Source organism: Dunckerocampus dactyliophorus, chromosome 7 (genome assembly GCF_027744805.1).
Source record: "Dunckerocampus dactyliophorus isolate RoL2022-P2 chromosome 7, RoL_Ddac_1.1, whole genome shotgun sequence".
NCBI classification, from domain to species: Eukaryota; Metazoa; Chordata; class Actinopteri; order Syngnathiformes; family Syngnathidae; genus Dunckerocampus; species Dunckerocampus dactyliophorus.
In genome coordinates, this window is record NC_072825.1 from 11088264 (window position 1) to 11332056 (window position 243793).

The window sequence follows — 243793 nt, forward strand, 5'->3', positions numbered from 1 at the left end:
CCAGTTGCAAAAGTATTAGATTCTAGATGGTGGCTTACAATGCTGCCAATTCCAGATGTGCATGTTTTTAAGACAGCCGAAACAAGGTTGCATCATAGGATATGGTTTTCCAGGCCCAGATGTGCTGCTACCAGTCTCCCAGAGGTGATTCATCAATGTTAATGTTCAACAGGTGGATACTGCCTCCTTCCATAGGTTACCTTCCTCTTTACCAGCCCCTCAATTATATGGCACAGTGGCATAGTGGTTAGCACATATGCCTCATAGACTTTTGCCACATCCCCAAAACATGTATGTTAGACTAATTGGAGACTATAGCTGTGAATGTAACGTCCTGTCTTGGCCATCCTGTTTTTTTTTTTGAAAGCAATGAAAATGTCCTGAATGTTCATGGTTTTTCATTGGGCCATTAAATCGAACGGCATTTGGGCATTCTGCTGCAGGTGACGTAATCCCTGAGAGGCTGCCGTGTGTTTGAATTAGTGTTGCCAAAAAGCCAAAGAAAAAGCAATACATATGCACGGAGTTGATTGACGGCATTTGAAGTCTCACAAAACTGGGGACGTCATGCACAACGACGGTTCAAATTCCCAAGTTCATGTGACTTTAGAGGGCACATTTTTCTTCGTGGCCCACCATCTGTTTTTAACTAACCCGCATCAAAGTCTAAAAATATAACTGACTATGGCCCGCACATAATATGTAATTAACTGTTTTGTACTTCTTAGTTTAAACACTAGGTGAAGCTACTGAAAACGATCACAGAATAAAAATGGTTCAGGTTAACCATAAATACCTGAACCTAAGAGACGCAAGTTTGCAAGCAAGAGGTATGCGTGGATAAGCTTCCTTCAGGATGAATCAGTGTACAACATTACTCCCCTTCCACGGGGCGATGGATCAAGCTGGGAGAAGGTATTTCTAGTCCAGATGCAGGCTGGTAGGTACCGTGATATTGTTAGCCTGATTAGAGGGGCTTGGCTTGGAGCTAATTAGCCGAGCTAACGCTTTGCAACATAGGCTATGTTCACACTGCAGGTCAAGTCCAATTTTTAAATTCAAATGTGACCTGTATCTTTTTTTTCATGTGAGTGTGAACAGTGCAATTCCATCTTTTTCAATTGCGACCAATGCCTCGTTCGTATGTCTGAACGGTTAGGTCGCATATATCTGACCTGTACGTGATTTAAAGGCGCGTTTTGACGAGGCTTGGAAAAGGTACTCACAGGTGTAGGCAAGCACTCCTGGCTCCGACATCCACCCACACCATCCTCGGAAGAGACGTCGCAGCAAGTTCCCCACAAACTGCCATCGCCCAAATTACTGCCCTCTTCCTTCTTAATCTCTCTCGCAAAATAATTTGGTTCATTCAATGTTGAGTCCGGTTGCACAAAATCCTTGAAATTGCCACAAACACGCCAAGGAGAGCACAAATCTGTTAACGAATAATTACACAAAGATTTGGCTCTAATACTGTACATTTTGTTTAACCTTTTTACAAAATATAAAAAAAATATAGACAAATATCAAAGTGCCCCCGTATCCTTTAACTTTTCAGTATGGAGCCCTCAGTATGCTGTGGAAAAAGTTTGGACACCCCTGATCTTAAGGCTAAGGCAGTGTTCTTGTGGTTTCAACACTCAATGGCTGCTTAATGTGCCTTCTTCCAGGCTCATAAGCTGCAACAGAGCTTTTGAGGACTCCTTTGTGGTCGACTTTCCTCCCGCTCCTGATATGGTCAGCTTATCTACACCCGACATGGTGACATGAGTAATGAACTCAGTGGACTTAATTCATCACAGTAAATAGTTTCACGTATAATACAAGACCATAGGATCTTTCCGGTCTAGGGGAGTATAGTAACTTTGAAGGGCTATGGCCTCTTCATTTCAGCGGGGCATGTTTGACTTTTTTGTTTCTGCTTTTTAAAAGATGAGTTAATAGATTATTTCTGTTTTTGATGTCAAAAGAAAATGGCATATGTCCTCATTCCCTCTACAATATTCCAAGAGAGCCACAGTACATCTTTACGGCTCTTGTGTCATTTCAGCTCTTTATGATTATGTTTCTTATTCCGCTTTGTGGTATTTCACCAGAAATTCACTTTACTTCAATGTGTCATATAAGTGTATCCGTATGCATAAAAGCAATGAAAGAGAGTGTTTTATGTGCACTCCCCAAGCTGAAACAGCTGGGTGGCTGCTGAAGTTGTGTTGACCTCTAGCCCTTTAGGTCTTACTGCAGTGCTGTGGTGTAAGTCAACCAAAGCATTTCCAGCCCAGCTGCAAAGACTGGGATCTGGATATTTCGATATTGTGGAGAGAGTCAAGAGACTCCTCAGCCTCTGAGGACCCTTTTGTAGAATATGCATTCTTGTGCTGAGTGGCCTTTAAAAACATTCACCAGAACTGCACTTTTGCCCCTCAGAAAAACTTGCTTTATGTTTATATACACATTGTTGCATGCAAGCGGAACACTGGAATAAAGTTACAGCATTTATGTTTCTGTACTCGTTTTGCTGATGAGACCTCTGTTGCCTCATTCTGCTAGTTTCAGTGTACTTGTATGGCTCCTGGCTTGGACTTTTATTAGCTGTTCCAGAGCCTCAAAGTACTTGGCCCAACCTGGTTCTCCCCAGCTTTTTCTCACTAATGAAGTGCACATTCTGCTGTTGAGAGCTTGGCAGAGCTTGGTTCCTTGGTCATCCCTTAATGGGAATATCCCCCTTTTCCATGCTTCTTTGCCTGCCTCACTCGTTGCCGCTGCCACACTGGTGTGACCCGTTTCCTGAAATGTCAGTTATTAGCTGAAGGACATTTGATTCATAAATCTTCACACACTGGTTTGCCACTGTTGGACTGGTCGGCTGGGCAACTGGCTGAGTTGTTAAAGGGTTGACTTATTACATGACTGGGTGTCCGTTTAGAGGTTGTGACCTCACTGAGGTTAAGGTGTTGACAAGGAAGGAAAACATGTACTTTGTGTGGTCAACACTGTATGTCTGCTCGGAACAAGGAAACATTTATCATCACTTCTGGTCCATGCAGACATGAGCTACATGCTTCACAAAGCCGGAGAAATCCACCATTCATTTTCCAAACTTGATGGATGGAATTATGTCACACATGAGTACTTGCTGACATAAATATTAATCATTTACAATATTAGTTTAAGTATATAAACCGATATGTGACAGTATCTGTTTCTGGAGCAAGATCTCTTACTTGAGTCTTTAATGAGAGATGTACAAATGTGAGGATGAGACAGCCTTCATCCTCAAATCAACCTTGAGGACCCTGTGCTATCTGCATTTATGAGGAAAATCCACAGGGAGATGGAAGCTGGGAATATACTGTGTGACAAGGAAGGTCGTGCGAAACTGGCTAAATCTGGTCCGGCTGGCCATTTGACGGTGAGTTGGAGTCCTCTGGGCCTTAGACTATTGAAAAGTCAACATAGTAAAATAAGGTCTCCTTTGGGGATTGTGACAAATGATCATTTTTTTGTCATTAGTTGTTTTGCTATGACTGGATTACCCTTTCAGATGTAAAACAAAGGCAGGATAAGTTGGTGGCCTTATTTTTACATCTAAAGAACGGAGTCTTGAATGCCCAATGTGAGCCTTAATTATGCCAAATTTGAGAACATTTTTGATTGATGCTATCCTGAGAACAGAAGAACGTAGGCTTGTGGTACGGGCAGTTGCTGAGAACAATTTACTTTTTCCACATGGGTGCATCTTTTCTCCTCTTGTCTATTTCCTCTGGGGGGAGTCAAAGAGGATACTTCAGCTCCCTGTGGACACCAGTAGCCAACTGTTTGCAGCTGAAGAATAGCCTTAAGGCGGGGGGTATCCATGTATTATAGCCTAACAAGCTCAGTGGAGAAGGAAGAAGTTAACAACATATGGTGCAATATATGATTCACAGATACACATTTGAAAACGTACATGCACAGCAGTCATGATACAAACTGCACACTGCAAAACGTCTCCACATGTTGATGTTACCTAGACCATGACATTGTTTTATCTGCATGCTGTGGCTGAGAAAGCCAATTGACAAAATACCCTTGAGGAATTACATACTGTAATTATTTATTGGGTAATATGATTCAGAAACAAAAAAAAGTCAGTTGAAATGAAAGAACCAAATAGTTCCAAACTGACTGCGTCTGCTGCTGCTGTTGCTGGCTGGGTGGTCCAGGGTCTACAGAGCAGTACCCCATTACTCACCTGGCCACATCCTTTAACATTCTGGACCCTTATCAATTAAAAAAAAACTTCCCAAAAGCTCCATAAAAAATGTGACCTACTAGGACCTGAATTGGCTGAGAGTTTGCTGGACCAACCCGGTGGGAGCAAGGTGAGGCTACTGGGATGTTGTTAGGCTTGGAATGTACATACTTCAATAAACCATGCAACCCTCAGCCTTAACACATGTATCGCAGAAATATTTAGAAAAGAAAAAGAAAAAAAAACTATGAAATCTGTTTTTCATGTCAGCAAGTGGTCACCATGCATTTCATTGCCAAGACAGTGAAGGAATGAAAGAAAGAATGAGGAATGGTGTGTAATGGGGATGTGTCATGTCTCCGTGAACTTAAAAAAAAAAAGAAAGCTAATATTTTAGGCCTTTTCATCACATTTTATTGCAGTCCATGCCCTTCATGTCAATTGTTTTTGTTATATGTTTCTATTTGTATTTGTAAATCAGATGGAAAAACTGTTAGAGTATATTCAGCTTATTGATTCCTGGTACAGGCAGTTCTTGAGTTACGGCGTTCCGTGTTACGCCGTTTTGTGTTTACAAAGGTGCTGCCATAAATTAATTAAAAACTTAAGTTTGGTCTGTAAACCCTTGACTTGTTTGAGAACTAGTTACAGCACGCGGAACAAATGAATGTGAGCTGCACGCTGCAAGGATGCAGTGCATGCCTCATTCGCAATGACACGAAGTGGATAACTTTTCTTATTAAATCATTCTTTGCTCCTCATTATGTCTCGCAAGCGTAAAGCAGGCTCTTCTGGTGGAAATGCACCAAGGAAAAGAAAAGCCATCACCATGGAAGTGAAAACGAACATCATAAAAAGCTCTTGAGAGTGGAGAAACACACACACCAATATTGGCCGCACTTTTGGTTTTAACTGTGTGACTGTCGCACTATTATACAACTATTAAGGATAAAGATTGTATCCTTGAGCATGTAAAAAGATCTGCTCCTATGAAAACGACAGTAAAACTAAACGCAACTAAGCGCAAAGGTCTTATTATTGGCTGGAAAACCAGAATCAATATCCCAGTGAAGGCTAAGAGATAGTTGTATTTATTCTCAATGCCTCTTCTACTTCCTCCTTGATATAAGCCACAGGGATAAAAGTATGGAGTTGTTCTCTCTTTTTTAGTAGTGTTTTATTTAATTCTTCATTTAGTTCATTTTAGGGGTAAGAGCCGACTAACATCAAAACTCAACTTACACCACGGTTAATTCCTTGCAGCCCGAGGACTACTTGTATTGATCCTGACCAATAGAAAATAAACCGGCACATTTAGTCACAAATATATTTAGTGAGATGATTTGCTTGAAGAGAATGATATGTGAGTGATGGATAGTTTACCTTACCAATGTCTAATTGTTTGTTTTGTGTTTTTTGTTGTTTTTTGTGAATTTGTGTTTGTTTTTATATATTAAGGTCCATTTTGTGTTGAGCTGTTTACAAAAAACCCCAGAAAGTTTAATAAACAAAAATGTGCATGGAACAACAGTATTATCCAGTGTCATGTTGCTAGGTGTATTCTTTCTATCTGCGATTATTTGCGATTAATTATGAGTTAACTACAGACAAAGTGTGATTAATTGCGATTAAATATTTTAATTAATTGACAGCCCTAATTATATTATATTATATTATGTTTACACCTGTCAAAAATAGCGTGTTAACGGCGGTAACTAATTTATTTACTTAATTACGTAAATTGTTTAGCAGTGCAATTCCAACACCATATACAGTACGTATCTCCAACTCACAAACACGTCTCCAGTCCGCTGGTCTTCGGAACAATACTTCCTCATTGTTACTGGACGACCATGAGGTGTATTCACAGACATTCCGAACATGACCATAACGTCTTTACCATGCGTGTATGTGTGGTCTAAATAAACAGAAAGACAGAGAAAAACAGTAAGTGGATATTCTGACGTAACTCTTACTGCGGAAGTACAATTTTCTGCATTTAAGTATGCTCAGAAATCCCAGAAAATACAGCTACACACTCAAAACGTGAATTTAACGTAAATTACATGGTGTCTTTGAACACAACCATTCATTGCTCTTAAGAACACGGTTAAAGTGTGATTTAAATGTTCTGCTCCTATTAAAGAGACTAGAGTTAGGCAAATACATGTTGTGTGGTATTCTGTAGCTTGAGTTAAATTTTCAGGTCATTTGGAGCTGTTAATACATTCAAATATATAACATCCTGTCTTGTTATTTATCTTTCGGCTCATAAAATACACTAAAAATGGGCATATTTCACACTTAGTTGCAAATGGTGATTAACCATGATTCATTAATTTGAAAACTGATTAACTTTATTAACATTTGTAGTCATTTGACAGCCCTAATAATGTAATATATTACATTATATTATATATTAGTTGAGGAAAAGGACAAACTACTGGTACTTAAGATGTATGATAAAAATTCTTTATTGCAATCAGAGTATTCCACATACTTTCCTGTCTAATCTAAATCATGTGCTGTGCAACTTGACTTTCAATAAAACGTTCAGCAGATGGTCACAAAGGATATGACTTATTATTTTTATGTGCTTCATTATCCTCAAAGAATGCAACAATTAAAATGAGCAATCACAGCCCAATATTTGAACCTGCATAGGAAAAACTGCCTCACAAAGATGCAAAGAAAGTTTAAAGTGATAAAAACAAACGACAGTGATGGTGTGCCCTCTTCATGTGGTTTCGGCAGTTGTATTGAGGTTTACACTGGTCAAGAACTCACTGAAAAACTCCCAGCATGAGCATTTTTATTAGAACACCCAAAGTAAACAGTTCCAGTGAGTGTTTTTGATCAATGCAATTTGCTACAATGCTCCTTTCCAAGTTACATCTTGTGTTCAAGATGTTGTAAGTTAATTTGCCAGATCAACAGAAAAAAATAGAGAAATCTAATGAAAACCACTACCCTGGCATTCACACTGCATACCAGTGGTTGTCTAAAGAATGGGAGCCCTTTAATGTGGTGATTGCACGGCTTCGGATTGAAAGCTAGTTTCCGTAAAAGAACATACCCTTCCGTTATCTTGTCTGTTCTCCGTTTGCTATCATTTGTTAGTGAAATTCAGTTTTTACAAAGTACAAATGTGTCACTTCGGGGTGAACTCTTCCCCAACTGGCTTTTTTCATCACATTAGAGCTAATGTTGTGGCTGCAGCTGGCATCATTGTGTGGTCATCATTGCATCAGTGCGGCTGAAGTACAAGACATAAATGTCCATGAATAGCGGGAGGGGAACTGTGAGATTCTGGGCAAAAGTAAGAAGTCTTGGGTAAATCAAAGACCATATGGCACCTGAGGGAGGTGTTCTCATAACCATAGGATTCATTTATGGCTATCCACAGCTGGTTTGGAGCTGGATTTGTGGTGATCACGACAATGACCTTTGTGTTCTCCCTCACACATTTACGACTGAGGCAACTGTTTCCTTCCTACGATAAAGCTTGTGACCACGTTTGGGGGGATTAGGCGGGGAAGGAGGTGCCGTATAGTACAATGTCATGTTGCTCCATTCAAATACATGCTTCTCAGATTCGTACTGCACCCATGCTTTGCTCAGTCACTTGGCTGGCCAAGGTGGCTCTTAACACAACACTTTGCCAAGTGTGAGTTCACAAGGGCAACACTGACGTACTTCGGTCAGGTGGCTGGGAAGGGCAGCTCGTCTGGTGCTGCTAATACTTCAATCTTTTCAATGATGACATACTCCTGCCATGAGAAATACCTCATATATTTTTGGTTAGCAGTTGGAAAACATCTGGATGACATTTTTCTAACATGGTACCTCCTATTACTGATTTGTTGGATGGAAAATGATCTCGGTCCCAAATTTGAGAAGTCTCCATGTTTGTTATTATTTAATGTAGTTACTACCTGGTGGAGGGTACTTTTTAAGTCATTGTGATTTGCATTTACACATCCGTGAGGTCTCTGCAACATTTATGAAGCAAACCATATTTGGTTACATAGTGCAGTTTTTTTTACACCGTAGGTAAGCGTACATGCCAAGAAAACTACAGCACTATTTGTCACTCATGTGCTTTTGAAACAGCTACGTCCTAGTTGCATAGTAGAGGAAGACTTAGAAAGTGAGTTTGAAAAAGAGACGGCGTGAGAATTACACGTTATTTTACCACTGTCACAAATTTACAGCGTAGCAATCGGAGCTGTGGGCGGGTCTGTGCCCGTTGAGATGTGTGGGTTATTTGCATATTTTTGAGACATTGATTTCAACATTTAACATTTATATTTATTTATATTTGTCATACAGTCCAGGGTGTCCTCTGCCTCTCACCTGTAGACAGCTGGGATAGGCTCCAGCATACCTGCGACGCTCGTGAGGACAAGCGGGACAGAAAATGGATGGATGGATTTATATTTATATTTCATTCATTCATTTTCTCTGCCGCTTGTCCTCACTAAGGTCACACAGGTATGCTGGAGCCTATCCCAGCTGACTAGGTGAGAGGCGTGGTACACCCTGGACTGGTCACCAGCCAATTTGGATTTATAATAATTGTTATTATTATTATTAATCGCAAAATCGAATCACAAATCTACGCAAATCGATGCCAGCGTGTTTGATCACTCTTTTACCAAACCTATCATTGTTCAACTATTCTTGCATCTTTGTTTACACGCTTTGCCTGTTTGTCACCGGCTGTACTTTACATTGGCGGCAGCTAGCGAGCTAGAGTTATCTGTCTAGCTTCTGGTCTTCCAGCTCCAAATGTGACTTTTTACCACAGTGACATTTTGTTTTTAAAACAAACAAGCAATGCGGTTAGTTCGGAGCTCGTTTTTGTCCCACGGGGAAGCCCCAAGTGGATATTACATTCATGGGGTATGCGCTAACTTTTTCTATGTGTCACTGAACAACTTTACTATCTTGTTGTCATTATCGTAATTATGTCTTGTCCTCAAAACACTATTTGTGTGTGTCCAGCCTTATGATAGTGATGCTATCACATGGGTCTCTTATCTCGCCAGCTAATTTTGAGTAGCTCACCAAAGGGTCAAAGAATATTTGCTTCAATGCTTAGTAGTTTTTTTAAAATTGTAACTGTTGAATTCAGACTTTATGCCTTTATATGACAAATGAGCACAAAATAGCGTAAAGACGGTGGCCGCACTGTTGGAGTGGAGATCTGCTTGGTAAATAAAGTAGTGTACAATTTCAATGTTGCCAGTCATACAGTAAATAAAACACAAATAGTTGACTGTGTAATAGTGATGAAAGATGGAGACACTGAATGTATTCTGTTTTAAGTTGAGCAGGACAGATTTCTATTTAAGAAAGATATTTATTTGTAATATTTTATTTTGTTAATTTTGTTATCTTGAGCTAAAAGAATAACAATTAAACAGTTTATTTCCCATGTATTGGTAATACTCCAAAACATGCATCAAATTAAATTCAGGTTTGTGTCAAATAGTACAAAAATTCACCCAATTTCACCCAAATAAAGGCAAAAAAAAGACAAATGTTTATTTTTTAACAATGACCTATTTGGGGCCCAGGGGCCCTTGGAATTGTCTAACAGCACCCCTGACCAATAGCACTCATCATAAATAAATTGAAAAATGTACAGTTAACCCATGTGATCGGTACCGGTATCAGCCAATCTCAGTCATGCATGATCACTGTCGGAATCAGCAGCATAAAACCCCGATTAGAGCATCCTTAATTATTTTACATTTAGATTTACTATGTAGAGTCACCATTTAATTTCTACCTAAAATGCGAAGAAAACAAGTTAAATGCGAGAAAAGTGAGATAAATGTTGAAAAAACATTAGCTTAAAAAAAATTAATTTTTACTTTTTACTTTTTACTTTTTATTTGACACCCCAAACCACCACACAATCAAACTGATAACAATTTATCAATGACATCCATGGCAAAGTGCCACAAGTTAGGCCCTGGCCACACAAATACTGTACTGATGTTTTAAAACGCTAATTTTGCTATGCCTTTTGGCCTCTCGTCCGCATGCAAATGTAGGTTTTTTCTCTTTAAAAACGGAGCTTTCTGAAATCTTCAGCCAGAGTGTAGATTTTCAAAAACTTTTTGGTTTTGGTTTGTGTCTTAAGAAATGTGAACATTCATGTTGTCTCCTGGGCTCCATGTAAGTGAGCGCTGATTTTAAAAATAATGTACATGTCATTGTACATCTAATATGCCATTACAGTATATTAATAAACAGAAGTGTAAAAATGCACAACCAAGTCAGCAGTGGTTGCTTTTTTAGGCTTGTGATTGGCCAAAATGCACATGAGAGCCGGTGAATATGTTTTTATGAGGATTAAAGGATTAAAAACTCCACTCATGTGGATGGAGATTTTTTTCAACACCGTAGACAGGGAAATTTGCATTTTTCAAAATATGTGGACATAGCCACACAAGTGTGTCTTTAGATGCTTGGCTCCACTGCCGGACACAGCAGAGAAAGGACAGGGAGGTGTGGCAGTCACAGTCAGACAGAAAGAGCCATGAATGTTTTACATTTTTATTTTACGTGGTTAGCATGCCAGATCATAACAACTGCCCCTCACTTTTTAAAACAGTTTCCATATTTACAACACAAAGAAAAGCAGAAGGCTGGGATGGCTTATTTTGGCTTATACCACCTTTCATTATCGAAAATACACAAAGTCCAAATAAATACATGTCATTCATTAATGCGATGACTCCTGTGTGATACGGAAAGTAAATGAGAAATTATTCTTATTATGATTTGAGGCTTTACACAGGAGACAAACACATTTAACAGTCAGCAAGGCTAGGTTTTACACATTGAAGGCCCCCAGGCCGAGCCATTCTATTCTACTGTACTGTATAGAGTGGGAACTTGTTTTGAACCTAAACACAGTGACCTGTGAAGAACCGAAAGTGCTGTATAACTTTCAATGTCTGTTTCAGACCAAGTTTGATGGTGGCCATCATGCTTGCAAGCAAATCATCATGACACCAAAATAACATGATGTCACTTTGAGGTACTGTGATGGATCTGCTAAATGTCCAGTCTGAGCTGGGCAAAACATTGTATGGTTATATTTTCTTTACCTTGAATCATGATTAACACACGTACATGACAGGCTCACACTAGTACATGTTACATTTCATCATATTCAACACTGTGCTGGAATCAAGACGGACAGAGAAAGTAAGCTTCCTTATTCTCTTGTAGTTTGCGGTTTGGAGTTATTGTTATTTCAGAGGACTGCATGTGAATATTGGGCATATCGATTGCGTTTTGCTACAGGCAGTCTTGGCAAGGCCACAAAACCCTTTTTCTGCATGCCGCCAGTAGGCCCTTTTCTGCAACAATTTCAGTCAAGTATTACATGACTTTGCTCTTTCAAGGCTTCAGAGGGGAGGAAATAGCAGATTGAATGTAAACAAGATTAGCTTCCCGTGTTGCACAGACAGCTGCTGCTTGAATGCGGGACCATAAATCTGCTGGCCAAGCCGTGCAACATAGAGATGTTCTGGAAAGGTGGAAAGGAAGATGTTGCTATCACTTCTTGGCAGGCAGGCTGCACTCCTTTTGATGAAATATGAATGATGAGTTCAGTACAGTATATTCATTTTAATAGAAATAAGGCTTTCTTACACCAAACTTCAGGATTGGTGGAACATTACAAGGATTCTGGAGGATTTGGCAGGCTTTATTACAAGCAAATAGTGTGCATGTCTTGCATCACCTTTGCATGCTGTAGCTCATTCGTCCTTCTTTCCTAGTTTACTGACACAGGCCTTGGTTTTTCCTGCTACCTCAGCTATCAAGGCCTAAAAATAGCACATTTGTGGCTCCTTCAGAATATTTTCCAACTGCCAAAATACACAGGCTCTGCTTTCTTAACCTTGTGCAGTGATCTGTGTATTTGTAGTGGAAATGCTGTGAAAAAGGAAGCTGTGGTGCTCAACAAGGCTGCCTTAACATGTAATAATGACACTGTGTGCTTGTGTTTTTGTAGCTGTGAAACCACAGTAGAGAAAAAGAGAGCCATAACTCCTTCAATGTAACTACGTGTCATAATTCACATCACAGAGATCAGGATTGCTGCTGGAATTGCATCCCTTCATTGATGTAGCTAGCCTTCGCACTTCATAGTCTTTGCATACACTGTAGTTTGCGGAATCTTCTGGTTTCACTCTGTGAAAAATGTATAAATAATGTTGCATGTTTTCTGAAATTTTATTTCAGACATGTCATGCCAATTTTGCTGACATTTGTGCAGAGCCGTCCTTAGCCACTGTACCTCTCTCCATCGGCGATTTACAGACGCCTGCAAAACAAATTCAATGGCATTGTATCTCCCGTTGTCTTTAATTTGTCATCCAGTTTACATGGTTAATAAACCACAAATAAATACAAAAACATCTGAAATATAACATAAATACCTTGACCACAAAATATACCACAAAATAAATCCTGTAAATAAGGGAATAAATAAATAAATAAATTCTAAATACAACGATCAACATCAAACAATTTCAATAACCACATAGTTTGCACACATTAACTCATATATAACTATAACTAGAACTATATGTAAGCTACATTTACACAATGCAGTAACTACATACAAAAACTAAATAAAATAACTAACAAAAGCTACTTAAAATACTTAAACACAACTGTATGCAAAATTATGTACAAAAATGATGATTTATTTGCTATCATTTGTAATAATAATAATAATAATAATAATAATAATAATAATAATAATAATAATAATAATAATAATAATATTAATTGGCCATTTTACATTTCAATCAATGTGATCTTTTTCTATTTTTGCCCTTAGCATCTGCCTATATTGCTTAATAGGCCGGCCAGATCTGCTTTACGCAATGTATTTACAGCATACAGTGGAACCTGTAGGGCTGAAAACAGAATGTGTTACAGTACGCTGGCCTACCTGGTTTTGGATTTTAACTGTTTCCATTGGAAATAACAGAAATAAGAATCATCTGTTACAGGGTCAAACAATGGCAAAAAGAGGTTAACCACTGTTCATAATACAATGTAAAAACAACTAAATTCTTTCACTTTTATGACAAGTGATGTGTGGTGGTGAAGCTAGAGTTTTTCTACTTTTTGAGACTGCTGTGGTCTTAAATGCCCGATTTTCCCAAAAGTTGGAAGTGGCAGTGTTATTTATTTTTTTTATGTACATTGTCAACAAGCAATTGCATGTAAAATCACCATGGCAAATACAGTCTTTCTTAGCTACATCACAGTTTTAACATCGCTCCCTTCCAAAAATTAACTGATTCATGAATTATCACTGTTTTGTAGTTGACTATGGCCTATTGTTGGCAAAAAAATATTGAAAGTTTAGTCATATGTAGTATTCTACTCACTAGTAATGTTACATTGATGAGGCATTCCTTCACATTAGAGTACCTTAGCTTGCAGCCATGCATCCTTGCAATCCGATATGACACAGTAAAAAAAGTTCTCTCATTCTGTGTGGAAGTGGTATGTTTTTGGCTTTTTACTTTGACCTTCTTCCCCAGTTTCAAACTCATTCTTAAGTTTAGAATAATCAAAAATCGGAGGCTAACTAGTTAGCTCGGTAGATTACTGTTGTTAAAGGGGGTCACATCTCTTCTGTCACTTCAGAGATTCCGTAGCCTGCACATAAGCAGTGCGCAATGTGGTGTAAACAAAGCTAGCAGTATTGTCGGACTGTTTGGCTATGTATGGCAGAGTCATGTTAGATTCATGTATATCAATAAAGTGACAAACGTCATAGTGAGGATGGATGATAGGCTGATGTTGAACTTTTTTAATGCCATGCGGTAGACCCACATTATGTTCAAGATACTACAAGGAACTTTCCTAATGCTAAAGGCGAGCTATTATGTCCTATCACTGCTTATCATGTCTACTATACCAGGTAATACAAGTATAAAGGTGACAACAGGGCTCTAATAATGTTGAAAAACATTTTTAGAAGGTCATACACAGATTTTCTACTCTAACTATGAAAATATTCCATTTATTAATATTGAATCCTACTTCACCTATCGTGGTCGGGACTGGAACCAATTAACCCCGATAAACAAGGGATGACTGTACTAGTGATATGTTATCTACCTGTACTGTTGACTTAATATTTGATTTGATGAGCTTAGTTTGTTTTTCAACTGACCAGTTTCATGTCTGTGTCTTGTCCCATGTTCGACTATTAGTCTGACCTGGTGTTGCTAGCCCTGCCATTTTTGTGTCGAACTAATCATGTCCTTTGTCCGTATTTGTGCCTGTTATTGGTGATGAGATGAGTTCCGACGCCATTCAGACAGTTACTTTTTTTGGTCTCAATGATATCATTCTGGGAACCAGTGTCACTCGGTTGTTGCTCAACCGAGTGTTCTTCTTTTCCTTTTAATTATTTTTATATAAGAATGTAATTATTTCCTCTTTGTTGTCTGATCTAGTTTATTGCGCAGAAATAAACACATCCATCTCAATTTAACTGGAACTGTCAATTCAGAAATGTTTTATTGTTAGCATTGAGTGCAAAGCAGCAATTTCAAAGCTCCTAGTGTGACACAAGACTCTTGATTGAATTCTTGGGACATATTTGATTAGTTGGCGGTAGCTCAGTATGGACTTTTCTTTTGGACCGGCGCTTAGAGCAAGGTTGGCGCAAGGTTAACTTCAAGACCAATTAAGGACAAACTTGTGGTAATTAGGATTGGCTGCTGGACAGATTTTATCATTCACTTTGGTGACACTTCCAAATAATAGATTTTCAGCAGTGCCCCCTTCCTCCACCCATTCCAGTTCCATTCTGTCATTCCCAGGCTCGGGATGTGAGTGTCCCATTGGGAATTGAAGTAGCACTTTGGGTCAGCTACTTCAAACCCTGTGTTTAAAGTGTTTCATTGCAAGACAAATTAGGATAACATTGCTGCAAATGTTGAACTTGGTATTTCTAAACAAGGTTTCAGTTAACTTGTAATAAGGCCAGGCGGTCATTTGTTACCAGCAGGCGGGAATATGAAGCATGCCTAAAGTTGATGGTTAGCTTTTCTTAAGTTTGATTAACCTCACTTCATGTATGCAACAGCACTAGCCATTGAGTAAATGCCATATGTTTGTATGACAAAATAAAAGATTTGGGTGCTAAAAACAAGTAAGTTGTTCCTCCCATAAATGTGTTCGTTGACAAAATGTTTGTGTATTTTAATAAACTATTTATAATATTGCCTGTATACTACAGAATGCGATACAACCAGAGAAATTTCACCTAATTGAGCACGGCAGAACCGCACTTTTGTATTTTGTCTGTTTTTGATATTTTTCTCAAGTCAGTTTGTCGCTCAGAATCTGTCATTGATTTCATAAGAAAAGCCTCTTTAAAACACATGGTTGGCTCTCACTTACTCCATGAGGAAGTTTATTATTTGGTATTGTATTGTGTACTGGCTCTTAGATGTTGGTGCCAGTAGCTCTAATCCAGCAGGTCTGAAATCAGAGTTTTCAGTTTGGTGCAGGAACTGGACTGAGCCACCTGATGAGACCCAGAGTGCAGTTCTGGCAGAGGATGGATCTTTTTTTTTTGCTGCTATGTCCTCATACCTCATGCATTGGGTCATTTAGCGACACACGACACCAGAGACTTAGGTTGGATTATTTTTATTTCAAAAGGCACTGCTGGAGCACATAATGTATATGTGGGGTTCTTATGGGACAGGAAGGAACCAGGATGACAGGGTGATTGGATAGACCCTGTAGATTAAACTCATGTTTCTACATTACCAGAATGACGGGCCATTTATAACGGCACTGTTTTTCAACTAACTATGGAAATAGCTTTGTAGTTTTTGCTAGTGATGAGCAATAACAGATGTTTTTGATTCAATATGATACCACTTTTTGTCATTTTTATTAATACAATAAATATCGTCATTTTTATCCCAATAAAACACATGACAAATACTGGCCACTTAACAACTTTAAAGTGTGATTTTCCTAACATATTAGTCATAACAAATGACGATACTATTTTTACACAGTATAAAGGGACAAAGATGTCCTCTTTAAAAATCACAATAATGTTTTTTATATCTTTTGATCAAATTTAGTCCTGATCATAAAGGTTAAATCACATATCTGGTATTTATTATCAAAACTGAATTAAATTATTTATGTATAAAAAATGTAGGTTGCACAGTGTAAGAGTAACGTTTGAGTTATGATGGAGTGTTAGAGCTTTAGTCTGTCTCCTTGTCTCCTTTGTCTCCGGTGTAAAATTGACTCCCCCTTCTGGATTCATCTTCTTTTCTTGTGAATTTAATGTTCCAAAAAAAAAAAGCTCACTCTGATGATAGTTGATAAATACCGGTAAATTCAACTTAAATCCATTTTTTTCCTCTTCACGACGCATTTGTTGACTGATGCAACTTATACGCGGAGCAACTCAGTCCGGAAAATACGGTAGTTTCTCTGAAAACACGTTAACAAGTGTTGCTGTGCTAGTCGACTCTAACATGGAGTCACCGCTCTTCTGGTCAGTGGTCACGTGACGTGAATAGATCAGTTCAGTGTAACGCTACCGGCGGGTGCTGCAGCACAAAAGCCTGCATGTAAGTTACGCTGAAAGATGTGGAAGTGACACATGCACTTTTTTCACTGATTAATTGGTATCAACACTGTGAGTATCGATTCCACAGAATCGATACGCCCATCACTCGTTTTCGCTGGTCGTTTATATGACAGTGGAGTTTTGGAGGGAAGGCACATGAATGGCAACAAACACTTGATAAGTGTACATTTAGACTTCCCTCATTCAAATCCTCAACTCAAATATACGAAGAATAGATCATTAAAAAATTGGTCTCCCCATTTCTTCTCTAAATTCATAGTCCTCCTCAACTTCCTCCCTAAGCCCTCTTTTCCCCTAATTTCAAATGGCCATGAATCCAAAGAATTTCTCCCTGCAAGTGTTTAACACACTGCTCTTTGAAGCGCGATCCAAGTGACTGCAATGTCTGTACTTTGTTATTCAAAATGCTAGCTGTATTAAATCACACAGTCCGTTATGCTCCACATTCTCCAAATCTTAATTTCTGAAGGAGGAAGTCATGTTTTGCACTTCTGAGGCTGTCTAGGGATATTGATTCTGGCTTTTAATGCACATCTAATAGGTCTGAGGCACAGTAATATTGTGTTAATGCTGTAATATATGCACATTTATGTTGTTCTTGGAGACGTTTCCCTCTGAGACAGGAGCTTACTAAAAAGAGAGCGGGCTGCCTTTTTGTCATGTCCAATAACTGGTGACTCACTTTCTCTCCTTTGTGTCATTGAAGCCAAAGCACACATTGCCAAGTGGGAGATGCTGGAAAAAGAGAAGACGGCGCACAATATTTGTTGCAAGATTGTCTTGATTGAAATTATAGTGTCAGAGGGACATTAAAGTTCTGAAGTCTAGTTTTATTTTAGTGGTTTTATGTTTTAAACCTAAGATTTACATCCAAAACTCAAAGGAAAACTAGTGTTTTTAAGGGGAATCGTGACGGACCCTGCAGGATCATGTCTTTGACTGGAAACGCACTCGTACATCACTTTAACAGCACAATTAACTCGAGCCATTGAAAGTGCACTGGCTTGTGTTTGCTTTTCATTCCCAAACATTTGCAATTGATTTTTTTTTTTTTTTTACAAACAGCCTTATAAAAGATGGAAGAAGTACAGAGGCGCTGCAGTAAAGCAGGCAGGGGAAACACACCTCTCTTTTATAGCCGTGGAATAAACAGTAGTTTATGTTTGAGTCATGTTACATAAGCAGGCACGGCCTTTTCAATAAAAGTTTGAGACAGATGCTCTTAAGAAAAATTCTTTTCATCATTTGCCTAACTCTTAACATTACTCCCAGGATTAAGCCCCAATCAGTACGGACATTTCCCTCTCCTCTTACTGTATGTTTTATTCACCATCAAATAAAATGTGGTGTACAGGATTAGTTCACTACTGCTTACCAAATGTGTTCACATTTATCATAAATCTTTTTACTGATGGTTGAAGCTGTTTTTCTATACCGAGATTACACTCCCTTCGCATTTACTTCATTATGTAGCGAAAAAAGGAGTGTGTTGAGATATTCATGTCAACTTTAAAAAGAGGTGGCGTCCAACTGTCAGTGGTCTGAGAAAGATGAGCTCCTCTTATCAGCTCCCTCGGTGCACAGCCTTCACCTCTGCCTTATACAGACTGATATCTGCCTTTGCCTTTTGTCAAATAGCTACCCTAATTTTATGGCTTTACAGCACTTTGTGCGCGTCTCTTCACCTGTGATAGCGTTCAAAGGTGCATCCACCTAAAGATAACAGTTTACAGTAGTTAATTGGTGATTAAACGAGAAGATGTCCTTGTAAAATGTCGCTACCTGTGTTGTGGGGTTTTTAAAGAGTGTTTTTTTTAGGATGTGGAAAAAATTTCATTGCCTTTTAAAATGAATGTTTGTTTTAAGTGAGTTCATTGGCTTGTTTTGCAATGATAGAAGAACTTGTAAAATGATATGATGTAGCGCACCTCTTCCAAGTGTCGAGTTATGAGAACAGAGTCGAATATTCTCGAGAAAAAAACGAGCGCTACAGAGGTGCCTCAGGCCAAAAGGGGGCCCCTGAGGGCTGACCAACTTTGAATCACGACAGAGCAGTGATAATGTGGAGAGTTTGCAATCCGTCCCCCTCGGATTGTTTCAGCCTTAAATGGCTGAATTCCACAAAATTGCTGTGGAAGTTAAAAAACAAAGTATGTTCTTCCTCCCATTAATGTGTGGGTGGACAAAATGTTTGTGTATGAAGAATTACACAAGCAAGAAGGGAAAAAAGGAGAATCAGCAATTCATTTAAAAGTACAGCTACTCAAACAGGCTGTTCATCAGGTGATCAACAGTTTAAAAAGTTAAAATCTACTAAAATGGATGGATGGAAACAATGCAGGTACATTTTTAAATGTTTTAGAACTTTGCATGCATGATCTACAGGTAAGCATGAGGCTTTCAACTGTTGAACTTCCATCCATCCATTTTTTATGCCGCTTATCCTCATTAGGGTCGCGGGTGTGTGCTGGAGCCTATCCCAGCTGACTTCGGGCAAGAAGCGGGGTACACCCTGGACTGGTCGCCAGCCAACCGCAGAGCACATATAGAAAAACAACCATTTACACTCACATTCATACCTATGGACAATTTAGAGTCGCCAATTAGCCTAACATTTTTTGGAATGTGGGAGGAAACCGGAGTACCTGGAGAAAACCCACACACGCACGGGGAGAACATGCACTGCTGAACTTTTTTCCACAAATTGAAACAAAAATTAAAAATGATAAAAGTTAAAATAGGGCCGCACGGTGGTCTAGTGGTTAGCACGTTGGCCAATACAGGAACAGCCTGGAGATCGGGAAGACCTGGGTTCGATTCTCCCCTGGGCATTTCTGTGTGGAGTTTGCACGTTCTCCCCGTGTGCGCGTGGGTTTTCTCCGGGCACTCCGGCTTCCTCCCACATTCCAAAAACATGCATGTTAGGTTAATTGGCGACTCTAAAAATTGCCCATAGGTATGAATGTGAGTGTGAATGGTTGTTTGTCTATATGTGCCCTGTGATTGGCTGGCGACCAGTCCAGGGTGTACCCCGCCTGTCGCCCGAAGTCAGCTGGGATAGGCTCCAGCATGCCCCCGCGACCCTAATGAGGATGAAGCGGTATAGAAAATGGATGGATGGATGGAAAAGTTAAAATAATGATGCAATTGTAGCTGCTACTGCTCATCATTTAAGTTGATGTGAATAGTTATCAGTGGCAGGCAGTGCATTTGGGCCTTCAGTGGCATAGAAAATGGAAGGATGGATAACATGGCACACTTCCTGTCGTTCACTTATGCACACGCCTACCTGCGTGGCCACGTCACTAAATTGAGGTGTGTTATGAAATGGAGTCACAGTACCATTATTAATGAAGCAAGACACTCACTTAACCCTTTCTCTTCCAACACAATTGTCACTGATCTGTCTGACTTTCATTTCTGCTACTAATGTGGAGCATTAATGACTAACTTCCACCAGGGATCGCAGTGGCTTGTACAGCTGGTGCTCAGCCAAATGTAACAAGTGTAAATAGAACCGCTCGATGATTAAGGTTGCAGACAAATCCCAACATCTATGTGTTTTGATCTGACCAATCTTAAGTAAGTTTGATCAAATGTAGAATTACTACAACTTCTGCTTGTACATTAAAACGGCGCAAGTGTTCTCCTCTGATGGAAAAAACAGCCAGATGTCACTTGCTGATGCTGGGAACACCAAGGTAGGTTGAATTGCAATGTTTATAGCTTGTGTAATGCACTTGATGTGTGATTCCAATCATGCCTCGTGCACTGCCACTTCCATATTACCGTATTATCATTCATAGTAGCGATGCCATAGTTCAGAGTCTGATAGACACGATCGCGTGACACATGTCATGAGATCTTGTGACACGAGTTCTCATGTCACTCCTGGAAATAAGTCATAGTCTTGAATTTTTCTGGTGTTCTTGAAGGATTGATTCTTTTTTGTCCTAAAATTACAATTTATTGTTGTAACTTTCAACTATTTGCTAAGATGTTGGTAGTAATGTCTTTTTTGTTTGTTTAGTGCCCCTTATGTGTTTTTTAATGAAAAAATGTTTTTCTCTTGTTTCAAGGCCTTTCCTTTACTGTCTTCTTACATGCCAATCAAGTGGTACACCAGGAACTGGTCAGCTATTGACAGATTTGCAGTCACCCTCGCATGAGTCAGCGCTCTAAAGCCATGTAATTACATTTTAAGCAGCATTTGCTGGTTGAAATACCGCCAGTAATTAGTTTTGTTTCTTCACCCTTCATACGATCTTCTCCTTTTTCATGATGTTTGGCCCGCAAGCTGGAAAGGGGGGAAAAGACAAGCGAGTCGGTAATATGGAATGAATTAATAAAATCTGACGTCGTTGGATGTAAGAATAGAATAGCACTCAGCCACTCCCCCCCCCAACGCTCTCATCCACCCACACGAACACATTAACACAGACCACCTGAAATGTGTTTTGGGGGTTGTTTCCTTTGATTAGGAATGTTATGGGAGTGCTGCACAAATAGAAACGCAGTCCAGACTGTTTTATAGTGTTTATTTGTGGTACCACCTGTGTTTCCAACCAGAAGAATGAGCTTGTGATAGTGATGAGTAACAGAGTAAAAAGGAAGTGGAGTTTGGAAGTTGAAGAGCCTGTTAAGTGCATTTGAAAGCGTTCCTGCTTGTAAGATTGTAGTCTATTAATTTATGGGAAATGGCCAAGCCACATTTCTTTGTTTTTTAAGTCTTTTAGAACCTCTGACCCTTCTCCTCATCCTTTTTTCTCCCCTCCTCTCTCGTCCACCCATCTCTGTCAAATATTTATAGCTGATGGGAGATAAGATTATTTCAGCCTCGGACCTCTCTGTGCCAGCTGCTGCAGACCTTTGCTCACAATAAAGAGTTAAAATGTGTTCCAGGCAGGCAGAAGATTGTTTTATTTGAAGCTCATCCTATAGGCCTTGTTTGATAGGAGGGCAGGAGCAGATCGACACCCATTATGTTCTGAGTTCGCATCAACACCTATGTTATCTTGTTCATAGTGCAAGCTTTTCACTTCTGACAAGATTTTCTGTGTTTTATTAAGGCATCTCTCTTCTCTTCTAAAGATTAGGTTAGACACTTGTGTGATGAGTGTGTACAGTATCAACATATAAACCTTCCATGGTGTGTGAGAAGGACACGCTTCATTCTTGGCATGACTGTAAACATTACTAAATGGGAAATCTATTTTTTTCTGATTCATAAAAGACACATGTTAGTGTCTCCATACACAATCAGAGACACGAACACATTACAACCTGTCAAAGTTGGATCAAGACTGGCCTCCGTGCCAGTGGAAAATTGTGTTTAATAATAATAAAAAAAAGAGCACCATCTGGGCTTTTCAAATTGTTGCAGTGTGTGAAGATTTGTCCCAAATTATTTATTCACTAACCTCAAGCAACCCTTGAGTTTTTGCGCCTACACGAACGAACACTTTTGCACAGTTTGCATGTGATGCATTGCCCCACGTTGCAATAGTAAAATTTCATCAAGGTCTCTTTCGGCAGGGAACAAATACAATAAAAGTTCAAAATAATGCGTATAACGCACAGTCAGCGCAGTAGTTTCTAATCATATCTTCAAGTTTTATCACACATCTTTGGCTGTCCTCAGCCAGGGTTCATCCGGATATATAACTGCATGTACAGAAGCAATAATTAGGCAACTGTGAAAGCAGTTTTTAAGGATATACCATATGCATGTAATGAAAGGGGACATGCATCATTAAAACACTTTTTGCAGTTTCAAGGCTATTTCAGGGATAGAAGTACTAATGTGTTATCAAGGTCAGGTCTGACTTTAGAGGGGAAACAACAGCAGTAGTGCCACCTAATGGCAAACCAGCCCCAAAACAAACAGCATCAAATAATGACTCTTATCAGGGCTACTGTCTATTGATTTCTTAAAGCGACTTTGAACCTTCACACCAATCAGATGATTCAGAACTCTTACACTTGCAGTATATCCAAAATAAAGGATCTCATCTAAGTTTATAGTTTTCATACTTTGCTACAATAACAACAACATTTTAACCAGTATTGTGTTCAGTGCTATTTATAGGACTATTACAGTATCTATCATTACTGATAAGATGCACTGTGCATAGCCCTTTATTTGTACCATAGTCTAACTTAATTTGAAAAAAAAAAATACAACACATGCTACACAATAAAAGAGTAGATTTTTCCAAGGCAATCAACAAAGGTATTCATACCTATGAAAATATCCAAATGAAATACAATTACAGTATATTATTCTGCAATATCATGTCATGCGGTATAATAGTGAAACTGATTACTTACAGCATAAAAAACATTTCACTGATTATACTGATACTTTATTGATTCTTTGACATGACTTTGCTACAGCAGCCACATTTACATCGCCTCCTGTGTACATTATGTATAGCAATATTGTGCAATCAAAGCACAATTGTAAATATAAATGTGCAATTGTTAAAGAGATACAGTACACCATTTTTAGGTATAGCTTTATATAAAACACATGCTCACTAGAGTATTTACTGTAAGTTTCATATGTACTATACTTTATAGTTTATAATTAAATATGTATGTATAATCTGTAATAATATCATACTGTATATATATATATATATATATTCATAGTATGATACATAGCGATATATAGAGTTTATAGTTTATAATAATATTTATAGTACTTTTTATACTTTTACAACACAGACAACACATGTAACCTTGCACACATGCATACACAGTGATGTATGGTATTTGAATGTTGTCATGTTGACAGTTTTATTGCCATCTCACTGCATCTTAGTGTATGCTATTATATTTTTTTATTTTAGTATTGGATTTCATTGTATGTTATTATTATGTATGTTGATTTTCAGCTCCGACTCACTGTGCTTATTTAATTACTTTCTTTGCAGACTTGTGCAATTGTGCTTTTGTACCACTTCTGTTGTTAGAATATTTAATTTGTAATTTGTAATACTACTACATTGATATGTTTTAGAATAACGATTTATTCTAATAATTTTCTTATTAACCAACATTTATATTTTCGGTAATTCTAGCACTGGTTAAATAAAATAGAATTATAGTTCTATCATAATATTTTCCAATGAGAACTTACACAAAATACCTGAATATAAAACACACACTACTCGCAGTAGACAATTGGCTGAAAACCAAAGTAATGTAAATGGTAAGTCCTGTTAGAAAGCCCCTCATTTGTATGCTTTTATGTTGTAACGGACAAACAGCCCTAATGTCTGTCTGGAGCCACTCATTTTCCGGCCTAGTCTGCCGTCTGTTCTGTTGACTCTCCTTCTCCCATAATTCTCCCCTCTCACCAGACATGTGCTTGTGTTGTGTGTGTACATCTGCTTGTCTACATGTGCATATGCAAGTTTGTGAATATATATATATATATATATATATATATATATACAGTATATGTGTTTGTGTGTATATGTGTGTGTGAGAGCCGAAAACGCCATTAGATTGGATAGTAAGCTTACTTGCATATGGCATGATGGCTGCCATTACGACCTTTCAAACAGCACCGTTTGGGAGCATAAAAATGAGCTGATTGCCAGCATTGCAGGGCAGCAGTTCCTCACTGCTAGCAGATGCCTGTGATAAGATAATGATAAGACGATGTGTTGACTGTGGGATCTCATAGGGCCAGCAAGTACAGTCCTATGCTGATGACAGAGCAGCTAATAGGTCCATTACAGCAAGCAAAGTGCTGGCAAGCAAAGTGACAGTGTGTGTTAAGAATATAAAGTGCACTTAACTACTCAGGGATGTTGATGGAACTATATAGTATTGATCCTGATATGATAAGGATGGGTTGTTGTGTCAATAAACAGCCCCGTCCTTATCCTTTGCTTGTCACCGTTAAATATTGTCAGTGACTGCTGAGCTATTTTCTCCCTGGAACATACAATGCAACATACATATGTGGTGATATGAGAAGACGCGTGCACTGCCTGTTGGACCGATTCTTATTGGTTGATAGCGCTAGGTGGCGTCCTATAAGAGTGCCTGCTGCTTTGTCTTTTGGCCTTTGACCTCTCGCTGGGTGCCCTTCGGCGTTCACTTCCGCGTCCGCTTCGTGCCTCTCGGCAGCACAGACAGCTGCTGCGCAAACGGGGTTAATGCCGCTCGCGGACCCATGCCGCATGCAACTGAACTTAAGGTAGGATTCCCCCTGGTTACGGTGTAGCGTATAGCTTAGTTTAGCTTATAGCCTCTATGCTATGTTTGTAGGCTCCCGTGTCTGCGCCTCTCGCCTCTCAATGAGCGACAAGCTTGATGTCTGGTGGTAAGTGTGTCCGTCTTCCTGGTGCATGAGCTGTCCTATTCCAATGTGATTTATTCCTCCTTTTTCTCTGTTTTTGGTAGACGCTGCCGTCTTGCCCGTGTGCAAAGTTTCGAGCTGACATATATTGCATGTTTGTTGTGCCGGTTCTGCATGTCCGCCGGTCCCATCTGCTTGCTGTAAATGCCACTTTTCTACCGCAGCTACGGCACGCTTGGTAGATGCGAGCGACCCTCCAGTGTCGACAACTAGCTGGGGGCTACGTTTGGGGCTTTCTGCGGGAGCTACCCCACTCCCCTCTACGGAACGCTTTTCCCCTCACCAAACCACGAACTGTGCCGCTCGCGTTGACTTGAGTGAAGTCAGAACTGACTGAACTGTTGCTCTACGTTGCATCAAAATGTTTATGTTGTAAAAATTGTGTTTTATTTCCCAGGAGCTGCGGGTCAAATGGTGGTGGTGGTGGTGGTCGTTCGGTGGTGGTAACTTTGTTTGTATATATTTGCAAAGCACTTTCAGTTGATTTTGGTTTTGTAGTGGGTTTTGTTGTGTTTTGTTGCTTTATTTAGGTTGCCCCATTTTAGTTCGCTCCATCCGTCCAGCCTAACTCCAGCTCCCTGGCTCTTTGAGGGTGAGTGTATGTGGGTGTGTGCGTGTGAGTTTATTGGCGCCAAATGTTTTAGAAGACAAGAGCCACTATTTTAATCAAGTTGAAATAAACGTCTGTTTTAAGGATTTATAATAAGCATAATAAATATTGTAAATGGAGCCAGTGTCTCTGTCGCCTCATTCAAGGTAAGCTTACCTGGGTGCCTTAGCTTCATTATTCCCTCACCCTCCCCGCCACATTTGGCGCTGTCGGCAGGATTACTATTTGGAGGCAGAGACCTGTTCCATTTACTGTTAGGCATTTTAAAGTTGAATTTGATTTGTCACTGTGTTGCGAATTCATTGAGACAGTCCTATTTAAACTGAGTTTTTGTTCACTTGTAAGGGCAAGACGGCAGTTGTTCACCGCTGAGTAGTTTTTTTTAACGTGTTCTTGTAGCCATGGAGGAAGAGCTGCAGGAATTGAGGAATCAAGTTGCTCAGCTAATGGCAGACAACCAGAGGTTGCGCACAGAGTGCGCACCTGTTACATCTGACTCAGGTTCCGGAACCTCATCGGTTCCTGTGCCCCCCACTGCCCCTGTGACTGACAGGTTAGTGTTCATCCCCAGGGATCGCAAATGTCCGATGTTCCGGGGGCGTACAGGGATTGGTGTAGGGGAATGGGTTGAAGAGGCGCAGGCCTGTATGAGGGCCCGACATTTGGTACCAGCAGACCAGGCATTTTTTCTGTTGGACCACTTGGAGGGGGAGGCGAGAGAAGAAATCAAATTCCGCTCCAGCGCAGAGCGCGGGGACCCTACCAAAATTATTGCGATACTCCAAGAATTGTACGGGTGCACAGAGTCTTATGTTGCGCTACAGGAGGCCTTTTTCTCCAGAAAACAGCAAGAGGAGGAGACTCTTCAGGAGTTCTCCCTCGCCTTGCTGGGTTTGATGGAGAAGGTTAAATTGCAGGCTCCTGGGGACATACCGAATGCTAATGTTTTATTACGTGACCAATTTATTGAACATGTGCGCGATGGCGCGTTGCGTCGCGATCTAAAACAGTATGTGCGCCGGAATGTGAGGGCAACCTTGCTTGAGGTCAGGGGAGAGGCAATTCGGTGGGAGCTTGAGGGACTGCCAGCTAGGATGCGGGGCAGGAGCAACTCGGTGCCTTCAGCATTAGGATTGCAATACGCTATGCGGAGTGGTTCTCGGACGGAGACCGGGCTTACTCGGACTGAGGTAAGTGAAATGAAGGAGCTTTTAAGGAAACAACAGGAACAACTTGATTTATTGACTCGGAGTATTTCTCTTCTTCAAGCAGGCCCGCAACGCAGCAATCCTCCGCGTCGTGGCCCAGTTACATGCTTTCGTTGCCAACAAACGGGCCATATCGCCAGAGACTGTGATGGCATTCGTGTCCCTCAGCCTCCGCGTTCCCCAACTCCAGCACAGGCGCGCTACCCCCCACCGTCGGAAAACTAGTGCCCACCGCACTTCAGAGCCAAAGTTCGGGTGGGGCAACAGTCGGCTCAACCAGTGTTTGTAAGGAGATTGCGGAAGTTCCAGAGTTGATCGCCTCGTGTCCTCACATTGATGTTTGTATGGCCGGTGTTACCGTGCCCTGTCTAGTGGACACAGGTTCAATGGTGACTACGATCACAGAGACTTTTTTCCGTGAGCAGTTTGAGCCATGGGGGGAAGAGCGCTTAAAAGCTTGTCATTGGCTTCAGCTCAGAGCAGCCAATGGCCTCTCTATCCCCTACATTGGTTATTTAGAAGTAACAGTTGAGCTCTGTAGTAAAGTCATGCAACATTGTGGGGTCTTGGTGGTGAAGGACCCACCGGTAAGAAACTTATCCTCCCAGGTTTCTGGGGTCCTCGGGATGAATGTGATTCGCAGATGTTATCAGGAACTGTTCGGGCAGTATGGGGAAGCGTTGTTTGATAGTGCTTCTATTGCAGCATCCCCCACTCCATTGTTCGATGCCTTCCAACAATGTCAGGCTGCGGAATTACAGTCCCTTCTAAAGCAACCGGGTAGGGCCAGGGTTCAAGGGAAGAGGGCAGTTCGCGTACCTGGTGGTGCGATGGTAATTGTTCCGGCCACCTGCTCTTCGCAGTTTTCGGGGACTACGGTTCTCTTTGAACCGATGGAGCGTGGTTTGCCAGCAGGCTTGCTGGCTTCAACTGCCTTGGTCCAAGCGGTTCAGGGTACTGCCTATGTTCCCATCGTTAATGTCGGTGACAGTGATGTGCTCTTGTATCCTCGTGCACTGGTCGGGACTTTGGATAACGTTAATGTAGTGAGCCTCCCACCCGGAGTGATTGAAGTGCCCTCCATAACTGCGCGTATCTCCTCTCAAAGTGCTTCCTACCCAGCGGCAGGCCAGTTTGCAGACGTTGACCTATCTCTCCTCTCTGTTGAGGAACAGAAGGAGGTGCGGTCATTATTGAGCAAGTATGCCCCTGTTTTCGCTGCACATGACCAGGACCTGGGCTGCACCAGCCTGATTGCTCACGACATCCCCTTGCTGGATGAGGCCCCAGTCCGTCAGCGATACCGTCGTATCCCCCCATCAGAGTACGAGTTGGTCAAAGAGCATATTAATCAGCTCTTGAAAGCACAGGTGATCAGAGAGAGCTCCAGCCCATACGCGTCACCGATTGTTCTGGTCCGCAAAAAGGATGGCAGTATTCGCCTGTGTGTTGACTATCGTCAACTTAACATCAAGACCCGGAAGGATGCCTTTCCACTCCCACGCATAGAAGAGTCGCTTGATGCTATGACGGGGGCACGCTGGTTCTCCACTATGGACTTGGCTAGCGGGTACAACCAAGTCCCCGTTGCAGAGGGCGACCGGCACAAGACGGCGTTCTGTACGCCTTTTGGCCTGTTTGAGTGGAATCGCATGCCTTTCGGGCTCTGCAATGCTCCCAGCACATTCCAAAGACTGATGCAGCGGATCTTTGGCGACCAGCAACACCAGTCTCTCCTTCTCTACCTGGACGATATTGTTGTTTTCTCGTCCACGGTGAGGCAGCATCTGGACAGGCTGGACGTGGTGCTAGGGAGGTTGCAGAGCGAGGGGCTTAAGGCAAAGCTGAGTAAATGCCGTTTTTTTCAGCGAGAGGTTCACTACCTGGGCCACGTGATTTCTGATCGGGGAGTGGCCACGGACCCTGACAAGATTGAGGTAGTAGCTAATTGGCCGGTTCCATCCACGGCTACAGAGTTGCGTTCCTTCTTGGGGTTCGCGAGCTACTATCGACGTTTTGTCGAGGGTTTTGCAAAGTTAGCCGCTCCTTTACACCGCAGAGTAGCTGAGTTGACAGGGAAACGGACAAAGAGGGACGCCCAAGGCCATGCCGGCCCTTGGTCGGAAGAATGCCAGCAGAGCTTTGAGGCCCTCAAGGCCCGACTCACGTCTGCCCCAGTATTGGCTTACGCTGACTTTTCCCTCCCCTTTATACTGGAAGTTGATGCCAGCCATGCAGGCTTGGGAGCAGTTCTCTCCCAGGAACAGGGAGGGAAAGTCCGTCCAGTTGCGTTTGCCAGTAGAGGCCTCCGACCCACAGAGCGGAACATGTCCAATTACAGCTCCATGAAATTGGAGCTGTTGGCCCTTAAGTGGGCAATGACAGAAAAGTTTCGCGAGTATTTACTAGGGCAGAAGTGTGTGGTGTACACTGATAACAACCCCTTGAGCCACCTCTCCTCAGCCAAATTGGGAGCCATTGAGCAACGCTGGGCTGCCCAGCTGGCCTCATTCGATTTTGAGTTGAAGTACCGCTCTGGGAGGTGTAACAAAAACGCAGATGCGTTGTCTCGTCGGCCAGGGCTATCTCCATCAGAGGTAGCAGCGGTGGCTTTGGGCACTTCTGTGCCCCAGTCACTACAGGAAAGGTTGCAGGGTTTACAGGCGCGGGCAGTGCAGTCGGTGGTGACCGTTTTTCCTTCGCTTGGTTCTGCTGATCTCCATGATCTGCAACAAGCTGATCCGGTTCTAGGCGAGGTCTTATCCTTCTGGCGGCAAAACCGACAGCCCACTCGTGCGGAGCGCAGTACTTTCTCTCCTCCAGCCCTGCTTCTGTTGGGTCAGTGGAACCGGTTGGTTGAGTTAGATGGTCTTGTGTACCGGCAGGTGTTTCGGCCAGATGGTGGCGCAGCAGTCTACCAGCTTCTTCTACCCAGGGCACTCGTTAAACCGGCCCTCCAACAGGTCCATGATGAGCATGGCCACCAAGGGGTGGAGCGGACCTTGTCCTTGCTACGCGACCGTTGTTATTGGCCGGGCATGTCTCAGGAGGTCACTCAGTGGTGCCAGGCATGTGAGCGGTGTCAGTTTGCTAAAGACAATAACCCCGTCTCACATGCTTTTATGGGCCATCTGATGGCCTCAAAACCTAATGATATCGTAGCCATTGATTTTACTTTGCTTGAACCGACGTCCGCCGGCCTGGAGAATGTCCTCGTTATGACCGACGTCTTCAGTAAATACACACTTGCGGTTCCCACTCGCGATCAGCGTGCCTCGACCGTGGCACAGGTCCTGGTTACGGAGTGGTTTGCCCGGCTTGGTGTTCCGGCCCGCATCCATTCCGACCAGGGTCGGAATTTCGAAAGCTCGTTGATCGAGCAGTTATTAGGGTTTTATGGCATCAGAAAGTCACGGACCACACCGTACCACCCAGCGGGTAATGGTCAGTGTGAGCGATTTAATCGGACGCTGCACAATCTCTTGCGCTCCCTGCCCACCTTTCGTAAAAGAGATTGGAGTGTTTGTTTGCCTCAGGTTCTTTTTGCTTACAACACCACCCCGCACCCGTCGACAGGAGAGTCACCATTTTTTCTCATGTTTGGGCAGGAACCGCGCCTGCCCATTGATTTCTTGCTAGGTCAAGTCCAGGACCCCGTGGGGGGAAGTGTACACGAGTGGGTGCAAGAGCATCAGGCCCGTCTGCGTGTGGCCTTCGACAGTGCACGTGAGAGGTTGCGACTTGCTGCTGCCCGTCGGAAGGCCAATTACGATCAGCACGTTAGGGAAGCTCCCCTAAAGGCAGGTCAGCTCGTATTACTGCGTAATTGTGGCACTAAGGGTCGTCACAAGATTCAAGATCTGTGGTGTCCAACCGCCCATGTGGTCGTGCGGGCTCCAGGTGACGGTGGAGCGGTGTACACTATAGCCCCGGTTAGTGAACAGACTAAGGTTAAGAAAGTGCACCGTTCCTTGTTGAAGGCCTTGGTCTCCAGTGAAGCACCAGGTCCGTCCGATCCTGTGGTTCCCCCTTTGGCTCCCCCGGAGGAGGTGCCTCCAGAAGAGGAGTGCTTTGATGCTGACTTGTTTCTGAGACAGCCAGCTTGTCCATCGGCAGGCAGGCCCCCTTCAGCCTTGCCGGAGTCCTTTTCTCCGCCGCCTCCGGTGCTGAGGGTTAATGCGCTGCCAGCGGTTCCTCCTGCTTTATCTGTTGGTAGACCGGTTGCTTTACCAGCTACGGCCTCTTGCCTTGAGCCCGGGTCTTTGCGTCGGACTGCTAGGGCTACGGCCGGCCTACACAGCAATCCGCATAATCTTCCCCAACCTGTAAACCGTTAGTTAAAGGACACTAGAGCGAACGTGTGGTTGAGTGCCTGGGACAAGGTGCGAGGCATCTTAGGTAATCGGCGGGCCGCCGACGCAGACCGGGGGGGTAGATGTGGTGATATGAGAAGACGCGTGCACTGCCTGTTGGACCGATTCTTATTGGTTGATAGCGCTAGGTGGCGTCCTATAAGAGTGCCTGCTGCTTTGTCTTTTGGCCTTTGACCTCTCGCTGGGTGCCCTTCGGCGTTCACTTCCGCGTCCGCTTCGTGCCTCTCGGCAGCACAGACAGCTGCTGCGCAAACGGGGTTAATGCCGCTCGCGGACCCATGCCGCATGCAACTGAACTTAAGGTAGGATTCCCCCTGGTTACGGTGTAGCGTATAGCTTAGTTTAGCTTATAGCCTCTATGCTATGTTTGTAGGCTCCCGTGTCTGCGCCTCTCGCCTCTCAATGAGCGACAAGCTTGATGTCTGGTGGTAAGTGTGTCCGTCTTCCTGGTGCATGAGCTGTCCTATTCCAATGTGATTTATTCCTCCTTTTTCTCTGTTTTTGGTAGACGCTGCCGTCTTGCCCGTGTGCAAAGTTTCGAGCTGACATATATTGCATGTTTGTTGTGCCGGTTCTGCATGTCCGCCGGTCCCATCTGCTTGCTGTAAATGCCACTTTTCTACCGCAGCTACGGCACGCTTGGTAGATGCGAGCGACCCTCCAGTGTCGACAACTAGCTGGGGGCTACGTTTGGGGCTTTCTGCGGGAGCTACCCCACTCCCCTCTACGGAACGCTTTTCCCCTCACCAAACCACGAACTGTGCCGCTCGCGTTGACTTGAGTGAAGTCAGAACTGACTGAACTGTTGCTCTACGTTGCATCAAAATGTTTATGTTGTAAAAATTGTGTTTTATTTCCCAGGAGCTGCGGGTCAAATGGTGGTGGTGGTGGTGGTCGTTCGGTGGTGGTAACTTTGTTTGTATATATTTGCAAAGCACTTTCAGTTGATTTTGGTTTTGTAGTGGGTTTTGTTGTGTTTTGTTGCTTTATTTAGGTTGCCCCATTTTAGTTCGCTCCATCCGTCCAGCCTAACTCCAGCTCCCTGGCTCTTTGAGGGTGAGTGTATGTGGGTGTGTGCGTGTGAGTTTATTGGCGCCAAATGTTTTAGAAGACAAGAGCCACTATTTTAATCAAGTTGAAATAAACGTCTGTTTTAAGGATTTATAATAAGCATAATAAATATTGTAAATGGAGCCAGTGTCTCTGTCGCCTCATTCAAGGTAAGCTTACCTGGGTGCCTTAGCTTCATTATTCCCTCACCCTCCCCGCCACACATAGTATATGCTAAAATAAATCTTCTCAAATTAATGATGTATCACCATACTTAGTTCACATTTTTCACAGTGCTCCCCTTCGTCAAATGTGCTTGACCTTCTCTCATCTCTGCTGTTGCCATCACTGATACTCATTTGATTGCCCAGTACAAAGGTTTATTATCCCCTAGAGGCTCTGGACAGCGACCTAAAGAAGGCATTACTTGGATTACTTTTAATGTTCTGATAACTGGCCATAAGCGGTGGCTTGGGGCTCAAAGGGTATTCATGGCAGAACTTGAAACATCAGTGCTTTTGAAATCATCTTTATGTTGCTGTGTTCTTATAGTCATCTTGGTGTTACAGCTATAAGCTATAAGCATCTTAATCTCTGATATGGTAATAAATGATGAAAGATGGCTGTGCTTTGAGTTTAGGATGTGAGTACAGAGGTACCTCGATTTTCATTATTCATTCGTTCCAAAATTGCAGACGAAAACTGAAATGTGCAGAGAGCGAAGCATTTTTTCCCATAAGAAATTATGTAAATCCAATGAATCCGTTCCAGACACCAACAAATATATACAAAATATAAATTTTATAGAGATCAATGTTAGTTCCACATTCAGAAATTACATATAAATGACAAATGAAATGGATAAATGAACATTTAACATCACTTTACCTTTATTGAAGACGCTTGTTGGTGAATCTTTGTGATCTTTGAATGTGTGTCATGGGTATTTTCCTAACCTACGCAAAGCTAAAACTAAACTCTGAACCCCTACGTCACTTCCTGTCCTCCACATGTCTTGAAATTTAAAGCAACACACACAAGCACGAGTCTTACTTTTGTCTTAAATGACTTATTTTCTCCGATTATGTCTACTATATTGGGTAATAAAAGTGTAACAATGACTATAGGGGAGCTATCTCATGTCTAGAGGGCTCTAATAATGTTAAAAATCATATTTAGCAGGTAGTAAACAGGTTTTCTGTGCTCTGGCTATGAAAGAATCCTACTTTGCGGAAATCCACTGCCATGATTTATACCAGTGATTCCCAGCCAAGCCGTGGCATATTAGAGCACATCAAGTGTGCCGCAGGAAATGATCCAAATTCACTTAACCGGACTGAAAATTATTTATTGAGTACAACATTTTTCGTTGATGAACATCTTTGTTCATCAACGTATAGTGATTGGCAGAACAATGAAATACTCTTCAACCAGATAGCATTACCATTTCAACAAAACAATAAGTCACGGCACGCTTGGCGGTGTGGTAGATTTTTCTAATGTAAAATATGTGCCTTGGCCCAGTTAAGTTTGGGAAACACTGGTTTGTACAGTTAACCATGGTCGCACTGTGGGAGAGCCACTGGGGAAATAACCCTTAAAATGTAACAAGCGAGTAACAGTGACAATTTATTTTGGGTACAAAAATGCCTGGTTTGTGTTATGGAATCATTTGTTTGTTGTTAGGTTTGCGGTTCGATTTCAACGTACTCAACATCAGGTGAAATGCATGTTCATAAAGACAAAATGATGGTTTCACATAAGGAAACAGAACACCACGTCTATTCCCCATGACAAAGGTTACTTGTTTTATTCATTCATTTAAATGATCTTACTAGTACTCCAACTCATATATGTCTCTTGGACATATACACTGTTATTATGAGAAAAATTAAGCCAAATTATTAATATTATAATTCGGCATGGACGGGCATGACAACGTCTGCTAAATTTCATGACAGTCCATCTATCAATTGACTTCTCCAACATCCAAAAGTGAATCAATTAATATGTGTAAAACATTGACATACTGATTCTATTACAACTACATCTAGAGCCACACAGGAAAAAACATTAACTTCATTCATTCATTCATTAACATGCAGAGAAAAAAAATCTTTGTTGCTTGCAAATTTGTTTCCTGTTTTTGTACATCATTTCTGCTTGCACATAGTTTCTTTCAGCTAGCATTTCTGAGTAAAATGTCAGTACTGTACAGGAGATAGTTGACCTTTATTTGAAACTTGGACTTTGCTACAAAGACGGTGCAGCTTTGCATGCAAGCCGTCACTGTTATATTATGTCTGAACATCATCTGAAGCGAAATGCGAACATTTGTGGACTGTGGACAGACGAAGAGGAATATACTGGCTTGGATCAAGTCATCACTTTCATTATTGAACAATCATAAAATGCTTTGAGAAAGGATTGAGAAAGGAACAAGACACTAGAGGCGTTGAGTTCAGTGGTAGAAGATGTCTCCTCCACAGAAACAAATTTGAAAAAGGGTCTAATTACTGTACTTATAGTGGGGGAAATATTTATCTGATCCCCTTGATGATTGTGTAAGTTTACCCCCTTGGTTACTACCATTTGTTGGCAGCTCTGAGGTCAGATATTTCTTATAGTGGGTCACCAAGGTTGCACCATCCTGAAGTTTGGAGCTTGGCAAAATTTCAGCTCCCTCCATAGATTTTCAATGGGATTAACATCCAGAGACTGGCTAAGCCACTCTATGATCTTAATGTTTTTTCTTGAGCCACTCCTCTGTTATCTTATATGTTCTGCTTCATTGTCATGCTGGAGGACTCATCCATGACCCACCTTGAGTGTTCTTCACACCAATATTAGCCGATATTATCGGACATCTCTAGTATAAGTTGTCATGTTTCCAGCATTTGAAGAATCCAACTCGCCCTGACAGTTGCTCAAATCACAATCCCATTGTACTCAATAAAATCTTCTAGTAATAATAATAAAAGTTATTTTTAACTGGATGAGGTATGGACCTGGCTCAGCTTGGCTAACAACTTCAGTTGCTGATTTGTCGCAGAGCCAGTTCACCGTGAGCTTTTACTGAGGCTCTGTTTGTGTTCTGGAAAGACATCATCTATAATGAGAACTGATTAGTTAACTTGTGTAGATGTCTCATGCTATTTTAGTCCCCTCCGCTCAGCCATCCATCAAGGCCTCACCCACCCTCCCACACGGGTGGCATTCTTCAGAGGTGTCTGAGCCGCTGTAAGACGTTGCTACTCAGCTAAAGGAAGGCATGAAGTTCAAGTTCCTTCACATGCAACAAGAAAGGAATTTGATGTCCTAATTAGAAATTTCCTTTAGTAGATTTCCACTGTCAATTTCCAGACACACATCAGGAATGACTGTTTTAGGTAAGGTTAATTTGCCTCCCCTTCCTGTATTCTGATTTTCTTCACACCCCCTCTCCATTTAACATTGCACAGATGTGAAGAGGCGGAGTCAGTGCTTGACAGTCAGTATGGGGCTTAGCCCTTCTACATCCACCTACACCAAGTGGACCTCACCCTCAGCCTGTTTTTCTTTCCACTGGGGAGGTGAATAAATGTTAGAAGGTCAGAGAGGAGGGTCTGCTTTTTAGCCCAGGAGTCTGGCTCTGTGATGTCAGCCTATGTTTATTTGTCATACCGTCCTACCCTGCAGAATAAAACATTTTCGCATCAGAGTGGTAAAACATATTTCCTCGCTCCAAAAGGCATGTGTTTTAAAAACAAGTCAAGCTGAGAAAAGGGTCATGTGCAGGGCCTGGGTGTGAACACACAATCTTTCAACGCAGTGCACATATGCTCCTCCAATATATGCCTTTTTATGTGAAAAATGTTGGCTATAAACCAGGACAGCTACTGTAATATACTTTTTTCTTTTCCAGTGACACGTTTCTTTTGATTCATTATCAAATTGCACAACAGAAATCAACATCTGCAATAAGAGTGACTGTTGTAATGATTAGATTACATTCATCTCCAAAACCCTCCAAGTCTCTCTTCAATTGCCATTGTTCACTCGCGATGAAGGAAGCGAACAAGCTACAGTAAATGCATAGAAACACAATCCAGGTTTAAACCTTAAATATGCCTCACATTCTTATTAAACACATTTTAAAGTATAAAATGTATCGGTACTCACCATTAATTAATGTATATAATAGGGCTTTCAAAAATAAGGCATTGACGATAACCAATTTATTTCATTAATTCAGTAAAGTTTTTTAGTGTAATTAACGCATGCGTACCACAGCAAGCACCCTTCTCTATTAAGACGGTAGATGGATCCGTCGTCATAAACACAGTTGAGCACATAGCACAGTGAAGCACAGTGGAGCGTCCCCACACAGTCACACAGTCTCACGCTCTTGAACACATCACACCTAAACACATCAACAGCAGTACGATTCCAACACCATATACCGTATGTATCTCCAACTCACACACGTCTCTAGTCCAGTGATCCTGGGAACAACACTTCCTCATTCACATTACAAGATGCATTCAATGACGCTCCGAACATCACAAAAACGGCTTTATAATGCGTGTTTGTGTGTGTAAATAAACAGGAAGATAAAGAAAAACAATATGAAGTGGACATTCTTATCACTCACTTAACTCTTAATGCGGATGTACAATTTGCTACATTTAAGTATGCTGGAAAATACACTGAAAACAAGAAAATCTTGAACAAAACCCCTCATTGCTCATAATAACACGGTTGAAAGCGTGATTCAAATATTCTGCTACTATTAAAGAGACCCGTGTAATAGATTTTTAGACTTGTGTGATATCTTTTAGGTTGATTGACATATTCAGCTCATTTGAAACTGTTAATATATACCAACGATAATACATAATACATAATTCTGTCCTGCCATTTATCTTTCTGTTAATTAAATACAGTAAAAATGGGCATATTTCAGACCTAGTTGCTAATGGTGATTAATCATGATTAATTAATTGAAAAACTGTGATTAATCTAACATTTTTAAATAATTTTACAACCCTAGAACACGTAGGGCGTTGTCATCTTGCATTGAAGTCACGCTGTACGTTTTATCATGGATGATCATGTATTTATAAATCATTATAGATTTAGGATGAATTAAGTGTGTTATCTGCAGAAAAAAAGCCTATTTATGAATCTAAAAAAATTTATTTTTTGCAAATAACTAATAGATTTTTTTTTTTAACCAAAAATCTGAGAATTTGCTGGGTTGCGCATGCTGAATCACAAATGTGTTCTAAAAATTAGTCTTGGGCTAGAATTTTGTTGACATTTCTTGTTTGTTCCTGCTCAAAATGTTCATTAACATGCACTGTCCTGTCCAAATAAAAGACAATGAAATCAGAATAAACTTCGTTCAAAACCTTTACAACAACAACCCTGTACAACAAGACCTTTAGTATTGTTGTACAGTACTTTTTCTTGTCTGTTGAATGGAGAAAATGTCTCTACCCATATGTGTGTACTTGTTTTGGATTTGTTCTTTCCTGCTGTTTTTGTACATTGTGTTGTTTGTACAAAGAATAAACTGCGTTTTAGCAGATGGACAGAGGCGCATGTCGGCCATGACATCCTCCAGAGAACATTTAAGGAAGCTAAAGATAAAGCCTAAGACGTGATGCTCTCATAGTGATGTCCTTTGTGGGAGGAAATTTAATGAAAGTGTCTACATTGGTAGCAGATGGAGCAGTTTCCTGAACCTCAGCCATGGTGGAAATATTAGACTGCACAGCATACACGCACACACACACACAGTAAAACATGTACCCAATAGCCCTTTATTTTGTCACTGTTTTCAGCCCCATTTCGATCTGTCATTTTCTCGCATGACCCTCCCACGTATTTATTTATTTTTTTTACAGACTCCTTTTTCGACAGACTCCCACAAACCCTCTGAGAATTCTTTAAGCGCTGGAGCTTCATGACAAACATGACACATTTGGTGACTTCTTGAAGAAAGGTTACGGTGAAGTTTCATTAAGGGTTTTTGCACGTTGAGGTGTATGTGTCATGTGATGGCGTGCATGAACAGATGAGCGTAAGTGAGAGTTGCAATTTGTCTTGTGCGTGCATGCAAGTATGTGAGTGGGGGTTGAGTGTGTGTGGGTGGTTCCACTGAGGGTTGAGTGGTTGAGTCAGATGACAGTAATAAATGCTCTCACTTTAGGGCCTGTTGAATGCATCATTAATCACATTTATTGATAATCTGTTGTCTTAAATACCTCAGAGTCAGTGTTGTTACTCTGCCAGAATTTACAAAACCCCGACTAGCAGATAGGTGGAGACACATTGTCAAGGTTTGGTGCTTTAGTCAAATTGAGATATCAATGTTTTATGTCTAAATTAATCTGGAGTGGAGCATCGGCACACAGTATTACACATTTGACCTTGAGCTGAAGTGATGTTCAGCAGCTCACGTCATCAGAATCATCCACCCCAACCCCCTCACCCATCACATCACACCCATCCTACAGCAGCTCCAGTGGCTCCCCATCACCTACCGCATTCATTACAAATTGTTTTTACTAACTTACAAGGTCATCCACAACCTTGCCCCCCTTAGCTCTTTGACCTCCTCCAGATTGCCACACCAGCCCGCATTCTCAGATCCTCCTCTTCATTCGGTTCACTGTCCCTTCCGTACGCCTCATCACCAGAGCAGTCAGCCGCTTTGCTCCCCAACTCTGTAATTAACTGCTACACTGATTCTCTCTCATTGTTCAAATCCAAACTCAGACTCTGTTGATATCAGCATACTCCTTTTGATCATTTGTACTGTTTGTCATGTATGATGTGTTTATTTTGTTGTATTATATTTTCTTTCATAGTAAATAAATACATTTTGTCATGAAAAGCACAAGCTTGAACCACAGTGTCTGATATCACTATCCTAATTGTATTAGTTGATAAGGCATTATCACTATCAGACGTTATCATTATTCAATTAAGGCATTGTATCATATTGTTGTATCAAATGTTGTATCAGTTGTTCCTCACCACATTGTGGTTACATTTTTGATTGCCTTCTTTAAAAAATGTATGATTAAATCATGCTGTTTTGTGGTTGAATATGGCCTATTAGTAAAAAAGCAGCTTGTTTAAGCAAATTTTACGTATTTTTTTGCGTAAATTAAGCATTTTCAAGTATATAAATGGCTAAATTAACTAAAATGCAAAAACAAGGCATTAAGAAGACACATTCAAATTGTGAATGTAGTATTCTGCACTGGCCACTAGGTGTCAGCAATGTTACTTTAATGTTCAGTGAGACAAGCGCCAGACTTGATCGCCGGAACAACAGGCTTTTATTGCAGGTGTGAATGATCAGGCACAGGCACAATAGACATCATAATAATAACACAGCCTACTGTTGTGGCCGTAAAGCTCAACGATGAACCCCCGACGTCACTTCCTGTCCTCCACACATCTGGTTCACATTTATTGTGAATCACACAAGCACAAGTTTTATTTACTTAAATGGCTTATTTTCTCTAATTATAGCTACTACAGTAGGTAATATGAGGGTAGAGGTGAATATAGGGGTGTTATTTTTATGTTCCGAGGGCTCTAATAAAATAAAAACAGCATTTAGAATGTTGTAAACAGATTTTCTATGGTCTAACTACAAAAATATTCCATTTATAAAGAAGCAGTCCGAAATTCACTTATCACGGTCGGGTCTGGAACCAATTAACAGCAATAAACAAGGGATTACTGTATTCTTGTTTATTACCTAAAAAGCAAAAATGTCATTTTGTATGTTTAGCACAGATCAAGATAATTGATGTAAATTAGTCATTCGATATCACGTCATTTTGGGTAGTTGAGTAGTTTGTTGATAACTTTGGGTTTAGATTTATGTAAAGAGCACTCCACAGAATACTGTATTTGGTAGGATGTCCCACAAATGCTAATATCATTTATGAAAATAGAGGATGCTAGTGTTGATATTCATTTCCCATCATTTCTTTCATTGTGACCGCCATGACTCTCTCAACAGGGGTGAGTAAGGGACACTCTGTTATCCTTTAGTTTTAGATTATTAGTTAATGGTAAAAAGACCAACATCCCATTTAAGGGAACATGAGAAATGTTGCACTTTGAAAACAACCGCCTCTATCAGTGCTGTAAACATGCCAGGTAGAACAGGCTTATTGTTGTGATATATAGAGCATACAAGAGACATTTCTTATCACATTTCTGGGTTGGGCCTCAATGTTATTGACTGGTACTTTGAGGCATTTGACCTTCAGCCATCAGCACTTCTCTTCCTCTCCTTATCTGTCGTTCTCACTCCTGCTCCCCATTCGTCTTCACTCCCCTCACTCCATCCTTCCCTACAACACATTGCTTTCCTTTCACCACCACCCCCCTCTCTCATTCCTTCCACTTCTTTACTGTTGGACATGTGTAAGTCTTTTAAAGACCTCTCAGGGGCTCATAAATTTAGTGATGAGAAATTGTGCGAGAGACAAACAGATAGAGATGAACTGATGATATTGCAGTCAGTCTATCAAACACTGTGTGAATTGTAGTGCTGGCAAACATTTCCAAATGGCAATATAAGTTACAGCCTTTTGTCATTGGCAAACATAGAGTTCATCGTAAGCGTTAAAGTGTGTTCTGTCTGCTTTACTGCATTTAGGCAAAGAGCCTCTAAATAGATTATTAATAGTATTATTACTGTAAGTACATATATTTTTATGATTAAATATTTTATATTTATTAATATTTATTTAATAGTATTATTTAAGGGAATGTAATACTATTATTTAAATAGAATTAACTATTTGTAAATTATTAATAACAGCAATTTAATACTTTCAACATTTACAGTAGTGTTTGCTCACTACTGTATGTGCGTGTGTGCGTGCGTGTGCGTGTGTGTACATATATATGTATATATGTATACATATATATACATATATACATATGTGTATATATATATATATATATATATATATATATATATATGTGTGTGTGTGTATGTATATATATACATATATATATATATATATATATATATATATATATATATATATATATATATATATATATATATATGTACACACATATATATATAATTATTCTATATCATACTGCAGCCTTGGTTTGTGCAGCCCGGGGGCCATTTGCATTTGGTTAATTTTTTGTTGACCCGTGGCACACTATAGAAATAAAATTAAACAAAAAAAACCCCCGGCAAAAATGGGAAAAAGAGCAAAAAGGCACAATCTAAAGCGAAAAGGCTCAAATGTTGACACTAATAACTGAAAAACACAAAGCTTTGTCTTAGTATATATATATATACAATATATATACACTGTATATTATTCTTGTTGAGTGGATATAATATACAGGGGTTTTTTTAGCCGTTAAATTACCATAACATTAAAAAAGATCAAAGTCCCACCCCTTATTTTCCCTCATTTTCCTTTATTTTTCTGCAACATTCCCTCCCTCCCTTTTATATTCCAGGTATGCGCTACATTCAAATGAAATAAACTAAGTACCCCTCCATTGTGGTGTAATATTTTACTAATGTGTATTAAGTTTTAACAAAGCACTTAAAGTAAAATAGAACCAATGTATAAACAATTTATAAGCCCTTAATAATCATTCACGTATCATCTGCAAACTGATACCAGTTTTAGTTTGATCTTTGATTAAATAACTCGCTTATTAATAAATCAAGCCGGTATAAATGTGGCATGTGTTCCCGGATTATGAGTTAAGAGGAAGGGCACCTTCAAACCTTATTAGATTTTTGCTTTCCTCTCGTTGGGAACAGATGGATCTATTATTGAACTGAACAGATGAACCCACTGGGCCATGTACATACTATGAAGGACTTGACGGCTGGTTGTGTCTGAGTGTGCATAACGTCTTCAGATCATCTGAGGGTCTGGAAATGCGGATGGCTCTGTACGTAACACAGTGGCTGGCCTGCTGCACACCACAGCCCAGCCTTTCCAGTCCATATACATCACAACCCAACGCGATCCCTGTTTGCTCCCAGATAATGTTATCAGAGCTGATAACTGCCGCTGACTGCCACTTCTGACTTCAACCCCCTGGCATCCCCCCACATGCCAAGCCACTGGTTTTCCAGTACTGGCTTGGATTTTATAGGGAGTGTTTTGATTACCATCCCGCTATCCTTTAACCCTCGTGTCTGTCTGCGCAGCTTGAGTGCAGCATAGACAGACCATAACACTAAAGCTCATCACCATCACAATCCAACTCAGTCGGCCACTGTCGGACAGCGAGAATCCCAAAGACAAGCCGCATTTTCCCTCCCCCTGCCCTCTGATATTTTGATAGCTGCTGATGTCATTCCGCACATTTTTTCACTAATTAGGGGACTGAAATTACCTTCCGTCAGACGGGAGCTTAATCCTTAATATCAAAGTGTGTCTGATGGCTTGAGTGTTATGGAATCGGGCAGCTATGGTGGTTTGTAGGGGAGGAGAGGGGTCGTTAGAAATCACTACATGATTGAGGAGAGTTTTTGGAGAGCAAGCTAAGGGCAAGGGAGGGTCAAGCGTGATAGTTCTGGCTGGTGGGTTTTGTTTTGTGGGGAGAAGGGTATAATGATGCTGGATGATAAGATTATCACGGGTTAGTGGCTGTGCTCATGGGGGTAAAAAGGAGCAAGAATGTATGGAGGGGGGTGTATGTGGAAGCTTGGGGTTCATCATGAGGGAAACCCCTGGGTTGCCTGGAAACTAGTAGGGAACAGTTGTAAATATAGCACTGGTGCATGCCTGATAGCAACCTATTTATGTCAAAGGGGATTCAGTGTGGCGCAAACATCAAATGCATGAATAGAAAGGCACAAAATGTGGAAATATTTTGTTGAAAAGCGTACCACTGACCGGATCACGATAGTGTACATATGCAGGAGCACCTTTCCCAGAAAGGCCAGCTAACTTCTCTGGTCCCCCAAATGCATTTAATTGATGTCATGTCTGATATTGACTTTGTCATTTTTACAGCTTCTATAGATGGTTCACATGAGTGCCTTGCCAAGAAACCCTCAATGCAGTTAATAGTTTCAGACGTGTAGTCTCTATGCCCTGCTGCAATGTCATTGCGTGTTTGTCTATACGTGCGTGTCTATGCTGGAAATGACCGGCTCAGTTATTATCGGGGTAATCCTGAAATTGGAGACAGCATTAGACTTGGGCATGTCATTCAAGGGAGGGATCCCGCCTGTGTATTGACTACCGTCGCTTCCAATTAGACAAAACATTTCCTCAAAGCCTTCCAGATTGAGAGGACTAACACATTCCTTTCAAGATGTCCACCTCAGACAAGCAGGCCGTTACTGACTAAATTGGATGATTAGAAGAATACAACCCTGTCCTCTCTAACCTCTATGCTTCTCTCTCCTTTCTCTTCCTCACCTTTGGCCTTGCCGTTGTTTTCCCATGAATCCTCGTGTAATAGGTGTGGATATTAGCCTGGTTGGCCCAGTGTCGGGTGACAGCGTGCACAGCTTTAGGCTCGAAATTCTGTAGGCCTGTCACTGCTGCCCTTCTAGACATTGCTGATGGAGTCATTTGTTTTTGCACATTAATTCAATTCTGTCCCCAGACCAGGGTCGGACACCTGCTTTCCATTGCGGTTGAGAGGACAGGGGGCGGAGGGAAGCAAAAGGACTGGGGTGGTGTGGGCCACCTGCCAATGTTATTACAGTAGTGCAGCACCCAGACAAAAACACACGCACACATTGAGCATGAATGCCTCATGTTTCTGATAAATCTCACCCCACATACATGCAAAGAACCTGCTGTGTGCTCATACTCTACTTAAATGACTATTATGAAATTATTTGGACTTTTCTTAACAAGCTGCTCCTGCAGATTTGGTTGACCTTCTAATTCAACGTCAAGTGGGTTTGGTGGATTGATTTTACTAATCACTCAGCACCCTGCCAGCTACAGAAATTCTGAGGGATCTCCAGTGGTGGAGGAGAGTGGAGCGCTGACCCCGACACTGTATAACAGTCAGTCTATTGTTAGATGTACTCAACCGTGCAGAGGGCGATGGGTGAGGGTGTTTAACTCGACAGTACACTGCCCCCCAGTGCTCAACACGTCCTCTTGCTGTGAACAACATGAAAACTAGAGCCATACCAGTGGCGTGCAGTAAAGTTCGTGGATGGTGAGGCACTGACTCCTTTGGACGTGTTCATACAAGTTGCTCATTAAGACGATAAGAAAAAGAAGAGAATGATCTGGTTAAACTTTTTTTGCAAATATTTTTAATCCCATTTATTATTATTTTTTAATAAACTGAGAAACATTTGTGGTCTTACCTTTTCAGTGCATATGAATACATGGACCTATCCTTCTCCAGGAAAAGCTCTGATACTTTGAGCAAAAAGTCAAATGCAGGATATTTTTATGTTCTGCTGAATGAATGAATGAACTTCACTGTCAAGATGGAGGACTATATATCCAAGCTCAACTGAAGGTGATCAGACCTTTACAACAGCTCTAGCTGATACTGCTGTCCAAAACCCGCTGCCTTTTCGTCTCTATAAAAGGACAGCAGAGACAAGCGCCTTCCAACTTCTCCTGCCTCTTCACGGGGATGTGGAGTGCTGCAGTGTCTCCACGTATGACATTTCTCCGTACTTTATTATCCGATTAGAAAGAATAATGATGCCACACTCAGGCTGTACAAAGTCATGGTGCATAATAAATGTTTCTGCAACATTATAGTGGCAATACGCTGTGATGGGCATGCACCATGCAGTGCATTCAGTGAAGTGCACTCAGACGTTGTACGCTTAAGTCGAGAGGAGAGATTCGCCACAGCTTCTTGTCAGGTTTCTGCCCTGTATTTGATCAAGAAATGTCACACACGTCACTTAGCCATACTCACTGATTCAAACTGAAGAATCATCACTAAAACACGTCCAAGACTTAAAAGTCCTTAAGCGTTTGAACAACCCTTGCAATGGCAAATGCAAATGTATTCCTATAACATACTACAAACACGCCTTTTCATACACACCTCGGAGTCAGGCAGGAATAGTACATTACCATCCACGAGATATAGATCTGCTCATCAAGAGTAACCGGCAGCTAGAAACCCAATATCCATTTACATGAAGTCTGGCAATGCTTACAAGGTCCAGGTTGCCCAGCGGGGTATGTGTAAGTGTGTGCGTGTACTCCTTATGGTTGTGGTGATTAAGTGTACAGCATCACAACTACTTGCACAATCTAATGAGAACCACTGCAAGAAAATATGACCAATTTCCTGCTGTCAGGGAGGTGTTACTTCAACAATATGTAGCACGGCATGATATGAGGGATGTTTCTGATATTCTGCCCCTCTTGTGGAGCTAAATGAGGAAACCAGCATGTTGTATACAATATGATACAGTGTAGTCCTACACCACTCAATTCTCTGTGAATGAAGTCAAACCAGATGCCTCCACTGTACATGATGTATACGGGGAGGCAAACCTTTTTGTTGTAAATACCTGCAATCAGTACAGACGATGGCAAGAGTTATGCTTCGTTTGCTCTACAGTGTAGAGCTGTTCAGTCCAGACATTACATTAGGGTGGCCTTAAACATACAATATAATCAGTAGCATCGGGAATAGTGTAGTTTCACAGTCAAGGACATTACAGCCTCATTACATTGTCCCCATTCACTTTGAAGGTATTACAGAGCATATACGGTATTTTCCTGTGACATAAGGTAAATAGGAAACCAAAAGCTGATGTAACATGTTGCCTAGCCTGTAATCAGTCCACTTACTGCTGGGACGGACCCAATCAATGTTTGCCTGTCAGCCAGCCTGCCACCCAGATGTAGCCCCTGTCTTAAGCCCATGCTTGTTTAAGAAATCCCTGTCCTGGAAGTCGGTTTTGCAAACCAAGGCTTCCCCTGGAAATGACCAATTAGGAGGTAATATGGACCTAGTTTCCTCCGTGCCAACTTGAATCTGTGCGCTGGTGCTATAATGAGATATGATCTGAGAGATACATGGATGGAAGTGGTTTGGGGAAGCATGAAATGGCCCTGCTTCCCTCCCTCCCCCTCCTAAATTGGAGTACATAATTCCCACAGAACCATGTGAGCCTAATTGATTACTGCTTCCCGTCGGCCACTGGCAGCATTATGTGTTTGAACAAATATTTAATGGCTCATATCCAGTTTATCCTGTGCAACTTGGGATAGATTTTCATTAATCTTACTTGCTTTCTTCCAAACCAGTTGCCTTCTATACACTTGAAGAAAATTGATTGCATTTTAAAGGAGTTTAGATCAGTACTGAAAGAATAAAATCTTGAGTGATGAGTAGAAGAAAGGAAAAACAATTTAATGTTAATACTGTGGCAACACTGCACTTACTGTATGTGGATTACATTTGTGAATTTTGCGCACAGTCGCAATGCAGCATTCATACCCAAATTCCCAGACATTAAGTAAAGAAAATCATTTTTCAAATTATTATTCTTTTGTCTGAAAATAAACATTTTTTCTACAGAAAAAGGTAATTAAGCAGGTAATTGATTACATTACATTATAATACATTACCTTAACACAAGTCATGAAGTCAGCCATGGCATGTCATCATGATAGAGTGAAAAAAGTTCTCCCATTCCATGTGGAAGTGGTACGTTTTTTGGCTTCTTAAGTTTAGAAGAAATAAATTCAAGGCTAACTGGTTAGCTCACTAGCTAGAGGCCATCTCGAGTCGGTGTGTTTCACTGCTGAGAAAGGCTGGCCATCTCGTTTGATGAAATTAATTATTTTTCGGGTTATTTGCTTAGCCTTGTGACTGTCACGCTTATATGGGGGAGTGTTGCCCAATGTTGACTATGTCAGCTGCCGTTTCAGTGACTGTTGCTACACAGTGAGCCTCAAAAACTCACCATACTCCGTCAAGTGTTATTAGTTTAAGTGTTATAAGTTATTTAACGTGCTACCCCCTCAAGATATTTGTCGTGGTATGTGTTGCAGGATACAAATCACTTTCACAAATTGCATATAAGTTCCACACAGCAGACATGTTTCTTTGGGTTTTTCCGTCGCCCGCCTGCGCAGTGTGAAGGAAAGGGGGAGGGGGACACTACCCAAGACATTAAAGCAGGACACTACACTGCACACAGGGATCACTACAGGCTGCAGTAGTACAAGCCAGAGGTTATTGTTTTTGTGATCGACATTGAAAGGCAATGATCGACATTTGCCGATCACATCCTTTTCAATGGTAATTGGCCAATACTGATCAGTGGCTAATCGATCGGAGCATTCCTGGTTGAAAGTATTCAGACAAATGCAAACATCATTTTTATGCAGTCAGTGAGTGATGGAAGGCTGAAGCCCGTGGTAATAATCTTGATGAATTTGAAATAGTTTCATCTGAAATTATAACCTGTGGAGCAAAGTGTTAAACCAATAGAGGATGGCTGACTTGAGTTTGTGAGGGCAGATAGATAGGCGTACATTTCTCCTCAATCCACTGCTTCTTAATAACATTTCAGGCTCCTGTTCAGAGAGAATTCCGGTAAGGACCCCAGCTTCCAGGCCCCAAGCACACAGCTTTGAGTCCAGCTCAAGGGGTTGGTAACAAATGCAGTGAGGCGAATCTCCCCTCCATCTCTCTTCCTCTTAAATACACAGTCATGACATGCACGGTGATGCATGCATGATTTCACGCAGTCCACTGTCCAGCATCTGCACACACGTCTCTATCATGAGCCTGTGGAGTAATCTTTTATTTTTAATGAGGGATGAATGAATGGCCAGTATAGACTTATCATCCCCAAAAGAATTGTAATAATGACTTTTGTAGTTTTGATGGATCACTCCAGCTTCCTGTACCCAACTATTGGTTAATGTTACCATGACGATGACATCTTGTGGTCATCATTCTGCTCCCTTAAGAGGGGGTGAAAAGAGCTCCACTTTAGAATCTCATCACCGCTCACAGCACTTCCCAACATGAAAAAGCTGCCTTATGTAAAACAGATTTCATTAGGAAATAAGACCTCCCTAATTTTGTGTTCAAAGTGTGTGTTCTTTCTATTCAGTCCCAGACTTAATCCCAGAATATTTGTCACATTTGACACTTAAATGTGAAACAACAAGCTCAGCTAACAGCATACCCCCCCAGCACTCCCCTCGAGCACACATTGTGTTTACAGTGGGGATCCCTGCTTCTTAACAGCCTCTCACTGTCTGCCCCCCTTAAATAGAACCAGACACTCAGCAACAGAAAATTGTCTGAACTGCTGCACAGTCAGACCCTTTCACACCCTCGCTGAGTTTCCATTTGAAGTCAGATCCAAGCCGCCTGATGTCCTTTATATGTTTTTTCCTACAGACAGGAGCAGTAGAAGCAGAGAAACTTCATACATCTGTCAGCAGAACCTTCTTCTGCAGTAAAAATCCTGTTGCCCAAGGGTGAGAAAGTACATGAGTGAGACTTTGGGGGGGGCTTCTTATAATGCAGGTGTTGATGTAGCAGGTTGGGGGGGTGGGGGCAGTCTGAAACAAAAAGTTCAGGGCTAAATTTTTGCTCTTCGCTAACAATGGACCTTCCCCATCTGCCCCATAGTGTGTGCCCACACCTAAGGAGTGCATCACAGAGTTCACTTGATTTTTTTTTAATGCACAATAGCCACGGAGTTGGTCGTTTAGGATACACATTTCTATCCACACTGCTCTCTATAATATGTCTCAGTCAACATAGACAACGGCTATCATACATGGAACTGTCGATTAGATGTCTTTATGCTGTGTGACTTTCACTTATTTATTTGTTTGTTAGAGACAATGAAACAAACACTGTAACAAGTTGAAAAAACACATCACAACAATCTTGTCAAGCCCCCTACAAACCCCCCTAGACACATGTATTAGGGAAATCTCAGGCACACCACCAAGCATGACATGACTTATTCTGTTGCAAGAATGGCAACAGGTGGCTACACGTGTTAATTATGTACGTTCTGCCATCTAGTGGAAAGGAAATCTATTGGTCTGCATGTTATTATACATTGCTGGCATAGATAGATGGAAAAGACACATTATTTGTTGTAAATAAATCATTTTTGGATTCATTAAATGAAATTGGATAATTTCCCACAGCACAGTGGTTAGGGATCACTGCCAGCGACTATGGAAATTGGAATGCGTTGCAGAGGTGACGGTTTGCTTCTTCAAAATGGCTCAGGCGTCCTCGAGCAAGGCACTGAAACCATGTCTTCGAAAAATAACGATTTTAGAGAGGTTACAAATACTGTGAGAGGAAGGAAACTGGTTGTCTGGTTGTAGTTAGAATTTTACAACAGAGGCAAATACTTGTTCCTGTAGGAAATAACAGTCACAAAATAGAAGTTAAAGGTTGGAACTGGTGAAAGTGGGCATTGCAGGAGATAACAAGGCAGCAGAAACACAAAAAATGGAATAACTGTGTTTTGAAATTGTTTAGGAACATCCCACTACAGTAGTGCCAGAGTTCAAGACAGGCAGACATGGAAAAGGAAAAGCTTCTCCAGTCTCTCCACAGACCATTGGTTGTGTGATGGAGTGATTTTAAATAGCCAGTTTCTTTCTGTGGAAGTCATCATATTTGTGGACAGAATGTTGCTTTTAGAAGTTCAGACATATGTCAGAGGAAAGCACAGGTCTAAGTTTGCCGTTCCTTGCACATGGATCCACCCTGTACCCAAAATGAGAGAGGCTGAAATCTAAACATCCACCAACAGATGTCAGTGTTGGACCAGTGCGTCACCAATCTGCTACTAAGGGGCGCAAGCCAGCAGTTCCATCTTGTCAAATTGACAATAATTTCTCTGGCTGCGTTGTCCTGGCACCATGGTATCAGCGAGTCACAGTTGATTATCAAATGGATGTTGGGATTAAAATATACACACAACTGAAACCAAAAACACACAGACAAAAGCTTTTGGTTTTAGGCCCACTGTCAAACCCAGATAGTATTTTAAGACGTCTGTGGAGTTAGCATATAGAATTGATTAATTTTGGCAAAACATGCAAACAAGCTGCAGTGTTTATCAAATACAAAATGAGACGATTAAAGGTCTTATTTGTTAAGCCCTGGCCTCAAGATGCTGTCTACAAAATGCCAGCAGCTTTATCAGTTTGTAAAAAATGGACCAGTAGGAGGAGTTGTGGTACCATGCTTGATTTGTGACACATTTATATAAAAACCATGTCTATTACAATGTTCTTTATATACAGTAGCTTTCAGTGGAAATATATATATATATACATACATACAGTATATGAAGAAATGACACTTGGATACAATGTAGTCAATGTACAGCTTGTAAGAGTGTAAATTTCCTGTCCCCTCAAAATAACTGAACACACAGGCATTAATGTGGTTAGCATGTTGGCCACACAGTCAGGAGATCTGGAAGATCTGAGTTCGAATCTCTGTTTGGGCATCTCTGTGTGGAGTTTGCATGTTCTCCCCGTGCGTACGTGGGTTTTCTCCAGGTACTCTGGTTTCCTCCCACATTCCAAAAATATACGTGTTACGTTCATCGGAGACTCTAAATTGTTCATAGGTGTGAGTGATTGTTTGTCTATATGTGCCCTGCGATTGGCTGGCGACCAGTCCAGGGTGTACCCTGCCTCTCGCCCAAAGTCAGCTGGGATAGGCTCCAGCATACCCCCGCGACTCTAGTGCGGATAAGCGGCATAGAAGATGGATGGGTGGATAATTTAACCATTTTATGCTTGAAAATGCTTAATATAGGCAAAAAACACATCCAATTTGCTTCAATATGCAGATTTTTTTCCTAATAGGCAGTATTCAACCAAAACAGCATGATTTATTATTAACTAATGATTTTTTCAAAAACTGTGATAGAGTGATTCTGCCAAATTGGAACCACAGCCGTACACAACTGTACACCCCAAAGTAAAAATGTTCATATATTAACCTATTTATAAAAGATACTAATTTACACACAGCGGCCTATGAATCATTAATAAGCCACATCATACAAGTCTCATACCTTCCCTTAGTCGCTTGAGGTCAGTTTGAATTTGTCTGGTCATCCTGAAGGGATTAATATAGCATTTGAGAGCTGGGACATATTATGACCAGGCCATGAATTCCCAGGCCTTCATAAGTTTCCAGTACCTGTTAATATCTCTCAGCCCTGACACCGTGCAAACAATTACAAAGCTTTAGGCGTCTGATTAGATCACCTGCTGAACTGTTTACATGTACGCTTTTGTGCACACACCCTGTCGTGTTATGAAGTTTTATTTAATAGCAAGATAAGAGACAGTATCTAAAATGTTGCTGCATGAGCAAACTACTCCATGCAAAGCAAATGCATTTTATTTAGTCATATTTCATTACAGCCGTTTGCTTATTTTTTTACATTACAGTCGTCCCTCGCTACGTTGTGCCCTCACTCTACCGCGGGTTTTCAAAAATGAATGAATTGATAAATGATCACTGTTTCATGGTTAATTATGGCCTAATATTAGTCAAAACACACATATATAAGCAAATTGTATGCATTATTGGCCCAAATTAAGCATTTTCAATCATAAAAAAGCGGGATCTATTGCATAGGAGACATTGGTACTGTATATTTACACTATAGATACAGTAAGTAATTTACACCCTTGTCTGAGTGTAGCTCCTTATTTTTCTGCACGATCTTCCTTTTCCCTTAGAATTTTTTAATGCATGTTCATTTGTGCTTAGGCTGAAGCATCATTATCTGTGCAGTGCCTCTGCCCCTATGTGAGTCATTGTTGGAGCTGGCGTTAAATGGCCGAGGAAATAATGTTGACGTTTCTCATGGTGCAATGTGGAGGGGGGCAGAACTAACACCTTTTGAACAGAGCTGATCTCCAGCCCCTGGCAACTCCATAGACACCAACGGACAACACGATACAGCCTTCCCTAGAGATTTACCTCAAAGTCGTGAGCCAGGCAACATGACTCAGGGAATCACGGATAGATAGGTAGAGTAGTGCTGAGCGATGAGATGGGAGGGAAAGAGACAGGATCACAGCACGCTGTGGTGAAGTGGTTCCCAAACTTTCACGGAGCCCACCCTTTTTCAAATATGAAACTTATTGCGCACCCCCACATACTGTATATATTTTCTTATAATATAGATTTTCAACTCTTACCACATCCTATTTTGCATTAGTGTTAACATCCAGTCTTCCAGTCCATTTGGTCATTGCACCGTTATGAGGCTTTGCTATTAGCTTCAGACACATTAAATGCAGGAACCAATAAAAAAAAAAATGCCATAACAGAGTGTTCATTTGGGAAATCACCTCTACCAGGCAATAATCTGCTGCTTCTCTTCTGGAATCCCAATGTGGTCCATCGTCACACTAATGTAATTTCACGGTATGCGATGATTCATGCAATAATTTCACTTCCAAGTGTAGTGGTAGTCAACAGCACAGTGTCATTGTGGTTAGCATTGGCCTCAGAGCCAGGACGTTCTGGATTCGAATCCCTGCTCTGATTTTGCATGTGGTACCCCTGCATGTGTGGGTTTTCTTCAGGTATTTCGGTTTGCTCACTGTCCAAAAACAAAAGTTGGAAAGTGCTTGTCACTGCCAACGGCAGCCTTATTTTTTAAAACTTCATTAAAACACACAAACAGCAGTGCCAGCTAGAGCTAGATTAACAAGTCAAACGCAATAAAGATATTGTTATGCTCTGCTGAATGACTTAGCGAAAAATTGAAGATTATATAGCAAGCTAAAAAAATTCCACAAACTGTACTTTCCGACAAAACAGAAGGAGTAAGTGCCTCACCAGCCATGAACCGCACCGCATGTCACTGCCTGGCAACCAGTACAGGGTCTACAAAGTAAGTACTGTACATTCAACAGTATTTCACATGGCAATAAAGGTTGCCACATTCAGACTGACATTCAAAACCACCACAACCATCACATATCACCAAAAGGTCAGTTCTTCAGAAATATATATTTTTTCCAATAAACCTCCATTTCTAGGTTTATATAATATGACTCGTGGGACGCTCTTGTTCTTCCTGTGAAGATAAGGTACCTGTTTCACCATTTAAGTGTCACAGCAAGTTAAAGCTTCCAAATGGAAACAAGACCTCAGACAAGTCTAGTCAAATAAACGGTTAGTGGCAGAGATTGGGTTGGGAGCAAGAAGGAACAGGAAGTGAGGCTGAAGCAACTCAAAAAAAGCACACTAAGACAGAGCTTAAGGGGAGTGGTGGATGGAAGGGAGGCTTATATGAGCTTGAGGCTGAGGTGTGGTTCTTGTTCTGTGACAAATGAAAAAATAGACTGCTCAAAATATATCTGATAGCATGTAACATCAGGCCACAAAATCATTTGTAATTTGCAGAAATTGAATTCACGTGTTTGTGAATTGTTGCAGATTGAGTAAAAAAATTGGACAGACCTATGAACGACAAAAGATTGAAGGAATGCTGAACTAAAAAGAAAAAAGCAATTCATTTTACGCATGAAAAGTTGTAATATTGCAGGAATGAAGTTGTATGATGACAAAAATCAATTTAGGAAAATAAAGTCAAAATATTATCAGAATGAGGTAAAGTTGATTGATTCAGTCGACCAAAATCTATTTTAATTAAAAAACACTTTACTTATTGTGTCAAATATTGAAATTCAATTAAAATGCAATCCATTGTGATTGATTAAACTACACAAAAATGCACAGCGAAGAAGTAGTGCGAAGTAATAACAATAAAATGGACACCAACAGGCTAAAGAGGCGTCTGTTAATGTAACGTGAATAGGTGGTATGTTAACATAACATAACAGTTATTCAGATAGCTGTAGCCTAAACAACATAACTGGTTTACTTGCAGCTTGTAATCTGCAGAGCAATTTTCTTTTTGTGGGCATTTTTGTTCCATAAGTTAATATTTACCAGGGATGAGCGAGTACACCACTATCTGTATCTGTATCTGTATCAGTTCACCCATCTAAATGATCTGTATCCCTATCTGTACTCGGAATGGACGAGGCAGAAACCGCAAGTGTGCGTGGTTTAACTGGAAATGGGTGGGGCTTCATTCGGTACATTGTTTTAAGTCTGAAATTGACATGGATTGATCAGAAATTGCTATTTTTATTGTTTATTATTCAGCTATATGTGTACGTGTATGTTTGTAAGTGATCTGTAACACTGTTATTTAATTATTTTTTTAATGATCTGTGGAGGAGCCACAGATCTCTATGTCTCTCAACTGGCCTGGGAACGCCTCGGGATCCGCCGGGAGGAGCTGGACGAAGTAGCTGGGGAGAGGGAAATCTGGGCTTCCCTGCTCAGGCTGCTGCCCCCGCCAGCCGACCTCGGATAAGCGGAAGAAGATGGATGGATGGATGGCATTGACAGGCTTTGTATAAATAGGTCGTGCTTCTCAAATAGTGGGGCTGGCCCCTCTTGGAGGGGGGGGGGCGTGGTTAGGTGTCGTCGAGGCCGTTGAGTAAACAACTTGTAAATTGCTTTAAGCTGCTGCAGATGTTGTCGCAGCTCATTTAATTAATGCATTTTCTAGGGCTCACTTCGAACGTCACAATAACATCTTTATTACTTGTGTTTGTGTGGTCTAAATAAACAGAAATACAAAGAAAAACATGGATACTCTTATCACTCACTAACGTAATCATTGCCCTTTAATAACACGGTTAAAGTGTGATTCAAAGGTTCTGCTCCAATTAAAGAGACTAGCGTTAGGCTAGTGTGGTATCGTTTAGGTTGATTTAAATTTTCAGTTCATTTTGAGCTGTTAATACATACAAATATATATCATTGTGTCCTGTCATTTATCTTTCTGTTCATAAAATACACTAAAAATGGGCATATTTCACACTTAGTTGCAAATGGTGATTAATCATGATTCATTTGAAAACTGTGAAAACTGTTTTGAATCGTTGACAGCCCTACCATTATCATTATTAGGTGATTGTATGCGGAATGCTGGTGCCAGCAACTCATACAGTGGTTTGTAAATATATAAATACATATTATCAGGTTCTCAATAGTATTTCGAGTCAGAGAGGTGGGAAAAAAATTCTGTCCCCGAGCATTATGACAGAAAATAATTGATAACCACTGGACTATACTAGTGAAGCCATCCTGCTGTACACTACAGTGTGTCATTACCTCATTTGTCCTGTGTGTTCTCCATCCTTCTAGTGCTGTTTTGTAGTGAGTGGGCGGTGTACAGTGTAGAGTGAGTGTCGGTTTTGGTGGGCAGTAAGACTGCTGATGCTTCAGTGTCTGTGGGCAGACTCACAACAGCCTCCTTATTGCTGCTGTTGAGAATGACGTAGCACAACATTTTCAGCACCTGCTTGAAGGAGAGGTTTTGTCACTCAACTATAGTGTTTACAGTGGTATACTGTACATGCCATCACTTGCAAACAGAACTCGAAGTGTGTAACTGTGTACTGTTCAAAACATAAAACAAACAAAATAACAACGATCAGTCGAATCCCAAATCTTTGGCTTCAGAAGCATACTCAAAATGAAAGTGGAAAAATAAGATTCAACCAGTGTTGCCAACTTGCCGGCTTTGTCGCTAAATCTGGAAACATTCCAAACCCTCTTGGAGACATATTTTCTCAAAAGCAACTAGCGACAAATCTAGTGATTTTTTTCTCGAGAGTTTTCTGGTATTTGGAGACTTAAAAGTGAAAGCACGTATTGGTCAGCAGTTTTTGTTCTCACTGAACAGCAGGTCCTCCCCACCCCAAAGCAGTGACAAGCTGTCTGTGAACAGTCTGCTGCACGCTGAGAGCATAGTGGAGCTCAATGCATCCATGAATTCCGCATGTGCGAGGTGCGATGACGCCGGGGTGGATTTCGCCCTGTTTTACAGAGTGGGATCTAAAACGTAAATGCTTTTCAATCTTCATTAAATTAGGCTACCACTTATTACACTCAACCCTCATTTGGACACAGCCACTCACTTGTCCGTGTGTTAGAACATGCGATGGAAGAACGATGTGTGAAAAATTAAACAAGTAGTCCTAACTGCAAGATATAAGGTGGAGGCTAGAGGCGAGTCTGGATGTAATTATTATGCTGGCTAAACGTTGAGAGGGGCTCGCCGAGATAAAATATTAAAATGATTTTATTTTGCTGAAGTGATGGCCAATTTTAAATTAACATAGCTACTTTTCTTACTGAGAAGTTGGCAACTGGATTCAAGATGGCATGCTGTTGATGAAGCAATCTATGGTCTCCTGGGACATCAGACTTCCATAATGATTGCTATCAAATCTGTGGTACAGCCACCAACAGTCAAGCCTACCCAGTCTGTGGTGGTTGCCGTTTGTTTGTACTTCTTTCCTGAACATCGTCACCCCAGTCTGTCCCTTCAGGTGAATCGTGGTGTATGAGGCACATCATTCTAATTTTGTTCCATCCATTTCCTACCACTTATCCTATCCAAGCTAACAGCGTCACTGAGTGGGAACTGAATCCAGGCTGCCTGCACAGGAGTCAATGAACTACTAGATTATCAATGACTCCTCCAAGAGCTACAGCCTTAGTTTAGAATGAACATACTAAAAAGAAATTACAGTAGGGAACATGTTGATTACAGTGGCACAATTGGACACGGTCTGGCAGCCTTTTGTAAATATTTTGTCTTTGAGAGGTAATTGCTCGAGTTCCTTGTTTTACCAATTTGCTCCATGCTCCACAACATATTTTATAAAAATAAAAAAAAAAAAATCAAGAAAGTCCAAAAACCTTCTAAATGTCTAAAAACCAAAAAAAGCTGATGCTCCAAGGGAGGCTTTGACCTAGTTGGAAATTGTTTAATGTTCTGGTTTGTGTTTTAAGCTTTATCTTTTTCCACAGATGCTTTCATCCAGTTTAAAGGAATGAGGAAACACAATTGAGAGCGTTTGCAAAACAAAGAACATTTAGCACAAATACACTACTTTGAAGCTCATCGGGGAAGTCGATATTTATTTTTCTTCGTCATGATGCGCACCTTGGGCTAAAAGTTACCATACACAAGATTTAAGATGATTACATTGCTGGATACAACACACTGACATGAATAGATTTCCTTTTAAATCTCAAATGTATCCACTGGCCTCTCAGAGGTGATATACTGTACAGGATGTCCACTAGGGTGAAGGTTGATGACGGCAATTCTTGAAAGATCTGAAAATGAAATGCAGACAGCTTTCCATCACTTCTTCCAACTTGATGGACATGAAGGAATGGAAAAAAGTTTATGAACGCCACAAGACTCTCTACGGCAACAATGTTTATGACATGTTAAAACACTTTTCCCTCAGGCTGCTTTCCCACTGCTAACAGAAAGTAATGCAGTATAATGAACACATTTCCCACAGCGTACAACAATGTCAAAACAACAAATACCTTCTGGTTACAATATTGTCCAATATAAAATGAAAACTTGGAAAAACAAGTTAAAGTTAAAAGAAATACAAACAAAACAATGTCAGTGGCCTAAAATATGTTGACTTCAGTCTTCCTGGTATGCTTTTCCATAGCCTGCTAGATGCAAAAATACATACAATTTGCTTAACTATGCATATTTTTGACTAACAGACCATATTCAACCACGAAACAGCATAACTTATTCATTAATATGTTTGAAAAACTGTGATAGAGTGAAGCCACAAAATTCGAACCGCAATGTGGGGAGTAGTGAAGTGTGAATCGATACTGAAATAGATATATATAAATACATCCCGACGTACGCGCTCCTACGTGCTGGATACGTGCAAAAATAGGGAAAATCACAAGAGACACGCACATTGATTTTCAAACCCAAAGCTTGTAGGAAGAAAATTGGGATGCAAGTTATTTTCTGCGTGCATGCAGGAAAACCTTGCACGCAGCCAGGTTGCAAGAGCAAGGCAGAGGAGGACTGCGTGTGTCGCAAGTTTAAAAGTGCATTGTGTACATTGCCCGGCCATGGCAGCGACTCCTCCCGCGGCGGGTGACTCCTCTAGCTGTACAATCTGATTCTCCCGACCTCTGTGGACGCACGGCGGCTGCTCACATAGCGTATCCGACATTAATGCGCCTTGCTCGGCCACGGCGGGGGGTTCACCTGGCCAACACTCTGGTTCCCCCAACCTCCGTGGACGCATTGACGGCTGCTCACATAGCGTATCAAACATTAATGCACCTTACCCGGCCACGGCGGGCGGCTCTTCCCGCTGTACACTCTGGTTCTCCCTGTCACAATAACCATAGGTGCTGTAGGAAGCCAGTACACCCATCTTGCAATCGAAGTGAGTGAGCTTCACAAGCCTCGTATGATGTCCACACACGGTACATCCCCAGTGAGTGAAGCATAGCCTAATCTTATAACCTTACATGAAGCACACCTAGCATGCACGAGTTACACGCCACACTCATGATCTAAAAGCTACCAACGGAGGGCAAGCGGGAAGCACGTGGGTGTCATGACTCACTTACTCCATAAGCACGACACACTTGCAACCTCTCTGATACCCTACTTCTTCTACGTACATGCTGGCAACGAATTTCCCAAAAATTGTGGAGCCCCTTGCGTGCGGTAACACGTACGTCGGGATGTAACTCCCGCTTTAGACTAAACACAGTGTTGCATATTCCATAGCTTACTGCTAATTCTGTATGCAACAATCTGTCTCTGTGGGATTTATTATTACTCTAGCATTATCTGAGAACCACTTACTGACGAAATGTTTGGTAACAAAAGTCTCACGAGTATCCTGGCTGGGATGTAACCTGAGTGGTGAACAACTGATGAGGCTTGGCCTGGTATGTTCCAAAAAAGATGTAAATTTCCAACCCCCAAAGATGAAAAGGGAATTGGAAATCCTATTCGATGTATTGCTACATTGCTTACTCAAAACATGTTTTGTCTCACTCCCATTTCTTCTTTTTGCATTTTGAAGCTCTACTCAGAACCTCCTTAAGACCCAACAGTGCAAAATGTAAATTCTTGTAATGTTTCAGCTGGTCTTAAATTTTTGATCATGAGTGTATATCCTCTCTCTGTGAAGTTATTTTGCATAATATAAAAAAGAGAACAAGGCTGGATACTCACTAGTCAAATTCTAAACCCACACAAAGTGTATACACCGACAAAAGGTGTTAAAAAAATGCTTTTTCTACTCAAGGACACGTAGGTAGTGTGCCTGTGCTTCGCCTTTGAGCAGCTCCCTCTAAATGGTCGTGGAACTTGTCAAAATCACAAAAGGGAAACATTTTCTGATCTTAGATAGCGCTTGTCAAAATATACTCTTCGTACGGAGGCTTGAGTTGAGAGGTCTTGCACTGAATAATCAGTGACTGTCGTGAGAAAGCACTTCAAGGATCAGAAGAAATACAGCGAAGCATATCAACTTTAATAAAAAAAAAATAACTTTTAACTTCATTTTCAAGGACACTAACATGTAACAATGCTGGTCGTGCCTCTGTCGAGTCTTTCTGATGCTGACCCTGAATTTGGACACAACTACTGTATGTTTGTGGACCTATCCTGAGTAAATACTCATATGCTCATACTCAGAGTCACAGGTGCAGTAGATACTTGGTCGGTGAAATGTAAAAATGACCATCTGTGTTACTACTTTCATGGTTATTTTAAATGATGTTTCTTATGATATCAAATGGTATCAAGTTAACAATGAATTGTGTCCAATTTGCGGATTTCAAGAACCACTGTCATCTATTGCTCAGTAACTAGTTTATGTTTGTGATTGAAAGAAAAGAAGTGTGTTTTAATTTGTGATGGGTAAAGGATGGGAAACGGGTTGAAATATGAATGATTGTGTTTTGAATAAAAAATGATCATTGAAAAGGATGTGAGTTTTTGCTACCAGGGGCTCCTACCTCGGATCTGTTCATTATCTTTGGTTGGCTGTCAAGCACGCTCTCTCAGTCTTTAAGGCCTCCTAGAGCCTCTAACACATCTCACAGCTAATTACCAGCACTATCATCTCATCTTCAAAAGAGAAGTGATGGAGGAAAAATAACTTGAGAGGGGAAATTGCCAGATAAGCACCTGGGGAAACAATGAGTAAAAAATAAAAAGCAGCATTGGGAGTGAGAACCAGATTGGAGCCGAGTCAAGCAGTAATTCAAACAAAGGAAAACAACCAAACATAGGGATTCTGTGGAACAGGCTAAGTATGTCAGCGACAAAGAACTGCTCATGATTTGACAATGGATGTTGTCTACTATTTGTCGTGCCACCCACCCTTTTTCTGCTTGGGTGTTTTAAGACTGTGTATCCCTAGATCACATGTGTCAAACTCGTGTCCTGGAGGGCCGAGACGCTGCAGGTTTTCTCTCCAACCAGTTTCTTCAGCAGGTGATTTAATTGATGAGCTCCTTCCCTCAAACTGAAGGTGTTGATCATTAAAATCACCTGCTTTAGTGACTGGCTGGAAAGAAAACCTGCAGTGTCTCGGCCCTCCATGGCACGAGTTTGAAACCCCTGTCCTAGATTCATGTGGATGTCCAATAATATCGGCCAATATTGGCATTAAAATGAGACATTGGTATCGGTTTTCCTGCAGATGATAATAATGATTCATGTGTAGGGGGTGCACTGCATGATAGAAACAGTAACAACAACGTAAACCACCGTCTTTTACCTCAGTCAATATCACAGTCTTGATTACAGTATGTTTGTCAACAGTTTTTAAGATATAAACATTAAAGACTGAATGTTTTGTATTACTGTCACCACCTCTGCCACCTGTTCATTCTTACTTCTAGAGCAGGTTAAGTTAAGTGGCTGGTGTTGACATAGTAGGTGATTTACCTGATATATAATTTATATGTATACAGTAAATGTATATGTATACTAAACACGTTTTTTAACATTATTAGAGCCCTCTAGACATAAAATAAAACCCCTACAGTCACCATTACATTCGCATTACCCAATATAGTTGACATAATCAGTGAAAATAAGACATTAGAAATAAAACTTTGTTTGTGTCACAGTCAATGTGTTCCGGGAAGGGTGGAGGACAGGCAGTGACGTTGGGGGCTCAAATTTGAGTTTAATGCATGGGTTACAGCCACAACAGTAGCCTGTGTTATTTTGATTGTTTTTATTATGTGTTTTGGTTGATTATGTTATTTTTATGGTGCCGGTTGTGAGATAATGCCAACTTTCAATAAAAGCCTGTTGTTCCGGCAATCAGGACTGCTGCTTGCCTCACCTAAAATTAAAGTAACATTACTGACACCTAGTGACCAGTGTGGAATACTACAGTCACAATTTTAATGCGTCTTCTTAATGCCTTATATTTGTATTTTGGTTCATTTAGACATCTAATGCTTGAAAATACTTAATTTAGGCAAAAAATACTGTTTGATTACATATGCATTCTTTTCAGATATACCGTGATAGAATGAAGCTGCGAAACTTGAGCTGCGATGTGGCGAGGGACGAATGTATACTTTAAATATAACCTTATTCACACTTGTAAACTTTGTTTAATGAGCAAAATCGCCCATGGTCTTCTTATGCCCCCTCTTAAATCTCTACACGCATCATTTTAGGTGGCCCATATCCAAATGTGCATGTTACGTGAGGACTAGAGCTGGACCCCAGGTGCAAAGGCAGGAGGCAGGTGTGCAGGTAAGTGAGTCTTTTAATGCAGTCTTAAGGGAGTAACAACAAAAAGCGATGGTGTGTGGATGAATGCAACAAAGCACCATAGATGACAAGGCTAGGTTAGAGCAGTAGAGGTAGCCAAACTGGAGTGTCGGGAACACTGAACGCACCCTCTGGGAGACACTGGGAAAGGCTTAGTCCTCAGGAGGAGGGAATAAGTTAAGCACGTGAAGAATGACTACGGCGGCTGAAGTCCAAAGAGCTAGAAAAGAGATATCCATACATGTGGGGCAAACCAAGAGGAATAATCCAGTGTCTCCCAGGTGCAGTCCATCAGCTTAAGAGGGGTTGGTGCTCATCAGGTGCAGGTGCGCCCGTAGTCCCGCCTCCAGCTGGAGAAAGGGCTCCTGCAAACGAGAGAACACACCCAGAAAAAGGCAGGGAAGTACAGAGGGCAAGGACAGGAAGTGAACCATGACAGTGCAATCCCTTTTGAGAGTTGAGTCATTCCGAGAGTTAACCAAAAGTAGATGAATGCTCCAGAGGAATGTGAATTTAATCATTTTTATGTGGTTGACGCATGGAAAATCTATCCTTTTCTGTCAGCCTGTTATTCACTACATGGCTCTCTTACCGACTCCATCAAATTTAAGATGGTAGAACTTCCAATATGAGACATGCAGCGTAATGGGAGATGATGAATACATAAACTTTATTTTATATAAGAAAAGAGAAGATCAGAAAATCTGCCTATCCCGTTATGGAGTGGGAACTTGTTTCCAAGGGAACCATGCCCATTGTGATGACGTCTCTTCTTGCGTATGGGGAAGGTTCTCACCTCCGCGTATGGACTGTGTAAAAGAACACACTATTAGAATGAATTTCTGGCTCTGTTTTTATCAGTTACCTCAATTGAAAGCAGTAGATGAATACCCCAAGTGCCATTGAATAGAATAATCACTGATTTAAAAAAAAGGGTAACAATTTGCATTTCAAAACCGCTTTAAAAGACTTCCAAAGTCATGTCTCTGATACAGCTTGTTTTCTCTGTGTTGGACTATTTTTACCTCTTGAATATAGGTCATTGTATAATATCTGGACTGAATTCAAGGTGGAGCCTTTTTGTCAGAATGAAAGACAGAAAATAGCAGAAACAGATATAGTGCAAAAAACACACTTCTGAGGAAAAAGTGACCAGCTACAGTTGACATAAACAGGAATTGATCATGTTCGGTCGTCCCTCACCACTTTGCGGTTTAAATTTCGTGGCTTCACTCTATCACAGGTTTTCAAAACTATATTAATGAATAAATCATGGTGTTTCGTTGTTGAATACGACCTGTTATTTGCGTAACGAAGCAAATTTTACCTATTTTTACCTAAATTAAGCATATTCAAGCATAAAAAGGCCTAAATGAATTAAATTACAAATATAAGGCATTCAGAAGACCCATTCAAATATGCTGTGAATGATGTGTAGTATTCTACACTGGTCAGTAGGTGTTGGTAATGTTACTGTAACGTTTAGTGTAAAACACACACATCGGACTTGATCGCCGCAACAACAGGCTTTTATTGCAGGTTTGAATTATCTCACAACAGTCACAATAATCCCAAATAAAAATCTCCAATGAAAACAGGGGCTAAAACTCAACTCCGAGCCCCTGACGTCACTTCCTGTCCGCCCGCCACTCAGCTCTCCTAGGTAACACATTTATAGCAACACATACGAGCATGTGTAACGGATGCAAGCCTGTGAGGCTGCGCAAGTGTACGTTGGTAAACCTCACTCCCTCTGCGCTGAACACGCGGGTTGACAGTCCTGGCTTTTGGCCGTGTGCTCGGCGCTCTCGTCTCCCATTGCGAAGGTCCTGTGTTCGAGCCCCGGAGCAGACAGTGTGAAGCAGGGCGGGTTACACATGGGTTTTAAATGGCATATTTTCTATTATTATGTTTACTATACTGGGTAATATGAGTGTAAAAGTCAATAAAGGGGCGTTATAATTGGGTGATAATAATGTTAAAAACCCTATTTAGAAGGTCGTAAACAGGTTTTCTAGCTAAGAATATATTTTATTTATAAATAAGAAATCCTACTTCTGTGTTATGTGTTATGCTTGACAGACGGTAGCATGCTATGTTTCAAGCGGTGGCTGTCTCTTATGTCCCTGCAGTCATCTTGTAGCCTGCGCATTACAATTGAGCAAATGTATTGTAAGCAAAGAATAACAGGACCACCAGTCCACAATTTTGCATGGCCATGAATGCTTTCGGGGTTCTATACTTGTATTATTCATGGTACTCCAAATAATACAGCAACAAAAAATGACACAGAATACAAAATGTAAAAATTGTTTGGGGAGAAATATTGAAATGTTTAGCAGTAAAAAGTAAAACTGCAGTTGAACATATAAATAATATGAAGATGTAAATGGGGGGTGACTGCAGAATATTTCTAGGAATCTTTTCTCTGCTGCTGTACAGTGACAGTTGCAGACAGACAAAGGGGAGGTCGGGCAGCACTGTCAGAGGAGCTCTGCACGAGCCAGATAAGATCCATATATAATCCTGCTTTTAACTCTGTACTGAGGCTTTCTAACAAAAAGCATGCTGCAGTCAGTTATTGGTCTGCTGTACACGGCTGCTACCTTAGCACTAGAAAGAAACACAACACAAACAGATTTGAACGCAAAACCTTCTCTTGTGAGAAAACAGTGGTAACAAATGCACCACCAATTTACAGCCTTTAGTGAATTTAAAAAACACTTTTTTGGACCATGGTAGAAAGCTGGAGTATCCCCAAGTAGGATGAACATGAAAATTCAAATCTGAGATGAAACTGGAGATTAGACAGGGTGTAGACGAGGGCATGATTCCCCCTCCCTCTCCTTACCCAGCTGGCTATCATTTATGACATGCAATAGGAACGATCAAATTAATTAATAATATGTCAAATGCAATATGTGCAAATGTGCTCGTGAGTGTGACGTAGACTAAGACACTGTGGATTATTTTGAGGTTTTCTATTGATGTATAGTATGAAAATTGCCAACAGATTAGATAGATTAGACAGATTAGATAGATTAGATAGCTAGATAAATAGATAGCTAGAAACATATCTGGCACAGTTACAGCATCCACACAAAAAAAAAGTTGACAAGCTGTGGCGAACTGTGACCTTTATGCTAATTTGCTATGGTCTGCAACAACATGGCATACAAAAAATAATCAGTAAAACAATGCAACTGAGGTTTAACAAATATAAAAATGATAAATGATGAAAACACAAGCACATAAATCAATAAGGAAATTAAGGAGGCTTACTACTGAGCTGAATGGACATATGAGCTCAAATAGCATAAGATTATGCACAAAACCAAAATGCACACGGGTTCTCAGCACAGAACACCATTAAAACTCATCTCTATGCATTCACGCAAAGCATTTTTGAACAAGGACGAGGTGAAAGGAAGAATACAAAATACACCTTTGTACCTTTGACACACGTCTCAATCTGCATCACACAGCACACAATTATGGTGCGTTAAAGTACCACCGAACAAAGTGGAACCCCAAGAAGACACTGTTAGTGAAGCATAAGGAACATAAACAAGCACGATTGTGGGCTTTCTAACATAGCCAGTGCATCCAGTACCCCAACTCATACTAAATTGGTCACCCAGCTGGAAAAGGCTTCAGCTCTCCACACCCTTGCACATGATTGGCTGTCGAATAGTTTCCTAATTATGCAAGGGGGCTTAGTAACAGCAGCAAATTGCTTCCAAACGTTACCAATGTGAGAACGTTAGAAATGTGGTGATTTCTGCATCATTGTTCCTTTGAATATACTGATACCTTCATTTTCAATGGGGTTCAAGCTGAAAGTAATTGACCAGAAGACAGCTGAATGAATCAACCAATCACTCCCAGAAAGGCTTTTCTGTGTAAATGTGAGCAGCCCATTAAAGTCGGTACAGGCAGACGTCCATCCAGCTCCAGACAGCATGTTGATAGCCACAGCAAAACAGTGACAGATGGTGACATTTTGAACTCAATAATTCTTTAGATCAGCCAACACACTGTGCAGACAACTTCACTATTGATCTCCTTTAATGAGCCTGTGTGTGTGTGCGCGTGTGTGTGTGTGTGTGTGTGTGCGCATGTGTGTGTGTACGGTAGGTGCAGAGGTGTGTCAAATCAATAAACTCAAGGACATAACCACATGTAATTTGGAATACACTTCAGTCAGTCTCCTGAAAGGGGGCCCCAAAACGTGACACAGCAAGCAAAATTTAAAGTTATTTTATCTTTAAAGACCAAAGCAATGTTTACTGAACATATATCATTCAATGAACGTACAGTAAAATGCTTTAAACTCACCTTAAAGTGCTCATTACACACAAAAAAAGTTTGACAAAATCAATAACAAAATGAAAGTACTCACTTAATAAAACAATGGTGTCATACTGCTGGCATAGTTAAACAACTATGAGACAAGGAGTGAAGTGAAGTGGTGATTTTGATACGCCCCCCCAGTGAGTTTTCTGAACCGACGCCATGTTGACTGTGACGTCACCAACAGAACACGTTCCAGGAACCAGATTCAAACACATGCATCGATGAACTCACAACAAAGCCAAGAAAGTGACATGTTCACATAACCCAATAACAACATTCACTGATTGTGTTGGGATGAGTATGATAAAACACACACAAAAAATGGCCACAAGTATGTTTTTTTGTCTGTCAATAAATTACGCTGACAGCTCTATGCACACTGCAAAGTAAAAGACCAGTGAGCAGTGAAAGATGCTTATTAAGCCCTGGCATGAAACCCTATACTATTATTCTGAGATTCCTACAATAGATCAAGTAAAAAAATATGGATTTACTTACTGAAACTGAGAGATCGACTGCAAGATAGGCTAGAAAGACGAGTGACAGCAATGCATGTTTTGCTGGCCTTTCACAATAAATGCGGGTGACACCAGCAACCAGGTGCAAACAAGCACAGGCATGAGCGCACGCGAAGAAAGTGACATATTCACAACAATAATAACATTCACTAAAATTGTGTTGTGAGGCAGGCAGTTATAGCTACAACAGATTACAGCACATTAGCCACCTAGCTAGAGCGTCAGTTAGGAATCTACACCGCATTAGCTACCAGCACTAGGCTGGCTACTATGGAGTATATTAGCAGGAGAAATGTGAATTGACTTACTGCCACCTTGGCACGCTTTTCCACGGTTGAACGTCTTGTGGGTTTTTTACTTTTTATTTCCATCTGCGAGGCAGTATGGAAACATTTGACCCAAAGTGTATTGATTAAAAAAATAGATCAGTAGAAATCCTGATAGTAACACGTATCATTGACACTAGACCATATTTCAGATTTTGAATCAGTGTCACTTTTGTTACTATCTGAATTTTTATGAAAAACCGGAGAAATACAGTAACTCAAAAATACAAAATGGTGATGCGCAAACGAGCTGAAATTGACATCGGATCCTGTTTTAAACGCAACAAGCACAAAGAAAACACTCAACACTGTTTGCCCTGTTTTTTCAACGTGTTTGCAGCATAGCTGTATTTAATTATAACTTTATTTGGTTATAACGGCAAATCACTGTTGTCTTTGCATCATGCCCCTCGATGTGACGGCACCCTCTTTCAGGAGAACGATACACACCTTGTCATGTTCTACCCCTCAATCACTACACTGACTCAGAAACCACTCATGCCACTAACAAATGCCAGTGGCTTAAAAAAATATTTCCAGCAGTATTCGGTCTTAAAAACAAAACTGACATTTGTAAATGACATAAGTGTATTGTATGATGCCTGGACATCACACATCAACATCTAATTTGCTTTCAGTTATGCAGACAATAAAACTACAGTATTTGAAACGATGAGATCATAATATGCTACAGTTAAATATGTTTAAACAGTAGCTGAAATTACACATATACATCAGGTTCCCAACTTACAAACACAATTGGTTCCAGACGACTGTTCGCAAGTCGATTTGTTCGTAAGTCGAACAAAAGGTAATATTACCAATGATATACAGTAGGTACTACATGTACATGTATACATATACAGTATATGCGTATGTATGTAAGTATGAGTTTGGATGCAGTAGTAATATTAAACGAGGATAATTAATGAAAAAAAAACAATAATAATAAAAATGATATAATAATACGTAATGATAAATGTTATTTACCTTTGAAGAGGAGTGGTCGAGCATACGTCGTTGTGGTGGAGGAGGAGGAGGCGTTATTGAAAAAAGGACAAATCGTCGTCGTTAGACTCTTCTAAAAGAGGTAGTGTTCTGTGGGTGGTGTAGAATTAAGCAGGCCTAGTAACTCTTTATAACTTTATTTACCAGCTCTGCTGGGTTGGATCATGCAGCTACAATTTAGCTTTCCACTCTCTCTCGTCTTCCTCTCCTGTTGGTCCCATTAGCAGTGTCACAGTGCCCTCTACTGGTCAAGTATGTAGCAGTATAAATATGGAGTTACTACAAGGCAAAATACATGAAAATATAGACCAGTCAGTTTGCGTTCGTATCTCCGAATGTTCGCAAGTCGGAGACCTAGTGTACTGAACAATTGCTTTTTGGTGTTATTGTGTCCATCATTTGCTGTAATTTGACCAATTTAAAGTCATTTCACAGTGTGAGCATTCGATCCACAGAATAACAAAAGACAACAATCACTGATTTTACTAATCAATTCATTCAGTTCAATTTTATTTACACACCTTAGTGTCTATTTGGCACTGCTAACTGTGTGTTATGTTTTTAAAAATTAAGGTGATTTAGGAACTATCAAAAGGAGTGAAGATTAGCGCATCATTGTTAGTTTGCTGATTTTTCCTTGTTTTATAAGAGCAATGGCACTGACCTAGATTTGGCAACAGCTAGTGACTGAGTGGGATTTCAGGCAAAGCAATCCCCAGTTAGCCCTTAAAGTATCAGCACAGAGACTCAGTTTCCTGAGGAGCCTTGCCTCTCACAAATGTTTATTATCTATACGTTTTCCAGGTCTGTCATTATCAAGAATCTTCAGGTAAGCAACTGACATACTGTATGCTGTTTGCCAAGCTCACCGTCCCTCTACTTTGATGCTGCTGCAAGATTTTTACAAATCACAACTCGCGTACATGGATGGAGCCCAGGAAAAAAGACGCACCCATGTGTGTTATACTGCCGAACCAAATTAAATCAGCACCCGTAGTTGCAGTGACGTGTGGTGAGGTTCATGGCTGCTGAGGTACTGATTCCTTTGGATTTTTTAAAAATGTTAATATGGCTTTAGTTTGGTTAAAATTTTGTTTTCAAATACTGCTTTAGTCCCATTAATTTACTTTGTTATTAACTGAAAATAACAGTTTATCTTTATATGAAGTCCATGGCCCCTATCCTTCTCTAGGAAAAGTTGTGATACTTTGTATCACCTTCTGATGATATTAGAACAAATGGACACATTTGAATATTTATTTGATCAATATTATCATTATTATAAATAATTTTTAGGCTCTGCCTCCCTTGACCGCACGTCATTCCGTAGTTTTCCGTAAGATTTAAATACACATTGAAATGCATATTTCTTATGACACCAGCCAAAAAGCTGTGTTTACCTGCCCATACACAAATGCTGAAGCAGGAGTTTTTTTTTTTTTTTTAAATCTTCACCCTGGCTGGAGTCTTCCAAAAGCTCAGTTTTTATGGACAAAAATCTACAACAAAAAATAAAAATACCTTAAAAATTTGCATCGTGTTTGTGTGACTAAGCCTTAAAGAGGTATTGCCACAGATTTGGTGTGGTGTCATGGTAGGTGGACCTCAATGCAGGGAAGCAAGGAGAGGCAAATGTAATATACAGGTCCACAAAAACAATGGGGCACTGGGGAAACCCAGTATCAAGAATACTAAATTAAAAGGCAAGTCCAAAACACACACAAAACTACTAGCAAGGAAACTACGACTAGAAAGGGCCAGACTTGCCACATGAAACGAATGATGACCTGAAAGGTCAAGGACTGAGAGGAAAATGTCATAATGAGCACATGGAAGACAAACACATCAGGAACCAGAACACACACACAAAAACAGACCGGGGCAGTTAACTGTAACTCACATGTTTTTCCATTGGTGCTGCAGCACTGGAAAATACATTTTTTTTAAATTTACTAATGCCTGTAATTCCCAGTCTCCTTGATTATAGTCATTATGAACATGGGGCAGTAATCATTCTGTTATTCAATGTGTTGAGAGGCGGTTACCCAAGGCCAGAAAACAAAGACTCGAACAAACTAGTATGCAGTATATTGGGTACTGTGACTAAAGGTAATTACATTGAATCCTGGTCCCAAAGACTGATCAGTGATGATATCGCTTGTTGTAAGAAGTTTGACCTTTGTTTGTACAGGACATCGGAAAATGCTGCTCTGGATGAAAATACATTTCCTGTGTCCACAGACAAAAAAAACTCTTAAAGGGAAACAGAATTCTGCCCATCATTCACAATCCTTACGTGAAACATGACTACACATTCCCTTTTCTGAGTGCTCTAAAGAGAGAAAAATAGCTAGCATGGGGGAGCTAACAATGCACATAACGAGACACGCCTAGTTCAACTATAAAGCCCTAAAAAAAAAACTTCCAAAAAAATGCCAACATTGTTGTATTGACGTAACTGACCTGTATACAAGTATAAACCAAGCTGCCAAGCACCAACCAAGCATTTTTCATTTTACTTTGTGGCGGCATAAGCCAAAGAAGAACCTTATACGATTTGTGTGCGTCCAAATAAAATATATCCTGTGCACATTACTCCTTTTCCACAAAAATGTTTATTTCAGTATTTTGGGGGTGGGGGGTTTTCAGAGTGCAGCTGAACACAAGAGATTCAAGAGTTTTTTATTTTCATAGATCGATTTTCGCCCATTTTTTTTCAATGCCAGCACTGTCGCGATTTCGCATTTTTCCAATTTGCTGAAACGACACTTTTCCGGCCCGGGAGGTGGGCCAAACCCCCCAAATATTCATCGGGGGTCCCGGCAACACTCAAAGATGGCAAAAAACCCAACTTTTCCGAGGGGGTCAATTTTCGCCCAATTTTCACTCTCGCGATTTCACATTTTTTGAAGTTGCTGAAACTACACTTTTCCGGCCCGAGAGGTGGGCCAAACCCCCCAAACATTCATCGGGGGTCCCGGCAGGACTCAAAGATGGCAAAAAACCCAATTTTTTTTAGAGGGGTCGAAAATCGACCCCTCTGCCGATTCCCCCCCCCCCCCCGTTGCGAAATCGCATTTTTTTCAAGTTGCTGAAACGTCACTTTTCCGGCCTGGGAGGTGGGCCAAACCCCCCAAATATTCATCAGTGCGATTTTACTGTCGCGAAATTGCATTTTTTCAAGTTGCTGAAACGGCACTTTTTGGCTTGGGAGGTGGGGCAAACCCCCCAAACATTCATCGGGGGTCCCGGCAGGCCTCAAAGATGGCAAAAAAAACAACTTTTCCGAGGGGTCGATTATCGCCGGTTTTTCTCTTTCTTTAACTTCAGGTTCAGCTTTATCGTGATTTGGTGACGACTTGGACCCCACATGCAGAGGTGGAGTCATTAAAATAAAATGCTCTAGTAGAGCAGAATGTTCAAAAGCACAAAAAGTGTCGACAAAATATTAAACAAGTCCAATGCACGCACAAAGTGTCAAGTTCTCGGTGTGGTTAGGACCCCAGATGCAGAGGCTGAGAGTTTGTGTGGTGATACAGGACTTTTAATAACAAAAATGCAAGAGAGAGTAGTTCCAAAAACAGAACGCGATGGTGTCGTGGCAAAAACAGAGACAAAAAGGCAAATGAAAGTTACACCATGAAGAAAAGTACAAACTCAGGAGTTAGCTGGACGGCAGGGAGGCGGCAGGTCCAAATTGGCTTGGAACAAGGAGTGGTAGCAGAAGCACTCGGGAGTGTAGCCAGCAGAGGCGAAACAATAAACCAGCGGCTGCCAGCTGTGGGTAGTCGGCTTAAATGAGTATCGAGTAATTAGCAACAGGTGTGCCCAGCGTCCCCGCCTCCAGCCCGCTTAAGGCGTAACTGCAACAAAAAAGAGAAACAAGCCAGAAGAAGGCAGGTACCAAAGCAGTGACAACCACAACAAACGATAGTCACTAGCAATTGTGACACAAAGATATGATCCCCAAAGGCGACGGTGGGGAAAAACAAAGACAAGGCACTGTGCACAAAAGGCTAACAGAAAAAATATAAACTGGTAGTGGACGAGATGCAGACAAGCACACAACGCAGTGCAGGAACCACACCGTCTTAAGGCACAGAACACAAAACACAGAGTGTAGGTGGGAACAGAACAACAAATCTCAAATTGTGGATATGACAGGATTATTTTTCCATTGTTTGCATCCAGAGTATTATTTTATTCTTTACAGATGGAAGACGTGTACAACACCGACTTAGTGTGATAGCGCATTCATCTTTATATAGCCTTTGCCATTATTTTGTCTGAGACCTGAAGGAAAGGACGAGTCCTTGGATGAGTGTTTACCATATCAGCACTGACAAAATGTCATTTAGTCCACAGCCACTTGCCATTTTCTCTACTGTTTAAAGCCTTGTGGCACCACCAGACAGGAGCAAATAGATTCTTGCCTCCGGATAAAGGAAAACCTAATTCTTGGCTGACTGATGGAATAAAGGTTTGTTCTGGCATTCAAAGTAGGATTGTGGGATTTCTGAGGAAATATCACCCATCCATCGTTATCTCCACAACTGTGAGAAGCTTAATTAATTGTGACCTTGGTGTATCTGAGAGGGAACAGCATTTTTGAATTTGAAAACCACCCATGAAAAAGTAATGAGGTCTTCCTGCTAATCAATCTATGTCATGTTATTCGAAAGAGATAACAAGGGGACTCCCTTTCTGCAAGGAATACTGTTGTGACTTTCCACAAACAATTAATTTAAAATGAAATCTGTTTTCTGTGCTTGTACTTTGTTTGTGTGTGAATACAGTAATTAAACAAACCCTGGCTCTTTTTAACAAAGGTGTTGTTCCTTACAGTTTGTTGAAGTCGTCTGAAACACCATCTCCTTACAGCACATCTCCTGGAACTTTTTGGACGTCTTTATACAACTTCTATTGTCTGTGTTACATCTCAGCTGGTAAATATTCTACCATAGAAAAAAGTTCTATGAAAGTATGGAACCCGGAAGATGTCATGTTGTTCTGCACACGTCACATACACACACGTGCAATCGAGGTGCTGCTTTTTGGATATGATACTTTCCCTGAACCTGATGAGATGTTTACAAGGATCTTCTAGGTGAAATGGAAATTCTATGGTTGTAATTGTGACATTATCTTTAATTGCATCCTGTAAAACAATTTGCAGTGGAAGTCATTATAGACGTGCTGCTTGCAAAATATTAATATATTATATTCACACAAGTTCTGCTACACAACTAATACACAGTAAGTAGAGGAACTTTGGAAATCCAATAACGATCGTTACCTTTCATGTCTGCGGCCATCACATGCGTTAATTAGTTTGCAAAATGCCTTGAATGCCTTCTGTTTTGCTTATAACACACACCAGCTGCGAAGCAAGAAGCTAGGCTATAGCTATGAGGCCAAATTACGGCACATGAATAAAACATTATGAAAGGGATAGTTCGGATTATTTGACATGAAGTTGTACGGCATCCCCATCAGCAGTGTAGTATCAACAGTGACATACCCCCCTCCATTTGGTCCCGCGAGTCCAGTTCTGGTCGGATTTCCATGACGAGGAACGTAGTTCTGCGTAGTTGCTGGGTCATTTAAGTAAGGAGTTTGGCTTCTCAAAACAATATGCGTTCAAAAGAGTAATAGATTTGCATCATACAAATGCCCCCTCAAAAAAAATCGGACCTCACAAATCGCTCAGCATTATATTTGTCTCCCACCGTGTCCCTGCACACCTTCGGACAATTTAGAGTCGCCAATTAATTAACATGCATGTTTTTGGAATATGGGAGGTAACCAGAGTACCCGGAGAAAACCCACGCACGCACGGGGAGAACATTCAAACACAGCGATGCCCAACAGAGAGTCAAACCCAGATCTTCCTGATCTCCTGACTGTGTGGCCAAAATGCATTAATTATATTTGTCAAAGTTAATAGGTCGTTAAAATTGAACTTTATCTGGTAAACACTAAACTGTGCTTATAACTAGTAAGGACTCGAAAATTTCAAGCCTTTGACTTTGGAAACGACTCGACCTGCCTTGTCCTGATTTGAGACTTGACTTGGATTTGCACATCAGATTTGACTTGAAACTTGGGATTAAAGACTTCCCACCCCTGGTGCTAGTACACTACAATCTGGAGTCTTGATCTTGGTGTTTTTGCTTGAGTGGAGCTGACATGGTACCCACACAAGGAGTGTGAAGTATGAACATTTAATAATATTACATAACATCCAATTTCATCCTTTTCCTTTATTGCTCACCCTGCCTCCGCCGGTGAGTGTATTGTGGTTCCAAATGTCACAGAGGAGTTCATAACAATAGCAGGCATGGATTTGTCTCAATCTGTAATATTATTATATTACACAATTTTTTTTAAATAAAGTCTGAAATTTGACAATGTTGACCTTCAACCTGATTTAAAATGATAAAGTGCACGACGAGGACACTCTCCAATCTCACATTATGGGATATTTGGCCCACAGGAAAGCATGATGATATGAAACAGGACATTTTCTATGTTCATGTTTTTAACTCCCATCCATCTTTCACACACACTTTCATCTGAAAGTATCCATATATACTGTACTTATGAATGTGGCCAAATTATTGTTTCGTATTTAGTAATCAGGTTTTGTTCAGTTCTTGTCTTCTGATATTTGCCTACACAACAAACAATAACTCAGTTTGTTGCTATAATTAGTTTAATTTAGATGCTGTTGCCCTGGGAGTGGCTAACGCAAACTGCACTGTACAAGTCAAACACCACAGGGATTCATGAAATAAACTGCAGATGTCATGTTGCAACACAGTAATTACAACAAATTAGGCAATTACCACCATAGCCTGATACTGCGGGATGAGTGTAACCTTTCATACTGAGGAAGTTTATTATCCAGGAAAATAGATGATAAGGAGATCCCACCTGAGATGTTTTCCACACGGCACAGTGGAAGGTGTGCCATCATGATCTGGGCTGCTTTTTCCTTCAAAGGAACAATGGAACTTCAGGTTGTGCACAGGCGTCAAACGGCAACTGGTGAAGATGTTGCAGGGGGCATCCCTCATGACTGAAGGCCCTCCTCTGTGTGGAAATGACAGGACAACAGGACAACAGGACAACGCTGCAGTTCATAATGACCGCCTGACAAAGGACTTCTTCCAGAGGAATAGCATCACTCTTTTGGACCATCCTCCTCTTCTCCTGACCTAATTCCAATTGAGAACATTTGGGGATGGATGCCAAGGGAAGTTTACAAAAATGGACGTCAGTTGCAGACAGTGGATGCCTTCCATGAAGCCATCTTCACCACCTGGAGCAACATTCCCACTAGCCTCCTGGAAACACTGGCATCAAGCATGCCCAAACCAATTTTTCAGGTGATTAACAATTATGGTGCTGTGCTTTTTGAATATTTTATTTCTATTTTAGAGAGGATTTTGTGTCTTTTTAGCTCAAACTTTTGATCAGCTGATTTTTGAATATATATACTGTATAGTATATTATATATACAGTATATTATATAGTGTCATATATATATGACACTCATGCAGTAGGTTCTCAGTTAGATAGATGGAATCTGATATGTTTGGGCGCTGTGCTTTCACATTGTCAGTACAGTCACCCCTCGTTTATCACTGTTAATTGGTTCCAGACCCGACCGTGAATTTTTGTTAAGTAGCATTCTTTCTTTGTAAATGAAATATTTTTGTAGTTAGAGCATAGCAAACCTGTTCACAACCTTCTAAATACGGTTTTTAACATTATTAGAGCACTCTAGGTATGAAATAACCCTCACACAGTCACCTTTACTCTTCACTTGTATTACCCCATATAGTAGACATAAATAAAACTCGTGCTCATGTGTGTTGCTGTAAATGTGTTACTATAAATGGGAACAGAGTGGTGGGCGGACCCGTAAGTGATGTTGGATGTTCAGAGGTGAGTTTTAGGTTGGCGTGGGTTACGACCGCAACAGTAGCCTGTGTTTTTGAGTTATTGTGCCTCTTGTGAGATAATAAACCTGCAAAAAAAAAAACCTGTCATCCCGACAATCAAGTCTGGTGTGAGTGTGTCTCACTAAACATTACAGTGACATTACTGACACCTAGTGATCAGTGTAGAATACTACATGTCATTCACAGCATCTTTCAAGGCGTCTTCGGAATGCCTTATATTTGTATATTTACTTCATTTAGCTATTTTTATGCTTGAGCATGCTTACTTTAGGCAATAATGAAATCAAATATGCTTCAATATGCAGTTTTTTCTAATAGTAGGCAGTATTCAAACACAAAACAGAATGACTTATTAATTAATGCATTTTTAAAACCTCTGATGGAGTGAAGCCGTGAAATTCGAAGCGTGAAGTGGTGAGAGATGTGTGTACCGTCATATTTGGATCAGTATTCCTACCACACACTTCAAGACACTGTAGAGCCACGTCCTTGCATCAATTCATCATCACCTTTAATAGAAAACTCAACAACCTCCTGTTAATGCATACAATTTATTCCGTCTCTAACATAAATTCTACATGTACATTTAATGCCTAAATATAACAGGAGGGGAGCTTCCCTCATAACTGTTGCCACTGTCAGAGGATAATAAGACAGACAAGTCAAAGGGGATGCAGGGAGGGACAGACGTCTCCATCTTCCTCCTCAGGAGTCCAGTGACCTACATTCACTTATATTTGCAAGAAAGTGAACCACGACAATACCAGTGGCACATTGTAGGAACCAAGCGATTCATCTTCTCAATTAAAAGTATTTTACAGGATGTCAAACCAGGTTTCTCATTAGGATTCTTTGAGCGGGAATACCATCCCTTGAGAAAGGACTGTGTTATAATTCCCTTATGATTTAAAATGATGATATTCACAGAACAGTGGCTATACTCTTGAAGCATATGGTATGAATTTAAAATCGATTGCTTGGTTAAATTCCAGCATACTTTTGCGACCCTAATGAGGATAAGCGGCATAGAAAATGAATGGATGGAGGCAGTGCGCTAGCATGAATTAACTTGAGACAAATGTGCACATTAGCACTCAATAAGTCATCAAAACTTACCTTTATGCTTTCCCACATAGTATCAGCATTTGACAACAAATATGAGGCGAGAGGAAAATGGTAAAAATACAGTAGTAGTCTATCTGTGGGGCATGAGATAAAGTTAGCACACGCACAATGGACGTTACGGATGTAACAGACAGAATCCGGCCACTTTTCAAAATAAAACATAAAAAAATGAAATAATGGAAATTATTTTTTCTGAGGATTACAAAGACAAGTGTGCCTTGTCTACAGTCAAGCAAGCAACGTGGAAAAAGTTCGGACACCCCTGTTAAATCTACTTGAATATTTTGCTGACCAAACTTTTAAGAGGAGCAAAATCCTGTATTGGAAGGACTTCTAGATAATGCAATGCAGTTCTACACCGTTCTGAACTACAAAGAAATAAATATATCATTCGTTTAATAATTAACTGGCATGGTCAATCAAATGTGTCTCATGCATCTCTTTTATTGGATGTCATTGCCAGCGGAGAAATATACAGAAGTACAACATTATTAAATGCTAGTAATCAACTAAAAAGGTTTTATTTAGAATCAGTAGTGCTGCAGAAAAGAAACAAACTGTCTTGTATTCTAAATGTCATTTGTGAGTGGTTGCTGTCGCTTACTTGTCAAAATGTTTTCCATACAATGGCAGTCACGATAACAAATGTTGCATTTCCAGCTTCCATGTACTACCTCAATCAAACTTGAGTCGGCATTCAGTGCGACAAAGTAAAAAACGCATTCATGTTCTCCTTGTTTAATTCACTTTGCATGATACACACACATCTGAAGTCATGGTGCTGCAAAACCACAATATCACATTTGACTGATGTTTACAATTTACTTCAGATACATTTGCTATAACAACAAGTAGAGATGGAGGACTACATATATAAGACTGAAAACAACCACATATCTTTTTCAATTTGTTTTTGTCAAATACTGTTTGTGCACAGTGGGTCGTTATACTCAAGCTCCACTATATTTGTTGTTATTTCCACTGAGAACTAACACAGGTTATTGCACGCAGCTACAGAGATGCAGGGAGGGTTGCAAAATTGAAGCAGTCTTCGAAGGTGAAAAACTGTCCATGGAAATTAAAAGGAATTTATGGGAATGAATGGAATACATGGGAATTTTAATTAATTAACTGCAGGTTAGTTTATAGAAAGTCTCACTACATATTGCTGTGCCATTTAATCTGCATACCCAATGCACTGCATATCAACCAAAAGAATACATCCGGTCAAGTACAGTAAGTCTCGGTCATAGTACAGTATGTTAGTAAGGTCAATAAAGAATTCAATGAGATTAATCAAAAGGTCATCGTTAAAATATCTGTCATCATGCATGTCTGCTTGTGACAAAACAGTGTGTATCTATGAGAGTGGTGATATTGTTAATGTACAGTGGTGTGAAATGTGTTTGCCCGCTTACTGATTTCTTATTTTTCTGCACATTTGTCACACTTAAATGTTCAATCATCAAACAAATTTAAATATTATTCAATGACAACACAACTGAACACAAAATGCAGTTTTTAAATGAAACTTTTTATTATAAAGGGAGAGAAAAATCCAAACCATTTGCGATAACTTGCAATGAGTTTTTTACAGCGCTGCTGAGGAATTTTGGCCCACTCATCTTTGCAGAATTGTTGTAATTCTGCCACACTGGAAGGTTTTCCAGCATGAACCGCCTTTTTAAGGTCATGTCATAGCATCTCAATAGGATTCAGGTCAGGACTTTTTGTATGTACTTTATTTATCCCACAGCGGGGAAATTAACTATTTGAGTAGGCCACTCCAAAGTCTTCATTTTGTGTTTCTTCAGCCATTCAAAGGTGGACTTGCTAGTGTGTTTTGGATAATTTTCCTGCTGCAGAGCCAAGTTTGTTTCAGCTTGAGGTCACAAACAGATGGCCGGTCATTCTCCTTCAGGATTTTTTGGTAGACAGCAGAATTCATGGGTCCATTTATCACAGCAAGTCTTCCAGGCCCTGAAGCAGCAAAACAACCCCACACCATCACACTACCACCACCATATTTTACTGTTGGTATATGTCCTTTTTCTTAAAAGCGGCATTACTTTTATGATAAATGTGAGACACACACCTTCCAAAACGTTCAACTTTTGTCTGGTCAGACCACAGAGTATTTTCCCAAAGGTCTTGGGGATCATAAATATGTTTTCTAGCAAAATTGAGATGAACCTTAATGTTCTTTTTGTTCAGCAGTGGTTTTTGTCTTGGAACTCTGCCATGCAGGCCGTTGTTGCGCAGTGTCTTTCTTATGGTGGAGTCATGAACACTGACCTGTGTGGGTGCAATCACTTTTTCACACAGGGTCATGTAGGTTTGGATTTTTTTACTCCCCTTAATAATAAAGGGTTTTATTTCAAAACTGCATTTTGTTGTGTTGTCATTGAGTAACAGTTTAATTTGTTTGATGATCTGAAACATTTAAGTGTGACAAACATGCAAAAAATAAGAAATCAAGAAGGGGACAAACACTTTTTCAATTTGACAATTTGATTAAAGGAGGGAAGTTTACTTCTTGACATCTCAGCTACGCAGGCAGGCTACCACATTATTTGGTATTAATCAAGTTTTGGTGTGTAACCCGGAAAATATCAGAAGGACAGCTGGCATTGGCTCTGGCCACCCGCATTACGGTAGAAAATTGATGGATGGATTAAATGCATAAGAAGGTTTCATATAATGAACGCTATTTTTAACACTGTGATTTCTGTAATGACTTATTTTTACATGTCAGTTAAAACATTTTTAAATAAATACATTGTATCGTGTTAAGAAATGTCTGAGAGCCAGATGAAGACATCAAAAGAGCCACATCTGGCTCCTGAGCTAATTGGTTCCTGACCCCTGGTGTAAATCTAAGCCAGCAGTGTCCAAAGTGCATCCTGGGGGCCATTTGCGGCATCGCACAGCTTGACTTTTATGGATCCCCAGGCAATATTCTATACAAAATTAAACATAAAACATTATGACTAGGCTCACATTGAAAAGTGCAAAAGTTGAACAAGATAGCACACTAACAATAATAACTGTTGATTTCTATTCAGCAGCTTAGCTTTTCATGACCTAAACTGGAGGGTTTTAGCGTGTTTTAAAAAAAGAATTTAAATAAAATTTTAAAAATGGAATACTAAAATGGCCCCCCATATCGTTTAAGTTTTCTGAATGTGGCCCCTGATGTGGACATTCGTGATCTAAGCTACTCGTGCACTGTCATTTGCATATTTTTCTGTTTTTTTGCATGATTTACATTATTATACATGATGTATTTTAGCTTATTTTATCTATGACTGTCACACCACCAGTTTCCGTATGATTGGGTTTTTGTTGAAAAATTTTGCCAAAATATTGCCTCGGTTTTCGTACGCTGCTTGTTTAACAGAGTAATCCATTAGCCCGGTATTGTATTGTTCCACAAAACCGAGTGCCCAAACAAATCGCCCTACGCGTTGCTGACTCACTGTCTGTGCATTTTTTTATTGAGTACAACTGCTAAATAACCCACCATGGGGCCAAAGAAAGTTGCGAGTGCCAGCAAATTGATAAAGTGAGAAACGCTTTCTAATTTGATCTCGCCAGGTTGTACGGGAAGTCCGTGTCAACAATAAGTACCATCCATTCATCATTTATATATTTTATTATTTTGCATTGTTTTCTGCATGTAAATTACTAGAATTATTCTCTATAAAATTAATTTTATGTTCATATTTTTGGGCGGATTAATTGGATTTACATTAAGTTCTATGGGAAAAATTGCCTTGGTTTTCATACATTTCGGGTTTCATCAAACCTTTTGGGACAAATGAATAAAAACTGAGGCACCACTTCATTTGTTTACATTTTGTCATTTAAAGTTTGTTTACTTCCTGTGTTTAAGTGTCACCATTTTCCAATTACACAGAAAAGTATAGTACATGTGTAGAAATTGATTGATAGCTTATGCAGTGATGAAAGAAGAAAATAATAATAAAAAAAAATACTCATACGCAAATTAAAAAATATATACTTTAGTTCACTACTTTTTGCAACCAAGTAATTTCCAAAGGATTATTTAAAAATATTGTCATTATGATCGGATGAAATGCAGCTCATATAAATCACCCCAAATGTCCAATTCATTCTCATTAATTCTAATTTTAATTGAGGGAGAAGAATCCAAAATCCCATGGAATTTGCGCCTGTAAATCCCTGCCACTTTGCAACCCTATTTCCAACATGACGGGAGGAATACTGTCTTTGGTGCTCAATGTTTCAGCACCTGGGACAGCTCATCATCATACAAGACCAGCTTCAGTGTATTGACTCGTTCAAACTGTGTTCACTGGGTGAACTCCGGCTCATGTTTGACAGGCTGGCCATGAGAGACTTCACTTTGTGTGCGTAATAGTTCCTCAGGTTGACCGAGGGCACCTCTTTTATGCCCTCGTCGAAATCGCAGCTTCGCATTGCAATCTCCAGCTGTTTTTGTCTCTTGTAAAAGAGGGAGAATTTATTGAAAATGAGTGTGATGGGAAGCACCACTACTAAGATCCCCGCCAAGATGCAAGCTGAGGCTGTCAGCTTTCCCGCTAAAGACAAGGGCACCACGTCTCCATAGCCAACTGTGGTCATGCTGACCGTGGCCCACCACCAGCACGCCGGGATGGTGGACAGATCCTCACTGTCCTCGTTCTCTACTGTGTAGGCCATGACAGAGAAAAAAGACACTCCCACTGCCAAATAGAGAAGCAGCAGACCCACCTCCTTGTAGCTGTTCCTCAGGGTGGCCCCCAGGGAACGCAGCCCGGTGGAGTGGCGGGCCAGCTTCAGGATCCGGAAAATCCTCATGAGCCGAAGCACTTGTGCCACTCGGCCCAGGTTGGCGAGGGCAGGGCTGCTCTCCACTACGAGATTGATGACGAGTGTCAGGTAAAAGGGAAGTATGGACACTAAGTCGATCACGTTTAATGGGTGCTCGAAAAAGTGCACCAGGTCTGGCGCCACCGCAAACCTGGCCACCAACTCCAAGGTGAACCAAGCGATGCCAAAGTGTTCGACTATCTCAAAGCGGGGGTCCTCCGTGGGTCGGCCCTCTCTGTCCATCAGGCTGAACTCGCTCATGCTGTTCATACACATGGTGGCGATGGAGCCGAGCACCACCAGGATGGAGAGGATACTGATGATGCGGCTGGCTCCAGAGTAGCCTGGATTGTCCAGCATCAGCCAGACGCGCCTGCGTGTGCTTCCCAGCGGCTGCTTGTCGAATTTAGTGGCATCATTGTAAAACTCCAGAAGCTCATCAAATGATGAAGTGGTGCTACCTTCATCACTCTTGTCGTCCCATTCCTCTCGGTCCTGGTCCATTTTCCTACAGTGATAGGCGCCACTGCAGCAGGAGTCAATGAAGAACTCATTGATTCCCCAGTACTCAATTTCCTGGCTGAATGAGAAGATGCACAGCTCGGCCATGACATGCAGCCGACCTGTGTTGTAGAAATTCAACACGTAGGGGAAAAGTGCAGGGTTCCTGTCGAAGTAAAACTCCTTCTCTGTGTCATCATAGTCGTCACACAGCTCCAGTATGGACTCCCTCGACTGGCACTGAAGAAGACGCGCAAGCCTTGTCTCTGGGAACCGGGAGAGCGTGTCCGTGTGGAGACGCTTCTTGAAGCCTCCCACGTTGATACGGATGGCAGTGCCACCTGGTTCCCTCAGGACTTGCCCTGTCATATCTGGACAAATAACGACTGAAGCTGTATCATTTGAATTCATGTTTCTAGTGTTTCCATTAGAGAACACATGCAAACAAAGAACTTACTGCAAGTGGGTCACCAAATCCCTGCAGATGACTCCGGCGACAGCATCCTGGTAATTTGTGGTCGAGTTGTCTGCTCTAAAATGTGCGCATTATCTCCCGGAGAGCTGCAGGCGCGTCTCAGTCAGGCTGAGTGTGATGAACTCCTCCAAAGCGAGCAATGCCGAATATGAAGAAGCATGCAGACAAAAACAACTGTCGTGTTTTCTCTGTATGTGCAGCATCGGAGCCACACACGAGTCTGGGCTGTGAGCACACAAGCACGCACTCCTCCCAAATGCTTTTGTTTGTAAAGGGGAATCCTTTCTCTTTCTCTCTCTACATATCTCTTCTGTTGCTGCGCAGCAACACGTAGCTTTCTCACAGTACGAGGTGGGCGGACCGATACAAATATCGATACCAATCGTATCCGTATCGAATCGATACTGCTATGGTGATATTGATATTTTCAGTTGAACTTTTTCGTTGTGTCCTTCAGATTGTTATATTGTTTTTTGTTTTGTTTTGTTTTTGTTTTTTTTACAAACAACTACTCTTCTCAAGGAATAAGTCATATTGATCACAGCAGGGCTTTGGAGACAAAAAGGAAAAGATTTGAATGAAAGCCAAAAGTATGTTTTGCTTTTGAGGTTATGTTGCACGATTGATTTAATTTTTGCTCAAACAATTGCATGTAAAAAAATTGAAATAATAATTAAATAAAATAATTTAAATCATAAATTAAAATAGATAATTGTATCATTTTGTTGCTATTGTCTTATGTTGTATTGATATATTGTTACATTTGTTACATTTTTCACAAATTACGTTGATTTTATGTATTAAGGGCAAAATTCCTTCAGAAATTTCAAGCAAAATGTGTATACAAACGCACACACACATACATACAGTACATCTCTAAAAAGTTCATTTATTTCAGTAGTCCAGTTCAAGTGAAACTCTTATATTCAATAGATACGAATATAGAACATATCTTTGTATAATGTTGATGATCATTGCTTAACGTGAATAAAATCTCAAATTCAATAGTGTTACTAGTGTTTCAATAGTGTAATCTGCTGGTTCGTCCTGTAATCAGCAATTCCATCCATCTATCTTCTATGCTGCTTATCCTCACTATGGTCGTGGGTACCAAGCCAAGCTGGAGCCTATCCCAGCTGACTTTGGCACACCCTGGACTGGTTGCCAGCCAATCGCAGGGCACATATAGACAAACAACCATTCACACTCACATTCATACCTATGGACAATTTAGAGTCGTTCGTTGTGATGCAGTCCCTTGAGCAATGTCCTCCTTGCCATACACACGAAGCCTTTCCGTCAATGGTAACACTGTATGCCTTTCAATGCAGCAGAAAAAACTTCATTTCTAAAGGCGTGGCTCGGCAAGCTACACATTTACACCACCAAGTCATGCCGGTGTAACGACCTGCCCTCCATCTGCTACGAAGTTTCACTCTCTCTTCTTGCGGGCTCAGCTTCTAAAACCTCCGTATATTCAGGCTCAAAAATATAAGGTTCTGGATCCTCATTTGTCCAAAAGTAGTCGTTGTCGTAGGCTACCACACAAACTATGCCGCTATTGACGACGGAAGTAGAGTTAGTTCCTTTATGTGGGCTCTGTGAAATCAGTGCGCCAAAGAAGTTCTGTTAATGTTTAAAATGATCAAAATACTGTAAGTATCTAATATTATCATGAATATACCTGTTACTGCATCGTCACAGCATGCATAGAAAATGATAAAACGTTTTTTTTAGAGAGCTTTATAGGTGTTTCCCACGTGATGCATTGTTAGCTCCCTCATGCTAACTGTTTTTCCTCTCTTTAGAACGCACAGACGTGTGCTCATGTTTCACATAAGCATTGTGAATGATGGGCAAAATCCCAAACAGTTTCCCTAAAATGTTGGACCTCTTATTTTGATGCTAATAACAATTGAACTTAAAATCTTTGACCTAAGTTTATGTTCATGATTAACAAATTCAAAGCAAAAATCACAAAATTATCCAATGATCTTGACAAAATTTCAAGCAAAAAGTATGGGTATCAGTATCCGTAATAGGTGCTCTTTATTTACTTGGTATCAGATCAATACCAAAATGTGCAGTATCACTCACCCCATCTGCACCGCCCACCTCCCTCCACCTAATTCAGCATCATGAGGAGGACAGCAGCTTTTAAAAGAGGGAGTCACCACTGACCAAGCAGTAAAACATACACCAACTGTATGTGCAAACAGCAGCACAGAACTCCATACTGTTTAACACATATTTTATAAAGACCCAATCATAAGAAACTTCTCTGAATGCCTCTGGACCTAAACTGATGTTAGATCAATTCATAGTTAACAGTGCATTTTCTAGGGCCAAAAAGATTCCTTCCTGTTCCGCTGCACCAGTTCACATACAGAAAGGACTTTTTGGGGTGGTGCACGGTCGGGCGTGGCGGGGGAGTGGAGTTGCCTTGCGGCGGCTCCTTTGTCCCTGACATTCCTCTGGCTCGCCCCGCAGTTTTATTCACACAATAGACACTTAGGGTTGGGGGGGGCGCTTCCGTCGTTGGTGGGTTCCTTTTCGGTTGCGGGGGCGTCTCTGGGCCTGCTGGTGTGTGGCCCCCGGTGCCCGTCTGCCCTTGTGGGGTGTGATCTCTTGCCGGTCTCCGGGGTTGGCTGTCCTCCGGCCTGCCGGCGCCCTGTTTGTGGTGGGACTGCCTCTCTGCTGCCCCTTGTTGGTCTTCCCGGGGGGGAGGGCTCTGTGGACTGGCTCTTGGGGGGCTGTTCTTTTTGCTGGCCGCCCCTGTGGGCCCAGTGGCTTTCTGGTGGTGGGGGCTCGGCCTGGCTGTGTGGGGCGGGGCTTGCTGGGTGGTTGGAGGCAGTCCCTCTCCTTTCATGCATTCTCAGTGACAATTACACGTTCACACATTTGCGCACCTTTATATACATGAAGACACACAGATGCCTGTGCACACGTACATATACACACTTACAGTACATACGTAAGTACATACGTACTTCCCCACATAACTGAGTTAACCAAGGTATTATGTTGGTTGGTTTACAGTGACGGTGATGTCAGCAATATGATTTTAGTTATTACAATTGTGTACATTAGTTGTCATTCTGGTCACTATCATAGTTAATAATTTCATTACTACTATTACTACTAATATGTATGACATACAATGCAGTATTATCATTGCTGTTGATATTATTTTGTCCTTTCCGTCATGGTCGGGGGGAATTCTCAAGTAGGTTCCTTGCCAAAGGAATTAATGAAGCTAAGGGTAATGCCTGTTGCTGCGTGACGTCACGCAGGATGAAGCTGGACCAAATAACGTCACTACTGCTTGTGTGTCCTTTTGTTGAACACTAGGGGTAAACAGTACTTGACAAGGTGTCGTGTAGGCACGTGGTCATTTTGTGCCAACACAGCACGTTTACATACCTCTTGAAATGACAGTCTTCTCTTTAAGCCATAAAATTGAGGTCATGCACCCTTGTCTCAGCACGGTCCATCACCTCTCTTTTGTGCCGTCCATGTGTTTGTTACGCCATCGGCACGGTCCATCACCTCTCTTTTGTGCTGTCCATGTGTTTGCAACGCCATGTATCTCTCTACAAATCTGATATAAGCAAACGCTGTTGCTCTAAAATGGGGCCCATGGCCTACAATGCATTACAATGCAAGTAACCAGACAGTATTTTGGACGCTAAACAAGCGCGCAGCAAGACAAATGGAAGACAAGGCAAAATTTTTGCAAATATTTTGGATGTTAACCGAAAAACGCGCTAACCGGGGTGGAGGTTAACCACTGTATTCCGAATGAGGGTACGATCCCTCTGCCAAGCTGTTGCACAATGATGTCTTTCTTCTTTAGCACCATCATGGTATCATTGTGTTCATACTCACCAGAATAGAATGAGTTAGGGCAGTGGGCAATGTAAATATATGGATGGTATTCATCAAAAAATAATCCCTCCATTTATTCTAGCCCTTTTCCATACTGTTTATGAGTGGAACCCATCTGACTTCTGGTGAGAGGTGGGGTACACCCTGGACTGGTTGCCAGAATAATAACCCATTATGAAAATGTCTAAAAAAAACCTCAGACATAGTGGTAATTAGGTGTAACAAACCAAATACTAACTGATGCGGATGAAAAACATAACCTCCTTGAAAGAGGCAATAACAATTTATAGTCATATAACACAAGCATGTCATGCAGAAAACTCTTAACACTAGAATAAAGGTCACTCCAGAAAAGAGTCCCAGCAAGGATTCTCTGCTGTGCAAGTACCCTGTCACAGTTGGTGTCAATAAGGGGTGTGGGTAAGACATTTTGAGACACTTGAAAGAGCATTGTTCCGGTCCACTCCATTCAATATTATACATTGTGTCCATGACAAATGAGGCTACACAAGCTGATGGGGTGGGAGTGGAGAAGATGCCATTATGTCCGAGTAATCGAGGATGAAACATTTTAAAAGGAAGGTTTTCCTCACCTAGTTTTTGTACTTTATTCTATTTTTCATACAATAAACCTGGCTTCTCACCGCCTGAAAGGGGATTTGGAGCTAAACCCCCAATTCTTGACTTGTCATGGTCATTAATCAACCCCCCGTCCTGTAGAATTTCAGTGTCTGACGCTTGTTGTTTCCTACTTATGTGTGAAATCAAGTATGGTACGATCGCACACTGTATAGTATGACCCTCACTGACCACCATGACAACCAACATCAGCTAAAATATCTCAAGCAACGCAATCAGGCAGAATATAAGGCCTGCGCTCAAGCTTCGACCTTGTAAAAATGCCTTTATTGATTAAACACCAAAGGGTATGTTCTCCATGTCTCAATAAATATCCATGATTAAAGGCACTGAAGGCATGAGTAGACACAAATGCCAAAAATGCATTTAAATTTGGCACATTATGGTAGCACTGTTGCCTGGTTTCACGGTTACTTCCTTTTCCTCCTTATAACATGTATGGTAATTGAATAATCTAAATTGGTTGTTCATCATGTCAGTCGTGTGACTGGTGCCAAAGTGTACTCTGCTTCCACCCCCGTTAGAGGATACATGTGACTGTGTGTAAGAGAAATGGAAGGATGGTTGGCAGTTAAGGCTGTCCAATATAATATTATTCTATATATAGATTCTCTTCATCCTGTCACGGACAGATTGGAGGAATTTTCTAGCCCAGCCGCAGCCTTAAAACCGATAGATTTCACAGGTTGTTAAAATGTCACTACATTCAGTAATGAATTATTAACAAATAGCTGGCATTTATTCTTTGCCTGCTGGGATTTTTTTTTATGAGAAAGTACACAGTGGGGAGTTGTGACCATTGCCTTGCAAAATATTGTAATTGAAGGTACTGTTCCCAAAGACAAAATGTGGCAGCAAGATCAACCTCCACCACCTTCCTGTTTTCAGTTACATCACGTCTTCAGCGAAGGTAAAAGTAACCTTAAACGTCATTTATCCCTTTCATTCATCATTTGTATGCATTTTGTTCATGTGTGACGAAGACGCTCGCATCTACTTCCGTGACGGTTCCACAGCGGAAGACTTCAGCGCATTCACATGAACGCACAGGCGACAGTGCGCAGAAATAAGGCGGGAGACAGAGGTAACACCCAGCGTTTTGTGAGGTTTGAGTTTTTGAGAAGGCGTTTTTATGATGCAAATGTTTTCATCTTTTGAACGAATTGTTTTTAGAAGCCAAACTCTTAATTGTCCCCTGCAACTAAGCAGAACTACGTTCATCACAGATATATGACCAGAACTGGACTTAGGAGACCAAGTGGTGGGTACTGTAAGTCGCTGTTATTGGACTACAATGCTGATGGGGATGTCATACAAGGTCATGTAAAAAAAAAACAACCTATCCCTTTAATATACAACTCCAGCTTTACCAATGTTGGGCAAAAGAGATGGGTGATAAATGGCCTAATTATGGAGATTATAAACACAAAATGTTTTATTCTCCACAAATAAAATTGTTATCAAAAATCTGGTTGAGAATCCACTGCGGGCATCCACTGTAATCAGCTATGCCCACCCCCAACTCTGACAGTTGAGCAGTGGATACAGAAAAAAAAAACTTTACAATTGAAATGTAATTTGTAATGCCTTGTAAATGTCATACACTTGAGTGAATGGAATTTACAGAAAATGTGTCAACAACACCAGAAGCACATTTTATTCCTCAACCAGGTAGAGATAATACTAATTATGATCTTCATGCTAACCTGGCCCCGACTCTCTTTCTCCTTCTCCTTCTCTTTCTCCTTCTCTGTCTCTTCATTTGTATTAGAGACAAGAACTAAACCTGCACCAACAGAGTATGTTTCTCCAATGAGCACGTCACTGAGGTCTTCACTATCCAGCAGCGAAACATTTTCTAGAGAATGGTCGGGATGCTGGTGAGATACGATGCGATCAAAATAAGGAAAAAGCACACAGATTTCTCCCACGGTGACATTTGTGATGGTCTTAAGCAATTCTGGTTGAAAACTGTGAATGCTCTTCGCTAGGTCATCTGAAGTGAAAGACTGTCTAACTTTTTCCTGAATCGACAGGACTAATCTGTCTCTGATAGAGTGGGAGAAGTAGATTAGGATGTGCATGGGTATGGAGATATGGTCCAGCACTGCCTGTGTCACTCCCACAGCCATTTTGCTGAGATGCAAAGAAGACATGGAAAAGGGGGGATTTGTGGGAGAGAACCAAAAGCTCTGCAGGACTTTTGGAACCACCTTTATCACCATCTCATGTGGGCTGAGTAGTGTAAAGTAGGTGGCCTCCTGCTGCTTCAAGGTGTCTGCCAATTCCTGAGCCTTGCTGATGATCCCGGGATGTCTGGAATTCACAATCATATACTTCTCTATCAATGAGTCACCAAATACTGTGCCAACAATCCATTACATCTACAAACACTTATAATAATACGTAATAATCATGCTGAATTGATTCAAGAAGCAAGAGAGGATGAAACAACCATAAATCAAATTACTGGAAACAAATTATTGATGCAGTGCGGAGAAATAAGTCAGAGGGTCTTTCATATCAATTACATTTACAACAAGAGAAGGCAATCTGTGTTTAAAGTGCATGTGAATGCTGAATTGTGCTTTAATGAAATACAGTATGGAAAAGGTGGAATTACGGAAAAGGTGAGGATTTTTGGGATGGGAAAAATTTAAATCTTAAATGTTTTATTACTAGAATGGATGGGATGGGTTAAAAAAATATCAGGAAATTGCCATTCATTTCAAGGGAAATGATTTTTGACCAGAAAATGTATAATTACAAAAAAATGGGGAATTTTTGAAATGTGGTAAATAGATAGCCTGATTTGTTTTGAAGGAGCTGAATGTTTCCATGTTGGAATGGTTTGAATAGGTTGAGGAATGTGGAAGTCGTACAAATTGTTATGATCAAAGTGAATACCGGTATGTCGTGTGGACTGATGTTAGTCCGGATTTCCTGAATTACCTTAATGTTTTGTGTTGGAATGGTTTGAATTGGTTGAGAAATGTGTGAAATGTGGAACTCGTGAAATAACAAAAGAGGAAGGTGGTGTACGTGTGGTCTCACGGCCACATTGTGTCTTTGGGAACAGTCACATCAATCATATATCCCTTTCATTAATCATTTATATGTGTTTATACACATTTGGAATTGTTTATTGGAATTGCATGTAAAACTATCATTGTAAAATTATAAGAACATGTTTATGTTAACATTTTCGGCTTTCTGGAATGGATGAATTGAATTTACATTATTTCTTGTGGGAAAAATTGATTCAGTTTGCGTCCGTTTTGGTTAGAGTCCGACCTTCTGGAACGAATGAACGAGGCTAAACAAGGTTTCACTGATTTGAATCTCAAATCTTCTCAAATTGAATTTCAAATCTTAATACAGTTTGTATACTTAAACATGTACTAGACTTGATTATAGACAGAGAAGGGAGAGAAGGGAGACTCACTGTAACTGAGGAGAAATTATGTCTGGAGAGTTTAGGAGCCGTTTGGCTTCAAATGTGATGTCTCTCATTTTCATGCTGGTGTTCACCTCAAACACCTGACAAAAAAAAGCAAGAAGGCTGCAGAATTTACAAAACAATGTTAACAATGCACTACGCGCTACAGGAAAGTTGTAATAATATAGTAATCCCTCGTTTATCACGGTTAATTGGTTACAGACCCCACTGCATTAAATTCATTTCAGCGATATAGGATTCAATGTTATGACTCTCTAAATCCGGTTTTTAACATTGTTAGAGCCCTGTGGACATGAAATAACACCACTATAGTCACCTTTCTACTCCTACTCTTGTTTACACCGCATTGCAACCCTTGTGCTGCAGGGATTCCAGATGGCCGCTAGCTAGCGAGCTAACCAGTTAGCCTTGAATTTATCTCTTCAAAACTAAAGTAGCCAAAAGCTTACCACTTCCACACAGAATGGGAGGAGATCTGTGAATTTCTCTTGGAGATGAATAAAGTTGTCTTTTTTTCACTCTATCATGTCGGACATGCCATGGCTGTCATTACTGTCACTTATTGACCAGAATACTACATATCACTTGTATTCCAATATGTTTTGACTAATAATAGACCATAGTCTACCATGAAGCAGCAATTATTTATTAATTTCTGAAAAACTGTGATATAGGGCGCGATAATCAAACCGCGATATTGCGATGGATGACTGTGTTTTCATAATCTTACAAGCCTGGCCTGCGCCTCAACACTGCGCTCCTCTTTGAACTCCTCAAGCCTGCAAACACAACGAAAACAAAACGTCAAAATTAAGCGTCTTTAAACTTCCTCACTTCATCTATACAATCAAAATGAGTATAGTTTAGGTGCTATGTCACTGTGGATTTTAGTAAGCTTACTTTAAGCTCAGTGATTTATTAGTCTCCTCCACTAGCAGGTCAGTCATTTCTTCAGCAGTCACCTCAGGTGGGATCAGGTTCTTCTGCTGGAGTCTAAAAAGTTCTGCCAACTGTCCAATCTAAAGGAGAAAACAGAAGGTCACGTATATCTGGAAGTACTGGAAATGAAGAGTTGTTGCTCTACGTACCTGTGCCATGTAAGAGTGGGAGTTCCAACAGGTTTTTAGAGCATCTTTATATGTGGGAGTGTCAAAAAACGACTACAAAGAAAGACATTTTAAAAAATATAAATTGGTGGGGGTTTTTTTTATCAAACATTTACTGTATATCTGAAAATGCATGGATGCATGGATAAAGACATTGGGGTAGGGTTTGTTGCCAAATGGCAGTGGGCACAGACAGACAGTTACGTTCACTGAAAGACAAGTTCGGAGTGTTTGTGTTACAGCACACAATAGCAGATAGTGTCCAGCTAGCTTTGTTGGAGAACCTGTGTTGTGACCCGGACAAGGGACTCGTGTTCTTCTAATTGGGCACTTTAGTGGTCATGTACTAATGATTGCAAAACATACGAATGGGTCATTTACAATTTTTTTACAGAACCGGTAAAAAAAAGAAGTATTTCTGCCACCTTTGCTTGGAATGCCCTCTAATCTGAAACAATTTGTTTAATTGGAAGCCTTCCGCTCTCTCTTAAGAAACCGACAACGGAAATCCTTCATACAATACCTGTGTTCGTAAATTGTTATTAGAAAAATAACTCCTGCATTTTTTTCAAATTGGTTGTTCTTAATATTTCAGTGTTTGTGTTGTTATAGTTGCTTGTCTCTTTGTTTACTGTGATGTCTGCTGCTGCGTCTCTTGACCAGGTCACCCTTGTGAAAGAGGTCTTGATCTCAAAGGGTCTTTTATATGGTTAAATAAATAGATCAATAATTGACTTTTCAGACATGTACAGTATTTGTCAAGAGACACACTTGGTCACTTCACTAAACAGATGTACAACACAAGCTGTTTACCACAAAAGAGAAAGACTGTTGATGACTAAGAATATAGTTGGGCAGTGAATCTTGCAATGTTTTGTTTGTGTGGGAAACCTGCAGAAAACCCACACAGGTATGAGGAGAACTTGCAAACTTCACACAGAAAGGCCCCCCACTTCTTAGATGTTCAGAGTGGGCTGGCAAGACACTAGGTATGGACTGCATTTGGTTACAGATGCTAATGGTTCTGTATTTTCTTGTCCTCGTTGACCCGCCTGTTTAATGTTTCACGCAAGTTGGGGACATTGTTTGATTGTTTGGCTTCCCAGTTTTAGAGAGTGGAGGTATGTTCCAAATCAGTGGGAGCTCACTCTTCAGCTTGAATGGGAAACAATGTAAAGTCAGAAGCAGACATGGATGTGGATTCACGTGGACTCTTGAGGTCTTTGGAAAAATTAGGTGAATGTACTTAGACTAGAACGCAGATTCTCTAGTCTACTCAGTTTGTGATAGTTGCTGACACAAGTCTCAAGACATATGCAGTGTTGTGGTCCTTGAGCCGGGTCATAACAGGGATCTTCTGGGTATTGCATCTCAGTCATTTACAGATCATGTGTTTTTGTTGGCCTGTCTGACCATACCCTGCAACAAGTCCTTACAAGTGGTATGAGATACATAAAGGAAATTCAACATAACACAACATACCATGATCGGTTTGTAGACACCTTGGCTTCCTTCTATAAAATCCATTGTTCAAAATGTCAGTGCAGCAACTACAGCATTTAACTTTCAAAGTTGATGCGTGTATAGTCAGACAGTTGATCTCAATGACACAGATGATCAAGGCTGTTTCTGATTGTCACATCAGCATTCTTTATGACATCACATCTGTCACTCTGTGACTCTCACTTGTTATTTTGTGGCTTTTCCAGAGATAGTAACTGTGTAACGAGGAAAATACATAAAAAAACATTTGGAAATGCAAATAAAATGAACCACAGGTGTAAAATAAGAATTGCAAATGTGTTCATTACAATAACAAGAGGGCATTTAAATCTCCCTAGCATTCTTGCAGGGTTGCAAGTTAGCATTACATAGTGAGTGAGTCACTGCAGTATTACATTTTCATGTGTGGACAAACATTGCTGTGGTTTTGAATTAGTAAATTGAGTTGAATAGTTGGGTAGTTTAAAAAAAATGTCTAATCAGCTCAATGATCAGAGAACTGCTATAACAGGGAGATATAAACAATTGTAAACCATTCACATAGACCAGAATACACGCGATTTTGTGTAAGAGATTAGGAGGAGATAAAGATGTCAGAATGAGGACAATACCAAGAGAAGAAGAACTTTCCTTTAAAATCAGAGAGGGAGGCTTGACCGTCCAATATTAAACTCCACCGGGAATGTCAAGAGGCATACACCCGCGACCCTAATCAGGATAAGCGCCACAGAAAATTGATGGATGGATGGATGGATGGATGGATGGTCATTTCCAGAGTCCAACAATATTCAGAACTCCTCTTAGAGCAAAAATATTAGGGAGTGTCACATGAAGTCACACTCCATAGCCACACAGAAAATGTCACAAGCCACATACATGATCAAAACTGCCATTCAAAGCTCACAAGGATCACTGACCAGCCCTGATAATGAAGCTGCAGTCTCTTAGGACGTTGATAGAAATTGGGGAAAAAAAGTGATTTGGATTAGTCATAATAGTCGGACAGATTAAATATAGTATGCATTAATTCATTGTCCGTATTCCCAATCATACCACAGTAATGCATCTAATGGGCCTTGATTATTATGGCAGAAAGAGCTGGCAGACTTAGGACAGAGCACAAAGAATGACCTAAATGAATAGAAATTTTAAAAAATGAGATGCTGCTGATTCAGTGTTCAATGCAGAGGGTAAAGAGTGTGCGTCTATGCTTTTACAGTATCCACTCCTGAACAAAGTAGTAAGACCTGGGGTAAAATTACAAGTATTCGCATTTTGTGCGGGTGGTTGCATTATAACCAACGTGTAAGCAGACCATCAAAATGCAAAGAGAAGAAACAGTTGCAAGAAAATTGCAGACTCTCTAGTTTGTGTCTATTGCTCCTGTTTCTTCTTTTTGCATTTTGATGCTCTTTTTACTATCTGGTGACAACCCATCACCCATCACCCAAACCCACGCACCCACACACGGGAGAACATACAAACTCCACACCGAGATGCCCCAACGGAGATTCGAACACAGATCTTCCCGATCTCCTGACTGTGTGGCCAACACTCCGCCACAGTGCGGCCCTTACTGAAGAATAACAGTTGAAATATAAGAAGCATTTATATGAGCGTTTCATACAGATGTGGCCATGACATATTACTTGTATGTGTTAGGTGTGTGGGGGTTGCAGGCCAGTGGGAGCTATTTAAGTTGAAAATAAAGCATAAAACAGCTTTACCAACACAAGACTACAATGATGCTGGAAACACAAGAAAAAAAATGTAGTGTTTTTTTGCATAAATAAAGCAGGATCAGTGTGATCATATGAGAGAGCTCAGTATTTGTCAGCACATCCCTTTGACCAGCACTTACTGTACCTGCAGCTGGACTCATACATGGGGATATTTGAGCTTCATTTGCATTACTAGTTCAGACAGTGCTTTCCCTGTCTCCCTTTCAGCTGCAGATGAGGCTGAAACACCTGTAGGTGCGAACACTACCGGTCTTGAAAAAAGATATCAGGTGGCTTTTTGAAATCAGCTTCATTGTAGGAAAAACAAAGCGCAGTGACCATGTTTTTATCATCTCCCTTTATAAATGTACATTTGAGCTGTGCGTTCAGTATTGCTGATTTTGATGCTTTTTACTTCATTCGATCATGCTGTGATGATTTTGCCTTGAATTTGTTGATCATGATTACAATCAGAGTAAAAGACAGGACAAAGATTTTAGGCAAACAAAAATATTCTTATCAACAAACCTATTTGTGAGCAATTTAATAATACATCAACACAACGAAATAAAATAATTCCCTTTATTGCATTTTGGCTTCCTTTGCCCAGGGACTCCCCGTTCAATATAAAAAATATATATAAACATAACTACACCAACAATGTAATAATACAAAACACAACAAATAGGATATTTGTGAAATAAACATACAAGCGAAGTAAAGGATATCGATCTAATAGCAATAGTATCGATCCCATTCTGACACTGCCCTTGGTATCAACGAAATCAATATTTGGATCGACCCTCTCACTCTGAGTAACTACTCTAAGTGGAGCATGAACATCCATTCATTCCTACACTTGACCCTTGTTTTACATAACCGCAAACTACAGCCAACTGCTAATGAACTTGATGTGAAAATGCCGGATTATGGTTCGTTTGCGTTCTACAAGGAGCCACTTTTTGATGCCAGAAGGACCAACAACACTCCACCAAAAACACTAATAAAAGTGCGACCACTCCATCCATTTTATCAATTTTATACAGAATTTAATCAGCATAAAAAATATGACAAAACACATCTAACGCAATGGTAGATTACCACGACAAGACGTTTGCAAGTGGCGCATTCAAAGACTCCTCGTGATTTTTGCATTATTTTCTAACTCCAAACCCTTTCCCTAAATTTGCCTTAAAAACAAAATTAATTTTCAGGACTTGAGCAGTGTTTAAATAATATCATAGTTTTAAATTAATTGTACGCCGACAAATGTGGTACCAACAGGTTGCAGCATCGTATTTCCCATGACATTAAAGCGCTCACACGTGACCTCCACTAACAAAATGTACAACTTTTCCCTGAGTTTGGTCTGCGGTGGCGTGGGTGCGGGATGCAGGGGATAGACAGGGGTGACAAACTGAAGTCAAAGATGTAAAAAAGAAGCTTTGCAAGATTAAAAATTCTCGTCTTATGATTAAGAAAACATGGCGAATTTAAGTGTTCCTTGGGAAGGTCTCAATTTGACTATCGCGCTGACTCACCGGGCTGAAGTCCTGGAAAATCCTCTTCAGGTAAGTAACTGCATATAAACATATTGGTAATTATCCATTAACCCTGTCACACTTAATATAAGTAATGATTAACCATGGTTAAACCGTACATTCAGTTCTGTACAACTAATATAGTTATTCCTTTTAACCGACTAAAATCATTAGTGGGGAAACATTGCGATGGTAGTTGTGACAATGATCGAGTGACTTCCCTTTAAGATATCATCACTAGCGCTTACAGTAGAAAATGAAAGTAAAGTTTGTGGAAGTTTTCATCTTTGAAGATTGTGCTCCCCACACGCCATCTGGAGCACTAATGCTCAAAATGAGATTAAAGTCTCTCTTTTAAGAATGCTCAATGTAGTCTTTAAAGCTTTTTGTGTAATGAGCAGTAAGGCAGCCAGCACACAGATAAATTGATCCTGGCACCTGTCAAAACTATTTTCTACTGCAGTGTTTCCCAACCTTTATTAAGCCAGGGCACATATTTTACATCACAAAAAATGTGCGGGCTCACCACCAAATAAAAATGTCTTTAAAAGTGTATATACTGAAATAATGATTAGGTTAATTGTGTACATCCTTACATTCGGTGAAAGATAATTCAATTGTTGCTTGTCACTATACGTCGCTGTTCTAGATGGACAATGATATTTTATTTGGAGCAAATAGATAATAATTTTCCGACCAATTAATTGGCCTACGGCACACCTGATGAGCTCTAATGTGCCCCGGTGCAGTGGCTGGGAATCACTGCTGTAACTTTCCATACTAATGCACAAAGTTTGTAGACGTCTGATGTCTAGATAACGGTGCAGTGCATGAATGTGACTGTTTTGTCAGTCTTCTGTCCTCCCACTCTTGCTCCCATTCTCCTCATGCTGGTCTTCTCCTCTAAGTGTGACATTTTGGGGTGGCAGAGAGGAGAGAGTAACAGAGGAGGCATGAGTAATCACTCATGGGTGGGTGTTAGAGAATGGATCTACTGTATTAACACTGAAGTCATCCTGAACCGCTGGATAATGGTCCCAGCCCCCCCGTCTCCCAACCCACCCGCTATGCCAATGAATGTCATAACAATGTCATTCTGTCTCACACTTCACTTGGCTTATGGAGTTGCAACGGCTCACGATGGTGTACCTGAAAATAACCACACCTTTTTTTTCTTCATTATTAACTAATTCAACAAAGTGGCTCATGATTTATTCCTGTAAGGCAGAGTGAATTCATGCACAATTATGAATTCAGTTACTTATCAAATCAAGCATGCAGTCAAACATGGTAAATTCCAGCATGATGTATACATTATTTAATATCATCAGAAGCTGCTTCTGATTCAACCTTTGTGATAGATAATGGTAGGTTGCCTTCACTACAGCTTTTATTCTGGTTTTCTTCCTTGATACTTTGAAGAGGAATAACGGTGATACAGTATATGGTATAATATAATGGTAATACCCTCGCCACATTGCGATTCGAATTTTGCTACTTCACTGTGTCACAGTTTTTCAAACATATATTAATTAATAAATCGTGCTGTTTTGTGTTTGAGTACAGTCTATTATAAGTAAAAAATATGCATATTGAAGCAAATGTTATGTATTTTTTTGTCTAAATTAAGCAATGTCACACATAAAAATGGCTAAATGAAATAAAATACCTACTGTATGTAATCTATCAAGAAGACCAATCCACATTGTGACTGTAGTATTCTACATTGGTCACTAGGTGTCAGTAATGTTACTACACTAAGTCCCCAACCAACGAACACAATTGGTTCCAGACGACCGTTTGCAAGTCGATTTGTTCAACAAAAGGTAATATTACCAATGATATAGGTACTACATGTACGTGTATACATATACAGTATATGCGTATGTATGTAAATATGAGTTTGGATGTAGTCGTAATATTAAACGAGGATAATTAATGAAAAAAAACAATAATAATAAAAATGATATAATAATACGTAATGATAAATGTTATTTACCTTTGAAGAGGAGTGGTCGAGTATACGTCGTTGTGGTGAAGGAGGAGGAGGCGTTATTGAAAAAAGGACAAATCGTCGTCGTCGTCGTCGTTAGACTCTTCTAAAAGAGGTAGTGTTCTGTGGGTGGTGTAGAATTAAGCAGGCCTAGTAACTCTTCATAAACTTTAATCACACGCTCTGTCCGGGTTGTATCATACAATTACAACTTAGCCTTCCTCTCTCCTCTTCCTCTTCTTCCTCTACCTGTTGGTCCCATTAGCAGTGTCACAGTGCCCTCTACTGGTCAAGAATGTAACAGTATAAATACTGATGGAGTTACTACAAGGCAAAACACACGAAAATATAGACCAGTCAGCTTGCGTTCGTATCTCCGAATGTTCGCTAGTCGGATGTTCGTAAGTTGGGGACCTAGTGTATAATGTTCCGTGAGACAAGCACCAGACTTGATAGCCAAAACAACTGGCTTTTATTGCAGGTTTAAATGATCTCACAACAGGCACAATAAAAACATAATCATCATAATAATAATAATAGTAAGACCACTACTGCTGTGGCCGTAATCCTGCTAAAACTCAACTGAACCCCAACCCTTCCTGTCTTACTTCAAGTCATATTTATGTCTTAAATGGTTTATTTTCTCTGATTATATCCACAATAGGGGTGTTCTTTCATATCTATAGGCAGTGGCAGTTCTGACTTGAATGACGCCCTGGGCGGACCGATGCTGTGCCACCCACCACATCACGTGGTTGATCGTGGTTGTTTGATCACGTTTTGAGCAGCGAGTTGCTACGACTTGCAAGTTGCTACTAGTTGGAGGCGCGAGTATCACGCCTGGAGAGGGCGCCCATCTGCCACACATATGTGCTGACTTGATGAGGATAGGATCAGCGCTGAGCATTAGTAAATAGGAGAATGTCCCCTAGAGAACGCCGCCCTGGCCAATTGCCCATGTGGCCCATAGCTAGAACCGCCACTGTCTGTAGGGCTCTAATAATGTTGGTAAAGATATTTAGGAGGTCTTAAACAGGTTTTTTATGCTCTAACCTGATGATTGGGTTTTAGAGAAAGAGTCTCAAGGTGACTAATAAAATGCTCCCCTTGTTTCTGTGGGCCACAGACAATGATTTCAGTTTTGTCTAAGCAGTTTTTCAGTTTTGTCTTTTGCATCCACAAACTGATCTGTTCGATGCAGTGACAAAGTACAGTAAATCTGCAGGACCCTGTTTACCTACCATCAGTAACACGTAGATCTGAGTGTCGTCTGCATAGTTGTGGTAGGTCACGTTGCAGCTGCATAATAGCTGGCTTAAAGGAAGCATGTACAGATTGAACAATAGGAGTCCCAGGATTAACCCCTGTGGAACCCCACAGGTCATAGCCCTTTGGTCTGAGACACAGTTACTAATTCCAACAAAGTAGTTCCTGTCCTCCAGATAAGACTTGAACCAGTTTAGAGCAGTACCAGAGATTCCCACCCAGTTTTCTAACCTCTGTAATAAGATCACATGGTCAACTGTGTCAACGACGGCGCTCAGGTCTAGCAGAACTAAAACTGAGGCTTTGCCTGCGTCTGTCTTCAGACGGATATCATTTGTCAGAGCTGTCTCAGTGCTGTGGTGGGGCCGAAGTCCTGATTGGAAAGTATCAAACACATTGAGAGGAGAGGAGAAAGTCAGTAAGCTGTTGGGAAACAACCTTTTCTAAGACTTTTCCCAAGAATGGCAGGGTTGATATGGGCAACTCGTTCGATGATGAGGATGCTACGTTATATACGTGTACCCAAGCCGTCTTTGAATGCATGAATACAGTATGTATTTTGAATGCCTTATATTTGTATTTTAGTTCTTTTAGCCATTTTCGTGCTTGAAAATGCTTAATTTAGGCCAAAAACATGTCACAGTTGCTTAAATATGTATATTTTTGACTAATAATAGGCCATAGTCACCGTGATACCGATTTTTTAATGAACATATTGGGAAAAATTCTGATAGAGTGAAGCTGCAAAAGTCAAACCGTGAAGTGGCAAGGGACGGTTCTATATGAATTTCAAATTGTTTTCTGCATGTTAAACTATAATTGTAAAACAATAAAAAGTCTTTTGTGTTAACACTTTTGGGTGCCCAGAATGGATTCATTGGCTGAGTTTGGATGAGATTACATCAAAGTTGATCCTTGCTCATCATCTTTTCCACACCAACGCTGGTGTTGCCCATGCTGCTTCCGTGCCCACCACCTCCAAACAAAAAGTATATATCTTCATCTAGAGATCAGGTCATCCCAGACATGCACAGATTCCCATTGTGAGCGAACACAAAGGGTTATGCTGTGTCCTACCATGGAGGAGGATCAGTGCTGTCAGTTGTTCCAGCAGCTTGTAAGCCCATTCTGCATTTGACTGTCAGGCAATTTTGGAGTTTGTAATAGTTTAATGTCGGCAAGAACACGTGAAGAATTGCCCTTGTGTTGTTGCATTCTGTAGGTTTGTACGTAACTAATCAATTAATATGCAAATCTCTGGTCAGGGGATTGATTATGGGGCCAAAAGGCCATATGGCTTGAAGTGTAAAGAGCGGTGTATGATTTTGGAAGAAATGTGAACCAAGATTTACTTAAATCATTATTCTCTGGGACGATTTTTTTGTTCAGGCCCATGTGCTTATGTTTTAAAGAAATCACACAGTTTCTTATTATTCTTATCATTATTGTTAGAATCCGTGTTGTTTTGTTCTGATTTCAAAAACCTCCAGTGGTCCCTCAGAAGGACAGTTGACGGGGGATTTTCATCATAGAAATGAGTAGAAAAACTGAAAATGATACATTAAGCCAAACACATGGCATGCTTGCTCACTCAACAGTACATTCATGCATGTAATAAAGACAAGTCAGAAGATAAGTCAAATTAATAATAAATGTGATCACTCCTCCTCCTGCAAGATGATGAATGATAGCTGTTGGAACTTCAGCGGTTAGAACCAGAGCATCGGAACCAACTCGCCCTGGCCAGCAAAGTTCGCTGGGAAACCGGTAGAGAGAGGAGGATGTGTCGAGCATCATTTAACGACAGTACAGCATGATACGTTGAATAAAATAGCAGCGTTTGTGAAGCAAATTGTCGTCATCTGGAAATTAGATCACGTTAGTGGGAATCGAGATCGATTATTTTGTGTCAGTGATTTTAAAACATCCAATAATGTGACCTTTAGACAACATATTCAAAGCAACACAGGATACAGACTCTTGTGTTGTGTTAGCATTATCAGTGTCAGAATTGTGTGCCGTGGCTGTACAAACTTTGCTGCACACCAAAAGACAATATTTGAAGACATGATGTTAACATACAGACTTGTTTTGTAAGTGTGTGCATATATTATTTAGCTGGGCTTCGTTATTCTCTGACCATATTTGCATTTTTTTTGCCTTGTCATACATGGTGATGTTTAACTTACATTTGCTTTAACTTCATGCGTATTATAATTCAACTTTTTTAACCGAGGGCCACACTCGGTGACTCTAAATCAGGGGTAGGGAACCTATGGCTCGGGAGCCAGATGTGGCTCTTTTGATGCCTGCATCTGGCTCTCAAACATGTCTTAACACGATAAAAATGTATTTTTGTTTTTTTGTTCGCTGACCTTTTATTGTACATTACAGAAATCACAGTGTTAAAAATAACACTCAAAATATAAAACTTTGTTATGCATTTTAGTCCATCCATCCATTTTCTACCACAATGCGGGTGGCCAGAGCCAGTGCCAGCTGTCCTTCCAATATTTTTCGGGTCAAACACCAAAATTTGATTATCACTAGATAATGCGGTAGCCTATTCGCATGAACTTCCCTTCCTTAAATCAAATAGTCAGATCGCTAATTCTGGAAAAAGAAAAAGATACGGAGTACGGTGCAAAAGCACGCAGCACCAGAAGTCGCATTAATGGTAAGAAGTAATTTATTTATTATTGGATTGCTTCAGTGTAACAATGTTAATAAAAAGAATAACTTTAGAGGTCCTCCTTAAAAATGCCCACATTTACTTGTACTCAATGTTAAAAAATATTATATGGCTCTCAAGGAAATCCATTTTAAAATATGTGGCTTTTATGGCTCTCTTAGCCAAAAAGGTTCCCGACCCCTGCTCTAAATTGTCCTTAGGTGTGAATGTGAGTGTGAATGGTTGTTTGTCTGTATGTGCCCTGCGATTGGCTGGCGACCAGTCCAGGGTGTACCCCGCCTGTCGCCTGATGTCAGCTGGGATAGGCTCCAGCATACCCCACAACCCTAATGAGGAAAAGCGGTATAGAAGATGGATGGATATATATATATATATATATTTGTTTTTTTCTGTTTTAACTTTCTTCTTGTAAGTCTTCTTTGCGTAATTATAACTGAATTTCCATCTACCTATCTATCTAGTCTCATAACATGACAACTTTTTATGTAACCTAATTTTCCAACAATTAGAACTTTATGTGCTGTTTTGTTGTTTTCTCATAATATTACAGCTTTAAAAAAAATCTTTAATATTTCAACTCTATGCTTGTTAGGAAACGGCTGGAAGCCGAATTGGAACCTAAAGCAGAGACAGCCAAAGAGTGTTTACAAAAATGTATTAACAAAATAAACACTCAAACTGAGTGGGATAGTTGTCAAAAACACACAAAACAAAGTACACCTAAAAACAGGGCGAAGCCGCAGGTAAAAAGAAACAAAGGGAGCAGAAGGCAGGAATAGCACGCTCTAACAAAAGAATAGTCCAGGAGCAAAAGTGGCCAAAAAGCAACTACACACAATAATAGCGACACGACAACAGGAACGTATGCTGGAGACAAGCGTAGGAGACGCAACAGTTTGGCAACTAGAGTGAGTAAATGAGTTAATATATATATATATATATATATATATATATATATATATATATATATATATATATATATGTGTATATATATATATATATATATATTAACACATTATTCTCATAAATTTTTCTCAGAATTTTTTGTAAAAAAAAACATTGTCATTAGGTTAAAAAAAAATTCTCATAATATTTTCACTGTTTTGTAAAATTACTGCTGATTTTTCATTTTTTTCTGTTGTTTTTTTAGTTTTCTTGTTACATTATACTTTTATCATGCGCTGTGCGCCCATAAAATGGCCCCCAAGCTGCACTTTGGACACCACTGTCATAATTGAACAAAATGACGAGAAGATCACATCATTAACTCTTTTGCGAGCGGAGCAATTTTAATTCACACATCATTGGGAGCTCTGTGAATAAAGTGTATGTGGTCTAAAGCCTGCAATATTTACAAAGAAAGCCAAAGACCACAGGCACACCCAGCATATCATTGTCCTGCTTGGACTCTTTTGTTTGCTTTTCCTCTGACTGGAACCATGTCCCTCTCTCTCAGGCTTCCTTTCACTTACACTCTTTTGTGTAGTGGTCTTCGTGTATTGAATATTTCAGCAAAAAGAAAAAAATAAATAAAAGTACCCATAAGAAGGAATTGACTTAATCCTTGCCCCCCTTACAGTTGTGATATAATTGAAGTCACCGGTGTAAATACAAATAGGACAGCAAGAAATAACCTCAATAAGACCATTGAATGTACTCTCTAATTACTACCAAAACCCATTTTGTTGTTTTAACATGTGCTGTCATTGTATGAGGTAGGCTTGTATTTATGTGCACTGTACATACTCCAAACATCTGTTAACGTCACACACTGATACTGAGTTGCCATAGCAATGATGAAGATGCTATTTATTTATTGCAAACCACTTTAAGGCGCTATTTTATGGTAACATTACCACACATTGTTAAGGTTGCATGCATTGTGGCTGGTGAATCAAATGGTTAATTCTTCCATGTACATTTTATTTTCAGTTTTGAATCGCCATTAAGCTCAAAACACACACACACACATGTACATGCACAGTTTACCTAAATTGACATCAGTCCCTTCGGAATGTCATTATCCTGCCACCCATCTGCTTTCAACATCCTCCTCCCGAATCCTGTTGTGCCATATTCCCACTTCTAGACAAAGACGTTCACACACTAAAGTCGTAATCCTGTTTGCTTCTGGTGTGGTTTTATTATTGTTTTTATAGGTCGGTACATGAAGTTAGCTTTTTTGTTTTCTTTCTTTGTTTTTCTCATGCTCAACTTGCTTGAAGTCCCCCCAGGGGAGACCCACCTTACACTTTAAAACCACTTTTGTAAATTGTACCTGGGACCATAAATATTTACTATTCCTCTGTTTTTGACTGTGCAGTATGGGTGGTGATGCGGTGTACGTTTTGAGAAATAATGCAGAAACATTGTTGTTGTGTGCCACTGTTCCATATCTGTGTCTCTTGCATAGAAATGTATTGGAAGTGGGAAAATAGAATTCGAAGAAGTACAGAAGACGTACTTGTAAACACCAGTGCTCTTCAACAGAACAGCGGGTGGCTCTATGTGACTGTCATAAAAGTGACAGCTGGAGGGAAGACATGCGGTATTATGGGAGTTAGCGTGTGACTAGTGGAGCATCACTTAATCTCCTGTCTGTTTACTGTTTCTTCCCACAGACATATCTCCTGGGAATCATCATCTCTATTTGTGGGAACGTCCTCATCAGCATTTCACTCAACATACAGGTAGGACACACAGGACTCCTGCTAGACAGACAGATATTCAGCACATGCATAATAAATACATGTCATCCCCCCTTTTGTGCAAAATTCAAATCAATTCAATTGAAATGATTTACTACTTTAACCTGTGTGTTTAACGTCATATTTCAACTTTAGTTTAACACTGCAATAAGTACACTCAACATTACTAGAAACACAAAATTTTTGTTTTCGCTCCGTTTTTCATGAGCTGAAACTTTTATTTGTACACAAAAGGCCTGTCCCTCTCAAATATTGTTCACAAATCTGCCAAAATCTGTGTTAGTGGGCATTCATAATTTATAATTCATAAACTATCCATTTTACAAGTCTGGCATGTCAAGATGCTGATGAGACAGCATGATTATTGCACAGGTATGCCTTAGATTGGCCACAATAAAAGAGCCACTCCAAAATGTGCAATTTAACTGTATTGAGGGTGGTCCGGGGGCGTCCGAAAACCAGTCAGTATCTGGTGTAACCACTATTTCCCTCAAATACTGCCGATCCAGAGCATCCCAAACATGTTCGCTGTCTTCAAAATCAATAAAATGCACCTGTGTTTATTGTCCATAACACCAGCGACCCATACCATGACGCCACTGCCACTATGGGCCACTCCATCCATAATTTTTGAAAGCACGGAGATACTGTGACGACAGCATTGTTGTGTCATTCATCTACAAGCATCAGCTCATGTTGCAACATGATAATGCACGGCCCCATGTAGCAAGGATCCGTACACAAACTCCTGGAAGCTGAAAACATCCCGGTACTTGCATGGCCATCGTACTCACTCGGCATGTCACCCATTGAGCATGTTTGGGATGCTGTGGCGCGGCCTAGACGGTATTTGAGGGAAATGGTGGTCACAACAGATACTGACTGGTTGTCGGACCACCCCCAATACAGTTAAACTGCACATTTTGGAGTGGCCGTTGATTGTGGCCAACCGAAGGCACACCTGCGTAAGAATCATGCTATCTTGATATGCCACACCTGTCAGGTGGATAGACTATGAATCATGAATGACGAATGCCCACTAACACAGATTCAGACAGATTTGTGAGCAATGTTTGAGAGAATTAGGCCTTTTGTGTACGTATAAAAAGTTTTAGATCTTTGAGTTCAGCTTGTGAAAAATGGGAGCAAAAACAAGTGTTGCATTTATATTTTTGTTAAGTGTACTAGAGTTGCACGATTTTCGATCTGAATATAATTTTTTTGTCACTTTGCTGGTGACCAGACGTCCCCTTATACTCAGACACATCCACTTTGTAAAGATTTTGACGTATTTTTTTAATTTTACATCCTTTACATAACCAGTCCAGGGTGTACCCCGCCGCTCGCCCGAAGTCAGCTGGGATGGGCTCCAGCTTCCCTGTGACCCTAATGCGGACAAGCGGTATAGAAAATGGATGGATGGACATCCTTTACATAAACAATTTCAAATAAGTTGTTTGAAGTGTATTTATATGTTTAGGTTGCACATAACGTTTCATGTTAGGTTTTTATATGATTACTAATGGACTCATGCTCTTTCATTTCCAAACAGAAATATGCCCATGTCCGTCAATCTCAGCGTGGCTCCAAGCCCTACTACACCTCTGTGCTGTGGTGGGGTGGTGTCCTTCTCATGGGTGTTGGTGAATTGGGGAATTTTGCTGCCTACGGCTTTGCTCCAGCATCCCTCATAGCCCCACTGGGTTGCGTGTCTGTCATAGGTAAATTGTGACCTTCACCACTCTCCTGCATACATTAAACGTGTGTTGAAACGCTGCAAGACAGGGTCCACAAACACTTTGCCCACTCACATTGCAGCGGCGTTCTCCGCTGGAGGAGTAGGACAAATCTACTGGTACAGTTTGTGAAATCCAACTTTCATTGAGTCGTTCTTACCTCCAGGTGTGCACAAACTACAGTTCAATCTAAATTTAAAACATAATAGATTATCGGTTTTGAGAAGCAGAAAGTTATTGTTATCGGCTTGAAAAAAAAAAAAAAACTTCATCCCTCCCGACTGAAACACTACATTTGGAAATGCTATAAATGTCAACTATATGATTACATGTAGTGTACAGTATTTGACATGAGATCTTTACTGCGGTCTTCTAGTCAATGTACAGTACATTTTGAAATTGTTAGTCGTAGTAGAAATGGAAATTCCATGGTTGTAATTGTTACATTCATGCGGTATTGTGATGATCAAATGAATCTTGGATGACGTTTGGTCTTCTCTTGATTGATGATTTCATCGTGGATGTTGGGATGAAAAAGGACACAAAACCTGACAGGAATAGCATGGTTGTATTGAGAGGCTCTGATATTAACTGTAATTGCATCCTGTAAACAGATAACAGATAATATTGACAAACTACAGGAACAATGGAACTCCAATAACAATAGCTACCTTTCGTGTTCGCCGCCGTCACACTTGGATGTACTTTGACCAAACTCCAACGAAACATTACAGCCCATTAAACGTAAACAGTGTGTTCCCTACAGTGTTGCTAAAAGTCAATCAAGGAAGTGTATATGCATTGACACACAATGTGAACCTCCGTGTATTCCGGCTCATTTTTCCGTTTTTTTTTAAATCAGTGACACTGATTCAATGCCGCAAAGGAAACAACTAGCTGGACTTGATGGCACAAGGGAAGGCCAAAAGCATATTAGCATAATCGAGGGGTGAAGAGAAGGCACGTGGCTTGGCGTCTCCAGCATGTACAATAGCCGAGTGCCATCCAGTTGCTGCAGGTGGGCTAAAAATGCAGATGATGATGTTGATGAGGGGCAGCTGCAGCTTGTCTCGTAGCTCCGTCCAAAACGGGAGTCACCAGAATCGAAACAAGAAATACAATGTCAGAACAAGGGGCATCGAAGGAGTAAGAAAACAAAACAGCAGTCAAACCAAAAATGCAATATTTGCAATTTTATGTAAGTGCAATTTTTGCTGAAATAGTCAATTTTATTTTCATTGGGGTTTTTTTGGTCTTTTTTTCTTTTGTTTACTTATGTTGTGTGTTTGATTTATTTTATTTAAAAGCTCGTGACATTCCAATTACAATGTTAAATACCCTTGAGAAATTGAAGTTTATTGCTTCTGATATGCTGTAGTCGTATTATTATGCCTTATATTATCATTACATTCATGAAAAATGGTCTCAATATAATGTTGACAATAATATTGTTTATTGGCAATCATTTGTAGGACAATTATCATCCAGCAAAATTTGTTATGGTGACAGGCCTACCTGTTCACATGCTTATGATGTGGCAGTGAGTGAACACTGCAAAAAATAAGCAAGTTTTGAGTGCACCTCAACTTTAAATTTTGACTCCCTTGTCAGGTTTTTAGTCGTCAGGTTCGGACAACATGTCATATACAAGACTTATTATTTAATTCTAAGTTCAAAGTTGTGGGTTCAAATTTCATCTCAGCCCCATGAGACTCTAAATTCTCTGTAGGTATGAATGTGAGTGTGAATGTTTGTCTATGGCTGCCGCGTGATTGACTGGCGTCCAGTCCAGGATGTACTACACGGCATTCAAAACAAAGCCTGTCTGGTAGTTGTAGCTGTCAGCCGCTCATTGTGCACGTTCCAAACACAGGTTAAACATTAAACAAGCTCATCAGTCACCATAAAAGAGGTGATGGGGGCTCATGATTATTAATGATGTCCATTACAAACTCCTCCTTCGATTTTCCTCCAGCCATGTGTTGTATGCGGGTGAGTGGTTTGAAGAATGCACATTCTTTTTCAGGGCTGAATCTAGTAATCTATTTGGTTCTATAAAGATGAAGCACCTTTGACATCATTAGTGGAACTAAAAGTCACATCAATGGGAACAAAACCATAAGATCCACAAGAATGAATGTGCTCAGTTCCATTTTACTGTCATTGTTGTTCTAAGAATGCCCATTGATTGCATGAATAATGTGCAGGTTAACTGAGTCTTGAAAGAGCATCTGAGCACATTAATGCTGCCAAAGATAATGCAGTGAAAGGGAGTCACTTTCAGCCATGTCACAAACCACTGACACAAATGAGCAAGGACTGTGTTATACCCATGTGGCGGGGCGGGGATCCTTGGCTGAGTTTACAAAAGGAACGCAACTGACAGATGCTAGCATAACTTAGAAAAATAAATAAATAAACACAAGAGGGTGTAGAGAAATATCGAAAGTGGAACACGAGAGCAGAGATGGGATTGAGAGAGTTGATGTGTCTGTTTGTTTTGACACTCGTGTCCGAGTTAGCACTGTCCCTATCCACTGAGACCACTTGTCACAATTAGGTATGACAGCAGCCTGCTAAATATTGTTGATGGGGAGCAATGTTTCACCTCTCTTCTCCTTGACTCAGAGGAGAAGGCATTTAATCACTTGGAGGAATGAGCCTGGCATGTTGCAATCAAGGTCACCTTAAAAACATCATTAGAGTGAACAAAATAAGAAAAGGGACAAGATGTTCCGTATGACAGAGTGAGAGTTTCGCTTATTTTTACTTTTGTCATTATTATTATTATTATTATTATTATTATTATCACCTGCTCCACATGTTCAGAAGTATTTGGACAAAGGCAGAGTTTTCCAAACATGCCTTTTTACACCACCGAAAAAGCAATCATAATGTGTAACCTCCTGAGACCAGCGATGCATGTTTGTCCTCTGCCTGTCACAGCTTTATTTCACATGCAAAACGCTCTACAAGACGTTGTGTTGTGAAGAGGACATCACAGGCTTTCCAGTGATGCGGTTTGTTGTTTTGTCCAATGAAATAGAAGAGCGGTCTTCCCAAAATGGCTGCCTTACGAACCAGCATGTTTTTTATGTTTAATGTGTTTTTAAAAGTAGAAGAAAATGCTTCATTTGGGGTGGTTTTGGGAACATACAGTCATACCCAATGTCCTTTGTAGTCGAGATGAGGACTCCATACTGCTACTTTTTTCATATAAAATGAAGAAGGTCAATGCCATATACGCATCAAGATGCAGAAATTACTGACGTGTACGCCGCGAACCAAACAGCTGGATCTTTGAAGTAAATGAGCCATTGTTTTATTACTTTTGTCTTTTTTTCTGTCGAAGCCGCACGTGATTGATCATAATATGTGGTGCCGCATGTGTCGACATTAAGCAGGGAGGGGGAGACTTGGGTGTTACACACGAGCAAGCTGGAAAGGCGAGGAAAAATTTGTCTGTGTAATATTTTGTTGATGTTGTGGTGTTTCAATTTGAAAATTGATAAGTAATACAGAATCCGATGGGGCCTTCTTGTCTAAATGAGTTGGGTTTTTGTTGCAATCTGTTCCATGTTTAGAATACAGTATACAGTAAATAGAGCCATATGAACAATGTAAAATGTACATTTATTTTGGTCAGAAATCAACTGAAGCAACAAAAAAAATTAGAGGAGCCGATTGGGAAAACCGGCTCTTTTTAAGGAGCCGAGCCAAAGGAGTCATGTCTCTAAAGAGCTGAACTTCCCATCACAAGCAGAAATACATGTTCGTGTACCCAAGATTCTTGCTATATACCTACCTAAATAGCTACCTAATATGACATTAGAAAGAGTATTAACTCCACTGCAAAGGACACTGCATAAAAAAATAAACCCATTTTATGACAAAACAATATTGTGGTATGTTGCATTCGCGTGAAACAATTATTTCATGTAGAAAAATATCGCAACTTTTATTTTTCCCTGTGTCACGAGGATAATTTAAGGCCACGGTGTCCAAAGTCAAAATATTCAGAGAAAAAAGTTGCAATTTAACAAGGAAAAGTCATAACTTTACCAGAATAAGATAATATTATGAGGAAAAGTAATGTCATTTTAGTAGCATAAAGTTGAAATATTTTTTTTAAAAGGATGTTTTTTTTTTAAAGTGATAATATTATGAAAAAAAAACAAAAAAAATAAACAAAGTTGTGATTTTTGGAATATTAGGTTGTGAAAAAAGTTTTGTTACATGAATAAAGTCAAAATATGAAGAGAAAAAAGACGTATTCTAATGAGAAAAAATATTGTAATTTTACGTGAATAAACTTGTAATATTATAAGGAAAAATGTAATTATGTTAGTACAAATTTGAAATATTAAAGAAAAATACATTCTTTTTTTAAAGTCGTAATTTTATGAGAAACTAACAAAACAAAATAAAGTTGTAATGCTAGGAAATTTGCTTGGGGAAAAAGTATAATAGTAACATGGGACTAAAGTCATAATATTACGAGAAGAAAAATTCTGAAGATTATTTTTTAAAAAAGTTGAAATATGGGGAATATTAAATAAAAAAACAACAGCAAAAATGAGAAAACAGAGAAAAGGCTGAAGTTCATACTAATAATACGCTTTTCCACCGATATCACAAAGCTGAGATGCAGTTTATTCTTCAAATACAGTATATACAGTATAACTTCTTGCCATTGGCATACAGTATCTACCTGAGTTGCATCCTTTCGCTGTATGTGGCCCTCGGTGGAAAAAAGTTTGGACACACCCGATGTAAGAAATGTAAGAAATATATGGCATTAAGCATTCTGGAATTGCAGCTGTTTTATGTGGAATATGTTTATTTTCAAGGGCTCAAACTGACACGTTTGGAAATGTAGCCACATAACATTTGTAGTCAATGACATCAGCCCGTGCGCCCATCACCAAATTTGGAGTTTCCTCCCCTTGAAAATATGTTGTCAGTTCTTAACTGAAGCTACCTTCACTTGCCGCTTCTTTTTTCATTTATTTTCCTTCAGGAAGTCTTGATTTGCCTGACGCTGTATGTTTTGGGTGATTATCCATCTGCAAACACTACAATTAAATGGCATCTTAATAGTTTTATGCGTAGCTGTGTATAAAGTCAAAATCCTAAAACCCATTGTCCAAATACTTGTGCGCTGTATAGTAGCAAGCATTGTTATGACATTTCTCTGCCAAAATAACACCATGATTGATTAAAAACGGTGTGACATTATGTGTTTTCCCTCAGGAGAGTCCTAGGTAACACATCTGAGGGTTATATAGAGGAGACACAGTAATCTGATGCAAGCACACAGACACATAGACACACACACACACACACACACACAAATCCCCCCACAGGAAGTATGACAGAACTGTTTACCCCAGAGGTTCCTGTTGTCACATTTCTCATTTTATCAAGCTGTGTGGATCTCACTTTATATGGTGTTGCTATGGTGACTTGGAAAAACCCATCTGCTCCAGAGGCACAGGCACATTCCTTAATGTGTGTATAATGTGTGTTTTTAATGCTCGCTGTTTGAAATATTTATGAACCGACTGCTTAAAGAGTCTTTGTAATCTAACAATTAGTCAGTGATATCCCTGCAGCGTTGTGCACATGCATGCCTACACTATTACTGCATTATCAGAGCCATCTTTGCTTCTTAACTTTCACTTTTACAACAAAACTGTTACGTTTGAGCAAATTGCACGTCATACTTCTTTGCCACTGGTAATCTCATGTGCCACACTGTGCACGTGTGTTATATTGATCTGCTTATGTGCCACATGTCATTGATCCAACTGTGAAGGTGCCAGACAATCTGGTTGTTAGTTCATTACAGTACAGTTCGTAGTAACACCAGGATGAATTCAAAGTGACCCTTAGCAAGCTAACTCCTTTCTGCATGTATCTGGTGTATATTTGTCTCGTCAGTTCCCTTTTACTTTGTTTGATTTGTGCATCATGCAGTTTGTGTGCTTGTGTGGTCGTCATCCATCTGTGTATGCGCATCCTTATTGACACGTCTGCGTGTGTCTACGGTCCTGCAACACAATCAATCTCTGTCGCAGCCCGACGCTGTATTGTTTATCTGTTAGTCTCGGTTTACTGCATATCCTGGGGCAACACTAAAAAGACAATGTGAGGCGTGCCTCGTGAAAAAAAAATTGATGCTTTGTCAATATGTTATTTTTTTTACACTGATGTTGACTAATGAGTTCATTAAGCATGTTGCACGGAATATCATACTGGTGATGTTATGAGGTCTTAATGAGCGCCTTTTATCTCAGCATTCTGACAGGTTTCATAGACCTTGTTTGTATTATACAGCATATGCTTATCACTCTGCATGTCAGTGTCTGAACTACTGCAAACTACTTCACCCTTTCCCATCTAACCTAACACATCCCAAGCTATTGCCTGTTTGCGACGCTTCATGTTATTGTGTTTCAGTGTCGTTGGGAGTGTTGATTGATTGTAATATGAAAAATATTGATTTTAATCCAGTTTTATTGTGTTTAGACTCTTGCTATTTTAATGACATAGTGTCAGAGTGTGAAATAAGACTGCATTCCAGCGAAGTTCTTCTGTGACACTAACAAAGTGCTGGAGTGGCTGTTAAACTAATGAAAATATATTTTTACTTTCCAGCCAGCGCTCTCATATCTGTGATTTTCCTGAAGGAGACAGTGTGCGTCTCTGACATTGTAGGTAAGCAAACACTCAGGCAAAATAATACAACACATCTGCTGACAGATTGCTGGCAAATAAATAACTTCCTAAAGTACAGATTGATCAAATTGGCTTTGTGGATACAAGGAGAAGAAATTAGGACGGAAATAGAACACTCATTGCTGTGGCATGTGCATCCAATTGTAAAAAGGTAGCGGATGGAAAAATGCAGAATTGTATTTATAACAATTGCACTGTGGATCCCTGCGTAGTTGTGAGTCAGCATTTACTACACCGCGAATTTGCAGATTTTGTTTTATCAAAAACACGCCTATTTGTGCTTTTTGTCTGCAAAAATAGTTCTTTTTTGCAGAAAACCCATCTCATTCACCATAAGTTAGTAATAATTTCTAAATATGTGATAATAAAGCATCATATTTCAGCATAATACATAACTGCATAATCATACAGAATCCAGTACATGGTGTGAGCTTTAAATGGCAGAGCGCTTTCGTTTGTACCTTGTACTTCTTGCTAATGGCGCCACATCCACAGGAAAAGCATATTTAAAGCGGCAGCTGGCGCTGTGCCATACATGTCTTCATGATCAATTTTGCCATGATTATCAATCATTAGTGGTGAGTATTTTATCATTTAAAATGATTTAATGAACGCGTGAGGCGTATTATAGGGCTTCAGCTTGGATTTAGCTTTTATGCAATGGCAATTGAAGACAGATGGGAAGCGTTGCAATAGTAGCAATCACGTTTACTGCAAATGTTGATCCAAAATCAGGAGAGAAATCAACCTCAAGCTAGCAGGAAGGTTTGGAGGGGGAGTAGCGAGTTGGCATATCGTAAGGTGGCACCGCATGGCGGCATGGCTCAGGTGGTAGAGCGGTCGTCTCCCAAGCTGAAGGTTGCTGGTTGGATCATCCATCCTCCCGTGTTCATGTTGAACTATCTTTGGGCAAGATACTGTTGCTCTTGATGCTGCATCATCAGCAAAGCGCTGTGAGTACCTCGAAGTAGAAAAGCGCTATACAAGTGAAAGTCCAGTTAGCATTCACGTAGACACGCCAGCATAACCAGAAATTAGACATGTTCATGAGTGTCTCAACATGGGCGGTCTCTCACGTAAGCCCGGCAAATAACAGGGATCTACTGTATTTATTTTCGATATTTCAATGCGGACTAATTGAAAGTGCTGCCACTGTATTGCTTTGATCTCCGTTTGTTGGTATATTTGTTTGTCTCTGCCTCTTTAGGTGGAACACTGGCAATAACTGGAACCTACGTCCTTGTGACATTTGCCCCCCACACTTCAACTCACATTACAGCCCATCTCGTCCAGTTCTATGCCATCAGCTGGCACTTCCTGCTCTACCTTGTACGTAACCCTTTTCAAATTTGATCTAATGTGGTCTAATTTGATCAAGTGTGTACAATTTCATCAGGCCCAATTCACTCGATCCCGTTTTCAAGCGAAAAATTATAACTCTTTCATAGCCCCTACATTCACTGGTGCTGCCAAAAATTCTGGGCCGCATGAAAAAAATAAATCCCATTGGACCCCCCCCCCCTTGACTGAAATTGTGCATTTTTCTGGATTGGAAAATAAAATTAGTATGAGCTGTCGTTGTATTTAACCTGTTTCATATATAGATATTAATCTCCCCAAAATGTACAAACTCATAAAGTGACCGTTTCTTAGAGGTAGGTTAGAATCATGATCAACAACTTAAAGGCAAAATCATCAACAATCTGGAAAGAATTACTATGAACCCTTAAAATGGAAAAGCTCACATTGATTCAAATGTAAAGCGATGCCCAGGTATTAATTATTACCACAAATAACTGATTCTCATCATTTTTGCACATTGTTTTGGATATGGTTGTACATCGGTATTTTATGTCATTTTTATATTTAGTTATATATATATTAGTTATATATTTAGTTATTATATTTAATTATATAGTTATTGCATAGTGTCAATGTAGCTTATACATAGAGTTATGGAGTGCAAACTGTGTGGGTATTTAAATTGATGTTGCTTGTCATATTTATAATTTATTACTATTATTATTTCCAGAATGTTTATTTTGTGGTGAGATGTTGTTGGATTTATTTGTAATTTGTTAACCATGTCAATTGTGTGAGATGTTATCTCATAAATTAAAGACAATGATTTCTTTTTTTAAGCATATGAATCACCGACGCAGGGGAGCACCACTTTGGGTAGGGCCGACTCTGGGTATCGTCGACACTGGCCCTGTATTTACTTGGTATCGGGTCGATAACAAAATGTCTTACTCATTGTATTTCTAAATGATGGTTGAATCAACCCACCAAAACTCAAGTTTATCCCTGTGGCACAACCTATTAAATGTACAGAGTTCTTCAAGCCGGTCCAAGAATAAATCTAATAAATAAGACGGCAGCAAGCATGTCTCCTAAGTGTTCCAGTCAGGGCTGTGTGTGCCCGGGGTAGCAATACCAACATTATTCAGCAAGCAGCGTTAAGCCCATTTCTACAGTAATTCACCTTCTGCACTTGAATTTTTGGTTGAAAAGTCCTGCAGTGAATAAAGACCGAGTTTTTGTATATTTCACACACTGAGGCCAGGCATTTAAAGGTCATCTCGCCCCTTTTCCCCAACCCTACTTGTGTATTCTCCATCTGTTAAAGCTCTGTGGTGTTTTCCAGAGGTCCTTGAGCAGCTGAATGCTATCAGACTCACAAGGACAGCTCTTGGCTCTTCTCATTAATAGCCAGCCAGTCATTTCATTTTTTCCCGGCCATGGTGATTTGTTTCAATTAAAGAGCGCTGCTCTTTGTCTGCAAACAGCACTTTGTCACACAGATAAGGTTGTCACGGAAAGCTTGGAGAGCAAATTTCATTTTCTGTACAAAGTTTGAGGAAATGGGATGTGCATAAATTAACTCTCCCGTCTTCTCCCTCCCTCTTTCTCAATAGACAATAGAGGTCATCATCTTTTGCATCCTGCTCTTCCTGTACACAAAGAAGAATATGAAGCACATTGTGGTTGTGATGCTGCTGGTGGCGCTGCTTGGTATGGACAAGCGCAAGCTGCTTGATTGAGGGCGCATGGGTCATGAATTAAAACAGTTTCGGTGATGGGTTTGCTTTGTTGCCTGGTTACCAAAGCAGACCTGGGGTCAGTTATCATTTCTAGCTCCATAATTGGGAACGCTTACCCAACTTCATGTTTATTTAGCCCTAAGCATCAGTACACACCTAAAAGAAAGTGGTGCAAATGTTTCAGTGACGTGTCACGTCTGTGTTGCTGCAGCTTCTCTTACGGTCATCTCAGTCAAGGCTGTGTCAGGAATGATCACGGAGTCCATAAAAGGTCATCTGCAATTCATCTATCCCATCTTCTATGTCATGCTTGTCATCATGGTGGCATCCTGTGCTTTCCAAATCAAGTGAGTTGTGCTTCTCCATCTCCTGTTTGGGCGTACTATTCTCTGATTGGACAGGACGGATTCAGTTGCACAAAACCGTATGATGCAAAGCCTCCGACGAGATTGACTTCACACGTTAAAGCCGCTTCTTTCTTCTCCAGATTTCTTAATCAGGCAATGAAAATGTTTGACGCCACAGAGGTCGTTCCCATCAACTTTGTGTTTTTCACTGCAAGTGCCATCGTTGCAGGTATGTTATGAGAGCATCACTCTGTGGGTTAGGAGTTTTTTACTGTTTTCTACCGCAATAAACCACAATATTAAAACGCTTGCACAACCTAATCATTTCTAGTACAAGAGCTGAATTCTGTTTTTACAAACAAAAAAAAAGGTCACTTTTGACAATGTAATAGAGGTATTTCATTTATATTTATGGGAGTGTTGTAGTTTGTAGAAGTGCTATCTAGATTGATGAGTCTGTCTCAAAATTAAGTGAACAATGATAATTGATATTTTTGTTTACAAAATTCATTGAGAATAATGAGCTACCCGGGATGGACTCTACCATTAAGCACAATTCACGAATGCATCCTGCAGCAAACTGAACAATTGTTTAATTAGTCAACTTATTCCACATCATGAGGATGCAGGATAAACCGATCTTGCACTAAAAGCATGCACTGGAGATTTTGTTGTTTTTTCATTTATAAAAATAAGCAGCACTAACATTGGTTGAAAATATGAAGTCATTATGATTAAAGGGAAAAAGCGAAAAACAAATATGGTAGCTCTCCTGTCATTATATTATTATGCTTATGTATCTGAACCAGTGGTGTGTTATTCTGCTGTGTGAGCATTGCGATCTGCATGACCCACCTTCCCGCTGCATCCCATTTTGTTTTCCAGGGATAATCTTTTACCAGGAATTTGAAGGCTTAGCATTGTTGAATATTTTCATGTTCATTTTTGGGTGAGTATTCACTAAAACATCCCAAATGACTTACTACTACAGTATTTCATGTTCAGTCTCAATTTCTTTGCTTTACTCGTCTTTAATTGCTATTTTATTACCCTTATTACATGTACATCCTTTTCCTTAACACTGTACAAGCTACATACTGCCATTTGCTTATTGCTATTTTATTTTTTCCTTTCTTTTCTTTACACAGGGAAACTTAAATGACAAAGTTTAAGCAAACAAAATATTGTAAGTGTAAACATGCGAAGGTTATGGTGTAAATTAATTATTAGCAGGGCTGTCAATTGATTAAAATATTTAGTCGTGATTCATCGCATTTTGTCCATAGTTAACTCATAATTAATCATACATAAAAATATGTTTTTATCAATAAGGGATGTGAATGTAAAAACACTTACAAAAATGTAAAAACTTAAAAAAATAAAATAAAATTATTTGTAAATAACTACATCAAATTTTATGTAAAGAGATATCAATTTTGGAAAGATGGGCCATTATTAATTCAAAAAATAATATACAGTTAGAAATCCCCCTGTTTTTGCATATTTAATGCGAGTGGCGGTCCTTGAACGCACCATCTAACTTTCTCCCACGCTGCACAGATAGACTACTATACTGTATTTTTCTCCTTTTTCTTTCATCTCTTATTTGGTCCCCAATGCTGATGCTATGTGGTAATGCAAGGTAAGATTTAACGACCTTACTGAGTGCTAAAGTGCACCTCTCTCAAAAACTACCTCCAGGTTTGTACTGGTGGATGGTGGGTTTGTATTCTTGTACTGCTTTTAATTTGATGTTGTTCCTGTCTTATACATAATAAATAAGATAAATTAGATCGCTATAATGTACTCATGTTTTGCTGATGTGTTGGAAAGCGTTCCCAGTGACTAGCTAGCGCACCGCTAATGCTAGCATTGCTAATGCTATTTAGATCCATTCTTCTCTTGAGTCACGGTCACATTGACACAAGGCCCCAGTAGCTGTCCTCGGCTATGCCTGCCGGTAATAAGCAGCTCGTAACCCAAATTTTAGCTCACAGATCAAAGCAAAAAAATCACCCGAGAGACGGCTTGCGTCTAAAAAAAAAACATTTCTTAGTTGGGAAACTCGTATGCCAAGGTACCACTGTATAAATGTCAAAAAAAAAAAAAAACAGAAGTGCTCCAGTACCTTCTCACTTCTCTCTGACAACTCAACTTACAGCAATAGTAGACACAAATAACTTTGGTCTTGTTGTGAGCGACATCTGCCAGGGCTTTGAAGCTAAACTTACCTTTCAAAATACCCTTTTCTTTGTCCATTTCTGCTCAGTATGTGTTCCTGCTTGTGGCTCTCATCAACTGCCACACAGCTGCGTTTCCTTAAATTACAGTGTGAGCCGATGGCCAAAGACGACGTTAATCACGCGTCAAGAAAAATAGTGCCGCCTTTAAAGGAAATTTCCATTATAACTTTGGCAGACCTAATCATTAGTCATAGACATGGAGAAGGGATAGGATTAAATAAGCGCTGCTTCTTCCTACTCCTTTTCATGTTGAATTGTGCAAATGTAACCAGGTGATGAAACAAATAAACCTTACCATACAATCTGCATCTTATCCAATATGAGCTGACATGGAGTAAATTCTCAACTTTTTGTTTCTAGCTGCCTTCTGTCTTTCCTTGGAGTTTTCCTGATAGCCCGAAGCAGACCAAAAGTGAAGCAACAAGATCGGAACTTTATTTCAATGGATATGGTCCCAGGTAAGTTCTGTATTATTCTTTTGACGAGTGAACACAAGGTGTTATCTTATTTGTGCTAGACATGGTCCATGCACAAGCAGGAGGTGCCGGTTTCTGTGATGGACGAGTATGGCATTGGCAATGGGCTAAAACAAATGAGCTTTGCTCTGTTATTCACAGGGAGAAGACACATGGACAAAGTGCAGCCTGAGGCTAACACTCAAACATATGGATCGCTGGCAGCCAAGCTCATGTGTAACAGAGCTGGCCAAACAGACGACTCTTAGGACCAGACCCATCTGTGGAGACTTTGAGAAGTATGTGAACACATGCCTTTGACTGGGACAAAAGTGAGAGAAAATGGGCAGTATTGGCCACTTACACCGGAAACTATTGTGTTCTCCTCCGTAGTGTTTTTTGTACCACTACTTATCGGTCCTGCAACTGCTCGCAAGTGATAAGGAGATTTTGAGAAACAACTGTCAAAATAAGAACTGAATGGGAACTAACATCAACTTGTCGAGCTGGAATAAATGGTCCAATGTGTCAATGTGTGATGACTTGTACATTAAATAAAAATGTACTCAGTCTGAAACATTTATCCGTGCACATTTAAATAAAAAAGCACTTCTGCCCCCTGATGGTGAGGGATGAATGTAAATCATCGCACTTGTGGTTGAGGTGGATTAGTTAAAAAGGATCAGAACCACTAAACCCTCTGCATGTGCAATACTGTATGTACATCACACTTCACCTCTCAAAACCTCAGACCAGCATCTAAACTTAGTGGTTGCCAAGCAACCAAACTTACCTACCACCCACACATTAAGTAGCTCAAGATTCAATGTTAAAGTGCAAGTTCAGTGCCTGATCTTAAACTGCCTGTGTTGTGTAATTTGGCATTTAGAAGCCATAGCTTGGTGAAGGTGATAGTAATCACCTACTCTCTTCCAGTGTAGCTTTTTTTTTTTTTTTAATAACCTCATGTCACACAAATGTTATCCTAAATAAATCAAATTCAGTCAAACTCAGTGACAGTCTGGATCCAGATGCATTTGAAGTGATTTTATTGAATACCCAACCGGATAAAATAATGTTTGGACTTACATAGCGCTTTTCAAGATACGCAAAGGCACTGAATAAATCCAAGTTGTAACATGTCTGAAAAAAGAAAGCACTTTCAGGTTGGGTTCAATCCTCTTGAGTGTCTAACAAAACTAATTTTGTATGCGCCATGCATATTAGGTGAACTGTATAGCCAACACAATAGCAACTACAGACAATGCAGGAAATGAGGAACAGCGTTTCTTTACAAAGCAAGCATCATTAGGGACGGGTATCGTATTCATTTTATTTAACAATGCTGCCAAATCGGTACTTTTGAAACTGTTCCGGTGCTGAAACGGTGCCTGAACTGGTAAAGAAAACATAGATTTTGTCCAAACACAATGCCTATTTTTATGGGATTTTGTGACATGCTAGTTAAACAGATTAGTAATGTAAATACTTCAAAATTATAAATAAAATGATAAGTAATGAACTCATCATTATGAAATAAAATCCACAACAAATTGTCATAATTATCACAGCAAAACCAGCAACAATACAGAACCCTGGGAATCTGCAAATCAACCATCTGCTTGTGTTTCTGCTGGTGATATTCACAATTCCTCTGTTTGTAATTGCACCTCGCTTGCTGTAACCGTGATTGGTTGATAATGAGGAAGTGTTGTGTTGCTGTTGTGGACAGCGCTACACAGCCATACAGAGAAATGTGTGCGGTGTTGGAATTGAGCACTGCTGTTAGCGTATTAAAGTTTAAAAAGAGTGCCCAGCTCTGTGTTCCTCTGTCAACAATTACAAACTGTTACTTTCACAATATCACCTTCAGGCACTTTGCACCGAAATGCGGCACCTACTTTTTTTTCGGTCCAGTCTCAACCGTTAATGTCAGTGCTATTTAAGAAACCGAGTTTCGGTACCCATCCCTAAGCATGCACAAAAAAAAAAAAAAGTTTTCTTCTGCATGAACCTCAAACTTCTATGTTGATTTTGGCAAAACGATAGTGGAGAGACACAGGGTCGCGGAGCAGCACCATTCCTCTGTGTTCCAGTGGCTGACTGATGAGGGTGTGAATGAGACCAGTGACGCTCACAAAGCCCAGAGCCTCCCCACAGCCTGCCGACAGAGAAAAGTCGGCCTGAGTGACCCAGCCTAGTGTCACTCGGGAGCAGTGAGAGGTGACACTTGGCAGGGGATTTGGCCACACTCCCAACACAAAATCACAGTCTTTCTCAGAGGGAATGTCTTTAGTCTCGGTCATATCAGACGACTGACAATGTACAACAGTTTTCTTGGTTCCCCTTTTGTTACGTTTGATTGTGCTTTTGAAGGTGTCCCGGTGGGGGCGCTCCTGAGGCCCACTGCTGCTTGGCCCTTTGCTCAGCAGCTTCAGGTCCTCTGCTGTTGGCACACAGACCATGGCATGGAGGTCTGGTTTGCCCTTCAATAACAGTGACAGACGTACCCAAACCAGACTCATCCTGTGACTTGCTAGGAAAGTCGTCCTGGCTGTGTGGTTTAGAGGTGGCATTTCCCTGACTCGCCACAACCTCTGACCTTTAGAGGAAGTGGGTCTGCACCAATTGGAGAGCAGCCTCAATGACTTTATTTTTCTAGAAAACAAAGTCATTTGATTACTGTTAAAAAATCATTATGGGGCCGCTAGCATACACACAGAGTGCAGACGAGTGTTATGTAGTGGAAATTCTATTATTAGATCGCAATATACTTTTTTTTTTTTAGTAATATTACAATCTCATCTTGTAGACCCTATCTCGTGTATCGTGTCATGACACCCCTAATCATCACATTTTCTATCTTCTCATCTCTGATACCCTTCTAAAAGGTGGCATTTGGAATACTTACTACAAATTAATCCTTGGCCATTTTTGTTCATGTTTTTCAGTGTTTCTCAAATAGTGGGGTGGGCTCCCTGGGGGGTCGGGGTGAGGTGTCAGGGGCACTATACTATATACCACTGTGTACACAATACCAAAGATTTTTTTCAATTTTGGCACATCTGTTCATGTCTTTATTCATGCTTGAATATGCTACACTTTTTACTAGTAAAAGTTAGACATAAGTCCTTTGGGGAGCAATATTACTCACTCTCTACATATTTCCAAAGGGAAGCACTGCATGAACGCATTTATCCATTCATTGATCAAGCCTGACAAGTCATTCAGTTAATTAAACTTGAAGCTCAAGCTCATGTAAAGAGGCACATGGATGTGCTTAGGATCATCTCAGTAGGATTAATGCAATTCTCTCTGTCACTGTATAGGGCTGTCAGACTTTTTTATGCATCATATGGGATATGGGCACACACACCAATCATTAAGCAGGCCTTGGAGCACCGTTTTGGTCAGGGTACTTTTAGAACATTATAAGGGTTTGATTTAAATCTGCAGGCTAATAACTGTCTGCAAGGAGATGACTATTGTGTATGCTGAAAATGCTCCAAAGGGGAGAGAGAGACATTTGTGGTAAACACACCTGAGGACCGTGAAGTGTGTTGCAGGCTTTGCCACAGCAACGTCTTGATGTGATGTCATCTCCGACTGCATCACTGATGTGCTTTCAGTCTGAGTGTCTCCTTGTTTCTCCGCTGCCTCACTTCCAGTAAGATCCCACTCCTCAGCCAGCTGTTGCCAAGGGCAACAGAACGGAGCCAGGCAGCCATGTTTAATGTAATTGGTTCTTTTGGCAGGCGGACATCTAGAGTAGAGGGCAAAAGGTCAAACCCTTTTGAAACCATTGGGGCAGTGACGCCTTGATATGAGACAAACTGGGTACTGAGCAGCAGCTAGCAGAGGACGAGCATACAGCTTTATTAACATCTTATCTGCATGGAGGGAACAATACACATAATAGAAATGTACTTTTGTCAGAGCACTAAAATGTTACTTATATCACAAAATTCAATCATTTTTCCAATGAAACCTATCGCTATTTTAGTTTTTAACTGACCTTTTAAACTTTTCAAGCAGCATTGACTCTTGTTCCTCTTGAAATCGAGCTCCTGCAGGGCAGTCTGGGTAGTCATGGGGGAAGTGGGGAGCACCTTTATTCTGAGAGTGTGTCAGACTCATTTTTAGTCCACCAATGCGAACACCTCGGTACACCTGGCAGGAGGACAGAGTAATGAGTAAACACTGGATTTGGAGCTTTGTGATTTGAAAACAAAATAAACTTGGGGGGGTTTCAGTCTCGTCTTTAATTTCAAGGTTGACTTAACATTGGGCCACACGGCGGCATAGTGTTCATACATCAACCGCACAGTCTGGAGACCCAGGTTCAAATCTGTAGGAACATCTCTGTGTAGGGTTTGCATATTCTCCTTGTGCCTGCTTGGGTATTCAAAAACATGCATGTTATGCTAACTGCTAAATTCTCCATAGGCGTGAATGTGAGCGTGAATGGTTGTTTGTCTGTATGTGCTCTGTTATTGGCCAGTCCGTGGTTTCCAAAGTCAGCTGGGATAGGCTCCAGCTCACCCGTAACCCTAATGAAAACAAGTGGTATCAAAAATTAAAAGAAAACTTGAAAACCTTTTTGCTGAAACAAAACCTAGAAGAAGTCAAGTAAATCACATTTGTATAGAACAAAAAAAGAAATCCAGTTTGACAGATTAAGTTTTCAAGAAAAACGAGAGCTTCATTGAGAAAAAGAGCTCATAAAAGCATTGAATGCCCTTGTTTTGTTTTCTTTTCAGAAGGAAATAAGAACCATTCACTGACACACGCTTACACTTTATAGAACAAATTATTGAACCACCTGCAGGAGTTTTTTTTTTTTTTTTTTTTTTTTACATCATTTCATGCTAGTTACGCTTGAAAGTGAAGCGATACCACACAGCGTATTTCACAAAAAATGAGTACGGAATTATTATGGAGCGTTATGAGGAGTTCCCAAAAGATATGACTACTAAAAGCAAAGCAACACCAATATAGCGAGGGAGGTCTACTGTCATGCAAGCATGCAGCGTGTGAATGCGCAAGTTAACACTGATTATTATAAAAACTATACCCTCCTAGCCTTTTCATTTATCAACACTCAACATTGCACAACTTTGATATATTAACACTTACCCAATTCAAAAATAACTACCGGTACTTTCGTTTTTGATGTTAGTTTCATGAAATATTTTCATCTGCTGCATCTCGTTGTGGCCACTAGATGACAGTGTTTTGCGTGTTTTGTGGCGACTTTTTACATTTTTTTCCTTTTTATAATAAAACAAGCGTGTTAATGCAGTTGATTAATGCCTCCGAGTGTTTATTCCTCCAGAAAATATTGTAATATGTGTACGTGCGCGCACACAACAGCCATGTGCCCTTGCATGCGCTGTGAATGAGGGACAGCCATATCAGTTTTGGGCCCTTAATGGCCTATTTGAACTGCTTTTTTCTAGGGTGGCCTGCAATAAAATATAAATCTTCAATGCTTTTTTTTCGTTTGTTGTTGTTTTTTTTCAAATACTGGAATTGAGTGACCTGTTTTTCAAAAAGACTAAATATGTTTGTTGCATGGTCGTTGTATCCTGGAACAAGAACTGTTCAAATACATTATTACAAGCTCAAAATTAATAAAACCATGACTATGTAAACTAACCTTGACCGGAATTGTAAGCAAGGTAAAGCTAACAAACATATACTAAGGGAGGAGGGTGGTCCATGGTACCTACCAGTGGGATCCAGAAAGCCATGCCCCAGCCTTTAGGAAGCAGCAGGTCCCATCCAGCACCCCAGGAGTTCATCTCTTGTCCCACCTGCTTGCCAGGCTGGTGTACCAGCAGGATGGGGATTCGACCCTGCAGCGGAGTGGGAGTAAGCCTGGAACCAGGCACAAGGACCTGACTTCTCATGCGGTTCAGCTCCTGTTAAGATGTAAAGCCATTGGGTAATGCAAGTGATGCAAGTCATTATGTGGACAAAATGTCACTCAGTAACCCAGAATTGAATTTTCTGATACCTGCTCTGAAATTTTATTATCAGTGACATTGTTGCGCACAGACTGTTCCCACAAGAAACTCTGACAACAATGTTCTGGTACGCCACGCAAGGCCAGTTCTTTTATCTTCTCATCATCCACCTCTGGAAGAAATGCACATCACACACAGCACATCGGCATTATTAGCATATCTTTTAGGTTTCATTTTATCGCTGGCCACAAACAATGCACTCAAGTCTGAAACAAAAAAAAATTGCTAGAATCTACCTATCTATCTCTCTCTCTCTAAACGTAGAAACGTACTAAACGTAGAAAGAGCATGAGAAACAAATGAAAGTGATTACCGATAAATTAAATCCCCTTTTTCTTTTTATGTTTGACATGACCTGATTTTCATCATCCTGCATTATCCATTCATTTTCTATGTCATTTGTTCAGAGTGACAAGGAAGCTGAAGCCTGTCCCAACAAAAACAACCCTGGCTAAATCTCTAAAAGGCAGCGAATAAGCTGTTGTCTGTCCCAAATGCTGTTTTTGGAGTACAGGGTCCTGCCAGGATTCGAACCTGGAGCATCTGCATTGGTGAGCAGAGGCCCCCCAGGAGCACAGGACCAGATGTGTACTCTGTGAAACATCCTCAGGACAAGAAACAGCAGACTTATTCTGACCTGCTTATTATAAAAACACCTTTGTATTTCAATGCAGGTGGACTCATGAAACCTGAACTAATTAAGACCTTGACAGAAAAGATGAGGCCTCCTTTCTAATTGGGGTCTCAAATGTGAAAAGAAAGATTTTATGTGCAAAGAATGGCACATATGTACAGTAAAACACATTTAGCCTCTGTCTGTAATTAGCAGCCCATCTCTCCACCGTCTCTGTGCTAGGACAGCTATTACCTTGTGCTTCCTTCACACAGGGCAACGCTTTAATCCTCTTTGTTGGTATCGCCAGCCTGGGGTCATCAACTGTCAGACCCAGCACTGTGCCTGGGGGTAGCTCTGTAGTAGAGTAGATGTCTGGATGAAGTATAGAACCATGATTAGATTGCTGATTAAAAACAAAGAAAAAAGAACAAAGAAGGAACAAATAAACCTTTTAGTGTGAGAAAGACATCAGTTTGTTGCTGATGCAGATGCATCTTGCTCTTATCCTTGCAGTGGTCAGGCCACCAGAGGCATGAAGGCTGTGATTTGCTCAATTCCTGATTAAAAAAAAAAGTTTGTTAGTATATTAAAAAAAAAAAGTTTGCTTTTCATTCTGGGAAATGTAATTCCTACATCACAATCTGTAGCAGCTTCCAAAGTATCGGTCAGCACAGAATGAGACTGAGGTCCAATCAGTCGATATCGTACAATCTCCATAGTGAGATCACTGCAAAAGACATACATAAACAATGTACTTGAATTAACGTAACCAATACATGCTATTTTTCTGTAATTAAAGACTGTAATCGAGAAAAACTACACCGACTTTATCACTATTCCAGTAGAACTGGATTCCCAAGTAACGGGGGTGTTGGGTGGTCTGGTTCCATCACCAAGGATCTTCTTAGCAGGAGGTCCACTGGTATCCTTACGGCTTTGCTTCCTCTTAGTTCCAGGTACATGTCGGATTTCAGGGATTTTTTCAGCTTCTGTGGGGGGGATGGCATCTGCAGGTGTCACGAGCGGCACAGGCGGCGGGAGCACAGCCTCATGACACTGGCACACGCTTTGCAACTCGGGCAGGATGTCCTGAAAACAGGAGTGTACAAAATCAACAGTCCTGAATACAAATATTCTCATGATACCTGCACCACCTGAACCATGTGTCACTATGTATTCTTTACTTGCATATCTTGCTTGCTGCTGTAACAAGTGAATTTCCCTTCTGTGGGATAAATAAAGTACAATACAATACAATACAATGATCAATATTTTAAGACCAGTTGAAAAATTGCAAAAATTTACATTTTGCATTCACTTTTGGATCTTAAGGAGGTTCTAAGTAGAGCTTCAAAATGCATAAAGCAGCTATCATCAAATGGCGGACCTCGGTCCAGATCTGGCTCCAGTGATGGCCCTTTACAGACCCGTGAGCAATTAAAGTGAATGGGAAATACGACAACATATAATCATGCTCACGGACCGATCACAGCAGCAGTTTGCGGGCGCAATTACTTCAGTTATTACGGTAATGTCACTCTAAATGAGCCAATGAAAGTGTTAGTTTACTTGCCCAGCAAATGACAATCATCAATCCATCCTTCTATGCCACATAATCTTTGAAGGAGAACCATGGCTCGCTCAAAAGTAATAACAGTTGATCGAGTAACCGAACACTTAAAAGTGAAAAGAACGAACCAATATATGTTCATTCTTCCAGAATCCAGAGCCAAACCGCTGTGTCTCACATGCTCTGAAACTGTAGAGCCCAGTATGAAAAATCTACAAGAGTCATAGCACATTAATTTACAGCACAGCAACGTGCAAATGAGTCTTAACGAAGGATCACATGGATATTGGAGCAAAACAGAACATCTTTCGCTGACGGGATAGTTGTGGAGTGCTTCTGCTGGAGAGCTCTTACTCAAAAGGTAAACAATGTACTGTTGCAGCTTTTATTTTAAAGAAACACTTATTACATTTATTATTTAATATTTTTTCAGATAAACCGGTGCAGTTTTGTTTAACTTAAAAATAAGCCTTATTTATGTGAAATTTGGCCCCGTTTTCTTTTAAATGCAAATTAGTCGCCAAAATAACTGTGTTGTAGGGCAGTGGTTTTCAATTATTTTCTGTCATAAGGACAGAAATATTTTCACCCGCCCGATTTGAAATTCGATTGAGAAACTGATATCAATTTATCTATCTATACAGACTGAACTCGAAACTGAAACCAGCAAAATGCAACAAAATGGAGAGCAGTGAAGCGTATAAGCATATTCAAATTGCATGCTGAGTATGACAAAATCATACATGTTGGCAGGTCTGCACTAATATTGAAAGTCCTCCCTGCCTCTCACGCCCCCCCTGACGGTTCACCAGCTCCAACTGCAAACAACCATTAAACTGAAATAGGATGCTTATCAGCTGACAGTTTTTTGGGTCTACCACTTGACTTTTTTGTTCCATAACTCTCAGGGCCTTTAAAGAAGATTAAAAAGGACTGTCTTACTGCGTCCAACCTCAGCAGCAATGGCGCACTGCGAGAGATAGATACAAGCCTTGCTTATGCAGCTCAACAATCTGACCGCGTTCAAACAGAGAAAGCTTTTGCCTTTGCCATCAAGAGATCATGACAGTGTGAATACTTGACAGAAAATGACATTGAATCCACAGTTTTGCCAATACTTTGGCTTTTAAAAGGCTGTGGTCTTAAACTTTAATCAGCTAATGAACCAACCTATTTCTTTTTAATGGTTGTTTGCAATAAATTGCTCACACAAAACATTTTTGGTCTTACTCTCATTTTTTCTTTTTGCATTTTGAAGCTCTACTTATTACCTCCTTAAAATCCAATAGTGCAATATATAAATTATTGCAATTTCTTCACTGAGCTTAAAATTTTGATAAGGAGTGTATTATCCAAATAACTGATGATTAAAAACAACCGTACCTTCTTAAGTGTGGGATGAGCCCAGATCCACAGCTGCCTGTGAGTTGAGCCCTGCGCACGGGTTCTCCACAAGAATGTAACAGGGCCCAGGGGCTGCAAGGGGAACTGGCCTGCCCGATACACCACCACGCTGCCCTGTCTTTGTCCTGACAGACACAATCGTTGAGCAAATGTAGGACCTACAAAAATGAAAATGCATGTTAAGTGACGCAGACTGACTCCAATTGACAAATCTGAAGCTGTATTGTGTTCGGGGTATCACACATTCTTACCAGCCTCCTTGCTGGTCAACTGTGACAAAGACTCTAGTAGCTTGTCTTCCTCTCCCTGGATCTCTATGCAGCAATAGTATGAAAGGTCCTGTGACAGAAACACTTATTGTCGTAATCTATGTGACTAACCCTTCCTCCCTTATGTGAGGACCTGTACCTGCAGTAGACAATGAGTGCTCATGGCTCTGTAGCAGGGGCGGTAGCATTTTAATGTTGGTCTATCTCCAAGGCAGTAGCCCCACTTTTTCACCATGTGGAAGCGCTTGGCATGCCAAATGTGTGTCTCCAGCCAAATATTCTTTCTCTGCCGCCTATTGAACTCCAGAAGCAGATTTCCGTGACGACGGCGAGCTTTGCGACTCTTGGTTTTTGTCTGCTCCTTCTTCCCTTTTGAGCTGGCCTGCAAGCACTTCTCTCGCTGTGGATAGGCAATATAAATACCAAAAGTCAAAGTGACTCCTGCGCTCCCTTTTAAACAGTTTTAGAATGGAGGAACCACTAGGAACACTACCATTCTGTTGGCCATCTCTCTCAGCCTGCAAGGAAGGCGCTTGGTGTTGTGGCTCATTGCTCGTCTCCTCATGTGCCTCGGCAGGGCTCCAAATACATTACAGCTTCCCGTTGTCTTGGTAACAGCTTTTAGCATGGCGCTTACTTCTACTGCCCGGGCCCGAGCAAAGGTCCCAGCTATGGACAAGAATGACAGGGGACGATACGATTTAAACAATACCACATCTGACTATGTCTTGCTACAGCTACAGTTTGACAGGTTAGACAAATTACATTAGAGAGGGGAGGTGCCTTTACCAGTAATATGCTGAGGCATCTTGTCAGCATACACTCCAGCATCTTTCTGGTGTCCACGAACCCACCCACCCTGTTGGCGACTACTCTTCTTTCTTTCTGAAGATGGGTCTTTGCCAGAGGGACCACCACCACCTCCACCTGAGGGACGATTGTTATGTGTTGACACCAGCGATGAAAGACAGCAAGCCCATTCATTTGTCTAATTCTGTTTAAGGTGCCTTAATTGTTCATTTGAATACATTATAGTATATGACTAGGCAAGAACAATAGGCATTGTGATGGCAAGAGAAACATCACGAAAACAAACCCATACCCAAACTAATACCTAAGACAAGTCAAGGTTAGTTACCATTGGACTGTGTGCTTCCCTGTGCATCAGCAGGCGACGAAGAATACTGCACGTTGGCGGGTTGGTTTCTCATTTTCTTCTGTCGCATTTTCACTTTAGCAGCAGACATTTTCTATGGAAGCAAAAGGTTGTACTCCCTAAATGACAGCTGTGGTAATTCCTGACTACACACCCAACTGGAAACTATCACCGGCTCATATGGCTTGGTCTAAAAGATTGCACCAAGCCATATTCCACACAGACACGTAGAGCGGTGGGGTTTTCAAACTAGACAGGGATGAAATAACATTATATATCACACTCTCACCTCAATTAATGCAAAGAAATTCTGCTTGAAATGCAGTTTTGTCCTCTTTACACTTCACAGACTACCGCGATAGCTTGTGAGAGCTTGTGCACAGCGCGTGGTGAAGTACTGTAGTTGCTTCCGGGTATGTGGTGGTCATGGGAGTTGTAGTTGACCTGTGAAATAAGGTTGATTCGCTTCTTCTTCTTTTGGTCAGTTGATTCACTTCATTAAGTATTCATATTTAACTCACCTGTCCTTATTTTAAACTCCTTTTAAGTGACATTAATGGAGACAATAGTAGTTTAGTGTTCAGTAGCAGTGACTGTGGGTGACGTCATCATCCAGCGCGGCGTGTCCGGGTCATACGTACATATGTGCGCTGCAAAACTTCTGCCATTTATGTATTCTTGGTAGTTACTGCACCGTTCCTTCTCATGGCTGCTCTAATCAGGAGGATTATCAGCACAAAAAAAGCGCCAGCTGCCATCGGCCCGTACAGGTGAGAAAGTTTCAACACCTAATTGAAGATACCATACCACATTCATTTGCTGAGGAATTTGCATAATGTTCCTCACCTTTGGGTACATAGTGCATGTTTGGATTGCACTATTTAAAGTAAATAATTAATCATGGAAAGCTATACCACACTCTAGTCGGCCTTATTTTGTATTGCATTTTACCTACATTTTTTAAACTCATTGATAATTTACTCCTAATGTATGTCACCGTTATATACCTGTACACCATGCACAGGTAAGGCACAACATTACACTGCCACATTTAATTAGGGCCAATATAGTAACTGTTTTTGCTTTTACAAAGAAAAGCATGATACATTTTACTTAATTCAACACCATAACATTGTTATTATTATACATCATTGTATTGAATCAGGTTTTATTATTGTGGTTGCGTCATAAATAAATGATTAATTATCAAATTAATTTGACTTGCACTTGATTGCAGGGGAAGTAGGGAAGGGGAGGCCATGAGCATGGCAACAGATTAGAGTTAAGTTAATTGCAATTGGTAGTTCATAAATTTAGTTCTTAATCTACATTCATATTTTTGTGGAAGAAAGGAAAAAATCATTTTCATATCGAGTCCAATACAGTCAGTAGATGTTTTTGATTAGCATTTGTTCACAATATCAATTATCACCTCTTCTTTCACGTCAATGAGGAACAATGAACTGGAATGTATGGTATGATTCCAGGATATTTTCTTCTATGTTTTGGTCAGCTCAGTTTGGCAAATTTTTTTCAGCAACTGAGTACTTCACGTCAGGCATTATTCAAACCAAAGGTATCAGCAAGCAATCCTGTAATGGAAAAGCTCTGTGTTCAGGAAACGTGCCAAAATAGTCTAAAAACTCTGATAACAATGCGGAGCTGAAGCTCCAACAGGCAGTAAGTAACATTAGACACAATTGCACATTAAAGGCATTAATATTAAATATGAAATTCATTCTTATGTGTCCCACAGCCAGGCAGTAGTGGTGGACCGGACCATGTACATCTCAGGCCAGCTGGGGATGGACCCCACAAGTGGACAGTTGGTGGAAGGTGGCGTTCAGGCCCAAACCAAACAGGTGACTACCTGTAATTTGGTTATCATCCTAGAATTTTACAATTCTTGTTTTGTGTGGTTGCGTTACAATGCATTTTAAAATGTAGACATAAAAACTAAACAAAGATTGTAACGAGAACTACAAAAACGTAACAAATTGATGATAAAGTCCTGTACTGTATAAGCCTTTATAGTTGACACATACAGTGGATCCCCACACGTTTGAGATTCAGCATTCATGACTCCGCAAATATGTTGATTTTTGGTTAAAAAAAATAACTGTTTAATTTTTATTTTCCCCAAAAATAGGCTGTTTTTTTCCCATAGAAAACACATCTCATTCACACTTAGTTGGTAAGAATTTTTAAATACGTTATAACACAGGTACAATGTACAGCATACTCGTACCACTGCTAAAAAAAAAAAAAAAAGCCCACAAATGAATGTCTTTATGCTTTACTTAAAATGTTTTTTGTCAAGCATTGAGATGTTGCACTTTGTTCGGCAGTACTTCAGTGTGTGACACCGTGACTCAGATTCCATTCCATGTGCATTGGTCATTTTACATTATCATTTATTCATTCATTAGCGGTGAGCACCTATACATTTTATACGTCAAATGCGTTGAAGTGTGTGAGGCATATTTAGAGCTTAAACTTGGATGGTGCATTTAGCATTCAGCTTGTTAGCTTCGGTCGCCAGTGACCAATGGCGATTGAAGAGAGTGTGTTCTGGAACTGAATCGAATCTAATATTTCCAACAGTCACTTTTATTGCAAATGTTGATCTAAAATCAAAGATTTACTGTGCCGTGAATCTTCATTTTTCGTTTCTGGTACCAAGCAGACAACTGAAGACATGAGAACAGATTCATGTGAAAACATGTTGCATGTAGAATAAATATTAATACAACATGCTGTAATCTCCTAGGCGCTTGTCAACATGGGTGCAATCCTTGGAGCTGCTGGGTGTGGTTATGAAAATGGTGAGGAGAAAGCACATGGTAGTAACATACACTCACAAAACTTAATATTACTATCTCTTTTAGTCACACATGTAGACGAATCACACCTTTTAGTAGCAAATCTCCCAACAATGTTATATTATAATGTTGTTATATTGAGTTTATAATTGTCTCCTGTAGTTGTCAAAACAAACGTTCTCCTTACCGACATGAAGGACTTCACTACGGTCAATGATGTTTACCAGCAATGTAAGTACGATTGATGGACTTATCAATAACCTGCATTGAGCTTTGTTCTTTGCTTCGTTCTTCTTCTGGAGTGCAGGCGCCACCACCACCAGGCCACCTCTATTGTCAGTACAGGAAATGCCAAAGTAAAAATTTGTCACTTACAGTGGAACTAATTGGAACTAATCCCCCCCTCTCAGTTATTTCTATTGCAATGTATTTTATTTTATATCTGTATTTAGATTGTTTCAATTTTAACTTTTTTTTGTATTATTCTTCTTTAAACAACCACGAATTTAATTGCTGTGTCTGTTCTTGTGCTGGAACACCTAAAGACTATAAATTATTTAGATCAGATTGGGGAAAAAGACTTGAGTGGTGGAAAAAGCAGCATTCAGTAATTTCATTTTTATTGTATTTAATATAGTTGCATATATTGTATATTTTTTATAAGTTTATTTTACTTTTAATTGTTTTTAATTTATTTGATTTTCATTAATGAAGGCTTTATTTATTTGCAGTAGATGCTCTGACAAAAAAACACAAATATCATTTAGATCTACTATGTAGATTATGAAAATCTGCCACTTACTAACATTCAAGGGGGAAAATGGTTAATTCTTGTCCTGACAGTAGAGTCTGCAGTGGTAATGACTCCATAGTGGAGCTCTCCAGCCTGAGACGTTGTGATACATCTGCTTCCTCGCCTTGCTGACGTTGTGGAAGGGTGATGAGAGCAACCACTTGAGGGCGGTGTGTGTCTCTGTGTGGAAAACCTTCTCAACCGCTTTGAAAGCAAATTTCTAAAGCTGTTTTGTTAGGATAAAACTGCCTTTTTTACTCCAAGTAAACACGCAAAAGAGCCTGTTTTCACAGTAATTAAGTTGTATTTTCTACAAAATACTGTCTCATGCACTTCATTTTGTAGAAAATCTACTATACACCTGCAGTATGTTTCTGGCAAACAAATCCCTATTCCGTTTTTCTGTGAGAAAAGGATCAAGAGAAAAACTTTTTGTTGGTAGATCAGATGAACTTCACCGAGTAACATTCAAAATATTTAAAAAAAAAAGTGGGCTTGCAACTCTCTTGACCTTAATCCCATAGAAAACCTGTGGAGCTGAAACTTTGGGTTGCCAAGCAACAACTTCAAACTCCTCAACTGCACAATATCAGTAAAAAGGAGTGGACCAAAATCACCTCTGAGATGCACAACTCTGGTGATCATCTATAAGAAACATGTGACTTCTGTGACTGCCATCAGGTGTTTCTCCACCAAGAACTAAGTTACATTTGGCTTGGGGGTGAAATACTTACTTCCCTCAATGAAATAACTAATCTAATGATATCTTTCCTGTGTATAGTCTTCAGCACCAACTTCCCAGCCAGAGTTGCCTACCAGGTTGCTGCTCTTCCCAAAGTGCGTATTGTGTCATGTCATTTTTATTGAGTTTCCACTGATACTGTGAATGATAAAAGCTAAAGCATTCCTCCTCTGTCTGTGTGCACTAGGGTGGACTGGTTGAAATTGAAGCAGTTGCTGTCTTGGGCCCTCTGACTGATGCGTCCTAAAAAAGGGTCAATCCAACGTTGTTGAGGAATGACTATATAATGGCAATAATAATATTATTCAAAATTACTATGGAAGGTATGAATGTGAGTGTGAATGGTTGTTTGTCTATATGTGCCTTGCGATTGGCTGGCGACCAGTCCAGGGTGTACCCCGCCTGTCGCCCGAAGTCAGCTGGGATAGGCTCCAGCATGCCCCCGCGACCCTAATGAGGAGAAGCGACATAGAAAATAGATGGATGGAAAATTACTATGTAAGTAAATAACAGTTGTCTTGAAAATAGTTTCCTGTCACACTACTAAGTACATATTTAAAGACATCGCTGTATTATAAATGTAAAAGTAACATTTTTACAGTTTTGATTCACGCCAACAACTGCCCTGTGTGTCGTTATGAGACAGGTTCCTGGAAATGTTGTTGGAAAAAAGGGCCGATTGTGGATCGTATCGTCTTTCAGTGTGCAAGATAAATAATTCATGATTTAATGTTTTTAATTAACTGTAATGGTGATTTGTTGCCCAACAACTTAATATTGTCTTTGGCCAATGTGTGCCTCATTAATCTCTGTTAGGCCTTTGAGACTTCCTTAAATTGTTTCTTGAATATAAGAACGGTTTCTTCCCAGGTTGCACAAAATAGATTGTTTTGTCTGAACACTCTCGACGGCTCGATACAACCATTCCTGTGGTAGTGGTGACATTAATCGCCACTTATAGAGGATTCATTTTTCAAGTAATCAATATGGAAAAATTCCACTAGATTGCGCTGTAATGCCCTACATCAGCTTACAATTTATAGTATGTGTTAAGATAATTGGGGAAATTCCACAGCTGTGGTCTAAAATTACAGAAATAAAACTGTAACTGTATGCTGACCAACTGGTGGGCGTTTTCCTGGACATCTCAAAGCCTGCAGTCGCCTGTATTATTTGTGTTTGTATTATTTCATCCTTCAGAGTGGAATGCAAGTAAATCCATTCACAGAATAATTTAATGGAATTTTGTATGAAAGTGGTACAAAAATGCTCTTTATTTTGCAACTTTATTCTCTAAGTAATAAAAACACCTGCATAATATAATAATACACAACTTGCAACTTCATTTTAGTAAAATTAAGACTTAAGTCTTGTAAGTTGTTTTTTTTTCATTTTCATCATATGTAACTGTTTTATTGTAATATTACAGCTTTATTGTCGTAAAATTGTAATGTTTTATACGACTTCTCTCACATTCCACATTTCCTCCATGAATGTATGCACACTCACAGATGAGTGGGAAAAACTTTATCCTTTACACTTGGTAGAATCACATACAAAGCTCATAGAAGGAATATTCTTTATTACAGACCCCCAAAAAATCAGGCATTTATAGCAGTGAGCATGTCTGCAGTTTTAATCATCACCTTACGTTAGTTGTGTTAGATTTACATGAACTTGTACAGTGTACACAGCTCACTAGGCAAATATGTGCACTATACTGTCGACCAGGGGTGGGCAAACTTTCTGACTCACGGGCCACATTGGGTTAAAAAATTTGGAGGAGGGGCCGTCTATATATGTGGTCATCAAACAGAGCGACATACCTGCTCTCAATGCAACAAAAGTGAAACACAACACATCCACGGCAAGTTAACGCATCCCATAAATCAACTACTCGTACTACGTGGGTGACACACAACAGCTAAGCGCTAAACATAACACATAACTTTAAACTTAATTCCAAATGCCCGCAAGGCATGCTGGGTAGTCCATCTGCAACCACAATATGAGCTATGAAGAATAAAACATCAGCTATCAAGAGTATGTTAACTCCTCGTTTACTTCTCTGACGACTTCCTCAACATATTTTGCAAACACAGTTGGGCAATTTAAGGAGAGATTACCACAGGCTACCCAGCATGCCTTGCGGCGGGAACATATGGGTGTTTTTTGGCATGTGTATTGTGCGTAGATATTTATTTGTATGCCCATATGGTGCAGTGGGTAGATTACTTTGTGTGTTGATGTGTGGTGTTGTTTGGATTGCTTTTTTGTACAAGCTACAGATTGCATCTGACTATTGAAGCGTGCCAAAATAGCACTGCAAGTCATGTTGCCGGCTACACTTTCGATGTTAAAGGTTTAAAAAAAGGAATTTGGAAATGCCCGGTGGGCCGGATTAAGATGCTTGGCGGGCCTGATGTGGCCCACTGGCCGCAGTTTGGCCACCCCTGCTGTAGACAATAAACAATAGTCATAGAAAAATGGACACCACTGCCTTGGTTGCTGCTGAGTGGGTGCAATGTCCTCAATATGACATTTGGATACCGAATCCTCAACCAGTTCATTTCAACATGACACTCCCTATTCTCACATATGGAAACATGTTGGTCAATAAATCATTCATGAACAAATATTAAAAACAGTGAGAAAAGCATGGCACACAGAAATGACCATGACTACAAATTTTAATAAAAACAAAGTGCACCTGTATTCCTCCTTTAAAACTAAACAAAATCTTGCCTGTGGATATTCTCATTCATCCAGGTCAAACAAAATGTTATTTCAGCCCTCACATGAGACAAAAGTAGACCATTTTCAGTTCAAAACTTAAACTGCACAAAACCTCACAGCAAATTTAAGTGTAATTTATGCCGAAGACAACTAAAACAATGCAACAAATACTCTCCAGACGTATTAGAAAAATGACACTTGCTATACAAGCTGTACACTGACTACTCTGCAGTACATCCAGACTTCATTTTTGTAATAGTCGCTCTTGAAAAGATGTACGGTTTGTAAATGTGAGGGGTGTACTCGCTTTTGTGAGACGCTATTTATACACACATTTTCAATATACAGTCGTCCCTCGCCACATTGTGGTTCGAATTTTGCTGCTTCACTCTATCACGGTGTTTCAAACATATATTAGTGAATAAATCAGGCTGTTTTGTGGTTGAATATGGCCTATTGGTTAAAAACAATGCCTATTTAAGCAAATTTTACATATTTTTGGCCTACACTAAGCATTTTCAAACATAAAAATGGCTAAACTAAATGATCAAAAACAAGGCATAAGACGCATTCTAATTGTGAGTGTAGTATTCTACATTGGTCCCTAGGTGTCAGCAATTGACACCAGACTTGATCGCCAGAGCAACAGTCTTTTATTGCAGGTTTAAATGATCTCACAACAGGCACAATAATAATGGCATTATTAACATAATCATAATAATAACACGGGCCACGGTTGCAGCCATAACCCACAACAAGCTAAAACTCAACTCCGAACCCTCGACATCACTTCATGTCCTCCACACATCTGTCCGCCTGCCACTAAGCTCTCCTCGGGAAGACATTTACTGCGACACACATGAGTACACGTTTCATTTATGTCTTAAATGCCTTATTTTCGGTGATTATGTCAACTATATTGTGTAATAAGAATGTAAAGGTGACTACGGGGGTGTTATTGCATGTCTAGAAGCCTCTAATACTGTTAAAAAAAACAACATATTTACAAGATCATAAACACGTTTTCTATGCCATACTCTACTTGATGTCACGATAGCGACCTCAAAACAAAGATCGTCATTTTCTTTGTATAGCTGGGGAGAATGATTCCATTCATTGTTTGTCTTTAAAGTATTGTTTTTCATTATACGGCTGTTATTTTTAAACTTTATTTATTTCATAAAACTTTGTTTCTAAACTCTATATAATGTACAGGACCAATGTTAAGTATTGTGGGGACAAATGTTTTGTTAAGGAGAATGAGCACCCCCTACTGGGTCCCTGCACTGCAGACCTGACAGGTGGAACCCATGTGAAGTGTCCAATTTAGTCTGCACTGGCGTGTGCGCTTCACGGTCGGTCTATTTTCCATCTGCTCTCACAGAAGTCTGATGGAAAACGTTTTTTTGTTGATACCAGTGCTATCTATGTTTTATAACTAATACTTTTTAAATTGTTTTTTTTATTCTGAAGAGTGACTTTGTTGGGTTTTCTGTGGTGATGCAGCTTCATTAGTGGGGGGACGGGGCCCTTTGTGACGCAGTGTGCTAACAAGGAGCTTGTATATTTATTTTCTTGTTTGTGTTTGTGTATGTTGTAGCCAGGTACTTTTATTTGTCATTGTTTCACATATCTATGTAAATGGAATTGGTCTGCAGAGTGCCTCAGGGAGCCTTATGCGAGCTCTTTTATGTTGTTGCCAGAATAAATAACGAATTGGAGACAGCGAAAGAAAATATCTAAGTGATTGAGTACATAACGCAAGAGAGAGCACACACACCCTCTACATTTGCTGGCGAAAACGCTCACAAGGTTCTTGAAGGCCACTTACCATCTAAGCTACACCTCAATTGACAACTCAAAACCAAGAAGATTGGAAAGAAGGCTGCTATCGGGGGATAAGCCTTTCAGTCCTACACACATGACAGACCTGGAAAAGACAGGATTGGCAAAAAAAAGTGGACAAGGGCAACAGTAGAGGGTCTTCGCGATCACGATAAACACCTGAAAAAAGAACTTTTGACGACAATCTGCAATCTGGCTACAACAGAGGACTGCAAACAGAACTTTGAAGTGGCCAAAAAATGGGTCAAGATAGATCTTTCAGCCATAGCCATAGTCATCTATCTTGTCAACATTTTCTAAGACCTGTTAAGGTGATACTCATTGTGTTATTATGTTGATGCCGTATCTTCTTCCCTCCACTTTGCGTCTTGCTTAGGTCTACTTTGATGAATGTCCTCTGCCTGGAAGATGACAAAAGAAAAGCAGTCAGAGAATGCTTCCATATTTACCTTTCCACATTTTGTATCCAGGATTCTAGTACATGTAAGCAGAAGTTTAGGCAGTGATTCAAATGATGTGTTTCGCTGACTTGCTGCTACCGTATTGTTGAATATTTGTATGTTTCCACTGGATACTGAATCCCAAACATGAAAAACAAGGCAGTAAAAATGTGAGTACAGTAATCCCTCGTTTATCACAGTTAATTGGTTCCAGATCTGACCGTGATAAGCAAATGTCCGCAAAGTATAATTCCTTATTTATAAATCAAATATTTTCATAGTTAGAGCACAGAAAACCTGTTTATGACCTTCTAGATACGGTTTTTAACATTATAAGAGCCCTCTAGACAAGAAATAACACCCATATAATCACCTTTATACGCGTACTACCCAATATAGTAGATATAATCAGAGAAAATCGCCATTTAAGACATAAATAAGACTTGTGTGTTTTTCAATAAATGGACGTGTGGACAATAAGTGACGTTGAGGGTTCAGAGTTGAGTTTTAGCTGGTTTACATGTCATTATTTTTTATTATGTTATTATTGTGCCTGTTGCGAAATAATTCAAACCTGCAATCAAAGCCTGTTGTTCTGGCGATCAAGTGGGTGTTACTAGTGCTACCTAGCAACCGGTGTAGAATATTGCATTTCATCATCATGAAATGCCTTATTTCATTTACACATTTTTATGCTTGAAAATGCTGAATTTAGGCTAAAAATACATAACATTTTCTTCATTATGCTTTTTTTTTGTGCTAATAATAGGCCGTAGTCCACCACAAAACAGCGATCATTTATTAGAAACTGTACATTAGTGATGAGAAACTTGATTCCTTTTACTGACTCAAGTTCCTATGAGACACTCACTTAAAGGGATAGTTCAGATTGATATAAAGATGCTCGCATCTTCTTCCGCTATGGAACACATGTAAACAAGATGGCCGCGGCGTTCCATCACGGAAGAAGAGTGGCACTTTTGTGAGCGTCTTCATCACATACACATGAATGCACAGGCGACAGTGCGCAGGGAAACGGCGGGAGACGAATATAACCGGCCGATCGTTTTGTGAGGTCTAATTTTTTTTTAGGCTGCATTTTTGTGATGCAGATGTATTACTCTTTGAACGCACATTGTTTTAAGAAGCCGAACTAATTACTTAAATGGCTCCAGCAATTAAGCGAAACTACTACTGGAGTCATGGGACCAACTGGGGGGGGAAGTCACTGTTGCTGGGGATGTCATAAAACTTCATGTCAAAAAATCCAAACTATCCCTTTAAGCGAATCCGGTACTCGATTCACTTCACTCACATGCACAGAAAGTAGTCTAATGCTCACAACAATGCAACCTGAGGTCAGTAGCTCCCCATATTTGAAATAGTTTGGTGTGAGGCACAATTACGATGCTACACAAGAAAAACAAGGTGTCGCTAGTAATGACATTCATGAATTCATTCATGCATGATGTAACTAGGAAACACACAGAAGGCCTTCCAGAAAGCCCCAATAAAGGTATGCAATAGGACCAATGTTTTTTTGGTCCTTGTGAGACCATTGTGAGATTATTTCATAAATTTGTTTGTTGCAAAAGTTCACATTATTTTTCAATATAGGTATTGTCAATATTCTACATTTATGGTTAACGTTTTGTTTAAAAAATTTTAAGTTGTGCAAAATTCCATACAGTGTTGCAAAAATATTGTTTCCTAAAAGGTTTATGACAAAATAAGAAATACGAATAACTGTGAAATTGTAAAAAAAAAAAAAAAAAAAAAAAAAAGTTAACAAATAATTTGCATTGCATGTCATTCACAGCAAAAAAAATAGCTATCCAACAAAATACTAATAATTTTAGCCTGAAGTTTGGTCGGGGTTTTGAATACTTGGCTATACTTATACCGGACACCTCAAAGACATTTCTAAGACTACATAATAAAATGAATTCTAAATTAAGGCAAAATCAGACAAGAAATGGCACAACGATGTCAAGTTACAGGAACCTGCCTCTTTAACACCAAATTGAAATGGAGTCCTAACGTGATACACATCTTCCCTGCTATTTATTTACAGTAACGGTCATTGAAACAAGAAAGCCAGTGGTGGTCGTTTTAAGTTTTTTGCACAAGACTATAGAATTATGTACAGTACAAGCAGGTGAATTCCCTTTCAGCGATATCTTATTACATCTGCATGATGACTGGAATGTGGTTAGTCAGCATTTGTCTTATGTAATGTGAAGCTTGCGTGTGTGCGTGTGGGTGTGAAGCTGTGCACAGACTAACAATGTCTTGTCTCCTCCAAACAATGTAGTTCAGACCTGGGAATTTTCGAAGACAGTGGAACAATTCATTGTGTTTTTGGTTTCTAGCCATCAATGTGTTTGGTCTCTGCATGGTATCAAATCTGCATGGTTGAGGAGTAGCTGAAAGGTGAACGTCAGTGTTCTCCATGACAACTTGAGAGATAAGTGTCTTTTACAATTAATTGTTTACAGGGACGTAAACAAGATCTGTTGATTCTTATTCCTCACCACTCTGCACCTGTGTGGACATGCTCAGATTAGTCATCCCTTTCAGTCAGTGATAATGTCTTACTGCTTCTCCCAGAATGCATGTCATTCATTATTTAACAGGTTACGACATGGTATGATGTCTTGACGTCCAAGTATGAGCAACATGTTTGACAGGTAGTAATGTGTTAAATTAAGCATCATCAATTAGTAGTTTTACCGTGAAGGACATTCCAACAACACGGACAATAACACCTGGTGGAGCGCAGGCCTCCACTGATTCAAATGCAGGCAAAAGTGGAAAGTTGTTGTCTACCTGTTAGTCAGCAGGCTACTTTCTGGTTCATGGAGGATGACGTTTTACAGATTAGAAAGGACTCAACCATTTTCACTCTAGCCTAGGGGGGATACATTGCACTTCACACAATGATACATTCCTGTAACTACACTTTTGTGGCTTTGCACCAAAATATGATAGGTTTTACCGAGCACCCCTGCTACCGCTTCACAAATCTGTATGGAAATTGGTTGTGTAATTTTTGCAGAATTCATCAAACAATCAAAGCATTACCTCTCGCCTTCCTGTTTGTCTGAGGTAATAAAAGAGCAACAATGATGTGTTAACTCGGTGTCATGTACCTTCTGACAAGGGTTCGTAGACTTGACCAGCCGCAACTGGCGTCAGAGTTGCTTCAGTGTCTGTTTGTATGGGCTCAGCAGCAGGAACTTGTACGCCGCCATCACTTTCCACTGAACATGGAGCTGTTCCAGAAGTTGGTTGAGCTTCTGAAAGCAGTGGTGAAGACACCGGGACCTTCAAGTCTGTATTTTCAGCTATTGAGGCAGACTCCTGAGCGAAGGTGACTTTGGTGGGACAGGAAGTTTCTGAGGGCATCATAAGAGCTTTGTTGTCCTCTTCAGTCCCAGGTTGTTGCTCAGCTTGCATGTCATCTGTAACTTGAAATGAAAGCGGCATCTCTGGAATGGTTGCCACTGCGATCCCTGGATCTATCACAGCTTCCACACCTTCAGTGGGGGCTGAGGATTCAACAGTGGACTCTTCACTTGGTATTGTTTCATTTGGTGCCACCTCGTGTGGAGCAGGAGTTCCCACTGGTATTTCTGATGTTGGAAGTTGTGGAGAACTGTCCATAGGAGATTCAAAAGAAAGAGGCATATCCGCAGGGACCTCGGCTACTGCCTCCTGCGGAACAGCTCCCACAGGTTCAACAGCAGGGTTGGTATCCTCAGGAAAGGCCCCAGTTGGGACAGTCTTCTCTACAACAGCAGGGATCTCAGCCTCCACTGGTTCAACAACTCCAACAGTTTCTCCCTCCACCTTCATTTCTTCTGCAGAGGGTACCTCATACTTCATCACTTCAACAGATTCTAGCTCAGAAACCTCCGTCTTTGCAGTATCAGCATCGACCCCAACCTTCATCTCTTCATCATCTTCTACAGCCTGCACCGCGTCAACATCTTGCATAGCAAGAATCTCCCCTGATGCCTCACAAAGCGGTTCGACCATCAGATGTTCCTCATTCACTACACCTTCTACTATAAAACCAGCAGATGCAGAGTCAGCTGAGGCTTCTTCTTCTTCTACAGCAACTAAACCTGGCTCTTCAAAGTTAACAGGTTCTGGTTGTGGTTCAGAATGAGCCAAGAGGTCTTCTCCAGAGCCCAGATCCTCCTGAGCTTCCATTACCACCAACACAGCCTTCACCCTATCATCAGCGTGCAGCTGAAGATCATCTGCTAAGGCACACACAGGCAACTGCGTCTGGTCATCGATGGTGCCTGCAATGATGCCGTTTCGAACAGCTGTCAACAGAGGGACAAGCAAAGACACCAAGATTTATAATTGAAGAGAATTGATCGGTAGAACATTGACTTGTCCACGTTAGTATGTAACAACATGGCAACACATCAGTCTTGACAACTCAGAGCCGTGGTGTTTAATGTTTTCAACATATTTATCAAACAAAAACTCCAAACACCTGATCCTGACTCAAGAACAGTACAGAACATTCTGTGTGTCACAAAAAAAAGACAATGGACATCATCTGTGGTTAACCCGAAATGCGGCACTGGAAAGATTACGTGAACAGTAAGACACAAAGAATGCACAGAAAATTGAGAAAATATGCTTTCATTTCCTCACTTTAACATGAGATTTATTAAAGTTAAACCCTGGATGTTCGGCAAGGCACACTCAGAGGAAATAAGGACGTTGGCATTTCTTAGACACACCCCATCTTCACTCACATTTTACTGACTTAATAGTATGTGTAAACATGGTCTGCTTTTGGGTAAAACTACAATAGATGAACAAACAAGTGTGCATCGGTATTTCAAGTCAAATGTCAAGAGCAACAAAGTACATCCATGCAGTGCCTGGGGTCATAAAGGTTGCATACGCACAAAATAGCCACAGCATAGCCACTTTTTATGGCAACTTTGTGATACGTAAAAATCAACTTGACACGAGAATATGTGTACCTGCAAACATTTTGGAGGCAATGACAGTTGTTTTTAACGATGATAATTGAGCCCTAGTGTTTACACCGTGTCTTGTTGTCCATAAGTGAAATGTGACCTCATGTCTTCTTTCTTTCAGGTGTAGACATTGTGGTGTGTAACGATGCATTCAATTCTATCTCGTTTTTACGGTAGAAAACGCAACTGCTTTACCTCACAAAGACAGTAGTTCTGATTGGATCTCCTCCATAACTCACCCCTGCCCCCGTCCTACGATAAAATCCACAGATAAAATAGCTGATTGGATATACGCCCAAATTGTGCCCATATACAAGACTTTGGATTTATTTTCTGTCAACATGTTCGTCCTCTTTTTATTTTCTTTCATTTTGTCATAGTTTTTAATCAATGTGCGTTTCATTTGATGACCGTATTTTCCCGACTATAAGTCGCTCCAGCCAAAAATGCACGGTGAAGAAGAAAAAAACATATAAGTCGCACTGGACTATAAGTCACATTTTTTGGGGGGCAAATTTATTTTATAAAATCAAAGGCCAAGAACAGACATTTCATCTTGAAAGGCAAGTTCTAGTAATAACAATAAAATGGAGGAGAACAGGCTAAATAGGCGTCTGTTAACGTAACAAATTAACAGTTATTCATTTAACTATAGCCTACACAACATAACATAACTAGTTGACTTGCATCTTGTAATCTGCAGAATATGATTTTCTTTTTGGGAGCATTTGTGTTCCGTCTTCCTCAGTTGTCTTTGTAAGTTGATGTTTACATTGTAAATTTTCAGTGGTACAGGAGTGATAGGAGCAGCAGATACTGGCACACAAGCCTAGAGCGCCCTCTCGTGCGTGATTGTCAGTGTGAAAAAAAAACATATATAAATCGCTCCAGAGTATAAGTGGCAGGACCAGCCAAACCATGAAAAAAACTGCGGCTTATAGTCCGGAAAATACGGTACTTATCCAATTTTGGCTATTATCAGATTTTGACTTTTTACATTTTTAATTATCTGACAACCACCTGTTTGAGGTTTCAATGCAGTTTTCAGTAAATTATTGACTCGCTATTTTTTGTCTCTGAAACATATCCTCTGAATGTAAACCCTTACAACTGAGCACCACAGAGCACATCGAGCAGAAAGCTGACTGCGGATGAAAAAGCATGCACAGAGTCTCTGCATACATGGATGACCGGTGTGTCAACATGATTTGTCTGCCAAAGATGATAGACATGGCAGTCAAAACAGCGACATGGCTGGTTGAGAACAAAGGGGGTGGGGTCCAGACAAAGGATTTGAGGGAGAGGATGGGACCAGAAGTGACTTGGGTGACATACGGCTGGTTAATGTGTGATTAAGTCACGTTACATTAATGTTTTGGTTCTTGTAAGCCTGGAAGAGTAAGTAACAGGTACTACAATGCACCAAAAGGGACACTGGCGTTATATTAAAAAATGTTGCTGCGTTCTTTAGCTCTAGAACATTCAGATCACGCTCAATCCAAGTGCCAACTGGACTGGTGCTTTAACAACGGCAGCGAAACTAACAATGGCAGGGTCTGTCACACATGCATGTGGAGACGGTTTGTGCAAACCTACGCCTAGCATGTCCTGGACGTAAAGATTTCATTCACTTGGAAAAATGAAGTAAAGAATGGTTTATTACCCAACCCCAATGCATCTACCGTAAACTAGTAAGTAACAGAAACTACACTGAAAGCCTCAAAAGCCACCAAGAAATGGTGCATAAATTCCAAACCAGAGTATTGCCATTTGTGTCCATAAACCAAAATAAATAACCCAAAGAAAAGTGTTTGACCCCTTCCTGGTTTCTTATCTTTTTGCATGTTTGTATTCATTACATAACAATTCAGTGCAAAGTTTTTTTGTGTGTTATTATTGGTTGTTGGTGTCAGCATTTCAGTTTTTTCTCACTGACACTTTTGCTCAATTGGTTTGCGCTGGCATCTCCGGCCGGGCTTTGGGAACCAAGCTCAGGCCTGGGTGCGTGCCTGGAGAGCGACGAGGCGTACGGGCATGTTCATTGGTCAACGTGTGTGTGTTGGTCACTCTCCGGGAGGAGGGGGCACTGTTGTGGTAATGCATTTATTTTTCCTAATATTTTGGCAATTGTAGTGGGTGAGCTTTATTTATTTTTATTTATTTTGATTATTAATATCGTTATATAGCTAAGTGGTTAGCATGTTGGCCACACAGTCAGGAGATCGAGAAGAAATCTCCGCTTGAGCATCTCTATGTTCTCCCCGTGCGTGCGTGGGTTTTCTCCGGGTACTTCGGTTTCCTCCCACATTCCAAAAACATGCATGTTAGGTTAATTGGCGACTGTAAATTGTACGTGTTAGCGAATGGGTGCAATTGGCCATGTTACAACCAGAAAGTTGTCTTGAACTATACACATATACTATTGTAAAGCTACAATATCAGTCAGTATTTACACAAGTATGTGTTGGTACTGATGTATAAACACTTCACTGTTGTGTTATAAAATGTTCTCAATGACACATGATGCACATAGTACATTGCAATACACAATATGTTGAGGAATTAGTGCATGTATTTGGGCAGGTGTGTGAAAATGCTCAGTTAACTATGTGAGAATTCCTTGTTAAGGATCATTTTTAAGGAAGAGGTCAGAATAAAGTTGAGGCCCAGAGGGCAAAGTGATCTAAAATCTAAGAGGGAAACAAATAATTAGTGAAATAACATTTGTTATCAATTTGTCAAAATTATACTGACCATTTTAAACTATTACATACGTTGAAAACAACCTTTCTTTAAAATGCTTAATATATACAGTACAGATAATACCTGAATACCCCTGAAGTTATTGCAATTTCATACAATTGAATCCATATTATGTTGTGCTTTGAGAAAATGTTTTAGAGCAACCCCAAGTTAAAAAAAAAAAAAAAATCACATATTCTCCGAAGATGAGAAAATGTCTATTCTGAATCATAAGGATACCTATCTTCCTATTTATCAACATTTATAGGTCATTGTGGATGTTTAAAAGTAAAGTATTTCAAACTTACCCACTGTATCTCCATTGCTCCCCTCAGGCTTTGTGCCTGGTCTTTTCTCTTGATCCACATTCTGTGCACTGGATGAGGAGCAACCCATGTTTTCAGAGTAAAACTTAGCATTCAAAAAATGAATGAACAAGTAGTAATCTATTACTAGAGCAGATATGGAGAATATGTGGCAGTGGTCACATGCACAACTACTCTGTCTGCACCATTATGTCCGTGTGTGTGTGTGTGTGTGTGTGTGTGTGTGAGGCCATGCATGGTCTGCTGTCCCCCTTAACAACAATCTGTTGTTCAACCTCATGCACATGCTCAAACTGTTCAGGAGGAGGAGGAGGAGGCAAACATGTGTGGGGTGTGTGTGTGTCTTCTCTTCCCTTTCCTGACCTTACTTGCTTGTTTCCTCTCCTTCCTTTAGAACAGATTCTCCACCTTGTGGTAGTATTTGTGGCAGCATTTAAGCAATGACAAAGTTTTATCAGCCATAATAGAGACTGTGCAAAGTAATTTATTTTAATTGCACAACATAAACCTTTGATAAAATATATACCACACTTGCTACAAAACTTTATAAATAGCTCCAGACGAAAGCAGCTTCTCGAACACTGGGATCCGATAATCCATTGTAGTTTTTCATTTTTGCACAAGTTGATTCTCAAGCAGCTGCAATCTTGTCGACATAACTTCAAGTGGACAAGTTAAAGAAAAGTGCAAAAAATAACAGACGATTTTAAGATGATCAATTTTAAACATGGAAATGTTTCCCAATCAAGTTAGAAATGAAATCATGCTAGTATTTATAAGTATGCTGTAGATTATTAGTCATGTTGCATTAGTAGAGTCATTTCATGTATGTGATGTGATGATGTATGTACATCCTGGATTGGTTGCCAGTCAATCACAAACCGAACCCAAAAAGGATATCATTCTGTGTCAAGATCCTCAGCTTCTCATTGACCTGGTTCTGAAACATGATGAGGTCCTCACACTGACACGTGTTCTCATCAGCTGCTTTGTCTATGGAAAAACATTTTACAAAGAAAGTAAGAATGCTCCTGCCTGTTTCTGAAACGTTTCTCGTCCACTCCCTTAAAATGTCAACTCTAGCCTTCCCTTCTTTTGTGGGTTTTGAGATCGTTGAAGCTCCATGAGACCAGAGCCATCACAAAGGTTGGATAAGTTCTATTGTCAAGTATGTATGTCTATGTGTGCATAAGAATTAAGCACAATTTCGTACAAAAACTTCAGGATAATGATGAAGTTAACTATACCACAACACATGTCAACATAAACAGTGACTTTTCATAGAAATAACCCCTTTGGATCTCAAATTTTATGTTGACATTGACTTAAGTAATGTTTAGTATTACAAAGAGCACAGTGCACAAGGATTTGATGAGTTGGTCAGATCTTATACCAGGTATAAGTCATAATAATCAATGGATACCTCTCTGACAGCGTCAAAAGAAGACGTTAAAGCTCTTGTTTTGGATGTGTGGATAACTTGTATCAGCCTCAGAAAAAGTTATCTTTCTTTAAATGTCTCCCTATTTGTGGAATGTCTCACCATTGTTCGTCATATTTGTGCATAACTTTCAGACAATTTAACAAATTTCTGTCAATGCATCAAATGTTTCAATGGAATTAACTTAAGGCACTAGTTTTTCACCAGCCCTGTTATTTCTTTGGTTGTTATTAAAGTTGACGTCTAGCCACGTGTGAAGTACCATTACAGATCCTGGCCTTGAGCTTCTTTGTCACTTCTTCCATTTTCCCAAGGTTGTCAGTGTAATAAACATGTTTGTCACTCGGCTCAGATGCGATTTCTCTCAGCTCTTGTTCCACTGCTTTGCCAACACCTAAAGCATAAATGGTTATTCCTAAAAGTACAAGAAAAGGTTTAGTTAGATGATGGACTGACAGAATTGTACAGTATCCGGGTAAAAAGAGGCATACCGGAGTTCTTTGCTTTACTCGCCCATTCAGAGACGTCATTGTGAGATCGTCCGTCGGTAAACACGATGCAGACACGTGGGATGTTGGTCCTGGCACCTTCTTTGGCTGAAAAGCTCAACTCAAACATGTGCCGCAGGGCTGAACCAGTCATGGAGCCCTTCCCCATGTACCGCATCCCAGTTACAGCTTGCTTGACGGCCTGGGCTGTACTGTACTGTCCCAATGTGAACTCTGTGCGGACTTTGGTGGAGTACTGAACGAGGCCGACATGTGTGCCAGTTTCAGAAATGTCCAAAGAGTCCACAATGGCGTTTACAAATTGCTTGACAAGCTCAAAGTTGTCAGAACCCAGACTCTTGGAGCCATCGATCACAAAAACTAGATCCATGACACCTTCGCCACATTCTGGTTCTATTTGAAAGACAAAATGTGTACTGTTAATATTATATTTGACATTAAAAGAATAGGCCATGTACTGGTGTTACTTAACATACTTTTGCAGCTTTTCTCATCGTCAGCCAGATTGAATCCTTCCAGACATCTGCATGTGTAAGAGTCAGTGGTGCTGACACACAGATGCTCACAACCATGGTCCACTCTCTGGCACGCGTCCACACCTGTCCAATGTGTCATGTCACACGGAATTGGAATGGCTTCATCATTGGGGCACATTTGGAAAAAGCTAAATTCACATAGTTGTAGAGCTAAATTGTATTCCGTTCCTACGACGATGAAGGACATAACATATAGTAATAAAAATAATAAATATAAGAATGAAATGAAACAGCAATAAAAACAAGCGAGAAGAAGTCTAGTTACGGGAGCAGATCCTTTAACATGCTCAAGAATACTATGCTTAGTTTTTAAGAGTTTTGTGATACCCGAGTGGCCGTGAACGTGACATGAGTCCTGGCCGTGTGTGTGGGTGTGTGGCTGCCTGCAGGGAGGACAGTTGAGTTTGTTGATGATGTCTTGGCGTGGTTTCCACCGACAGTAGCCTCTTTTTGTTTTTGCAATAAAGACATTATTGGTCCACCTTCTCCTCGTCATCTTTACGACGTCAGGTAGACATTAGAATACACTCTTTATCCTTCATGATGGTTGTGACAGTCACGTATTGAGAGTAGTGTAGAGCAGTGGTCCCCAACCTTTTTTGAACCACGGACCGGCTTGTGTTCCCACAAATCTCTCGCGGACCGGGTGAGGGGGATTTGGGTTCGTACATTATAGCGACCTAATTTATCTTATTTATTATGTATTGTGTAAAACTAAGAAATGAATAACATCAAATTAAAAGCACAAAATGAATGCCGACCCACCATCCACCAGTTCAAGTTCCAGCCAAGTTTTTCCAGAGAGATTATTACATCCCTGTTTGACGTGTGTGGTAAAAAGGAAGTGCGCTAGCATGAATTAACTTGAGACAAATGAGCACATTAGCACTCAATAAGTCATCCAAACTTACCTTTATGCATTCCCACATAGTATCAGCATTTGAGACCAAATATGAGGTGAAAGAAAAATGGTAAAATACAGTAGTAGTCTATCTGTGGGGCATGAGATAAAGTTAGCACACACACAATGGACATGCGTCAAGCGAGACGGATGTAACAGAGAGAATCCGGCCACTTTTCAAAATAAAACATAAAAAAGTGATCCATCCATCCATTTTCTATAACGCTTCATCCTCATTAGGGTCACGGGGGTATGCTGGAGCCTACTTTGGGCGACAGGCGGGGTACACCCTGGATTGGTCGCCAGCCAATCACAGGGCACATATAGACAAACAACCATTCACACTCACATTCATACCTATGGACAATTTTAGAATCCCCAACTAACCTAACATGCATGTTTTGGAATGTGGGAGGAAGCCGGAGTACCCGGAGAAAACACACACATGCAAACTCCACACAGAAATGCCCAAGGGAGAATCGAACTCAAGTCTTCCCGATCTCCAGGCTGTTCCTGTGTTGGCCAACGTGCTAACCACTAGACCACCGTGTGGCCATAAAAAAATGAAATAATGAAATATTTTTTTCTTTCTGTGTGGCCCGGTACCGGGTTGGGGACCACTGACACACTTAAAAGGCTAAGTGTAAGTTTGGAGTAGCCACTGACTGTGTTCAACTCACTCTGACATGTTTTCCCATCGGGTCGCAGCGTGAAGCCCCCTCTGCATTTGCAAACACATGAATCCTCCGTGCTGATAAACTCCTGTTCACAGCCATGTTTCCCATCAGCGCAGTGGTCAATCTCTGCAAGAAGAGCGGATTGTGTTCCTAATATTGTGGCCAGTGAGTGTACCCCACTCTGTGTCATACTAGACTTTAGAAAACCGTGTTGTGGAAAGACAATAAAAACTAAATGAAAGTACACTCACTTTTGCATGTTTTCCCATCAGGTCTGAGTGTGTATCCTTTTCTGCATCCACACACGCATGAACCCCCTGTGTTCATAAACTCTTGCTCGCAGCCATGTTCCTCTTCAGCACAGTGATCAATTTCTACAAAAAAAAAAACAACATTGTTCACTCATGAAGACTTTTTATCCTCCAAGCAGCTACAGCGGAACCTGTTTAAGCCGACATCCCTCGGATTGGCTGACTGACATCACCATAAGTGATTGATGACATAGTGTAACTGAAACGAGCCATCGCTTGCACATTTACTTGTCACATTTGCCAGAGACATAAGAAGATTGTGTGATAATAAGGGATTTTTTTTTAACTTCTAGCAGTCATGTTTCCTCCCTTTGTGTAAATGTATGTTAGTTGCGGAAGGGGGCGATGAAAGAACAGTTTACGAGTCAACCCCGAAAAAAAGAACCTTTGTGTTTACTGACTTTTTCATAGCTACAAAACTGCTTTTGCAAAAACATGCAACACATGTTGACATAAATGGCGTGATTTTTCATGGAAATTACTCGTTTGCTGACAAAAGTGGTCAACCATTTATGTAAATGTCGACTTAAGCGGGTACTTTATACTAATAACAACATGGTGGACCAGGACCTAAAGAGTTGCTCGACATAAATGCTAGGGGTGTTGGCTGTGTGGCAGGTTTTTTTGCAAAAAGTCCTAAAAACGTTGCTGAGTGCAAAACTTGCCATGCACAAGTTTCTCGTGACAGAACAGAACCGGAAAAGATTAATACAACAAACCTCATCCTTAAAGCAGCGTCACAGAAAACAGCATCAGGATTTTTGCAAGAGAACGGAGAAAAAAAAACAAACATCTGGCCCCCTGAAACAACCAGCGCTGTCCAAAACTAGTGCTGACAAGCGATGTTAAAAATGGAGAGTATAATTGATTATGATCTGTAATTAATTGATCTAAAAAAATCTCTTTTTTAATCTTACTTTAAAAAATCCCTTGAGGTATTTTCATTCCATTAATGTGGCAGTTCAAAAGATGAATATACAGTATAACAAAAAAGTGGTTGTATAAACTCATTTATTGTTTGTAAGAGACCTGAACAGATGCAGTCCTAGCCATTTATTTTACGCTGGTTCACAAATACACCGAACTCGATGGAAAATGTCCTTCGTGCCAATAGATGTTAATCACATAAGACATGAACTTTATCTCAGCCATGGGAAGAATGTAAATTTTGGGCCACATCATCAATAGTGTACCTTTGAATCAGTGTATTTGAGTGCTGCCTGTAACCTTTAGTTTCAACCACCAGGGGGGAATATTGCTGTGTTCCTTTGTCAATCTCCCAACAATTAGAAAAGAAAAAGAAAAATCTCACATGCTCTTCCATTTTTACATCTCCTCTCCGCTACTCTCCGCTCCTCACCGCTCCTCACCTTGCCCTCCCAACTACAATGGGAGCCTATCATCTGATGTCTAACAAGCCCACACACAATGGCAGGCAATCAATGTCCACTTCACGGTGTGACTGACCATTGTTTCCACCCCAAACAACTCAAGCTCAAGAAGCCCAAACGCATAAAAATGGATTTATAAAAAGGCAACTTGCATACAGACCCACTAATGTTGTAGATTAAAAATTCGATTAACACGATTTTAAAAACATACACTAATTATGACTTTAATTAATTATTCACAATGAATGCTTTAATTTGACACACCTATCCGAAACACTTGCAAAGAGTTGGAAACTCCCACAGTACGGCAAAAAGTCATTATCTATAAAAGAAAAGATTTATTGTGCTCAATGACTAGCCCCTGTCGGGGGTGAGTAACGACTTGACGTGACTACCAATTGTCTGGAAGACCACCTAGCAGTACGAAATGGACACTCACTATGACACGTTTTCCCATCTGGTCTGAGCCTGTACCCTTTTCTGCATGTACACACACATGAATCCCCAGTGCTCATAAACTCCTGTTCACAGTCTTGCTGCAAGTCTTCACAGGGATCAGCCTCTGAAAATAAAATAAAAAAATGCTTTAGTATCTCTCTTTGGATTTTGTCCATTCACATAAAGCTTTGTGCATGCATGTTCACTCCAAATTGAAGGCGTATGCAAACATGCAGTCGTCACTTACCCCTCTTTAGGTTTCTGTACTCATTTTCTCCTGATTACGCAAAAAAACTTACTGCTGCAAGTCTTGCCATCTGAATTGAGGACGTAGCCCCCCTCACACCTGCACACGTATGACTCTGGAATGCTGACACAGTTGTGTTCACAGCCATGGTCCACCAGGTCACACAAGTCTACTTCTGAGGGAAGGAATCTGTATTGAATGTTTCTCTACTGCTGCTTTTTCCAGTTGTACTTGAGCAACATTAATCACTTTAGTTTGCCATCGGACTTGGACAACAGTCAGCAACTACAGTATAGCGTGGTGTCTTTTACTGTCTTGATGTTTTAGTGGTTATTTTGTTACAATGTTAAAAATGGTAGTAATCTTTCCTTTAACCTTTCTGTAGTCTTTAAAGGTTTGGCCATGGCAACAATTTGACCCTAGAACAGATTTTTTTCTACTTCCATCACCTTCCTATTAGACATTTTAACAGGTGAATTCTTCTAACACAGTCCTTCCGAACCTTTATTGAGCCATTTACAAAAATGTCACAGCACACTACCAAACAAAAATGTTGTATGAATGACAACAGGTGCATAAGCAAGTTATGTACTTTCTGCCATCTAGTGGAAGATCATTTCATTGTTCTGCCCGTCATTACACGTTGCTGGCATTGATAGATAAGCAAAGATACATTAAATAATAATTTTCTGACCAGTTTATTGATATTGGGTCATTTCCCACACGGCATGGTTGGGCATCACTGTTCCACCCTATTAGCTACTACTAGGCTACTACCTGCTAACTTTGAAGAAATTTGATTTATTAAAAATAAAAATCAAAAGAATGAGTGGGCACTGTGAGATTGTCACCTCTATATTTTAGTGTTTTTATTATTATGTAAAAAGGGTGAAATAAATGTGATACATATTTTAAGACTAAGCTTTGTGTTATTATTAGTTGGTTACAATATGCCTTTTGTTTTGTTTTTTGGTTTCATTTTATTTCTACAATGTGCTGTGGGCCAATAAGAAACAAGGCCTCACTTTGGACACCCCTGCTTTTATTGCTATTATTTTATTTTTATTGCTTTTTTTCAGGGTTGAGTGTGTGGCGTGACGTCAACCCGGTTTGCTACCACAGCTCTCGTCAGCTACTGAGCTTGCTAGCTCTCGTCGTAGAGAGTGAACGACGGCAATTAAAGAGGGAAAGGGAGCATTGTTGCGGCTGCAGCGAACCGATGCGTTACAGCAGTCATTTTAATTGCAAACTTGGGTGCACGTCCGCTTTGAACGATTCGTACACAGACAAGAAATAATGTTCATCAAGCTGAGCAGTCACAGCCTCAGGCTCGAGGATTTTTTTTGGAGGTGCATGTCTCGCTGAGGGTAGTGAAGTGTTCAGGTGGGTTCAAGCGTCAAATGTTGCGTAAATGTCGACAGGTCTACGACTTACAAATAAAAAACAGCTTCCTTTGAGGATGTCACTGAAAAAAACAAAAGAGAACAAGAAAGGAGGTGCTTCACCTTCACATGTCTTGCCATCAAGATGGAGGGTAAAACCTTTTCTACACTTGCACCAGTAAGAAGCAGGACTGCTCACACAGTTATGCTGGCACTGATGGTCCACCAAGTCACACAGTGCAGTGCCTACGCATGCGCACACACACACAAGTATAATCAACAAAACCAAACGTGCAAACAATCATGCTTGAAGTAAAATGAAAACGCGTACAATGAAATGGCCTTAATCACCTCGGCAGAGTTTGGACTGGAACACTGAGAGGAGCGTTTCCATTTGGCTAAAGTTGGCCACCAGGTGTACATGCTCCGAGTATGGCTCACTCCCCATGACCTTCAGGGTGCTCATGTCCACCCTTCCCACACCAATGGCATAAATCTGGATGCCGGCCTGTCTCGCTCGGGCCGCAATTTCATCCACTGAGTCCTGAGGCCTCCCGTCGGTCACAACCATCGCAATCCGAGGGATGCGAAGGTGTGCCGGCCGTGCTCCCTCATGCTCTGTGAAGGCCGTCTCCATGGTGTACTGAATGGCCAGACCGGTCATCGTGCCTGTGGCGAGATGCTCCATGTTCCTCACCGCCTGCTGGACCTCAGCCTTGGTGGTGTATGTGTTGAGGGAGAACTCATTTTGTACCACGCTGCCATATTGGAGCAGACCAACACGTGTAGCATCAGGACTGATCTCCAAAAACTGAAGCAGTTTGTTGATGAATGTCTTGACCTTTTCATAGTCATCAGGTCGGATGCTGCGGGAGCTGTCGATCACAAAGACGAAATCCACCGGAGAGCTTTTGCACTCTGAGACCACAGAAACGATTTGGAGAAGTTTAGAATGGAAGAAAAGCTGTTTGACACACACATGCATGTACCAGCTCCTTTGTCCTCGACATGTGTCACGTTTTGTGTTTTGGTGATGAAAGGTCTGAGACGCCTTCTGTCCAGCCGAGCAGCATTGCAGCACAGCAGCCAGAGGACAGCAAGGACCAGCGACCTCATGCTGATGAAGGCAGACAACTGCAGCATTAACAGACAAGAGATGAGGTAAACTGTTGCATAATGCAATGTAAACATGCACGATTGCTCTCTGCATTCATTTCTTATTGCACACATCCTGCTCAGGGAGCCTATCCCAGCGGACTTCATATAGGGGAGGGAAGATTGCTCACAATAGCGATCACATCGATACCAAGGGTGGCATCAGTATCAGATTCTAGCGTGATGAGGTCAATATTTTTCAGTTCTCTTCTATGTTTACTTTCACAAATATCATGTGTGGTTTTTGTTATGTTGTATATTAGGTTGTATAACTATCTGTGAATGAGAGCCAATACTACTTTTTGCTTTTGATAGGTTATTTTGCAGTATTGACTTTATTCTGTTCATGTATGCGATATGTGATAGAAAGGGAATCATTCTAATCTTCTGTTGATATTGGTACATTGCCTCCTGCAATGGGCTGGCCACCAGTCCAGGGTGTACCCCTCCTCTCGTCCAAGGTCAGCTGGGATAGGCTCCAGCTTACCCCTAAAACCCTGATGAGGATAAGCGGCATAGAAAAAGGATGGATGGGTACATTGCCTTATATTGTAGTTATATATTGTTAAATTGCTCACTTTTTTTTTGCTAAATATAAAATAATATTATATTAAACATATATAATTATTATTGTCCATATGTGCAGGGTTAGGGGTCCAGAGTGTACGGTGCCTCTTCTACAAAGGTCAGCTGGGATAGGCTCCAGCATACCCCCATGACCCCAGTGAGGATAAGCGGCATAAAAAATGAATGAATGTATAATAATTAGAATACAAATATAAATACTCAAGAATATTATAATATAATATAAGTATAACATTTATTACATCTATGTCCTGTGTTTTATTCTGATTATAATCATGACCACCAAATTAAAGGCAAAATCACAAAATCAGACCTTTATCGGTATCTGCAATACTGGCTGTGTAGCCACTTGGTATCAGATTGGTACCAACATTTGCAGTATCACCCAACCGTAATGGAGACAGACAACCATTCATGCTCACAGTCACTGCAGTGACTGAGTTGGAAGTGAATCCAGCTAAGCGAATCACTACATGGAAATGTTGAATCTTTCTTCATGGCTGAATGTGTGAAAAGTATTATTTTTAGTCCAAGCTGTAAGATGACAAGTTTTCAGGAACTATTGGGTGCTCATTTGTTCCAATAAGTTGTCACAGCACTGTTGCCTCACAGGTGCGGGTTAAAAACGGTATCAACTCTGGCCTTTATGTGTGATATTTGCAGGTTCTTGGTGTGCTTGACTGGCTTACTCTTTGGGTCCAAAAACATGGATGTTATGTTCGCTTTAGTCTTGTCGGTGTGAATGTTGAATAAATCTATATTTATTGATGGGCGTATGCTAGTTTATTAGCCTTGCACAATTGGTAAAAACTGGCTTAACAGACTTTTTTTTATTATTCTTCATTTTTGTTAAGCTGATGCACCTTCCCTTGAGTCTTCTGGTGTGCCCCACTACAAAACATGGAAATAATTATGGGCACAAAAACGATACCAATATGAACCGTTATCTCATTTTTATTAGAGTAATCCCTTGTTTATCGTGGTTATTTTTTTCCAGACTCGACTGTGATAAGTGAATTTCGGCAAGGTAAGATTCCTTACTTATAAATGTAACACTTTTGTAGTTAGACTATAGAAAACCTGCATATGACCTTCCAAATAAGTTTTTTTTAACATTATTAGAGCCCTCTAGACATGAACTAACACCCCTATAGTCACCTTTACACAAGTATTAGCTAATATAGTAAACATAATAACAGTAAATAAACCATATAAGACATAAATAAGACTCATACTTGTGTGTGTTGCTATAAATGTGTTCCCTAGGGGAGCGGAGTGGCGGGAGAACAGGAAGTGACGTCGATGGTTCAGAAATTAGTTCTAGCTCGGCCTGGGTTACGGCCGCAATGGTAGCCCGAGTTTTATTAGGAATAAAAGCCTGTTGTTCTGGAAATCTAGTGTGGTGTGTGTTAGTCTCACAGAACATTACAGTAACATTACTGACACCTAGTGACCAGCGTAGTGAGCAGTGACCATTACTGATACCAGTGACCAGTGATACTTCATAGCAGAGGTGTGGAATCAAGTCAAGCAATTTGGACTCGAGTCAAGACAATTCAGTCGAGACAATTTTTAGGACTTTGGATTCGATGTGACTATATCGTCAAAGACTTCCAACTCCGCTTGGACTTTGACATCAATGACTCAGGGCTTGACTCGGTCACTGACTTGCTCCCACGTCTGTTACATATAATTCACAGCGTCTTTGAATGCGTCTTCGGAATGCCTTATATTTGTATTTTAGTTAATTTAGCCATTTTTATGCTTGAAAAGGCTTAATTTAGGCGAAAGATACATAATAGGTGCTTCTATATGCATATTTTTTTTACTAATAATAGGCCGTATTCAACCATGAAATATTCATTCATTCATTCATTTATTCATTTTCTATGCCGCTTGTCCTCAGTCGCTGGGGTATGCTGAAACCTATCCCAGCTGACTTTGGGGGCGAGAAGCGGGGTACATCCTGGACTGTTTGTCAGCCAATAAAACCAATAATAATAATAATAATAAAGTATATATCACGATCAATCACTAAATCTTATTCAAATTTCTTACCAGTTGCAGAAAGCAGCCAAATTCCAGACAACAGCAGCTCGCACTGGTAGACAAATATAGCGACCCTAGTCAGTAAGCGAGGTGGTGCACATACGTTAATGAGGAGGTACAGTATATAAATAGGCAGAACTTTCACCTCCTGCATATTTGACTTGTCCAGTTTCAAATTTCCCACTTTCGGATGTATAGGTGTAATACAGTAGCTAAAAATAAACACAGGGCTTTCATGAATGGCTGAAGTTCAGGTTGCATTTTACAAGTTTGAAAAATTGAGAATGTCTGTGAACTCATCAAATAATGCCTGGTAAGAAATGCTTTCCCATCTGCCATCAGGTAAATGTCTGTTTTAAGTCTACATTTGTCATCGAATGCCCACGGTTGTCTCAAATGGAAATCACGGAATGATGAGGCGTGGTCCAATCTACTGTAAGCTTGTAGAAGACACATTCCCATAATGATGTATGGATGCTGTATGATACCACGTCCGCACGTGTCAGGTTTATTATAGGAGTTAACCTTGCAAGTGTCGAATGTCCACGCATACATAAAGATGTCGACCTCTAATCTTCCACCTGTTTGTCAACATGGAGTATAACGATCATGATAACCACTAGAAAGTATAATGTCGAAGGTCCATCAACATTACTTTATTAATTTTATCTTTTATTTGGATTTTGTTAGTTAAATAAATGCTGGTAAATATTCTACAATATTATGTAAATCTTTGCAAACGTCATTTAGCATGCTGTTTGTGTGGAGCAAATATCAGCAACAGCATGACGCTGATGATGCATCAGGGAGTCTCATATCTTTAATCAAGAAGAAGCTGTTACCCAGTCCTAATCTTCAGTATAAACAGAGCATACAATTCCTCATGGCTTCAATAATTACTCAAAGTAATATTGTATTTTTAAGAAAAGCATACATTGACTGTACATGTGACTTTCCCTTGTGTTTCAGGTTTTTAAAAGTTCTGTGTTAATGCATTAAACAGCAGTGGTCTATGTGCATGTCATCACTGCAATTAAATCCAAGCTCCTTACCTTGATCCAGAAGATAACGAATGTCTGTTCTCTCCCTCACAAATTATCCAAGTGAACCCCAAATGACACAAGAGAAAAAGCTCCGCTAAGTTTTTACATCTACTCTGCTGGGCCTCCCCCCCGTCTCCTCTGTGTCTGCAGCCACAGAGACGCCTCTTCTTTAACTCTGCCTGATGGTCAAGCCGGAAGCTTCACCTTGACTGTTTGGATTTGTTTTTTTTTCTCTCTCATTGGTCCTTCAATCGTTCCATTTTTGAGAGTTGACTTGTAATGTTTTATGTTTTTACGTTTTAGCTTTAACCTCCTGAAAAAAATAAAAAGAGGCGATTGTTGTTGGGTTTTTTGCATGAAAACAAACACGATGCTACAATAGCATTTTTGTCAGAAACAACATTTTTACTGGAGGAACAAGTTTATAAAGCAAATAAATGAATTCCAGCCTTTCTTGTCTAGGCATACAGTAACATCAGCATTTTTCCATCCTCTGATTGGCTGATGTCAATGAAATGATGAAAGCAAATGCCTAACACTCACTCTTAGCAGCACTTGATTATTCCTGTTCTGGCATGAAGAAAGGAGACAGTAGTTCTGTTCTGTCTGCTTCACATAAACAAAGAAGTGAGTTTACACAGTGGAACCTCGGTTAGCGTTCGCACCGGTTAGCGTGTTTTTCGGTTAACAGAGACAATTTCCACCACATTTCTGCAGTTAATGTACAAAATGGCACCCAATAATTTCAGGAAAACATGCCTCTCAAGTCACACAAAAAGGCCACTGTTGTGTTTTTTTGTGTGTGATGCTGCCACAGACAGAAGGCTTAAGCTACCAGTGATGGAAAAAGGGATGAGTTTAGCTTGGCATGGTTTATGAATGCAATGGTAGCCCGTGTTATTATTATGATTATTATTATTACAATTATTATGTTATTATTATTGTGCCTGTTGTGAGATAATTCGAACCTCCAATAAAAGCCTGTTTGCGCCCACGATCAAGTAATATTACTGACACCTAGTGACCAGTGTACAGTACTACATTCACAATTTGAATGCATCTTCTTAGTGCCTTGTATTTGTATTTTAGTTCATTTAGCCATTTTTATGTTTGAAAATGCTTACTTTAAGCAAAAAATAAGTAAAAGTTGTTTAAATGTGTATTTTTCTTACCGTGATAAAAAACGCGAGGGAAGCCACAAAACTCAAACCGTGAAGTGGCGAGGGACAACTGTATATGCTAAGAGTCATGATTTGCGCTTGGCTTGTTCTGCTGCCCTCTACTGTCTTGTTTCAGTTCTGCAGAGGAATCTGCGCTGCTGCTCTCCTAACGAGCACAGCTGCCACCAATCAGTAATCAAGCTCTTCTTAAGCAGTGTTGCTTAGTCAATCGGTGCCGGACTGTTGTTGAATCTTCACCAGTGGCGTGTATACACCATTCATGCCACTGTTGATAGTATTTCTCTTTTTTTTTTCATTTTTTTCCACTGCCAACTTTTACCAGCATGTGCATTTCCAGTGTTTTCCCTCATTTGTTACTTTGTCCTTTTGTTTGCACTTTTCTAGTTCCCTGGTGAGCTTTTGTCACCAGCATCTTCTGTTGTACTTTGTCTTTTCTCCTGTGTGAACGCCTTTCTTATTATTAAATACCTTTTTTACACCATCCTGCCTTTGTCTCTGCTCTGGGGTTCACGACACCTGTCACCCATGCCAGTGGTCATAACACTAAGTTACCTGAGGTAAACATCTACATCTTAGCTTTGTGTTACGGGTGACGAAGCAAATTAGTGTAATATCTAATAATATACATTAATTTTATTTATAGAATATGTCAAGGGCCAATAAAAAATTAGCTAAAAATGGCCCCCGAGCCGCACTTTGGACACCACTGGGTTAAAACAAGTTTTTTGCATAACCAGGCATTTGCAAATTAGCCAAGCGGTCGGTTGTTCAGTACATGCGTGCAGGATTTATGACGACAACAGTTTGACATTGGGACAGACTGTTTCAAATAAAAGCTGTTTTAACATAAAAACACAATGGCTTGCTCTGGACTTTCCATGTTCAACCGCAAATCTACAGCAGATTTGTAATGTCTACATAATAAAATGTTCAAATATTAAAAAAAACGCGACAACTGGACATAAATACGCTGATTCATGTGGTCAGAACGTCCAAACAGAAGTCTGTGTGAAGGTTACAAAGACTATTTTTGAGATATATTTCATCCAAAGTTGAGCATGGGTTTATGGAAAGACACGCTCGTCACCACAATTCCAACCACACAATGAGCACTTTGCAAAGTCAATGATCATATCTTACAAAGAGTTTCCATGTGTTATGTAGGCTAAGGGTAGTCCCCACCCCAATGGTGTATTAAATATGGAATAAAATAAAATGGAATAAATAACATAACAACCATTTTAAATCTCAATTTGAGTTTAATGAGCAAAAAAACATCTGTGTTTCACTTTGATTGCACATCACATCAGGACATTTTTTCCAATAAGCGTATCAGCAGAAAGAGACGTGTGTTTTTCCATATTGTAGACCACTGGCTTCGTTGAGAAAACACAACTCGTAACACAGAGGCCCGATGACGACATTACAGTAACTGTAAAACACCACTGGTTTCTCACCAGTCAAAATAAACGTTTTATCTTAAGGTGCAGCCCAGCATAAATAAAAGCAGAGACAGGATGAAACACAACACGGCAACCATTCACTCTTTACTAAGAACATGAGTTGCTTTGCTTAAATACAAAAGTGGACATGTGGGTCTCACATAGTACAATTACAGTACATGTACACACACAGCAAACACAGCATTATTAAAAATATATCTTTGTCTATTCATAATGATATAATGTCACCAAACTTCAAACGCAGAACTGACGATGTTAATTATAGTCTGTATGACTGATTGTTAAGGTCACATTATACGATGTACACAATGGTGGTGCGTGACGGCTTTGTTGATACAAAATGTGTGTGATATGAGTTTAGAAGACACCAAAGAGGCAGCGAGGTGCACACATGGATTGTAGAAACACCAGACTCAAGTCAGAGGGATGTTGGGAATGTTCTCATGCTGTCACTGCGGAAGAGGATGGAGGGGCACCCTGTTTAGTCGGAACACGGACGCTGCTATCATATGAAGGAAGAAGCACCTGTAAATAGGGAAAAAGAGACGGAGGACGAGTCTTTGAAAAAAAACTGTGACTCAACATGCATTTGAGAGCAACAGCACCATTTTAAAGAATGACCATTGAGATGTCACTCAGTGCAGTCTTTTATTTGCAAAGCTAAACCATTCTAACCTCATAAGGCAACATTTGTTTTGCTTTTCATGATTTTTACTCACTTTCAGCACATGCGTCATAGCCAATTATGCAAACTCGACAATTGTGTCATTTGTCATTACGTCGTTTCCACAACCCGCTACTCCACAAATAGATTGCAGTCCTGTGGAAAATGCTGTAAGAAGTACATGGACATCAAATAATCAATACCCTTTGGCTGCCTGCGACTGATACATGTAATAGCTCCCCCTACGCAAATCAATGTCTGGTTCAGCTGTGCTCCAAATTGGCTCATCACAGCATGACAGCATCATATCATCATTGCATCAAACCATCATGGTAATTTATTTTGAACATGCATAGAAGTTCAGGTTTTCCGCTACATGTAATTTGATCGTGGCGCACTGCTACTACAAAATAAAAGCCGCCACACTTTAAAAATTAGTTTTCAATGTGAAAACAATGTTAAGTAATATATTGTATGAATGTATGTATGTAACCCGCCATGTTTCATACCGCACGCACCGGGGCTTGAACACAAAACCTTCGCAATGGGAGGCAAGAGCGCTGACCACACGGCCAAAAGCCCGGACTGTCGACTGCGTGTTCAGCGCAGCTCTTAAGGCAGAGGGAGTGAGGTTTACCAACGTACACTGGCATCCGTTACATGTATATACTGTATATGCTATCTAGATACATATATAGATTATTATTTATGCACATATTGACCACAATTTGTTTGAAAACAATTTTAAAATCTCATAAAACATGTTTTTTTTCATTGTGCTTTATTTTGATAAACATGCACCAGAATCATCTGCCCTGTTGGCACTTGTGAACCAGATAAAAGTATGTGTCTTTTGTTGATGTTCACTTTGTTCCTTATTATCGTGAGAATGAAAAATAGTTTGTAAAATGTGTAGTCAATTGACGACAGCGCGTCACAAACATGAATAAATAATAACTATAGTATATAATGTAATATCCATTACAATAAAAAATAATGGATGCATGATAGGAATAAATGATAGCAGACATTCTATGGTTCACAGCAGCCTGCTTCGCAGAGAATATACACTTTTTGTATTTGTGTACCAAGAAGAAGCCTACTAAATAACGGATGGACAAACAAATACAAATATACTCTATATTTGGCCTTGGTAGAGAGAGGTCTGTGCTCTATTAAGTGGTCACTGCTAAAACCACAAATCTAATGTATAACAATGATAAATGATGGCATGCAAAGGGGACTGTCATGTGTGCACTCTGCTGCCATCTTTTGTCTGCTTGCAGTACCGCTGTTACTTCTTCCTGGGCAGAGCTGCAGCTGCACACCTGCCTCCCATCAGCAATCAAGACCATGACGCCAAAACAGATGTTAATCTGTTTATTTTCACTGTGAAAAATTACATTGAAAGGCACTAAAAAGAGTCTTTTTCCGGAGTCTGGAGCAGAATGCAGAAGTGACGTCACACCCTTACCCTCCATTGTGTCAATTGTTTCAGTGTTGTGGTGGCCCATTTTTTTTTTTTATTTCTGTTGTTGTTATCAACAGATTTGATATTAAGCCTGAGCGTTGGGTGGCAGGCTTTTGCTCAAACATTCGAGCAGGAGGAGTAAGCTTTCCAATTTGATAAATGTAAATGTGAACATGACCACGGGAATCCACAGTATTATGCCACAAAGTCAACAAATTATGTTTGTAAAATGGTGTTATAGTGGCCAAATATAATCAAAAGTATTTTTTCAGCCTTACCTTTTGTTTAGACGTGTAAACGGGTTGGATTCAATGAACTCGTGAGCCCACGTCAGGCTCACGATTCGCTTGTCAGCACCCTCATGCCAGTGTTGGTGATTGAGTCTAGTGAGTCTAGATTTGCGAGTTCCTGTGTTCTACGAGTGCTCAGCTCTGCGTTATTGAGCAAGCAGCTCAGAAAGGGACAAGAAGTGCAAGGGAGAGTTGATTTGATGTAAGAAGCAGATCTGTTACTTTTTCCACGAGGTTAATAAATTTATACAAATGCAGTAAGAGTAGCAGTTTCATGTTACCTGGTTTCCTTTTTAATTGAGAACAAGTGAACAAGTTAACGGAGACGAAACACCCGCGTGTCCCGGTTCAGTAAAAAACTTGCAAGTTTTGAACGACTGGGTCAATACTTTACAATTTCTAGGCCAGATTGTTTTCCTGCATTCACCAACATCAAGCATGTCGTCCTTCTCATGCTTATCCGGCCAGTGATTCATTTTTGTGCTTTTGTCCTTTTTGACAAACTACAACTATCCAGTAGGTTTGTGCCTTTTAGCTATTATACTTTGTTGCTGCTTTTCAGTCTTTTGTTTGTACTTCATTGGTCTCCCAATGACAGAATTTTGTTGTACTTTTCCACTCTTTGTAGTGCACCGTTAGTGCTTTATTTAACCTTGTCAAACCACCTGCCATCTCTGTCTCTGCTTTGGGGTCCAAACTTCTGGTGTGCCCGCCAGCCCTAACAGTGACTTTTGGACTTTATGTTGTGTTGACCCTGTGTGGTCTAACAAATGCTGTCTTTTAAATTATTCAACACACAATTCTGTGGAGGAATACATATTAAAAGGTGAGAGCTGTTTCTCATATGGTGACTTACCGTTGTGTCATTGGTTGTAACATAGAGCAGGATTTCTGCAGTGCCGCGGCTGCACACGTATCTGTAGCAGTTCCACACGCATGCTAGCAGGTAAGCCTGGTGTAAAACAACAGCATCAAAATACAAATGTAAATGCTCACACAAGAGAAAGATGTATTATTATTATGACAATCCTATTATACCCAACTGAGCAGGCCCAGCAGCAGCACTTTTAACATGAGGATACAAAGGCTTGTGTTCCAAAATATAATCAGGTCATGTTATCCTCCGAGGAGCTCTGATGTAACAATGTGTGGCTTACAGAGTGTAACAACATGCACATTATACTATTAGATTCCTTCAGTTCTGACTGTTATACCGAACACCTGAAAAGCATCATTTGTGTAATAATATGCACACCCAGCAGGTAGAGCCAGACATCTCCACAAGCCCAAAAAAATGAGCTTTCAACTTCTTCCATGAATTGTAAAGATAACACAACACTTGTTTTTGCTCCCATTTTTCATGAACTGAATGCAAAGATTGAAAGCCATTTTTACGTAGACAAAAAGCCGAATTCTCTTAAATATTATTCCCAAATCTATTTGTATCTAAGTTAGTGAGTACTTCAGCTTTGCCGAGATAATACATCCACCTCACAAGTGTGGCATATCAAGATTTGACTGATTAGACAGCAGCAATAATAATGAAAAATAAATAAATAAAAGTAAAATGCAAATGATTGAAATACCCAATTCTTGCCAAGAAACTAAAAGAAAGCATTAAGTAATATCATGTTAGACAAGTGTGCTCTAATACAACCTAAAGGTGTTTGATGGTCTGCCAGACTAATTCTTCCCCACTAAATTCATGACCTTTTTTCAGGGGGGCCTTCCCAAAAATGTTGCTACAAAGTCAGAGGCATAAAATGTCTTGGTAAGGCAAATAATAACTTCTCACGAATGTATTATTTGACTGTGTCCTAAGTGTTTTTTGTCATCTGAAGACACAAGAAGAAGACATCCAGTGTTGCTGTTCTAAGTAAATGTCAAGGAGAACCTACTGTGACTGTGATTGTTGCTGCACGTAAAGGAAGAGAACGTACCTTGAAAGCTAGAATACAGCTGATGAAGAGCAGCACGACGAGGACCATGCACACATTACTGAGAGCTGCAATCTCCTCTTTGTAGGGAAAATTGTCAGGCTACAAGTGGAGTGGGTAGAAAGTGTGTATATAAATGACACTGGAGCACCATGCTGTACCATATGCACAAAAGGTACACATGCTGTACAGTAAATACATCTTAAAACCTAACATCAGGCGACCAATGAATATATCTGTTTCTCACCAACTGCTGCAGGTAATCCTGTATCGTGTTTGGATAGACCACAATGCTCACAGCAACGAGGGTATTGAGTGCAAAGTCAAAGATCTGATAGCAGAAGAACGGGATGATCCAGGCAGCACGCAACTGAAAGAGAGATTTTTTTTCAGTGAGAACATATAATAATACAAGTGGAACCACCACTGAGATTGTACAGATTGAGATTGTATTGTCATTATTGCGATGGCTTTGCTCAGTGAGTATTGTCATGTTGAGCCAAGCTCAGAAGCTGATTTAACCACATATTAGTGGGGGTTAGGCCTGGGTGATAACCCGAAAATTTACCGTCACCGAAATGTATCACCATAACCGACGTCATTTTGCCCATGTCGGTAAATTCAGTGTTTTAATAAAGAAAATAAAAGTATTTTTTTGTCGGTTTGGACTGTATGCTGGTATGCTATGTTCATTCCCCTTTAAGATGAGGTACAGCGTGTGTGGTCACGTGACTCCACCCATCCAGCCTGAACAAGAAGGCAAACAGACAATGAAGGAACGGCTGATGGTTCAAATGAAGAAGCGGCTGTACAGTGACGGCATTTCACTCGCCTAGAAACTTCAGCCTTAAGACATGGAGATGAAGATTGGTCGCCTTCAAAACACAGAATAGTAAGTGTAAATTACTCTGGAGTTGCTTATCCTTCAATTATTGTTTTAAATCGGCTTCTTAATGAGCGTAATGGGGTCATTATACCCTAATTTATTTTAGATTTCGTCACCGTCACAGCCACCACTGCTGGGGCTGCCCCCGCCCCCCACAGTAAACATACATATTGCTATAAAAAGATGTTTATATAACATGTATAAATGCTTTACAGCCTTGTCACTATCATGGAATAGTGTTTAGAAGACATTCTATAAACAAGACATGACTTAGTCTGTTCTGTGGCAACTCTGACATCATTTTCCTATGTACCAGTGGAATAGCATCCTTTTTCAAAATGCATTTATACCGTACTTTCAAGCCAAATGCTTCTTGTAAAGGTGTTCCTTCATAGCAGTCATCAGTGAAATTATCACTACAGAGAACAGAAATCGAGGTGGGCAGCCATCTGTCTCTCGTTCTCTGCATTTTTGTCTTAAACCTTCCTCTTTTTGGAAAAGAAAACAAACTAACAGTATCACTTGGCTACTATAAACATCCAGCAGCAACACAACATTTTGGCATGACTACTATTTTGATGAAAAATATACTGAACCAAGTCGACAATCTACCTCAAGAAGTGTTTGTTTACTCTGCTTTAGCTGAGAGGTGTTAAGCTCATGATGTCACTTCAGGAATGAGGCTGAACTGTGAGAGCTAGTTCATCATGGGTGGTGCCATGAACTATAAATGTAATTTACAATGTAATTTACAGTTCACTTTAAAAAATCGAACAATGTAGAACATAATTACAAACAATATATAACATGTTTAAGCAAAGTTGATGAATCATGTCAGGGACCCTGTAAGGTACAATGGCAGAGCAAACTAATAAGAAACACTATTCAGTTTACCTTGTATGCACCATATGTTGCCATCCCACATATGAGTATCATCAGCAGAGATATGGCTGAGCCGATGCACATATCTGAAGCAGAGAGACAAGGTACACTTTTAATTATGGCTCTTATTTGCACAAACCTGGTTGTCCTATGAATGTTTGTAACTCTGCCAAAAGTAGATGGCAGTAGGTGCCGTAACTCTGCTTCTTAACACATATGCACCTGGTCTGCCTGAGAGACGACGTAGCAGGAGGGATCAGTGTTCACGACTTGCTGCCTATTTAGCGAGTATTCAGAACCCTCCAGCTTATTTTTTAAAAACTTTTTATTTTCACATTTTATATTTTAACTATTTGCTTTTCCAGCATTGGGCAACAGCACCTACACACACACACACATTAAAAGAAAATACAAATAAAAAAAAATAGACAATTAACTGAAGCATACAAAAGATAGAGAGGCTGACAGTGCGCCTATAAAAATGGCAGCATCCCAGGTCAAGTTCACCTGGATACATATGTGATGAGCAGGGGATCGAATGGGTTACAACATGTATGGGATCTTGTTTTTCTTAGTAGTCAACTCAGTACATTCAGGTATATCCACGTGCCACCATGTATCCATCCATATACATACAGTACATCAGCCCCAGGTCAAAACATAAATAGCATTACCTCAGCTCATTACAAGAAGACAAGCCTCTTTGCCTTTGCCATCTAGAGATCATGACAGTGTGAGTACCTGACAGAAAAGGCAAGGCAAGTTTGTTTGTAGAGCACAATTTGTACACAAGGTAATTCTAAGTGCTTTACAGAAAAGAAGGGTAAAATTGCTTCATAAAATCATTCTATAAAACAAAACATTTTAAATGAATTAAAATTGAATAAAATACTTTCAGTTAAATACTGAGTCATATACCGTACACACTTGAATAGAAGCGTTTTCAGCGTGGATTTGAACTTTTGCAAAGTTCAGGATTGCTGCACATCTTCTGGAAGACTGTTCCAAATTTTGGCAGCATAAAACTGCAACACAGCCTCACCATGTTTAGTCTTGACTCTGGGCACCCACAGGAGACCACTCCCAGAGCTTCTCAGAGCCAGAAATGTGGCTCTAACATGTCAGAGACGTACTTTGGCGCAAGACATTGAAAAGTCTTGTACACACGCAGAGCTGTTTTAAAGTCTATTCTCTCAGCAACAGGAAGCCAGTGCAGACACCTGAATACTGGACTAATATGGTCATAATTCCTGGTTCTACTCAGGACTCGAACAGAGCTCGTTTAGAGAGCCCAGTTACAGTAGTCCAGCCTGCTGGAGACAAAGGCATGGATTAGTCTCTCAATCTGTTTTACACACTATTCTCTTGATTTTGGCAATGTTTTTAGGTGTTTTTTAGGTAGCTGATGATGTTATGGATTTAATGTGGCTGTTAAAGTTCAGATCTGAGTCCATTATACCCCTAATTTTCTAACCTGATGATTAGTTTTAGAGAAAGAGTCTGAAGGTGATTAACAACACTTTCCCTTGCCACAGACAATGATTTTAGTTTTGTCTGAGTTTAGCTGGAGAAAGTTGTTTTGCATCCACACATTGATTTGATGCAGTGAGTAAATCTGCAGGACCCTGTTCACCTACCGTCAGTGACACGTAGATCTGAGTGTCGTCTGCATAGCTGTGGTAGGACACATTGCAGCTGCATATTAGCTGGCCGAAAGGAAGCATGTACAGATTGAACAATAGGGGCCCCAGGATTGAACAGTGGGAAACCTCACAGGTCATAGCCATTTGGTCTGAGACACAGTTACCAAATCCAACAAAGTAGTTCCTGTCCTCCAGATAGGACGTGAACCAGTTTAGACCAGTACCAGAGTTTCCCACACAGTTTTCCAACCTTTGTAATAAGATCACACGGTCAACTGTGTCAAAGGCTGCGCTCAGGTTGAGGAGAACTTAAACTGAGAATTTGCCTGCATCTGTCTTCTGACGGATAACATTTCTCACCATGATCAGAGCTGCGTCAGTGCTGTGGTGCGGCCTAGATCCTGATTGTAAATTATCAAACACATTGTTAGAGAGAAAAAAGTCAGTAAGCTGTTGGTATACAACCTTTTCTAAGACTTTTCCTAAGAATGACAGGTTTGATATGGGCCCATAATTGTTCAGTACTGTGGTATCAAGACTGCGCTTCTTCAGAAGAGGCTTAATGACAGCAGTTTTAGGGCTGCTCCTTTGGAAATGCTCCAGTCTGAAGTGAAATGTTAACTAGATGAGTGAGTTGTGGTAGCAAACTGCTCAGCACAGATTTTAGGAATCTGGTGGGTAACTCATCAAGGCAGTGCGTTGACGGACTCAGACTGCAGATGATCTCTTGGACTGTTTTGTCAATGACATGTGAAATGTGTACAGTTATTAAGGCAGTGTTCATTCCCGTATCTATCATTGATTGACTTGAAAAGGGGTGGCTGGGCCAACATGCAGCAAAGTATCGGGGGGCAGCTTAATCCCTCAAAAGTAGGACAAAAAAGGCTAACCGTGACTCTCACTGCGACCCACCTGCCAGACTATTCCTGTGCACACCTGCTCCAACTGTTAAAAAAGCCTTTTCAAATGCTGTGCACCTATAAACATTATGCTTGTGTGTATGTCCCTTTTGTTTGATTGACAAATATATCAGACATCAGTAAGTATGTTTGGACAGTATGCTTACTTACTGGCATCATCCATGACGTCCAAGTCATTAGCCAAGTCAGAACTGGTCAGGTGGTACTGCTCAGGATCACCGAGTGCTGTGAGCAGGATGAGTAACACCACAGCGTTGATGAGCTTAGGGACACAGGACATATGGGCAGATAAGACAAACAATATGGAGAGGGAGGACGGCAGTTCAGAAAATAAACCAACTGATATACAGTATCAGGACGTCAAATTAAGAAACACAGCTGTCAGTGAACCCACCGTATTATTATACGCCTTCTTCCTTTATAAAGAAAATAATGCAATCTCTTTGTTATTGTTAGCACACATACTGAGAGTTTCTAATATTGTGCGACAATTTTAAAACATTTACAATATATGTGTGGAATTAAGATGCTCAGCCAGTGTCTGATATTATTTTTCCTTCATTCATTATTTATTATCTTAAATAAGATCTCATCTATTAAATATTTATCTGTTTATTATACAATGTCTATGTCAGTTTTCACTATATCAATGGTATTTTAATGTTCGGTGAAACATACAAACACCAGACTTAATCGCCGGAACAACAGGCTTTTATTGCAGGTTTGAATTATCTCACAACAGGCACAGTAATAATAAGATAATAATCCTAATGGTAATAATCAAAATAATAACACAGGCTATTGTTGTGGTCATAAGCCATACCAAGCTAAAACAAGCTCAACATTGACCCCCTGATGTCACTTCCTGTCCTCCACACATCCAGAACACATTTATTGCAACACACACACAAGCATGACTTTTATTTGTGTCTTAAATGGCTCATTTATTCTTATTATTTCTACTATATTGGGTAATACAAGTGAGACTATACGGCTGGTATTTCATGTCTAGAGGGCTCTAATAATGTTAAAAACTGTATTAATGCTACAACACTGACAACTACACTAACATACATGTTTCTTTTTCAGTGTGCAGATGTGTGTGCGTAAATTGTTAGTCTTCCCGTTCATGGTAAGCCACAAAATGTGACTGGACTAAACTAAACGTCTTGTTAGATGAAGACATTTCACATTTAATACAAAAATGCTTCTTTAGTTGTAAATATTTTGGTGCTTAGCTCGCATTGTTACCTCTCGAGTGGGTGATTCCTTTGCTACCTTTGGTTTAAAGGTGAAAGGTGTTCAACTAACAAGAAAATGTAAAGTGGCCTCTGTTCTACTTGTACAGATGTACATAACAGAATAATCTGCATAAAGAACTGCACTGACCAAAACAACTCTTGGAGGGTAACGTGCATCCTGAGTCAGATGAGATATCAGGATGCACGTTACCTGAATGACCAGGTAGCGGTAATGGAAAATTCTCTGACAGCCTGAAACTAAACCCGGGTGCTACCTGCAGAGACCTAAGTTATTCATAGGAGAGACTCAGAATCTTTCCATGGGTGGTGTTTGGTGTTGCTTAGCCTCTCCATTATAATCACACACTGGGAAATCTATCATTTTATACATAAAAAGCATTCTTGAGCATTGTGTGTGTAACGGATGCCAGCCAGTGTGGCTGCGCGAGTTGAAAGTCCGGGGCTTTTAGCTCGACGCCGAGCACTCTCGACTCTCATTCCCAAGGTGTCCTGGGTTCGACCCACAGCGGTGACGCAGGCGCATAGGCATGCGAGGTCATTCATGCCTTGTTATCAGCTGATCATTGTGAGGCTAATGTGTTAGGATTGCCAGAATTTTATTACAATACATATATGGTCATATCTAACGATTATGTCTCTACAAATATGCGTATATGTAGGCGATGCTTACCATGTACCAGACCCCCAGAATGATGGTACCTGTGCGGACATGACAGCACAAGCAGCAGCTTGTGGAGTAAAAGTAGTCCCATGGGGATGTCGTCATCCTGTAGCGATTATAGCAACTTTAGAGCAGCATTAAAAGCAAAAAATAACGTCCTTACAATGTGTGCCCTCAATGAATACTGGCGAACACAATCTGCCCGTCTGGGACCTGCTCGTCGTTTATCTACGTGGGCAGAGTAACCCAGCACCGCATCACACCAGCTTCCGCTTTCAAATTAAAACTCCATTATCAGCGACATCATGTCAGGTTTATCGTCGCACCAGTATCCCAAGCCCGCACCATCACATTTAGAAAGGTTAAAACAGAGTCATTTGCCTTCTTTGAGATATTGGGAAAATTCCTTTGTTTTCTACAAACTACCTATTTTACAACCTCAACCGTATAATTGCAATCGATTGAATGCCGAGATTACAATGACCTGGATGAATGAGAATATTCACAGGTAAAGCTATTTTACAAGACCGAAAACAAATTCGGTACGCTATTAATATATACGTACATTATAAACAAGCCAGCAATTTGTCATTTCGCTTTATATTGAAATCTACAGTATCGCACTTCCGGTGCTCGAGCACTTCTCATACAAAGATCAAACCGGGTGATACGTTCCCCAAAATAGCTAATACTTTTTATGTAAAAGCATCTGTACATTTTCTAGCTTTAAATTGCATCCTGTTATTAGGGTGTGAGACCTATTATTCATAACATTTTACTCTTAATGGAAATGTCTTCCAGTGTAACTGGCAAATTATACAGACCATAACGTAAAAATGGTCAATAAATACTCTAGTAAAATGTGAAAGTGCAGTGTGTAGGTGCACCAACAGTCACAACAAAAACAAGAGGAAAAACAAGGCTAATGGTGATCTTTTTACATATGGCTTTAGCTTTACTTTTATTAAACAAGTTTTTACAAAAAAAAGTCAGACTTTTGAATCAACTACAGTTGGAAAGTCTGAAAGAGGTTGAAGGCATGGTACATCTTCAATCAGACAGAAGTCATATTTAGTAAAAACTGCAAGGGATTGGAAGGCTTGACAGTATACGACAGACAAGTTAATAAACCAGATAGACGCAGTCAGCTGTAATCTCACAGATCATGAAAAATACAAACATGTACACACACATTTGAGCCAAAATGTCCTCTGGCCCTTTTTCATTCAATGATGTTCACTGTACCATCAAGGGTGACAAGGGAAGGGAAAGGAAAGGCCAGTTCGGCAGAGTGTTGTCATGCTGAGTAACTTCATAGTCACCACAACAATACAACGATTTCTTTACATCTACATTTCTACAAACTAGCTCCTTCACTTATTTCAATAATGGAATTACAAGACAAGAGTATCAAAAGCATGTTTAAAATTAATTCACAAAGCATGAAATTAGATTCAGCTGCTTCAACGTTCAGTTTTTCATGACCCAACGACTGACCGGATAAAAGGTTTTCAATTTTCAGTCAGGATTTAAGGAAAGTCCATCAAGTCAACCATAGATCAGAGTTGTTGCATAATCAGGATATCAAGTCTTTTGCACGTGGTGGACTACAAAATGGACTCATGTCTCCCTCCTTGCCTTCTTCTTCTTCGATGGCTTAGCTGCTTGGCTTTCTTCAGGTTTTTCTGCAATAGATAAAATGTTGAATGTTTAGTCGTTTCCAAATTATTGTATTTCTCTGAAACAATGAAAAATATCTTTAAAAGGGTCCGGTGAGAGATTCACCAATGCCAGGACATGTTTATTTTTCCATACATATCATCAGCTATTAAACTCACGTTGTTGTGTTGTAGGAGGAAGGTTGATCGGAGCAGTGGCTTGTCCCTTAGGTAGCTTGGGTGGCACTTGTGTGGCAAGAGGTTTCTTTGATACGTTTTCCTTCACTGTTCGCTCCAATCTCAACTAAAAGCAGTAATATATCAGTTAGTTATATCCCTTATACCAATTAAAAAGTTGTGTTTCAAAACATTAACCTGGACTTTTTTATTGTTTGTTGTACTGACCTCAACAGCAGCTGCTTTCACAGGCTGGACAGCAGCAGAAGGCTCCTGAACAGGCAGCAGCTGCTTCTTCAGATGGGCTGAATGTTCTGCTTTCTTTTCTGGCACTTCAACCTAAGTCAGATACAGTGAAAAATAGTAATACATATCAACATTGAAATGACATGTCTGCACATCAAGTACATTAATGTATGTTGTGCATGTAACATTATAGTGGTCACTATTCACATTAGAGATGGGGCTGATACGATAAGAATACGTATAATTCACACATTGGAAATTGCCAATAACACCTGTAGAGATTCTCAACCCATGAGCCACATCTGTGCTTTAATGTTGTCAGCTTGTTGTGTGAAAACACAATATTAATCTATCACTTTTCACATTAGGGATGGGGCCAGTATATGTATAATTCAAGCATTGGAAATTGCCGATACCAACTAGGTGACTCTCGATCCATGAGCCATCTGTTCTTAAATGTTGTCAACTTGTTGTCAGCAACCAAAGCAAGAAGAATATCAGTAACATAGACATCTCCACACCCATCCACCTCAATTGCTCCGTGCACACACACACGCATATTCCGCCTGACACCTTCACAGTCACACTAAACAGTCAAGACATCCATACACACAGCAAAACATCTGGGTTGCTATAATATCATACTTGCCTGTAGAAAGGGGTTTAGTACAGCTTCATAAAAAAATAATGACAATGTTGCGACAGTGATGTTAGGACCCCTGTGCTGTGACTGAGCGCACAGTATCAGGGTATGAGGATCGGATCGGAAGTAATTCACATATATACATGTACGTGTGTGTGTGTGTGTGTGTGTGTGATTGAAATATTCCCATCGGCAGTTACCTGGCCTGTCGTTCCAGCTTCCTCAGCTGCCTTTTTCTTTTTCTTCCTCTTCTTTTTTGTTTTAGCTGCTCCATCAGCCGCAGTCTCTCCATTTTCCTTCTCATTTTCATCATCATCCTGACAAACATGCATGATGAAGCATCACATTACAAGCGCCATCCATCCATATACATGGGCAAGTTTTATACTCTGTGTATTATTCATCAAAATGCTATGGAAAAAATGGGGTTATTAAAAATGTACAATTACTCAGTTTTGGTGTAAAAATAAAATTGAAAAAAGTTAGCAAACAAGTTATATGTTCTAATAGGATATAACTAATAAAATAGCAGTTTTCATACTGGATAACATTAGATTGTGGTGGTGTACCCCACATTGTAGCACAGACGTGTTTGCATGTATTTTCGATGTATTAAGACATTACTTGGTGCAGTCAGGCACAAGAAGCAGGACCTTTGGGCCCAGGCCCTGGGAGTTGTTAAGTATATGTTTTTTTGTTTTGCAAGGTTCTATGTGCCTCCTACAGGCGTTACTTACAGCAGTAGCACTCAACAGATTAGGCTTAGCGGACTCGGGTTGCTCCTGAACAGGAGTTGGCTTAGGGGTGGGCTCTTCATAGTTGCCCCAGGCTTCAGAAGGGGCACTCCAGTCCGAGCTCGGATCCATTGAACCACCATCTGAAAACAGAAATCTTTAGTAAGAAACTGTTTGCAAGTCTTGGACAGGACTAAAAAGAGGTGAATGATGGAAAATGGTTTAGTTGAAATTCTTACTGAATCCAGTCCACTCATCATCCACTTTGGGGTGACTGAGCCACGGCACATGATCTGCCAGCTGGGGTTCTAAACACACCATGACTGTCATACTTTGCCTATAAAGATGAGAAAGACTTGAACCATACTGTACTTACCAGCACCGCCAACACCCAGTTTAGTAAAGGACATCAGATTCAGATCAGCTGGAACCCTATCAATCACAGTCCAGGAATCTAGAGGGGGAGAGGAGGGACAATGCCTAAAAAAAATCTTTCACAACTTCAGATTATTGCTGCTAAAGGTGGTTCTCCAAGAATTACAGCATTAGCTTCTGCATTTTTGGCATCGTTTGTTACATAATAGCATAAAAGGTCTATTCACATTAAAACATATGGTATCTGTGCACTTGTTGCAATTTTTATTATTATGATTGTAGTTTGCATTGGTGAAAAGCGTAAAAGGCCATGCACGGTTGTTCCTCTACAGTGGTACTGGCCTAATCTTCAGCCCTGGCAACAAACAATTATTTTAATTTTAGCCTGATACATAATAGAAAAAATAGACAGATTATGTATGTACTGTATGTCAAATGACAGTGGGCAAACTGTACATAAACACAGACTATCTTCTGGGAATGTTACTGATAACAATGACAGTCAGATTAAGGGATCACTTGGGCCTAATTTTGGCTGTTCACATTAATTCATGACCACTGGCAACCTGCGAATAACAAATTTATTTATTTCAGCCAAGTGACATGACAGGCTCAACCCAGTCAGTGTGTGTTACAGCTCACTTGTGCCAAGTAACCAACACCGTCGGCAGCACTTTGGTAGCTGAGCTGCACTGCAGTCAACAGTAACAGTGGTCTCACGTTTGTTAACATGATACAGTCAGCCCCTTGTTCAGTCTTTTGTTTCAGCGATGTGTGGTTGCCATGGTTTTAAGTGACCAATTAGAGATTCTGTGATGTTTTATCTAACATCAACTGCATTTTTTGGAATTTTTGTGTGTATATATTTTTCCCCCCACAGGATTATCAATGATATAACAAGGGAGAAATATATTTTATTTTTTAAATTTTATATATACAATTTACTCGTAGAACTCATTTTTGCTGCTGAATGACAATTAGCTACTGGTGGTCCTCGTGTTGCAACATTTTCTGGTTATGAACACACACCCCTAACTTATTAATACTGTACAAAAAAAATCCTAGTTGTATGCATGTGGTGGAAGAATACGTAGGTGGTGTAATACAAAGTCACGCATCGCTAAACTGTGGAAGGACATACCGGTAATCACTTTTGTTGTTTTTAGTTGGCTTTTAAACTTTTTTTTTTTTTTTACACTTAATTTACATTGCAGTTGTAGGAACCAAACTTACTTGTACCCACCTACAGGACCACAAGTGTAATACTTACCTGTAAAGTATTTAAATGTTTTATTATGGCAAATGTATGGAATGGACAATTCTGAGCAGCCATTGCATACATAGGCAGGTAGATACAACAGATAAGAGATACATTGACTATTGATAAAGGTGGAATCTCTTTCAATACCATCAATATCTGCCCTCCACAGTGGTGCTGCAACACTTTGTGTTGGTTCTCTCGTGGTAGTCCATGGGCCTTGCATCTTTGGCACAACAGTTTGGGGAGGAACCATGACTGCCTTCACTGCTTGACTGTCAGTCACACCTCTAGCTGCCACCAATGCAACATCACTCCTGTCATCTGATATCAACAAAGAAACACTTCACAACAGCATGGACCTTGAGGAGACATCAGTGTTAAAGCCTTTTCTACTGGTAATTACCTTGAGAAACAATAGCATCAACCTTCTCTGCTGTCACTTTTGAAGACTCTCCTGGGGGGGAAAGGAACAAAAAGGTTAAAAATGTGTGCTGTGTCAGCCATGCAGCAGCCCCCCTCCTCTGGTCTCCCAGCACTCTGCCCAAACCTCCACCCCTACAGTGCTCAGTATTTTTTTCTGGAATTTCCTCTTGTGGGACTAATAAAGGCATACCTTATCTTATATCTTAAGAACAGCAACAACAGACACTTCCAAATACAAGATCAAAATTAAAGTATCAAGGTATGAAATATTAGTTTCATTTTCTTTGCTTTTAGACTGTTTTGTTTTTTTTTTAAAGTAGCCCACCTTTACTACAAATACACACCTTTTTTCTTCTTTTGGTTGGCAGGTGGAGGGGCTGCTGAGGGCTTGCGCTGCTCTGGAGGACCACTCGCAGGCATGCCACTGCCTCCAGGACTGGCCGAGCCATCACTGGAACTCTTGTCCTTCTTGCGTTGCTCACGCTTCTCCTTGTTACTGACCTTGGTCTCCCATGTACCTGGAAAATGAAGTTGAGCGCAATGTGAAATGAGTTGCAAAATACCAAAAGAGCTTATTGTAAGATTAACGACTTATGGATTTGGTAGGATGATTAAATAGATTGCTTAGACTCGTTATCATTTTTTTTTAAATACCTTTAAGCACATGTATGTATAAACAGACAGTAATGCTTGTAGCACACAAAAGCCCTCTGCCACAAAATTATTATATTGTTAGGTTAGCTTGACACACCTACAAAATGGGAAAAACTTGGTCACGCCTTAAAAACAAAAAAGGTGTGAAATTCACATTCTGCCTTAAATAGGATGAATAAGACTCGGTACAGTTTTTCACCAATGCAAACTACAATCATAATAATAAAAATTGCAACAAGTGCACAGATACCATATGTTTTAATGTGAATCATCATTTGAACCTATGAAAACCAAATTAGACACTAATTATGATCTCAAAGTAAAAGATTACCATTAGTACTGTCCCCAGCCGATACTGATATCGGTCTGACATCGGTACGATAAAGAAAAAAAAAAACAAAACAGCTGTATTTGTAAAATAGTGGGAAAATCTGATGCGCTACTTTCTGAAAACGATGACGTCACTGACCCATCGCCACCCTGTCCCTGTCACGTGACCAGAAGTGAGCTTTGACAACAACCCAACATAATATCTGAATATTTAGACTGGCGTGACTCACCCCAGACGACATTTTCCTGATATTTTGTTGTCTTATACTCAATAATGACAAGCGGAAGACGATGGACTTATGAGAATGCATTCTTTCTTCTTCTATAGTTGGTGTGTCATGGGGTTCTGTCTGTGTGTCTGTTTACAGCACCACACATAGGTCTGCCTTATGTATTACATCCTTTTCACCAAGTGATCCGTTCTCATCTGGATGCAACTATTGAGTAATCCGGCATAGTATGGATATAAAAAAAATTTCCAACCCGCCAAAAAATATTAAATTTTAAACCCCAGAAACATTTCTGTGTCGATAGGGCCTTAAAGCGACAAGCGCAACGACAACGGGTTTTACTGTATGAGCATGACACATGCGCCAACGCATCGATGTTCCAGGACCCATCGAAAATGAGAACTAGACAATGATGAATGGCAGCAGGAAATTTTATGTTTAGGAACACTGGTCATTAGAAATGGCACAATTAAAAACAATGATGACAACCTGGCTTACTCTCCTAACCACAGTAAACAAATAAACCTTACTATGAATGTGATTCTTCACGTTTTACCTTCCTCTGGCTCCTTTCCGGCTGCTGTCACGGTCTCCTTCACTGTCTGTTTGGCTTTCTTCTTGGACTTCTTGGTCTAGAATATGAGTGACAGCAAACTGAGCGACAGCTTATCTTTGTTTGAAAATCACAAACCAGACAGCAGCAACTACATCAGCAAATAGTCAGTCAAATACGCATACTCTAGCAATATCTATTTATAAGTGTAGCAAACTGATACTGATAAGTCCATCCTGAGTCTTATGACCATTTGGACAATGGTTTATGTGGCTTCATGCTATCAAGGAGGTTGTATTGAATGAATTGCTATACCATGTGACATAAGCCAGGAGTCATCCCCTAAGGGGATGCAGCATCTGCTGGTTATGGTTAACACTTTAATGAGGGCTTCAGACTAACTGTTTTTACTAGGAGCAGTGGCCCCTAACTTAACATTTTAGGAGCGCGAGCAAAAAATTTAGGGGCGCACATCAAAACCGACTTGCAAACACTCAAACAATAAATGACAACTGTTTTTGCTATCCACCCTGTTTCTGTCCACAGCTTCACAGGCCTCACTAGTGCCTCACTGGTGGTCCGCTTTCCTTCTTCTTTGGCGTTTGTCTCCTTTCTTCCTCTTTAGGAGTTAATGTGGGTTGGCAAATTCGCTCATTTGCACGTTACTGCCAACTACTGGTTTGAAATGTAGAGAACAAGTTTGTCAGCAACAAAAAATATTCAATAATAATAAACTCAAATTGGCAAATTAACTGGTAAGGTTGGCAACTTCTGGAAAACTAAATAAGGGGTGTTTAAGAGTAATACAACTACATGGGAAGTTAACTGTTTGTTTCTTAGTTAAAAATAACAACAGAATAAAATAAATTAAATATCTTTCTTATAAAAATTTGTCCTGCTTAATATAAAACAGTATAAACTGAGTGTCCATGTTTATGCTAGTGCAGGTGTATCTAACTTCCAGCACTATTAAAGCTACTTTGACAAAAAGAAATTAGAGATGAGCTATTTTGTGTTTTATTTGACTGCCAACATTTCAATTGTACATTATTTACAAACCACATCTCCACTAAGATAGTGTGCTCATTGTTTTTATACTATTTGGTGTTCATTTGTTCATTAATACAGGCATCGTGTCAGAAGTGAACAGTTCTAATAAATACTAAGAGTTGAAGCAAATATTCTTCGGTGAGCTACTCAACTGATCAGACGACGAGCTACTGGTAGTTCACGAGCTGCCTGTTAAGATCCCGTGTTAGCGTAACAATTTTAAAGCTATGTGTTTTATGTTGAACAAAAACACACAACTAGTGTTTTGAAGACGAGAAATAATTATCATAATGGTGACAAGAGAGAAAGGTTGTTAAGTGACACTTTGAAAAAGTAGGTTAGCATGCACCCCATGAACGAAATGTCACTGCCGCCAGAGAGACAGTGGAGCCAGGCAAAATGTGTAAACAAAGACGGTACAATAGTCGAAATTCAATACGAGCCAAACATGAGCAATCACACAAGCTGGTATTGATAGGCTTAGACCGTGACAAGCTGTCATCAATTCACAAACTATTTTTCATTCTCACTTTACTGTGATGGCACATCAGCAAGTAAATGAAAAATTCACTCGCAATTTCTTGTATTTTAGTTGCAAAATGCGACCATTTAGTCGCAGTCTGGAGCCCTGGTAATCCAACACTGGCAGCTGCTGTGGTTACATCACGAATGTGTGACAGTGACACAAGAGAGGGTTCTCCCCCCTCCCGCCCCTCCTGAGTTTCGCTTTACAGGACCCCTACAATACACTCACTGACCACAAAAGGAGACACCACCTCGAACAGAACTTTGAGAGATCACGCTCCATTTGGAAATACTGTGCTTGTAGTGGTGTACAAGAGTACTCCAATGTTCAGTTTGTTTTGAAATATTTCTCAATATGATGCGCTGTGTGCTGTTCTTTGAAATTATAACCTGCAACAACAATAGTAGTACTTATCAATGCATAGTTTTTCCATTGTATTTGTATTTGTATTTGTATTTGGCTGTGCAAGCTTAATTGTGAGTAATATTGGTGTGCCATTCCAACAAGGCACGCGACTTAAGGAAGCAGGAGAGTTCAATGGAGAACTGGAGCAATCCAAAGAACTGGACAAATATTGACGGTTACATCACGTCGACTACAAGAAAATTAAGTGTAGGAAAAAAATATAAATGACAAATGTCGGAAAGTGAAATATTTTAAGTGTCAACAAGTAAAAGTTATGATGTGAATTATCAGTAACAGACATGAAAATTAAATATAAACTCTGCGTCTTCCTACTCATTTTCACACATGTTGAATTGTGAAAACGTAACCATGTGATGTTCCTTAATGTAACATGTTGCACATGTCTGAAAGAAATTATCATACCATACTGGGGTTAAAACTAGCGGGATAAGACGAATGCTGCTCATATTACCTCTACTATCTTTTCCCTCTTGGTTTGTACAGGAAGTGGCTGGTGATGTGGCACTCTCTCTTCTGCAACTATACCATCCTCTTCCTGGAATTCAACAGCTCGCCCATTCTGCTGGGCTTTCTAATAAAAATGAGAGATTGACCGATCAAATGTTGCAAATGTACAATAAAATTATTCATTGTATATATTTATCTAGTGTCCTATCGTAGTCTACCTCTGAGGCGTTAATTTAGCAGCTAGTCTCGCTAATGTACCGTTATCAGTACATATTTCGTATGATTTGATTTACGTGCCTTTTCCGCCTTTTTCTTCCTCTTTTTCGGCTCCTCCGATTTAACTGCCTTGCTGGCAACTCGTTTTACTTCGCCGCTGTCGTCCACGACGGTGACAGCAGGCCGCTTCTTGAAGAAGAGAGCCCGGCACATCGAGGCCCATAGAGCGAGCATCAACACCAAGCCGGTGCATGCCGCTAAGAGGATCGCCCATGACGGAATGAGCTCAGGCTTCAATGCTAGATCCACACCGAGCTCGGTGCGCAAAAACTCCAAACCGTTGGACAACAATTCATTCAGGCGATTTACAATCAGCTTGGCCTGCTGGGAGGCCACGTCCCTCCACTGTTCCATGCGTGTTGCTAATGAAGCTAGCCAATGATTTACAATGAAGCCCGCCCCTGTTAGCCTACCTAGCTTGCAGTGCTAGCTAAAAATAGTGGAACGACTTTGCCATGACGGAAACAATATAATGCGTTCCTCCTCTACTGCCTACAAACCAATCTAACTAGACTAGTCTAACCTACCTAAATGGACTGCTCTTTGAAAAATAAGATAGGTAGCGGATATCATCGTAAAACAACCGCCACTCGAGCGAAACAGGTTCACCTCATATGGCTGCGACTGGAGGAGAACGATGCCCTCTTACTACATGTGCTGCGTTCACGTTCTATCCGGAAGTCATGTAAACCCACCTACGTGTAATACAACAATAGTAAATGTAATTTACGATGCAGTAGTAGGGTAAAGAAACGTAAATGTAAATACAATTATATTCTAATAAGAATTGCTACAAAAAACAAATTTTACAATACAAAGACCCATCTCAATCAATTATCAACAAAAAGGTCCAAACTGACTGTTTGGACTGTGTATTATTTGTACATTTCCAACTATTTACAATGAAACAACACAACATCACAAAGCATTACACAACCACACATAATTTAAAAATATGCAAAAATGGAAACAAAGCTTCCAGGTAACAGTTATTGCTCGTCTTTAACAAAGATAGGAATTCAGAAACACAAAGTGCCTCATTTGTTTCCTGCTGCTCATTTTCCTCACCTTTCCAGCGTGTCCTCTCAAATTACGTATCCACGTTCTTTTACTCTCTCCTCTTCCGCCTTCAAGTCTGTATGCTCACGGCTGTGCAGTGTGTGTAACCCCTTCTTAGCCCCTCTGCTCACTGTCGACACATAAAGCACGCTCCATTTTGACCAATCACGTTAGGCTTTACATAAAAACAGACAACAAAAAGAGACCCCTCCCGTCGTTCTCCTAAAATAGCCAATTCTAAGAGGTGGCTTGTTTGCGAACGACCCATCACTATTAAACAATGCATTGACCACCACGAGGGGGCGCCTCAAATTGATAGTATAATACCAGTATAATACCAGTATAATACCTTGCTAAAACAACTGCCAGGCACAGTTTTACTGGCAATAACCACTTTTATAAGTCGCCGCAATAATGGTTATTACAGAGCTTGGATAATGTCATAAGTTAGAATATTATTTTTAAAAACAGAATTATTAATTCATTCATTTTCTATGCAACTTAATCTTCATTAGGGTTGCAGGGGTATGCTGGAGCCTATCCTAGCTGACTTTGGGCAAGAGGCGGGGCAAACCCTGGACTGGTCACCAGTCAATCACATATAGGGCACTCACATTCATACCTATGGAAAATTCAAAGTCGCCAACATGCATGTTTTTGGAATATGGGAGGAAGCCAGAGTACGCGGAGAAAACCGAGTTTGCGGGCCAATCAAGCTCAGTAACACCATCTTCATTGAACCAGCTTTTGGTATCTTTGCAAGTTAGAGCAGGTGCCTAGCCCTGCTGGAAAATGATATCAGCATCTCCATAAAGTTTGGCAGCAGAAGGAAGCATGAAGTACTGTACAATTTCCTCATAGACTGCGTACTTCACAAAACGCAGTGGATCAACAGACCGCAGCCCAAATCACAAATGACTGTGGAAACTTCACACTGGGCTTCAAGCAATGTGGATTCGGTGTCTCTCTAATCAGGAATACTATCGCCCATGTCTAGGATTAATCTGTGCGTAGTGGCTCTTAATGCGATGATTCCAGACTCAGTTCATTCCTTGTGAAGCGCCAATTTCTTGAATGGATTTTGCGTTGACAATCCTCTCTCAAGTCTGCGGTTATCCCATTTGCTGGTGCACCTTTTCCTTCCACTCAACTTTCTTTCAATATGCTTGGCTACAGCACTCTGTGAACAAGCTTTAGTTTTTGTGGCTTACCCTCCTTGTGGAGGGTGTCAAGCCAGCAATCTACCCCATGATTGTGTAGCCTACTGACCAATGAGAGCCCTTGCCATGATTAGTTACTTTTTGAATTTCATGTAACAGAACTACAATATCCAGTAATTCAACCCACCCGTAACTCATTTCAGTAGAGTTAGAACTTGTAATACATACATGCAATTCTATGTAAAGAAAAAGCAGACAATGTGAGTCAACAATAAATTAAACAGAGTTCCAGATGCAAACATGCAATGAAACATGAACTGTATAGTTTTTATACCACCTGAATAGCTTTATATTTTGGTATAGCAGCAATAACATTTCCTGCAAAGAAAGACACTCGGATTTTTCAGAATGAAACCTTTAACACTGAAATGAAATCAATTTCCAAAGAATTTGTCATGAAGAATGGACAACATTTTGCATCCAAGTTTATTTTGAAATTCCCTACTCCCCCTGTACAAGAAAAAAAAAGATTTTCCAGAAAGGCAGCAGTGAACTGTCAGTGATAGTACTTTTCTGGGGAAGGAAAAATTATAATCACAGTGCGTCTTCTTTTAAATACCTCTACTGCCGTCATCTTTGGCTGGGTTTCGTCTGACAGCATTCTGTCAAACCAAATACCTGGGAAGCAAACGTTTAAGCCAATAGAGCATAGCTGTGGGCTTTACCTTTTACAGTGCCAATGCAGGAATGTTCTGGACTGTATACATATTTTTCATTAACACAAAAGGGAAAAAAAATAAAAATTGAAATAAAAATAACATGTTTGTGTTCACAACACAAATACTGTCTGGGGAGATAGAGACAGTATGTCAAATTTAATAAAATTGTATAGACAAAAAATAAATCTACAAAAATGGAGCTAAGTAAATATTACACAACAGTAAACATCGTTTTACTTCTTTTTTTTTTTTCCCCCCCTCAACTCTTTTCTGTTGAACCTCTACACAAAACCAAAGTTCTTGGTCTTAATGGCTAACAGGAGTTTCTGTTTGAGTATTTGTTTTGAAGAATACAGTGGCACGTAGAGGCGCGAGATGCATGTATTGGCTGTGGGGAGGTGCTGGTCATCTGGAGGTCGGATGGTGATGGAGGGCATAGGCTGAAAGCCCTCTTCGCTGGCTGGCAGGGAAGGGCTGGACGTCCAGAAGTACACCTGATGATTTAAAAAAAAAAAAAAAAAAAAAAAAAGTTAAATTGATCAAACTCTGCATAACATTCATGTCATTCATTACTGGGTTAATGAATGCTATACACACGGCCCAGTCAGGTGTAGAGTAGGCTTGGGCAGGTATGAGATTCTGACAGTATGATAACTTTGGGCAAAAATATTACGGTATTATAATTACAGCTCCAAAATGTGTTGTTTTGATATTTGCTTAGTTAAAAAAAAAAAAAAAGCAAAATGCTAATAAATACAATCAAGTGGCTCAAGAAGGTCACAACATAAATCAATTAAAAAAAAAAAAACTCACAATGTTACATGATTTCATAGTTGTGAATGTGCAAGTCACACTTCCATTTCCGGGTCATGTGATTATTAGCAACTGCAATGTTAAGTGGTTGTTGCTTATTGTTCAGTGGAGAGTAAACGGTTTATAGTAGTTATCCGAGACTCCTGTCTCGTTCTAAATTATATCTCCACATTTGGTGACCCTCGGCATGAGTATTATGTTGACCGACAATAGAGCGGCCGTACCGGCGCCACTCAATGCTAACGAGGCAGGTAACGCCAGTGCTATCTATGTCCGACTTGTGGCAACACAGGACACGCCTGTGGTTTCAACACATCAAAGCCCAGTTCCGAATTCGAGGAATAACACAAGACGTGACAAAGTATTATTTTTCAGGAAGAGTATGACGAACAATTTTAGTGGTTTTGAAACTGTGACTTTTTCATACCGTGGTATACCTTGAAACCACTAAACGGCCCATGCCTACTGTGGCGAGTACACAAAGATCCAATCTTACCAGATCTTGCCTCTCAGTCATGCTCATCTTTTCAACGATGGACCAAAACCAGCGCTTGAACTGCAGTAGTTTGTCAGCATTTTCCCCTGTTGGGAAAAAAAAGGAAAAAAAAGAGTACATTATGGTTTACAATAATACAGTTAACTATGTAAGTATTACATACTTCGATAATTGACAGATTAAAAACCCCAGATAACCATACCAGATTCATCATTGAAGGAAGTGAAGCTAATTAGCATCTGCACGTTGACCTCTCCGCAACCATTGACCAGCAACCTGAAGTCCTCGGCAGTCAGGTCTTCAAGGGCATTCTTCGGAAGAACATCCAGCAGACCCTTCCTCATTGCCTTAGATGGACATAAATCAGAAGGCTTCTGAACAAATTTCATTTCACGTTTCATTTAAATTTTGGGTAGGTCACTAAATTTGAGGTGTGTTCACTGCCAGTAGAAAGTCAAGAGACTCACATGGAGAGGTTGCTCAGCCACCACCAGCATTCTGTGCTCTGCATACTTTCGCACATACTCGTACACATTGAGGGGAGTTACTGGCATGTTGACCCCCCCAGAGAGAAGCTCCACCTAAACCAGGAGGATCAGAGTCAATAATGGTACATACATTGGACCCTACAAAGTCCCACATGGTGTACAAGTGGTACAATTTTTAGCTCAACCAAAACTATTTGCGTGACAATTCACCTTGTGATAGATTGTATAGATTGTAAATTCAGGAAATTACCTGTCCAGCCCCTTCTTCTTTGCAGAGGTCAATAGCAAAAGCCAAGTCCATAGCAGCAAATACAGCCTCAGCTTCACCAGCCAGTGAATGGCGAATCAACTGCCGCAGACTTTCGTACATGACAGGGTCGAAGAATGCAAAATCGTGCCAGTTCACCTGCAGCATATGACAGAGTAGCTTTTACTATAACCACTTTTTATTTTGTCACAATATGTATTTGAAGAAAGCATTTGCCTACCTTCCTTCCGAGCAAGACCTTGATAACGTGTCTGTTCAATGTTATTGGACAGAGCTCATTCTGAAGAAGACACAACCCCAATATCCTAAAATGAAAATAGGCATGTTAAAAAGTTACTGTGCCCTCTTGAAACATTTTGGTTGAGTAACCAATTGCTTCTGACCAGCAAGAATAGTTCATTACCTGCCGATATTGCGGAAGCAGTTTAGTCTGGCTTCTGTGTTCTTTCCGGGCCGAGGGGAGTAGAAGCCTCGTTTGCCAGGCTGATAGAAAAGGGGAGCGTTGTCGTCCCCATCGTCTGGGTCATCCAGCTCCATATCCACCACACTGCGGGTTGAACCGTGACGTTTCCGGTTCTCCAGTTGCTACAGCCGCAAAAAAAACCCAAAACAACCTGTATGTTAACATTTGTCAGCTATGACTGTGTCAAAGGTTGGAATTATAAAAATACTGCATGGAATAAGTGACAACTGTTTTTTTTTCTCCAAGTGGGACAATTCAGATTTGGGCCAGCGCAGCGCAGAGAAAAAATAAACTATTAAATTGTATATATTGTATATATATTGTATATATTGTATCTCAGATCCGAATTAGGTCTATAAGTGAATATCTGGCAATGCGATTGGCTTACTTTACTTGCATTTAAACAAATAAAAACTCAGGCCAGGCCAAAAAAGGTAAGTAATGTTGAAGTACTAGTAGTAGTATGTAAGGAATTTAAATACAGTGATTTACATATACTGTATTATGTGAATGACAAGCAGATGTAAATAAAGAGTAAAAAAAAAAAAAGGTTTGCAAACTTAGACCGGCTGTGTATGCTGCTGAAGCACAAATAGACCAAAGGGCAATTAAAATTATTTAATTATAGTACCTGTATCAAGGAATAGATGAGGGGGGAAAAAAAACATTTACTTGTGTTTTCTCTGGAGCTTCCAGAAGACCCAGGTCCAGTATACTGTCGGCACCATTTTCCCTGGAGAAGACAAAGAGTTCACGGTTGGTCACACTGAACAAGTGCATCTGGTAAATAAACTACGGTTTAGGTTCTGTTGCACCTAAATAGCAAAGTCTTTGACAGGACTTTACATTAGCATAATTTCCCCACCAGCTCCTCATTGTCGCTGGTGACACTGTGCATTCGAGCCACGGCCTGTTTACTTGTCCCATCGCTTCTATTCTGCTTTATTACTGTCGGTTTGACTTCTGGATCATTTTGAGTCTTTTCGTTTTATTGTGACTTGTGTTGGTTATGATTAAGACCCTGCAAGGAGTGATGTCATTCCTGTCATTCTATGACTGAGATATATTGTGCGCATTCTTTTGCGTGCGTACAGGTGTGGAATCACGCCGGGACCTAGGCTACTAAGAGGAGGGGATGCAATTAGCGTACTAATACTAGCCAAAGGTGTCAGACTGTAGGTGTAAGGGGGCTGAGGCACGGTACAATTAGCCTAGTATAAGTATTACTACATTAAAAAGGAAGTGTTGGTTGCTAGGTTTAGCGTGTATTGTGCATTTATTCTAACCTTCCATGTGCAATAAGCAGCTCCATAGCCTCTTCTACTCTGGCTCTGAGAGAATCCTCACTTGCCAACAGCAGTAGTAGTTGTGCAGGGGACAGCTCCAGCAACATGCCTGTGATTTTACTGGCAAAAGCCTGCAAAGCCAAAACAGCAAGTCTTATTATGGTCTAGGAATCATTATTTACAAACTAAAACCACCTAAAGGAATTCAAACATTCCCATCATTGTTTCAAAAAGCCAAAACAGTGTTTCCCCACCACTGGACTGCTCCAAATTACTGTGCCGCGTGAAATTATTCAATTTCACTCAGTTGGGTGGAAAATGATTAAATTATTCATTCATTCTTATGTATTTATTATTTACAACAAATGTATCTTTGTTTCTGTATTATTATAATCCTTAATGTAACTTTGTTAAGCATGTTTGAAATACACTACCATAAATGGACACAGGCGCTCATACCCTACCGGTTGCATTGCATGAACACGTGGGTACAGTCTTTCTCCCAAGGCTTGTCTGTGGGCAGGTAGGGGGTCAGGCTCATCACTTGGGTTGCCTTCTGATGATGGCCTGAATGGCCTGGTGTCTATGGACAGTTGTCTCCTAGAGTCTCTGTGGCATACCAACACAGGCAAGCAGCGCTGTCAGTCTTCCAGCGGCAAAAGCCACAGTGGTGGCCGTTTCAAAAATACGAAAATGTGTAGCTCAAGTTTACCTATCCCTGTCTCTCCTGGAGCCCGCTCGTAGACCTCCACTTCTCCTCTCCCTTTCCCGATCTCTGTTTCTCAAACGCTGCATTAGATCTGCACAAACACCAAGAAAAAGTTTACTTTGAAGTATGCTTCCATTTTAAATCTCAAGTTAACTCATCAGTTTGCAAGAATGAACTAAAGTTCCAAAATACAGTATATAATTTCTTTATATTTTCATACTTGAATTGTAATCGTGATGACACGTACTGCTGGCCTGCATGCCCTTGCTGACACTCTGGACGCAGTCCAAATTGGGAAGCTTGTCGTTAGAAAGGAGTGCCAGTGCAATGGCTGTGTAGAAGCTGCGGGCCACACCACTGCCCTCGCCAGGCTCATCCTTAAAGGTGACTTTTACCCGATGCACAGCCATTGGTGTGGTTGTGCAGCGCCTGCCAAAATGAGTGTTTAGCTGACGCATGGTCTGTTGTATTAGTTGGTCTCTATCTCGATCAACTTCAAGGGCCAAGTCTCGGGATTGCAGGTTTCTTAACTTCTCCATTTCTCGTCGGAATTTAGATTCTTTCACCTCAAAGCCACCAAGCTCTGTGAGGATCTACAAAAAAAACCCAAAAACAAACAAACAAAAAAAAACAAGATGTCATTAATTAGGAAAGTTGCACTGAACAGCCAAAACTTTGATAGCCAGCACAATCAAATGAAAAAATTCTCACTTTACAAAGATAACGTACAGTTTTGACACTGTCAGACATGCATGTTATTTTGTAGTTTGCAGTGTTGTATAGATACACCGCAACATACTGAGAATTGATTTTTTTCATATATTTTGTCCCTTTTATGTAGCTAAATAAAGTGACCCAAGTATAACAAGAAGTACCGATCCAGGCTCAGCTCCGACATCCTCCATGAAGACACGACCAAAGAGTTCCAGTGACAGACGCCAGCGTCCAAGCAGCATGTCGTGTGAGATCATCATCCCCATGAAACTACAGTGAGGTCTACACACACAGGGAGGCAACAGGGAGTGTCATTGTTTAGTCTGTTGCCATAATATAACATGGAATTATACCAAGTTAAAGACTATTATATTAGTGTTAGCATTCTGCTGACATCATTGTAAAACTGGTATGTCCCTGAATAGTAAAGATGATACAATTTGAGCGTTTTGCACAATTATTATATTTAGTCAGCAAACTACTGTTTGCTACCTGAATGATGGGAGAGGAGGTCCATCACTTTCAGTGAGGCCAATCTCAGCTAGCAGGCTGCTTTTCAGCTGAGCAGCAAGGTCATGGGGTGAAGGACCAGCTTTTGAGGCTTCTAGCTCCTGGTCTGCAAGTGACTGGTCCTCAGAGCACCGCTGAGCAGTCTCCATACTCATTACGTTCTTCAGGTTAGCCGAGTAAGACATCTTGGTGGGAAGGACCTGGAGTGACAAATTAAAATTCATGTCAACGGGTCTTGAAATGACAGCGTGAGGATGAAAGAAGGCAAATGGGTAAATGGGACACAAAATAAACAGGCATATGCGGTGTTCTAATATCCACTTGAATTGCTGTGAGAAACATAACTATCCAGTATAACCATTATTGTCTAATTATTATTCCTAACGCTTTACTTGAGCAATGGGCATATCGGAAAGGAAATAATCAATCTGGATAGCTTTTACAGAGATCTGTAAGACAGTAAGGTAACCAATTAATTCCATTACATGTAAACATTAGAACACAGCTGTGAGCATGTTTGTTATATGAAGAGGGGTAGTATACCTGCGAGGGGGAGGGTACAGAGGAGCCCAAGTTTACCTCCAGGCAGTTCCTGTCCACGCTTGCCTCAGCCAGGCCTTTGGTTGCCAGGTAGGAGGATGAGTACAAACCCTGAGAGGGTCGCCCGAACAGATCCTCCTTCCTCGCATTAGGCTGAAAAAGTAGCAGTATAATTAAACCATATGTTACTACAAATAAAAACACCACCTTATGATAATCACTTAATGGTGTAAAAAAAAAAAAAAAAATCATAAACTGTGGAAGAACCAAAGATGAATTCCCCAAAAGTTAAAAGATTTGGGGTTTAAGCAAAATTTTCTGGAACAGTATGCCTCGAAAGTTAAACAAAACTTCAATAATCCTACATGATGTCACATGGGGTGGCTTTTTTTGTGTTCTCTCTGATGTCCCAAAGAAAGTTCACTATAGCAAATATGTCGAGTGTGATGATGAGCAGTTCGGGACTTACTGCAAAATAGTTAACAGTCTGTTTAGAAGTAATACAATAATTACATACAAATGTAAATTTTTACAAAAGGAGATGACTGTCCAGTCGAAAGTATAAATCCTAATGAATAACATAAAAATGAGGTTTTATGACCGCAACAGTTAACATTCAAATTTATATTATTTACAATGGGGAAACCATTTGAATTAGAAAAACTAGGAAGTCAACCATGAAAAAAGGTTCTGTTCAACTTTGAAGGTTCCAATGCGTAGTTACCAACACACCACAATATTTAAACTAATTAGCAAATATAATATTTAAAATGTCTTCATTTATATATCCTACTTAAGGGAAAGCTCAATCTGAATGGAGGAGGGATCTTTAATTTATAACTTCAGTGCCTTGTGGCAAGGAGGACGTACTAGGCAACAACTCTCACCTGCAGGAGGTGCGGCTGGTCTGCTAGTGGTATGGCCTCGGCCAAAGGAACGTCAAATGGGTTGGGTGGGATGCAGCCTAAGAAGGTCATGGAGTCAGAGCGACGGAAGAAAGGATGATTCTGACCCGTTTCAGCGGGAGCAGCGTCTTCATCCTTGTCCTGTAAAGTTGAACCTACAGTGAGAAAAAAAAAAAAAAGACACTGTTAAACACAAATAGACCACTTAATTGAAATGTATCTGATTTTTCTTACGTACTTTGATTGGTGTCCTCATCATTTTCATGTTCAGAATCCTCATTGTCCAAACCCAATTCCAAAATCTCGCGATTCCTACAAAAAGGTGAATATGAAGAGCAAAGGTGTCAAAGTGAGGCAGCAAAGTAAAAAAAAAAAAAAGAAAAAAAAAAGAAAAAGAAAAAAACCTTAACCAGAAAGCAAGTGCATACCATAGAATAATGAGAATACAAATAGTATATATAAAAAAAGATATAACCTTTTTCAGTTAAATTTTGTTCTTTATAAATAACTGTCAAATTAAATGTATTCACATTTTGGAAATAATTAAGTTTCTTGTATTTTATAATTTTCTATTTATTTTGGTCTGATGAAGCAACAAATGAAGCAACAAACTATGTTAAACTTTCTCACTGGGGCAGCTGGATAAACTCAGAGGCCAATGAGGATAACAGGGAAGCAAAATTCAACTGAAACCATTAGTGGCTACCTAAAATATGGTTTAGTCTCTTCCAGGCAGGCAAATACGCCTAATCCCTTATGTGTTGTGTGCCGGGAGAGTTTAGTTTTATCCGTTATTTTGGATTGAAGTTCAAAGGAACGATCCAAGACTTTCCACACTGGCAGTGAAGACTACAGTACAGTATATTGGTAGGAAGCCAAGTGTGTGATGGCTTTGCAAGTATGACTCAAAAACCAAATGTGAGGCATGATATGCCCAATTACCTCTTTCTATCCATCTGTGGGGTTTCAAGAGTTGTCTGCTGGTTCATGGCCTTAATCCAGTAGATTAGGGCCTGGAAAACATAGGCCACGTGTTTCAGCGAGCAAACATCCAGCACTGGAAGCACATCTGAGTGCTCATCATTGTGAGAGCGCATGAGTGATAAGGCATAGTTTAGGAAGTCGCCTCGTGCAGACATCATGCCTTGGCGAGCTGTCAGTAGAGTGGCTGCTCTCCTGAAAAACAAAAAGTGAGCCACTATTATATTTCACAAACCACTATGCAGCTCCATAAAATATGCAAAAGGATGAGGAGAGCATAAAGTCACTGATTATTTTTATTTTTTTGTACCTGCGGCCTTCTAGAGTGCGGAGGTTGGCCTCCTCCCGAGCAGTCATGCGTTCCCGACGTGCTGAATGTTGAGAGGCATGAAGTGGGTGACTGGGGTGACCAGGGTCTCCAGCAGATGACAGGGCAGACCCATATCTCAACTGAGCCTCTGTGGAATCCATGATGGACACCATCCAGTTCCAGGTGGGTATCAACTTTTCCTCAACATAGTTCTGATTCAACAAGTGGAGAACATTTGTCTTGATAGTTAATAGAGCAGAACAGATAAAGAAAACCTCATGTACCTGTATAGTAAAACATTCTGAAACGCACACAAAATATGACTGATTGAAAAGTGTGCTGTGATATTATGATGTTAGTATTAATCAAGAAGTGTTTGTATTTCTACAGCTTACCTGCAGGTTCACCGCATCTTGATAGGTAAGCTTTACAGAGGCCGGATACTGTGAGTAGACAAGGTGGTTGTACTTTGGAATCAAACTCATGAGATCTGAGATCTGTCTAATAACTATACTGTAGGCCCTGGCTAGGCTGCTGGCAGATGTCAGATAGCTGCTGGAGTTGCTGGCTTCCAGAGCAGCTGCAGCTGCAGCGGCACTAGAGGTGATTGCACTTGAACGACGCAAGTTTGTAGGGTCAATGTATATGAGGCCAGTTGAGCTCGCTGCTAAAACAAAAATATTACAGCCATCATTGATTGTTATTCATGCACAAAAATGCATTCAAGTAAAAATGCAACAAAGATCCACTGACCAGCTGACGTTGAGGAACTGGGAGGGGCACTTCCAGCTGCCCTTTGGCTGGGGGTGTTTCGAACTGCCCATTGCATGGATCGAGGAGCCTGAGCTGCACTGTTGGCATGGGAAGCATTAGTTGTCCTTTCCAGGGGCTCATCAAACAGAAATGTTTCTGGGTCAACATCATCGCTCTGACTGCTGCTGCTGTCAGAGTCACTGGAGTCATTGGACTGAGAGTCGTCCTCTGAAAAGAAGGCCGGGACACTGCTGGCACCTTTAAAAAAAAATGAGGAAAAAACACACAGATGGGAAGTTACTAATTTGTGCATTTATCTGCATCACTGTTTACTTGTATTAAGGCAGGGGTGCATGTTAGTGAAACACACCACAACAGGCCCAATTAGCTCTGATGTGACAGTGATAACATTGAGGCAACAATTCAAAACAACCACGCTCTAATTAACTTCAATTTTAAAAAGTGCTTTGTGGCAGACTTCTGTGATAGGAATTTCAGTCACACTAAAATGGATTTTCTGACTTTGTTCAGGAAATTAGGTTAAGCATAATAAACATGATTAGTATAAAACCGATAAGAAAACGTACAACATTTGTAAAGGCTACAAGTACATTAGCGTTATTTGGTGAGTGGCAGTATTAGTAAAAAATTAAATTAAATAAAAAGAATTTGCAGCAGGAAACTGTATGTGTTTTGAAGAATCACTCTTGCCCTCACATCTGTATATGTATGGAAGTAAAGGAGGAGCTCATACCAAAAATAGGATATGGGAAGGATACACTACTGCCTGTAATTGAAATACATTGGGTATTCAGCCAGGAACCATTTTATCTGCTGTATTATTAGCTCTCCAAAACTGCCTAAAACCCAAAATGCTGACTAGTGGCTTTGTGAGGAGTGAAGCAGTCTGCAACTTATAGACAAGGCACACCACAGCGCGGCACAACATTTAAGAGAAATGTTGAACTCTGTTTCATGAAGTAAAAATCATTTAGAAGAATAAAAATAAAACCCAACCTGCTTCAGAGCCAGCTGTGGCTGCTGTAACAACACTCCTGCGGCCACTAGCATTATCCTGATTGCTGTGGTTGCTTTCACTGTCGCTCTCCGTTTCTGCCGCTGCGAGAAGATCAAGTTCCATGTCACTCCCTAAAAAGGATGACCACAGACAAGAAAATGCAAAATTTCTCTTTAGGTCATGGTTCCTAACTTTAGTGTCAAGAAAAAGTCAGTGCCACACCATCCTCATCGTGCTCATCATGCTGCCCTTCTGCTTCAGCATTTTCCTCTCCCTGCTCTTCTTGATCGTCATGATGGTCTTCCTCACCCGCTACTCCCTCCACCACTTCAACCTGAGAAATAAGAACAATTTAATGAAATCCACTGACCAACTCTTTAGAGACAAACATCATTCATCACAGTAAAATATTCTAACCGTTTCCATTCTGGGAGCAACATGTAGTTAATACATTGCATCTTCTGGTAAATGTGGCTTTCTTGAGCCTCTCACCTCTTCCACATCTGCTGATACTATATCATCCTGTTCCTCGTCTCTGCCTCTGACAGGCTGAGACTGGCTGCTGTGCCGAGGTTGGGGGTTCCTGATGATATAAGAAGCAGTAGTCTGACTGGAACTGGAAAAAAGGAAAACATCTACTAAAAAAGATTCTTTTTTGGTTTAATTGTCAAAATAGCCGCATATAAAAACATATAAAACACACTAATGCCAGCATTAATTAACTTACATAAAACACATGTTTTCATTAAAAGGAAGAAGAAAAAAAAAACATACTTGGTAGACTGATCAGGTGAAGGTCTTGGAGGAAGTGGTTCAACAGAGAAGAGCTCCTCACTGCCCTGAACAGCATCAATACTTGTACTAGCCAAAGTAAATGGGGCTGTTGGTCTTGCGATGCCCATTCGAACTGGAACAATCAGCGACTCTGCCACATTACAGAGCTCCTCCACAGCATAGGGTAGAAGAGCTTGGAAAACACGCCTGCATTTACCAATGGGCTGGGGTATAAAGTTGCTATGTTCAAGAAATAAGAGAAAATCAGGGTGGCAGAAATCAGAAGAACAATTAACAAGTGCATATTATACCAAGGGAAAGAAATTAAAATTCTTATTTTTTTATGATTTGGTGTACTTACTTTTTCTTCTTTGATGAGGCCATCTCCACACTGAGGATCACAAATACTCTAGACACAGAGCGTAGAAACCTTCTAGTGACATTGACTGCTTCCTCTCTTCGACCAGGTGTATACTTGATCTGCAGCTCTTTCACCAGTGTACCGAGTAAAGTGTCTATAAACTGACAGAGGAAAAAGAACAACCTCTGTTCATTTGAAAGTTGTATGAAATTGCAAAAAATGTAGACAAAGGTTTAGTTTCACAATATAACAGCATAGGAGCAATGTTGTATGGCCCTGGACAACTGGTGGTGAGTGGTCTTACAGTGATGTCAGGTGCGCACTTGACAATGAGACAGTGGGTGAAACAGTCAAGGCGAATGGTGCCACTCTGCTGATTCAAATAGACCTGCTCTTCAGGGAGGAGGTGGGCAATTCTGCTGCTTGCACTAAGACTAACAAAGAAAACAGAAATCAAACTGATTGGCTTAGAGAACAAATCTATGTATGGTAACAATATAGTTCATCCACAGCAAGGTTAGAACGTGACTGAAATAATATGCTTCAACAAGCCCTATACATATCATTGTATTTGCTTACGGGTCTTTATTCTCTTGTGAACCAAACATGATCATAGACTTCAGAGCATTCCAGTCCTGCAGAACCCTCTCCAGAGCCAGCTGAGCAAAGCGGGGAGGCTCCAGGTCATGATCTGGCATGTCAGAGTCTAAAATTGGGGGGGGGAGACAAAACACCAACATATTTTCGTACGACTTAGGTATGAGACAACTCATTGAAATAAAACTAGCCTATAATGGACCTTCTGCACTTGCAGCCTTGCGATTCCTGTCCTCTCTGATGCGTGGTGGTCTGTACTGACAGTGTTCAACACTCTGCCTGGCAACAGTCTGCACTAGAAATAGTAGTATATGCTCACCCCTAGAGATGAAAACAATCAGAATCAGAAATGTCCCCAGCATAACCCCTTCCATTAATTTGAAAACTGACCTTGCAATCCAACCAGAACTCAAATATATCACAAACCAAATCAGGAAGTACTTATATCCACGTTTATTGGAGATGGATAACTTACCTGCTATTTGGTGCTGTAACCAGGTTAGTGGTCGTAAGCAACCTGTATAGCAGATCAAGGCGAGCAGCCTTTTGGCCAGCAATCAGTGTTTTACACTTGCATTTTTCCCAGCAGTCACAGTATGCTGTGGGAGAGGTCCTCTTGAGTCTGACAAAATATACAATGCAATTTTATTGTCTAATCTATGGTGGATACAAGATTAAGATACAATTAAGATACAACACTACTACTTGAGACATTTACAAATCTTAAAATAGCCACATTCAACACTAGGACTTACTTGCAGTCATGTCCTTTGTGACACACCCTGGCACACTCAGTGCAGCAGCAAAGAGACTCAAGTAATCCACATGTCCGACACTCAAAGATGTCCTAAATACAAAAGTCAATGTCAAAGACAGCTTTCTACTTAACATTCATGTAATTCAATTATATGCAGAGATCCTTTCCACTTAAGCCCCAAGTGTATGGGCTAACCTGATTAATGTGTTCAGCCCCAGTCCAAGTGAAACTACATGTGTCGTTGCAGCAGAGGACATAAAGGGGTGAATCGTCAGGGTTCGTCCCTAGCGGACAAATCATTTCCATGAAAACAGAATCTGAATCCTCCTTCTCTGCAATGCCTGGATCACCCACTGTGTTCAAGAAATAGAAGCAGAACAAAAAAGGTAAATGTATGGGAATATAATTGACATATGGTGGTACTATGCAAAAAAACACATCCAGCAATTCCATCACAGTGATAACCTGAGCAGTTCAGCAAAATAGGTCAGGATTCTCATATTTCAGACGAGTTGTAATTATTCAGCTGCTATGACAGCAAACAAAATACTTAAATCTTGAAATGCTCTGACAGATTGAAGCTATTCTGTGAGAATGGAAGAAATGTGTCAGAGCTGGAAATTATTAGGTGTCCTCAGACAACTTTTTCCATTTGTGATACGATAATGCAGCCTTGAATATCGTCCGATACCAATGTTGATCAGATATCATACTTTTATTAGTTGTTAGTAGTGTGGAATGTCAGAAAAGGCTTATTTAAGTGATATTACTCAGACAGAAGAATAGCAACAGTAGGAATGAAAAAAAAAAGACCCATTCACTTCTTGATACATCTGGTGTATGGCTTTATCCACAACAGGCATAATGTAGTGAGGCGTGACGTGCTCTCTGAAGCATTTAAACCAGACAGTCAAATTTTGCTTGTAAGCTGATTATGTCCTTTCAAAGGACAACCAAGTGTACTAGATAAAGCAGGAACTCAATGTCTTAACTTACCTTTAGCCATTTTCTGTGCTGCCTCCAGTACAGTGATGGCTGCAGGGTAGGCTCTCCCACTGACTGCCAGCATAAAAGGGGTCATTCCTCGGGCATCCCTTAAAACGAAAAACAAATGTTTTTCATGTAAAAGTGCCAATAGTCAAAATAAAATTAATAGAAAAGGCTTGGTATTTCTAATTATGTACATACGAAAATAAAAAGCATACTTAGCAGACAGTAGTTCACGTAGATGAGGCCTCAGAACAACACTGTCACACATCAGCTTCAGAATGAGGTGGGCATTGGCCTTCCTGTCTTTGGATTCAACAACAGAAGGTTCCGTGGACGGCCCTGATCATATTTCAAAATAAAATAAAAAAAACATTAAAAACAACACAGAAGAGAAAACATGTCTGGACACAGGTATAATACCTAAAACTCAAGCATTTCGAAGTTACTGACATTTTTTTTATTAGACTGGTTGGTCTTGACAGAGGTTCAATGCAAGGCCAATGCAATGCAAGCACAAATTCACCAAAAATGCAGTGAATCAATCACTTTGATTATATTTGTACTATATCATGAAACTACTAGGAGACCTGGTATGGTGGAGGTGCTAGGGCCCTGGCTGGTCCCGGTGGAGGCTGTTGCTAGTGAGCCGACAGGTGGTGCTAAAATGAAGTCAATGTCACCATCTGTCAAGAGAAGATAAAATAGCAATCACAAACCCCAATTAACTTGGTTTTTGAATTTCAAAAATCAGTTTTTCAATCATTTGTAGAGTAGAAACAAATCAACTGACAAATATTTATTGAATAATCACCATTTGATATCACACATATTGTTTGATTGTTCATTCATTAATTTTTAGTGAAATTATGTAGTGACATTAAAAAAGGGGTACAACTCATCTGTGAAGACAATACAATACCTGGAGCCCACACTGCAGACTTTTTTTTTTTTTTTTTAAATCAGGTAGTAGTTGCATGCATGCTGTTATGCAATGACAAAGTAACTACCTTCGAAATACAGAAAAAATACACGGTAATAGTGTTATACTGTTGCATTAAGGCAAATGTTCACCGTTTGGCTTAATGTATCACACAATGAACATGTTTGTGTCGATTTGAGGGAATATATATGACATTTTTGTAATACTTTTCATACAGTACATGGCAAGCTGAGCCTTTTGTAGAAGAGCTTGCTATTAGTGTCCTAAACAACAATGGGGTAAATAACAGTACAAGTCTAAAAAAGCTAACAACTAAAAGGCTCCTAAACATTTAGACAAGAGAAGAGGCAAATTTCTCCTAAGAATGGGATGATTTGCAATTAGTGTCAAATTAAATACTGACATAGGTGGACAGAAGAGGTATTTTCATAAAGCACCACTTTCTGCCACCTTTACTTGGTGTAACGACATACTGTACCTATTGTTTCTTGGGCGCGGGGGGTGGTTTACATACTGTACGTTTACATGCACACTATCAGATTAGATAGGTCCTTTATGATTTAGTAGAGAAATTCATAAAATTATGAACAACTGCCATAGTTAATTCTCTCTGTGAAGTCCTAGTCCACATGCACTTACTCTAATTCAGATTTTAAAATCTAAAATATAATTTTGGTCATTTCAACTCTTAAGTGTGTGGGTTTCCAAACAAGGAAGAGCGATGGTACATGCTGGTAAACCAACTGTTATTGGCAAAAGGTCAACTGGTCAACCCTCATTCCGTGTGGAAGTGGTAAGTTTTTGGCTTCTTTGACCTTCTTCCCCACTCCGTTTCAAACTCTTAAGTTGAGAATAAGTAAATTGTCGAGGCTAACTAGTTAGCTCGGTAGATTGCTATGCTAGTGGCGGTCTCTGTTATGCCCCTGTAGTGATCCCGTAGCCTGCGCAATGTGATGTAAACAAACAACAACAGGAGTGTAAAAGTGACTATTGGGGTGTTATTTTATGTCTACAGGGCTCTAATAATGTTAAAACAGGCATTTTGAAAGTTATAAGCAGGTTGTCTATGCTCTATGAAAATATTCAAATTACTCCATTTATTATATTGTCTATAATACTTTTGCTACAAAGTAAAGGCTGTTTTTTTTAGGAGTGGAATCAATATATTGTGCTTACTTTGACTATATCTACTGGTGTTATTGTTTACATATTACTATATATTTAAGTTGCTAATCAGCAGTCCACTTACTCAGCCCACAGAATAAAAACAAGGGTTTTACCATTCCAATGCATACATACAACTGAACTAAAAAGTGAGGTGCACATGTTGTGAAAAAAGCGCACAAGAGTTTAAGTCACAGATGAAATGACTATACAAAAAAACTGATTATCCCTGAACCTAAGTAAAACTAAAATAATGCTAATTGGTAATAGCAGAAAGGATATTTATGCACAAATAAATAGATGGCACAGACATTGACAGGGTGCATAAAAATACATTTGTACGTGTTAGAATAGACAAAATGAGTTGATTAACCCTTTCATCAGTTATTATTATACTTATTGTTTATGACTGTTAAATTATTTACAATGACTGCAAACTGACTCCTATTTCACCCCATTGGTGAACTGCCTTATCGTTTTCCTATGTACCATGGTAAAGAGTACAGTTTAAATTTAGTGTGTGAATTAATGTTTTGTGAACTAATGTATTGCAATTGATGTGAAATGGATGGGGTAGGATTGAATAAGCTTTGCTTCTTTCTACTCCTTTGGACATGTGGAATTGTGACAGATGACGTATTACAATTTAACTTGTGTACATGTTCAAAAGAAATTAAACCATAACCATGTGGCTAGAATAACCATGGCACACTCACCAGGGTCCATGGGTGGGGGGTCAGGGACCCAACTTGGTGGAGCAATTGGCGGTGACACAGGGTCCTGGTGGTCACTGGAGGATGGTCCTGACTCATGACGGCCAAGGCCAGCTGCTCTTAGAGAGCGCCGCATCATTTCTCTCAGTCGAAGTCTGAAGATAACACACAAATTATGAAGTGTACAACAAAACCGAAGGCATTTTCCTTTTCTTCCTTTGAACTGTATCTCACTCACCCTCTGCTACTGGAGGAGCCTGTCCTGTTTCCAGAGCTGTTGCTGGAGACCACAGAGATGGCATTTGCAATGGCCTCTACTGCAGATAAGCGCTCAGCAAATGTGTTCCGCTCTGACCTTTCAGCCTCTGAAATTGAACAATGGTTATTTAGCATTCGTGTACGAGTCAGAGAAAAGGAGGCTATTAAACAGAGTAGTACACAGGTTCAGACAAGGAAACCCTTGTAAAATTTTCCAACCATAAATGCTGCCGTCAGTGACAAGTCACATTAGGCTAGGGCCACAGAGACCTTTTCTAATCAAATATAAAAACGCACATTAAATGAAAATGGGTACTCACTTTTAGTTATAAATTGAGGATTTAAATCTACCACCAAATGATTCAATTAATCCAATCAATCTTTCTTGTTTTAATTTCCTTGAATAAATACAGTTCATTTTGAAAGTTACAAATTGTAACTATGTGTTTTTCTCTTTCTGAGAAAAAAGGTCTACCAAAGAGTGACTGCCTAACACCAGGTTTACCTTCTTCCTCTTTAGTTTCCTTGTTACTAACAGGGAAGCAAACAGAGACGGCCGCATGAAGAATGTTGCGGTTTCCATCACAGCGGTGGCCTAGAAGTGCGCTGAGAGCATGGGTGCCCTGATCAAATAGGAAAGCTTGTTCAAGGTTCACCAGGTACTGCCGACAAGCTTCGTAGTCACAACGCAACACATGCTGCATCAGCATCTGCTTCTAAATAAAGACAAAGGGGTTACGTTATGGAAAAAGGAAAGTAGAGTCAAGAATATGAATAGTATAAGAAAATGTAAGACAAATTTGTCAACATGTGAAATACCGTGTTTACCTCAACAGCCATAATTATAATAGCAGCTTTCTTTTTAATGGTCGAGTTTAGAGAGGGGATATTGGCAAGAGAGTGGACCCCCATTCCCAGGCTATTTATTGGAGGCAGATCCAGCCAATCAGGATCTCGAATTCCACCCATGCAGTCTTTTGCCATTGGGTAAATTGTGCCATTTCCATCTCGAAGAATGATTGGAGATTCCTTCAGGACAAATTGTTTCAAGTGTAATAAATGTATTGGGTCATAGTAATAAAAAAAAGCACGTCATTCATTGAGCAGGTCATCTTACCTGTCCTGCAGTAAAGATAGCCACATTGCGCTCACTCTGACCCAGGAAGGCCATGTTGCTAGTAGGGAAGTTATTCTCCTGCTCAGCTTTGCCGGTCGCCAGGTCAAAGATACAGTACCTAACCCAGGTACCCGTTTTCAGCACTGCATGAACTCCTGGAAGATGACAATATGTATGAATGTCAGGCATTGTCTTTCTGCACAGCATAAGCATATTAGACAAAAACATGTAATAACGTGCATATGAAATGACGAGTACAAATGACGAACCTTTGGAGTCAACATTAACAGCCAGGATTTCCGCCTTTTCTGGGATACAGAGCTTTTTGGGTGTGCGCTGAAAACAGTCAGGGACCTTTGGAGTGCCACCAGTTTTGACCACCTAGTTTTGACAAAGCTAATTAGCAAGAACTCCAACTATTTACTCTTAAGGATATATAAGGGTGGCATCAGATAATCACATCAGTGTGTGTACTAACCTGAAGCTCATCTATTCTGAGGAGCCTACAGTCCTGCAGCAGGGAAGACGGGTCTGAGTCAGTGGTTACAGTGGTGCTCTGGTTGCTCTGGTTGCTCATGCTGCTCGATGTCCCCGGAAACTTCACAGCAACATATGCACCATCCACTTTAAGCACCTAGACATGTTAGAAGTGGAATATGTTCAAATGAGTATAGAAACGCATACAGACACAGTTGATCTTCTAACAAGTTGTATGTTGCCAAGATATTTTGAGTGCAAACGTTGCATGCTTCATAACACTTGACATGGACCCACCTTTCCCACAGGGACGTTCTTAACATCCTCCACAAACACCACTTCTCTAAGAAGCCATTGCTCTTCATTCACTTTCTCCTCTTCCTTGGGGGCTGGGGTAGAACGTCTTCGCTCTGCAAATCGTACAGTGTTACTGGTAGTAGCATATTTAAATAAGACAAGCATTATCATCTAAAGGAAATTGTGGCATTTGATTGCGATGATGCAGTTAAGATACTTTTTGCACCAAGGCGCACAGTTCAGCACTCATTTTTGAGTTTCAGAAAACCATATTCACTGCAGAATACAGTTGCACCCAAAATTAATAAACCATCATTGTAAATTATATTTATGTTACTTGCAAAGCCTATAAACTTGCAGTTAGCAATAAATCAACAAAACAAAACATGTAAATAGCTCAAAAAATCAAAAATTACTAAACTGTCAATTTATTTTAATTGTCCATCTACTGAAAGTTTGTACATTTCGAAAATGAATGTAATTTACAACAGGAGTTGACTAATTTTGAATAAAACTGTACAGAGTCAACTGTGTGACTTGCTGACAAAATCCTGTGCCCCATCGGTTTCAAAGTCAGTGGTCTAATAAGAGCACTGAGTGAGATACTCGTGCTGAGGCTGGAAGCCAGGTAGAAAAGCTATGATTTTTGGGCTCTGGAGAGAAGCAGAGACACAAGCAGGAAGCTGACATACTGTATGGTAGAGAGGCGCTGCTAGCAATGGAAGAGGTATCACTGCATGTAGAAGCTGGGGACGGTGGAGGACCCATCTCAGTCTTCACCAGCTCTGGTTTACATTCAGTCCTATAACAATAAAATATGTTTTTTTTTTTTATACAGTTAGATTCATGAGGTCTAGAAGCATTCTTTTATTTAACAGACAAAGTCAAACTAACTTAAAATTGAACAATTGGGGGGGGAAAACACAAAACTGACTTGGTTTCTTGGGTTTTAGTGGTCTTCTCCATGTTCTTTAGGCTCTCTGGCGAGCGCAGCTGAAACCTGCAGCTGTCGTTCATGTTCCACACAGACTCTAACAAGACGCCAACTTTGGGAATCCCAGCACTGACTGAAAAGGCCACTGCCCCAGCATGGTAGAGGGGGTTATTCCTCAAGCATACCTAAGGAAAGATGTAGATATGTCCAAAGTGCCAAAAATCAGAATGGTCAAGTCCCCAATTCCACCAAGTAGTTCAGTTTCAATGCAGAACTTTGTGCAATTTGCTTTGTTGAATTTTTTAGCAGGTTCAATTGTCATGTTAATTGTTTATATAGCTGGCACTTATTCCTTCCCTCTTACACAGCCATACTGGTTTTAGTGCTCGGAATCTCAGGTATCTCACGATACGATACAATCCGCGATACGTACATGGCTTAATACGACAATAGGGTGAAAGAAAAAAAAAAAAAAAACATTCATAGCTAATATTTTGCAGCATATTTTAACCAGAGCTCAAACAGCAATAGTTGCAAAACATTGAGACTGTTTTAGTGCAACATACCTGCAGGATTTTATTGTAGCTGTCTAACAAACAGTGACACTAACTTAAACGGATTCAGAAAACACAACATCTCATGTCTCTGGAGTAGATCAAATCTATTAGGTAGAAGCATAACAAAAATAAACATCTAGTGTCATATAGTAGAAGTGACGTAATCACCGGAAAGAGAGAATGACCCAGATGAGGTTGAACAGCATACAAAATTGAATGTAAAAGCAGTAGCGTCAATTTCGGACTGAGCGCACCTGAATAATAAGTCGCACCCACCAAATTTAAATGTAATAAAAGTTTGTACATACTGTATAAAGGCCACACTTAAAGACCCACTATAAACCTTGAGATCCTACATACACTTTGTGTTCCCAGCATCAGTCGTTTGCTCAGATGAGTGAGACATGACACTTTTTTCTTTCATCACTTATGATTTCAACTATGGTGGTGCTTCGTTCTGTTTAACGAACTCAGGCAAGGTGCCGTGTTTGTTTTTTCTTCTTCAGTGACTTCCGCCCAATTTTCTGCCACTCTCATGAGAAGCTCCTTCTGGATGGCATATTAAATGGGGACTCGACTTACTGAGGAGGAAGAAAACTACAGCGAGAAGGTATCAATAATCCATTGTAGGGTTAAAGGAAAAATGCACTTTTTGGAATATTGGCCATCATCCACGATCCTTATGAGAGATATGAACACACGTCTTTGTTTTCTGTATCTTTTCTGTAAAATATAAAAAAAAGCTAAAAAGAGGCAGCTAAAAACGCACGTAATGGGACGCACCTATTTCACCTATAAAGCCTTCTGAAAAAGCCCAAAAAAACGACAAAAACACTCCATTTACAGTGTGACCTACATATTAACCAAGCTACAGCAACACTAAATTAAAGCAACACAACCTAAATTTAATTTCATGCCCGAGCAATACGAATACATGGGAAATTAATTGTTCAATAATATATTTTTTGTTCAAAATAACACAATTAACGAAATAAAATAACTTAAATATGTTATAGAAATCTGTCCGGTATAAACAGTATAAAGTCAGAGTCCAGGGTCAATATGTGCGTAAATAATAAGCTACATATGTATTTATATATATCATATAAAGTTTATCCATTCATACACTATATTACTTAACATTGTTTTCAAGTAAAAACATTTTGTAAAAAAAACATTTTTAAAAAGGTGTGGCGGCTTTTATTTTGTAGTGGCGGGGTGCCATGCTCAATTACATGTAGCGGAAACCCTGGGTTTGACAGTTCAATATAATCATTTTTCATCCGACTCCTACTAGGTTTACTGTACGAAAATCACTGTACTGCTTAGCAGAAACAGCTTAAAATTAAAAGATTTTCTAGTGCAAAAAAAAAAGGAAATATGAAATCAAGCTGCATTTAAACTAAGAAATATATAGCGTATATATTGTAAAAACAGACAGTTCTTACTTGGGTTCCCACTGTGATGTTGGGTATCAAGGAAATGCCAGCACTGGACTTTGGCTTTTTATTCTTGGCTCTGGCCTTTTCAAGCATTTTCTTCCGCTGACTAAAAGGCACCACACCCCTGCAGACAGACGACACATCATTGATATATATACTGTATGCCTCTGGTTCATTGCCTTGAATAATTAACAAAACCCCTTTTTCATTTTAAAGTGCCACAACACATGAAATAAAGGTTAAAAATGAATTTTTATTTGATTGAGTAAAATGAGTGTTCAATCCCCTACCCAGCAGCACAGTAGAATCTTGAGAACCTTGTGCCCTCTTGAGGAGGGGTACATCCTTGCAGGATCTAAATTCCTTACCCAACAAAGTGTAATCTAGCATGGAGCTCCAGTGCAAAGGTGATTGACTGTTGCCTTGTATGTCTTCCATTTTTCAATTATGGTGCCAATAAATGTCTCTTTCTCAACAAGCTTCTTGCTATTGGTCTTGTAGCTCATTCCGGTCTTGTTCTTGTCTACAATCTTGTCACTCGAGTCCTTTGACCGCTCTTTGGTCTTTCCATGGTAAAAGTTTGGATGGAAGAGACTGTTTCGGTGTCTTACCCACACAAAAACGACTAAGTTGTGTGCTTCAGAGGGACTTAACTGCACTGGGGGGGTCAGAATGCTGGCTGGTCTGGATCAAATAATTAAACCATCATTTAATGCTTTTGTGTTCTGGATTTTGTTTTACACTCTTAAATGTAATGATTAACAGCAGTTGTTACTAAAAGTACATAGTCTTCTACAGTGGTGTGAAAAGGTTTTGGACTCCTTTCTGATTTCTTTTTTTTGCATGTTTGTCACACTTTAACGTTTCAGATCATCGAAGAAATTTACATTTAGTGAATGACAACACAACTGAACACAAAATGCAGTTTTTAAATGAAACTTAAGGGAGGAAAAAAAAAAAATCGAACCTACATGGCCCTGTGTGAACAAGTGATTGCCCCCCGTAATAGGTTATAAAGCCATTTCTAAAGCTTTGGGACTCCAGCAAACCACAATGAGAGCCATTATACACAAATGGCGAAAACATGGAACAGTGGTGAACCTTCCCAGGAGTGGCCGGCTAACCAAAATTACCCCATGAGCGCAGAAACGACTCATCCAAGAGGTCACAAAAGAACCCACGACAACATTCAGAGAACTGCAGGCCTCACTGCCTCAGTTAAGGTCAGTGTTCATGACCTCACCATAGGAGAGACACTTGGCAAAAATGGCCTGCCCGGCAGAGTTCTGAGACGACAACCACTGCTGAACAAAAAATAAATAAATTAAGGCTCGTCTCAATTTTGCCAGAAGACATCTTGATGTGGTCTGACTAGACAAAAGTTGTGTGTCCCATTACATCTGTTTGGGGGCAATCACTTTTTCCACACTGGGCCATGTAGGTTTTGATTTTTCTTCTCCCTTAATCATAAAAAGTTTAATTTACAAACTGCATTTTGTGTTCAGTTGTGTTGTCATTGAATATTTAAATTTGTTTGATGATGTGAAACAAAGTGTACAGAAAAATAAATCAGGAAGGGGGCAAACACTTTTTACACCACTGTATTTGCAGTAGAGTTTCACATTTGGTCTATGAGCATAGCTGTTCTGGCTTGAAATTGCACATATTGAATATGTCTTTAATAATTGTTTAAAAATAATGCAAATGCAAGTGCATGCATTAAAGTGCACGTTAGTTTTCTCACCACCAGTAGAGGCTGTTCTCCAACTGTGCACAAGTGTATAGCGCACAGCAGTAGAGGGACACCATGCGTTCCCCCTGAAGCTCAGGGAAAGCTTGGGCAGTATGCTCGAGCTTAGAGGCTACTGTGCTTAGTGTGTCGTCAACCCAAGTTGCCACCTATACACAAACATACACACACAGACACACACTATTAATTACGTTATAACGTAAATTAGAAGTGAACCTCTGATTAGTATGTAATCGTATATGATTTGTATGTAATTGTAAATGATACAGTAAATATTAAAGCACATCACACAGGACTTTGTATTGAGGGTAAATATATAAATATACTGTAGAGATATACCTTGTTGGTCTCTGTTGCTACAGTGGCTCTGATACTATTGGCTGACAATAAGGTGATCCTCTCATTAGCCAGACCCAGGAAAGACACACGTGGATGATGAATGGAAGGATTCTGATGGGGAAAATGACTAAAGTTAGCGCTCAGTGATGCAAACACTTGTATAAAAAGTAAGACTCTGCATTAACTGGGACAAATCACAACACAGATACATTTAATATATGGAGTTAGAGTGACAACTTTGCTGGGGTGTCTCATTGATGGCTGACTAACACAAATACGCACATACATGCATGGACGAAGCAAAGCAGACTATTGCAATTGCTCCTCCACAGTTACATTTGATAGCCATAACTACTTGTAATTAAAAAGGCACCCAAAACTCCCCTTCCCAACAGAATGGTAAGGGACACTATGATACAACTGATTTCGTGTTTGTCACTGCATTTTCTTTTAGCTTTTGTTACGGTTTATTAGGGGTGTCATGATACACTCAGCTCACGAGATGAGACGATACATGATATTTAGTTCACGAGAACGAGACGAGACGATATTTTAACATTACTTTTAAGAAAACAACAATGACAAAATATAGGACTGGACAAACAGACGTACATAACTTCACTGACTCACAAAACAATGCAGCTACATTTTGAAATGTTTTATAACTTTGCATGCATGACTTATGCATGTTGCTTTTAATTGTTGAACTTATTTAAACAAGTTGAAACAAAAAGTAACAATTATAAAAGTTAAACAGTTGTAGCTGCGACTGCTAATCGTTTATGCCGATATGTAGTTATGTAAAGACACGTAAAATAGATTGCAGTAGATTAGCTTTATGTAGATGCTAAAGGAACTACATTTCCCATAATGCAGTATCAGTATCAGGAAGTAGTGAATTTTCAAATTAGACCGACTCTCACACATTTTAAGACATATACAGCGAGTGTGTTTTTATTTGACAAATCTTAAATAACTGATCAAATGCAGAATTACTACAGCTTCTGCTTGGATATTTACACCACGGAAGCTGCTGCACTCCGCCAAAAAAATATGTTGCGAGCGATCCTGGGAATGCGAAGCGCAGGTTGGATTGCAAGGTTTATAATGTGCGTAAAGCACTTAATGTGCAGCTCCAATCTTGTCCCACGCACGGCCACTTCCATAGTATGTGTACAGTAATCATTCACAGTTGCAGTAGCTGACAGTGATAGACTTCTGGCTGCCCTCTTTCCACGAGACAGCTTTAATCTAAACGAAAAATATATCGTCACGTTTTAATCACACAAATATCTCGCTGTTTATTGTTCACATACAGTTTTAGTATATGCTGTGAACCACATGAACGGTAAAAAACAACAACAAAATAAATCTAACTAGGGACGATGGGACACATCGAGCTTAAACACCACTAATCAAATTAGTTTATTCCATTATATACAATCTTCCACCTGGGCATTCCTGTAAGGTTCAGGTTCAGTCCATTTCCACTGATAAAGTTCTCCTTTTGAGCTGACAGCCACCAACTCAGAAAACATGGCCCCAATGCTGACAAACTTTACACCATCCTAAACAGAAAAGCAGATATTTATGTTTAGTTAGCATAAACACGTACATATTTAAGTTCAATAAAGGGAAATCCCCTACAGCACATTACAGGGTGAGCGCATAACGCTGTGTGTGTGTGTGTGTGTGTGTATGTGTGTTCCTCTTACCTTGTCAGGCCACCACTGAAGCTCCTCTCCTAGAGACACAGGGCTCTGAACCGGGATGTTCTTCTTGTCCAAGCTGGTTTCTCCATCCCGGCTGGTGGATCCTCGTTCTGTATCGAACGAGGCCCCGTCCAGCCACCGGCGCTCACGTAGTCTCAATACAGACTCGCGCTCACGCAACAGCTCAGAGTCACGCTCTAAGGGAAGGAGGAGAACTGGTATGCAATAAGGTCACACCAGTGGGATAGAAATAAGCCACTCTCTGGGAAAGACCCGTCAATATACTTTGAAGCACAGAGAATGAGATAAGATTCGTTAGAATCACTGTATTGTACAGTATTGTATTGGTCGGGAGTCTCTACAATACCAATAGGTGAATCATTTTGCACGCTCATATTGTAAAATGTCAGTAGATGAGGAAGTGGATAGACAGAGAAACCATGCAACTGGTCATAGAGCAGACTGCTTGTTTTTTAAAGGATAGACTACCTTGAAAGGTTCCTTAAGTTCCTTTAAGACAGGTGGGCATAGCGGGCCTTTCTCAGAGAGCTCATATTTGTACTACAGCCATGCACCATATAACACCAAACATTTATAGCCTGTAACACCAAATACTCATTACAAACCAAGGAGAAGAGTCTGAGGGGAAAAACAATGAAGCTCAGGCCATTTTAATAGGTTTACATAAATTTTGCCTAAGTACCTTTTAAGCAAAAGAGTACACAAGTATTTTTAAATTTTGTTTGTTCAATTGTTTTTTGGGGTTAACAAATTAAATAATTCTAAGCGCTTAAAGTGATTCCTGTTTTAATTTATTGAGTTACCTCTGGACGATCCTAGACGGGACAGTGACGAGCGTCGAAAAGAGGGGTATCCAAAGTAGCTGATATCCTCGGAGAACATCGCATCTGCATCAATAATCACGCTGGGGTGGGCTGAGTGAATGTCTGCATCCAACAAGGACATCAGGTCCTCTGCTTGGGAAAAGGCAAAAAGAATAATGGGACGGTAAAAATAACTTTCAAGCAACAAAAGTCGCCACAGTTCAATCACACCTAAAGTCAGGCATGGCTAGTGTGACTGTGCTACTCCTTGCTCAAATTTGGAACACTTCCTTTTTTGACAACCAGAATAGGTGGCAGGAATGGCAGCCCCTAGCTTGAACATTAGAAATAATCAGAACAATTCAAAATAAGATTGGAATTAAGACAGTCAACCAAATCCAAAGTCAGGGACATTGCAGCAACTGAGCAGTGTAGAAGTGATGGTACAAGCGAATTAGCTGAAGGCTGAATGCTCAGTGTGAGTGCAGGCAAGCAGAGGCCAGGAGAAGGAAAGGAAACTACACCTAAATCCAGTACAGTACAAATGGCCTAGTTTTATTTTAATGACATACCTCCAGGGAGGTAGGACTCGCTGGCTGTGTCATCGCCATCATCTCCGTCTTCATCATCTCTGCTTAGCAAGTTGTTTACAGCCAGGTTGACATCCAGGTTGGTTCTCTGGAGTTCCCGAATGATCACACTCCTGGACTTCCCCTGAAGTACTACTTGGGCCTGAGAATAAATGATAATATGAAACACATCAGTACTGTATTGACTGCATGTTTGCGTTTTTTTTGATGGGTCAAATTTCATAAGAGACATCACTTGTACCTGGGATATAAGGTCTTCGGGGATGACTGAGGCTGGAATGACTGGTTGTGGCTGGCTTCCTAGTAGACCTGATCCCCTATCTCGTCCTGTACGGATCACCCTGGTTTGCCGGCGAGAGTCCCGTGCTGCTGTTGATGACCTGCCCGAAGTGCTTCCGCTTCCACCACCTCCTCCACCTCCTCCACCTCCACTGGTTCCCCCGGCAGCTCCACCTCCTCCAGCTCCTCCTCCGCTTCCACCTCCGCCACTGCCTCCATTTACACCAGAGCTCCATCGACTCCTATAACAGAAAAACAAGAGAGACAGCCAAGGTCAGATAAAACTGCCAGAAACATAGCCTGACACAGAAAAGCCCCAGAACACACACTAACGTTTGAAAATTAATTAGTTGATGTGACAGCAGAGAATCAGCAGTTTCTATTAAACAATGCTTGGCTAAACTCTTAATACAAGAATAAAACCTGAACAATGAAATGCTCTAAATACTTGAGTTGCATATGTTTGTTGACTTATGAAATGTATGTCACTTCTGAAAAATCACAAATGTATATTCTTTCTGAAAACAAGAAGGTTAGCAGTCAGGACTGAAAAAATTGAGAGCAGGTAATATGTTCCAATGCCACAAGTTATCATTAATACATATTCAGTAATACCACAATTTCATGCACCAGGAACACACTTTGACAGGTGACCAGCTGTATTTTCCTGCCGGATATACTGGAGGGTTCCATACATAATGTGTGGGGAAAAAAATCTGACTGGGAATACAACCCTATCAGTGGTCACAATTTTTACAATTTTATCTCCGTCAGTTCTGCCAGAACTTACCCAAGGGTGTTGCCTGCCAGTCTGCCCAGTGTGTCAGAACCAGACAGGAACCAGGGCGGATCACTAGTCCTGCCTGGCCTGGAGCTCCTTCCAGTCCCTGAACCAGTGCTCAACTTTGAACTGTAAACAAAAGATGGGAAAAGAGTTACAAACCTATAAGTGCTCCACGATTATTTTTTTTAATTACCTGGATGAACAGACACTAAAAGTGTTTATGAAAATAAACCCCCTTTGTTCAGGATTTGTTTTCTATGAATAATTACACTTAATAAATGCATTAATATATAAATAAATAAATAATTACATTTAATAGAGCAGCATGCTGGATATTAGCATGGCAACACCTTTGAGAATGACAATCGGCTGCAACTCGCTCTCCCTTCAAGACTTTCTCTAAGTTGTAAGGGTTTGGGGCTGTGCCTACTTTCTCCTATTTCAAAATTTCTAGTAATGCAATTCCTATGTTTGCTCTATAGAGTTTCAAAGAAGGTACGCTATAAACGTTTTGTACTCCAATCAATAACTATGTGACATAAAATTTGCATAGCAACAAAATGATAAAAAAAGAACATACTATCCCATTTGGTGTCAAATTTACCAAGCAGAGGGTATTTAAATGCTGAAAAGTGGCTCTAATGACTTTACACAAATAAGAAAGGTTCATTTAAAAAAAAAAGGAAACAAGCTGACAACCAATTAAAAAAATGTTTTGTGAAAAGGTTTGAAATGGCTTGTGTTTTGCAATTGGAATCACTGCATATTAAGCAGCAACAGAAAGCATTGCCATGGTAGTGGGATGTGGCTGCTGACAAGAAAGATTAGCTCAAAAAGGCATGCTCATTGTCAGCTCGAGCCTTGGTAGTAACAAAAATATACATGGTATGAAAGGGAAAAAAATTTAAAATAAAATCTGAAAACCCTGTAACATTATTCATTCCTGGGAAGTTACAAAATCACTGCTGAAAAATGCCATTCTGTAGGGTGTCTTGTGTCAAGACGTAATAAATAAATTAAAATGTGCGTCAACATAAGACAGTTATGGTGAGGAAGCTATCAAAACAGTGGCAAGACAACTACATTTTTCCTATCAACGACAACAGCAAGTCATTATTCGTTACAAGTGCCTATCCAAAGACCTTTGAGCTCAAACACACAACCAAAGGGGAATTCCTTACCCATCACTGCTATCTGGTTTGCTCAGCTCCAGGCGATCAGGCTGGACAGCAAAGCTGATCCGACACACACGTCCATCCTAAAATAGTTGCAGTCATATACAGAATATATTCAGTGTGACATATATGAAAGAGGACAAATCAAATGTGGGTCTTGAAGCACACTATTGGTAAAACGTTGGGTTTGGTGTCATAAAATAGCTACTGCCGTGATGTGTTGTTCATTTAGTACAGCAATATGAGTATGAATTTTAAAGGTGTCATATTTTGCCTGAAGACCAAATGTAGGCAATCAAATACAATGTCAGTAAACAAAAGAGCTGTGGTCGAGGGGTAACAAGTTGTGACATAAGCAAAATTTGGGATTATTTGGTATCTTAACATATGAATATACATATATTATAATACACATATTTACACTGAAATCGCAATGGTCATTACCTCAAGAAGAAATCCAGCATGGTTTGGCCCAACAACACATTGTTTCAGGGTGGCTTGCTCCAACAAGCTAAGATGCGGATGACTATAATGACACACAAAAACAACAGATGGTTATGTACAAATTTTGGAATAAATAGTTTAAAGCTATTCATCAAATATACTTTAAAATTACAAGACTGACACTCACCTACTGAAACTATATTTGTTTAGTTTCTCTGACACTTCACGTAGCCTGTTAAACAAAGAGAGACAATTTTTCAAGTCAGTCATGCTTCTATGTGGGTCAAATGGAAAATCTTTCTCCCCACCCATACTTAAACCTAAATCCTTTTTAAAATTAATTTCCAGGTGTTCAGCAATTACAATGTCCAGTATAAAATCTATATACAGCTGATTTGAGTAAACAATCCAGTCCAAGAATCCTGCATGTTTGTGAAGACAAACACACATACAGTTCAGGGTTTCCCCTAGAATTTTCTGAAGCTGTGGTGGTGGACCGCATGGGACTGCTGCCGCATCATAAAAACATTTTTTAAATTTATTATTATGAAAAATAATTTTTTATGACTTTATTTCTTAACTTATTTAACACGTTTCAACAACCAGCAGAACATGAACCGAGAACATTGCAAAACTGGTCATTTAATGGCAAAGTTGTTAAATGTACTTAAGTGGGCGTTTAAAATGCTGAGCCTCTTTGCTACCTGACCTAAGTCCAATAGTATTATATGACTATTAGTACAAAAATATGTTTTGTACTATTTGACACAAACCTAAATTTAATTTGATGCCTGTTTTAGAGTAAAACTAATACATGGGAAATGAATTGTTCAATAATATATTTTTTAGTTCAAAATAACAATTAAAATAAAATAATTCAAATATTTTTGTTATAGAAATGTGTCCTGTATAGAGTATAATTTCAGAGTCCAGGTTGATGCTTGCACAAGTGTATCCAACTTGCAGCATTATTAAAGCTACTTTGACAAGGAGAGGTGAGCTATTTTATGTGACTGCCAACATTAAATTGTAGTTTATTTACAAAGTACATCTCCTCCCAGTGTGCTCATTTGTCATTAAAAACAGGCGTCATGTTTGAATAGAACACTGATAAAACTACTAAGAAGTGAAGCAAATATTCTTTGATGAACTACTCAACATCAGCTAGCGTATGAGCTACAGCACCCGTGGGAGACCCCTGTGATAGCATCACTGTCTAAACAGACACACATCTGGTATTTTGAAGACAAGCCATAAGTATTATAATAAGAAAAAAAGATTGTCAAATTACACTTTAAGAAGTAAGTTAAACATGAATGCGATAGCCACTTCTAGTTGGCCCATGATCTAGCTACAGTAGCTACCGCCAGAGGCAGTGCAAATGGGTAAAAGACACCAGGAAGTCGAATGACATTGAAACGTGAGCGATCACACACGCTGGCATAGATAGGCTTCGCATGTGACAAGCTGTCGTCAAATGAATACAATTTTACAGACTATTTTTTATTTGCACGATAATAAACACAGTGAACGTCAACAAAAGACGCGAGTGCCGTGACATGAGCAAGTGCCAACACGACAGAAAGATGATTCTGGTGGATATTTTTTCAAAGCAAAAGCACAGTGTAACATTTTTAGGATATTTTAAATTGTTTTCAAACTAATTGTGGTCAATATGTGCATAAATAATGAGCTATATACAGTGTATGTATCTATAGTCTATAGCATATGCAGTATATACATTCATAGAAAATATTAACATTGTTTTCAAGTTAATTTTTAAGGTGTGGCGACTTTTATTTTGTAGTTGTAGGCCGCCACAATCAATTACATGTAGTGGAAACACTGCAGTTTCAGGGATTAAAAGATGTCGAACTGTAGTCTACACTGGACACTTGGTGTCACTAGTAACATAGACCTGAATTCATCGCTGTCAACAGCAATTATTGCAGGTTTGAATGGTCTCACAACCGGCATCATCATCATAATCATAATAGCAGGGTATTGTTGTGGCTGTACTCCAGCTAAAACGCAACGCTGAATTCCTGACGTCACTTCCTGGCCACAAATCCAAAAGACATTTACTGAAACACACACAAGCACAAGTCTTAAAATTCCTAAATGACTTATTTTCTCAGATTCTATCTGATATATTGGGTAATATGAGTGTAAAGGTGACTGTGGGTGAATCATTGTATGTCTAGAGGGCTGTCATAACACTAAAAAATGTATGAAGGTCATAAACAGGTATTCTATGATTCAACTACAAAAGTATGAGACTTATAAAGAAGGAAACCTACTTCGCAAAAATTCATTTATCATGGTCGGGTCTGGAACCAATTAACCACGATAAACGAGGGATTACTGTACTGCTACTTATATACTGTACCTCTACTATGGTCATCAACGTTATACAAATTAACACATATGTGGACTTTTTTTTTCTACATAAAAGATTAATAACTGCGTGTCCTAGTCTGGAGAAACAGGAAGCGATACGGCACCATTCTGGGAAACACTTTTTTTGTTGATGTTTTAGTTTATTTGTATAAGAAAGTTTAATTCCAGCTATGAAAAACGAATTAATCGCAATTAAAACGTTATCGACTGACAGCTGTAACCTACAACCAAAGGATGTGCAAAATGCTTACCATTATGAACTGTCAACATTACTCCACTCACCGGATGCTGCCAAACTGCCACTTTCTACTGCCTAACGTGGAACTTACCAAATGCAGTCATCTGATCTGAATTCTCCAAGTCTAACCGTCAGCTGTGTGCAGTTGCAGAGTTCAGCTGAGTGGTTTTACGATTGTAAAATGATCAACTTTTTACAGAAGTAAACCAACGACTGTGTGCATACATAGCCGACTGTGTTACATTGTAATCGCTCCTTTTAAGTGACATTTCATACATTTTCATAGTGAAAAGCAATAGAAAGGTGTCATTATTGTGATCTCCTCTGCATGCAATAAAGAAAACTGATTGGACAATATTAAACATAATATTAAATGCCATGTAGAGACAACATACTGTTGTGTCATTAATATAAGGCAATTTAATTTAATAAAATGTAATGAACAATAAAACGTACAGAGCAGTTCTGATAGGGTGGGGTTACAGATTTTTTTTTTTTACAAGCCAAGACTGGTAACTTCCTGCTTCTGAAAAAAACGACTTATTTACACAGTATTGTTTTAAATTTAGATTTAACTGTAATTTGTGACACCTCGAAGTAAGAACGACAGAAATAGTTGGATTTGGCAAACCGTACCTGTAGAGTTGTCCTTACCAAGTAGCATGACATCACTACTTTTAACAAAACATTTTTCAGAAGTACTGTACTGTACTGTAGCTCCAAGGGGTTTACTAGCCACTCTATTCACTCAGTGTCAATTTCTTTGATGAAATCACTGAATGCTTTATCCCTCGGGTCGTCTCGGGCAAACTGTTTGCACGTCTCAAAAGCTGCAACGATAGTAACATGCCACAGGCGTCGCAGTGATGCTGGCGTTTCAGGTGGCTGACAAGGTTTAACGTGCTGAAGCCAGATGTCCCCACCCCCATCATAGAATGTTTGCAGAGCATTTGGAGAAATGCCTTCTCTGAAATAGTGAACAAGTCCCACACGATTGACACCATGTTTGTTTACAAGTGAGCTCAGGGGAAGTTACGACAGGCCATATGCAGCACGTCACAGAAAAGGAGTGCTTGATTTGCTCTGCCCCCTCCCCTAGTTCTATATACACACTGTGTGTGTGTGTGTGTATATATATACACACACACACACACATAAATATAAACATAAAGGTGTGTATATATATATATATATATATATATATATATATATATATATATATATATATATATATATATATATATATATATATATATATATGTATGTATGTATGTATGTATGTATGTATATATGTGCGTATATACACACACACAGTATATATAGACACGTGTGTGTGTGTATATATAGTAAACTGTATATATAAATACACATACAGTACATACATATACACACACACGTGTATATATACATATACATACTGTATGAATATATACACACACACACACAAAGCAACTCTGAATTAATTCCTTAAACCCTGCAAATAAAGTTTTTTTAGATGATACCTCTCACATGACAAGATAAAAAACAAACAAACATTGTCTGTGTGGTTATTATTTTTGTTGTGTGGGCTGAGCTAGGTAGCAGATGACCAACGCAGCACACCACCATTTGAATAATTTGTCCATTGACAGTCAGAGCCATGTCCTGAACACGGGCTAACAGATAAGGTAGCAATGTATGACAGGGTACTCAGACAGTCGGAAAATAAAAGATCGAGGCTTCATGTGCGCTTAAATGGTAACATTACAGTAACAATATCTGGCCAACTCTAATGTGGTAATAAACATGTACTTCCCACAAATCAATAAGCGGTTCTCAATTTCTGAAGTTCATCTTATTTTGAGTTTCAAGGTGCACTTCCTGGTCGCTATTTGTTCGCTTTACTTCAGTCATCTCGCTTCATGATTAGCTGTTCTTTTGTTCCATGTGACCCGACAATCGGCTGCCCACTATGCAAGCCGCACTGAAATGTTTGATGGGAAATATTGAACATGTTTCATATTTTACAACTATCAATGGGAAATACTTATGCACAATGGGTGTAATTTTTGGAGAAAGACATTGAAATGCAAAAATGCCCACAGTCTAAAGTGGCACAACAAAAGGCTGTTCAGAGTGCGGAAAAGTGAGAAGAGCATGACAAGCAGCGTTATTTACCAGGCAGACTCAAATAAACAAAAAATTATCTGAAACAGTTAATGCAAACATAGTACAGGTGGTCCTTGGGTTAGCCGCGAGTTACATTCCTAGACTGTGATGCAAGTCGAGTTTCATTCTCAGTCGGATACCGAAATTAACTCCCAATCAATCACACTGTAGACAGAGCACATGAAGGACAAATAAAATACAGCAATAGAAAGATTAAATAAAATAATTCAATGAAACTAATAAAAAGAGAACAACTCCTTGTAACAACTTCATTGTTCATGGAATCCATGACCCCTCTAGCATTCATTAGCAGCCAATCGTTATACCTGAATGATGGTCGCAACAGTTGAGCGGTTAGGGCGAAAAGAGCGACCAATATTGGTGGGCGTGTCTCCTCTCTGAGCTTTTTATTATGTTAATTTTTACTTCCATGGCGACTGCTTTCCTTTTCTTTGGCGCACTGCCGCTTGGGAGACATAATGAAGTCCAACCACTCAGTGTGGCTGCGCAGGTACACATTGTATCCTTCCGCCCTGCACGAGGCGCACACTTCCTCTGCTGCGCAAGTTAACTAGTTCTCCAGAGAGTCTCGTGTTTATGGACCAAAATGTGTTTTTTAATAAAATTTATGGGAGTGCATTCATAACCAGAAAACATCGTAACATGGAACGTTGTAAACCGAGGTCCACCTGTATTCATCTTTAGCATTATTAAATAAACACAAAATGATTGCAAAGCACGGGCCATATATTTTTCAACTGCCGCTGTTAATACAGAACTTCTTTGTGTGCGAGGCTATTGTAAGGATCAAAATGGCTGGATTGCGTCATATTGATTCCGGAGAGAATATCGCCTTTCGCACCAAAGTACCAAAAACAGCAAAAACTGCAAACAACATACATTAAAATGTAAGTTTCTTCATGGGCCATGTTTTTTTTTGCATCAGTCATACACTGACGACCACAAAGCCATTGTAAGATAATGTCTGATGTCCATTGGTGAATAATCAGTGGAGAGCAACATACACAAACAGTAAAGAACATAGAATGTGTTACAAACTAAAGTTTGCCATAAAAAAATCTGCCTTTTCATTGCCAAAATGAGACGATCATTCATGAAACTGATTTAACCTATCATCCCTACCATCACCAGTGTGTCACACAGAAATGGACAGTTTAATGCGGACTGGCACAATTTAGGAAGGCTCTCAAATGTCTTACCACTATGAATTTAAAAAGTATTAAAACAAATATTCCAACAAACTCAGTATACTATCTGCATATGAAATACAATTCTTTAATATCCTCTTCCCGTCACTACTGAACAAGCATTACCTGATCAAATTCCAGTGGGCTACTAAACGATCAATATGCAATATTCTATTCATCAAATTGCTCCATGGGGTAAATGTAAGGGTCGGTGTCTTCCTTTTGACTTGCTGTACCTGCTCTGACAACTATAGTTACCTCACAGAAGTGCATGGGTTTAGCAGCACATGGCGACTCTACCGTGAAATGAAACACATGCTTGAAATTTCAACAGCCATGACTGTTGAAAAGTTAAAAAAATAATAATAATAAATAAATAACTAAATACCGGCATGTGTCACTTGTGAAGGCAAGCAGCTATTAACATTCTAAAAGTGAGAGTTCATGTCAGTCCAGTTTGATCAAACAATTCGGTCAGTATCAGCCATGAGCTTTGCTGTCTAGTGCTTAAACTCAATGTCAACCTAGTAGCAGTGTGACTTCTCACCCTCCTGGTCTCCAGAGTAGAACATCTCATTGGACGATATCATCAAATTAAATTTCAGTCTAAAAGCGTTAAATACAATTTTGAGTCCAAATTTATGAGAAATGTCCTCACATACTATATGGTGCAAGCATGAGCATGCAATTTCTAAAAATGTCGTCTGAAGTTGAATTTATTTAGATATTAATGCTGCCTTGTGGTAGTCTGGTAAGCACAGCAATAGAAAATAATGTTACTTGTTGAAATAACATAATCAAGCATTATAAGCATGTAATTAAAAATATTTGTCTCGTGTGCTCTCTGAGCACGTCACTACTGCCATTAAATCAACTCCCTAACATATTGTCTGCATCAGAGTAGGTTTAAAACAGACAAGTCAACAAAGAAAATAGTCGTTGTAGGCTTATGGTAGCCACATGCATACAGGAATAATAATGAAATAAAATATGACTTTGGCAAAAGCGTGGCAGCTCACTAGCTTATTAGCACTAGCCTTGAGCTACGTAGCTAACGTTAGCTCCTTCATTGATATGGAATATTAGCAAGACACGCACAAAACAAATATCGACACACGTCAAAATCGTTGACGTGTAATCTACGCGGAAAACCTCTCGTTTTCTGGATAACGACATGTGTTGCGAGCCTTATTTCCCTCTCTTTAACCCATCCCCCAACCCGCATTGTCCATCTCAACTTCGACTGTGAGCCAATCCTTCCAAGAACCAGCCTGCTAGCGTTAGCATTCCAGTGATAGCCAACGTAAGGTAACGGGCTAGCTAGCAGCTGGCGGTGGATTGACTGCTTAGAGGCTAAACGAGGATTGTTCAAGATACCGGGCCTAGAATTTACGCTAGTAGTACATTTCACTCGTTGGAGAAATAATTAGCGGACATGACAATCTCAACGTCGTTCACAACACTATTTACCACAATCCGCAGATACATATGGGAAAGGATTATTATTCTTATACTATTACGGGCCGCGACAAAATACCTGTCATTGAGCTGATCTTCGGTCCCGGGCAACGGGTGAACCACGAAGTGTATAGATGTCATGGGGACGGTCCAAAGTCACACCCAGCTGTGTGAACGATGTGGAAATTGATGTTGTTTCGATGACTGTATTTGTTTGGATTCATAGGAATCGTTTAAAGGCGAGAAAGCTCGAGTTTAGATCCCAGCCTCCTCAACTACATGCCGCCATCTTAACTCTAGCAAGCTTCTTGTGTGTGTTGATTAGCGCACATGCACGCGCCCTGCTGGCTGGAGCTCGAGCACAAACAGGAAACGTGTTACACTGAACAGGAAAGGCAATTAATAAACATTTCATTAAGAAACATTTCACCTCCGCAAACGAAATGTATTTCTTTTCAAGTGTTTTGTACCTTTTATTTTATGAAGCATTCCTGGTAAGTAAAAAGCTTGTGGTTGTTGATGAGAAAAGAGTATCACAAAGGATGTCAGTAAGACCTCTCCCACAAGTTTGTCATTTTAATCTCAAATAACCTGTTTAACTTCTTTTTTGTAACATGGGTCTTACTCTGCTAGTATATTGTACCACTGGTTCTCAATTGTTAGTTACTCTTATGGACTGTACTCTATATGATTGTTAGAAGACATTTTGCCTCTCATCAGACTTCCATCAGTTCACACTCAAAGACTAGATAGGACAGCTCGTCTTCTTAGACAACCTGAACAGTCCAGTTGTGATTGATTCAATGGTTGATTCAATGCCCTCAGAATACTCTTAGCTTACATCATATTACACCATTCGTGCTCAAGTGTGGTATTTGAACGGCATGGATGTCCAAACTGAAAAATGAAAAGATCCTGGGGGCCACCTTGAGATATATAGGCTATATTTTTTGCTGTGTTTTTATTTCTACAACGTCGACCAGTCCAGGGTGTACACCGCCTATCGCCTCAAAAGACAGCTGGTATAGGCTCCAGCATACCTGCAGTCCTAGTGAGGACAAGCAGTATAAAAAATGGATGGACTTCAACAATATAACAAGTTTCAGGGGCAAAGTCAAAAGATATGAATGAGAGCCAATAAGTTTTCACTTTTGTTTACTTATTTTGCAGTATTGACGATTTCACTATTTGCTCTATAAATACTGTACATTTGTTGATAAAAAATATTTTTTTCTTTGCCTAAAATATTTGCATTGTGCTTTATTCCATTCTATCCATCCAATTTCTATGCTGCTTATCCTCTTTAGGGTTGCGGGGGTATGCTGGAGCCCATCCCAGCTGACTCTGAGTGAGGCGGGGCCCACCATTGACTGGTCTATTCTATTCTAATTGAAGGCAAATCATTCAAGGTTCTTGAAAGTTTCAAGTAAAAAAAAATCAGTATCAGTATCGGCAACGTTGGTCCTGTATTTACTTGGGATTGGATTGATACCAAAATGTACTGTATTACTATACTGTACAGCTGTCAGTCTGTCCCCTGTAAACGAAAAAAATATGTTGGACCAGTAGGTGGCAGGCTTTCTTTTCAGTGAAAGGAGATGGACAAACCCGCTGATCTTGTTCATTCGGCAATGACCACAGTAGAAATAAATGTGTATTACATATACTGTACGTACATACTCAGGTGGATAAAGCTAATGGACGCGCAGAAGAAAAGACTTCAACTCAGAAGGTGAATAGCTGGCTATAAAATATACAAATGTGATATATCTGATTAAAGATAAGCATGTGCAACAAAGAAAGCATTGGACTGATGTCACCAAAGACATAGCTTCTTTATTCGAGTGCAGGTCACATTATTGGGACTAGGACCTAATAACACAGTCACGACTGGATTTGCAAATGATGAGTCGAAGACATAATCATGAATATTTGCATGCTGCATGGACAGTAAATTTACACTGCTATACAAGCTGTACACTGACTACTTTGCATTGCATCAAAGTAGTATTGCTTTAGTGTCGTCCCATGAAAAAATATAACATATTTGCAGAAATGTGAGGGGTGTACTCACATTTATGGGGTACTGTATGTTATACGTCCATTTGCAGCTTCAGTGGAGGATATCATACTGCAAGATATCACACAAATTGTTTTCTTGCAGAGAAATGTAATTGTTAACCTTTATTTAACCAGATAAAATATAAATGTATAAAAAAATCTAAACTATAGTATGTTATCAGTTACTCATCCCAGAACCAACGGATAATGCAGTCTTTTGTATGCATCAATGCTAGTCATGTTTACATGTGAACAAGTTGGTGAAATAGCTGCAGATGATTGTGCTGTCGAGGAACATCTCAGTGCCGGACTGTCTAAGTCCTTATGTGTGTGTACATCTTCATTGTGTGTCTACAGCAGGCCTTTTGTTCTGGTTCTTTGTGTTTTGCTGGAGTCTAGACAGCCGATACATTCGTAGCTAATCCTTGGGCCTGCCCGAGGCCATCTTCTGTGATCCAACCACAGAAAAATCACTTTGACAGAACACGTGGTTTGTAGCTTGTAGTTATAGTCTCTGAAGTCTTACCATAGTAATACTGTGTAGGTACTCTTGGTTTATTTGGGGTGTCATTCAGGCGGACCAAACAAGACCTCAGGTCACATTACAGTACTGAAAAGATATGAGCCTTAACAAAATTGTTTCAGTTTTGTGCAGTCAATATGTTAAAACCAATCCGATGTAGGCCGACATGTGCTAAACCATCTGAAGAAGACATGCACATCTTAGCATTGTTACAGGTGAAAAAGCAAATCAGTTTAATATCTAATTTTATTTTTAGAATATGCCAAGGGCCAATAAAAACGCTACATGCACAATATGGCCTACATGCTGCACTTTACAAACCCATGATATACTGCAAGTTCACACAATTGATTCAATTCGCACTGTCCTGCCAGCACGTACAGTATTGGATAGGATTACTCCTAAGACTGGCCCAATGTCTGCAGTTTGAAAGTGGATGTGAGTTATTTACTGTGTATGTTAATGGTGACAGTGTAACACCTTGGGTCTTGTCAATAAGGTATTTATTCTTTTTTCTACAGGCATCAAGCATTGAAACAATGTATCAACAGGCTTCAGACAGATGCGGAGACAAATATGGTACACACTGCAACTACACATGAAATTAACTTACACACTCAAACATTTAACAAACTATTAAGCCAAAGCAACGAGAACAAAGTGAGGTTTCTTGTAATTATAAATAAGCTATTCCACATTAAATTGACCATAAACATTTTGTTCCATCTGCAGCACAAGCTAATGATAAACCTGGTTTTGTAAGTGACATGTCAGTGTTCTGTGAGGCAGCCAATGGCAGAAGTGAATATTGCACCATTGCATTTGTTTCAGCAAACCGTGTACAGTACACAGACAACACTGGTTTACTGTACCAAACTCATGACTAATGCACCTTCATGTGCAAAATCCCAACTTCAAAACACTGGTTTTAAATGCAATGTGAGGAAGTTATCTTTAAACAAATTGAACTGTACAACCAATTAAAATCATAAATACAAGATCTTAAAAATGGTGGTTAAGGTTTAAATATTTTGCTTACAAGACTATCAAGTTTTTTTTTTTAGATATACATTTTACATTTTTTATGAGCATAAAAAGTAGTCTATGATAAAGGAGTCATCCATTTTGTTGCATCACAGACAACTGATTTAACCACATAAAGCCCAGGATACTGATGATTGAGAAGTAAATCCAGTCTTGTCCCAGTGACTCCAACAATGATGTGTAGCAATGGTTTAATTTATCATGTAAGCAGCAGAAACCAGTAAATGACTGGTGACAGCTAAGCTGGGATAGAGAGTGCCGCTTCTGTTTGGCAGGCATTAAAAAAATAGGGGACCAATGAGAAGTTCTTCAGTACTGCCTCCTGCGTGACACCTGTGTCCTGCATCTCATACCTGCCGGAGGACCAACATGTGTGACATTTTATAAATATTTCTTTTAACACCAAATTTCATAGCAATCAAGTCCTTACCAGTCTCTACAGGAGACAATATAAAATACAGGTGGTGTGGCTGAGTCTGAGGTGCAAAGAGGCTGGCCCAGAGAGCAGGCCCCTGCATGGCTGAACACGAGCCAGTCTCCAATGTTGAGCTCAGGCAGCAAACAGTGCTCCATCACCTGGTCCAGATCATCACCAGAGGGGCCCCACAGGCTGCTGCTGAACACGGGTGCATCCAGACAAGTATTCTGCCAGCACAAAAACAATAGAAACTATCAATCAATCATTCTCTCTCTTGGCTGCAACCACGCTAAAAAATTCAGCAAATGCAGCTAGAAGAATAGCAGTGCATGTAGCTGTGTCCACACATGCAGTGCCCCACACACACACACACACACACACACACTCAGCCTGATGTGTTTACAGCTTCACAGATATTCGGACAACACAGAACTCCTAACATCACACATAACTTCCGGGTCGCTACATTATCATTATTGTTGAGTTCATATGAGGCTGTAATAAACTCCTCTCAACAGGCAATTATGAAATTGTAGTGATGCGGACGTTTTGCGTAGTGTTACAAGTTTGTGATGTCTGACTGTGAAGCTGTGATCGCGTCAGGCTGAGTGCTTGTGTGTGTGTGCATGCGCGGCGTGATTGAGGGGGACTGCTGCAGTGCATGTTTGGAGACAGCTACGTTCGCTGATATTCTTGATGTTTGCTGACTATATTAAAGCACAGACACGACTCGTGGATCTGAAATTTCCAATTCATGAATTACGCTGGTATCAGAACCCGATACCGATACTGGATTGGATTCATCATTTCTCACACTAGCAAAGATAACAGAGTGTTGAAAGAGTCTTCTAATCTTTTTAATGGATTAACATTAATGGGTAACTTCTGCCATTACTCGTATGGCAATCAACAATGTTATAATATTCCTTAAACCAAGGCTCCAGACCGTGACTAAATGGTCGCATTTTGCGACAAAAATTTTAGACATTGCGAGTACATTTTTCATCTACTTGCGCATTTATTTTTTATTATAATTGATTATTTTTTGTTGCTGCCAAACATCTGCTCCACACTTCAGCCCAGTAGTTGACAGTAATGTGCAAATGAGCTAGTTTGCCTACCGACATTAATTCCAAAAGAAGAAGAAAGACGACGAACACCAAAGAAGAAGGCGGGCCGATGTGTGTGAGAGCGGTGAGCGGACAGCCACTGTGATTGGCTTATGTATGAAAAGAGGGCGGTAATGGAGTTCTAATGTATATGATGCCACAAAAGAGTCCTTCCAGAAGCTAGGGACAGAAACTGGGTGGTTATAGAAGACACTTACCATTTATTTTTCAAGTATTTATTAGTAATGCAGTGAAAATGAGAGGACATGTAAATATTTACTTTGCAAGTTAATTTTGGTGTGTGCCCCTAAATTTTCTGCTGTGTTAGTAAAATTTGAAGTTAGGGACCACTGTGCTTCTAGTAAGAAAAATTTGTCTGGAGCCCTGTCTTAAACCAATGCCACAATAGTTACGGTAATAAAAGTTTTGATAGTGACAGTAACCAATTATTCCACATAAATTTGATGATGATGGATTTTTACCATTGAAGTTTGACCGGTATCACAAATGTCATTGTGGTCAACCTTCGAGGTACCATTGTAACTTTTCATTCTCATTGCACATCCCTTATAACATTCTGCAAGCAATGATACAAACTCACCTTATGAACAGTTGGAGCGATGATGTCCATTTCAGTGAGTTTACAAGCAAATGATCCATACACTCCTTCATTCATGCAGTAGTGAAACTCAGGCTCATCATTGGGAGATGGATCATCTGCTCAGTAGGATCATGAGGGGGAAAAAAATGTTATGGGTGTTTTCATTTTACAGCTGTGTGTTGTGTTATTGTCTTTTTAATGTGAACAATGGTGGTGCTTTCAGTTTTAAAATCACCATCTGCTGCACTGACCTTGAGCTTGATCTCGATCCCTCGCCACCACCTCTTTGGAGATGATGTTGACGACCAAGGTGAAAGCAGAGGACACAAAGTAGCTGCCAGGTTCAGCAATGATGCTAACTCCAGTAAGCGGAGGGAAGTATATGTCCACCATAGGCATGACTGCATTTTTGATCTGCAAAAGAGTTGTTGGCTATAAACTGTGGGATCCAAAGTGTAACAAATGTGTACTATTTAAGCACATTATGACCCTAAGGCTGAAAAGGCTATAGGATCGCTGAAGTAACTAACCCAAACTGTACTGACCAATTCCAGCTGGGTGCTTGAGCCACCAAAGCCATCTCCAATGTCCAAGATTTTCATGTTAAAACCAATTTCCTCCTACAACAGATAAGATTTATGAGTATAAAACCAACAGTTACTACTGAGGCACTGAGTATGTTTGAACTGTAACCGGTGTTGAAGATGTAAGTTGTAAGTATGTAGTAACTCAAAAAAAAGTTTGCATTTATAAAAGTATGTCATTAGTTAACATGGTCACACTTGACACAAGATGCACTCATTCTTGGTTGTGGAATGAGTTCATGCTGCTATAAAGTACAAGGTGCCATTTTAGCCACCTCAAATGCAGATTCCTGGCCTCATGTGGGGAGGTACTTGGTAAAAAAAAAAAATTATTTCAAGATTAGCTGGGAATTTTTGCACATCACAAACTTTTGCTATTATTATTATTACTACCGTAAATTCTGGACTATCAAGCGTACCTGAATATAAGCCACAGAAAAAAAATGTTATTCATACACAGGCCTCACTTGTCTGTAACCCACAGGTTACAGGATAGAATATTTACGGGGACACACTATAAACCTTGCAATCCTACCTACACTTGCCGTTTCCAGCATCAGTCGGTAGCTCCGATGAGTGAGACATGAGATGCTGCCGGCCCCCACCCAAAATCGAAGTTTAACAGCTGTCACAGTCCAAGCAGAAGCTGTAGTAATTTTACACTTAATCAAAGTTATTTAACATTTGTCAGATCAAAATACAATTGTTGCAGGGTTCAAAGCGTGTTAAAAAACAAAACAAAAAAAAGCAGCGGCATATTGTCCAGAATTTACGGTATTTGGATCTTGCTGACAGTTTTCTATTATTTAGGGTCTTGTGCTGAAAAACATTTGGGTGACTGGGATACAAACTTATGAATATAATAATAGATTAATAATTACAATAATTTATACTCACCGCCATATCAAAAACACAACGAGCATCAGCAATTGCATTTGTGTATGCTTTGTCATCCTTACACTTGTTGGAAATTAGGGATCTAAAAAGGAAAAAACAGGTGGTTAACGGTTAAAGGAATCATACGTTCTCAATATGTATAAAAAAGAAATACAGTCGTCCCTCGCCACTTTGTGGTTCGAACACCGCTCCCTCACTCTATAGTGGTTTTTCAAATATTAATTCATATATGATTGCTGTTTTGTGGTTGACTATGGCCTATTATTAGTCAAAAAATATTGTAAGGCAAGTCATATGTAGTATTCTGGTCACTATGCGTCAGTAATGTTACATTGAAGAGATTACCTTAACACTGCATGGAATCAGCCATGACATGTTTTCATGATGTCACGTCGGACAAGTTCTCCTCCAATTCTGTGTGGAAGTGGTAAGTCTGGAAGTGGTAAGTTTTTGGCTTTGTACTTTGTCTTTCCCCACTCTGTTTGAAACCCTTTAAGTTTAGAATAAATAAATTGGAGGCTAACGCCATGCTAATGTTTAAAGTGGTGGCCGTCTTGTGTCCCTGCAGCGATCCCGTAGCCTGTGCATAACTCTTGCCCAATGTGATGTAAACAAAGGATAATAGGGAGCGCAAAGGTGACTATAAAAGTGTTATTTCATGTCTATAGGGCTCTAATATTGGTAAAAACCTTAAATACAAACTCTTAAACAGATCTTCTATGCTGTAACTGTGAAAATATTCCATCTGTTAATATTGAACCCTACTTTGCGGAAATTCACTTATCACGGTCAGGTCTTGAACCAATTAACCGCGATCAATGAGGGATGACTGTAGTTTTAGACGTTCTAACCTGAGTCTATACGCACAAGGTCATGACAGACTACTGATTCTGAAAGCTACGAACAACTCAGCAACCTGTGATGGAAGTGGCACAAAGGCACAGCTTGTTTTTTTGCCCCCCCCACGGACAACTCAGAGAAAAAATAATTTGTGACTTGTCTCATATTGGTTAATAGTTTCAATTTTTTTTACTCCTTTGAACAACCTTTGTGACTTTAGATCTTTGAGATACCACTCTATGAAGCTATATTATTATTATTAGCTCAAATAATGATCAAGATGGAAGTGTAACGGAAATTTGAAAATGATGCATTTATTCATGACTTGCGTGAAGTCTTAAACACATATATTCATTCACTTTGGCTACATTTGGGTACTTTTCTACTGTGTATTTATTGGGCACTTTTTACATAGCATTCGGTGCATTTGTGTGAATATTCATTCGACCAGCAACTGCCCTTGAAATAAAGCTGGTCAGAAATTGGTTGTGGCCCTTAGATGTTGGGCAAGTATCTATACAATGTTATCTACGTGGTACATTACCTAGTCATTCTAGATTTCTGCAGAGCTTACCTGACCCCAACCACCTGTACACCCAATTGTTTCGCGCTCTCCAGTAGATGTCGACAGTCTTTGAGGGAACAGCCAAATGACATGCCGAACTCACTGTCCTGCCTTGATGCTTCCGTTGACACTTGAAGTAGAAGCCTAAACGAAAAGGAAAATATGTTATGCTAATAGTACGTTTAAGGCACACTTACCATACTGTATAGGTGTTCTGACATGACTGAGAAACAAGATCTTCTCATAAAGCCAATATGTATGCATTAAATAATCATGTTTACAATTCTGTAGTTTTCTTTTACCATCAGCCTCTTAATACAAGCTACCACAATGAAGAGTATCTTCTTCACCCTGCCATAAGAACACTTTTGAGTTTGGCCCTACAAAAAAGTAGTTTTACTACTTCCAACTGTTTCAATTTTCATACATGCTAATGACTTACTTGGCATTCGGATGGAAGCGGGAAATCTTGCGCAGCTCTGCTTCATTATCGCACATCAGGAGGTCGATGCCATTCTTTGCAGCATACTTAATTTGGGACATCTGTTTACAAACTCCACTGTAGATTATGTCTTCTGAGGGAATACCGTGGCTCTGCACCAGCTCAAGTTCAGACTGAAAACCAGACAGACACAGTTGTTATTTCATGTCAGAAATGTTCAGAATCCCTATCCTGCAATGGAGATAATTATAATCCTCAATTTTCAAGCTTGATGAGGGAATGTAGACTATGTAAACAGATTTCACATATTAGACACGTGTAAAATGTGTTTTCCTCAACAATAATTAATATGCTAATTACCTTGTTGTTACATACAAAGCCAGTGCCAAGGGCCGCCAGTACTTCGATAACACCTGGGCTGCTGTTGCATCTGACAGTATAGAAGGGACGAATTTGGGCCATGTGTGTTCGCCAGCGAACGTGCTGTCTCATTACAACTCCTAGGTCGGCGACAAAGAATGCTTTCTTCTCAGACTAAGGAAGAGCATAACAATTCTGAATCAGAAAAGAACTCTTCTAAATTTAACATTTGCAATACAAGAAGATTTCCAAATCCAGATTTAGATGCAACGTTTACCAAGGTTTGTTCATAAATGTGATTGTCTATCACATCACAAAGGGATGTGCCTCCTTCCAGAAGGCCCACTGAAAACTGTGGTTCATCTGAGATTCCTTTCATCCTCTCAACCGTGTTCTGTGTATCCAACAGGCATAAAGAATATGGCTGGTCCGAAGTGATATTGCTCGCTCCCTCTCGAGCCCCTGGGTCCTAGGCCTATGCAGCAAACTTTAAGAAAAGCAGAAAAACCTTGATGATACATACTGTGGAGAAAATCCAATTTTCATGCAATTTTCATTTCTATAGTGGAACTTCAGTGCTTTTATGCCACTCAGTTTTTCCCGTAACTGCAATTCAAACATTTGTGGGTCCTTAATAAATATTTAAATGTAAAATTTGTAGAATACAGTAATCAGTAATACAGTAATCCCTCGTTTATCGCAATTATTGGTTCCACACCTGACCGTGATAAGTGAATTCCCGCAAAGTAGGATTCCTTATTTATAAATGAAATATTTTCGTAGTTACCATATAAAACCTGTTTACGCCCTTCTAAATGATTTCCAAATATGGCATCATTAGAGCCCTCTAGACATGAAATAACATCCCTATAGTCACCTTTACACTTGTATTAACCAATATTGTAGACATAATCAGTGAAAATAAGCTATTTCAGACATAAATAAGACTTGTGCTTGTGTGTGTTGCAATAAATGTGCTCTGTACGTGTGGAGAACAGCTGGCAAGTGACATCATGGGTTCAGAGTTGAGAGGATTACAGCTGCAATAGTAGCACGTGTTATTATCATGATTATAATATTACTATTATTATGGTGTTAGTACTGTTCCTGTTGTGAGATAAGTCAAACCTGCAGTAAGAGCCTGTTCTGGCAATCAAGTATGGTGCTTGTGTGCCTCACCAAACCTTACAGTAAAATCACAGTACAATTACTCACACCACTGACACCTAGTGACCAGTGCAAAATACTGTATACCATCTACTATGAAATTTTACAAATTTGTATTTGTATTTTAGTTCATTTAGCCATTTATTTTCATTAAAAAGCTTAATTTAGCGCAAAAATACATAAAATATTTTTGGACTAACAAAAGGCCATAGTCAACCACAAAACAGCAATAATTTAAGCGATAATTAATTTAATAATTAATTTCAAAATAAACTTATTTTGAAAAACAGTGATAGAGTGAAGCCACGAAATGGCGAGGGACAACTGTATTGCCATTCAAACAAAAAGTACCAGGATATGACTTTTGGGCAAGATCGTCCAGCTCAAAGACAGGTAATTCTTTGCACATAATTTGTGATCAGTTTACAAAAATATGTATACATTTAAAAGTTAAAACACGTTGATAGATCTCAACAATTAAAAAAAACATTATTTGCCATTGGCAATTAAAACTTGTCAGTAATAACTGTAACTTCATGCAGCGCTGAAAGGCATATTGGAATGTTCATGTCCTAAAAATACCAACAAAAAGAGTGAAACACAATTGTCTGTACAAGAAATGCTCAAAATAGATGTGAGTTGCAGGACCTATAATACGACAATCACATTAGTTTGTCCCAATAATAGACACACCACTGCATCAGATATTTAAAAATGCTATTAAAGAATACTTACATGGATGAGTCCTTGTGTGAACTCTTCCACTATCAGCTAGGATCCCAAGGTGGCTCGGAGTTGAAGTCAAATGACTCCCGGAATAGGGCCGCCCTTAGATCCTCTGGACAGCTATTGTACACCTGCAATAAAATAAGGGCAAGGTGCCATACACTCAGCCAAAGACATAATAATAATAATACTAATTACCCTGCATAAATATAATTGTATTAATTCAATCCATGCAGGCTCAGATATTTAACAGTCCAAGCTACAGGTTATCACTTAAAGCTATGCTTTAGCCATTTAAAACCAAAAACCTAAGCAAATTGAGTGTGCTGTTATTCAAGAGGTGGATTTACTCTTGCTAATACTGCTACTAATTGATGCATCATGCCTGTCGTATCCTTGAATGGGCTGTAATAGATAGCCAACACCCAACACTGACAGTGACGTAAATCAAGCTACAACTGTAAAAGCATTTGATAACTGACATCTTACGACGTCAATTATGTTAGCACAACAGATTAGCAGCATTAGCTATCTGGAAACATAAAACCCATGACCCGTGTATTGTGTGCAACAAAAATAGCGTAATTCTAATTGGGATTATATTTTGTGCCCTTATAAATTTTGTTCATTTGGTATTTTAGGTTTAAAACTAAACCCTAATCTTTTGGTTCATTCAAACGCATGCTATCGAGCTAGCTAGCGACACGCAGAGCTACTTACGTCTGTTGAAATCCCAAAAGAGGGGACAGAACGCTTTTTCCTTTTAGGCGGAATTTTTAACAAATGGTGGGATTACTATTGGAGAAAATGAATATTGCCATGTTGGGGTTAAGTAAAATAATAATAATCCAGTCAGGCTGAGTCGGCGAAAATAACCGCACAATCGTGATGAAAGGAGGACGTCTACCGTGGCGGAAGTGTCAAGTAGACGTCAACATTCTTATTTCCGGTTAAAGTGTCCAACTAAATATTTTAGCAGGAAACAACTTCCGCTTGAAGAAATGAATGAAAAAAAAGAATGAATTAACGCATTTGACCAGACAATGATTTCGTACGTCGTTATAGAACAATTGTTTTTGTTTGCTATTTGATATGTCATAGTATGTTGATTAGTATTTATAACAATCTACAGTAAAATTGCACCACAAATAATTCAACTCCCTCACTGTAAATATGCATAATGTACAATAGATGCCAATTTCAGTAAATAGTTTGCAATATAGTATATAACTTTGCAAATCAATATTATTTACAAGGGTGGGTTGAATACTTCCAAATGCAACTGAATTTGTAATATTCATTAATTGTTTTATCTCTTATACTGCAGAGGGTCACAGGGGAACTGGAGCCTATCAGGCGAGAGGTGGGGTGTATACTGGTTGCCAGTCAATCACAGGACACATATAGACAAACATGCATTCACACTCACCTTTACACTTTTGGACAATTTGTCTATTTATTTTTGTACAATTTAAAGTCTCCAGTTAATCTAACATGCGTATTTTCAGACTGGCAGAGGAAAGGAGTACCCACACAAAACCAACACAAGCACAGGACTATCATGCAAACACTACACACTCTCCTCTTTACAATGTATTTATGTATTGTACTTGAATTCAGTCGTACGTTTTTGTCTGATGACATTAATATTGACTCTATCCTGCTGAATAGCTAATTATTACTAGTCATAAACATTTGGAACCTGAATGATGAACTGCAAATATATATCTTTTACAATCAGCATCAGAATCAGAATAGACTTTATTGCTGCAATACAATGAAAAGCATTATTTCACATAGTATGTTACATATAAATTTAGATATAAACAATTGCCAGAGCAAATTACCTTAATTATGTCTTGTTTTTGTTCCCCATGCCTTACTGATGAAGGTAAAATGCTGTCCAAATGAAGTTAATCTTTTCCAGAAGTCAGAACGAATACTAATTGAGAATTAATCCACCAAATTCCAATTAGATGGATGTATACATTTTTTGTCATGCTCAAAATCAATCACTTTCCTGGTTTGTTGTATCTGTGTTGAGCTGTGCGGATGTCTGCACATTCAAGTGTCTGGGGCAGTTTGTGTTTTTAAGGAGGTCAATTTGCATATGTCCCTCCTCAAGAGGAGGATGCCAGGGAAATCTTAACTACTTGCTGAACATGACAGTCTCTATGGGGCTGTCTCCACTCACTCTGAAGCACACACACACACACACACACACACACACACACACAGTGAGACAGAAGTCAGGTTAAGTCAACAAGTAGACTAGAAGTGTCCAAATTTTGGCCAGAGGACCATTTGTGACTGAAAAAAAAAACAGAAAAATGGGGGAATAGATTAAAAAAAAGGTATAGCGCAACAAGAAAAAGATGAAATGTTGATACTAATAGCACTATTACAGTAATAATACTTTTAATAATACTTTACAGTAATAATAATTTGTCACCACAAATTTGAGATGCAGGCTGTTTTTCTTTAAATAAATATAACCTTATTAGCAAAACAATCTACATTCTACAAAATAGACAATATCAAAAAAAGCCCCTGCATCTATTAATTTTTTATTGTGGCACCAAACCATCAACGATCTCATTAGAGATACAACATTATATTATTGTAGTTCTATAATCCACACAGTTATATTTCACTCTACTTGAAGAAAAAAAAACTACAAATATTTGTCACATTAGTAGATGTTTTTCTATTATTATACATAGTTATACTTTACTCAGCTGAAGGGGGGAAAACTACAATATTTGTCACATTAGCGATTTTTGTATTATTATTATTGTAATATAATGTAGATAGTTATATTTCACTCTGTCTGAAGGAAAAAATACAAATATTTGTCACATAAATAGATTGTTTTATGTGATATATTTTTTTCCACAGCAATTGGCTGGCGACCAGTCCAGGGTGTACTCCGCCTCTTGCCCGAAGTCAGCTGGGATAGGCTCCAGCATACCCCCACGACCCTAATGACGATAAGCGGCATAGAAAATAAACGGATGGATTTTTTTCCAGGATGACTGTAAAAGTTGAAGAGGTAACAACTTTTTGTTGGACTGTAACACAAAAGCTTCTCTGTGTTTTGAGTTTTATTCTGCTAAATGAGACTTTGTATATGTACCGCCAATCACACATAGCATCTAAAGCTGCTCCCGGTAATGCACAATGTTTAATTTCCATTGTTTGGTTCATAATAGCCATCACAGCCACTGGGTATGCAAGCCATGTGTACCACCCACTGTGAGGGGAAACACTCAGTGGCTGCACTGTGCAGAAGGAATTCTTATTTGCAGATATTCCAAGTAGATTACCTCAGCCTTGCCAGAATGACCAAAAACAATTAGGAATCGGCCATTTAAACATAGCATTTCCACTTGTGTTTGCACTGAGTTAATTGACTTCTGTATCGTGTGGACGTGACTAACAAGCTAAAGCTATCATATTGTGTGGTCTTACATAACTGAATATAGTGTCCTTTAGTCACGCAGCAGAGGTGTTGCTAAGTAAAAGGAACCCATACAAATGTTTCCTCTGACTCATCTGAATATTAAGCAGGACTGTGTAAAAGCATTCGGTCCAAGTGAATCACAAATATTAACAGAGAAATGTTTAATTTATATCTCTGCAGTGAGTCAATAGTCGAGTCCCCACAGACCTGCAAAGTGACATGACAAAACACTGTATATTTGGCATTTGACAACAACTTAAAGCACAAGTGTCAAACTCAGGCCCCGGGGCCAAATCTGGCACACGCTGTAATTTCAGCCAGCACACAGAACTGTTTGGAGTTATCCCATTTTGCGAACCTTATCACACAAAAGGATTAAAGTGATTGCTGTAATTAAGCCATTTCAAAGCATAGCAATTTTAAAAGTGGAAACAAAATGGTATATAGCACAAAATTCACAACCCTTCTTAATAAGGGTGCAAGATTCAGTCCAAAACTCAAAATAATTTAACTGTACACGACTAAAAATGGAAGCACTTTAACTATCACAAAAAAGAATGCCTTAGAGGGGCATAAGAAAGTCAAAAGTGATCATTTTAACTACAGCAAAGCATGCTGGGAAATGCATAGATAATCTGCCCACTGCACAGCTGCAAACTCTTATGATGTTTTTGTGCTGATTTAAAATACTGTAGCTACTAATCTAGTCGGCAGTGCTAATGAGACATTTTCTCAAAATCTGAACATACTAAGTACTATTTTTTCAGCCTGGATTATTGGAATTTATCCTGCCATGTTCGCAACTTCAAACTAGCATCTGTGTGTGTGCACTGATGATGCATATGAGCATGCTGCATTCACCAGTTATGTTGGTTAAAAGGACAAGAAGGTTTTAAGGTCTTTAATGCTTTCAATATGCAGAAATACACAAGTCTTACAAATTTCAGGTTACATAGTAAGAAAGATATAAAGTTGGGAGGTGAGGTGGGGGGCAGTGTACAGTTTGGCCCACAACATAAAGTAGGCTTTGAGTTTTGCCCCCCTGTGCGATTGAGTTTGACACCCCTGGCCTAAAGCACTTTCAGAGACAACTGTTATGCATGAGAACAACAATGTGATCATGATCATTTTTAAAGAATATCTGAGCCAAAATGTCTAATATACAGTAGGTCAGGAGTGTCCAAAGTGTGGCCCAGGGCCCATTTTTTGCCTGATAATGTAGATTATCATATATTGACCTACATTGGATTGTTTTTTAATCATTGTTAATGCACATTTTTAACAGTTATCAACAGTTATGTTTTTTTTTAGCACATTCCTTCTTTGTTCGCTTTGCAGGGATGAAACATCTCGGTTTTTAGATATTAGAATTTTTTTTTGCACACTTAAAAGTGTTTTTTTGCTCTACACAATGCCTCTGGGCCTTTCCTGGACATGGCATTTTAACAACATTTTAACAATTGTATCAGACCGGTGCAGAGATACAACATGATTGATGGTTCAACAATCACACACAACAACAACACTATCTAGAAATGATATATGGTTCATCCTCATTTCCCTCCTGTCAAGATAGTGACAATTGCTTGTCTATAATAACTTCAAAACTGTGTCAGAGCCTTAGATGACAGGAATAAATGTCTACATTGTTTCTGAAAAAGATATTGCCAACTGGTTTACATGGCCATGTTTATTTTCACCTATTTAATATTTATATATTTCAAGAACATTTTAACGGAACATAATTCTGAGTTTACAACTACTATAAGCAATAACTACTTCAACCTTTTGTTAGTGAAGTAACCGCTGTGGAACGTTTGGAATTAAAAATGTGCATCAAATAATGAATCAAAACACAAAAAATTAAAAATCTTTGTGCACATAAAATAATAAACTGAATGGGCCTCCTTTTGGGATTAGAATAAAGACATGTTATTAAATGCATATTCACATTTATTTATAAAATTGTTTTTTCTTGACTTTTTTTTAAAACATTCTGTCTTTCTGCCACAACAAACATCCATCCATCCATCAATCCATCGATTTTCCTCTGCTTATCCGGGTTAGAGTCGCGGGGTCAGCAGTCTCAGTAGGGGAGCCCAGACTTCCCGGTCCCCGGCCACATCCTCCAGCTCCATCGGGAGGACACCAAGGCGTTCCCAGGCCAGCTCACAAGGGAGGCGTCCGGGAGGCATACGGACTAGATGCCCGAGCCACCTCAACTGGCTCCTGTTGATGCGAAGGAGCAGCGGCTCTACTCTGAGCTCCTCCTGGATGACCGAGTCCAGCTACCCTACGGAGGAAACTCTTTTCAGCCGCTTGTATCCGAAATCTCGTTCTTTCGGTTTTGCCTTAAGGCTCAGCTCTCTCTTCACCTCGACGGTCCAGTACAGCGGCCGCACGACTGCAGACGCTGCGCCGATCCGCCTATCGACCTCACAGGCCAACCCTCCCTCACTCGTGAACAACACCCCGAGATACTTGAACTCCTCCACCTGGGGCTGGACCTCATTCCCAACCCGGAGCAAGCAATCCACCCTTTTCCGACTGAGAACCATGGCCTCGGATTTGGAGGTGCTGAGTCTCATCCCAGAAGCCTCACACTCAGATGCCCCAGTAAAGGCTAAAGGTCACAGCCCGATGAGTCCATTAGGACCACCTCGTCTGCAAATAGCAAAGACGAGTCAAATGCCTTTTCCAAGTCCACAAAGCACATGTAGACCGGTTGGGCAAACCCCCAAGTACCCTCCAGCACCCTTGCAAGGGTGTAGAGCTGGTCCAGTGTTCTGCAACCAGGACAAAAAACACATTGCACCTCCTGTAGCCGAGGTTCGACTAATGGTCGTACCCTTCTGTCCAGCACCATGGAATAGACTTTCCCAGGGAGGCTGAGGAGTGTGATCCCCCTATAGTTGGAACACACCCTCCGGTCACCCTTCTTGAAAAGGCGGACCACCACCCCGGTCTGCCAATCCAGAGGTCCTGTTCCCGACTTCCATGAGACGCGTCAGCCAAGACTGTCCCTCAACATCTAGAGCCTTGAGAAATTCAGGGCGAAACTCATCCACTCCCGGAGCTTTACCACTGGGGAGCTTTTGACTACCCCAGATACCTCAGCCACGGTGATGGAACTGTCCGCGTTTATGTCCTCAGACTCTGCTTCCTCTATGGAAGGTATGTCAGTGGGATTGAGAAGGGCCTCAAAGTATTTCTTCCACCGTCCCCCGTCCCCCGTCCCCACTGTAAACAGTGTGGACCGGGCACTGCTTCCCCATTCTGAGGCACCGGATGGTTTGCCAGAACCTCTTCAAGGCCGACCGAAAGCCGTGCTCCATGGCCCTCAACTGCTTCAGGGGTCCCACAAGCCATCCATGCTCGATAGGACTCCTTCTTCAGCTTGATGGCGGCCCTAACCTCTGGTGTCCACCATCATGTTCGGGGCTTTCCGCCATGACTGGCACCAACCACCTTGCGGCCACAGCTCCGATCGGCTGCCTCAGCAATGGAGCCCATAGAGCCCATTCGGACTCAGTATTCTCATCCTCCCCCAGGATGCAGGTGAAGCGCTGTTGGAGGTGAGAGTTGAAGACTCGACGAACAGGAGACTTTGCCAAACAATCCCTGCACACCCTCGTTACACGTTTGGGTCTCCCAGGTCTGTCCGGCATCCTCCCTCGCCATCTAATCCAACTCATCACCAGTGATCAGTTGACAGCTCACCCCCTCTCTTCACCCGTGTGTCCAGAACATGTGGACGCAGGTCTGATGATACAACTACAAAGTCGACCACAGACGTGCGGCCTAGGGTGTCCTGGTGCCATGTGCACTTGTGGACATCCTTATGTTCGAACATGGTATTTGTGATGGACAAAGTGAGGTTCGCACAAAATCCAACAACATCACATCGCACGGGTTCAGATCAGGGAGGCCGTTTCTCTCAATCATGCCCCTCCAGGTCACAATGTCATTGCCCACATGGGCGTTGAAGTCTCCCAGTAAAACGATGGAGTCACCAGTTGGGGTGCTGTCCAGCACCCCTCTGATGGACTCCAGGAAGGTCGGGTATTCTGAACTGCTGTTTGGTGCTTACGCACAAACGACAGTCAGGACCCTTTTCCCAACTTGAAAGCGTAGGGAAATGACCCTCTTGTTAACCGGAGATGACTCCAACACAGAGG

The 243793-nt window shown here is 40.1% G+C and overlaps 10 protein-coding genes and 1 long non-coding RNA gene across 20 annotated transcripts; 3 read left to right on the plus strand and 8 right to left on the minus strand.

Annotated features, from left to right (window-relative positions):
- Positions 1–78266: 78266 nt before the first annotated feature.
- On the minus strand, positions 78267–83683 carry LOC129185753 (potassium voltage-gated channel subfamily S member 2-like). The gene is made up of 2 exons (XM_054783177.1): positions 83360–83683; positions 78267–83273 (listed from the first exon to the last, which is right to left on the minus strand). The coding sequence occupies exon 2, from the start codon at positions 83269–83271 to the stop codon at positions 81853–81855; it is 1419 nt and encodes a 472-aa protein (XP_054639152.1). The 5' UTR covers positions 83272–83273; positions 83360–83683; the 3' UTR covers positions 78267–81852.
- A 13368-nt stretch (positions 83684–97051) lies between these two features.
- Positions 97052–121406, plus strand: LOC129185648 (NIPA-like protein 2). 2 transcript variants are annotated; one of them, XM_054782978.1, is made up of 12 exons: positions 97052–97265; positions 105808–105876; positions 107447–107615; positions 114291–114350; positions 115579–115700; positions 117290–117386; positions 117627–117762; positions 117903–117991; positions 118648–118711; positions 120366–120463; positions 120623–120759; positions 120854–121406. In XM_054782978.1, the coding sequence occupies exons 1-11, from the start codon at positions 97179–97181 to the stop codon at positions 120727–120729; spliced, it is 1098 nt and encodes a 365-aa protein (XP_054638953.1). In that variant the 5' UTR covers positions 97052–97178; the 3' UTR covers positions 120730–120759; positions 120854–121406. The 2 variants fall into 2 exon arrangements, with proteins under 2 accessions (XP_054638953.1, XP_054638952.1); XM_054782977.1 differs by having other exon boundaries at positions 120623–121404.
- Positions 121407–121524: 118 nt separating this feature from the next.
- On the minus strand, positions 121525–131903 carry pop1 (POP1 homolog, ribonuclease P/MRP subunit). The gene is made up of 16 exons (XM_054783086.1): positions 131794–131903; positions 131487–131598; positions 131138–131275; positions 130842–131017; positions 130488–130748; positions 130331–130418; positions 130059–130237; positions 127932–128194; positions 127739–127832; positions 127554–127662; positions 127358–127477; positions 126480–126601; positions 126193–126384; positions 124476–124630; positions 124002–124223; positions 121525–123118 (listed from the first exon to the last, which is right to left on the minus strand). Exons 2-16 carry the CDS (start codon positions 131593–131595, stop codon positions 122476–122478), a joined length of 2871 nt encoding a protein of 956 aa, XP_054639061.1. The 5' UTR covers positions 131596–131598; positions 131794–131903; the 3' UTR covers positions 121525–122475.
- A 237-nt stretch (positions 131904–132140) lies between these two features.
- LOC129185323 (2-iminobutanoate/2-iminopropanoate deaminase-like) lies at positions 132141–141456 on the plus strand. Its single transcript, XM_054782169.1, has 6 exons — positions 132141–132274; positions 133261–133366; positions 134275–134329; positions 134489–134557; positions 135901–135956; positions 136049–141456. The coding sequence occupies exons 1-6, from the start codon at positions 132210–132212 to the stop codon at positions 136106–136108; spliced, it is 411 nt and encodes a 136-aa protein (XP_054638144.1). The 5' UTR covers positions 132141–132209; the 3' UTR covers positions 136109–141456.
- LOC129185321 (microtubule-actin cross-linking factor 1, isoforms 6/7-like) lies at positions 137156–149220 on the minus strand. Its single transcript, XM_054782168.1, has 3 exons — positions 148945–149220; positions 144035–145219; positions 137156–140843 (listed from the first exon to the last, which is right to left on the minus strand). The coding sequence occupies exons 1-3, from the start codon at positions 149030–149032 to the stop codon at positions 140821–140823; spliced, it is 1296 nt and encodes a 431-aa protein (XP_054638143.1). The 5' UTR covers positions 149033–149220; the 3' UTR covers positions 137156–140820.
- A 243-nt stretch (positions 149221–149463) lies between these two features.
- On the minus strand, positions 149464–157911 carry LOC129185258 (matrilin-2-like). The gene is made up of 12 exons (XM_054782078.1): positions 157785–157911; positions 157147–157713; positions 156919–157041; positions 155466–155588; positions 155168–155290; positions 153278–153400; positions 153030–153152; positions 151389–151511; positions 150895–151305; positions 150666–150818; positions 149863–149955; positions 149464–149627 (listed from the first exon to the last, which is right to left on the minus strand). The coding sequence occupies exons 1-12, from the start codon at positions 157909–157911 to the stop codon at positions 149572–149574; spliced, it is 2145 nt and encodes a 714-aa protein (XP_054638053.1). The 3' UTR covers positions 149464–149571.
- A 6150-nt stretch (positions 157912–164061) lies between these two features.
- On the minus strand, positions 164062–175129 carry LOC129185389 (lysosomal-associated transmembrane protein 4B-like). Its single transcript, XM_054782380.1, has 7 exons — positions 174897–175129; positions 173115–173226; positions 170414–170487; positions 168881–169003; positions 168637–168735; positions 167553–167648; positions 164062–164796 (listed from the first exon to the last, which is right to left on the minus strand). The coding sequence occupies exons 1-7, from the start codon at positions 174990–174992 to the stop codon at positions 164713–164715; spliced, it is 684 nt and encodes a 227-aa protein (XP_054638355.1). The 5' UTR covers positions 174993–175129; the 3' UTR covers positions 164062–164712.
- On the plus strand, positions 169398–184839 carry LOC129185390 (uncharacterized). The gene is made up of 3 exons (XR_008572065.1): positions 169398–169525; positions 180151–180663; positions 180773–184839. It is a non-coding gene; the product is annotated as an uncharacterized LOC129185390 (long non-coding RNA).
- Positions 175830–185549, minus strand: LOC129185388 (protein LYRIC-like). 2 transcript variants are annotated; one of them, XM_054782379.1, is made up of 13 exons: positions 184918–185549; positions 184625–184744; positions 182175–182250; positions 180749–180922; positions 180385–180435; positions 180129–180302; positions 178722–178799; positions 178585–178653; positions 178349–178488; positions 177812–177907; positions 176951–177061; positions 176726–176849; positions 175830–176572 (listed from the first exon to the last, which is right to left on the minus strand). In XM_054782379.1, exons 1-13 carry the CDS (start codon positions 185248–185250, stop codon positions 176508–176510), a joined length of 1611 nt encoding a protein of 536 aa, XP_054638354.1. In that variant the 5' UTR covers positions 185251–185549; the 3' UTR covers positions 175830–176507. The 2 variants fall into 2 exon arrangements, with proteins under 2 accessions (XP_054638354.1, XP_054638352.1); XM_054782377.1 differs by having other exon boundaries at positions 177812–177928.
- Positions 185550–187583: 2034 nt separating this feature from the next.
- Positions 187584–225150, minus strand: ubr5 (ubiquitin protein ligase E3 component n-recognin 5). 8 transcript variants are annotated; one of them, XM_054782185.1, is made up of 58 exons: positions 224895–225150; positions 217551–217595; positions 217364–217445; positions 216926–217002; positions 215751–215870; positions 214923–215202; positions 214664–214823; positions 214092–214241; positions 213271–213482; positions 213007–213123; positions 211556–211666; positions 211211–211365; positions 209473–209590; positions 207468–207652; positions 207226–207335; positions 206534–206646; positions 206238–206393; positions 206029–206140; positions 205760–205914; positions 205471–205671; positions 205148–205358; positions 204623–204749; positions 204388–204539; positions 202155–202250; positions 201783–201906; positions 201574–201671; positions 200773–200930; positions 200576–200667; positions 200296–200442; positions 200023–200141; positions 199803–199929; positions 199528–199657; positions 199224–199384; positions 198863–199102; positions 198581–198704; positions 198311–198422; positions 198088–198219; positions 197071–197328; positions 196713–196981; positions 196318–196529; positions 195969–196202; positions 195265–195338; positions 195009–195181; positions 194161–194274; positions 193564–193781; positions 193233–193353; positions 192605–192950; positions 192361–192448; positions 192113–192257; positions 191649–191779; positions 191035–191095; positions 190303–190484; positions 190120–190204; positions 189882–190037; positions 189611–189724; positions 189346–189490; positions 189144–189229; positions 187584–188328 (listed from the first exon to the last, which is right to left on the minus strand). In XM_054782185.1, exons 1-58 carry the CDS (start codon positions 224954–224956, stop codon positions 188116–188118), a joined length of 8496 nt encoding a protein of 2831 aa, XP_054638160.1. In that variant the 5' UTR covers positions 224957–225150; the 3' UTR covers positions 187584–188115. The 8 variants fall into 8 exon arrangements, with proteins under 8 accessions (XP_054638160.1, XP_054638158.1, XP_054638159.1 ...); XM_054782183.1 differs by having other exon boundaries at positions 192578–192950; XM_054782184.1 differs by having other exon boundaries at positions 214092–214244.
- Positions 225151–226909: 1759 nt separating this feature from the next.
- LOC129185669 (antizyme inhibitor 1-like) lies at positions 226910–237077 on the minus strand. The gene is made up of 12 exons (XM_054783017.1): positions 236873–237077; positions 236162–236283; positions 234537–234746; positions 234260–234433; positions 233900–234072; positions 233467–233601; positions 232053–232134; positions 231117–231191; positions 230823–230985; positions 230572–230687; positions 228874–229088; positions 226910–228796 (listed from the first exon to the last, which is right to left on the minus strand). The coding sequence occupies exons 3-12, from the start codon at positions 234636–234638 to the stop codon at positions 228682–228684; spliced, it is 1350 nt and encodes a 449-aa protein (XP_054638992.1). The 5' UTR covers positions 234639–234746; positions 236162–236283; positions 236873–237077; the 3' UTR covers positions 226910–228681.
- Between the last annotated feature and the right edge of the window lie 6716 nt (positions 237078–243793).

What these genes read in the sequence shown, in the direction of transcription:
- ubr5 (XM_054782178.1), bottom strand. Translation starts at nt 224,956, where the DNA reads ATGACATCTATACACTTCGTGGTTCACCCGTTGCCCGGGACCGAAGAT. An exon ending in CAAGGCTGCAAGTGCAGAAG is followed by an intron (nt 199,930 to 200,022) that starts GTCCATTATAGG and finishes CCCCAATTTTAG; the next exon opens with ACTCTGACATGCCAGATCAT. An exon ending in CAGTTCCTCAACGTCAGCTG is followed by an intron (nt 196,985 to 197,070) that starts GTCAGTGGATCT and finishes TTTTTGTTTTAG; the next exon opens with CAGCGAGCTCAACTGGCCTC.
- LOC129185669 (XM_054783017.1), bottom strand. Translation starts at nt 234,638, where the DNA reads ATGAAAGGAATCTCAGATGAACCACAGTTTTCAGTGGGCCTTCTGGAA. An exon ending in ACATTTATGAACAAACCTTG is followed by an intron (nt 234,434 to 234,536) that starts GTAAACGTTGCA and finishes GCTCTTCCTTAG; the next exon opens with TCTGAGAAGAAAGCATTCTT. An exon ending in ATTGTCTCCTGTAGAGACTG is followed by an intron (nt 228,797 to 228,873) that starts GTAAGGACTTGA and finishes GTCCTCCGGCAG; the next exon opens with GTATGAGATGCAGGACACAG.
- LOC129185323 (XM_054782169.1), top strand. Translation starts at nt 132,210, where the DNA reads ATGGCTGCTCTAATCAGGAGGATTATCAGCACAAAAAAAGCGCCAGCT. An exon ending in TGGGTGTGGTTATGAAAATG is followed by an intron (nt 134,330 to 134,488) that starts GTGAGGAGAAAG and finishes TGTCTCCTGTAG; the next exon opens with TTGTCAAAACAAACGTTCTC. An exon ending in CAATGATGTTTACCAGCAAT is followed by an intron (nt 134,558 to 135,900) that starts GTAAGTACGATT and finishes TCCTGTGTATAG; the next exon opens with TCTTCAGCACCAACTTCCCA.
- LOC129185389 (XM_054782380.1), bottom strand. Translation starts at nt 174,992, where the DNA reads ATGACGACATCCCCATGGGACTACTTTTACTCCACAAGCTGCTGCTTG. An exon ending in GCTGTATTCTAGCTTTCAAG is followed by an intron (nt 167,649 to 168,636) that starts GTACGTTCTCTT and finishes GTTTTACACCAG; the next exon opens with GCTTACCTGCTAGCATGCGT. An exon ending in TTACAACCAATGACACAACG is followed by an intron (nt 164,797 to 167,552) that starts GTAAGTCACCAT and finishes CCCTATTTACAG; the next exon opens with GTGCTTCTTCCTTCATATGA.
- LOC129185753 (XM_054783177.1), bottom strand. Translation starts at nt 83,271, where the DNA reads ATGACAGGGCAAGTCCTGAGGGAACCAGGTGGCACTGCCATCCGTATC.
- LOC129185648 (XM_054782978.1), top strand. Translation starts at nt 97,179, where the DNA reads ATGGCGAATTTAAGTGTTCCTTGGGAAGGTCTCAATTTGACTATCGCG. An exon ending in TCCTGGAAAATCCTCTTCAG is followed by an intron (nt 97,266 to 105,807) that starts GTAAGTAACTGC and finishes TTCTTCCCACAG; the next exon opens with ACATATCTCCTGGGAATCAT. An exon ending in GGCACTTCCTGCTCTACCTT is followed by an intron (nt 115,701 to 117,289) that starts GTACGTAACCCT and finishes CTTTCTCAATAG; the next exon opens with ACAATAGAGGTCATCATCTT.
- LOC129185321 (XM_054782168.1), bottom strand. Translation starts at nt 149,032, where the DNA reads ATGGGTTGCTCCTCATCCAGTGCACAGAATGTGGATCAAGAGAAAAGA. An exon ending in GAGCAATGGAGATACAGTGG is followed by an intron (nt 145,220 to 148,944) that starts GTAAGTTTGAAA and finishes CTCTGTTGACAG; the next exon opens with CTGTTCGAAACGGCATCATT. An exon ending in CTACGAACCCTTGTCAGAAG is followed by an intron (nt 140,844 to 144,034) that starts GTACATGACACC and finishes GTCATCTTCCAG; the next exon opens with GCAGAGGACATTCATCAAAG.
- LOC129185258 (XM_054782078.1), bottom strand. Translation starts at nt 157,911, where the DNA reads ATGAGGTCGCTGGTCCTTGCTGTCCTCTGGCTGCTGTGCTGCAATGCT. An exon ending in AGATGGGAAAACGTGTCATA is followed by an intron (nt 153,401 to 155,167) that starts GTGAGTGTCCAT and finishes TTTTTTTTGTAG; the next exon opens with AAATTGATCACTGTGCTGAA. An exon ending in CAAGGCCAGGATCTGTAATG is followed by an intron (nt 149,956 to 150,665) that starts GTACTTCACACG and finishes GTTTTTCCATAG; the next exon opens with ACAAAGCAGCTGATGAGAAC.
- pop1 (XM_054783086.1), bottom strand. Translation starts at nt 131,595, where the DNA reads ATGTCTGCTGCTAAAGTGAAAATGCGACAGAAGAAAATGAGAAACCAA. An exon ending in TGGCTTTCTGGATCCCACTG is followed by an intron (nt 124,631 to 126,192) that starts GTAGGTACCATG and finishes TCCTCCTGCCAG; the next exon opens with GTGTACCGAGGTGTTCGCAT. An exon ending in CTGCTTGAAAAGTTTAAAAG is followed by an intron (nt 124,224 to 124,475) that starts GTCAGTTAAAAA and finishes CCTCTACTCTAG; the next exon opens with ATGTCCGCCTGCCAAAAGAA.
- LOC129185388 (XM_054782377.1), bottom strand. Translation starts at nt 185,250, where the DNA reads ATGGAACAGTGGAGGGACGTGGCCTCCCAGCAGGCCAAGCTGATTGTA. An exon ending in TGATGCTATTGTTTCTCAAG is followed by an intron (nt 180,303 to 180,384) that starts GTAATTACCAGT and finishes TGTTGATATCAG; the next exon opens with ATGACAGGAGTGATGTTGCA. An exon ending in ATCTGTTGAGTGCTACTGCT is followed by an intron (nt 177,929 to 178,348) that starts GTAAGTAACGCC and finishes CATGTTTGTCAG; the next exon opens with GATGATGATGAAAATGAGAA.